The following is a 288,358-nucleotide window of genomic DNA, read 5'->3' as shown; positions in this document are numbered from 1 at the left end:
ATCACTCACTGCTCATCATCAATATAGAGACCAAGAGCTGATGGAGAAGCAAATGTTGTATGTACAATGTCACATGTATCATGTGTAATGTTGCATTATACATGTGGCAGAATACTGTTTAATCAAGGTACATTTTGTCAGTCGTGGGTGTTTAGTGTTGTCCGTTGAGTAACCCCTAAAACATACTACAGAGATGCAGCTAGAATGTAAATAGAGGAGAAAAAATGAGAAAATAACCGATTACTACTTCAAGAAAGACAGGAAACATGAACCAGTGAACAAATAAGAGGTGGGGCAGCAGAAAACAAATGGCAAGTTGGTTGTGTTGTCTATTGCTGAGTAACAAATCACCCAAAATGGAGTGGCTTAAAACAACTAATGTTGATTATCTCTCACAGTTGCTGGGGGTCAAGAATTTGGAATTGACTTGGAAGGGCCTTTTGGCATTCCTGGCTAGGGGTCTTTAACAAGATTGCAGTTAAATGTCAGCCAGGGCAGCAGTCAGCTGGAGGTTCGCCTGGGACCGCGACGTCTCTTTCCAAGGTGGCTCATTCACAAGGCTGCAAGTCCATGTAGTTGTTGATGTGACAGTACATTAGAAATGCATTGGTTATGGAACATATTCAAGTATAGAGACATGCCAGATGTTCCCTCATGCTATATTTTTAAAAATCTTTAGATAAAAACTCTTGTTTAAAATTGGGAATTACAAGCCGGGCGCGGTGGCTCACGCCTGTAATCCCAGCACTTTGGTAGGCCGAGGCTGGCGGATCACGAGGTCAGGAGATCGAGACCATCCTGGCTAACACGGTGAAACCCCGTCTCTACTAAAAATACAAAAAAAAAAAAAAAAAAAAAAAAAAAAAAAAAAGTTAGCCGGGCGTGGTGGCGGGCGCCTGTAGTCCTAGCTACTCGGGAGGCTGAGGCAGGAGAATGGCGTGAACCCGGGAGGCGGAGCTTGCAGTGAGCCGAGATCTCGCCACTGCGCTCCAGCCTGGGTGAGAGCGAGACTCCGTCTCAAAAAAAAAAAAATAAATAAAAATAAAAAAAAAAAAATAAAAATTGGGAATTACAGAAAAGCTTTTCTTTTACTACAATATAGACCAATATGTTATATTTTAGAAAAAACAATTTTTACAATATTTTGCAACTAGACCTCTTTTATTTTATGTGTACCATGTTAAAAAGCAATTTGTTAGTTACAAAATACATACATATATATGTATGTATATATATATTTAAGAAACTACATAATGCCAATTAGTTTTACACCTTCCCTTTATCCTAAAACGTTTCTTGGCTTGGCATATACATTTTATGGTTATATGATTTATATAACTGAAACCACCACTGTGTACTTTGGGAGGCTAAGGTGGGAGTATTTACATGCATACAGATTGACTTACATTTCGAATAATTTCCTTGAAATAGGTAGCTAGGAAATACTGGATTGGAGAATGCAGATACGTAAGAATTTTGAACTTTTTAGCCAAATATCAGTTGATGGTTTTTTCTTTTATGTGTTCAGATTTAAAATGAGAAGTTGTGAAGTGAATTTGTAATTTAAACAGGTGAAATGTTTAGACTGTAGGTTATTATTGACTGTAGGAGATTATTTGTCAGTGTAACCCCTTTTAATTGCATCCTTCATGGAGATCTCAGCTCACAGCACACTCAAGGAATTTCTGATGGTAGAGGCCAGTGCCATGAGCCTGGAAACACCATGCATTCCGAGGTGCACTGGCCACTGCCCTGTAATAGTGTCTAAATCAATCTGCTCCTTTGAGGGCAACAGATGCATGGCTAATCGCTTGACAGGCAGGACCCTTCCACCAAAACACACCGTGCGCCATGTTGTTGTTGGAGTGGAAATCACTAAATCATTAAGAAACAGCTTCTTTTTTTCATTTCTGTTTTTCATAGTAGCAAATATTAACCTAATATGGCCTTCTGCGTGTTATGGGTGGGTGGGTAAGATTTTGGTAGAAAAGAGAAGTGGAGGTGGTGATAGAAAATTTAAGTCTCAATGAAATTATAGAAACTCAATATTTTATTAGATGAACACCATGTGACTCCTTTCGAATTTATGTAATTGGCAACTCACTCAAAAGGCCTTTGAAGTCTTTGCTACCTTCAGACTGCAAACTTCAGATTCCACCCCGACTCCCCCTCCTGATACCATGAGCCTACTCCTGGTATCTGAGCATCGAGGACTCTAAATGGCAACTTTTGCAAGTTATCTTATGCGTTCTTTCGTATAAACTGTGCTTATAATTTTAATACATTTAGGAACTATCATGGCACCACCCTCTTTCTTCCTGAAATGTGGGCCTTTGTAAATTACTAAGTCTTATTTTTAAATTCAGAGCCACAACAATTTGTGAGAGAATCTGAAAGCAGCTCAGGGAAGTTTCAGAAAGAGGCTGTTGTGTGCAGGTGGTGAGGTGGCTTCTTGCTTTCCTCCTGTCTGCCTCCTCTTAGCCACATGAGGATCCTTGCTCTGTCCCCAAACAGGGTAAACTCAGAAAGCTCTTTTCATTTAAGGCTGGGATCACAACTTGAGTTTCTCTCTGTCTGTGTTGTCCCCATCTCTTATATCTTTCCTAGTGACCCATAAAAATAAGACATTCAGTTTCTAACTCTAGGCTAGATTGGTGAACTATAATTCTCCTCAGTTGAAGAATCAAGAAGGGAGCCCAATCTACTAGATGCCCCTGAAACAATGTGGTTCCTTGGTAAAAACAAAAAACAAAAAACAAACAAACAAAAAAAGTATCATCATTTCAACTGATGCTGAAAAAGCATTTGATAAAATTCAATATCTCTTCATGATAAAAACTCTCAAAAAACTGGAGATAGAAAGAACGTACCTCAACATAATAAAATCCATATATGATAGACCCACAACTAATGTCATACTGAAAGGGGAGAAACTGAAAGGCTTTTCTTTAATATCTGGAACATGACAAGGGTGTCCACTGTGCCAATTTTATCCAATGTAGTACTGGAAGTCCTAGCTAGAGCAATCAGACAAGAGAAAGAAATAAAGGGCATCCAAATTTTAAAGGAAGAAATCAAATTATCCTCGTTTTCAGATGATATGGATTATATTTGGAAAAACCCAAAGACTCCACACAAAAACTACTAGAACTGATAAACAAATTCAGTAAGGTTTCAGGATATAAAATCAACATAAAAAATCAGTAGCATTTTGATATGCCAACAATGAAAAATGTGAAAAAGAAATTTAAAAAAGTAATCCCATTTACAAAAGCCACATATAAAATTAAATACCTAGGAATTAACTAAAGAAGTGAAAGATCTCTATAATGAAAACTATAAAACAGAAATGAATGAAATTGAAGAGGACACCCCAAAAATGGAAAAATGTTCCATGTTCATGGATTGGAAGAATCAATATTATTAAAATGGCCATACTACCCAAAGCAATTTACAGATTTAATGCAATCCCTATGAAATTACAATGGCATTCTTCACAGAAATAGAAAAAAAAAATCCCTAAAATTTACATGAAACCACAAGAGACCAGAACAACCAAAGCTTTCCTAAGCAAAAAGAACAAAACTGGAGGAATCACATTATCTGACTTCAAATTATGCTACAGAACTATAGTAAACAAAACAGCATGGTACTGGCATAAAAACAGACACACAGACCAATAGAACGAAACAGAGAACCCAGAAATAAATCTATACACCTACAGTGCACTCATTTTGGACAAAAGTGCCAGGAACATATACTGGGAAAAGACAGCCTCTTCAATTAATGGTGCTGAGAAAGCTGGATATCCATATGCAGGAGAATGAAACTAGATCCTCTTTCTCTCTATGTACAAAAATCAAATCAAAGTGGATTAAAGACTTAAATCTAAGACCTCAAACTGTGAAATAAAACTACTACAATAAAACGTTGGAGAAAACCTCCAAGACATTGGTCTGGTCAAATCTCTAGGACATTGATCTGATCAAAAATTTCTTGAGCGATACCCCACAGACACAGGCAAGCAGAGTAAAAATGGAAAAATGGGATCACATCAAGTTAAAAAGCTTCTGCACAGCAAAGGATACAGTCAACAAAGTCAAGGCACAACCCACTGAAAGGGAGAAAATATTCACAAACTACCCATTTGACAAGGAATTAATAACTGTGATAAGGATCTCAAATAACTTTGTAGAAAAAATATCTAATAACCCAATCAAAGAAATGGGCAAAAGATTTGAATAGACATTTCTCAAAAGAAGACATATAAATGTCCAACAGGCATATGAGAAGGTGCTTAACATCACTGATCATCAGAGAAATGCAAATCAAAACTACAATGAGATATCGTCTCACCCCAGTTAAAAAAATGGCTTTTATCCAAAAGACAGGCCATAACAAATGCTGGCAAGGATGTGGAGAAAAGGGAACCTTTGTACACTGTTGGTGGGAATGTAAATTAGTACAATCACTATGGAGAACAGTTTGGAGGTTCCTCAAAAAACTAAAAATTGAGCTACCATGTGATCCAGCAATCCCACTGCTGAGTATATGCCCAAAAGAAAAAAAAATCAGTATATGGAAGTATATACTCCCTATACTGCACAAACACTCCTATGTTTGTTGCAGCACTGTTTACAATAGCCAAGATTTGAAAGCAGTGTCCATCAATAGATGAATGGACAAAGAAAGTGTGATACATTTACACAGTGGAGTACTATTCAGCTGTAAAAAGAATGAGATCTTGTCATTTGCAAAGATGTGGATGGAACTGGAAGCCATTAAGTGAAATAAGCCAGGCACAGAAAGAGAAACATCACATGTTCTCACTTATTTGTGGGATCTAAAAATCAAAACAATCAAACTAAATAAAAAATCAAAAAATCAAAAAAATCAATACTTATTTGTGGGACCAAAAATTCAAAACAAAACAATTGAACTTTTGGACATAGAGAGTAGAAGGATGATTACCAGGGGCTGGGAAGGGTAGTGGGGAGGTGCAGGGGAGAGATGGGGATGACTAATAGGTACAAAAAAACCCAGAAAGAATAAATAAGACCTACTATTTGACAGCACAACAGGGAGACCATGGTCAATTATAATGTAATTGTACAGTTCAAAATAGCTTAAAGAGTGTAACTGGATTGTTTATAAGTCCAAGGATATATGCTTGAGGGGATATCCGTCCCCATTCACCATGATGTGCTTATTTCACATTGCATAGTTGTATCTAAACCTCTCATGTATCCCATAAATATATACACCTACTATATACCCACAAAAATAAAAAAAAAATATGAAACAAACAACTAAAAAAAACCAATGTGGTTTCTGAAGTCACACCAATACTGTAGTCAGTTGATGGAATAATTGGTCCAATCATTCATTCAACAAACATTCGATGAGCACTAAGTGTGTATCAAGCACTGTTCTGAACATTGGAGAGATACAGCAGCAAGCAAAACAGGCAGAAGTCTCCACTCTTGTGCTTACAGTGTACTGGAAAAAGATGATAAACGGTGGGTAAAAATATAGAGAGTTAGATGCTGTATTTTTCTAAAGCTATATTCAATACCTCTTATGTCTGTCTCACATGCTTTGAACCAGCCTTTTACGCTGGCTACAGATACAGCAAATAACCCAGTGGGACCCTGACTGGAAGCCAGCGGTGCTCTTCCTTGTGCGAGAGGGTAAACATCCCATGGGGTGACCCTTGAGCAGTGGGGGATGGACGACCACAGACAAATTCTCCCCTGTTCCCAGGGGAGTGGCAGGAAGCATGGTGAGGAGTCAGGTTCTGGATCTATTTTGAAGGCAAATCCTGGGTTTAATGTGCTGCCATCTCCATCTTGAAATTCTGAACAATTTACCATCGAGGGATCCCACATTTTTATTTTGCATGGGGCCCCATAAGTTATGTGGCCAGTATTATTTATATTTGTTGTGTCAAAAAACAAAATTACAGCAAAGTTAGGTTAAAGATAGAATTGACTTTTATTTGCAATTCCAGAATCGGGCAACACCTCATTCTACAAAATATAATGAAGGCAGGGTGTGGTGGCTCATGCTTATAGTTCCAGCACTTTGGGTGTCTGAGGCAGGAGGCTTCACTTGAGCCCAGGAAGTCAATGCTGCAGTGAGCTGTAATAGTGTCACTGCACTTCAGCCTGTGTGAATTTATATAATATATAAATAATATATAATTTATATATAATATATACATTATACAATATAATATATGTAAATTATATATTATGTATTTACAATATATAATATATAATTTACATATAATATAATAATATATATAAGTATATATAATTATATGTGTATATGTGTATATATACATGTATATATCTTTATAGGCAGAAAGGGCTGAAGAAAGCAGAAACAGGGAATGAAAAAAGGATTGGTTATTGAAGTTACTTTCCTTACAAGGTTAAATCAGAAGGGACTTCCTTAGCATGTGGCTAAGGTACATGTCCTCTTCTGATTGGTTGCTATGAATCTCCTGTTTTTTTGGAAAGCTAGCCTGCTTCAAGGTTTAGTTTGATTATGTGGCACTTAGCACGAGTGACTCCATACTGATTCGCTCTGGTTTGCTGGGGCCAGTGCAGGCGATTACTCCAAAACAGTAGCCTCTCGTAAATTTATTTAACAGCTGACAGACAAGAGACAAGAAAGAGGAATCGAGGTTGAAGCCAAGGACTTTGCTATTATCCAAGGTGGTGAGTATTTGAAGGAGAGGAAAGGGGAGAAGAGGAAGGATTATCTGGAACCTCATTATAGTACAGAGCATGACAATAGGTTGCTAAAGGAACGCTGCATTTTATAAGAAGGAAGAAAGAGCTTGCAGCTTGGAAAGAAAGCAAGACCGTTTAAAAACTTTCAATCATGAGAGTAGATTTAGAATTTAGCTAAGTATGTGGAGGCATATGGGTTTTTAATACTATTAAATAATAATTGGAGGAAACAGAATTGGCTTGTCCAACAAGAACAGAGAATTTCTACACTTAAAATTAGGCATGAAGTCCTCGAGATGACCAGATGGAGGTAAAATAAAACTTTGCTCAAATCTTTCTATTGTCTCGAAATGATCAAACAGAGGCCCTCCCTTCTTCTTCAGTAACTGAGTATCACCAAGAATAGGCTGGTAGCTGACAGCCACCATCTTCTAGGAACCTAGATCTGTCGGTTAATAGAATGTCAGCACACTTAAACTGAAAGCAAACTGAAATAATCTGATCATATGGCTTACCAAAGAAGTCCTTCTACTGTCACACAGACAGAGAAATCATGAGTCATCTCAGAACAAACTGATTTGACTACACATTCTTAGAGGGGCTCATTCTAAAGACAAAAGGAGTCTCACAAGAAATTTGAAAGCTGCATTCTGTAGTAGTTTGTTCATAATGATATTGATATCTTTATTATCATTTTTCTTTCCTTACATTTCATATAAATCACCTACTTTTTAAGAATTGAGATTTTTAAAGTATAATAAAAAAGCAAGTACAATTACTAGAATAAAAATAATTTTTAGGTAGGCATGCAGTCATGTTAAACCTGAACTGGAGATATCAATATAAATTTGTGCTTTTATGAAAAGTTACCTTGTCCTGCTCTGACTACTGAAATGGCCTTACAGCAATGCTACCTCCCTACACAAATGGGGAGCCCAGAAATGGTATCCAGTACCTCTCTCCAGCGAAAGCCAGGAAGGGATATGTTTGCCTGGAGTATTTATGTGTCTCTGTGTGTGTGTGCCAGAAAGTAAAAAAAAAAATTAAACACTAAAACTATTACAAATAATTAAAGATTAAGGGACACAAAAGCCGACCTTCAAGGGACTCTCACAAGTGAAAGTTGTGGCAATTTGCCCACAAAAGGAGAATGATGGTAGTGATTGGAAGCACTTAAACATATAAAAATCCATTAGCCCATGTTCTTAGAAAGAATGAACAATCATGAGTCCATGCTGATAAGAAATAGATAACTAAATAAACAAATGGGAGAGAAGAGAGGAAAGTAGAATGCCAAAGGTTTAGCTGTCAACTTTTTTACAGTAGAATGCCAAATGTTTAGTTATCAACGTCAGTAAATTTAACATACTATCCATTGTTCAATTTTATCAGTAGCCCCAATAATGCTTTTAGTCGAGTTTTTTTATCCTCCTCCCGTAATAATTGCATAATTCTTGCCTGGGATCAGTATTGCATGTGTCATATATTTCCAGTCTCCTTTAACCTAGACCTTTCTTTGGGCTTTTATTTATTTTTATTTTTATTTTTTTAACTTTTATAACATGGACATTTAAAATAATTTACTCTATCATCTTTTATCCTTGTATTAGAATGGTCCTCATTTGGGGTTTATCTGATATTTCTTCATGAGAAGATTCAGGTTATGCATTATTTATTCCAGGCCAGAATAAAGCACTCAAGTAAGTTGTACATCTTCCATTAAAGATTGTGGCACGGACCAATGTTTACTATGATGGTTGAAGAACGATGATTTCTCAACTTAAGACACTTTCCACCTTTACCATTTGGTCCTCAGAATTCTACTGTGACAAGAGCTCTCCCTTCATTCCCACTTATTTGTCTGTCTGTTATTGGTGTGGACTCATGAATTTCTATTTCTTCCAATGGTTTATAATTCATCATTCTATTCGATTATTTTGTTGACTCAAATTGTCCCAGATTTGGCCTGTTGGAGCACCTTAAAGCAGGCCCTTGTGCCCTTGAGATATTCCTGCATCATTTTTTTTTTAGCACTTCCTTATGTTTCGTTACAACAAGATGCCCTTGGCTCATTTTGTACTCACTCTGCCACAGCCTGGAGTCAACCATTTTTCCAAGGAGCCCTAAATTGTTTTGGCAATGGTAATAGTGACCAAGATTTTGGGCTGTTTTTGCTTCTTTACCCTCTCAGGAAATATATCAATAGATAAATAGATCATAGCTAAATAGATGGATAAATGATAGACTATAGACAGATGATTGATAGATTAGAGATTATAGATAGGTTATAAATAGATAATGGATAGGTTATAGACAGATAATAGGTTATAGAGACACACAAACACACTTCCACACAGACCTCCATACGCACATCAGTATACCCACATACATCCATGTGTTCATTCATACGTGTATGTAATTCAGGAATCATGAATTTACCTTCATACTTCCAATTCCAACTCTTGGCTTCTGGCATTTCATGTTTGTTACCTTTCATCCTCCACAACAAGAACCTGACTCCCAACAATATCAACACATTGGCTGACTTGCCCAATCCTACTATAATCTAAAATAATTTCAGGCCAGGCATGGTGGCTCATGCCTGTAATCCTAGCACTTTGGGAGGCTGAGGTGGGTGGATCACTTGAGGCCAGGAGTTCAAGACCAGTCTGGACAACATGGTGAAACCCTGTCTCTGCTAAAAATACAAAACTTAGCTTGGCCTGATTTTGCATTCCTGTAATCCCAGCTACTTGGGAGGTTGAGACACAAGAATCACTTGAGCCTGGGAGGTGGAGGTTGCAGTGAGCTGAGATCATGCCACTGAACTCCAACCTGGGCAATAGAACAAGACTCTGTCTAAAATATAATAAAATAAAATAATTTCAGAGTTGCTTTGCCCATGCCACTAGAAAAATCAAACAGACCGAAAAGAGATTAGCATCTAATTGCCATGCTCCTGAAACTGCCTTTGCAAAATTGTAACAGTGAGAGAAATCTAACATAGGTGACTCTATCCTCCTTCTAACCTTGCCAGCTAACTGCCTCTATTCATTTTTTCATGTAGGCCAAGCTAAATATGAGAGGAATTTATACTTTAACTTTAAAGCAAGAGTGATAATATTCTCTTCCCAAAACTAACCCCTTCTTTTTGGGGGATCAAAACTGCCCTTTGAAAAACTAATAAAAGGCCACAAGCTTAGAATCAGGATAGGGGCTTGAACTTTGCTGAAGAATAGGGACAGTGAAACAACAGCATGCCATTACTTGCTTAGCTTGCTTTTCTATAGTGCTTACTGCCCCAGAGTCACATAACTGGAGGTTGCAAGATTTGTAACTTCCCCAACCACCCCTATAGATGACATCACTCTCATGAAACCTAAATAATTTGTCATTGAGATATTTTTCAGATTTAGCATTTTGGTAGACCGAGAGACACCACCTGGATCTGTGACCCACAGCAAGGAACTGACTCAACTGGTCCTGTGACTCCCTCCTAGGAACTGACTCAGCTGCATGAAGACAGTTTCAACACCTCTGTGATTTCATTCTCAGTCAATCAATTGTTTCAGTTACCCAGCCCCCTGCCCACTAAAATACCCTTAAAACCCATAGCCTTTGAATTTTCAGGGAGGCAAATTTGAGAAATATCTCATGTCTCCTCTCTTGGCTGGCCTTGTGATTATTAAACTCTTTCTCTACTGTAACTCCTGCTGTTCTCAGTGTATTGGCTTTTCTGGGCTGCTGGCAAGAAGAACCCCTTGGGCAATCACACTCCCTTCCACATGCCTTCCAGCAGTGTGGCTCTATAGTGCAATGCTGCTTTTGGAAGTTTCTAGGATTAGTTGTTATCTGTCCCCTATCTGCTATAAGTTTTGGTGCTTATTTGAAATACTGCAGGGTTCATTAGTTTCCACTTGCTTCTGGTTTTAGTTTCTTACAACTTTCCCTTCTTGTTGATTTCTCTTTAGTTTTTCAAATGTATAGAACCTTATTATGCTTCCAAAAGTCAAAATTATGTAAAAAGGCACACTCAGAGAAATATCTCTGCCTCAGACACCTCATTCCTTCCTCTGCTCTGCTTTTGTTTTTCTTTTCTAGTTTATTCTTCCTGTTTTTTTAAAAGATAAGCAGATATATGTATTTTTAAATTTCCCCTTCTAACAAAAAGTAGCATATGACATATACTACTTTAACACAACATTTTTTTCATTTAATCCTATCTCTTGACAATCACTCCATAGTCTTTCATAGAGCTCTTTTTCATTCCTTTTTATACCTGTGTGTTACTCCATTTTATGTATATTCCATAGTTTATTCAACCAATTTCTTATATGTATGGGCATTAAATAGTTTCCAATATTTGCAATTGCAATGAACGATCTTTGTGTATGTATGTTCATGTTGTTGGAAGTATATTTCCAGTGTAAAGTCCTGGAAGTGGATTGCTGGGCCGAAGGGTAAATGCATATCTACTTGAATAATGTGAAAACTAATGGTCTCCTACTGCACTCTTAATGTACTCTCAATACTCCCAGAATACTTCACTTTTGACATCACATCCAATACACCACACTCCAACCAACAACAGCAGCATACACATTCTTTTCAAGTGCAACATGGAACATGCTCCAGATGGATCACATGTTAGGCCACAAAACAAGTCTTAACAAATTTAAGAAGATTGAAATGATACCAACTCTCTCTTCTGATCACAACGGAATGAAGCTAGAAACCGATAGCTCAAGGGAAACTAGAAAATTTAAAAATATGTAGAAATTATACCACATAATCTGAACACCAATGGGTTAAGAAGTCAAGAGCGAAACTAAAAAATGTCTTGAGACAAAAGAAAATGAAAACACAGAACACCAAAAAGTATGAGATGCAGAAAAAGCAGTACCAAGAGGAAAGTTTATAGCAGTAAACATCTACATTAAGAAAGTAATAAAGTATCAAATCAACAACCTAACTTCATACCTCAAGGAACTAGAAAAAGAACAAACTAAACCCACAGTTAGGGGAAAGCAGAAAACAATAATTATTAGAGCAAAAATAAATAGAACAGAATAAAAAAATAGAGTAGATTGGATAATCTGGAAGAAATGGATAAATTTCCAGAAACAGACTGAAAGAAATAAAAATATTTTACCCCAAAATATATTTGTTTAACATATTTTTAGATGGCTGCCTGGGGGCCAGTAAAAAGAAGTGGCCCTGCAAGGCTGTCTTTTGTGGCAGAGAGTTGCATCTGGAGATCTGTGGAGAATGTGCCCTAATGCTGCCAGCCCTTTCCTTGTCTGGATCTGGGAAAGATTCACCGAGAGCCAGGTACCTTAAAAATCTCAAAGAAACATTTAGCATCTATTTTGTCTGAGGACTTCTACCTGTGAGGTTTCGTCCATGTAACAAGACCATCTTTGCTAGCTAAGGCTCTTCCTTTCTCCCTTCCATCACCTGTCTGACTACTAAAACCTGACTTACCATCTCAACCTGTTTTTGACCAAGCTCTGAGGCCTCATTCTTTCTGTAGCCTCAGGATGGTATATCAAAGCCTGTACGAAATTGAGGGATCGAGTCTTCATTCTGAGGACTCCTGTGCACACACATTAAATGAATTTGCATGTGTTTTCTCCAATCAATCAGGTTTTTATGAGTTGATATTTCAGTGTACCTTTTGAGGGCCAAGGGCCTTGGCTGCCTACAATACAACCTACCAAGACTAAATTATGAAGAAATAAAAAATACGAACAGATCTATAACTAGTAAGGAGATTAAATCAGGAATCAAAAACTTCCCAAAAAAGAAAAGCCCAGGACCAGATGACTTCACTGGAGAATTCTGCCAAACATTTAAAGAATTAACACCAATCCTTCTCAAACTGTTACACAAAATTGAAGAAGAAGAAACACTTCCTAACTTATTTTGTGATTCTAGCATTACCCTGAGACCAAAATTAGACAAAGGTCCTAGAAAAAAAGAAAATTAAGTACAGGATGGGTCCCTCAAGTGTCCTTGGCCCATCCAGCTCTCCCTCTTGTAGTTCTTCGGATAACTCTAGGTTGTGCTGAGGGCATAGCACCCTGAGATGGGGAATAACTGTCCAGAACAGCCTGTGCTTTGTCTTCATCCCTGATAGGAGGTTCTGCAAAGCTTTTGCTCAGTGATCTCACTTGTCCCTGAAGTATAAAAGCCCAGGCTGTTTTCAGGTCCTAGAAAGTGGGGTGTGCACAGACAATATTCTATTCACCCTGGGCAGTTTTCCTGAGCCATTCTTGGCCATGGGTCCTTGACTTCTGTTGGTTCTTGCTGTTTTCCTATAAGTAATAAAATTGCTTTGCATGACTTGTTGTGTGTATATGTTAGCAGACTTGTCATATGGCAACAGGGTTTGTGCATAACCTCCTTCCAGATCTTAGGAACCAAAGCAGAAAGTGGCAAGGTGGTTTTAGAGTCCTTCCCTAGGAGTGAATTCTGCTTAACACTATAGACAAATATCCCTCATTAATGTTAATGCAAAAACATAAACAAAACACCAAGAATATGAACTCAATAATATATTAAAAGAATTATAGTCTATGACCAAGTAGAAATTAAAAATGATTCTAAATGTGAAAAACAATCAATTCAATATACTACATTAACAGAATGAAGAAAAAAACCCACAAGGTCGACTCAATTGATGCAGAAAAAGCATTTGACAAGAGTCAACACTCTTTAATGATAACAAAAAAACTTCGACAAACATGGAATAGAAGGAAATTACCTCAACATAATAAAGGCCATATATTAAAAGCCCACAGCAAACATCATACTCAACAGTGAAAAATTGAAAGTCTTTCCTTTAAGATTAAGAATGAGGCAAGTATATGCCCACTCTCAGCACTTCTATTCAACATAGTACTGAGGGTCCTGGCCAGAACAATTTGGCAAGAAAAGAACATGAAAGGCTTCCAAATAAGAAAGAAAGAAGTTAAATTTTCTCTGTTCACAGATGATATAATCTTATATGTAAAAACCCTAAAAATTCCACAAAAAAATGTTAGAACTAATAAATGAATTCAGTAAAGTTGCAGGATACAAGACCAACACACAAAAATCATCAGTGATTCTGCACAATAATAATGAATGATACACAAAGAAAAGTAGTGAAACAATCCATTTATCATAGAATCAATATCTAAAATAATAGTCAAAAGAATTGACAGTAGGATCTTTAATAGATATCTGCACATTCATGTTCATTGCAGCGTTAATCACAATAGCTAAGAGGTGGAAGCCACCTGAATGTCCATTTACAGATGAATAAAGAAAATGTGGCATACACGTAAAATAAAATGTTATTCAGCCTTTAAAAGGAAGGAGATTCTGACACATGCTACAACATGGATGAAACTTGAGAGCATTACGCCAGGTGAAGTCATTCAGTCACAAAAAGACAAATACAAGTACTGTATGATTTCACTTATATGAGGTATCTAAAGTAGTCAAACTCTTAGAAAAATGGCTCTCATGCACTGAGTCTACCTCTAGGTGGGGGCCACAGGACTTATTGTCATGAGTCTCAGGTTTAGGTGGGGTCAGTCCGTTGCCAGGATGCAAAAACCTGAAAAATATCTCAAAAGGCCAACCTTAAGTTCTACAATAGTGATGTCATCTACAGGAGCAATTAGGTAAGTCACAAATCTTGTGACCTCTGGCCACATGACTCTAGAGCAGTAATAGTTTATAGAAACTGTGCCTACACTTTAGGAGAATTCAGGTCCCTCTGCGCCTAATCTTGTGGACTTTCATGCATCTTATAAAGGTGGTTTCAGCCCCAGAACAAGGAGGGGACCAGCTTTAGGGAGGACTAATAATATCCTCGGTTCAAAGTTAAATTACAAACTACATTCATTGCATGATTAGCACGGCCTACACCCAGGAATGAGTGCGAACAGCCAGACTGTGAGGCAAGAAGCAAGGTGGAGTCAGCCATGTTAGATTTCTTCCACTGTCATAATCTTTGCAAAGGCAATTTCAAAGACATTCACAATACAAATATAGCCTATTCTTATTATTTATGAATTCTGTTATTTGTGAATTCACCTATGTGCTGAAATGTATCTATAACATCAATATCAATATGCATGGCTCTTCTGTAAAATTTGAGTCTGATATGCATGTTCCCAGCAGAGGTCTAACAAGGTGACACTCTGCTTTCTTATATCAGCTCTCTTGCTAATAACGAGTGTCTTTAGCATGATCTATTTAGTGCCACTTTTTTTCTTTTCTTTTTTTATATGTTTGTGCTTTCTGTTGGTGATTTTACTGTTTAAAATGCCTCCCAAGTGTAGTGCTGAACTGTTGTCTAGTGTCCCTGGGAGCAAAAAGGCTGTGATATGCTTTAAGGAGGAAATAAGTTTGTTAGATAAGCTTTGTTTAGGCATGAGCTATAGTACTGGTGGCTGTGAGTTCAGTGTCAATGAATCAACAGTACAATAAGCTGCATCCAGAAAAAGGAAAAGGAAATTGACCAGTCTGTATGTGAGGCTGTTCTTCGAAGTGCTAAAGTAACATCTAGACTGTGTGATTAAGCTAGGGAAAAGATGGAAAATCAGCTAAATTTGTAGATTCATGAAATGACAACCGACTTTTTAAAAAGTACAGTGGACTGCATTGTTGTGAGGCTGAAAGCCAAAGAAATTTATGGTCATGTTACTCGGGGAGAGGAAATGTTAATCCTTCTCAGCTAGTGCTGGCTGACTCACACATTTCAAAGGCAATACAGTATGAAAAATAAACTTGCAGGTGAGGCAGATTCTGCAGATTAGGAGGCTGTGGAAGGTTTTTTTTTGATACCTGCTAAGTATTATACTAAGAAAAAGATTGTATGGAAAATCAGGTTTTAAAAGCTGATAAGATTGTCTTGTTTTATGAGGACACTGGCAAATGAACCCATATAATACAAATACCATTTTGGTTGATGAAAATGTTGTGATCAGAGGCTCTCAGGAAGTGAACTGCATGTTTCTCAAGAGCAATAGTTTAATATTTTCTAATTCAGCGTTCACAATGACTTTACAGAACATAAATATCACAAATAAGGGGAATAGATATAGTTGACATGGGAGTTACATCCTATATGTATGAAGAACTCCTACTACTCAATAATAATAAGACAGCACATTAGAAAAACAGCAAAAGACTTGAGAAGACATTTTAAAATCAAACACTATGACCAATAGACATATGACGTATGTCCATTTTATTAGAGATGTGGGAGATGCAAATAAAAATCACAATGTGATACCACCGTATACCCACCAGAAGACTAACAGGTCACCTTTTAACAGAATATTTAAAACAACCTAAATTTTCAACTTTAGGGGGAGGTTGCTGAACAAATTCCTGGTACAAATTCCTGGTAGCAATATTGAACAGCTAATAATATGTTTATTTCACAGAAGAAAGGCTGAAAAGAAATATATCAATATATTAAAAATGGTGATCTTTGGCTGGCAGGATTAGAGGTAACTTATTTCCTTTATATTTTTCTCAAATATTTCAAGATTCATCACATAAGTATAATTATTTTTGTTTAAAAAATTACATGTGCTACTTTCTGAAAAAAGAATGACAATTTTATCATTCACATTTTTCTAACTTACAAAGATATCTCTTGTTTTTCTTCTTATGCCAATAGCCAATTTGGGTGTCTCTGCAGGGTAGTTGCTGGCATGGAAATTACTTTTCAAATTAAAATTTAAAATGCATTATGAAACATTCTAAATGAATTCTGAAAGAAATTGCCTCTTAGTCAAAATAAACATTCTGATTTCTGTGTCGTAATTCTGAATAATAATAATCTCATCACAGAAATAAAAAGAAAATTGCCTCAGTCATCGAACTGATAGAATATAGACAATGATAAACCTCATGGTATACAATAGAACTAGACAATTGATCAATAATCAATATTGGGCACACTGCCAGGGTTTTATTACCATATTTTATTGGCAATAAATATTCTGTCTTGTCTTCTTGTAGGAAATGGAGAAGAAAGGTAAGAATACAAAATTCATATTTTGAAAATTCAGATGCATTAACTGTCATCGTCATTACTCTAAAGGAAGCTGAATGGAGTAATTCAATGGTGCAAAAGTCAAATCTTAGCTCTTGAACTGTAGCATTAACAGACACTTGACTTTCATAAGTCTCCTGTGAGATGTTCCGTCATTGACTAGTCCCTGCGTTTGACAGGGGCCTAGGGCTCCCCAGAAGGTGGGGAGATCTTACTCAAGGCCCCCTGGCCGACCGCCTGTAGAGCATCTCAAGACTGCACAATGATTATTTCCTGATTTGGTGAATCTCACGAGGCCTGTCTGCCGAGCTCCTAACTGGCTGACCGGTGAAGGGTGAGGATGCTAGCAGAGTGCACCAGCTCACAGACAGAACAGACTCTGCAGACTCACTGGACCACATCCAGGAGGGAGAGGCCATGGGCTTTGCCATGCACCATAGGAAGCTCCCGGTTCTGGTGGTTGGGGGGGGCGGGAGAAGGGATGGGGAGGGATGGAAGCAAAGTATTTTCCAAGATGATACAAATGAGAATTATCAGTTTGTCCTGCGATCAAAAAGAAAATAAATCTGAGTGAAATTTTGGAAATAAAGATGTATGGTCCACTATCCAATGTGAGATGGCAGGGTGGCCATTGAGGCTTCAGAGAGGGAAGTCAGACAGTTCCCGGCTCAGCTCGGTGTAATGGCCATGGCGGGGAGCATCAGGATCCTCCTGGACTCAGACCACATTCTCTCTGGGAGGGCTTGAGCAGAGGGCTGCCCCTGCACATCCACCCTGCAGGGAGAATCAGCAGAACCCATGGTGCCACCTGCACATCCGGCAGCAAGGGTCCCAAGCTGCTGCTGCATGCTTGTGATCTGCAATTCTGCTCACACAAAAAGATGTCCAGGAAGGGTTCTGGTGAGCAGACATGGGCGTTGAGCATGGAACTCCTCCGGATCCTCTGATGCCCTCTCATTATCTGGAGAACCTCCCCATTTCCAGCTGTCCTGCTGGGGTCTCCTGCAGATGGAGCTGCAGCTCAGGGAGGAGGGGAGACCCCAACAGTTGGAGCCTGCAGCGTGGCCCCCACGAGGCCACAAGCTGTGGGCTGTGAGCTGGTCATTGTGGACACTGTAGCCACCTTCAGGGAGGCAGCTTCCCCCTTGGCCAAGAGCAGAGAATGTACCCACTCTGACCTGGGATGGTTGTAAAGGGTGAGCTGGCTCAGCCCCGTGTCTGCCCCAGGGATATACAGCCTTTGCTAGAGAAGACCCAGTGTGCACAGGACATTGGTGTGGTGACTTTTGGGCCTAATGTTCTAATTTTTAAGTTGAAATTATGTTCTGTGATGTATAGACCTATTTATCTAAGAGATGGAGGCCCATATTTTTAGAGGTAGGGGATTTTAAAAGGAGTGAGAGACACTAGAAAACAACCACACAAAGCTATTGTTTGATGAAGCCATGGATTGTATTTATCTCACATGTGCACTGCACTGAGAAAAGCCTGCAACAGACTGGGAGGGTTTTGCCCAGCACGATGATGTCAGGCCCAAGCTCTCCCTGGCCTCTGGCACTGTGCAGGCTGCTAGAAGCTTACAAGACAGTCACCCACAGGATGTACTTCTTTGAGGAGAAATTCTTTTTTTTTTTTTTTTTTTTTTTGTTGAGACAGAGTCTCGCTTTGTCGCCCAGACTGGAGTGCAGTGGCCGGATCTCAGCTCACTGCAAGCTCCGCCTCCCGGGTTCACGCCATTCTCCTGCCTCAGCCTCCCGAGTAGCTGGGACTACAGGCGCCCACAACCGCGCCCGGCTAATTTTTTGTATTTTTAGTAGAGACGGGGTTTCACCGTGGTCTCGATCTCCTGACCTTGTGATCCGCCCGCCTCGGCCTCCCAAAGTGCTGGGATTACAGGCGTGAGCCACCGCGCCCGGCCGAGGAGAAATTCTTTAATTAAAATTTAAGAAATGATCTGAGTGGGTATTTCTTAAATTCAAAATGACAATTCAACATTCAAAGTGAATGACAGAAAGTTACGTGCCTGTGTAACTTAATGTCAGAGGGGCTCCTGTGTCACACAAAGCATCCTGTTATCCTTGTATCCGACATGGCAGTGCTGAATGTACCTGAGCCTGTGGTCCTGGAATGCAGAGACAGATAAAGAATTCCTCCACCAACCCCTCCCACACCCCTCCCCCATCCCCCTACTCCCTCACCCAACTTTTGTGGCCACTAAATAAAAGCCCCTTCCCTATGTGCCTTAGATGAGACTGGAGGTGCCCCTTGTTCGCCTAGGACTAGGCCAGAGCCAGACTCTGCACATTTCCATCTTTGCTGCATAAATGCTTTGCTGAGCTGCTCATGCCCGCTAATTAGTCAGAACAAAATGATTTTTAACCCCCATGTTGTTTCGCTTCTGTCTTTCAGGCCCCTGCACCTCGCCCCCTCCTCCCCCACCTTAACTTGAACCACTCAGGGGCCTCCTGAGCACACGTGACCTCGGGTCAAACCTTCTCTGATCTATGTCCATACTTGCCACCCACAGCCCATTTTCCCAAAGCAGCTCCTTCTAGCCTTATTTAGTCCTCTCTGTACAAGAAAAAATGACTTGCCTAACCCTTGAGTTTGTTCTCACCAAGTCTGGATTTGTTTTTTATGTGACAAACTTCGCTAGTTCTATGGCCTGTGGAAGCCCCAGCCTTCTCCCAGGTCAGGTCTAGCCTGAGCACGCAGTGTAGGGGGCACAGTGAAAACACAGGCCGTATGCAAATGTCTGAGATAAAAAGCAAGCTGTAAGTCAAGCCAGCAAACATTTAAACAAAACATACCCTCTTCTCACCTTCACAAAAAACCTTCCCAATGACCTGAAGTCCAGGTTTAGATTTAGAACAGTAGCACAGCAACATAGGGGAGAACCAGCTACTCTCCCTGACCCATGGGCTCAGGAGGCCCCTAAAAGGCCTGGCCTGCAGGGGTGTGGTCACACAGCTCATGTGCCCTTTGGACATCAGCTGGACACGGCCACGCATGGCCAGCCCCGTAGAGGATGGGCCAAGGGGTCCTGCAAGCCATGGGGCTGGCTCTGGTGGTGAGTAGGAATTCTGGGTTCAGCGCTCAAGCCGAGTACCTTGGTCCACAGACTCGCTGGCCGGGAGAGGGTAGGCGTCAGGGACAGTGGAGCCCACAGCGGGCAGCCGGGAGGGGCTCTGAGAAGGGCTTTCTCCAGGCTTCTCCACCTCCTGGGCTGTTGGTTCAGGCTGTCACTGCACTTGTCATATTGACCTAGACATAAAAATCACCCTCTTTGAATTGCAGAAGCTAATGGATTTCCTCAAACAATCTTTGACCCCTGGATATATAAACAAGCTTTCACAGAGGGGCTGACCAGGCACTGGGGACAGGAGCCTTCTTCAACATTGTGTCACCCTGGTGGTCAGGTCCTGCTGCTGGCCTCACCTTCTGCCCGGCCCACGGGCTCCAGGTTCCTTGCGCTTTGCTCCTCCTGCGGTTGCTCTCCCTCCATTCCAAGAGGAAGACGATTCCCTTTGCTCAGCCCCATGTGCAGTATTTCAGGCCTCTCTCTCCAGGAAAACCCAATGCCAAGAGGAGCTCTCAGGGGCTGTGGGGCTAGGGCAGGTGTTCACGTTTGACCTCAGGCACTTCCAGGGCAATCTTGCGAAGAGAAGGCTTGGGTATGCAGGTGGGGGGATTTGTCCTGTTGTGGTAGAGACAGCTGCTTTTCAGATTGTAAAGCCCATGCTGTTCCTCACCTTGAAGCTCACTGCAGTCATGGGAAACCGGGTCTCACAGAGGAGGCACGTGCTCAGGCCAGAGAGGCAATGGCCAAGCCCACAACCCTCGCAGCGGGGGTCAGGACTGTGACTGAGTCAGCAGGCACTGCTCCCCTTCCCTTGCCCCCCACCCTTGGCTCGGACATGTTCTTCCCCATTGGATGCCATAAGAGGATTTTACCAAGTTCTCCTCAGATTATTACTGGCCGATGCCTTAACCTCCCAGGAAGCCTCTCATTCCCAGTCAGCCAACACTAAACCACATGCAGCTAATGACTCCCCAGATATGGAATTACTCTCCGTCAGCTGCAGGCCCTACCTCCAACCCCACCCTCAACTCTCCCGTCTCATCTACCTCTGGAGAGATGATTCCTTTGGAGAAACTCCTGGCTCCTCACTTGATGGCTCCTTTTGCTTGGACTGAGTGATACCAGGGAGCTGGAAGAGGTCCCCAGATGCCAGGGGACCTCGCCCCAGCTGGTGTCCAGCTCTTGACACCATCGCCAGAAGGAATTCAAGGATGAGTCATAAAATAGTGAAAGTACAGAGATTTATTGCAAAGCAAAAAGTACACGCTCCAGAAACGGGAGCGTGCGCGTGCTCAAGACAGAGTCGCGCCATGGGGCCTGGGGCTGCTGTTTTATGGGTTTCTTTAACCAAGGGATGGAATATTCATGAAAATTCCTGGAAAAAGATGGCGATTTCTCAGAACTGTGGTGCTGACTTGATAGCATCACAGCCTTTTCTGTAACTGCAGTTGACTGCTCCATGCATTATTTCCAACTGATCATGAAATCTAAAAAGCAATAAACAAGTACTTACCATCTACATGGGAAAGGAAATTCATTTGCAAAACCCTCTTTATTCCTATGACAGAAAAAATGTAAAGTGAAAGAGGGAGTATAAGATACAGCAAACCTCAGCGTAAGATGCATGTGTCTGGTGACAAGAAAGGAACACAATGAAAATCTAGCAGTGCCAGCTCCGTGGGTCACAGGGCTCCCATGGGGCACACACCGTGAATGTGCTCTGGGCAAGGAGGGGTCTAAGGCAGACACCCAGAGGCTGTGGGCTGGGGCTCAGCTACCACCTGCCAGCTGGGAGTTACATTGTCACCAGGGCCCTAAAGAGACTGCCTGCAGGGTCAGATCCACAAGATCCCAGCAGGGGCTGGTGGAGACAGCCTAGAGCAGGTGTTCACAGAAGGAGAGAGCAAGGGGAAGCAAGAGGAGAGAGAGTGAAACAAAAATCCACCCACTCCAAGGGGCCTGCAGTCTCAAATTCCAAACCAACAGCAGAGGCAGAGGTTAACAAATCCGGAAGGCAAGTTCATTAAAATAAAGTTGAGGTCCGTGGTCAAATGGGTTCTCTTTTCTTACACTCTATCCATTGTGCAAAATCTGGCCACACTGCAATTTGCTTTGTATGTTCTTTCTAGTATATAACATTTTAGCAGAGCTTTTTTTCCCTCTGGAGATTCTTTTCCTATTCCATTCTGAAAGAGAGTAACGTGTTTTGTCCAAACCATTTCTACCCACGGAGCCCCCTTCCCTCACCTCCCCGTCCCTGTGAATCAGCACTGCCTTCAGTGGTTCCCACTCCTCTCTGGACCTAGGGGCATACCCAAGGGCAATCAAAATCCCACATTTATTGCTTCCCTCATTTTCAAGGAACTTCCTAAGAAAGGGTGCAGGAATGACTTCATTTCTGAAGCTCCTGCATGCCTGAAAATACTTCAGTGGACCCTCATAGTTGATTGATGGTTTGGTGGCAGAGTTCTAGGTTTAACCTTATTTAGAATATAGAATTACTAGGGTGCATTCTGATGCCCCTTTGGCTCTCATTCCTTTGCAGGTGAGCTGCTTTTTTCTATGAAAGCTTCTAGAAACTTCTCTTCATCCTTGACATTTTCACAGTCTATTAAAAATTCTAAACACGTGGTTCCATTTCAGTCATCGTGGGTACAGACAGGTTCCTTGTAGGGTCGGCTGGTAGGAGCCCAGGAAGTGTAGGTAGGGCTTATCTGGTGCTACACCCACTGTGGAAGCCTTGGAGCTCCCAGGAAGGAAGGTCCATTTTTTTCAAGGAAGAGCCCTCAGGTTTTTTGCCACGGGGTAAGTACCTCTCACAGGTGGCTCTCTTTGCAGAGGTATTGGGGAGTTGCCGGGGGCTCCACTTGCTCCACAGACAGCTCTCGAGTGAACCCCACTCCAGGCCTCCACTATTGCCACTGACCTTGAGCTTGGGAGCTCAGGGCGGTTTCTGGAAGGGTGTTCACTGTGTCTTCCTTGGCTCTGTCTATCTGTCCACTTGTGCCCTTCCAGGTAGGTTTGCCTGTCTTAAGTCATCCATAAGCTTGGAGACCCCTTTCCTTGCTTTGCTGCTGTGAGTTTATTCTTTTCTGTGCATTTATAGGGTCATTCACTGGGGTTTCAAGAAGGGTAAAAGCAAATGCAATATTAACTTTTAAATTATTGCTGGAAGCATAGGTAACAAAAACCCATCTCTTTATTTTATATTTCTTTGCTTACTAGTGAAATTTCATTTTTATTATATACTCACTGGTCATTTGTATCTCCTTTGGGACTTCACTCTCTATGTTCCTTGACAACTTTGGGACTTAATAGTTTTCTTAATAATTTGCATGTACTCTTTATATATAAAAAGTTGTCTACCTCTGTCATAATGTTTGCTACAAATGTTTGTTACAAAAAGTGTAATTTCAGAACAGTGGACTCCAGGAGAGAAAAATGATGGCTGTCAATGCGCTCCGAACATTCTCTGCCTTATCTGCATTTTAGTTAGGACCACAGAGCCGTTCATATATCCCCCGGAATTCTTCCCAAGCTGCTTGAGCACATCATTTTGAAAGCCTCACTCCACCTCTTTCTGATTCAGCTGAGCAATACAGAAACCAGATTAAACGTGGGTAGTTTGCATTGCCCAGAGAGAATATCATGTGCTCCCTTTAATTACTTGTTACTTAACAACTTGATCTATTTATGTTTATAGGAATCAGGTGGTGCCAATCTGGTTCATGAAAAAGCCACTTGATGGAGTTCCATGTAATTGCACATGGGCTAATTACATAAATCAGCTATTTGTGTTCCAAATTGAGCTTTGGAAGCTGCTTGAACTCCTTCGATTGTTCCCCACAAGCAAATAGAATTATACCCAGAAAGCCAAACTGCCTAAACTATTAGAGAGGTTGCCACATCATTACAGCCTGGCTGTCTGCCCTAAGAGTCCACACCTGAGCCTGAACAGCCCTCTCTGTCAAGGTGGGGGATGCACTACCTTCCTCCCAGAGTCACAGGGTGGATTAAATGAGATGGCCCATTCATCAGCCTGCTAGGGCTGCTGAAACAGTACTTCATACTGGGTGTCTTCAACAACAGGAATTTATTCTCCCACAGTTTGGGAGGCCGGAAGTCAGAGATTAAGGTGATTGCAGAGATGGTTCCCTCTGAAGCCTCTGGCTGTAGATAGCCGTCTCCTTGCTATGTCATCATATTTTCTCCTCTCTGTACATGTCTGTGTCCTAATTTCCTCTTAATAAGGGCACCATTCATATTGGGCTTGTGCCCACACTGATGACCTGATTTTACCTTAGTTACTTCTTTAAAGACCCTATCTCCAAATACAGTCACATTCTGAGGTGCCAGGTGTTGGACTCCAGCCTATGACTTCCTGGGGGGACACAATTCAGTCCCTAACAGCCTGTGGAATAATTGCTTAATGGGATTTGGTGTGCAGTTTGTACACCATAAATGTCTGCGAATATTTTAGAAAGTCTCCTTAGAAGGATGATGTGAAAAACACAAAAGAATTATCAGGGTCCCTCTCTCTGCATCACGGCCTCTGGGACAGTGGTTGTTGTTGAAGGTTTACCCACTGCTGAGAAAGCTTGCCTGTGGCATTTGGGGAGATTATTTCCTCCATGTAATGCTGGCCTAAATATTTGCTTTTCAGTATTAATCATCATGGCAGCTCTGGAGAGTTTCGAAACAGAATCATCCAATCTTTACTAAAAGTGCACCAGGCCAAAGAAGATACACTGGAAGATGTTATGACCTCCTGAAATTTGATAACAAGAAAGGCCTTTAAAGTCCCCAGGACTTTAGCTCCTTCGTGGTGGGACTATGCTTGAGATAGAAGGTGATTAGTAAATATTGATTGATTGAATGAATACATCCAGACAAAGAAGACAGAGCGTTTGGAATCTTGGCCCACCCTGCTCACCTCCCTAGCTCCCAGTCTGGTCTGTCTTCATCATGGGAAATGCTTGCTGCATTGGCCAGAATAAGCATCAGAACATGCAAGAGCCCAGGTATGAATTCTGTTCTTGATTCACTCACTGACTTGATGTGTGATTTTAAGGCAATCCCTTTCCCAGTGTGAGCCTTGGTATTCCCATCTGGAGAAAGGGGTTGTTGACCTCTGAGGGCTTTCTAGCACTGACCGGAGCTCTGAGAGGAGGATGTGCCGTCTCAAGACAGAGGGTCTCCTGCTAGTGTGTTCTGGCCAATACTGATCTTCCTGTCTCCCGCTCCTACCTCAAAAAGCAGAAGTGAGCGGGTAAATGTGATACCCACCAACTTCACAACAAGAACAGGAATTGACTTATGTCCCCTTCCTATTAGGAACTTGATAGTTGCCTAAGGGGCCAAAACTTTGAAAACCCTGGGGAAACTGCTTTTGAATAAACGACAGCTTTCTGATTTTATTTAGTAGTAAGAGAGAAATTTTCTTGTGAAACTTGGACTTTGTTTTAGAAGAGTCTGTTCAATCCACAAATGAGAAATCCTTATTTCTCTTATAAAAGCAACACATACTATGTTTCATAGAATATGGCCGTGTGGTGGGAGCTGGGTAACCCTGACTTAGGAGAGCCAGATGCCAAATAGGCAGGAATCTGGGGAGCCAATTGTTCAACACAGACACTATCAAAACTTAAGTTATATAAATAATAAATAATTTTTAAAAAAGGCAAAACACAGTCAAACCGCATCACTTTCTAATGATTACATTTTAATATTATCTTGAGCTAACTTTCACCTCTATTGCATGCATAGTGGATATACCATGTAGTGTATCTGTAAGACTATGTGTGTGTCTGTCTCTCTCTCTTTCTCTCTCCCCTTGTTTTTCTGAGAGCTGATTGTTCAACATTTACCAATACACAACTGATTATACTACATAAAAACTTTACATCACTTCCTTGCTTTGAAACTTCCATTGGATTTTCCTTGCTTAGGAGAGAGAAGTTAATTTCCTCATTGTTCATTCTGGAATCTGCCCATATTGGCTTTTACTTCCTCCCTGAGCAACTATCCCAACATTTTTCCTTCTCTGTTTATACTCTTATTCTAGTCCCATAAACCTCCAATTGATATTAACTTCTAAATCTCTATCTCCAGCCTGGCCCTCTCACTCAAGTGCTAGTTGACCATTTGATATGGTATCCCCATTTGGATGTTTAATAAAAATTTCAACCTTTTTGGCCAAAAGAAAGTTGATTTCAAAGTCACCTTAGCCACTCACCCCCCACACGTATCTCATGCCAACAGATGGCATCACATTCACCATTTTTTTAAGCTAGAAGTTTAGGAATCATCTTTGAATCTTTTATTTTCCTCACCCCATATACAAAATTCATCAGCAAGTTCTACCAAGTTTACCTAAAACATGTATCCTGAAAACTGTCGTTTCTCACCATTTTCAATGCCATGTTTGTAATCCGTGTTATTCACCTCTTTTTCAGTCTTATTCATGCCACACTCTTCTTACTTCGGTGGTTTCTAAAGAGAAGTCCAGTCATGACATCATGAACTGGGTATTTTCTGACCCACTGCAATGGACTGAATGCTTATGATCCCCCTAAATTCATATACAATCCTAGCCCACCACTCTAAGGGTGGTATTAGGAGGTGGGGCCTTGGGGAGCTGATCAGGTTATACATTCCCTCATGAATAGAATTAGTGTCTTTATAAAAGAGACCCCTGAGAGCTGCCTTGCCCCTCCCATGATATGAGGACCCAGCTAGAAGGCTTCATCTGTGACCAGGAAGCGGGTCATCACCAGACATCAAATCCGCCAGTGCCTTGATTTTGTACTTCCCAGTGTCCAGACTGTGAAAAATAAATTCCTATTATTTGTAAGTTTCCCGGTCTATGGTGTTTTGTTGCGGCAGCTCAAACAGACTAAGATACACACAAAATCATGAAGTTGCACATGCACAGCATCACTCCTTCATGAAATGAAAGTGGTGCATATGTGACTGGGCCTAAGCAGACCTTAAAATCACAAGTAAATGACAGGACAAAGTGGCCCCAATGCCCATGGTCCCGACTGCCTTTGCTCTCCCAGCCTGTAGCTATGGCCTCATGGAGAGCTCCCCATGATTAGTTGACAGAGGAAGAGATGACTCAGGCCTGGTTTACAGATGGTTTTGCTCCAGCGCCAACCACAAGTGGGCAGCTGCAGCATTACAGCCCCTCTATGACACATCCCTGAAGGACAATGGTAAAGGAAAATCCCCCCAGTGGGAAGAACTCTGGGCAGTGTGCCTGGGTGTGGACTTTGCTTGGAAGGAGAAATGGCTAGATGTGCGACTATATACTGATTTATGGGATATGGTCAATGGTTTGACTGGATGGTGTCAGGGATTTGGAAGGTGCATGATCGGAAAATTAGTGACAAGGAGGTCCAGAGAAGATGTATGTGGATAGACCTCTCCGCATGGGAAAAAAACATAAAGATAATATGTGCTCCATATGGATGTTCAACAAAGGATGGCCTCAGCAAAGGAAGATTTGAATAATCCAGGGAATAGAGTGAGGCATTCTGTGGATACCAGTCAGCCTCTTTCCCCAGCCACCCCTGTTGTCTCCCAATGGGCTCATGAACAAAGTGGTGGCAAGGATGGGTGTTATGCATGGGCTCAGAAAATGAAATGGACTTCCACTCACCAAGACTGACCTGGCTATGACCACCATAACGGCCCAATCTGCCAGCAGCAGAGACCAAACAGAGCCACTGTATAGTACTACTCCCTGGGGTGATCAACCAGCTTCCTGGTGGCAGGTGATTAGATTGGACCCCTTCCATCATGGAATAGGCAGCATTTTTTTTGTGTGTACTGGAATAAACACTTTGGATTTGGTTTGCTTTCCCTGCACGCAATGCATCTGCCAAAACTACCATCTGTGGACTTACAGAATGCCTTCTCTACTGTGATGGTATTCCACAGAGCATTGCTTCTGATAAAGAAACTCACTTTACAGCTAAAGAAGTGCAGCAATGGGCCCATGCCCATGGAGTTCACTGGTCTTACCATGTTCCCCATCATCCTGAAACAGTTGTCTGTTAAAATTGTGAAATGGCCAGTTGAGAATACAATTACAGGGCCAGCTGGATGACAATATCTTGCAGAACTGGAACAAGGCTTTCCAAGAGGGCTGAGTAAGGGCCCAACATATGATGCCATATCGTTCATAGGCATAATTAATAAGCCCAGGAGCCAAGAGATGAAAATGGAAGTCTCACTTTTACTCCTAGTGATTCCCCAGAAAAAATTTTTTCTTACTGTTTCCTCATCCTTATGCTCTGCTGGCCTAGAGGTGTTACTTGCAAAAGGAGGAAGAATTCCATTAAGAAAAACAATAACTTCATTGAATTGGAAGTTAAGATTACCACCCAGCCATTTGGAACTCCTTTTGCCTCTAATTAATAGGCCCAGAAGGGAGTTCCTGTGTTGGCTGGGATAATTAATCCTGACTTCCAATGGGAAATTGCACTTCCTTACCACAATGGAGGTAAGAAAGAGTATGTCTTGAATTTAGGAGATCCTCTTAGTACTACCATGCCCTGTGATTAAGGCCAATGGAAAACCACAGCAACCCAATCTACAGACTACTAATGGCCCAGACTCCTCAGGAATAAAGTGTTCATTGTCTTTATTTGGATATTAAGTGTGGTTTAAGATGGAAAAAAAAGTATGGTTTAACGAAGTATGTATGCATGCCAAGTTGACTAGGAGTGAACAACAATGCTTTATTTTATGTGTCAACTTGGTTAGGCCATAGTGCCCAGTTGCTTTGACAAACACTGCTTTAGATATTGCTGTGAAGGTGTTTTTCAGATGTGATTAACATTTGCAATGAGTAGACTTTAAGTAAAGCAGATGACCCTTCATAATGTGGATAGGCCTCATCCACTCAGGTGAAAGCCTTAGGAGCAGACAGGTTTCCTGAAGAAGAAAGAATTCTGCCTCAAAAGACTGTAATACATAAATCTTGCCTTAGTTTCTAGTCTGCTCTCCTGCCCTTCAAATTTCAGACTTGCCAGCATCCAGAAACATGTGAGCCAACTTCTTAAAATAGTCATTTTATTCTCTCCCTCCCGTTTTGTCTTTCTCTCTTATATTGGTTCTGTTTGTCTAAATAACTCTGGCTAACACATTAAGGAAAAAATCACTAAACTTGAATGATGTCAATAGAAGCTTCCCAAATAGTAATACAAAAGGAGAAGGAAGAAGAAGAGGGAAGAATAAGGAAGGAGAAGAAGAAAGAAGGAGGAGAAAGAAGAAGGAGGACGAGGAGAAGAAGGAGGAATAGGAACAGAAGAAGAGGAAGAAGGAGGAGGAGGAGGAGAAAAATAAATAGTCATGTAAGAATGTAAGAACCATGGGACAATATCGAAGGTGTAACATATGCATAAATGGGATACCAGAAGGAGAAGACAGAAAGAGGAGAAGGCAGAAATATATTTGAAGTAATAATAGCCCGAAACTTTACAACGTTAATGACAGACACAAAAACCTCAGGAATTTCTGAGAACATCAGGCAGAACAGAAGGGGAAAAATCCACTTTAGCTACAGATGAACAAGTATAAGAATTAGCATGCAAGTTCTGTCAGAAAACATGCAAGCAAGAAGAATGAGATATTTAAAGGATTGAAAGAAACAAAACCACAAACTCAGAATTATATATCCAGATAAATTATTTTAAAAAATGAATGAGAGATATAAAGGGTTTCCAAGAGAAAGAAAAAATAAAGGACTCATCGCAACCAGGTATGTCATGTAAGAAATGTTGAGAGGCTGGGTGCAGTGGCTCACGCCTATAATTCCAGCACTTTTGGAGGCCAAGGTGGGCGGATCATGAGATCAGGAGATCGAGACCATCCTGGCTAACACTGTGATACTCCATCTCTACTAAAAATACAAAAATTAGCCAGGCGTGGTGGCGGGCGACTGTAGTCCCAGCTACTTGGGAGGCTGAAGCAGGAGAATGGCATGAACCCGGGAGGCAGAGCTTGCAGTGAGCTGAGATCACGCCACTGCACCCCAGCCTGGGTGACAGAGCGAGACTCCATCTCAAAACAAACAAACAAACAAACAAACAAACAAACAACAAACAAAAAGAAATGTTGAAAAAAGTTTTTCAGAGAGAAAAGAAAGTATTTAGGTCAAAAACTTGAAACTACATAGAGACAGGAGGCCCATTGGACAAGGAATACATAAAGGTAAAAAAAATCTATTTTACCTCCTCTAATTGATCTAAAAAACTATTTTTAATCCCAAATTATAGTAATGATGTATTGGATGACTAAGTGAGATGAATGATAGCAATGGCAAAGGGAAAGGAGAAAAAAAGTGCTCAGTGGCTGCACTACACATGAAGCAGTGGAATAGTATTTGAAGGTAGGCTAAGACCAGTTAAAAATGTATAGTGTAATATCCAAGAAAACTATTAAACATCTTTTAAAGTATAAATTATATGCTAAGAAGGGATATTAAATCCAATAATATAAAATGCTCAATTAAAACCACAGAAGGAAGCAAAATAAGAAAAAGAAGCAAATAAAATGAATGAAAACAGTTAAAAAGATAGCAGATATCAATCTAACTATGTCAATAATCACTTTAAACTTTAATGCTCTAAGTACACCAATTAAAAAACAGATTTTCAGAGTGGGTAAAAACAAAGTGAAAACCAACTGTATTCTGCCTGTAAGAAACACACTTTAAATATAAAGATTCAGGTAATTAAATTAAAGGAATGGAATGGAAAAATGTCATAAGACTATAACTTATCGAAAGAAAGCTAGAGGAAGTATATTAATTTCAGACAAAGTAGATCAGATATTATCAAGGATAAAGACTTACATTCATTGTATAGTAAAAGGGGTTGATTTTCTGATAACCCACAAAAATGCTACATATGTATGCACCTAATAATGAATCAAAGATGTCAAGATACATATGGCAAAAACTAACAGAACTGAAAAGAGAAATGTACAAATCCAAGGAGGCTTCAGCATCCCTCTGTTAGTAATTCGTAGATCAAAACAGGCAGAAAATCAGTATAGCTACAGGTCACCTTCAGAGTGCAATCAACTCACTTGATCTAATTGAAGTTTATAGAAGTCTTCAGCCAACAACAGAATATTATTTTTTCTCAAACTCACATAGGACATTCACAAAGATAGATCATATTCCAAGCCAAAAAAACACAACCAATTTAAAAGAATAGAAATCACACAATGTGTGTTCTCATAAAACAAAGGAATTAAACTAGAAGTAAATAAATAACAGAAAGATAGCTTCAAAAGATTTTCAAATATACAGAGATTTCAAAATATTCTTGTCTCAGATGAATTCATTGGTCAACTCTACCAAACATCTGAGGAACAAATTATACCAATTCTTTACAATATCCTCCAGAAAATAGAAGCAGAGGGACTACTTCCAAACTCATTATATTAAATCAACATTATCCTAATACTAAAACAAGATTAAGACATTACAAGAAAAAAGGAAAACACTATACACCAACATCTTTCATGAACATAGATGCAAAAATCTTCAATAAAATATTATCCAATTGAACCAAACAACATATAAAAAGAATTATATACCATGATCGTGTGGCATTTATTCCAGGTAGTTAAGACTGGTTTATCATTTTAAAATTAATTAATGTAATTCACCACATCAACAGAATAAAGAAGAAAAATCACAAGATTATATTAATAGATGTAAAAAAATCATTTGACAAAATCCACCACCCATCTATGATGAAAAACTCTCAAGAACTGGGAATAGAGGGTTGGACTGAATAAGGAACATTTACAAACAACTCAACAACTAACCTCATAGTAAATACTGAGAAATTAGAAGCTTTCTTGCTAAGATCAGGAACAAAGCAAGTGTGTCCCTTCTTACCACTTCTTTTCAACATTGTACTGGAAGTCCTAGCTATTGCAATCACACAAGGAAAGGAAATAAAAGGTAAACAGATTAGCAAGGAAGAAATATAACTGCCTTTTTTTTTTCGCAGATGACATGATTTTCTACACAAAAAATCCCCAAAAATCAACAAAAAACTAAGCAATATTATCAAGCTTGCAAAATACAATATAAATATATAAAAGTTAATCACTTTCCTACATACCAGCAAAGGACAAATGGAATTTGAAATTAAAAACACAGTACTATTTACATTAGCATATGAAAATAAAATACTTACACATAAATCTAATAAAATAGCTGCAAGTTTTATCTGAGGAAAGCTATAAAACCTTGATGAGAGAAATAAAAAGAGAATTACATAAATGGAGAGATATTCCATGTTCATGGATAAGAAGACTCAATATTGTCAAGCTGTCAGTTCTTCCCAACTTAATCTATAGATTAAATGCAATTTCAATCAAAATACCAGAAAGTTGTTTTGTGAATATGAACAAATTTATTATAAAGTTTATTTGGAGAGACAAAAGATCCAGAATAGCAAACACAATACTAAAGGAGAAGAACAAAATCAGAGGACTAACACTAACTTCAAGACTTACTATAGGCTGGGCATGGTGGCTCATGCCTGTAATCCCAGCACTTTGGGAGGCCAAGGTGGGCAGATCACCTGAGGTCAGGAGTTCGAGACCAGCATGGCCAACATGTTGAAACCTTGTCTCTACTAAAAATACAAAAAATTAGCTGGGCATGGTGGCAGGCACCTGTAACCCCAGCTATTTGGAAGACTGAGACAGGAGAATCTCTTGAACCTGGGAGGCGAAGGTTTCAGTGAGCCGAGACTGTAGCACTGCATTCCAGCCTGGGCAACAGAGCAAGACTCCACCTCAAAAAATAAAATAAACAAAATAAAGACTCACTATAAAGACACAGAAATCAAGACAGTGTGGTATTGGTGAAAGAACAGACAAATAGGTCAACGGGCCAGAGTAATGAACCCAGAGATAGATTCACACAAATATAGTCCATAGATCTTTGAAAAATGAACAAAGGCAATACAATGGAGAAGAAAGTGCTGGTGGAACAACTGGACATGCATGTGCAAAAAAATGAACCAAGACACAAATCTTACGCCATTCACAAAAGTTAACTCAAAATGGATCATAGACCTCAATGTAAGATACAAAACTGTAAAACTCCTAAAAGATAATATAGGAGAAAATCTAGATGATCTTGGGTTTGGTGATGACATTTTAGATTCGGCACCAGAGGCACAATTTATAAAGAAAGTAATACGCTGGACTGCATTAAAATTAAAAACCTCTGGCATACATAAGACAATGTTGAAAGAATGAGAAAAGCAGCCATACACTGGGAGAAAATATTTGCAAAAGACATATCTGATAAAGTACCGTTATCCAAAGTATGCAAAGAACACTTAAAACTCAACAACAAGAAAATGAACAAACCAATAAAAAATGGGCAAATACCTCATCAAAGAAGATATACAGATGGAAAATAAGCATATGAAAAGATGCTCAACATCATATGGAATTGTAAATTAAAAAGAGATACCACCATACACCTATTAAAATGGAAAAAAGTCCAAAACACTGACAACATCCAATGCTGCCAAGAATGTGGAGCAAGAGGAACTCCCACCCATTGCTGATGGGAATGCAAAATGGCACAACCACTATGAAAAACAGATTAGCAGCTTCCTACAAAACTAAAGATAGACTTACTATACAATCCAGCAATTGCATTTACCCAAAGGAATTGGAACTTACGTTTATGCAAAAACTTGCATATGGATGTTTATAGTACCTTTACTGATAATGGCCAAAACTTGAAAACAACCAAGATGCCTTTCAGTAGGTTAATGGATAAACTGTGGCACATCTAGACGGTGAAATTTTATTCAGCACTAAAAAGAAATCAGCTATCAAACCGTTAAGTATTAGGTACAACTATGCCAATAAGGCAGAGGAAACTTAAATGCATATTACTAAATGAAAGAAGTCAACATAAAAAGGCTACATACTATATGACTACAACTCTATGAAATTCTTGAAAAGGAAAACTATGAGAGTAGTAAAAAGATCAGTGGTTGTCAGAGGTTGGGGGGCTGTCAGGGGAGAGAGAGATGAGTAGGTGGAACACAGAGGTTTTTTAGAACAGTGAAATTATGCTATATGATATTACAATGATGGATTCTCATTATTACACATTTGTCAAAGCCCATAGCATGTACAACACCAAGAGTCAACCCTAATGAAAACTATGGACTTCGGGTGATGATGTGTCATTATAGGTTAATCAATTGCAACAAGTGTATCACTCTGGTGCAGGATGTTGATTGGTGGTGGAGGGGGTTGGGACAGAGAAATGGGTAGTTTGGAGGGGATATATGCTTAATTCTGCTGGGAACCTAACACTGCTCTAAAAAATAAAGTCTATTTTTTTTTTTTTTAACTTCTAAGTAACACATGGATCAAATAAGAAGTTTTCAGAGAAATTTAAAAATATTTTGAATTAAGTATAAATGAACATAGGATGTAGCTAAAGTAATGCTTGCAGGGGACTTTTTTAAGTGCAACATGCTTGCATAATAAGAAAATTCTCCTCAGATCAATAATCTGTGTTACTATTTCAAGAATCTAGAAAAAGGAGAGCAAAAACCATCACCACCACCACCACCACCACCAATAGCAAATCCCAAAGCAAGTAGAAGGAAGGAAATAAAAGACAAGAGCAGAATCAATGAAATTGAAAACACAAAGGCAATAGGGAAAATTAATGAAAACAAAAGGTGGTTCTTCAAAAATATTAATAAAATTGATAAACCACTAGCCACACTAACCAAGAATAAAAGAGAGAACACACAAATTACTAATATCAGAAATGAAAGTGAAATCATCCTTACTTGTCCCATAGCCATTAAAAGGATCATATGGAAATATCTTTAATGGCTCTGTGACCACAATTTGATGCTTTAGTTGAAATGGACAAATTTCTTGAAAGGCATGATCCTAAACTTAGCTCCAGAAGGAAAAAATAATCTAACTCTCTTTGTCTCTGTTGAGAGAAATGAGTTGGTTTAAAAAAAAAAAAAAAAAAAAAAACTTTCAAAAATAAATAAATAAATAAAGCATCATGGCTACATGGCTGCACTGGTGAATTTTGTGAAACATTTAAAGAAATAACATGAATTCTCCACAGTATCTCCTATAAGGTTAAAGAGCAACAGTTTCTAACTAATTTTTTGAGGCTAGCATTATCCTAATACCAAAAGCAAATGGAGACATTGTAAGAAAGGAAGAGTAAAGACCAATATCTCTTCTGAATTTAGACTCTAAATCCTCAGAAAAATCACAAATTGAATCCAGCAACGTACAAAAAAGACAACACATCATGACCAAGTGGGATTCACTATAGGAATGCAAGGGCAGTTCAGCATTCATAAGTCAATCTATGTAACTCATCATATTAACAGATTAGGGAGAAAACCATATGTTCATATCAATAGATGCAGTAAAAGACAAATAGCAAAAGAAATGACACATTAAGCATTGGACTGTAGTTAATAAAGTTCTTCCCCTGGGGGTATGTGTTAATAATTTTGAAACCACTATAAATATACACTGGAAATGAAAAAGTAAGAAATAAAGAGGGGGTGTTGGTAGCTAAGTTTGTTACTGTTGATTGGAAAGGGAGGTTATAGGTAAGTAAGAGAAAGTGGCCAGAATGGTTTATGTGGAGTTGGAGTAGAGTTAGGAGCTCATGGATAGCTTAATTTAGATTCAGATCAACACACATAGAAACATTTACAGTTACGAGTCTATACATGGGTTAATATACACACATTTATTCCCTTGCTGATCAACTGAGGAAATCTAAATACAATGAAACTCTAGTGGCAATGAGCACACTTGGTGCCTAGATTTTGTGTTTTATACTATTCTTAAATAAAAGGAACTAGGAATCCATAGAGAAATGTCTGATTCTAGAGCTGGGGCAGGCAATATACAAAGTGAGCCTGAAGCATCTCCTAGTGACGGGAAGCAAGGAAGTGCTAACAATAACAATAATGACCATAACAGTGGAACCACAATGATGGGGCATGTCAAAGGGACACAGGAGCCTACTGAAAGAGCTACCAATGGCCAAGACTGGAACAACTTGGGCAACAAAGTTAGTAAACTAGTATTGAATTATAACCCAAAGTATAAAATAAATATTCATGAGTATATGTATATGCACACATACATAATATATACACACACGTATAACTTGTGTATGTATATTTATATAAATAAATGATCAAATGAATGAACAGATGAGGAAGCACAGGGAAATTTCTTACTCAGAAGAATCCCACATAATTTATGTAGATATTCCCCACCTGTGTTAGTCAGGACACTCCAAAGAAGCAGAACCAATAGGATGTGTACATATTGAAAGAGATTTATTATAGGAAATCGGCTCCGTGATTACAGAGGCTGAGAAGTCCCAAGATCTGCAGCCAGCAAACTGGAGATGCAAGAGAACAGACAGTATAAGTAATAGTCTGATGACTAGTAAGCTCAAGACCCAGGAAAAACTGATGTCTCAGTCCCTGTCTAAAGGCAGAAAAAGACATATGTCCCAGCTCAAAGTGGATAGAGATAGTGGTTGCCAGCGATTCAGGGGAGATAGTTGAATGGGTGAAGCACAGGGTACCTTTGGGATAATAAAGATATTCTGTATGATTCTGTAATGGTAAATATATAATACTATGGATTTGCCAAATCCATAGAACAGGAGTTCCCTTTTAATCAGAGACAGTCACCCTTTTATTTCTGTTCAGACATTCAATTGACTGGATGAGGTCCACCCACATTAGAATGTGATTCAAATGCTAATCTCATTCAGAAACACCCTGAGAGACAAATCCAGGGTGATATTTGACCAAATATTTGGGTACTCCATGGCCCAGTCAAGTTGTCACATAAATTAACCACCACAACCCTCAAGGAGGAGGAGCATAACTGCCACCCTTAAGTCTAGACAATGAATAGTTACTTTCTTCTAAAACACACATCATGGAAAGAATGGGGAGAGGAACTTTACAATGGAGAAACCTGACAAACATGACCTCAGCCAGGTGATCAAGGTCAACATCAAGGGTCATAAGTCATGTCAGTAGTATGTGCTCTTGATATGACGTGATGGGGAAAATGATACTTACCTTTGTGGTCTTCCATATGTGTCCTCCAAGCTGGGTTCTTGATGTGCAAAAAGCTCACAAACAGTCTAGAATCAATAGCCTGGCCTTCAGGCCCATTTGCATATCACATAACAGTAGCTTACACAGCAAATCCCAAAATTCCCTCTTTATTTCCTCTTAAATTCACTTGCTGTAAATTTTAAGTCCTGCTCCCTAATGTCTCCCCCAATGGATTTGGTGGGCCAATAAAGGCCAGGATTTCAGAAAGGGAAAAGAAATTGCCTATGATGGATCTCGGAATGCCCTCCCATACCAGCCTGGAAGGACAGTCTTAGAAGAGACTCACACAAAATCTATTTGCCATTTCTGCCCTAGCACCTGATTTACAGAGCCTTCTGCACCCCTGCTCCCTCTGCTTTAAGTCGTCTGGCTCTCCAGTGTTCCCTCCAGTCCTCCAAGGCAGAGCAGCTCTGGATGATCTCTGTCCTGGGTTTCGGCATTGTGTTTCCATGGAGGTGTCCATGGCTGCTACAGCATCACTGATGGACACGCCACACAGTTACCTTTTATAGCCTTGCAATTCACAGAGTCTCCCACATCTTTTGTTAATGAGCTACTGTTGAGCCACGATCTTTTTCTTTACTCTTTTACTTTTCAGTATGAAATTTTTCAGAAATACAGGAAAGTGGCCGGGTGCAGTGGCTCACATCTGTAATCCCAGCTACTCAGGAGGCTGAGGCAGGAGAATTGCTTGAACCCCAGAGGCGGAGGTTGTAGTGAGCTGAGATTGTGCCACTGCACTCCAACTTGAGCAACAGAGTGAGCCTCTGTCTCAAAAAAAAAAAAAAAAAAAAAAAAAAGAAAAAGAAAAAAGAAAAAAGAAAGCACTGGAAAGTGGAGTGAATATGAAAATGAACATCCATAGACTCATCACTTAGATTTCATGAACACATTGCCCTGCTTACTACAGCTATTGTTTTTAACCAAAGTATTTTAGAGTGAATTACAAATAATGTGGCATTTTACCCCACTTTTGTTTTCTCCTACAAAAATTGAGGACATTTTCCTATGTAATCCCAATCCTTTTGTTCACACCCAAGAATATCAGCAAGCATTTCTTAATATTATGTAATACCCATTCGAAAATCACATGTCTCCAATTGTCTCCAAGATGTTTTTAAAATGTGATTTGGGCAAATCAAAGACAAAACTTTTGGTTGTATGTTTTCATAGCTCTTTAAAGCTAATTAATCTTTCCTTCTGCAACTCTTTTTCATTATGTTGACTTGTTGAAGAGACGAGGCCAGTTGTCTCATATCGAGTCCCGCCTTCTCACTGTTGCCATTCGTTCCTGCTGCAGTGTGTAACTGGTTCCCTATCTCCTGCGTTGCCTTTAAACTGGAAGTGAGGACCCCAACGACCTGCTGTGATCTAGTCAAGCAATTTAGGCAAGAAGGACACATAGGGAATGGATCATATCAGGAGCCATGCATTGCCTGGTGGCTGAAAATAGCTTAAAATATGCTAAAATAGCTCTCCGGGTAAGTTGCCAAACTGCATCCTCCATTGCAACATTGTCTTTCCCCTGGGTGTTGGCCAGAAATCTATGGGATGTGCATCTGGAACCCTGAGAGTATCCAGCATCCCATCAACCTCCTTAGCATCCCTGGATGTGCCTTGCTTACATCAATTATTTTGCTAGGAATGTTAAAGAGGATTTTCTTACTCTATCAATTCAGTTTATTAGCTGACCTTATTCCATAAGGAAGAATTTTATCTCATCTGCTAAGCCTATTCAGTAACCACAAATATAAATTCTGCTGGAAAGGTGGCACAAGTGCTTCATTCTCCTAATTGTGAATTTTCAGAGGAAAGAGTTGGCTTAATACTTCATTCCAACAGGCACCAGTTAGGACAGATTGTTTTTGCTCTCTTCTTTGAGAATTAATATGGGGTCATGGATTTCCAGAAATTGAACATGTTTTAGTCAGTGACAGCCATTATTTTTTCTAATGCCTTTATTAACCCAACTTTGATAGGGGGATCCCTGTTGAGCTGTCTCTTGCTTCGTTTCTCCATACTTAGTATTTGTGATGTTGGAAACATTTTGGGAGCAAATCTCAAGACTTTGCATTTATTTCAGTCAAATAGGATCCCTTGCCCAAGACTGTTAAGGTATCATTTTAGATCTGGGGCTGATATCCACCCTCCATTGCCAATCCCCACGTCACCCCCAAACCAACCCAGCTACTATCATTTGCAAACTTGCTGAGTTATTTCAAGACAATCTCAAGAGAACAAGAAAATACAATTCAAGTTTATTCACATTGTGCAAAACAGGTTCAAAGATATGATTTTCCCTCAGCATTGTGAGAACTATGAGGTGTCCTTCAGGGCTGATTTGCCCCCAGGCATCACAGTGTGTAAGTCAAGGTGACAGGGTCAAGGGTGGGGTTCTTATCAATGGAAATAGTCTTAATTTGTCACATGAGAGTCATTCTGAAGTATCCCCAGAGAGTAATGGCTTAGACATGTGGCCAATTTGCAGAAGGCTCAGCTGGAGCTAGCAGGAGAGCCGTGGATCGCACCTTGGTCCCGAGAACTGCCCCACAGAGGGAGGCACGGGAGTCACTGTGCTTCCGTGAGATAGTGATGAGCAAAGAAGCAGGAACAGCAAGGAAAACGGAGGGGATCTTCACCTGGGAGTAGACTACCACTCTCTGCTGAGAATCTGCTGCCATGTTTAGAGTGCCCGACTAGACGCTGATTATAGCTCAGACACTGAGGGTGATGTCACATAATTTTTCCTGCAATCATACAACAGCAGCACTGCTTTATCTCCATAGCATAAGTGAGGAAAGGAAGGCACAGACATGCTCAGTAACATGTCCAAGTATCATAGCCAGAAGGGTGTGGAAGCCAGAATCACCTGGCTCTGCTTGTCCCAAACACCTGCTCTGAAGGCCTCCTGTTTGATTGATCCCCTACACCATCCAGAGCTGATTTGGTTATCAAGAGGAACAGCAGGAAAGAGGAAAAGGAGGCAGGAAGCACTGTCTCTGATCACTCCATGCAAACTCACTTCTCAGAATCACTGCACAAGGAAAATAGGATTTCTGTCAGTTAAGCACTAAAGCATTGCAGCTGAAGGCCATCGCCTCACACCACTACCAGTGGCTCAGTTCAGTCACCTCCTGAGGGAGCTGTGGCTCTCCCCACTGCCTGCTCACCCCTGCAGGGAATCGATGGGAAGCACTTCCTTTGCTGGATGGCTCAGGGCTTGTTTGCAGCCTGCTGAGAAATTTTAGTGTTCTTTTCTTCTCATTACAACTACATTATTAGTCCTCGTAGTCCTGGTGCAAGCTGGGAGGAGTTCCCCTGATTATAGGTTATAAAACAGCATTTTCCCTCTAACAGCTTGAACGGCTTTCACAAAAAGAATTAGGAAGTTTGTTATTTCACTTGATGTGCCAAAATATGCCCATTAAATTCAGCAAATTGATAGAAAAGATACCACACACATCATCCTGCAGTCTGCATTTACAACATCACAATATTTGTATTCTAAAGTGTTGCCTGGAACGCATTCTCCATATTTGACTTTCCAGACCCGATTATGCACTTCATTCAGTTTTTATTTCTACTTTAGTATCAAAGCAGTCTAAGATTTTAAAATTGAAGAAAATATGTTTTCAGGTATGTTTTGAAATGTCATTAACAGTTCCCTTTGAAGACTAAATATGTTTTTTAAAATAAAAAGGGTGTGCATTTTCCAGGACGCTAGCCAACCTGCAGAATTTATCCTGAGCTCTTTAGGGTCTCCACTATTTGGCCACTTATGTCACACCTTTTATCTTTATCCCTTACACAAGGACATGCCATTTTTCCAGACACTGGTGTTGCCCATGACCTGATGTTAGGCTCTGCAATATTTTCAGATATCCGTGAGAGAAGAGCAGCACTCGTGGCTCAAATAAACAAGAAGTCTGGGGCTTTGAGCAGCAGCTCAGTGGTATCAGGGCAGTTCTCTTAGCAATCTTCTTGGTTTGTTTCTCACAAGCCACAGAGTAGCCACTGCAGCTGTAGCCATCACATCACCTTCAAGGCAGGAACATAGCTCAGACCTCTGCCTACCTCTCAGGGCTCTCCAGACTCTGTCAAGTGGCTCTCACAGCAGGAAGGGCTAGAAGGCAGGTGCACCATTCAACTTTTGAAATATATGTGTGTGTATATATATGTATACACACATACATATATACACACACATATATACACACATATATACACACTATATGTATACACACATGCATATACACACATACATATGTGTACATATATGCATATGTATGTAAAATATTTTCAAAACTCTTGAGTTTTAAAATAGAGAAGAAAAAACTTCTGTGTTATGGACTGAATACTTACGTCCTCTCAAAATTCATGTGTTGAAGCCCCAATCCCTCAACGTGATGGCATTTGGAAGAAGAGGTGGGGCCTTTGGGAGGTAATTAGGTCAAGAGAGTGGAGCTTCCATGATGGGATTAATTTGTGTTTTCATAAAAGAGACACCAGAGAGCTCTCTCACTTTCTTTCCACTATGTGAGGACGGAATAAGAAGGCAACTGTTAGGGCCGGGCACAGTGGCTCATGCCTGTAATCCCAGCACTTTGGGAGGCTGAAGCAGGCGGATCACTTGAGGTCGAGAGTTTGAGACCAGCCAGACCAACATGGAGAAACCTCATCTCTATTAAAAACAAAAAACAAAAAACAAAATTAGCTGGGTGTGGTGGCGCATGCCTGTAATCCCAGCTACTCCGGAGGCTGAGGCAGGAGAATCACTTGAATCCGGGAAGTGGAGATTGCGGTGAGCCAAGATGGCGCCATTGTACTCCAGCCTGGGCAACAAGAGTGAAACTCCCTCTTAAAAAAAAAAAAAAAAAAAAAAAAAAAGAAGGCAGCTATTTGCCAGCCAGGAAGAGAGCCCTCAACAAGAACCAAATCAACCAGCACCTTGATCTTGGACTTCCCAGTCTGTAGACTGTGAGAAATTAAGTTGTTTAAGCCACTCAGTCTATAGTATTTTTTGTTATAGCAGCCCAATCTGACTAAGATATTCTGCATATACATCTCAGGGAACAGTCTGTCAAACTTTTTATTAATTTTTCCTAAATTAGAAACTTTAAGAATAATTTCTGCTCACATTTTAGGAAATGGATAAAACTCATTTGATTATCAGTCATGCTTAAGAACAGATTCAGGCTATTTTTTTTTTTTCTTAATATAAAGGCCATGCTTGTCTCTAGAAAATGCAGTGTAAGGAGAGAGGTGAAATTGGTGAGTTCTGTCAGGGCAGGGCTGCTGGGCTTAGATCATAAAAGTATTGATATTCATTTAAGTTCTTTCTAATTAGCTATGTATATATTCATTGATAGAAAAGAAACATATTGCATGGATATATTTATACTAAGAATTATTCATCATTTAGCTGAAGTAAATTATAAGAATCTAAGTTACATACCTCTCTTTTATTACATTTTCTTGATGATTTGGTTCTCCTTAGCCATTTCTTGTTTGTAGAACTTGTTTTAAAAATTCCTTGCAGTGATAGCTCATTTTCCGTTTCTATTGTAACATACCTTCTATGTTGGTCACATCTACTTTAGTCACTCTTCTGCCCACTGGCTATCATTAATGAGAACAACTGTGCAACATGAGCATTCTGAGCTGGCACACTGAGCACACCCCGGCATAAAGTTAGCAACTCTGAAAACCGCCCTTGGGGTTCGATTTGTTGTGGTGCGTAATACCACCTCTTTAGTACAGCTTGCTTTTTCACTCTTAGAGATTCCATTGTATCTCTCATTCATCAACTTTTGAAGATGTGGTCCACCACCAACAACCAAAAGGGAAGTCAATTTTTATTCCCTTTAACATTACACATGATGTTTCTGCTTGTTCCCGGGTTGGAAGAGTATTAGCAACATTCATGTAAAAGAAAGGAATTCTTAAAGGGATGAAATCCATTTCAAAGATAGTTATGCCGAATGCCATAATAATTATCCACTTTGAGCCAGAATTTCCTTTTCTGCTCATAATTAATGTTGTCCCTTTGAAGAACAGCCATGACACTTAAAGGCATAAATATTTCTTTAATGGTTTCTTTAATGTATTCACAAGTTCCTTTAGGCAATAGAGTCCTTCAATAACACTGTTTGCTCTTCTCTCAATTTGCATAATCTTATTGCTAAGGGGATATTGAAAACTCTGAGCAAGAAATAAGTAGGCTCCACTCAGTAAATTATTTATAAAGTCAAGAAGAAATTTTAGTGCCTTTTCTTCAGAATTAGAGTATGATTTCAGTGCTTCAAATAAACTGAGGAGTCTCTCAACTGAATTTGTTAAAGAGAGACAACAGTTTTTGAATGTGAGTGAATTGAGCACTACAGAATGCCCAGAAAATTACCAAAGCCCTTTAATTACTCAGTTCAAACAGCATTAATGCTGAAATTAGAGAACAATTTTATGACAATTACTTTGATGTCAATAGAAAGAACATCAGCTGCTGTTTGAGCAGCATTATGCAGAATATGGGCAGGACAGCCAACCCTGCCACAGAATCATTTATTATGCCACTTTCAATAAACATTGTCTTCTGCACCTTTACACAAACATCCAGCAAAATGTGTACTTGTATTATTTCCATGAAAAGAAGTACCTTTTTTTCATTAACCACTAAGTCAATAAGAGAATCTCTGTGAAAATCTGCTAACATTATTGATGTCTCCTCTGAAAGATATCTTACTTGGGACAGCCATAGAAGCAAGCGTTTTACAGGGGAAACATATAGTATGAGCAAAGGGAATTAATATTTTTGCATTGTGGGCCGGGCGCGGTGGCTCAAGCCTGTAATCCCAGCACTTTGGGAGGCCGAGGCGGGCGGATCACAAGGTCAGGAGATCGAGACCACGGTGAAACCCCGTCTCTACTAAAAATACAAAAAATTAGCCGGGCGCGGTGGCGGGCGCCTGTAGTCCCAGCTACTCAGGAGGCTGAGGCAGGAGAATGGCGGGAACCCGGGAGGCGGAGCTTGCAGTGAGCCGAGATCGTGCCACTGCACTCCAGCCTGGGCAACAGCGTGAGACTCCGTCTCAAAAAAAAAAAAAAAAAAAAAAAAAAAAATATATATATATATATATATATATATATTTGCATTGTGATTACTTGGTTTTGCCTCTGGGTCTGTGCTGTAAAAAGGTGAGGTAGTTGGAGCTTTGATAATCTCTGTGATAGTAAATGGAGTAGTTACATATTTTATTATTGCAGGAGATTTTGTGTTGGCACTTGTAAATTTTCTTGCAATGTTGGAATCAGAAAATACTTTTGGCAGCAGTACGTTAAGGCAGTCATTTGAGCTGAAAGACTGAAGGTGATATACAGTGTGGAAGTCATCACAACTTCTGCAATTATTTTATCTTCATGTGAATTCCTGTAAAGCAAAAAAAAAAAAAAAAAAAAAAAAAAAAGGTAGTTTATCACTTTCTTTGGTACTAGTTGAGGAAATCACACATCTCTTATGTTTATCTGTTAGCCTGTGCTAGTTTATGTCTGACTTTCCACTCTTTCTATATTGAATGAACGATTGCATCCTGAACACAGAATTTTGTGGGGGCCAAGGTCTCCTGGAGGTTTGCTGAAAATCACTGACATGAGGTAGATTAATTAATAGGAGAAAAGTGTCAACAAAAAGGAGTCAAACTCTAAAATGTTTGAAGAGATTTATTCTGAGTCAAATGTGAGGACCATGAGCCATGACATAGCCCTAGGAGGTCCTGTGAACATGTGCTCAAGGTGGTTAGGTGACAGCTTGGTTTTCTATGTTTTAGGGAGACATGAGACATCAATCAATACATGTAAAATATGCATTGGTTCAATTGGTTCAGTCCAGAAAGGTAGGACAACTTGAAATGGCCAGCGGGGTGTGGGGAAGGGGGAGCTTACGGGTCATAGGTGGATTCTAAGATTTTTTTGATTGGCAATTGGTTGAAAGAGTTGAGTTATTACCTAAAGACCTAGAATCAATAGAAAGGAGTGTCCAGATTAAGATAAGGGGAAATGTGTGTGGAGACCAAGGTTATTATTGTATAGAGTAGATGGCAAATGTCTCTTATCAGGACTTAAAAGGTGACAGACCCTCATTATCTCTCCTGGGTCAGGAAAAGACCTGGAAAGAGGACAGGACTCTACAGAATATAGATTTCCCCACAATAGACAGCTTTACAGGGGCATTTAAAAATATGTCAAAATATATTTTGGGGTAAAATACTTTGATTTCTTTCAGGGCCTTGTATCTGCATGTGATGCTATACTATAGTCAGGTTGGAATTTGGCATCTTATTGCTACAAATAGTCTGTTGTTTTTTTTTTTTAAAGGCCGAGTCTCACTCTGTCCTCCAGGCTGGAGTGCAGTGGCATGATCTTGGCTCACTGCAACCTCTGCCTCCTGGGTTCCAGCAATTCTCCTGCCTCAGCCTCCTGAGTAGCTGGGATTATAGGCGCACACCACCACGCCCAGTTAATTTTTGTATTTTTAGTAGAGATGGGGTTTCCCCATGTTGACCAGGCTCATCTTGAACTCCTGACCTCAAGTGATCTGCCTGCCTCGGCCTTCATTTTTTTTTAATCTTGGTTTATTTTATTACTTTACATCTCAGGGAGTTCTCCTATCTAGAGAACAGATAAATATTTGCCTATATTTTCACCTAGATTATTTTATTTCATTTTAAGTTCCAGAATATGTGCAGAATGTGCAGGTTTGTTACATTTGTAAACATGTGTCGTGATGGTTTGCTGCACCACCTATCAATCTATCACCTAGGTATTAAGCCCAGCATGCATTAGATATTTTTCCTGACACTCTACCTCCCAGCTCACCACATCCCCTACACCAGGCCCCAGTGTGTGTTTTTCCCCTCCCTGTGTCCATGTGTTATAATCATTCAGCTCTCACTTATAAGTGAGAACATGCGTTGTTTGGTTTTCTGTTCCTGCGTTACTTTGCTGAGGATAATGGCTTGCAGCTTCATCCATGTCCCTGCAAAGAACACGATCTCATTCCTTCTTATGTTTGCATAGTATTCCATGGTGTATCTGTACCACATTTTCTTTATCCAGTCTATCATTGATGGGCATTTGGGTTGATTCTATGTCTTTGCTATTGTGAATAGTGCTGCAATGAACATACATGTGCATCTATCTTTATAATAGCATGATTTATATTCTTTTGGGTATATACTCAGTAATGGGATTGCTGAGTCAAATATTATTTCTGGTTCTAGGTCTTTGGAGAATCACCACACTGTCTTCCACAATGTTTTAACTAATTTACATCCCCACCAACAGTACCAAAGCCTTCCTATTTCTTCACAGCCTTGTCAACATCTGTTGTTTCTTCACTTTTTAATAATCGCCATTCTGAAAGGCATGAGATTGTATCTTATTGTGGTTTTGATTTGCATTTCTCTGAAAATCAGTGATGTCAAGCTTTTTTTCCTATGTTTGTTGGCTGCATAAATGTCTTCTTTTGAGAAGTGTCTGTTCATGTCCTTTGTCCACTTCTTAATCGGGTTGTTTGTACTTTTCTTGTAAATTTGTTTAAGTTTCTTTTGTAGATTCTGGATATTAGACCTATGTCAGATGGATAGATTTCAAGAATTTTCTCCCATTCTGTAGGTTGTCTGTTCACTCTGATGATAGTTTATTTTGCTGTGTAGAGCTCTTTATTTTAATTAGATCCCATTTGTCAGTTTTTGCTTTTGTTGCAACTGCTTTTGACGTTTTTGTCATGAAATCTTGCCGGTGCCTATGTCCTGAATGGTACTGCCTAGATTTTCTTACAGCGTTTTTATAGTTTTGGGTTTTGCATTTAAGTCTTTACTCCATCATGAGTTAATTTTTGTATAAGATGGAAGGAAGGGGTCTAGTTTCAGTTTCCTGCTTATGGCTAGCCACTTCTCCCAGCACTATTTGTTAAATAGGGAATTCATTCCCCATTGCTTGTTTTTGTCAGGTTTGTCAAAGAGCAGACGGTTGTAGATGTGTGGTCTTATTTCTGAGTTCTCTATTCTGTTCCATTGGTCTATGTGTCTGTTTTTGCACCAGCACCATGCTGTTTTGGTTACTGTAGCCTCATAAAATGAGTGAGAGAAGTCCCTTCTTTTCAATTGTTTGGAATAGTTTGAGAAGAAATGGCACCATCTCCTCTTTGTACCTCTGGTAGAATTCAGCTGTAAATCTGTCTGGTTCTGAGCTTTTTTTTGGTTGGTAAGCTATTTATTACTGCCTCAATTTCAGAGCTTGTTATTGGTCTATTCAGGGATTCAACGTCTTCCTGGTTCAGTCTTGGGAGGGTGTGCGTGTCCAGGAATTTATCCATTTCGCCTAGATTTTCTAGTCTATTTGCATAGGGGTGTTTATAGTATTCTCTAATGGTAGTTTGTATTTCTGTGGGATCAGTGATGATATCCCCTTTATTATTTTTTATTGTGTCTAATTGATTCTTCTTTATCAGTCCAGCTAGAAGACTATCTATTTTATTAACTTTTTTTCAAAAAACTAGCTCCTAGATTCATTGACTTTTTTGAAGGGTTTTTTGTGTCTCTACCTCCTTCAGTTCTGCTCTCATTTTCAGTATTTCTTGTCTCCTGCCAGCTTTGAGGTTTGTTTGCTCTTGGTTCTTGTTCTTTTAGTTGTGATGTTAGGATGTCAATTTGAGTTCTTTCTAGCTCTTTGATATGGGCATTTAGTGCTATAAATTTTCCACTCAACACTACTTTAGTTGCAGCCCAGAGATTCTGGTACATCGTCTCTTTGTTCTCATTGGTTTCAAAGAACGTCTTGATTTCTGCCTTAATTTTATTAGTTACCTAGGAGTCATTCAAGAGCAGGTTGATCAGTTTCCATATAGTTGTGTAGTTTTGAGTGAGTTTCTTAATCTTGAGTTCTAACTTGCTCGTACTGTGGTCTGAGAAACTGTTATAATTTCAGTTCTTTTGTATTTGCTGAGGCATGTTTTACTTCCAATTAGGTGATCTATTTTAGAGTAAGTGCCATGTGGTACCAAGAAGGATGTACATTCTGTTGTTTTTGGATAGAGAGTTCTGTAGATATCTATCAGGTCCACTTGATTCAGAGCTGAGTTCAAGTCCTGAATATCTTTGTTAATTTTCTGTCTTGATGATCTGTCTAATATTGACAGTGCAGTGTTAAAGTCTCCCGCTATTATTGTGTGGGAGTCTAAGTCTCTTTGTAGGTCTCTAAGAACTTGTTTTATGAATCTGGGTGCTCCTGTATTGGGTGCATATATATTTAGGATAGTTAGCTCTCCTTGAATTGAACCCTTTACCATTACGCCCTTCTTTGTCAATTTTGATCTTTGTTGATTTAAAGTCTGTTTTGTCAGAAAGTAGGATAGCAACCGCCACTTTTTTCTGCTTTCCATTTGCTTGGTAGACTTGCCTCCATTCCTTTACTTTGAGCCTATGTGTGTCTTTGCACATGAGATGAGTCTCTTGAATTCAACACACCGATGGGTCTTGACCCTATGCAGGTTGCCATTTTGTGTTGTTTAATTAGGCATTTAGCCCATTTACATTTAAGGTTAATATTGTTAGGTGTGAATTTGATCCTGTCATCATGATGCTAGCTGGTTATTTTGCAGACTTGTTGATGTAGTTGTTTCTAGTGTCATTGGTCTGTGTACTTCAGTGTGTTTTTGTAATGGCTAGTAGTAATGGTTCTTCCTTTACATATTTAGTGCTTCCTTCAGGAACTCTTGCAGTGCAGTCCTGGTGGTAATGAATTCCTTCAACATTTGCTTATCTGAAAAGGATTTTATTTTTCCTTTGCCTATAAAGCTTAGTTTGGCCAGATATGAAATTCTAAGTTGGAAGTTCTTTTCTTTATGAATGTTGAATATTGGCCCATAATCTCTTCTGGCTTATAGGGTTTCTGCTGAGAGATCTGCTGTTAGTCTGATGGGCTTCCCTTTGTAGGTGATCAGGCCTTTCTCTCTGACTGCCCTTAACACTTTTTCTTTCATTTCCACGTCAGAGAATCTAATGATTATGTGTCTTGGGATTGGTATTCTCATGGAGTATCTTACTGGGATTCTCTGTTCTCTGGATTTCCTGAATTTGAGTGTTGGTCTGTCTTGCTAGGTTGGGGAAGTTCTCTTGGATGATGTCCTGAAGTGTGTTTTCTAACTTGGTTCCAGTCTCCCCATCTCTTTCAGATACCCCAGTCAGTCATAGGTTCAGTTTTTTTACATAATCCCATAGTTCATGGAGGTTTTGTTCATTCCCTTTCATTCTTTTTTCTCTGATCTTGTCTGTCTTATTTCAGCAAGATAGTCTTTAAAATTATTTAATCTGCTTGGTCTATTTGACTACTGATACTCGTGGTTGCATTGTGAAGTTCTCATGTTGTGTTTTTCAGCTCCATAAGGTCATTTATGTTCCTCTGTAAACTGGTTTTTCTGGTTAACAGCTACTGTGATGTTTTATCATGGTTCTTAGCTTCTTTGCATTGGGTTAGAACATGCTCCTTTAGCTCAGTGAAGTCTGTTATTATTCACCTTCTAAAGCCTTCTTCTGTCAGCTCATCTATCTCAACCTCAGCCCAGTTCTGTGTCCTTGCTGCAGAGGTGTTGTGATCATTTGGAGGAGAAAGGGTACTCTGGCTTTTTCAGTTTTCAGATTTTTTTCATTGATTCTTTCTCATCTTCACAAGTTTATCTACCTTCGATCTTTGAGGCTGCCAATTTTTAGGGGGGTTTTGTGGGGACTTTTTTGTTGATAATGCTATTGTTTCTGTTTTTCTTTTAACAGTCAAGCCCCTCTTCCATAGGGCTGCTACAGTTTTCTGGGGGGTCACTCCAGACCCTATTTGCCTGAGTCCCTCCTGAACCCAGAGGTGTCACCAGAAAGGCTTCGGAACAGCAAAGTTGGCTGCCTGCTCCTTCCTCTGGGAGCTCTGTTCCAGAAGGGCCCTAACTTGACGCCAGTGAGAATGCGCCTGTATAAGGTGTCTGGTGACCCCTGTTGGGGGTCTCACCCAGTCAGGATGCACAGGATCAGGGACCTATTTGATGAAGCACTCTGGCTGCCCCTTTGTGGAGGGGGTGTGCTGTGCTGGGGGGAATCCCACTCATTGGAACTGCCCAGATTCCTCAGAGCTAGCAGGGGAAAATATTAAGTCCACTGATCTGTGGAGACCATGGTCTCCCCTCCTGACAGGGCCTTCACTTCAGGGAGATCAGATTTCTCCTGGCTGGAGTTCCTGAAATCCCCATAGGGAGACCCTGCCCGGAGAGAAAGGATGGGTCGGGTCCGGCCTAAAGAGGCAGTCTGGCCAGGATCTGCCACAGTCACTGTGCTGTGCTGTGGGGAATTCCTCCTCCGTCCAAACTGCCCAGTCTCCCCAACACCAGCGGCAGAAAACAGCAGACTGGAGCTGCAGTGATAGCAGCCGTCCCTTCCCCCGGGAACTTGGTAGTCTCCAGCAGTCTCCAGCCAAGTGGCCACCGAGAATCTGCACAGCTCTGGGCTTGGGACCCAAGGCCCTGGTGGCGTGGGCTCATGAAGGGCATCTCCTGATTAGCGGATTGCACAGATCCATGGAAAAGGCGTGGTTTCCCAGGTGGGGTAGCACAATCCCTCACTGCCTCCCTTTGCCCTGTGCAGCTCCCAGGTGGGTCGCTGCTCCATCCTGCTTTTCCTTGCTCTCTGTAGGTTGTGCCAACTGCCTAGTGAGTCCCAATGAGTGAACCTAGATACCTTAGTTGCCAGTGAGGATTCACTCGCTGTTTTCATTCTTCTTGGTGGGAGCCTCCAACCGCAGCTATTCCTAGTCGGCCATCTTGCCCCCTCCCTCACCTCTGTTCTGTCATTCTTAAGAGCTTGGTTTTAATGTTAATGCTGGTCAGTTGTGCCTGAAATTCCAGAGGGAGGAGGGTATAATGAGGCACATTTGACACCCCTTTCTCATCATACCCTGAACTAGTTTTTCAGGTTTCCTTTGGAATGCTCTTGGCTAAGAGTAGGGTCTATTCAGGTGGTTGGGGGGCTTAGAATTTTATTTTTGATTTACGAAAGGCATACAATTTAATGTCTATACACAGGTGTCTTCAGAATGAAGACCCAGCATCTCAATGAAGTACAGAAGCTTATATACCATTTTGAGGTTATAGAAAGAACAGAGGCTTGGATCCTGGCAAAACAGGTTACGGGAGTGGGAGAAGAGGAATTCTATTGAGGTGCAATAAATGATTATTAGGGAGAATGATTGGATGGGAAACAGAAATTAACTTGTAAATGGTTCTCTTTGGTATTCGAATGATCCTTGGGGACAGTCATTATCTTGAAAAAGGTCTCTTCAGGTGTGGTCACATCTTGGTCTTCTTCTCTGCGATAATGTGACAACAGGGAGGGGAAGATGAATCATTTGTTTTCCATGGTGGCTGTGAACTTTAGACAGATAAAGGAACTTCAGCTTCTTTGGGAAAGGTGGTGGGGGCAGGGAGGGAGGTCAGCGAGAACTTGAGGCTTCTTCAGTTCAGCATCTTAAAGTGCCATGTTTGGGGGTATCATTTTCTGAGCCCCAACAGATTCAAAGTACTTTTTTTTTCTGTTTAGTAAATGTTCATTGTTCAAATAAGTTATCACAAAATTTACCTTGTGTTTTGGCATTTTTGGACTTCAATACATAAATAAAACATAGACTAAAAAAGACTGAGCTTCATAACCTCACAGCTGCCTAGGCACATCTATTACTCACAAGTCTGAACTCATAACTAATCATAAACAGGAGTTTGAACAGATGAAACAAAATGATTATGAGCTCATGAACTAAAAAAATGTTGAACTTGATGTTGGATACAAAAATATGGGCACTTCCCATTTGCCTGGCGGGGAGAGCTGTGTTTTTAGGGCTTGGGCTCCCAGATTGAAGCCAAGCTGACCTCATCTAGGGTTTTGGGGACCGTGGGCTTGGGCTGGGTGAACTGGAAAAAACAGCAGGTTTCAGGACTGGGGTTTATTGGAAGTTTGGGGTATCACCAACATGCTTCCTTTCAGAAGCCTGGCCTCGCATAGGAAGCTGGTCTTCAGAGCACAAGGACGGACCTGAAGTTAGCGCTGATTAGTGATGGTGACTTGTTCGTGACTTGGGGCTTTGGCCAAACAGCAGTCTTTTCCCTTCTGGAATATGAAAAATAAATACTTTTAATTCTTAGCCCTTCCTCACCTCCCCCCACTCCCCCACCAGCCACCATCAGCCACACCCTCAGGCAAGCTGTAAGGCGCACTCAGACCTTGGTTGTGAAGGTCTGGCTTTCTGTGAGTGGTGCCATTTTAGTGATTCAGACCTCAATTACTGTGGTGGTAAATTAGCTCTAACTGCCACATTTTTGTAATTTATTGGAAAAAAAGAAAGCTGAATACAGGACATTTAGGGCATCCTGACAAAGCAATACAGGATGCAGGGCCAAAGCATTAAATACAGGACATGCCCTGTATATACAAGATGCCAGGTTACCCTAATTTAGGAGTCTGTGGAGCTGAAGTGGGTCATAGCTTTTTTTTTTTTTTTCTGCTTCTACTCACTATTTTAAGACAAATGTGAAGTTTAACCATGAAACAGACTTTCAGATCCCTGATTTCTAAGTGAGCCATGATAGAATGGCTCCAGACAGTTGACTAGACAGTGGGGTCTTCCCTGAACATGCTGAAAGGTGATGAAAGGACACCATGGTTGCAAAACTCCACTAAACGTCTCTCTTAACGCGACTGCTCATCCCCAGGCATCAGCCAAACTCCTGTGGGCAGCATGGCCGGGGCCCTTCCCACAGAGAACGGGGCCAGCAGAGTTCCTCTGGGGATCTCTGCTTCTAGGAGCCCCAGAAGAGCACCTGGCAGTGTGTAGTCACAGAACCCTTTGTGCAGTTGGTGATGGGCAGGTGTTTCCCATAGTTTCTATAAAAACAATTAGACTGTGAGAGAGTTTAGAGAAAGACTAGCTTCATGGCAAATATGTCAAATAAAAAGCCCTCACTTTCCCAGGAACACCTGTCAGAGAGTGATGAGAAAAGCTATTCACTTGGAAACAGAAACAAAAAATACACAACGTGGATGAGAATGAGATTAATGAGAGCTGTAGGAGCAACCAGGGACCTTCTGGGAAATGTCAGGAGGGAAAGAAAACCGAGAAGAGAGAGATAGGAGACACATTCAGGGACAAGAAGGTGGAACATTGCTAAATGCAATTGCTTTTCTCAAATTAACATGTGGGCTTAATGCAAATCCAGATCTTTGAAAGTATTAAAAGTATTCCAAGTGAATGAACATTTGAAAAAATAACCTAAAGAAAAAGACAAAGCATATGCACAAGATTATCAGAGATTCTGGAACCAAATAGAAGCGATAAAAAATTCAAGTGGCTATATAGATAGTGCTGTTGAATTAAGATACACAAGCAAAAGTATGGACACTTAGACTAAAGGTAAAGAATGAAAGCACAGCAGTGTCTGAAACTTGTCAGGGTAACTTTCTCAAAAAGGGAGAGGGGAAAGATTATTTAATGAATGTATTTGGAATTACTGGATCTCAATCTTGGGAGGGAGCATAATGGGCTCTGTACCTTCTATCATACACTAAAATTAAAGTCAGCTAAATAAAAGAATTCCCTGGAAAAAAATAAGGCTTTAAAAAGTAGCAGAAAATATAAAATTACAGTCTCATGGAAGACTAAAATTCCTCAGCCTTGAAGCAATGGGAGGGATCACACAGAAAAAGTTAAACAGTTTTTAAAATAAGGATGTTAAATTATATGTCATTAAAAAAAGCCACTGAAGTCACAGGCATAGTGGCTCGAGCCCATAATTCCAGCTACTCAAGAGGTTGGGGTGGGAGGACTGCTCAAACATTTTCCTATAGCAATGAGGCCTGGAATTGAGGGTGAATGATATAAAAACATTTACCCCAAAATATATTTATTTGACATATTTTGAGATGGCTGTCACAGAGCCAGCAGACAGAAGTAGCCCTGCAAAGCTATCTTTTGAAGGGGGAAATTTATATCTGTAGCGCATCTGCAGGAAGCAGCTAGGTCTTCCCTTGTCCATATCTAGGAAAGAGTGAGTTTGATACCTTACACATCTGAAAGAAACGTGCCATCTATTCTTCAAAGGATGCAACCAGTGAGGTTTCATCTACATAACAAGACTGGTTGGCAGCCAGGCCTCCTCTTCTCTCCCTCCCATTACCTGTTTTGCCATTATAACCTGATTTACCACCATAACATGTTTTTGCCTGTGCTCTGGACTCCCATTCTTTCTGTAACCTCAAGATGATATGGAGGCTTCTGCACCCCATTGGTGAGTTGAACAATCACTCTGTGGTTCTCCCTGTGTTCACATTTATAAAATCTATATTAATTTTCTCCAATTACTCTGCCTTCTGTGAGTTTTCAGTGAGACTTCAGAGGGAAAAGGAGAAGTTTTTCCCTTGTTCCCTACAAGGGTCAGGCAGGTTTGTTCAGAATATCTACCTAGGGAATTTTCAGAAGTTGAGTTTCTTCAGTCATGTCAGGAAGACAATAATCCCTACTTTCTTAGACTTGTTGAGGAAATGAACACTAATGATACATTAACCTAAAGGGAAGAAGCTGAGGCAAACAATATAAGTAGAGAGTTTATTGGGGCCAGGCTTAAGGATTGCAACCCAAGAGCATAGACTCAAGTTGCCCTGGATATACACTCCAATTAGCAGCACTTACAAGTGGATTTGTAAAGGCAAAAAAGGGGGTCAGGGAGTGAACTGATACAAAGTTGTTTGCCAAGAATTCTCATTGGTTTACAGAAATAACATTTATTAGTGGTTGGCTACACATTGCTATTCTACAAGGTGTGAGTTACAGTGTCCAGCTTGGCATTGTTAGGTTAATTTATAGCTACTTGTGGCAATAGCAAGCAGTTCCAAGAGATGAAAACATAGCTCAAGGGGGAAGTAGGACATGATTGCTGTCTCATTTTAATGTTTCTCTGGGTCTGATAATTTAAAAGGACTTGCATTTCTCAGATAAAAGTTCTTTTCTTTTCTCATAACAAATATAGAGCATCTGACATACAGATGCTAAAAATAACTCTGATTATCACTACCACAAACACGACACCTGAAGCATTCACTGACATTTTTTATGAGAAGAAAACTAAGGATATGAATAAATAAACTTATCCTTTCCCATTTATCTTTTCATTCAATTTTTTCCTTCTTTATCTGTAAAAGAAAAGTGTAAATAGCAAACAATCATCTGTAAGCTGATCCACTCTTTTAAGATTTCCTAACATACAATTAAAGCATCTTTGAGGATGGGTAGTTCAAATTTTTTAAAGAACTAAAAAGAATGAAAAATTCTTGACACTTGTATTAAAACCTGTTGTGTTAGCCTATTTTTGTATTGCTGTAAAGGAATACCTGAGACTGGGTAATTTATAAAGAAAAGAAGTTTATTCGACTCACTGTTCTGCAGGCTGTACAAGCATGGCACCAATATCTGCTTGGCTTCTGGTGAGGGCTCAGGGAGCTTACAATCATGGCAGAAGGCTCAGGGGGAGCAGGCACATCACGTGACAAGAGAGGGAGTAAGAGAGCGAGGGGAGAGGCACCGCACACTTTTAAACAACCAGATCTCATGTGAACTAACTGAAGAAGAACTCACTCATCATCAAGGGGAGGATGCTAAACCATTCATGAGAAATCCACCCCCATGATCCAATACCTCCCACCAGGTCCCACCTCTAACATTGGAAATCCCATTTCAACATGAGATTTGGAGGAAAACAACATCCAAACCATATCACCAGGACACATCTCAGCTACTATGTCCATTGTCCATTCACATGTGTCACTTCAGAAGCAAAAGGCAGAGGTCAGCAGAGTGACCAGCCTGCCAACAGCCTTATTGAGGGCCCAGAAAGCCCCAGGGACAGGGCTGGATGCTGTGGGTACAGACCCATCGCCCTGACTCTGAAGGCCTTATAATCTCGTGGGCCATGTAAGGGCAAATACAAATTTAAAATAAGATGCAGAGTCTCCTGTAAAAGTGAGGGAAGAGACACACCACCTCCTTCCCTTTCATTACAGTATCTACTTTCTCTGCCACTTTCAACGTAGATAAATCTGTTTAAAAGCTAAAAAGCCTCTTGCTGGTTTTACAACTGTGAACCAAAAATAAATCCTAAGCCCCTCAACTGACTGAATGGGCCCCCTTTTGGCCAACGGGACCCCGGAGAAATCTGAAAAACTAAATTCCAGGCCACGATGGGAAGGGCGATTGTTAACACCTCATTATTCCCCTCTCCCTTTTGGAGTTTAGGCACAACTGATTAGCATTAAGGTTAAAATAGAGATCGTAAGACTGACAAAACACACTCTTTGTGGTAATAACAAATTATAATTAAGACCTAGGGCCTTGCAAGGCAAGAGTTAAGTCACACCCTGTAAACCATAAAATCTTTTTAAATGAGTTTTAAAAATTAACCTAGTACAGGCCAGGTGCAGTGGCTCATGTCTGTAATCCCAGCACTTTGGGAGTGCGAGGCAGGTGGATCATGAGGTCAGGAGATTGAGACCATCCTGGCTAACACGGTGAAACCCCTCTACTAAAAATACAAAAATTAGCTGGGCATGGTGGCAGGCGCCTGTAGTCCCAGCTACTCAGGAGGCTGAGGCAGGAAAATGGTGTGAACCCGGAAGGCGGAGCTTGCAGCAAGATCGCACCACTGCACTCCAGCCTGGGCGACAGAGAAAGACTCTGTCTCAAAAAAAAAAAAAAAAAAAAAAAATTAACCCAGTACAATGTGGCTTACTGTCCAAGCTGACTCTGGTATAACATCACATGACAGCAGACCCTGAAAGAAATCAAAATATTTTACCCCCAGATTTATTTCTTTGACATATTTTGAAATAACTCTGCAAAGCTGTCTTTTGTGGGAGAAATTTGCATCTGTAGAGAATCTCCATAAATGCAGCCAGTTCTTATATTAGCTGTGAGTCTGACACATTTAAGGTCTGAAAAGAGGCATTGACCATCTATTTTCTTTGAAGACTGCTGCCTATAAGGCTTCATCTACATAACAAGGGCCTTGGCCCCCACAACTCACATGTCTTAACTCAAGCTTTCTTTCTATTGATTGCAAGTCTTTAGACAAAGCTCAACTCTCTCAACCAATTGTCAACTAAAGAATTCCTAAAACCCATCTACGACTTGTAAGCCCTCACTTTGAGTTGTCCCACCTTAGCGGGTTGAACAACAATGTACACCTTCCATGTATTGATTGATGCCTTTGCCTGTAACTCCTGTCACCCTAAAATGTATAAAACCAGGCTGTAACCTAACTGCCTCAGGCACACTTACTCAGGACCTCTTGAGACAGTGTTGTCCAGGTCATGAGCACTCATACTGACTCAGAATAAACCTCTTTAAAATATATTACAATTTGGTTTTTCTGTTAACACAGCCCAGGAATGCCCTTCTCAAAGACCTGGGAGCCATCTCTTTGTAAAGTCAGCATCCAAGGGAGAGAGCATCCTATCTCCCAGTTTCTGTGGGAGAGTAAGAGGCTAACATTGGTGGGCACTGGCTCCAAGTTGCAAACATACCTCCTGTCATGAAGATAGGAGTTTTTTTGTTTATTTTGTTTTTGTGTTTTTAGAAAGCCAACTGCTAACTCAGATTACTCTTGCAATTACCAGGTAAATTAGTATGAACTATGTGTGACAAGTGGTGCTGTCAAGTCCCCTTACTGGAGGACAATTTACAATTTATCTGGACAACATAGATAGAGTGGGTTGTCTCTGCCTGTCTATATTAGGGGACAAGCATTCTCTCCGGCTTCCCAATCTCTTGCTAGGTTGCATATTATGTACACCACATTGCGGTATAATGCTTATTCAGTAATAAAACAGTTTTCTTTACTATCTATGTGGATGTTGCAGGACTTTCTCCTTAGTTCAGCTAAAAGCCAGGTTCTTGTCACACGGCCATGAAAGATTAGGCTCACAGACACTTTGATGGGTGAGAAAAATGGAATTTATTGGGCAAAAAGAAAAAAAAAGGGAAACAGGAACTCTCAGCAAAGCAAGTCCACCCTGGAGCAGGAGAGGCCAGGCTCCTGTCCCCTGCAAATGGCGCAAACTTCCTGAGGCTCCACCCCAATGAGCACTCCTCCCAGTGTGCAGGCTGGTTGGAGGGTCTCTGGTGGGGGGACCCCATTATACTTGGCTGTTTTCACAGAGAGGTTTTATGGTTTGGAAGATTTTTTTCTTAATCGTATTTCTCCCAAGTCATGAAGGGGTGCTGGGTGAGTCATGGTGTGCAGTAAGCACAAGAGTGGAGGGTTGCATGGTCATCAGTGAAATGAGAATAACAGTGTTACCCCCAGTGTTACAACAATAATTTACTTAAATAGCATATGCAGATTCCAGAAGCTGGGCCTGTGCTCAGGACTTGTGTGTTCCCAGTCCTCACTCTAGTACAGAAATAAAGGAAGATGACCCAGTGGAATGAGGAGGTTGGTCATGTCCCTGGAGTGATGGAACATGTGGCTCAGGCCATGTTGACTCCAAAACATGAAGGGATTTGATGAATTGGATCGCCGCTGGGCCCCACCAACACAGACCTGCCAGGACAGATTTTACCTTGTACTTTTTTCACTGGTATGAGCCTCTCTGTGCCTAGCTGTGCTGAAAAGGGGAAATGCAACAAAATATGAGCAAGGGAGATATTTTGGCATTCTTTTCTAAGGAAGCCAAAAGAATTGCTGATTTTACAAGGAAACTTTGGTCTCTGAAGATTTTAATGCTAATTTTGCAGATTTGGAAATCTCATAAATGACTGGAAATCTCAGTCAGTTATGGAGTATTTAAAGCAAAATCCCAAGTTCTGAGAATTATTGAATCACAGACTTCCAAGCCTCATGAACTCTGAGTGAAATCACTTTTGCAAAGATTATGGCATTGAGAGAAGTCTAGCATGGCTGACTCCACCTTGCTTGTAGCCTCACAGGCTGTCTGTCCTCGCTCACTCCTAGGCATAGGCCAAGCTAACGAGAGGAGGAATTCACTTTACAGTTTAACTTTGAAGCAAGGATATTAATAGTTCTTCCCAGCCTGGCACGGTGGCTCACGCCTGTAATCCCAGCACTTTGAGAGGCCAAGGCAGGTGGATCACAAGGTCAGGAGTTTGAGACCAGCCTGACCAACATGGTGAAACCCAGTCTCTACTAAAAATACAAAAATTAGCCAGGCGTGGTGGCAGGCACCTGTAATCCCAGCTACTCAGGAGGCTGAGGCAGGAGAATCACTTGAACCCGTGAGGCAGAGGTTGCAGTGAGTCAAGATTGCACTATTGCACTCCAGCCTGGGTGAGAGAGTGACTCCATCTCAAAAAAACAAAAATAGTTGCTCCCTAAAACTGATCTGCCCTCCTTGTTTGGGGGCCACAACCACCTTTGTAAGACTAGTGAAAGGCCACAAGGTCAGGATTATGGGAGGGGCCTGAACTCTGCTAAAATGTAGGCACAGTTTCTATAATTTCTTACTGCTCAGGAGTCACATGGCCAAAGGTTACAAGATTTGTGACTTCCCCAATTGCTCCTATAGATAGCGTCATCATTGTAAAAGCTAGGATTGGTCTTTTGAGATGTTTTTCAGACTGATCCCATCTGGACTCATGACTCATGAATCAACTCGTCCTGTAGCCCCCAACCCAGGCAGGCTCTGCACATGAAGACCATTTTCCACACCCCTATGATTGCATCCCAAACTAATCAGCAGCACCCATTTCCTAGATCCCTGCCCACTAAACTATCCTTGAGAAATTCTGACCTCCAAGTCTTCAGGGAGATTGATTTGAGTAATAACTCCATCTTCCACATGGGCAGCCTCAGGATAACTAAACTCTTTCTTTACTGCAATATTACAGTCTCAGTGAATTGGTTTTGTCTCTGTAGTGGGCAGGAAGAAGCTGCCAGGTGATTACATGAACAAGGCCCATAGCTGGGGCCAGGATTCTCAGTGCTGAGGTGGCTGGCTGCTGGTGACAATCCAGAGCATGACCTACCAACCTGTCTGTTATAAAAAAGAGAGCCAGGTGCCAGGGACAACTGGGCTTAAAGGAACGCAGTAACATCTGTGGCCAAGGAGAGGGTACTTCAGAACCAGCTTCTGAATCCCTATCCCTGGAAACATACAAAAAAACCAAGGGAAAACAAAACAGGTGGAAACTTCACAGCCCCCAAAGTAGAAAAAAGTGCCCAGATGCCACATGTTCCATGGAATTCCTGCTAGATGCACTAAAAATGGGGCCAGACCAGTGGCTGGTCACATCCCTTCCCAGGAGTTGGCATATCCAGGGAGGTGTGTAGAGAAGGGACTGCAGAGGTCCACTCTTGGTCTCTCATTTGGAGGGAGGAGGTCAGGAGCCTGGCTGGACCATGGGAAACACCAGCTGCTTGAGTAAGATGACGGGTCTGAATAAACAACTTGGAATCTATTAAATGGGATTTTCAAATAAAGGATGGTGGTGAGTCTAGCTTGTAAGAGACTCAAATGTGCAGCATCCTTGTGAGAAGGGCACAGCAGTGTATGCTAAGCATTCTTAAGGAAATTAAGGGCACCAAAAAAGATCAAAAGGGGGTCAAAGCAAATACCTTGAGATGACAAAGAGGACAAAATGTAACAGAAGGAGTGAGAGGTGACAATGGGCTAGTAGCCCTCACTCTCAGCGCCTCCTTGGCCTTGGCGTCCACTCTGGTGGCACTTGAGGAGCCCTTTAGCCCACCACGGCACTGTGGGAGCCCCTCTCTGGGCTGGCTGAGGCCAGAGCCTCCTTCCTCTGCTTGCCGGGAGGTGTGGAGGAAGAGGCGCGGGCTGGAACCAGGGCTGCGCTCGCCGGCTGGTGTGAGTTAAGCCAGGCGAGGGCTGGGGGCTAGGCAGCCCGACACACGGAGCAGCAGGCCAGCACCGCCGGTCCAGGGCAGTGAGGGGCTTAGCACCTGGGCCAGCAGCTGCAGAGGTTGCCCCACAGGGTCTCCCAGCAGTGCTGGCCCACTGGCGCCACACTCAAACTCTTGCTAGGCGTTAGCTGCCGCCCTGAGGGGTAGGGCTCAGGACCTGTAGCCCGCCATGTCTGAGCTCCTCCCCCTGCGGTGGGCTCCAGCAGGGCCTGAGCCTCCCCAAGGTGTGCCACCCCATGCTCCGTGGCTCTGGGTCCCATCCACAACCCAAGGGCTGAGGAGTACAGGCACTGCTAGGGACTGGTGAGCAGCTCCGCCTGCAGCCCGGGTGTAGGATCCACTGAGTGAAGCCAACTGGGCTTCTGAACTGGATGGGGACTTGGAGAACTTTTATATCTAGTGGGAGGATCCTATGTGCACCAATCAGCACTCTGTATCTGGCTAACCTATTGGGGACTTGGAGAACTTTTCCCTCTAGCACTCTGTGTCTAGCTCAAGGATTGTAAATGCACCAATCAGCACTCTGTGTCTAGCTCAGGGTTTGTGAATACTCCAATTGGTACTCTGTATCTAGCTGACCTAGTGGGGACTTGGAGAACTTTTCCGTCTAGCACTCTGTGTCTAGCTCAAGGATTGTAAATACACCAATCGGTACTCTGTGTCTAGCTCAGGGTTTGTAAATACACCAATCAGCACTCTATGTCTAGCTCAGGGTTTGTAAATACAACAATCAGTACACTGTGTCTAGCTCAAGGTTTGTAAATACACCAATTGGTACTCTGTATCTAGCTAACTCTGTATCCAGCTAACTAGCACTCTGTGACTCTGTGTCTAGCTTAAGGATTGTAAACACACCAATCAGTACTCTTTGTCAAAACGGACCAATCAGCGCTCTGTAAAGTGGACCAATCAGCTCTCTGTAAAATGGACCAATCAGCAGGATGTGGGTGGGGCCAGATAAGGGAATGAGAGCAGGCTGCCTGAGCCAGCAGTGGCAACCTACTGGGGTGCCTTTCCGAGCTGTGGAAGCTTTGTTCTTTTGCTATTTGCAATAAATCTTGCTGCTGCTCACTCTTTGGGTCCAGGCTGCCTTTATGAGCTGTAGCACTCACCGCGAAGGTCTGCAGCTTCACTCCTGAAGCCAGCGAGACCATGAACCCACCGGGAATAACGAACAACTCCAGACGCGCTGCCTTTAAGAGCTGTAACATTCACCACGAAGGTCTGCAGTTTCACTTCTGACAGTGAGACCACAAACCCACCAGAAGGAAGAAGCTCCAGACACATCTGAACGTCTGAAGGAACAAACACCAGACACCCCACCTTTAAGAACTGTAACACTTAATGCGAGGGTCGGCGGCTTCATTCTTGAAGTCAGTGAGACCAAGAATCCACCAATTCCGGACACAGGAACATGAGGAAATAAATAATACAGAGCAGCACTAAAAGCTCATTGATGGAGTGAGATACAGAAGGCACTCTTCAGAGAAAATTGGTAATATGTAAATAAAGTCTGGGAGGTTCTTTGAGATGGTGAAGAAAATGTCAAAAGTACAAAATGGATGAGATAGAAGGTGAAAGAAAAGAAAACAGAACTGCTGAGATCTCATATTGGCTCTCTTTGTTTCTAGACAAAAGAAAGGAAAAACTGAACAGACACAATATTCAATGATAACAATAAAAAACATTTTCTTAATTTGAAAAGTGCAGTGGGGAGTAAGAGCAGGTGTGGAGATGATGACTGTGGGGCTGAGTGGATGTTGGGTGGCACAGCGGGGGCTTGGTCACCATAGTGGACACCGTGGCAGGGCCAGGTAAAATCCCAGGGCCTGGGCTTCTGTTCTCGGCCCCCCAACTCCTTTCCATGTGGAGTGGCAGGTTGAGGAGGCTTGGATGTCCTGTCTCCTGGAGGTGGAATCTGGAGGATGGAGTGAGGTAAAACACAGACTAAGGGCAGCACGGTGCCTGGCACAAGTGACAGCCCAAGCATACAGGCTGCTGTGACTTTCTGTCCTGGACACTGCCTGGCACTGCCCCAACAACATGGAAGCATGGGCTCTGTGAGGATGCACATTCCCTTCCAGGTCCAGGGCCCTTCCTGTCCAGTTCCTCTTTCTGCCCAGTTCCTCTTCCTGTACAGTTTCCTTTCCTGTCCAGTTTCCCTTTCTCACTAATACCCCTTCCTATCCAATTCCTCTTCCTCTCCAGTTCCTTTTCCTGTCCAGTTCCCCTTCTTGTCTAGTACCCTTTCCTGTCCAGTTCCCCATCCTCTCCAGTTTCTCTTCCTGTCCAGTTCCCCTTTCTCTCTAGTTCCCCTTCCTGTCCAGTTCCTCTTCCTTTCCAGTTCCTTTTCCTGTCCCGTTCCCCTTCCTTTCCAGTTCCCCTTCGTCTCCAGTTCCCCTACCTCTCCAGTTCCTCTTCCTGTCCAGTTTCCCTTCTTGTCCACACCCCTTCCTGTTCAAGCCCCTTCCTGGTCTAGGGCTCAGCCTCCTGATCCAAGGCCCATCTCCCGCTGCCCCATAATCACACATACTTGTGTCAGCTGATCCTCAAAAGCACCCACCTATACCAGGGAAAGTGACTCAAGCTGCCTTCTCCTTAGCCAGGGATCCCTTCCTGAAGATGCTGTGGCCTGGAGCCTACATGGCTTGGGTCCAGATGGCCAACATTTGTCGCTTTCTGCAGTTTGTAAAACTTCCTTTATCTGGCCCTGCCAATGTGTCCACAATGGTGGCCAAGCACCCACTGTGCCACCCAACACCCACTCAGCCCCAGTCATCATCCCCACACCTGCTTTTCTGCACATCTGTGGCTCATCTTTCTTTCTGTGGTACTGGGCCTTATCAGCCCCCTTTCAAGAGGGACCAGGCCCCTGTGCTCATCCAGGGGTTCACAGAGGGTGTGGAGCTCCAGTCCTAGCCCCTTCAGCAAGTTCAGCTAGCAGCTAGTCCCTGGGGAAGCTTTGTGGCTGCCTGTTCCCTCATTGATAAGAGTCAAGCCCTGGATGTCTGGCTCCCTGGGCTTCTGTCCACACTTTGGAAAGTGGGAACTAGATTCACCTCTGCAGGGAATAAATCTCAGAAAAAACCAGAAAGCCAGAACCTGGGGCTTGGCCTCACAGACACTCAGCTCATGTACTATAGCTCCTGTACTGCTGTTGCAACCAGGGCTCAGGGTATTGTTCTTAACATCATTATTAGCATTCTCACTCTTTTTTTCCCCCTGGCTCTTTTAGTTGCAAATACATATTATCGATCTTAAAGAAGTATTTTTTAAATTCACTGTTTTTTAATATTAGCAGCAAGCTAGCACAATGCCCAGATATTCATTCTTTTAAGTCTTCAAATTCCATTTATGTGATCTTATTGCTTTAGAATGAACTCTTAAAGGATTATACCCATAGTGACCCTGTGGATTTCTTTAAGTTGTATGAAATTTTAAGAAAGTACTTGTGGTAGAATTGAGCATACTTCCTAAGGTTCAATTTTTTTAAGACTTATTTTTTTAGAGCAGTTTAAGATTCATAGCAAAATTGAGAGAAAGATACAGAGATTTCCTGTATGCCCCCTTCCCCAACACATGCACAGCCTCCCCCATTATCAATATCCCCAACCAGAAAGGTACATTTGTTACAGTCAATGAACCCACATCAATACATCATCACCCAAAGTCCATATTTGTCTACATTACAGTTTATTCTTTGTGTTGTACATACTGTGGGTTTGAACAAATGTATAACGACCTACATCCACCATTATGGCCTCAGGCTGACTTAAAAATCCTCTGTGCTCCACCTGTTCATTGTTATCTTTCCCTAGCCCTTGGTAACCACTGATCTTTCTACTCTCTCCACAATTTTGCCTTTTCCAGAATGTCATATAGTCAGAATCATCCGGTGTACAGCCTTTTCAGATTGACTTCCTTCACTTAGTAACATGCATTTAAGGTTCCTCCATGTCTTTTCATGGCTTGCTAGGTCATTTCTTTTAGTGCTGAATAGTATTCCATGGTCTGGATGTACTGTCATTTATTTATCGAATCACCTACTGAAGGACATCTTGGTTGTTTCTAAGTTTTCACAATTATCAATAAAGCTGCTATAAACATCCCTGTGCAGGTTATTGTGTGGATATAAGTTTTCAACCCATTTGGATAAATACTGAGGAACACAGTTGCTGGATTTTGTGGCAAGAATATGTTTAAGTTTTTAAGAAACCATCAAACTGTCTTCCAAGGTGGCTGTACCATTTTGCATTCCCACGTTCCCACCAGCAATGATGAGAATTGCTGTTCATCCACAGCCTCACCAGCATGTGGTGTTGTCAGCGTTCCACATCTTGGTCATTCCAATTTGGCATTTAATGAAAGTGTTACTGAAATGCAGGGGTTTGATCTAGGTCTTATTGCTTGCTGCACAGAAAACCAATCATTGAGGCAAGAAGTATTGCCAGGGAGGAAGGCTTTAACTGGGTAATGCAGCCAGGAAGAATGGAAAGTAAAGTCTCAAATTAGTCTCTCAGACCGACTAAAATTTGGGGGTTTATTTAGTGGGGAAGGCAGGAAAACAGAAATAGGAAGGGGTAAGGAAGCAATCATGATGCATGAGGGTCCTGGATGCAGTGATCTGGTGAGCTTCAGTCCCTTGCCTGAGGATTGGTTTCCTGAGGAAGGAACTCAGATGAGACAAATGTGAGTTTCAAGTTTTAAGATCAGGGATGGTTCTCTGGGACAATATTAGTTCTCTGGGACAATTGAGCCAGTTTCAAACTAAGTATTGTTAAAGATCAAAGAGTGTGTGCATTTCCTAGGTGCTTGTCCACTCCCAGGTCCGGCCTGTCAGGCTTCTTGGGACCCCTCAGGGAACAGTGGCTGTGCCCTACACACTGGAGCAAGTATCAACTTACATCTTTCCCCAGGAAACTGAGTTCCATGAAGACATTGCTTATATGTGGGTGATGTAGAAAAGGAATGAAGACAGATTTGGCTGACTGAATGACACATTACTGTCCCTGCCCCACCCCCATGTGGACCATTGAGGCTGACTCTGGCACTTGCTGGTATAGATAGCATTTTAGTAAATTTTCAGGGCTAAATCTCCAGAAACATTGGCATCTGGTCCAAGCTGTGGCCGCCAGAGGAGTCTGAGGGCAGGCCTGAGCACAGGCTCTTGGCAGCAGGCCAACTTGCTTACTGTAGCCCCCAGGCAAGGGAGCAATGGGAGGCCTCACACCCTTGGTTAGAGGGTTTAAATGTTTAAATGAATCATTCAAGCTCACATAGTGTTAAATGAAATATGTTCCATTCTAATGACAATACTGGAAAATACGCACACAAGCCCAGGAAGTTAGCTACACAATGTCCTTTTCCCAGGGGTTGCACATGCGAGGTCCCCAGGGCCAGGCTTGGACCACGATGAGAGGAGCAGGTCAGGGGGTCACTGTGGGCTGCACCGGGTCAATGAGGCTTGCTGCCGTAAGAATTCGTCAGAATTTTTCAGACGCAACAAGAATCTAGGTTTTCATGTAAAAACTCACAATTGTTAAATAATTGCTCAAAAAACCCCACAAAACTTTAGAAGCTATTTCCACGGGCTGGGTTTGGTCCACAAGCCTCTAGCCAGCAGCCTTGGCCTCATACCAGGTCTGAACGGTCTCCCTGGACACCTGCTCTGTGTCCTCCCCCAGTAAAGCCAGAAAGGTGGCCTAGGTCGGGGGTGACTCAGACAGGAGCTGCAGGCACAACACTGATCACCCAGAGCACATGTTTCTGGGAGCACTCCTCCCGAGGACAGGAGAGAACTTTATTATGGGAGGGAGTCTCATCAGCATGCCCTCCCCTAACAGATGGAGGGACAGTGGTAGGACTTTAGGCCTTGGCCTCCCTGAATTCTCTCCCTCTGAGATGCACTTCCTCACTCCAGAAGAAAGGAACGTGGGCTCATGACACTCTATATCACAGCGTCAGAGCCTGGGAGGAAGTAAAGTCAGCAAAGTTGAGAAATGGAGAAAAGATGCTGCCGGGACCTACAGGTGAGCAGCTGCATGCCCAGGTCTGCAGTCTCTCGGGCTCACACCGCCCAGGTCTCAAGTACAGGCTGAAAAGGCAAAACGCTGCTTCAGGTGCCAGGTTAGCCTTGAGGGCATACAGCTTGACTAATCCTCATAGGAAGAGGCTCTACTGATGGAACCGGGGCCATGGGAGGAGGCAGGAGCAGCTTTGGCTAGGGTGCCCAGGGAATGCAGGCTTCTGGGCACACTGGGGAATGCCGGCCTCAGTGTAATGGGAAACCAAGATCTCCTGATGCACCTAGGCCTCCTTGGAGTGACTGTGAGCCTCCCATCATTATTACTGTGTCCGGCCTGGCACATAGATGCCTGTCACCATCTCCATTGCCCGGGAGACTGGACACGGAGGAGGAGGGGTACAGTAGAGACATGCGGTGGAGTGCTGTGGGAGAAAAGCAGGTAGGGGCGAGTGACCCGTGGGACAGCTGACCAGGTGAGGGTGGGAGGTGGGTATGGGGAACAAGGGCTGCAGGGGCATCTAGTGGGTGTCTCCCGATCACTGTGGCAGCATGAGAACACCTTAACTTGCACAGCACATCCAGGGTTCATGAAGTAGTTCTTCATGAGAGCCTTGGAACTTGGCTCTTTTAATAGCTCACTGCCCTGTGCTGCCCCACTGTTGACATAAAAGCAAGGCACCCCATTCATCTCTGTCCAGAGCCTGGAGGACAAAGTGTCCTGTTTAAGCTAAGTGGAGAAAATGTGTGTGTTAAACATCTGAAAGAGGTAAGGTTAAGGACACTCCTGCCTCGGAGTGCAAGGGGACACAACCTAGCATCAGGTGGCAGGTCTGCACTTGGCCACCTCTCCTCCTTTGGCCCCAGGCTGAGTCACTTTGTCTATATGTCGGAAGGGCTGTGGAAAGAGGTGTGCTCACTGCTGTGGCCACTAGCCTAGACAGAAAAGGGCCGAAGCCTGCTTGGTGCAGCAATGCCCTGCTTCTTTCCCACCTCCCCTATAAACTGGGGGCCTCTTTGAAGGTCAGGTGTCCATCGGAATCAGACCCACCTCCCACTCTACCACGGCTTCACAAGGTGCTGATCCCAAGGAGAAACTCAGTGAATTTTCATCAAATTGGGTTGAGCCCAGTGGTGATTTTACTGAATCTCCAGAAAACCTGTCTCCAAAAGCTATTTGCCTCTTGAGTTCTAGGACAGAACTATTTTTAGTGAGTGTTTTGTTTTCTAAGGTGAATGACTATGGCAAAAGCCAGCTGGGGGCTTATCTAATCAAGATGCTCTTGTAAGTGTTTATTCTAATCAGTGCAACCAACCCCATCTATTTGGGGAAAAAACCCCTCAGCTCCTTCCAGCTCTGAGCATCCCAGATGTCTGCAAGCGGGTCAAGAAGCCTGGGCCTCGGGGTCCAGGCCCCACTTTCCACACTGGCATCTCCAGTCACATCGTATGCTTTCTTTCTTTAAATAAACCCTCTCATAGAATCTTCCCTACGGAGGGGCCTGGAGATATTCTTGCTCACTCCAGTTCCCAAAGTTTTCATGTTTTCAGAAATGTCTGGATTACTGAGTGATAGAGATATGTCTACTGGCAGACACGCACAGAGACATATTTGTAATTCTCTTTCTTACCTCATTTAAGGCTCCCAATACCGTGTCAATCCCAAGAAGAAACATTTGCTGTGACAAAGACCTTGCTTGAACAGACATTAGGCTCCTATGAGCCCCATTCTCCACTAGGCCTTGTCCTTGGGCTTTTGTCCTTGCCAGGTCTGGTTTTAGCAAGAATCTTAATAAGCCAGTTTAGAGAGAAGCCTCCCAATCTTGCAATCTGATCAGGTTCCTTATCCTCTACCATCCCCCACGTGATGTCTGACCACCCTGGCTGTCTTCTGCAAGAATCCTGCTAGGTCAGTTTAGCCAGATCCCTGCTACCCTGATGTTTCCTCTTGTGATTTTCCATCCACTGACCCTTGCAACCTGCTCTTTGGGTATAGGTTCCTACTTGTCCCTACTGTATTCAGAGTAGAGCCCAGTTCTATGCTGACGTTTCTTTTCCCCTATTGCAATCATTTCTGAATAAAATCTGTTTTTGCCGCTTCAGCTACCATCCAGTTCTGGTCTTTCTTAACAGCTGTTAGGGCAGACATTGTATCCCCTGAGCAACCATTATGCCTTTTCGCTCAGCGGCATGTGCTGCTTGTGTGTTCCAACACCAATTCTCCCACACCAGCCAGTGTCCGACAATTCAATTCAAACCTGACACCAAACACGTGGAGTTAGTGCAGCTCTCACAGGTTAAAGGATAAAATCTCCAATAAGGCTGCCCCAGTTCAGACACCTGTCACAAGTGGGGTCCCTGCTTCTACTTTGCCCACTGCAAATTCGTAAGTTCCCACAACAACTATTAGGTTTGCGAATTTGCTAGAATGACTCACAGAATGGTGAAACATGCTTATTTCCCATTACCATTTTATTATAAAGGATATAGATGAACAGCAAGATGAAGAGGTTGTAGGTGGGGTCAAGGAGGGTCCCAAGCACAGGAGCTTCTGTCTCCACAAAGTTGGGGTGCCTTACCCTCCTGGTATATCTACGAGTTCACCAATCAGGAAGCTCCTTGAGCCTGATGTTCAGTTTTTATCCATGCTCCCTGACACAGGCAAGCTTGGTTAAATCACTGCCCATGTGATTAAACTTGGTGTCTAGCCCCCTTGCCTCCCTGGAGATGGATTGAAGGTGAAAGTTTCAACCCTCCAACCACGAGCTTGGTTTTTCTGGCCACCAGCTCCATCCTGAAGCTACACAGGGGCCACCAAACATCATCTCATCAACACAACAAAGACAAGACACTCCTGAGGCCGGGTGAGGTGGTTCACGCCTGTAATTCCAGCACTTTGGGAGGCCGAAGTGGGTGGATCACAAGGTCAGGAGTTTGAGCTCAGTCTCGCCAACATGGTGAAACCTTGTCTCTACTAAAAATACAAAAATTAGCTGGGTGTGGTGGCATGTGCCTGTAGTCCCAGCTACTCGGGAGGCTGAGGTGGGAGAATCGCTTGAACTTGGAAGGTGGAGGTTGCAGTGAGCTGAGACCGTGCCACTACACAGCAGCCTGGGCAACAGAACGAGACTCTATCTCAAAAAAAAAAAAAAAAAAAAAAAGACAAGACCCTCCTGCCACTCAGGAAATTCAGTGTTCCCGAATCTCTGTGCTGGGAAGCAGGGATCAGATATATTTAAGATTTTAATGCAGTTTAAGAAAGAGATAAAGTGTAAATAAATCAATTGCACTCATTTTTTTCCTTCCTTTCATTTTTTAAAATCTTCCTCCCTCCTTTTCTTCCTTCCTTTCTACATGATGCTTTTGAAAAATCAACTGTCCCAGTTTGAGAGGTGAGAAGGGCAGATTGACATCAATTTGTAGGAAGAAGTTTTAGCAGGCCACTATCTTAATCAAACTGTGTGAAATAGTTTGCAAAGATTTAAATTGCCTTAATAGAAGAAAACCCTCTAGGAAATGGAGACGTGACCCACCGCTGTGCTCTGCATACATAAAATGAGGATAACAAAAGTCTACCTCATTGTTAGGGCCTGAATTGTGTCTCCCCCAAATCCACATGTTGACGTGGACTTAAGAATGGACCCCAGGACCTCAGAATGTAATCATATTTGTGGGCAGGTTCTTTAAAGAGATGATTAAGCTAAAATTAGTTCTTCAGAGTTGACCCTAACCCAATATAACCAGGGTCCTTATAGCAAGAGGAAATTAGGACACAGACACGTACAGAGGGAAGACATGAGGATACAGCAAGAAGGCGGCCATCTACAAGCCAAGGAGAGAGGCCTCTGAAGGAATCAGCCCTGTCAACACCTTAGTCTCATACTCCCAGCCTCTGGAACTGTGAGAAAAGAAATTCTGTTGTTGAAATCACTCAGTCTATGGTGTTGGCTGACTAATATTCTCACAGACCATTATGTGACCTGAACACAACAGATATGACCTATGCAGAACAGAGTTTGCCCTTATCACACCATGAGATGCTAGATGTCACTATTCTGCTGCTGATGGTGTTGTCCCTCCTCCTTAAGAGAGACAGGGGCCATCTGAAAATCACTGAGATCCTGAGTGGTTGGTAAACCCTACTGTGTGAGGACAGGCCCAAGGCATCAGGAGCACTCTTAGGAGAGTGTCCTTAGACAGCAGACGGTGTGCAGGCAGATCTGGAGCAGATGTTCTAGCTGCATCCAGCAGGTACAACTAGGGCCACAAGGGCAGAAGCCACAGGGAGGCAGATTTTGGTGAAACTGTAGGAACACTGTCGAATAAATAAATCCTCTCCACAATGGAATGAGCCCCTGGTGAGATGGTGTTTCCCCAGGATAAGAAGATAAGCCAAGTTTGGTGACTGTTCAGCCAGCAGGCTGTAGGGTTACTCCTGCATTCAGCATGGTCATTTGCATCTAAGAAACTATGACCTGACATTTACAAAGTCCTATGTTTGCTAAGTGGACTTAAATGGTTTATATTAGCTTACATCACTTAGAGATAATATAATATTGAAGATACGGTTCTATATGTTTTCAGCTTAATTTTATTTCATTTCATTCTCAAGAGGGTTTAAGACTCCATACAGCACATTTAAGTTTTAAGTGTTCCTTACATCGACAACCTACCTGAATTCCATAAACACAAAATCATTTATCCACTATACTCAATGTTGAAAGGTTTTCTTTGTTCTCTGGTTTCTTTCTCTCTTTTTCTTTTACAATCCCTAAGGAAGAATGCATGAGATTACATTTTAATGTGATTAAAACCCTGGAATGCAGCCAGCAGTTTCTTGGAGGTAATTTTCGTGAGAGTCAAATCTAGAAGAGGTCTCCATAAAAAGCTGAAAGCCAGCAGTTTCTTGGAGGTAATTTTCACGAGAGTCAAATCTTGAAGGGGTCTCCATAAAAAGCTGAAAATAGTGAGGATTTTTGTGTTTTGATTTTTGATTAGCAATTGATTGTCTTATTAATTTTCTGTGCTTATCTTTCCCATGTTGTTATTAAACATGTCCCACCCCACCCCCTTCTTGACACTTCAACTGGGGAAACCAGTTTCCCTGTCCCTGGTTATCAATCTTATTTTGAATTTCCTCTTGTTTGAGCGAAGACACATTCATCTACCCTCAACCTCTGGCAGAGATTTTGGATTTGGAGGGCAAATGGGTGTCTTTAACAGAGAGTAATCAAAGTAGGTGTGGTCTTCTACAGGACCTGGCCCAGCCCCAATTTCTGTCTTTCTTTCCTAGCCCAATTCTGTGTCTTGCAGATTATTAATCATGTGTATTCATATCACTTTACTTTAATGCTGAACATATACAGGTATGTTTGGCTTCTTAGGTCACTTTCCTTGTCATTTTTGGAACTTCCTTGCCAACACATGAATAAAATCTTCCCAGTACCACCACACTGCCCCACATACACACATACTGCCTTTTCCTTTGTGTTTTGGAAGGTAGGTACATATGTACACCTTCTCTGTTCTATTTTCTCTTCTGCTTCATTGATCTATCTGTGATCACACCAGTAGCCCATCCATTCGTTGATTATTTATATATTATGGAAGGCAACCCACCCCACATACCATCACTCCTCTTTCTAAAAAAATTTCTTTGGTCAACTGAATTACTTATTGTTTTCCTAGCAAACTTCTAGACAACCTTGCTAACAACTTAAAAAATCTCACTGTCATTTTCTTTGAATTCATTAAAGTTACATGTGAAATTAATCCAAGGAACGCATGTGGAAAAAGATAAACTGTATAGTAAATTGTGTTGGAACATGGACTAGCCATGTTATACAGTTGGAATCCATGTCTTATAACATCACTACAGATTTCATAGGGATAAAGATTCAAATGTAAAAATAAAAATTAAAAAATGTTGTGTTTCACTTATAGGTAAGTGGAGGAAGCACAGTCTGGTTGTCTGTTCCACTGAATGCAGCTAGGATGCCTGGACAGAGTGCATGGAGCAGTGACGAGAACCCTGTAAAGCAAATAATAGCAGATGAATAGGGAAGTAGATGAGAATTTGAAGTACCACTAAACCAGTGATAGGTTCCTGTTCTATTTTCTGCCTTGATATCCCCAAACTAAATTCAAGGCAGCCGAAACACCAGAAATGGGCACTGAAATGAGCAGGGAGAACTTCAGGAGAAGCCCTCTAGCTCTGACTCAAAGAATGGAAAAAGAAACTATAACACTCAGAAAGAGTGGGTGAAATCTTTCTACCATTTTCCTTTCCTTTTTTCTACTCTCCCATGCTCCAGCCCCAATCAATCTTCTAGTGTCAGAAGTGGTAGGAAGGACAACCACCATAGTAGCAGCCACGGTGGCAGCAGGAGCATCAGGGTCCCCATGTGTTTAAAACTCTGTAGAAAGAAAACTCTCTCCCAAATCAGAGGAGCTGGTATCCCAAGAGAGTGGGGAAAACTCCTGCTACATCTCTCCTTGGTCTTCCAGGACTTGACCCAAGATGTCACAAGAAGTGCATGACAGAGCAGAATAACCACAGCATCAGGTTCCAAAGTGATATCAACAGGGAATCAGAAAGTACCAGGGAGTTCACAAACAGGGAGAGATCCATAACATTGTTTGTGAGTTTTGTGAACTCCTGGGTTTACTCCCATGCTGTGCTTACACGGACCTGACTCTAAACAACATGCTGAAGATTCTGAGACCTGAAATACGGGATAAACCAGTGCCCAAAACCCAGCCTGGCCAGTGGATGGCACACAGGTGGGACAGATCAAAACAGCACCACAGAAGCTTTGAAAATATAACTGACACCAACAATATGACTCACTGAAGGCAAGTTGAAACTTGTGGCCTGAACCTAACCTAATTCCACATGTTCAGGATACACTCCAAAATTACTCTGCACACAAAGAACCAGAAAAAATATCAATTTATATATGAAAAGACAATCAACAGAAGCCAATGCCAAAATGACAGAAATGATTGGTATTATCAAACAGACTTGAAAACTGCTACTATGAAAATGCTCCAAGAAGTAACAGTAAACAATCTTGAAACACATCGAAGGAAAGAAAATCTCAGAAAAGTAATAAAATATAAGAAGGAGAACTGAAAGGGAATTGTAAACCTGAAAAAATGCAGTAACCAAAATTAAAAAATACACTGGATAGCAGAGTAGAGATGAGAGAAGAGTCAATTTCTAACACTGTAGAGAAAAAAGACTGAAAAAGAAGATAGTACCAGAACCTCAGTGACCTGTGGGATAATGCTACAAGGTCTAACATTTGTGCCTTGAGGTTCCCAGAAGGGGAGAAGAAAGAGGGTGTTGCAGAAGATGTATCTGAGGCTATAATAGCTGAAAACATTTAAAATATGGTAAAAGATCTCAACCTACAGATTTAAGCAAAGCAAACTGCAAACAAAATAAGCCCATAGAAACTCAACAAAGACATATCATAGAGACACTAAAGACAAAAAATTTTTGAAAACGCTTGTGAAAAATGATGCAGTACCTATAAGAAAACAATGGTTTAAATGATATAGATTCCCACCAAAACTATGGAAACCAGAAATAAGTGGAAAAACAGATCTGAAAGAAAAAAACAGTCAATCCACAATTCTACATCAAAAGGAGAATATCCTTCAGGGATGAAAGTGAAATAAAGACATTCTCAGATGAAGAGAATCTAAGAGAACTACATGCCAGCCAACCCATTCTAATAGAATAGCTAAAGAAAGTTATTTACAAAGAGCGGGAAAGTTACTAGAAGGAAATAGAACATCAGAAAAGGAGGGAATAGGCATGGTGGCTCATGCCTGTAATCCCAGCACTTTGGGAGGCCAAAGCAGGTGGATTGCTTGAGTTTAGGAGTTCAAGACCATCCTGGGCAATGTGGCAAAACCCTACTTCTACAAAAAATGCAAAAATTAGCCAGGTGTGGTGGCACGTGACTGACTTGGAGGCAGAGGTGGGAGGATCACTTGAACCTGGGAGGTCAAGGCTGCGAGCCAAGATTGTGCCACTGCACTCCACCCTGGGTGACTGGACCCAGAGCAAGACCCTGTCAAAAAAAAAAAAAAAGAAAAAAAAGTGGAGGAAGAGCAACACAAATGGTTTATAATTGGGTAAATATAATAGCTTATTTTTCTCTTGAATCCATTAAAATGTATTGACAAAGAGATAAAAAATTACAACATTTCTAGATGCAATTGTCAAAGTGTGTAGATGTAATTTATAAGACAACAACGTACAGGGGAAAGACAAATGGGTTTCTATCATGATAAAGATTCTGTATTCCAAATGAAATAGTAAAATGTGGATTCTAAGTGGACTGGAAAAAGTTAATTATGCATATTGTAATCCTAAGAACAAATGCTACAAAATATACAAAGAGGTATAATAAAAACCACAACAGATAATGGATTATTAAAAATGTTCAAATAGGCTGGCCATGATGGTTCATGCCCGTAATTCCAGCACTTTTGGAGGTTGAGGCAGGCAGATTGCTTGAGCCCAAGAATTTGAGACCGGCCTGGGCAACATGGCAAAACCCAGTCTCTACTAAAAGAAACAAAAAATTAGCTGGGCATGGTGACACTCACCTGTAGTCCCAGCTACTCAAGAGGCTAAAGTGGTAGAATCACTTGAACTCTGGAATTTGAGGCTGCAGTGAGCTATGATCATGCCACTGAACTCCAGTTTGGGCAAGAATGAGATTCTGTCTAAAAAAAAAAATGTTCAAATAATCTACATAAGGAGGAAAAGGGAAACAGAAGGATGAAAACCACAAGAAACAAACAAAACAAGAAATAAAATGATAGCTCTAAATTCAAACCTAGCAATAATTACATTAAATGTAAGTAGCCTAAACACAGCAATTAAGTTGACAGAGAATGTCAGAATGAATTTTTAAAAGTGACCTAATTGTCTGCTGTTTGGAAGAAACTGGCTTTAAATACTATGGTATATTTAAGTCTAAAGTGGAAGGCAGGAAAAGAATATCATATAAAAACTTCAATTAGGAAAAATCTAGTGACTGTATTGTTTTCAGACAGAGCAAAGATATTACTGAGGACAAACAGTGGCATTACATAGTGATCAAAAAGGGTAAATTTACCAAGAAAATGTAACAATCCTAAATGTGCATGCATTTAAAAAATTACAGAAATTAAAAATATGTGGAGCAAAAATGAGTAATAAACAACCTTGCAATTACAGCTGGAGATTTCAACCTTCCTCTCTTGGTAACTTATAAAACAAATAGAAAATCAGCAAGAATTTAAAAGAATTGAACCACACAATCAACCAATGGCATCTAATTGATATATAAAAGACTGTCACAAAACAGAATAGGAGCTGAGTGCACTGGTTTATGCCTGTAATCTCAGTTGCTCAGGAAGCTGAGGTGGGAGGATTGTTTGAGCCCAGGAGTTTGAGGCTGCAGTGAGCTATGATCATGCCACTGCTCTTCAGTGGAGGTGACAAGAGTGAGACTCAATCTCAAAAAAAGAAAAAGAAAAACAAAACAAAACAGAAAAACAAAATAGAAGAATACATCATCTTTTCCAGTGTCTGGGAAACATTCACCACAAAAAATCATATCCTGGGTCAAAATTAAACCTTAACGAATTTAAGAGAATTGAAGTCATACAGAGAATGCTTTCTATATATAATGATATTAAACTAGAAATACCATCCTGGCTAACATGGTGAAACCCTGTCTCTACTAAAAATACAAAATATTAGCTGGGCATGGTGGTGGGCACCTGTAATCCCAACTACTCAGGAGGCTGAGGCAGGAGAATGGCATGAACCTGCGAGGCAGAGCTTGCAGTGAGCTGAGACTGTGCTACTGCACTCCAGCCTGGGCAACAGAGCAAGACTCCATCTCAAAAAACAAAAGCAAAAACAAAAACAAAAAACCAGAATAAAAAACAGAAATAAAAGAGGAAATTCTCTAAATACTTGGAAATTAAACAATATACTTCTAAATTATCCATTAGTCAAAGAGAAAGTCTCAAGGGAAACAGGAAAATATTTCAAACTGACCAAAATTTAAAACATGTTAAAATTTGTAGAATACAGCTAAACCAGTGCTCGGAGGGAAATTTATATGATTAAATGATTATATTAAAAAAGAATCCAGATGGTGGTGGCTCACATATGTAACCCTAGCACTTTGGGAGGCAGAAGCAGAAGGATCACAAATTTAAAAATTAGCTGTGCATGGTGGCACGCACCTGTAACCCCAGCTACTTGGGAGGCTGAGGTGGGAGGATTGCTTGAGCTCAGGAGGTTGAGGTTGCAGTGAACCATGACTGTACCACTGCACTCCAGCCTGGGTGACAGAATGAGACCCTGCCTAATCTTTCATATTAGGAAAGTAGAAAAAGAAGAGCGAAATAAACCCAAAGCAAGTATTTTCTAAGTTAGCCTTATATCTTTTGTAAAATTTTTGGTCCCTCCTTAATAATGTTTCTACTTCCCCCATCCCTGTTTTTATACTGCATTAGTTAGAAAGCCCAGGAAAAGTTCAGAATTTATTAGTGGTAGCAGATATTCTTATCTTATTGCTGATTTTGATAAAAATGTCTCCAATGTGTCACTATGAAGTAAAATGTTAGAAAATCATTTGAAATGGATTATTTATTATGATAAGCAATGCTTTTCTTCTATTACTAGCTCAAGAACATTTTTGAAAATTAAGAATAGATATTGAATTTGATTTTATTTATATATAATTTATTTAATTTATTATTATTATTTTTTGAGACAGGGTGTCTCTCTGTCACCCAGGCCGGAATGCAGTGATGCAATTACAGTTCGCTGCAGTCTTGACTTCCTGGGCTCAAGTGATCCTTCCACATTAGCCTCCTGAGTAACTGGGACTGCAGGCATGTGGCACCATGCCTGGAGCATTTTTGTTTTTCATTTTTCGTAGAGACAGGGGTCTTGCTATGTTACCCAGGCTGGTCTTGAACTCGTGGGCTCAAGTGATTTATCCACCTGAGCTTCTCAAAGTGAAACACAGGTAAATGGAAAACAATTCTAATATTCTTCCTCATTAAAAGAGAAATGATTTTTTATGTCTTGAGTAGAGGAGAAGGAGAAGGTGAAATGAGATGTGAATGGGAACAGAAGAGAGGCTGTTATATTTACAGTAATAATTTTTAAAAAATCATTAGGACAGTTTTGTACTTAAACTTGGTAAGTCTATTTGTTGCTAAGAGAACCTGTAGAATAATCCCCAAAATGTGCATTTTTCTTTAGAGAAATTTCAATACCAAAAGAACAATTTATATGATAATCTGTAGAGAAAGTAATTGAGAAGTCCATTTGTAAAAATGATTGCAATATCATCAGCCTAATTTATATATTCTTAATACTTCAAAAGGTAATAAGCAATACTAGCCATCATCTCAATTTATTTCTTTGTTCACTATCTTCAGAGTGGATAAAGTCAGGCGTGTTTCAGAAATAGTCACAAAAGAAAAGAAACTTTAGAAAATTCATGGTGCAAGGAAAATGCCAACAGTTGGTATGAATGCTTAACTGCATAACTAACTGCATGTCCTTTCCTAGAACACTGCTGTCTACAAGACAGAAGGTTATGCTGGATGTGAGAGGCTTGTCATGGAGTGCTGAATCAAGTGCACCCATTGCACTGCCCATCATAAGAACCTGACAATGGACTGCAGCTGCTCTGCCCAGGATGCCATTTGGTTGAGACCTCCAGGATGACTGTGGCGTGTCTCAGTTTATTTGGGCTGTCAAAACAAAACACCACAGACTGAGGGGCTTAACCAGCAGACATTTACTTCTAACAGTTCTGGAGGATGGATCCCAGATCAAGGTGTGGGCAGATTGGATTCCTGGTGAGGGCTCTCTTTTGGGCTTGCAGACAGCCACCTTCTCACTGTGTCCACATGGTGGAGAAAGCAAGCTCTGGTGTCTTTTCCTCTTCTCATAGGAATGCTAACCCATAAACATTCCATCCTCATTATAACTGGTCAACTCTCAAAGGTCCCATCTCAATGGGACCAGATGCCACCAAAATGGGAACTGGGGCTTCAGTGTATGATTTTGAAGAAGAGGAACACAAATATTCATCCCAAAACACAATGCATGCCCAGAATAAGGGTGTGCAAGGGATGCAGGATGTGGCCGACAGCTGTTCAGCCTCCATGGCTTGCACTGACCAAGCTCTTGACACTGGAGGAGTCTGGACACCCACTCCAGATACTCTGAGTTCTTCAAAGGTGCCTGCCTTGCGTGGGGTGCCATCCTTTGCATGCCTGCAATGCTCATGCATAATTTGTTTTATGGTAATTCTTGATATGCAGATGTGTGAGTTTGCTAGGGCTGCCATAGCGAATTTCCACAGACTTGGTGGCTTAGAACAACAGAAATTAACTCTCTCACAAATCTGGAGGCCAAAGTCTGGAATCAAGGTCTGGGCAGGATATGGCTTTCTCCAGAGCCTCTAGGGGAAGATCCTTCTTGCCTCTTTCAGCTTCTGATGGCTCCAAGTGTTTCTTGGCTTGTGGCTGCATCACTCCAACCTCTGCCTCCGTCGTCACATGGTCTCCTCCTCCCTGTGTGCCTGAGTCCAAATTTCCCTCCTCTTATAAGGACACCAGTCCTTATACTGGTCCTTAACTAGTTACATCTGCAAAGACCTGATTTCCAAATTAGTTCATGTTCTGAGGTACTGAGTGGACATAAATTTTGGGGAGACACTGTCCAACCCCTGTAATAGGTAAGAAATGTTAGTCTATACTTCACCTTTTCCTAGGAATTTGGTCTTAGGTTCCTTAACCCATTTAACTAAGGTAACATGAGTGTAGCAAGGTAATGAAAGGCAGGTTGTTGCATTTATCTATGAATTTTTATAGTGTGTTTTTCTCTTCTCACTTCTGAATAATTTTTTTCTTTTTAAAGCTCCATCTCTTATTCCTATTCATGCCCTGCAATATTTCCAAGGCCTGAGCTGCCTTTACAATGGACTCTTCTCCTGGCTTATAGCCTCTGAGTGATATTCTAGAGAAGAGGCCAGCAGGGTGGATAACAGGCACTCTCCATGGGGAGGGAGCTGTGGGAAGAGGCATCCGAGAACAGTGGGTGGCCCATATGGCCCACGCTTAGGAATGGCATCAGTGATGGATGAAGTTGGAGAGCAGACCAGGGAGCTGGATTTTGCTCACAGGTCTAGGCAGTTGGAGTCCCTGGATTTTTCTGGGAAGAAGCCTAATGAGAACTTTGAGCTACAGTTCAGGATACCTGGTATGGAGCAGCAGGGAGGGAGGGGAGAAACTCAAAGTAGGGCTGGGTGTTTGGGGGTTATTTGCTTAGTCCAGATGAGAATTGATGAGTGTGCAAGGTGAGACCATGACACCAGAGCAAGAGGTAGGGTGATGGGTGGCAGCGTGTCCAGAAAGTGTAACCCAATATGATTTGGTTAGGATTTCCGGAGAAAGGGAGATGAAGGTACATCTGCAGCATGGAAACATGGTCTGATGGCCCAGGGGGATAGTGGCAGGAGTGGGGCAGGTAGCAGGGGACACCAGCGGGGGCATACAGAGCCAGAGTGTGAGGTTAAACCTGCTTCTCTACTCACCTGCTGCATGACCTTAGCCCCAGCCATCTGCTTGCCAGAGGCAGTGGTGGCCCTGTGCTATGCCACATCCAGTGACCGACTGATGTAGGGATGACAACCTGCTTCCTCAGCCCAAGTGAGACATCTGCATGGGGCCATGTGGATTTTAGCTTCCTGTGGGGGGCTGCTAAGGTTTTTACTGTGGGGCCCTGGTGCCCTGGGAGTACTGCATGGATCCCTTGCTCCCTCCTTCTTGCTTTTCTTCTCCCCTCTGCCAAAAGCAACCAGCACATGAGTCCCCATCTCAGAAGCAACTTCAGGGGCCACCCAGCCTGCACCAGGGCCTGGTAGTGATAATACTTCCTGGAATGTTGTGAGGCGAAACTGAGCTAGCGTTTGTAGGATACTGAGAACCCCTGGAGATGTAACTGACCATGGGCATCATTTTCCAGGTAGAGCTCTGGAGTAGGCAGACGAACATTTAGTGTGGGGCCACAGAAGGAGGTCTAGGAAAGAGGTAGTGACTCCCCTCCTTATGAGTGGAGAGGGGGCACAGAGAGTGATTGCTTTATCTCCCAGGTGGCCAAGAACAGAAGCCACTGATTTTCTTTGTTTGCTGTAGATTTGCAAAGCAAGGCAAGGGCAAACGGCAACCATGTTAGAGCCTGCGGAGAGTGCAGGGGGAGGCCAGAATTAGATTGCAGGTGGTCACAGAGCGGAGGCCAGCGGGAAGTAAGTGCCAAATACAACATGGGGATGTTAAAAAATACACACTTAATTGCTACAGAAAGTGCTGTGAGAATCAGAACTATATTTGGATTGGAATGACTTATTGGCAAAATATTGCAGCAGATGTGGGAAGGAGGCTTAATTGGAGGAGTCTGCCTGTTCAGTTCCCAGAGATTCTGAGTCTGATGCAGTTTAATCTTTGCAAAATATAACATCTTTTAAAAGGTTGAGAGTGACAATATAAGCCATTTATAGTTGTTAGAGCAGCATTTTTCTTCTTAAGATAATTTGAAATAATCTCTAATGACTGGAAAAGAAAAGTGGTTTCTGGGAGAGGGGTGAAGGCAAAAGAATGACTAGAAATGACGTGCTCCATGTTATTATTTAATTTACCCTTCACACTGAAACCCCTGAAAATTAAATAATTTTGTTTTCCTTTTCAAAATGAATTAGACATCACAGAGATCCGGTGAAGAAAATTGATTCTATAATTTCTGATGAGAAGAAAACATTGCACTTGCGAGCCATAAAACTCTCTAAGCACATTTGCATGCATCTTTACAGGATATGGCAGTAAAGAGTGGGTTGTCTGCCCTGCCCCAGTTGTTTAAGAATTGCTTCATCATCCTGAAAGATGGACCCCCGAGATTTTGCTTCCTGCCCCCAATCCCAGCTGCAGTTGGTTGGATAACTGGGAGGGGTGGCACCTGACCAAAAGTACAATCTCATTGTTTCTGCTGGATGTAGAGAAAGGGACAGGGAGTCCACAGCAGCCAGACAATGAGACTGCAGTAAACATAAAAGAAATATAAACTCTGGTCTGAGGGGTCTTCTTTAGACCTTTCATAAACCCCGAGAAGCAGAGAAAAATATGGGTTGCAGAAAGAAAAGAGCAAAACACATGTGCAAAGAGAAAAAGGGCTGAGAGGTGAGGAAGAAGGTCCCTTGGACTCTGGCTGCCTCTTCTTTCTGGTTACAGTCCATCCCCAGTGCATTGCTGAGTGTCTCCTGAGTTCCTTGAGAAACCCCACTCTGTCTACAACTTCTGCCCTCAACACTTTTGCTCCTAAGCCTATTTAAATTGGATTCTAGAATTTAGAACTTTCCAAAAAAATTCTTTTTGGAGACAAGGTCTCGCTCTGTTGCCTACACTGGAGTGCAATGGTGTGATCATGGCTTGCTACAGCCTTGAACCTCTTGGGCTCAAACTATTCTCCTGCCTCAGCCTTCTGGGTAGCTGGGACTACAGGTGTCTACCACCACACCTGGCTAATTTGTTTTATTTTTTGAAGAGATGAGGTCTTGATATGTTCCCTAGGCTGGTCTTGAACCCCTGGGCTCAAGTGATCCTCCCAACTCAGCCTCCCAAAGTGTTGAGATTACAGGCATGAGCAACTGTGCCTGGCCCCAAAAATTCGTAACCAAGCCAGAAACCATTCTCAGGACTGGGGCTACAGTCTAGACCTTAAGAGAGGTAGAGAGACCTTTGAATTCCTCCTGGACAGCCTGACAAGCTCTCAGCCTCTATCACAAGGTGGTGAAGTAAGGACTCAGGCCACCTTGACAGCAAAGTGTGCTGGGTTCTTCCTGTAGCCTCCGTAAAGCATAATGGAGAAGAGACCAGCTCAAGGGTAAAGCCGCTCAATTGAAGGAAGTCAGAGGAAGCAAGGCCATCAAACAAGGTCTTTCAATGTCTAGATCTAAGAATATACCCTGATAAAGTGTCAGACTCCCTGCTCACCCCTTCCTGCAGATAAAGCTCCAGCAGGCACCTGTAAATGGGTGATCCTGGTGACTAGAAGGGTCACACACTGGAATATCTGGAAATGCTAAGGGGATCCCAAGTTCTAAGCCACGGCAAAGCACCTCCCATTGCTGACCCTGTCTCAGAGTTGGCTTCCTGGAGACCCAACCTGCAATAGTGATTTGAGGTCAGAGGCCTTCCCAGTGTACCACAGAATGGCCTGGAGGGCCTGTTAAAAAACATATTGCTGGGCCCATCCTTAGAATTCCTGTTCCCGTTTGTCTGGGGTGTGGTCCAGGATCTGCATATCTAACAAGTTCCTAGATGTTGCTGATGTGGGGAACCACATTTGAGATTCACTGGTCTAGACAAATGTGATGAAGCTTTTGATTAAAAAATAGCAGTACAAATGATTAGCACAGAAATACTGTGTAGGAGCAAGGGAACATTCTAGAAGGGAAGAGATAAAAAAACAGTTCCTCTGCCCTGTCTGTGGCCTGAGATCAAGACCTAGAAGAGAGAAAAATGGCTCCAGGTGGGTAGGAATAATGACCTGCCCCTCAGGGAGGGTCCAGTCCTGGTAGTTTAGAAATTAACAAAACAAGACAAGAATTTTTCCTTTCCTTTTATTTTTAATGTAATGGATACACACATTTGTCTTAGGTGTACAGTTTGCTAATTATTTTACTTACATACCTTGTACTACCGTATCAGCACCCAAGTGAAGAGCTATGGAACATTTTTATATTTTATGTCTCATTCATGTTCCTTCATCTCTCCAAAACCAAGTTAACTGCTGTTTGATTAATGTCACCATTGATTAGTAGTGATTGTTCTTTGAGTTCTCACTAATGTAAGCATACAGCAGATGCTCTTTATGCCTGGCTTCTTTTGCTCAATATAATCTTCTGAGACACATCCATGTGCTGCAGAAGCCAGTAGTTTACTTTTATTTTTAAAAGTTGTACAGTGTTGGGTTTTAAAAAACTTTTTACTTTGAAATAATTGTGGATGGACAAGAAGTTGCAAAAATAGTACAGGGAGGTCTCCTGTACCTTTCAGCTGGTTTCCCTGCTTGCATCCCACCTGACTGTAGAGCAATATCAAAACCAGGAAGTTGACATTGGTACAATGCATGTGCACATAGTTCTGTATCACTTTATCATGTGTGTAGATCCATGTAAACATTACCACAATCAAATTATAGACATATTCCTTTATGGGGATGATCTTTCTGTGCTATCCCTTTTTCTGTGAGATCCCTTTAATAGTCACAACTACTCTCTCCTTCCCACAACCTTCCCTAAGCCTTGGTAACCACTAATCTGTTCCCTATCCCTATAATTTTGTCATTTTGAGAATTATATATATGTAACATAATTATACACTGTAATTATATATTATAGAAATGGTATCATGAAGAATGCGATCTTTGGGTATGCTTCTTTTTCACTTGGCACAATGTCCCTGAGATCTTGCCAAACTATTTCATACTTTTTCACTACTGAGTAATATTCTGTGGAATAGATGAACCACACTTAATTTTACTGGTCACCTGTTGAAAGACATTTTGGTTGTCTCCAGGGTTGCGCTATTACAAATAAAGCTAATAATATTCATGTACAGGTTTTTGTGTCAACTTAAGTTTTTATTTCTCTGGGATAAATACCCAGGAGTGTGATTGCTGGGTTGTATTTTAAGTGCATGTTTAGTTTTTAAAGAAACTACCAAACTATTTTTCAGAGTAGCTGTATTATTTTACCTTCCTATCAGCATCATGAGAGATCCAGTCTGCGTCCTTGTCAACATCTGTTATCATCACTACTTTTTATTTTAGCCATCCCGATAGGTGTAAAGTGACATCTCCTTGTGGTTTCGATTTGCATTTCCTCTAGTGTGTAGAGATATCAAACATCTTTATATGTGCCTATTTGCCTGTGGAGTATCCTCTTCCATGATATCCTACCTCTTCATTTCTTTTGTCCATTTTCTACTCTTGAGTTTTAAGAGTTCTTTTTATGTTCTAGATACTAGTTTCTGTCAGATACATAGTTGCATTTTTTTTTCTTTGCACAGCTTATAACCTGTCTTTTAATCCAACAGTCTTCTACAGAGTTAAGGTTTCTAATTTTTATTGTTAAATTTATCCATTCTTCTGTAATGAATTGTGTTTTTAGTGTCAAGTCTGAGAACTCTGTAACAAACCCTAGGTCCTAAAGATTTTCTACTAAAAGGTTTATAGTTTTACATTTTGCATTTAAGTCTGGATCCATATTGTGTTAATTTTATAGAGTGTAAAGTATGAGACTTAGGTCAGCGTTTATCATTTTGCCTGTGGGTGTATAATTACTTTAGCTGCATTTGTCGAAAATACTATCCTTCTTCTACTGGATTGCTTTTACATCTTTCTCAAAAATTAGTTGGCTGTACTTGAGTAGGTCTATTTCTGGGTTCTCTATTCTGATCCATAGATCTATGTGTCTGTCTCTTTGCCAAGACCACACCATCTTCACTACTGTAGCTATTATAAGTCTTAAAAGCAGGAAGAGTGATTCCTCTTGCTTTAGTTTTCTTTATCAAAATTGTTTTATCTATTTTTGGTTCCTTTGCCTTTCCTCGTAAATTTTACAATAATCTTGTCCATATCTAGAAAGTCTTGCTGAGATTTTGATAGAATTACATTAAACCTGTATATCACTTGGGGTAGGAGTAGCATCTTTACTATATTGAGTTCTCCAATACAAAACACTGTATGTCTCTTGATTTGTTTAGTTAGGTTTTCTTTAACTTCTTCCACCAGAATTTTGTAGTTTTCAACATAAATGCTTTGTACATGTTTTGTTACATTTATACATACCTATTTCATTTTAAAACAATTATAAGTGAGCATTGTATTTTTAATTGGTTTCTATGTGTTCATCGCTAGCATAAAGAAATACAATTGATTTTGCATGTTGATACTGTGTTCTATCATGTTACTAAAATCACTTATTAATTTCTAAGTTTTTTTCATAGATTCTTGGGATTTTCTATGTAGACAATCATGTCATCTGCAAATAGAAATAGTTTTACTTTTTCCTTTCCGATTTTCATGCTTTTCATTTGCCTTTTTTACCCTATTGCTCCAGGTAGAACCTCCAGCACTTTGTTGACTACAAGAGGTGAGAGCAGACATCTTTGGTTCATCTGTTCTGACCTTAACAGAAAAGCATTCACTGTTTCACAGTAAGTATAATGTTAGTTTTAGGATTTTTAAAAAATAAATCCTTTTTATCAAGTTGAGAAATTTTTTAAAAAGTTGATAAAGTTCCTCTGTGCCTGTAATCCCAGCACTTTGGGAGGCCGAGGCAGGCAGATCACGAGGTCAGGAGATCGAGACCATTCTGGTTAGCACAGTGAAACCCCGTCTCTACGAAAAATACAAAAAAATTAGCCGAGCACGGTGGCAGTTGCCTGTAGTCCCAGCTACTCAGGAGGCTGAGGCAGGAGAATGGCTTGAACCCGGGAAGTGGAGCTTGCAGTAAGCCGAGATTGCACCACTGCACTCCAGCCTGGGCGACAGAGCGAGACTCCACCTCAAAAAAAAAAGTTCCTCTGTACTTTTATTTTTTTAGTTTTTACAGAAACTAGTAATGTTTTCAAATGCTTTTTTCCGCATTAATTAATATGATCTTGTGATTTTTATTCAATAGCCTATTAATATGGTGATTATATTGATGGAGTTTTTAAATATTGAACTACTGTTGGAAATCTGGATTAAATTCTACTTGGTCATAAGGTATATATCTTTAATATATTGCTGAATTCTGTTTGGTAATATTTTGTTGAGGATTTTTTGCATCTACGTGCATGAGGGATATTCATTTATTTATTTATTTATTAGGTTTTTTGGGGGGAAGGTACTGTCATTATCTGGTTTTAGTATCAGGTTAATTCTGTCCTCATAAAATTAACTGAAAAGAGTTCATTCCTCTTCTATTTTCTTTAAAAATTTGTGTAAAATTGGTGATAATTCTTTAAATATTTAGAAAAATCCTCCAATGAAACTATCTGGGCCTGGAAATGTCTTTTGTGGGGAAGTTTTATATTACAAATTCAATTTTATTGATAGCTACAGGGCTATCAAAATTATCTATTTTGTAATGTGTGGGTTCTGTAGTTTCTGGTTTTTGAGATCTACCTCATCTACATTTTTAAATTCATGTGTATGGAATTTTGTAATACATATTACTTTCCTTTTTGAAGACTGCGAGATCTGTGGTGATCTCTTATGTTTCATTCTGAATTTGGATAATTTGTGTCCTCCTTTTTCATCTGTCTTGCTAGAGGTTTGTTAATTTTACTAATTATTCAAAGACCCAATTTTGATTCATTGATTTTCTCTTATTTTTCTGGTTTTAATTTCATTAATTTCTCTTGTTTTCTTTACTAGTTTCCCCTCTCTGCTTTCTTTGGGTTTATTTATTTTTCTTTTCCTTGAGGTAGGAGTTTAGGTGCTTGATTTGAGACTTTCCTCTATATCAATATAAATGTGTAGTGCTATGAAGTTCTCTTTCAGCACTGTTTACCCTGGGTCCCACGGGTATGAATACGTTGTCTTTTTTTTCATTTTCACTCAGTTCCATGTATGCTTTTATATCCTCTGAGACCTTTTCTTTGGTCCGTTATTAACTTTAGAAGTGTGCTGTTTAGTTTCCAAGTGTTTGGAGCAATTCCTGTTATCTTTCAGTACTGATTTCCGATTTAATTCCATTGTGGTCTGAGAACACATTCGTATAATTTTTAATTCTTTTACGTTTGTTAAGGTTTATTTTATGGCCTCTTCTTTAATAACTGAGAGATTATTTTGGCCATTATATTTTTCTTGAATGGTAAAATTCTATCCTTTATTTCACAGGTTTCAGGGTGGTGAAGTGTGACCCCTCTTCTGGATGAAGATCAAACCAGAGGATGGACGTTCATCCCTAGAGAGAGCACAGTGTGGTCAGTCATGGTGCCTCAATGCCCAAAGTCTCAGCATTTTGGGAGGCCAGGGTGGGCAGATCACTTAAGGTCAGGAGTTTGAGACCATCCTGGCCAACATGGTGAAACCCTGTCTCTACTAAAAATACAAAAATTAGCCGGGTATAGTGGCAGGTGCCTATAATCCCAGCTACTTGGGAAGCTAAGGCACGAGAATCTCTTGAACCCAGGAGGTAGAGGCTGCAGTGACCTGAGATCACAGCCATTCTACTGCAGCCTGGGTGACAGAGTGAGACTTCGTCTCAGAAAAAAAAAAAAAAAAAAAAAAGAAAGAGAGAGAGAGAGAGAGCACAGAGCAATGGTGGTAGGGCTTTGTCTGTGGATGTGACCTTGGACCTTGGGCTGATTCTCATTATGGAAAGGTGGACTCAATCACAGTTAGAGGTAAGGTGGTTGTATCCTGTTAGGTATGAGTGTTCACAAGTGCAGTCAGGGTGTGGACTGTAATGTACAGTTAATTATAGGCGATTAGCTTAGAACCTCCCTCACACCGAATTGTGGTGGGCCCCCAGGTGCCATCTGTGAGCCAGGTGGCTCCTTTCTGAACCTTGGCTCCTTGTTTGCTCTTGGTTTCTATGAGATATACTTGAAACTGATAATGAAATCCTTTCCCCTTTTGTTTTTTACCCAACTTAATTTGAGTTGCTTCTTGTAACTTACAACCAGAGAATCTCAACTGAAACAGATTTACTTTTCGTGGCAACCTAGTGATGTAGGAAGGCCAAGTACCAGCCTTAGTGAGCTGCCAACACTCGCACAGCTTCTAAGAGGTAGATCAGATACTGACTTAAACTCCATCTTTAGCCTACCACTCTTGTTTTATAATACTAAGGTTAGAGGGCATTTGTATTGCTATGGGAGGCAAGAATGCATCCCTCCTTCCTCACTAAGATAATAATAGAGAAGAGAGACAAACTAAGGCACCAAATCCTGCTTTAGAAAGGATTATTAGATACCTAGGTTATCTCCATTATATTCATGGTAGTCCATAATAGTCATTTAAGTGTGTGTGTGTGTGAGAGAGAGAAAGAGAGAGAGAGAATGCCACTTTCTCCCTTTGGCTGTCTATTAATGCTTCCAGTCTGCATGAAATACTATTTTCTCACCTACTCAATAAATGCTACTAAAGTGAATTTATTATTGATTAGACCAATTTTTAGCTTTCAGCTCTCCCAGATGCCCAAAGTCTCCCAGGAACCCCAGTAGACCCACAGACTCCAACAGTTCAATGGGGATCTCACCGACCCCAGAACAAGGCTCAGGTACCTACTGGCTAAGAAGCTCATCATGCAAAGCCATGCTAGCTCACCTGGGTATGGTCTGTTCACACTTACAACCTTGCTAGATTGGCAGCTCCCTGAGGCCAGGAATTGAGTCTCATTTACCTTTGCATCCCAAAAGCTAATATAGGAGATATTGGAAAATGGGGAATGAATGAATTGATCAATGAAGTAACCAATTGATGGTCAGAAGCCTGTTTTCAAAGGAGAAAGATGTATTATCAGTGAGAGGAACTTGAATCCAGAATGTCTCATAACACAATATTAAACTAATGGCTTTATAAAAATTCACAGTTAAAATTTTATATATATTAATTCATTGAAAAATCTACTCTGTTAAGAAGTAAGTATTATTTCCCTGTTTTACAGCTTGGGAGTATGAGTATCAAAGCGATTAACTGAGAACTCAAAGAGAATTCAAAAGAGCATCTGCACTCCAGCCTGGGCAACAGAGCAAGATTCCACTGCAAAAAAAAAAAAAAAAAAAAAAAAGAGTAACTGCTGACTCCAAAGGGTATGTTATTTCTATGTTCTATTTAATCATACACTTCTGTTTTTTTTTTTTTTCCCCCTAGCAAAATATTCACATTCACTTCCACATAAAATGCTCCTTTTCACTGGAAAAACTGCTACTCATTCTTCAAAACCCAAGTTGAATGTCACCTCCTCAGGGAAGTCAGACTCAGCCTTAACCTTTTTGCAAACTTCTACTTAACTGTATCTCATACAGACTGGCTACCCATCTTTCTCCATCTTTAAGCTCCAAGCTTCTTCGGTTCTGAGTTATGATGGATGCCGGCAGTCACTATTTTTTTTTTGTATTAAATAGAATGAGTCCATATATAGCTGATTATGAATATGAATATGGCTTGCTGGGACTAGATGCTGAGACTAGAACCCCAAATGCAAATTAGGCTCTGCTTCTGGTGAAGGTGAAGAGGTGACACCATTTTTGGCCCTGTGGGGCAGCCACAGCAGGGGCCTTGCCGTCAGGTACTTTCTGTAGGGGCACTGCCAGTGGGAAGATTTCCACAAAATGGGAATTTGCTCTACCTTCAAAAAAGAGGGTAGGGTAGAAAAGAGAAAGAGTGTGCTTAAGAGAGAGAGAGGACTTGGGGTAGGAGACAGACACAGAGGCTTCTTCTCACTCTCACTGCTGCTTCCTGAGCTCTGGCTGTCCCAGGCCAACACTGGAAAATTTGCCAGGTAGAAGACAAGTCACCTCGTTCTGTCTGACTCTTTAAGGCAAAATTAGCTCCAGGGGTGGAGGTGGCGATGGGGGGGACACAGAAGGTGGGGCTCTGTTTTGGGTAAGGAAAATTTTGTTCAGGGCGAATCTCCTGACCACAATGGGCCAACGCCTGGTGGCTTCAGGATCAGGGGCTATCAGCTGCGGGAGCTGCTGGGCAGCATGACAGGTAACTTGTTGGGGGCTACAGGGCTCATACAGACACGGGTAAAGCTTCAAGGAACACTGCTGGTCTTCTCTGTTTCATCCAGTAAAACCTCAGACATCTTTTCATAGGAAATTTAGGGCCAGCTTTAAGGACAAAGTCCCTTTATCATTGTAATTTTCCTAGTCTATTTTATGCATCTGGCTAAATCAGGGCCATGTTTTATAGCTTAAGTGTTTTTCCCTTTAAGTAAGAATTCTAATTCTGTATTATATTTATGAATTGTTTATAAATCCCTGCCTCAATGAGATGAGATTTTGTGACCCCATTTTCCAGTGGAGATTCCCAAGGCCTAAATAACAGCCCCAGTCAGGGGCTTGGAACTAAGAATGTCAGAATGGGGCTAGAGCTGGGCTTCCAAATGCAACAATCGGAATTCCCATCTGTAGTTACAACCTCGAGCTTCAGACAAAGATCAAGACTGCAGTTACTGGATCATTGATTCAAAGCAGCAATCCTTAGACTCCAAATGAATTTACCTGATTCTCTGGTCCAGTTAGGGGTCTGGGAGCTTGCAGAGCCAACAGATTCACATATCATTTGGCTGTCCAGTGGAAAGATGGGGAGGCCAAGTATGCACATTGTTTCATTCTTATTTACAATTTACAAGATTCAAAGCAAAAAAATTAGTTCAAGCAACCATCTTATATGAAAAATGGAATAAATATAATGGAGTCTTTTATGGTTACTTCTTGCTGACAATGCTTCAGGCACTGAGTGTAATGAGACTTCTTGAAAGCTTAAAAGAAAAGGAAAACTTAGACACCTCCCGTCAAGTGCTGGACCAAGTGCAGAGTGGACTCTTTTTGGATGTTGTAGTCAGACAGGGTGCATCTGTCTTCCAGCTGTGTCCCACCAAAAATCAACCTCTTCTGGTCAAGCGAGATGCCTTCCTTGTCTTGGATCTTTGCCTAGAGGGATGGTAGAGAACCGTTCTTATTCTTAGAGAAGTCGCAGCCTCATGGGAAATGAAGATATTTAAATGGAGGATGCTCCACCATAGTTAACAGTTTAATAGAAAGATATAACAGAATATTAACAACTATTATCTATTGAGCAGTGACCATTTGCTGGTGCTGTTCTAAGCAGGAAAACATCATTCCTCATAAAGATCCTTTGAGGTAGGCTATTATGACCCCATTTTGCAGATGGAGGAGTGCTACGGTTTAAATATGTACCCCCAAAAGCCAGTGTTGAAAACTTAATCCTCAATGCAGCTGTGTTGGGATAAGCGACCCAATGGGAAGTGTTTAGGTCAAGAGGAGTCCACTGATTATAAAAGGGCTTGAGGCTGTGAGTTTCATCTCTTGCTTTCTCTTGCCATGTGATGCTTTCTGCTATGTTACGACACAGCAAGAAGGTCCTTATTATATGCTGCCCCTCAAACTTGGACTTCCCAGCCTCCAGAACTGTGAGAAATAACCCTCTGTTCTTTCTAAGTAAACCCAGTGGTATTCTGTTATAGCAGCACAAAATGAGCTAAGACAAGCAGTCAAGGCTCAGAACAGTCAATCGACTCGTTTAGGGTCATTTGGCTACAAAGGCTGAAGGGGTCTTGAGCCAGGCAGCACAGCCCCATGGCCCACACTCTTGACCACTGAACGGGAGCTACTCTGGGAATAGAGCTTGGGTGTCTGTGAGTTGGGCTCAGAGGATGGGGCCCACTTATCCAGGGAAGGGGATCATCCATGTAGAACTCCCTAAGGTGAAGTTTATAAGCCAAGACTTTCTCAGATAGAGAGTGGGGTGAGGGTAGTGGGCAGTGGAGAGGTTAAGCCAAAATGATAGGTGGAACCCAGAGCATGATTTCCCTTTTGGGTCTGCACCTGGGAGTAGGGGACCCAGGAGGTCATATAGATCGAGTACTATAGTTAGGTATATGAGTGAATTTAGGAAAAGAGAAGCAATTAACATAATTTCCAGAATTTTTTCTTGGGTAACTGAGTAGGTGGAGGAATGATTTACTATACTAAGACAAAACACAACACAACACAACAAATTATAACAAAACAGTACAGTTTAGGGGAGACACATGGGATTTAAATTTTGCAGACCAAATTTGAGAAGTTTTTGAGTTAACCAGTTGAAGAGTCTTTAGACACGTCAGTGGAGCACGGAGCACAGTTGAGGAATCTTCAAGGGGTGGCAAGAGATTTGTCATCATAGCTGCTGAATTTTGTTCTATGTTTTGGATGATTCAGCTATGAAGATCTATAAAAAGCAAGAATAAATAGACTGGAGAACAACAACAACAAAAAGCATTAAAAACGATAGTGTGAGCCCAATATGAGTAAATACTTCAGAATAAATGGGAGTAAATTCTCTCACATGCTTGAAAGAGCCCCATTACCTGGTTACTGGAAATGTCCTTGGAGGTGGTGTGCAGAGGGGAATGTAATAGGAAGCATTGGCTCTGGAACACTTTGTCAGTTAATTTGACTTTTCTATTAACCCAGACTTTTACCAGATGAAAACTGATACTTGAACAGTGCCTCAGTGCCAGCAGGGAAGCCAGGCAGGATAGCCCCTGATTGACTTGAAAACATTGATAACTCTTCTGGCGTTAGGCACAGAACAGACAGACTTGGGAGTGGACATTTTGCTTAGGAAAGGCCGGGCAATGGGGGAATGCAGGGCCCTGGAGAGATCATTTCAAACAGACATTGGAAAATAAAAATAGATCTTTGGTTTTAAAATAAAGTCTCTTTAAAATAGTGGTTATTTTGGGGAAAGAATTAACTGGAGGGATGTGAGGGAGCCAGCTGGAGTGCTGGGAATGTTCGCTATCTTGATTTGAGTGGTGGTTACATGGATTTATATAAGTAAAAATGAATCAATCCATATTCTTACTGTCTACACTTGTTCCTAAAGTATTTAAGCTGTTATGGGCTAAATTTTGTACCCCTAAAATTCACATGTTGATATCCTAATTTCCAGTACCTCATAATGTGACTTTATTTGAAAGTATGGTTATTGCAAATGTAATTAATTTATACTTAACTAGTTATACATAGTCAGGGTAGGTCCCTAATCAAATATGATTGGGGTCCATATTAAAAGAGAACATTTGAACACAGGTGCACATGGGAAGAATGCCATGTGAGGACTGGAGTCATGCTGTCACAAGCCAATGGACCACCAGAAGCTGGAGAGAGGCTTGGGATATATGCTCCCACATGGCCTCAAAAGAAACTGGCCCTGCCAACAACTTGGTCTTGAACATCTAGCCTCCAGGACTGTGAGACAACAACTTTCTGTTTTTAAGCCACCCAGACTGTGATACTTTGTTGCTGTTACTACAGCTCCAGACAAATAATAAACAAGCTATACCACCAATTTTAATAATGTCTAACAGCTTCCAAAACAGCTCCCTCACCTTGCTACCTACAAAGACGTAGTAAAAGAAAGATATTAATTATCCATTAAATAACTTACTGAAGATTGAGTAGTCACCACATTGGCTTCTTTTTTAGGCTTTGACATATTTGGTGGATGTTTAATGTGGACTCTTATTCTTGGGAGGTGTTTAGGAGTTCTTTGGTGCCCCACTGAGAAAATATACCTACCTACATTCCAATTAAGTCATTGTTAAAAGCTAAATTCACAGAGGTAAACATTTACATATTCTCAGCATGGGTAAAGATTTCTAGTTATAAAAAATGGTAAATAAATTAAAAAGGAAGGTGCATATTTGGCTACTTAAAAAGTAAAGACACTTTATCCAACAACAGCAAAATACATGTTCTTCTCATATGCACATAAAATGATATCTAGACTAGACCATATATTAAGCTGTAAAACAGTTCTCAATAATTTCTAAAGGATTGAGATCAAAATATGTTTTCTGACCAAAATGGAATAAAATTAGAAATTGACCTGAGAAAGAAATTTGAGAAATTCACAAATATGTGTAAATTTAGACATATTCCTAAATAAACAATAGGTTAAAAAAATCACAAGAGAAGTTAGAAAATACTTTGATATGAATAAAAATGAAAATCCAACATATTGAAACTGACGAGATGTTGTGAAATCATTGCTTAGAGGGAAATCTATACCTGTAAAGGCCTATACTTAAAAAAATTAATAACCAAACTGTATCATTCAGGGTTCTTCAGAGAAATAGAACCAATAGGATGTGTACATATACATATATATGTGTGTGTGCATGTGTATACATATACATATAAGCACACAAACATACATATAGAGAGGGAGAAAGAAAAAAGAGAGACATTTATTTAATCCAATTAACTCACATGATTGTGGGGGCTGGGAAATCCAAAGTCTGCAGGGTGGACCAGGGTGGACCAGTAGGGTGGACCCAGGAAAGAGTTGATATTGAAGTTCAAATCCGAAGGTGGCATAGATACAGAATTTCTCCTTCTTGGGGGAGGTCAGCTTTTTAAATTTCCCCTAAAGGTCTTCAACTGATTGGATGAGGCTCACTTACATTATGGAGGATAATGTGCTTTACTCAAGGCCTATGGATTTAAGTGTTAATCTCATCTAAAAAATATGTTCACAAAGACATGTAAAATAATGTTTTACCAAATTATCTGGTCTAGCAAAGTTGATACATAAAATTAGTCATCACCCTAATATTCCACTTCAATAAACTATAAAAGAAGAGCAAACTAAATGCAGAGCAAGAAGAAGGAAGGAAATAATAAATATTTGAATGAAATAGAGAATAGAAAAACGTAGAATCACTAAAATTGAAATTTAGTTCTTTGAAAAGATAAACAAACTGACAAACCTTTAGCTACAATGACCAAGAAAAAGACTTAATTTATGAAAATCAAGAATTGCAGGCCAATAAATTAGTTAAGCTGGATGAAATGAACAAGTTCCTAGAAAAACACAGACTGACACAAGAAGAAAAGAAAATCTAAATAAATCTATAACAAATAAAGTAATTGAATTAGTAACCAAAAAACTTCCAACAAACAAAAGCCTGGTGCCAGATGGTTTTGCTGATGAATTCTATTGAATGCTTAAGGAAAAATTAACACACATACATTGCAAACTTTTTGGAGCCACTATTACACTGGTACCAAAACCAGATAGAAAAAAGAAAACTAGAGACCAATATTCCTTATGAATAAGAGGCAAAATCCTTAGAAAAATACCAGCAAACTTAATTTAACAGCTTATAAAAAGGATGATGCACCATGACCAAGTGGGATTTATTCTGGGAATGCAAGGATGGTTCAACATATGAGAAAATCAAACAATGCAATATACCACATTAACAGAACACAAGAGAAAAACACGTGATCATTTCATAATTACAGAAAAAGCATTTAACCAAATACAACACCCTTTCATAATAAAGCACTTAACAAACTAGGAATAAAAGGAAACTTCCTCAATATGATAAAGGACATCTAAGAAAAAACCCACAGCTAACATCACATGTGATGGTGAAACGATGAATGTTTCTCCTCTAAGGTCAGAAATAAAACAAAAATGTGTGCTCTTATCACTTCTATTCAACATTATACCGGAAGTTTTAGCCAGGGAAATTTAGCAATAAAAGAAATAAAAGGCATTGAAATTAGAAAGAAAAAAGTAAAACTATACTCTTTATACTTTTTATTTGTAGATACTATGATCTTGTATGTAGAAAATCCTAAGAAACACACACATGCACACACACATACACACACAAACTAACAGAGCTAATAACAAGATGAGCACACTTGTAGGATACAAAATCAATGTGCAAAATCAATATAAATAAATGGGAATGGGAAGGCATTCTGTGTTCATGAGTTGGAAGTCATATTATTGTTAAAATGCCAATACTCTAAATTATCTACAGATTTGATGCAATCCCTAGCAAAATTCCAATGGAGAAATCAACAAACTTATCTGAAAGTTTATACAGTAATACAAGGGTCCAAAATAGCTCTAACACCTTAAAAAAGAGAAACAAAGTTATAAGACTTATAGTTCCAGATTTCAAAAAGGTGTTACAAACCTGTGATAATAAGGCCAGTATGGCACTGGCATAAGGACAAATATATACATCAATGGGATAGAGCTGAGAGTCCAGAAATAGACCCACATGGCTATGGTTAATTGATTTCAACAAGGGTGTCAAGGTAGTTCAGTAGGGTAAAGAATAGTCTTTTCAATAAATGACACTGGAACAACTGAATATCCAAATGAAAAATAATGAATTTTGAGCCTTACCTTACACCATATACAAATATTAACTCAAGTGAATCAAACACCTAAATGTAAGAGCTAAAACTATAAAGCTTTTAGAAGAAAACACAGATGTAAGTCTTTGTGACCTTGAATTAGGCTGCCGTTTCTTATTTGTTGGGAGCAGGCCCCCCAAAAATTGGCCATAAACAAAATCTCTGCAGCACTGTAACATGTTCATAATGGCCCTAATGCCCAAGCTGGAAGGTTGTGGGCTTATGGGAATGACGGCAAGGAACAGTTGGCCTGCCCAGGGTGGACAACTGCTTAAAGACATTCTTAAGCCACAAACAATAGCATGAGCAATCTGTGCCTTAAGGGCATGTTCCTGCTGCAGTTAACTAGCCCAATCTATTCCTTTAATTTGGCCCATCCCTTAACTAAAATAAGGGATGCTTTTAGTTAATTTAATATCTATAGAAACAATGCTAATGACTGGTTGCTGTTAGTAAATATGTGGGTAAATCTCTGTTCGGGGCTCTCAGCTCTAAAGGCTGTGAGACCCCTGATTTCCCACTTCACACCTCTATATTTCTGTGTGTGTGTCTTTAATTCCTCTAGCACCTCTGGGTTAGGGTCTCCCCAGTCAAGCTGGTCTCAGCATTATTTATGCCACCTAAAGCACAAATGTCCAAAGAACAAATAGGTAATTTGAACTACATCAAAATTTAAAATTTTTGTGCCACAAAGGACATTATTAAGAAAATGAAAGTCCACAGAATGGGAGAAATTATTTGTAAATCATATATCTGATCATTGTCTAGTATCCAAAATATACAAAGAGTTCTTACAACTCAACAATTTAAATAACCCACCTAAAAAGGATTTTTTAAAAAAATTACAGAATACAGCATTTTTTGTATTTTTTTGTATTTTTAATTTTTTATACTTTAAGTTCTAGGGTACATGTGCACAACCTTTTTTGTATTTTTTATTTTTATCTATTTATTTTGAGACTGGGTTATAAGACTGGCTAATTTTTGTATTTTTCATAGAGATGGGGTTTCTCCACATTGTCCAGGCTGGTCTTGAACTCCTGGCTTGAGGGATCCACCCACCTCAAACCCCCAAAGTACTGGGATTACAAACATGAGTCACCACACCTGGACTAAGAAAGGATTTGAATAAACAGTTTTCCAAAGAATGTATGCAAATGGCCACTGGATACATGAAAAGATGCTCATTATCATTAGTGATTAGGAAAACTCAAATAAAAAGCACAATGAGACACCATTTCACATTGGGATGGCTATAATAAATGACAAGTGTTGGTGGGAATATGGAAAATTGAAACCCCTATTTACTGCTGGTGGGAATGTGAATGATGAACCCACTTTTGAAAACACTTTGGCTCTTCCTGAAAATATTAAACATATGGTTACCAGAGGACCCAGCCATTCTACTCCTGGGTATATGCTCAAGAGAATCAAAAACACAAGTTCATGCAGAAAGTTGTATACACATGTTCATAAAAGTATTAATCACAACAGCCAGAAAGTGGAAGTAATCCAAATGCCCATAAACTGATGGAAGGATAAATAAAATGTGATATATCCATATGATGGAATATTATTTAGGCATAAAAAGTAATGAAATACCGACACTTGCTACAAGCCAGATTAACTTTGAAAATCATGTGCTAAATGAAAGAAACCAGACACAAAAGACCTCAGAACATACAATTCAACTTATATGAAATGTCCAGGACAGACAAATCCAAAGACAGACAGTAGATTAATGTTTGCCAGGATCCAGGGGCTGGGGAGAACAGCGAATGACTGCTAATGGGTACAGAGTTTCTTTTTGGGGTGATGAAAATAGTATGGAATTAGTGGTGATTGCAAAACCTTGTAAATGTACTAAAAACCACTGAATTGTATACTTTCAAATGATGAATTGTATGGTAAATATACATTTTATGTTAAATGGTAAATATCTTTTTAAAAAGTAAAGACCAAGTAAAATTAAAATGTAAATAACAAACCAGAAAATTATTCACAATCTTAACAACAAATAAAATGTTACTATCCTTAAGATACATAGAGTTCTGTTGAATTTTGTCTTTAAAACACCATATCTTGGCAAAAGACAAGAAAACATAGCAAACATTCTTACATAAAATGAAAAAAAATTAAAGGGTAAGAAGTAGATAGAGAAATATCTGTCTCACTAGTAAATTAGTTCAAATTAAAAAGGGATATCATTGTGGATGTTCTTATAGTTCTCTATTTTTAAAAAATATTTTCTGCACTGTGTATTAGTTTCCTATTTTAGAATCAGAAAAGTTCATTTAAAAGATATATAATGCAGTTAACCTAAGCCCCTGGAGGATGTTCAGGCTGCGGATTCATCAGCAGGCAGGAGGGGCTCTGATTCTACATGCCCTGGTAGGTGCATTACACAGGCAGTTCCTTTTAATCCTATAATAGTATATCAACCCTCTCTTTACAGGTGGAGAAACTGAGATCCATCTCACGATGGAACTCACCAAAGGCCACATGTCAATAACTGGTAAATAACCTGGAAAGTAGGTTCAACTCAGAGCCGCCAAAGTCATGCTCCTTCCTGCTCCAGGAAGCACCAGGAACACCCTTCTTCATTTGTGCTGACAACATAACCTTAGAGATGAGGAGTCTTATCAGAAACCATTTGAGTCCAGCCATCCCAAAAGCCTCCTGAGCTAAGGCCAAAGGATAGGACCCAGGCTGCTGGAGGGCTCAGATGTAGCCGAAACCTGGCTCCATGAAGATGAAGAACCCCATAGCCCCTCTCACAGTAATGGAGGTAGAAGATAAACAATGTACCACATCAGCAAGGAAGCAGCCCTTCATGTGCACCACACAGGTGCAGAAGAGCCCAGGAGAAAACTGGGTGCAAAAGGCCCTCGCTCTAAGAACCCCAAAAGGCCAGAATACCCACCACCAACTGTGAACAGAAATATTGCAGGAAAGATTAGAGACCTAGTGGAGACTGCCAAGGTACAGTGGAGTGGGGTGCTTCTTGGGGGTGGGGGAGTGCATTTGACAGGGGAGACCCATCAGGAGGGGATATGGCTTCACAAGAATCCTCCTCCTTATGATTGCCAGACCATGTGTGTGTGTGTGCCTGTTTGTGTGTGTGTGTATGTGTGTGCATGTGTGTGCTTGCATGTATCCATTGGAACCTACATGAGAGCATGGGTGCATCAATGGCAGCTTTGCATCAGAACACAGGTTTCTCACTGTCTGCGTGGCCTTGGCAATATCCATTGCTTTGGACCTCAACTTACAGACCCACAAAGTGGGGCTAAGGCTACTCCATCCCAAAACCGAGTGTGGATCTCCTGGGGGCAGGTAACCACCTGCACAGTGTTGTTCTGGTGTGAAGGATCCCCTGTCCTTGGGCCAAGAGGCTAAGAAGGCCTTTCCTGACTCTGTTATTTGTCTCAGAGAAAAGTCCCCATGGAGATTACAGGCGTGAGACCCCGCACCTGGCCAGCATACTTGCATCTTTACAGTTAGCCACATTAAAAAGAGGCTGGTGCAGGAGTGACAGCAACAATGTGGGGCCTGGGCTACCACTGTGGGACCTTGGGGAAGTTACCTACAGCTCTGTGACTCAGTGTCCCCATATGCACCTACCTCCAGGAACACCATGAGGACAGCATGAGCTATGATATGAAAAGTGCTCAGAGCAGGGCTTGGCACGTAGTGCAGGCTCTAAGTGTCAGTGACTATGATTTTTACTTATTGGAGAAAACATAGACATCTATATAGGAAGTCATATCTTCTCTACGCTGGATATTTTAATGTGCTTAGACTCATACTGAGTGTACAATTTTCTTTTTCCTTTTAACATTAATTCATAAAAGCCTGTCTATATAATTAATAATTTTAAGACTCTTGATGCACCAAAAGCTCTACATTTTCATCCATATAAATATATGAGCTAGAAAGTGTTGGAAGAACGAGTACTTCTCCCATGGAAACTCTACTCATCCTGTAACTCTATAGTATAAAACTCATTTAAATCATCAACATGACTCTTTGGGGTTATGCAAAGTATTTAGGTAAACATTAAAGTCCTTTCTCCAGCTTTTAAATCAATTTAGTGACATGAATTATGAGTCCTCTGTTCATTGGTGGTTGTGTGTGTGTGGATTGGGTCATTACGGTTTAATCCCAGCTGACCTGCTCAGAATGAGAGTAAATACATATACCACTGGGAATTTTAATAGGAAGAGTTATTGCTTCTATAATTACATAGCTATAAATAGAACAGATTATGTCTATCAAATAGAATTGCTAATTTTTATTCCTGTTCAGCTAATAGAAAATGCAAATTTTAACTATTTAAAAATATTTTCCCAGCTTTTCAATTAGATTTTAGTCCTTCTAATCTTTTAAACAGAGTAAGGAAATAGGTAAGATATAGGCTCTTTAAGCAGAAAGTTTATAACAAATATAGTGGGGATTCTTAAAGCGGGGTACCTGGCATCATATCATCTAGGAGATATTCTCTGGCTCCACTGCAGACCAACTAAAAGAGAAACCTTGTGAGAGCATAGGAAGCAATTCAAGTTTTTGCATGCCATCTAGACGAGATGATTCTGATGCTGGCTCACATTTGAGAAGCACTCTGAATTACAGCAAAAAAATTGGGGTAATATTCTTGGTTCTGTGATTCCCAAAATACATACATACATAATATACACTCATATAATACATACACACATATACAGACATATATAACACACTTTCATACATACACACATACACCCGCATAACATACACATGCATAATACATACACATATTCACGTATACACACATGTACACAATCATACATAATACACACATACAAAAATAGTTTAAGGGTCTCTTGAGACCTTCACAGAACAGGTTCAGTCTGTGAATGACAGCCTAAACTTTTCTGCAGCTCAGTTTTTTTGTCTGTAAAAACAGAGTCATGCCAACCTGTCAGTTCTCTAAGAAACTAGATTTGCCCAGATTTTGAAATGGAACATCACTGAATCCTGGGGTCTGACATTGCATGTTATCCCATTCAGCCCCAACCCAGTCTGTTACTGGTGACCTTCCACAGGGTTTTGGGTCAGCCTGTCAAAGGCGTTTGAACCACAGCAACTCTGTCTTGAATACGGACTGGGTAAAACAAGGCTGAGACCTACTGGCCTGCATTCCCAAGGAGGTTAGGCATTCTAAGTCACAGGATTAGACAGGAGGTTGGCACAAGAAACAGGTCATAAAGATCTTGCTGATAAAACAGGCTGTGGTAAAGAAGCTGGCCAAAGCCCACCAAAACCAAAATGGAGATGAAAGTGACCTCTGGTCATCCTCACTGCTCATTATAAGCTAATTATAATACATTAGCATGCCAAAAGATACTCCCACCAGTGCCATGACAGTTTACAAATGCCATGAAAAGATCAGGAAGTTACCTTACGTGGTCTAAAAGGGGGAGGAACCCCTTTTAAGGGGTTCCCTCAGTTCCAGGAATTGCCCAGGCATTTCCTGGAAAACTCATGAATAATCCACCTCTTATTTAGCATATAATCAATAAATAACCATAAAAATAGGCAATCAGCAGTCGTCAGGGCAGCTCTGCTTATGGAGTAGCCATTCGTTATTCCTTTACTTTCTTAATAAATTTGCTTTCACTTTATAGACTCATCCTGAATTCTTTTTTGTGAGAGGTCCAAGAACCCTCTCTTGGGGTCTGGATTGGGAGCTCTTTCCGGTAACCTCTATTCAACATAGTACTGAAAGTCTTTACCAGAGTAACCACGCAAGATAAAGAAATAAAAGGCATCTAAACAGAAAGAGAAGAAGTCAAACTGTCTCTTTTTGCAGATGATAGGATTCTATGTTGAGAAAACCCCATAAGCTCCTAGATCTGATGAAACAACTTCAGCGAAGTTTCGGGATACAAAATCAATGTACAAAAACCAGTAGCATTTCTATACACCAACAGTGTCCAACTTGAGTCATGGGTATTTCCTCCTTCTTTTGTTAAAAACATGTTTGTGCATGTACACACTTATACTAAGAAGATACCTTCATTTTATTTCCTTTATCATACAACATAAGATTTATTGACTTCATATCAGTATTTAAGTATTGTTAACCTTATCTAATAATATTTGAGCTGGGGATTGATGCATTTCTGGTTGTACGAAGGATAGTTGTGATAGTTGTATTATGTCAGGCATAATTATGACCTTATTGTTGTCTTTATTTGAAGATTATATATGATCTCAGGAGATGTATATGGGTTCAAGTTGACAAGGGGTGGACTTGTGATGGTTAATACTGAGTGTCAACTTGATTGGATTGAAGGATGCAAAATATTGATCTTGGGGTGTCTGTGAGGGTGTTGACAAAGGAGATTAACATTTGAGTCAGTGGGCTGGGGAAGGCAGACCCACCCTTAATCTGGTGGGTACAATCTAATCAGCTGCCAGCAAATATAAAGCAAGCAGAAAGATGTGAAAAGGTAAGACTGGCCTAGCCTCCCAACCTACATTTTTCTCCCATGCTAAATGCTTCCTGTTCTCAAACATCGGGCTCCAAGTTCTTCAGTTTTGAGACTCGGACTGGTTCTCCTTGCTCCTCAAGCTTGCAGCCAGCCTGCTGTGGAACTTTGGGATCATGTAAGTTAATACTTAATGAACTCACCTGTATATAGATATATCTATCCTATCTGTTCTGTCCCTCTAGGGAACCCTAACTATTACAGATTTTGGTACCAGGAGTGGTTCTAGAGGAACAGAATATTAAGGATGGAGTTCTTTCATTGATTTTGGGGTTTCTGGAGTTGGCTGCTTAATATGATTAGATCCAAAAATGTTAAGGACTCTAATAGTATGGAGAACACTGATAGTTCTTGGCATGAACTGTTCAGAGGCTTATGCAAAATAAAAGTATTTGACACTCCTGATCGCTTGTGAGAGGCTAGGGGTTTGGTGCCTTTATACATAATACCTTTGACCATATGTGGAGAACCAAGGAACATAATGAAGCTGGTTGGTTGCTCCTAAGTTCAGTGGACAAAGTGATGAAAGAAAGTGATGAACTCAGCCAGGCGCGGTGGCTCACACCTGTAATCCCAGCACTTTGGGAGGCCGAGGCGGGCAGATCACGAGGTCAGGAGTTCGAGACCAGTTTGGCCAATATGGTGAAACTCTGTCTCTACTAAAAACACAAAAAAATTAGCCGGGTTTGGTGGCACACGCCTGTAGTCCCAGCTACTCAGAAGGCTGAGATAGAAGAATTGCTAGAACCCGGGAGGTGGAGGTTGCAGTGAGCCGAGATTGTGCCTCTGCACTCCAGCCTGGGTGACAGAGCGAGACTCCGTCTCAAAAAAAAAAAAGAAAGAAAATGATGAACTCAGAGATTCTGTCTGTTGGCTTCAGAAGCAGATACTGAGCCTCAAATCTGCTAAGATTGCCTGAGTGAGAGTCTTATCTCCTGTAGAGAAATAGCTGAAATTGTGGAAAAACAGACACAAGCTCTTATGAGAGTGGCAGACCTGCAACGAAAGGTGCACACTCAGCCTTGCCAGGCATCTACTGTTAAAGTGAGGGCATTGGTTGGAAAAGAATGGGACTGTGCAACTTGGAATGAGGAGGAGGACCCTGAAGAAGCTGGGGATATTGAGTTTGTAAACTCTGACGAAACTTTTTTACCAGAAGAAATAGCTTCCCCATCCCCAGTAGTGGCTACATCCCCTCCCCGACCCATGCTGTCACCAGCCTTTTCACATCTGTCTGAGGAGATAAACTCTGCCCTGCCTAAGGCAACAGTGATGGCCTCCCCTGGCAACTCCCCATATAGTTACCAGGCAAAATAATGTTGATTCTCCTCAGAAGCCACCCCCAACACCTCTGCTTGCTTCTAGACCTATTACTAGACTAAAGTCCTGGTGGGTCCCTAGAGGTGAGGTTGAGAGTGTTACCCATGAGGAGGTATGCTACACTCAAAAAGAACTGCTTGAGTTCTCTAATTTATGTAAACAGAAATCTGGAGAACAGGAATGTGAATGGATATTAAGGATATGGGATAATAGTGGAAGAAACATAGAGTTGGATGAGGCTGAATTTATTGATTTGGTTTCACTAAGTAGGGACTCTGCATTTAATGTTGCAGCTCAGGGAGTTAAAAAAGGTTCTAATAGTTTATTTGCTTGGTTAGCTGAAATATGGATGAAAGGATGGCCCACTGTGAGTGAGCTGGAAATGCCTTATCTCCCTTGGTTTAGTGTAGAGGAAGGGATTGAAAGGCTTAGGGAGATTGGGATGGTGGAGTGGATTAGTTACTTTAGTCCTACTCATCACAGCTGGGAAGGTCCAAAAGATATACCCTTGACCAATGCCTTACAAAATAGATTTGTGAGGGCAGCACTTGCATCTTTGAAGAGGCCTGTAGTTGTTCTTCTCTGTTTGTCAGAGTGGGAATTGCAGTCACTCAACTACAAAATTTAAATACAATGAGAATAATTAGATCTGGTTGTGGCGAGAGCCAAGTAGTGGCGCTCAACTGTCAAAGGCAAGGTAGGCATAGCTACCATAATGGATAGCAAAGACAAAACAGCAATCAGAATAGTTTGACTCATGTAGAGCTCTGACTTTGGCAAATTAATCACAGTGTCCCCAGAAGTGAAGTTGGTAGGAAGTCTATTGCATTCCCACTTAATTTATATATGCAGAAAACTTAGATTGAATGGACAAAAGACTACTTTGAATTATAAAAACAGAAAACCATGGCCCCTCAATCAATTTCCAGACTTGAGTCAGTTTACAGACTCAGAATTCCTTGAATGAAGGGGAGGCTGGGTCCCCGTGAGGAAAGACCCACTACATTACCAACAATTTATGGAGTGAATCTTTCTCTCATCCTTCCCCAAGAAGACCTCCAGCCTTTTACTAGGGTAATTATGCACTGGGGAAAGGGAAATGATCAGACATTTCAGGGACTACTGGACAGTGGCTCTGAGCTGATGTTGATTCCAGGCGACCCAAAATGTAATTGTCCCCCAGTTAAAGTAGGGACTTATGGAGGTCAGGTAATTAATAGAGTTTTAGCTCAGTTCTGACTTTTAGTGGGCCCGGTGGGTCCCCAGACTCATCCTGGGTAATTTTCGCAGTGCTAGAATGCCTAATTGACATAGAAATACTTAGTAGCTGGCAGAACCCCCACATTGGCTCCCTGGCTGGTAGTGTGAGGGCTACTATGGTGGTAAAGGCCAAATGGAAGCCATTAGAACTGCCTCTACCTAGAAAAATAGTAAATTAAAAACAATATCACATCCCTGCAGGGATTGTGGAGATTAGTGCCACCATCAAGGACTTGAAAGATTCAGGGGCGATGATTCCCACCACATCCCTGTTCAACTCTCCCATTTGGTCTGTGCAGAAGACAGATGGATCTTGGAGAATGACAGTGGATTATCAGAAGCTTAACCAAGTGGTGACTCCAATTTTAGCTGCTGTACCAGATGTGGTTTCATTGCTTGAGCAGATTAACACATCTCCTGGTACCTAGTAGGCAACCATTGACTTGGCAAATGCCTTTTTCCCCATTCCTGTCCATAAGGCCCTCCAGAAGCAATTTGCCTTCAGTTGGCAAGGCCAGCAATATACCTTTACTGTCCTACCTCGGGGGTATATCAACTCTCCAGGTTTGTGTCATAGTCTTATTCAGAGAGATCTTGGTCACTTTTCGCTTCTGCACGACATCACACTGGTCCATTACATTGATGACATTATGCTGGCTGGATCCAGTGAGCAAGAAGTAGCAAACAACTGGACTTATTGGTGAGACATTTGCATGCCAGAGGATGGGAAATAAATCTAACTAAAATTCAGGGTCCTTCTACCTCAGTAAAATTTCTAGGGGTCCAGTGGTGTGGGGCCTGTTGAGATATTAATTCTAAGGTAAAGGATAACTTGGTGCATTTGGCCCCTCCTACAACCAAGAAAGAGGTACAATATGTAGCAGGTATATTTGCATTTTGGAGGCAACACATTTCTCATTTGGGTGTGTTACTCCAGCCCATTTATCAAGTAACCTGAAAGGCTGCCAGTTTTGAGTGGGGTCAAGAATAGGAGAAGGGTCTGCAACAGGGCCAGGCTGTTGTGCAAGCTGCTCTGCCATTTGGGCCATATGACCCAGCAGATCCAATTGTTCTTGAGGTATCAGTGGCAGATAGGGATGCTGTTTGGAGTCTTTGGCAGGCCCCCATGGGTGAATCACAGCAGAGGATTCTAGGATTTGGGAGCAAGGCCCTGCCATCTTCTCCAGATAACTACTCTCCTTTTGAGAGACAGCTCTTAGCCTGTTACTGGGCTTTGGTGGAAACTGAACGTTTGATTGTGGGTCTTTAAGTCACCATGCGACCTGAATTGCCTATCATGAACTGGGTGTTTTCTGAACCATCTAACCATAAAGTGGGTTGTGCACAGCAGCATTCCATCATCAAATGGAAGTGGCATATATATGACTGGGTTCGAGCATGTCCTGAAGGCACAAGTAAGTTACATGAGGAAGTGGCTCAAATGCCCATGGTCTCTACTCCTGCCACTCTGCCTTGTCTTCCCCATCCTGCACCGATGGCCTCATGGGGAGTTCCCTATGATCAGTTGACAGAGGAAGAGAAGACTAGGGCCTAGTTCATAGATTGTTCTGCACAGTATGCAGGCACCACCCAAAAGTGGACAGCTGCAGGACTATAGCCCCTTTCTAGGACATCCTTGAAGGACAGCAGTGAAGGGAAATCTTCCCAGCGGGCAGAACTTCGAGCAGTGCACCTGGTTGTACACTTTGCATGGAAGGAGAAATGGCTATATGTGTGATTATATACTGATTCATAGGCTGTAGCCAATGGTTTGGCTGTATGGTCAGGGACTTGGAAGAAGCATGATTGGAAAATTGGTGACAAAGAAATTTGGGGAAGAGGTATGTGGATGGACTTCTCTGAGTGGTCAAAAACTGTGAAGATATTTGTATCCCATGTGAGTGCTTACCAATGGGTGACCTCAGCAGAGGAGGATTTTAATAATCAAGTAGATAGGATGACCCATTCTGTGAACACCACTCAGCCTCTTTCTCTAGCCACCTCTTTATCGCCCAATGGACCCATGAACAAAGTGGCCATGGTGGCAGGGATGGAGGTTATGTATGGGCTCAACAACATGGACTTCCACTCACCAAGGCTGACCTCACTATGGCCACTGCTGACTGCCCAATTTGCCAGCAGCAGAGACCAACAGTGAGCCCTCAGTATGGCACCATTCCTCGGGGTGATCAGCAAGTTACCTGGTGGCAGGTTGATTATACTGGACCTCTTCCATCATGGAAATGGCAGAGATTTGTCCTCACTGGAATAGACACTTACTCTGGATATGGGTTCGCCTATTCTACACGTAATGCTTCTGCCAAGACTACCATCCGTGGACTCATGGAATGCCTTATCCACCATCATGGTATTACACACAGCATTACCTCTGACCAAGGCACTTACTTTACAGCTAAAACAGTGAGGCAGTGGACTCATGCTCATGAAATTCACTTGTCTTACCATGTTCCCTAAAATCCTGAGCAGTTGGACTGATAGAATAGTGGAATGGCCTTTTGAAGTCACAATTACAACACCAACTAGGTAACAACACTTTACAGGGCTAGGGCAAAGTTCTCCAGAAGGCTATGTATGTTCTGAATCAGTGTCCAACATATGGCACTGTTTTTCCCATAGCCAGGATTCATGGGTCCAGGAATCAAGTGGTGGAAGTGGAAGTGGCACCACTCACCATCACCCCTAGTGATACACTAGCAAAATTTTTGCTTCTTGTTCCTGTGACATTATGTTCTGCTGGCCTAGAGGTCTTAGTTCCAGAGGGAAGAATGCTGACACCAGGAGACACAACAATGATTCCATTAAACCAGAAGTTAAGATTGTCACCTGGCCACTGTGGGCTCCTCCTTCCTTTAAGTCAAAAGGCTAAGAAGGGAGTTACAGTGTTGGCTGGGGTGATTGACCCAGACTATCAACATGAAATCACTCTACTACTCCATAACAGAAATCATTCTACTACTCGTGCATGGAATACAGGAGATCCATTAGGGCGTCTCTTAGTATTTCCATGCCTTGTGATTAAGGTCGATGGGAAACTACAACAGCCCAATCCAGGCAGGACCCCAAATGGTCCAGACCCTTCAGAAATGAAGGTTTGGGTCACTCCACCAGGAAAAAAACGCAACCTGCTGAGGTGCTTGCTGAAAGCAAAGGGAATACAGAATGGGTGGTAGAAGAAGGTAGTCATCAATACCAGCTATGACTATGTGACCAGCTGCAGTCACATAGTCATGAGTATTTCCTTCTTCTTTTGTTAAAAACATGTTTGTGCATGTAAACACTTGTGCTAAAAAAAACTTCAATTTATTTCCTTTTCCTTTATCATGTGGCATAAGATTTATTGACTTCATATTAGTATTTAAATATTGTTAACCTTATGTAATAGCATTTGGGCTGGGGATCGGTATGTTTCTGGTTGTACAAAGGGTAGTTGTATCATGTTAGGCATAATTATGACCTTATTATTGTCTTTATTTGAAGATTATGTATGATCTCAGGAGATGTGTATGGGTTTAAGTTGACAAGGGGTGGACTTGCGATGGTTAATACTGAGTGTCAACTTGATTAGAATGAAGAATGCAAAGTATTGATCCTGGGTGTGTCTGTGAGGGTGTTGACAAAGGAGATTAACATTTGAGTCAGTGGGCTGGGGAAGGCAGACCCACCCTTAATCTGGTGGACACAATCTAATCAGCTGCCAGCAAATATAAAGCAGGCAGAAAAACATGAAAAGGCAAGACTGGCCTAGCCTCCCAGACTACATCTTTCTCCCATGCTGGATGCTTCCTGCTTTCAAACATCGGACTCCAAGTTCTTCAGTTTTGAGACTTGGACTGGCTCTCCTTGCTCCTCAAGCTTGCAGACGTCCTATTGTCGAACCTTGTGATTGTGTAAGTTAGTACTTAATAAACTCTCATATATATATATATATCTAGGCTCTCTTATATATAGATATAGATATCTAGGATCTCTTATATATAGATATCCTATTAGTTCTGTCCCTCTAGGGAACCCTAATACAAGGATGCAATCAAATTCACTATTATCATAAAAAGAAAAAAATATGTAGAATACAGCTATCCAGGGAGGTGAAAGATCTCTACAATGAGAATTACAAAATGGTACTTGAAGAAATGAGGGATGACACAAACAAATAGAAAAATATTTCATGCTTATGGAGAGGAAGAATAAATATTGTGAAAATGGTCATATTGCCCAAAGCAATTTACAGATTCAATGCTATTCATATCAAACTACCAATGGCATTCTTCACAGAATTAGAAAGAAACTATTTTAAAATTCATGTGGAACCAAAAAAGAGCCCAAATAGCCAAGGCAATCCTAAGCAAAAAGAACAAAGCTGGAGGCATCACATTACTGAACTTCAAACTATACTACAAGACTAAAGTAACGAAAACAGCATGGTATTGGTACAGAAACAGACACATAGACCAATGAAACAGAATAGAGAGCCCAGAAATAATGCCACCCAGCTACAACCATCTAATCTTCGACAAAGTTGAAAAACAAGCAATGTGGAAAGGATTCCCTATTCAATAAATGGGGCTGGGATAACTGGCTAACCATATGCAGAATATTCAGACTAGACCACACCTTTCTTACACCATACAAAAATCAACTCAAGATGGATTAAAGACTTAAATATAAAACCTAAAGGTATAAAAACCCTGGAGGGTAACCTACAAAATACCATTCTCAAAAAGATTTTATAATGAAGACGCCAAAACCAACTGCAACGAAAACAAAAATTGGCAAATGTGACCTAATTAAACTAAAGAGCTTCTGCACAGCAAAAGAAACTGTCAACAAACAACTGCAGAATGGGAGAAAATATTTGCAAACTCTGAATCCAACAAAGGCCATTTAATATCCAGAATACATAAAGAACTTAAATTAACAAACAACCAACAACCCCATTAAAAAGTGAGCAAAGGATGAAAACAGACACTTTTCAAAAGAAGACATACCCATGGTAAAGAAGCATATGAAAAAACACTCAACATCACTAATCATTGGAGAAATGCAAATCAAAACCACAATGAGATACTGTCTCACATCAGTCAGAATGGCTATTATAAAATTTAAAAATAACAGATGCTGGTGAGGTTGCAGAGAAAAGGGAGTGCTTATATGCTGCTAGTGGGAAGTATAAATTAGTTCAGCCATTGTAGAAAGCAGCTTGGCAATTTCTCAAAGAACTTAAAACAGAATTATGATTTGACCCAACAATCTCATTACTGGGTATATACCCAAAGGAATGTAAATCATTCTACCATAAAGACATATATATGTATATGTTTATCACAGCACCATTCACAATAGTAGGCATGGAATTAACCTAAATGCCCATCAATGGACTGGATAAAGAGAATGTGGTACACATACACCATGGAATACTATGAAGCCACAGCCATAGAACAGAATGAGATCATGTCCTTTAGCAGAGACATGGATGGAGCTGGAGGCCATTATCCTATGTGAATAAATGCAGGAACAGAAAACCAAATACCATGTCTTCTTATTTGTAAGTGGAAACTAAACATTGAACACACATGGGCACAAAGAAGGGAACAACAGACATTGTGGCCTACTTGAGGGTAGAAGGTGGTAGGAGGGTGAGGATAGAAAAATTGCCTATCAGATACTATGCTCACTACCTGGGTAGCAAAATAATCTATACACCAAACTGCTGTGACACACAATTTACCTATATAAAAAACCTGCACATGTAGCCCTGAGGCTACAATAGACTTTTTTTTTTTTTAAAGCATACTGATGGCACAAATAAGACACATAGACCAATGTAACAGAATAGGAAACTCAGAAATAAACCCATGAATATACAGTCAACAAATTTTTGACAAGGTGTCAAGAATGCACAATGAGTAAAGGACAGTCTGTTTAATAAATGGTGCCAAAAAACTGGATATCCACAAGCAAAAGAGTGAAACTGGACCCTTATCTTACATCATACACACACATCAACTCAAAATGGATTACAGACTTAAAACAAAACCTAAAACCATAAAACTATTAGAAGAAAACATAGAGGAAAAGTTTCTTGACATTGGTCTTGGCAATGATTTTTTTTTTTTTTTTTTATTTGACACCAAAAGCACAGGCAATAAAACCTAAAATAAAAAATGGGACTACTTCAAACTAAAAAGTTTCTGGTCAGCAAGCAAAACAATTTTACAAAATTAAACAATCAACAAAATTAAAAAGTGACCCATGAAATGGGAGAAAATATTTGCAAATTATGAATCCAATAAGGGTTTAATATCAAAATTTGTAAGGAACTCATACAACTCAACAGCAAAAACAAAACAAAAGAAAAACAAGCCAATTATAAATGGAAAAGGTATCTGAATAGACATTTTTCAAAATAAGAATACAAATAGCTAGCAGGTATATGAAAACATGCTCAACATCACGAATCATCAGGGAAATGCAAATGAACACCACAATGAGATACAACTTCATGCTTGTTATCAAACAGTCAAAAGATAACAAGTGCCAGTGAGGATGTGGAGAAAAGGGGACCCTTGTATGCTGTTGGTGGGAATGTAAATTGGCATAGTCATTATGGTTCCTGAAAAAGCTAAATATAGAATTACCATGTGATCCAGCAATTTCATCTCTGAGTATATAGCCAAAGGAAATGAAATCAGTATCTCAAAGAACTATCTGCACTCCTGTTTCTACTGGAGTATCATTCACAATAACATGAAATCATTCACAGTAGATATGGAATTAACCTAAGTGTCCATCAACAGAAGAATGAATAAAGCAAATGTAGCATATATACACAATGGAATACTATTCAGCCATAAAAAGAAGGAAATCCTGTCATTTGCAGCAACATGGGTGAACCTGGAGAACAGTATGTTATATGAGATAAGGCAAGCAGAAAGACAAATATTGAGTGATCTCACTTATATGTGGAATCCAAAAATGTTGAACTTATAGATGCAGAGAGTAGAATAGTGGTTGCCAGGGGCTGGGGGGAAGGGGAAATGAGGCAATGTCAGTCAAAAGGTACAAAGTTTCCATTGTGTAGGAGGAATAAGTTCTGGGGATCTAGTGTACAGCGTGGTGACTGTAGTTAATAATAATGTATTATATACCTGAAATTTGCTAGGAGAGTAGATCTTGAGTGTTCTCACTGTACACTCAAAAATGGTGACTATATGAAGGGATGGATATATCAATTAGCTTGATTGTGGTAATCATTTTGCTATGTATATATATTAAAACATGTACACGTGAAATAGATACAATTTTTTTTTTTTTTTTTTTTTTTTGGAGACGGAGTCTCGCTCTGTCGCCCAGGCTGGAGTGCAGTGGCCGGATCTCAGCTCACTGCAAGTTCCGCCTCCCGGGTTCACGCCATTCTCCTGCCTCAGCCTCCCGAGTAGCTGGGACTACAGGCGCCCGCCACCTCGCCCGGCTAGTTTTTTGTATTTTTTAGTAGAGACGGGGTTTCACCGTGTTAGCCAGGATGGTCTCGATCTCCTGACCTCGTGATCCGCCCGTCTCGGCCTCTCAAAGTGCTGGGATTACAGGCGTGAGCCACCGTGCCCGGCCATAGATACAATTTTTAATTGACCATTATACCTCAATAAAGCTAAAAGGAAAATTTGTTTACTTGTTTTCTATTTAATTAATTTCAGACTTTTCTTTACTAACATGGTTCTCATATGACATTTAAATTTATTCTATAGTTCTTTAACCTCTGAAGTTGGGTTCTTACCTTTTTTATTTTTAGCCTTCTTTCTTCCTATTTAAGTATTGGAAACCATAAATTTCTTATTAAGTACTGTTTCCATTGCATCTTTTAAGTTTTGATATTTTTCATTTATTTTTGTTCAGTGTTAAGTATCTATGATTTTTCTGTTATGTCATTTTGAGTCATGATTTATTTAGAAATGTGTTTAAAAATTACACATATGTAGGAACATCTCAGCAATTTTTTTTTTTATACTTTAAGTTCTGGGGTACATGTGCATAACGTGCAGGTTTGTTACATAGGTATACATGTGCTGTGTTGGTTTGCTGCACCCATCAACTTGTCATCTACATTAGGTATTTCTCTTAATGCTATCCATCCCCCAACCTCCCATCCCTTGACAGGCCCCAGTGTGTGATGTTCCCCTCCCTGGTTCCATGTGTTCTCATTGTTCAACTCCCACTTAATGAGTGAGAACATGCAGTGTTTGGTTTTCTCTTCTTGTGTTACTTTGCTGAGAATGATGGTTTCTAGTTTCATTCATGTCCCTGCAAAGGACATGAACTCATCCTTTTTTATGGCTGCATAGTATTCCATGGTGTATATGTGCCATATTTTCTTTATCCAGTCTATCATTGATAGGCATTTGGGTTGGTTCCAAGACTTTGCTATTGTGAACAGTGGTGCAATAAACATATGTGTGCATGTGTCTTTATGGTAGAATTACTTATAATCCTTTGGGTGTACACCCAGTAATGGGATTCAGCAATTTTTTTTTAACAAAATACATTTTAATTTTATTGTGACCAGATAACTGGTCTGTAGGAATCTGAGCCTTTGAGAGTTTTGAGGCTTGCTTTGTAAGCTAGTATCACATTTTTGTAAATGTTGCATATATGCCTAGAAGAATGTGCATTCTCTAATTGTGTACAGCACAGCTCGTGATACACAATAAATAAAACAAATTTGTTCACGGTGTTGTTCAAATCTCCATTATCTTTATTAATTTTTTGTCAGCTATATCCTGAGTAATTGAGAGAGGTGGATTGAAATACACCACTTTAATGATAGGTTTGTCAGTTTATCTTTGTAATTCTAACAATTCTTACTTCATATACGTGGAGTTCGCTCTTAGCTTGAAAGTTTAGAATTATTATATCTTCCTGACAAATTGAAGCTTTGGTCATTATGTTGTGAATTTCTGTATTCTTATTTCATTATTAAAGTTGATTTTGCCTTGTACTAATATTGCCAGCCAGCATTCTTTGACCAGTGTTTGCAATGCTTTCCTGTTTCTTGACGTGCAACGTGTGTGCGTTATTATCTGTAGAGCTCTTGCAAATAATATATTGCTTAATTTTGTTTGTAGCCCTGGGTATTTATCTTTTAGTTCACTGTATAATACAGATCATCTTTCTGGGTTCATTTTATTTTCCTCTTGGAGTACTTCTTTAGAAGTTTCATTATTGTAGTGCAATATTTTGGTACAATTCTTTTGGTTTTTGATTTTCTTGGAATGTCTTTGTTATGTTTTACATAATTTATTCTGCAAATTGCACAATTCTAGGTTGAGAGGTATTGTTTTCTCAGTTCTTTGAAATTATAATCCATGTTTTATTACTTCTCTTTGTTGCTGTCAAAAAGTTTGTTTTCAGTTCACCTATTGCTCTTGCATAGGTGACAAGTCTTTCTCTTCTGACTGCTCTTATGATCTCCTGTTTACTACATTCTCTATTGGTGGTTCACTTTTGTAATTACACCTTTAGTTCCTTAAAATGTGATTCACCATTATCTTTTTTTTTGAGACAGTGTCGTGCTCTGTCACCCAGGTTGTAGTACAATGGTGCCATCTCAGCTCACTGCAACCTCCATCTCCCGGGTTCAAGCCGTTCTCCCACCTCAGCCTCCCTAGTTGCTGGGATTACAGGTGCCTGCCACCATGCATGGCTAATTTTTGTATTTTTAGTAGAGAGGGGTTTCACCATGTTGACCAGGCTGGTCTTGAACTCCTGACCTTAGGTGATCTGCCTGCCTCAGCCTCCCAAAGTGCTGGGATCACAGGAGTGAGCCAATGTGCCTGGCCTCACCATTATCTTATATTCTCTGTCTGATAATTACAACATCTTGGGTCTTTGAAGATCTAAATCTATCATTTGTTTTTCTGCTGGCTGTCACTCTCAGTAGTTTGTTTCCTTATATCTTTGATTATCTCTAGTGTGTTTATCTTAATCTGTGGAGTACTGGGGGCCTAAATTTTGGATGCTTTTCCACAGAGAGTATTTAGGTTTCTACTGATAGCCAAGGGTACTTCTGATCTGATTCTCTAAGCAGATTCTTTCCTTTCTTCCCTCCCTCTTCCCTTTCTTAACTTTTGACAGGAAACCTTTTTTTTTTTTTTTTTGAGACAGAGTCTTGCTCCATCGCCCAGGCTGGAGTGCAGTGGTATGATCTCAGCTCACTTCAACCTTCACCTCCCAGGTTCAAGAGAGTCTCCTGCCTCCCAAGTAGCTGAGATTACAGGTGCACGCCACCATGCCCAGCTAATTTTTGTATTTTTAATAGAGATGGGGTTTCCTCATGTTGTCCAGGCTGGTCTTGAGCTCCTGACCTCAGGTGATTAGCCTACCTTGGCCTCCCAAAGTGCTGGGATTACAGCTTGAGCCACCATGCCTGGCAAAAACTTTCAAACATACCAAAAAGTGGAAAGAGTTTTCATTGACTGAACCAATTCCATGAAAGTTATAGACACAGTGAAACTTCATCCCTGAGCACTTCAGCATGCATTGTCTAAAAATAGGGACATCAGTTCATCCTCCCAGGATCATTATCCATCTTAAGAAAATTAAGTCCACTGACCACTTAGTCATTCTCTAGTATCATTCAAGACCAGGCCATGCTCACATTTCCATCACTGTTCCCCAAAGGCTCTATTATGGGCTTGCTTATATAAACTGGGATCCAATCAAGATTCTTGGGTTGCAACTGGAGGTCAGTATGTTTCTTTTATTCTATAACAGTCCTCATGCCTTTTTGTATAAAATAGAAGGTTTTCTTTCCCTTCACACATAATCATCCAAATGGAAGTGAGTGGTCCAGGGCAGGCTCACCCACCTACATCATGGAATTCCATTCCTGGGTCCAAAGTGGTGGCTCCAGTTGTCATTTTCTACAGACATCAGGCAGGAAGAAAGGAGGAGTGGAAGAAGCACCCTCCTGCACCCCCTGCCCTCCAACAGTGGGGCCAGTCCTCTCCTCCTGAAACTGCCTTTGCAGATTACAGCAGTGAGAGAAGGCTAGCCTGGCTGACTCCACCTTGCATCTAGCCTCACAGCCTGGCTCTCCTCGCTCACTCCTGGGCATAGGCCAAGCTAACTACGGGAGGAATTTAGTTTATAGTTTAACTTTGAAACAAGGATGATAATAGTTTCTGTCTAAAACTGACCCCCTTCTTGTTTGGGGAGTGAAACTACCTTTGTAAAACTAATGGAAGTCTACAGGATTAGAATTATGGGAGGGGCCTGAATTCAGCTAAAATGTAGGCAGAGTTAAATGATAACCAGCCATTGTTTTCTAGCTTGCTTTTCCATCATCCTTTGCTGCTAAGAAGTCATGTGGCTGGTGGTCACAAGATTGGTGACTCTCCTAACTGCTCTTATAGAGACTAAGATTGGTCTTTTGAGATGTTTTTCAGACTTTTGCATTATAATGGCCAACTGACTCCACCTGAACACATGACTCATGACTCAATTGGTCCTGTGACCCCCACTCAGAGGCTGGCTTAGTGCACAAGGACAGGTTTTCTACACCCCTATAATTTCATCCCCAACCAATCTGCAACACCCATTCCCTAAACCCCTGCCCACCAAATTATCCATAAAATCCCTAGCCTCTAGGTTCTCAGGAGGCTGATTTGAGTAATTACTCTCACCCTTTCGTTTGGCTAGCTCTGTGATTATTAAACCTTTTCTCTACTGCAATGCCACTGTCTCAGTGAATTGATTTTATCTGAGCGGCAGGTAGGAAGAATCCATCAGGCAATTACCCTTCTCCCCATGCCCACTTCCCTACAGTGGGGCTCACCTTCTCTTCTTCCCTTCACCCACTCTCTTGCCCCCTCCCCCCAGCGGGGCTGATGGTCTCCTCTTCCCCTCCCCTACTGTTACCGTTGCTGCAGCTGACCCTCTCCTCTTCCTATCTCCCACCCCTCTCAGTGGCTGATCCTGTCCTCAGAAGGCCCTGGCTGTGACAGTCTGGTTTCCCTCACTCCCCAGTCTCTCAGCACTTCCACAAAGGTCAATTAATCACTTAATTTGAGAGTCACGCTCCCCTTTACAGATGAAAAGGTTGAGACCTAGAGATTAGGGTCTCACCTGGACAGGTGAGCAGAAAGAGGGTGTGAAAGTAAGTAATTCAAAATTCAAGCTGTTAAAACTCTAAATTATTTTGATTATGGGGCCTGAGTCATGTGACAACACCTGTAACCTAGGCAAATGCAAACTTTTGTTCCTCTGATTACAAAATTAAGTCTTTCTATTACCTGCATTGTTTTGAAAAACATTGTAAATGGCCAAAGGGCACAAGGAAGACCCCTTTTCTCTCTGCTGCTGATTTTCATTGTGGATTAACCTCTCTCTTACCTTTCTCACCCAAAACTTCACGGCTATCACATTGCGTTAAGATAGAATGCTAAGGGAGCCACGGTGGCTCAGGACAGTTGCACTGGCACTTGGGGAGGCGAGGCTACATGTTTGAGGCCAGCCTGGTCAACACTGATTAAAAAAAAAAAATTTAAAAAAGGCCAGGCGCAGTGGCTCACACCTGTACTCCCAGTACTTTGGGAGGTCGAGGCGGATGGATCACAAGGTCAGGAGTTGAGACCAGCCTGGCCAATATGGTGAAACTCCATCTCCACTAAAAATACAAAAAAAATTAGCCAGGCGTGGTGGCACATGACTGTAATCCCAGCTACTCAGGAGGCTGAGGCAGGAGAATTGCTTGAATCCGGGAGGTGGAGGTTGCAGTGAGCTGAGATCATGCCACTGCACTCTAGCCTGGGTGACAGAGTGAGACTCTGTCTCAAATAAAAAAAAATGCTAAATATGCTATATAAATATGATATTTTAATTTGGAAATAAAATGAAAACCAGTTCTAAAGAAAACAAACCACACGGGGGAAAAAAAAAGCCAAACAATAACTAATCAGTTTGTTATAACTCATAAACCAGCCTTGTATAGAAAATGTTGTGATGCTATAAAATTTCTTCATCTTCTTCCTATATAAGCAATAATGTTGCTTTTAACTTTGGAGCACTGACCCCATTTATCTGGAGTTTGTGTGTCCTGTTGTGGCCATCTCCAGCTTTTTGCTTCAAGAACTCTTTAAGATGGGATTCTGGCCCTTTTGATTATTTCAGGTTGGCAAGGTCAAGGGCAAATAATAAACCTGTGGAGTGTGCACTGGCAGACACTGAGCTTGGCAGATTTTCATAAAGTGAATGCCCCCTCCAAGTAACTCCCTCTAAAACTAAGATACAGCACCCAGGAGCATCTCTAAGGCCTGCCTGGCATGCTCAAGGGTACAGGTGTGTGGCCCAGGGCCAGGGGCACAGGAGGCTGGGGTTTTGGGGCCATGTTTCTCCCACTCCACTAGCCAAGAGCCAGCATGATCTGATGTTGCTGCATGTTTCAGGCCATTCTTGCATTGCTATAAAGAAATACCCATGCTGGGTAATTTGGCTCATGGTTTTACAGTCTTTACAGGAGGAATGGTGGTGGCATCTGCTTCTGGGGAGCCCTCAGGGAGCTTTTACTCAGATGCAAGGTGAAGTGGGAGCAGAGACCATCACATGGTAAGAGCTGGAGCAAGAGTGAGGAATGGGTGAGGGTGCCACACACTTTCAAACAACCAGATCTCATGAGAAATTATTCACCATCACAAGGACAGCACCAAGCAATGAGGGATCCGCCCCCATGACCCAAGCACCTCCCACCAGGCCCCACTTCCAACACGGGATTACATTTCAACATGAGATTTGGAGGAGACAAATATCCAAACTATATTACTGCATCCTTGTCAGCACTTCTGAATTGAGCCATTCTCCTGGGCACACATGTAATGGCATCTCCTTGGAGTTTTAATTCTCCCATGATGACTTCAGTAGCATTTTGAGTCTTGCAGTTTCTCCCTGTGAATGTTAATTAAGGAGCAATAACTAACCAGTTACCCCCTGCCTGTGTGAAGCACCAGAAGAAAAGCTGGTGAAAGAAAAGACAGAGACTTTGTCAGGAGAAGTTTGTCAGGGCTTGGCAAAGGTTTGCATGAGCCAACCCCACTGCTCTGGGCTTCTATTCCTTTGAGTTGCAAGTGAAAGTTTTCTGGCAAATGCAATGGTAAAAGTATGTGCGAATATTAATAACATATATATACACACACATATATGTGTGTGTGTGTGTGTGTGTATGTGTGTATGCGATCTTGGATTATTGAAACCTCTGCCTCCCGGGTTCAAGCAATTCTCCTGCCTCAGCCTCCCTAGTAGCTGGGATTAACAGGTGTGCACCACGATGCCTGGCTAATTTTTGTATTTTTAGTAGAGACGGGGTTTCAACATGTTGGCCAGGCTCGTCTCAAACTCCTGACCTCAGATGATCCGTCTGCCTCTGACTCCCAAATTGCTGGAATTACAGGCGTGAGCCACCACGCCCCACAGAAATACATATATTTGGTCTCTGTCCACACATATGTGTTTCCTGGCAAACAGTTCCTAGAACCCTTGGAATCTCTGAAGTGGTAAGTGTCTTTGTATTCTGATGAGATTACTGGTGGCTGGGGACACCTATATAGCTTCAGGATGGGGACTGGTTGCCAGGGGAACCAATCCTGTAGTTAGAGGGTTGGAACTTTCAGCCCTGCCTTTGAACTCTGGGGAGGGGAGAGTGGCTGATGATTGGGTTGATCACCAATGGCCAACTGTGTAATCAATCTTGGTTATATAATAAAACCTCCAAAAGGACAGAGTTCAGAGAGCTCACGCACTGGTGAACAAGAACACATTCAGGTGCTAGAAGGATGGCACACGCCAAAACTCTACAGAGACAGAAGCTCCTGTGCTCGTGTAGCAGGACGAGCCACAGACAAAACTCCTCAGACACCGAGTTAAAGAAGGAAGCGGTTTATTCGGCCGGGGGCATCAGCAAGACTCCTGTCTCAACAGCCGAGCTCCCTGAGTGAGCAATTCCTGTCCCTTTTAAGGGCTCACAACTCTAAGGGCGTGAACGTGAGAGAGTCATGATTGATTGAGCAAGCAGGGGGTACATGACTGGGGGTTGCATGCACCGGTAATTAGATGGGAACAAAACAAGACAGGGATTTTCACAGTGCATTTCTATAAAATGTCTGTAATCTATAGATAACATAACTGATTAGGTCAGGGGTCGATCTTTAACTACCAGGCCCAGGGTGCGGCGCCGGGCTGTCTGCCTGTAGATTTCATTTCTGCCTTTTAGTTTTTACTTCTTCTTTCTTTGGAGGCAGAAATTGGGCATAAGACGATATGAGGGGTGGTCTCCTCCCTTACTTGGAACCCTTCCAAACCTCACCCTTCAGATCTCTTCATCTGGCTGTTCATTTTTATCTTTTCATACATCTTTTGCAATAAATTGGTAACTTAATAAATACACTGTTTTCCTGGGTTCTGTGAACCACTCTAGCAAATGATGGAAACTGAGATGGGGGTTGTGAGGGGTTGTGAGAACCTCCAATTTGTAATCAAGTTGGACGGAAGGTGTGGGTGACCTGAGGGCCTATTACTTGAGATTGGTGCCTGAAGTAGTGGCAGTCTATGGGACCAAGATCTTAACTTGTGGGGTCTGAGGCCAACTCCAGCTAGATAGTGTCAGAATTGAATTGAATTGTTCCACTCCAGCTGGTGGTGTGGAAGAAAACTCATACATTTTGATAACCAGAAATATTTTGTGTTGAGTATAAATATACAGTTGGGAAAAATAGTGGTTTTTTCCTACATACTTTGCAAGGACGACAAGTGATTCGGAGGGGGCCCAGTCTCCCATGGAGAACAGCAAGGTACATATAGAGAAGGCAAGGAACAGATCAAGAGTCCCCAGTGGGGGATGCAGGTGACTGGAAGGCAGGTGTGCTGGGGGAGGGAGTGCCCGGGGCTGAGATAGCACTGTCAGGATTCCACCAGGATTCCCATAAGTGGGTTTCCTGGCTGCAGCATTCCTCCAATGCATTCAAACACAGCATTTCTTTTTTTAGGGTTTTCCCCAGGACTTGTGTGCTGTAAAAACACACTCTAGGGGATGCTTTGAGGCACTAGGAAGTCATCAATTTTTTTAGAGCAAGAAATGGATAAGACCTTCTCTACATTTTAGGAAAAATGTGCTGGTTACTGAGTGCCGGAGGGAGAGGAGGCTGGAGGCAGAGGGCAACTGGCGGCAGCTCCAGAGGTCCTGGCAGGAATTGGCGAAGACCTGAATGAAGGCAGCAGCGGTGGGCAAGGGGCGGAGACGCACAGGAGGAAGCTATTTCAGGATACATCTATAGGACTTGGTGACAGATTGGGTATGGGGAGGAGAGGGAGGCATGGAGTGTGGCTGCCGGGTTCCTGGCTGGGGTTAGGTGGTGTATGGAGATGCAAAGAATCCAGAATGGGTTGGCTGGGGTCCTGGCTCCTATTCATCACATGCTGACATGGGCATTATAATGAACCTTCTATGTGATCGGAGCTGCCACCCTTTCCTGGCTCTTTAGCGTGAGAAGGGTCAGTTTAGCCAGAACCCTGAAAGCAGCCAGCGGGGACCACGCTGGACACAGGTCCAGGGACAGGAGTGAGGCTCTGCCGAGCCATCTGCTGAGACGCTGGCCCTCTCCATGAACCTCACGGCTCATCTCTCAGGTCCCTTCAGTGCAGCCACTGCATTTATACAGTCTAAGTCCCTTTCCCTTAAAGGAGATGCAACATTTATTTTAAAATCTTTCTGAGGTTTTGGTTTTCCTCTTAATCCCAAATGGCCTTTTAAGCTTCTGGCTCCTATATTTAACCTATCTAATGAGATTTCTTTTCCAGTAATTCCTGAAACTGGTAATCTCTAATTGGGTCAAATTCTCTACCCACAAGCCAGCGATTCTATTTTTAGTGCAAATCCTCAGGCTGAAGCTCCTCCGGCCTTTCAGACGCAGCTGTCAGAGTCGACTTTCCGCCGTGCTCCGCTCTTCCGAGCCAGACCCTATTTTGAATATTTTCCCAGTGCATTTCAGAGTAGGCTGACTGTCCGGCCCTCCTGGCCTCCTCTCCATCTTCCGCCCCCAGGATGGCTTACACAAATCCACTTAGCGCTCATCAGCTTAGGTCTCCAGTGTTACCATAAATAACTGAGTCCAGGCGGCCAGCTTGGGGAAAGCACCTGAGCCCTCCCCATTCCTGTTGCCTTTTGTCCCAGTTGTGGGTGATCCACCTGGGAGAAGGACACGTAACACAGCAGAAAGACAACCCCAGCTTCTGTTACCAAGAGCGTTGTTGACCCTGAAAGTCGCTGGGGATTTGGAGAATTTCTTTCTGCCGTCCTCATTTGGCCAGGGGACTCCGCCCATTCTGAGGATGCCTGCAGGCCCCCCAATCCTGCCCGCAGCCTTCTTGGGTGCTTCCAAGTGGGAAGTGGCCCCTTTTCCAAGCCCTGATATCAGTGTCCTCGCCAGTGTCAGATTTTACCGCCCTGGGTGCTGCTTGCTCTCCTGCCTCCCCACCTCCCCCTCCCCCACCACCCCCCCCCGCCCCCGCACTGTGAGCTCCTGGAGGGCAGGGTGGGCCCTGCCTCTAGCTCTGTGTCTCCGCAACTGTGCACAGTGTGTCCTAGGCAAGTAACTGACCTTTCTCACAAGGCTGCCCTCAGGGGGCCTCTGCCTGGGGAGACCCTGGCTCCAGCTCCTGTTTGAGATGCACACATCTCAGCTCAGCTTCAGGGGCCAGGGAGAGCGCGAGTTGAGTTTGGTATGGGTGTGCACGTGACTAGAGTCCCCCATGTTGAGCCGATTGCCAAGGGGACCAGGGCCAGGAAAGCCCAAGCCCTGTTTCTTTAAAAGCAAGGATGCTGGTGAGAAGGGAGGCAGGCTCAGGGTGTCTGTGGTTTCTCATCCCCTGTCCAGCCTTTCCCCCAGTGTCTTTATCCCTCAGCAGTCTCTGCTAAGCAACAGCCCTCCTCTGGGCTGTGTCCACAATGAGACTCTGCTCTCTCTGGAAGTTTCTTTCCCACTTCCCACCCTTACAGAGACACTCAAAAGGACACCAGACCAATTTCACCTTCACCTCACAAACCTCAAGTCCTGGATTTGGGAAAACATTCCTAATTTCAAACAATTTGACCACTGGTAGTCTCTGGATGTGGCTTGATTTTGATTCACGAAAATAGAGTCACCATATCCATAATTTTTCCCTTCTGTTGACTTTTGCCAGACTTTCCATGATGGTTAAGGTTATTGTCAACTTGACTGGGCCACAGTGCCCAGGTAAATTTGTAGTCAGACATTATTCTGTACATTTCTGTGAAAGTGTTTTGGGAAGAAATTCACATTTAAATCAGTGGACTTTGAGTGAAGTAGCGTGCACTCCTTAATGTGGGTAGATGTCAGCTGATCAGCTAAAGCCTGAAGAGAACAAAAAGACCAACCTTCCCCAAGGAAGAAGGAATTCTCTCACAGATGGACACTAGACTTGAACTGCAGCATGGGCTCTTCCCTGGGTCTCCAGCCTGCCAGCCCGCCCTTCAGATTTTGTACTTACCAGCTTCCATAATTACATGAGCCAATTTGGTAATATAAATCTATTTTTCCAAATATATATGTGTGTGTGTGTGGGTGTGTGTGTATGTATACACACATACACACATACACATATCCTATTAGTTCTGTTTCTCTGGGATGCCCTGACTAATATACTCCCCCTGTCTGGCAGACTCCAGATATTACCATAAAGCGTCCTTCCTGAGAGAGCTGTGTGAACATTGTTCGTAATCAACCAGGAGGTGCTGGAAGAAAGCAGGCAAGTTGTGGCCTGGTTGTACAAATTCTCCTGAGTGATGTGATGCTCAGCAGAAAAGGACCCTCGGGCAGCTGCAGCTTCTCTCAATGCCACATTCCCTGAGCACCTTTGGGCATCCTGGTCATGCCTGCCAAGAAATTGCTGTCCATCGAAAACACACCCAAACAGGATATGTGGCAAAGACTGGGCACTACTTATAAAGTCAGCAGTCATTCCCAAGACCATCTGGGACAAGGAAAAGCCTGTCCCAAGAATCCACACTCAAGGCTGACATCCTTGATGGAAACTTACATAGAACATGGACAGAGATGGACCTCAGGAAGCCCCTGAGGGTGATGTCCCCCCAGCTAGCTCCACTTTTTGACTGGAGGAGTCCTAAACAGATATACATGCCATGATTTCTAATTTGCAGCATCCCAGGGACCATACACCATGTTTTCCACCAGACAGGAGAGCTCACCTTCACACTCAGAAGTGGAGAATTGCAGTTCCTTAGCATACCTGCTGTAAATCTAATTTCTTTTGAATTTAGTAGAAAGAAATTGCAATTAAAAAGAACAAGACCAAGATGCACCTGCTTTAGGCTCTTGAGTGGTGTGTGACATACATCAGGGAAGACAGCTCTGCCTTAGGAAAACCCGAGTGGGCATGGGTGGGCTGGAATTACCTGCTGTCTCCACCCAAGAGTTGAAACAGAATGGAACAGATAGGCTTCAGGGCTCTGCATAAGGATAGTATCGGGATGTTAAAGTTTTTGCTGGAAGTTAAAGAAGCTGGTGCATCGGTAAGCCTGAAATGGGGAGGGGGGGGAAAAAGAAAGGGTCTCAAAGGGACTTGTGGGACATCAGGGTCCTAGTGCACTGGGGCTATAGAGTCCTGGCAAATGAAGTCTTAGGACTTCCGTATCTTACGTTCAGTTTGAAAATATCTCCCCTGAGCAGTGCTGTGTTCCCTCTTTCTCTCATCCTTTGTGAAGTTTGCTGTACAGAAGAGCTTTGTTTGCTCTTAGAAGATAAAGGAATGTTAGAGGATAAAGGGATGAGGGGAAGGTGCATGGTGGGAGAAGACAGGAGTAAGAGGCCATCAAAGAAATGCAAGCCCCACCCATTCTTGCAGATGTTGGGGACACTGGTTTTCTTTCAACACAAGGGAAAATCCTCTGCTGGCCCCAGGGGAGAAGGTCATGTTGTAAACCAGCAGGACTGGGGACCACAGAATGCTGGCAATGGCTACTCATGGAATCCTGGAGATCAGTGCCCTCGTGCCACATGGGGCCTGAGGTTCCAGAGGCATCTCCAGCTGTGGGTTGAGTGAGATCATATTTACAGTAATCAATCCAATGTCCAGCACTCAGGCCTGGCCTGATGCACAGTCTCTAGCCTCCACCATGGTCCCCATCCCAGGGTCATCCAGACCCTTCCACCCTGGCCCATGGCTGACATCCACTGCTGTGAGACTACTTGTGGTCTCAGCAGTGCAACACAGAAACTTCACAGGGACTCCAGCTCCGTGTAGGAGGGGAGAGAGGCTTCTGCCCACCCAGTGTCAGGGTACCATGCCCTGCCCCTCTGGGAATACAGGTCTCCCTGCTGCTGTTCTAGCCCTTCCTTTTTGGGGCTGAGAACTCTCACAGAACACAGCATGGCCTTGATAACTTGCAGCTCCTCATGCACTGTTATCTCCTAAATCCATTGCTGCATTCCCTCAATTTGCACCGCCTTACCCTGGTGCAGCCCCCACCCCCCCACCTCCCACATTTGGACCTTGGCAATAGCCTCCTCATTCAGTCTTCTCAGAGAGCAGCATGAGGGCCAGATGCTGACCAGCTGCCACCTCACCATCATGACCCCTTTTCTGCATGTTGGGGTGCACCCAAGCCATGCCAGAGCCATGCTCTTCTGGCTCCTTTCTCTAGAAGAACCGGGTATATTTATGGTCACATATTTAGGATTCTTGGGTTAGTATCTGCCTCTCCCACATGGCCAGGGTTCCTGATAGAGTGGACCCCCACCTGCTCTGCTCAGTGCTGTATTATAAGTGACAAGGACCATACATAAACTTCCTTCTACCAACAAGTTCTCCCTGCAAGGCAGGACACAAAATCATGTTTATCTGACTCCTGATGTCCCTTAGTCCAGCCTGAGACCGGGGCATGGCATTGAGGACAATGAGACCTCCAGGACCCACGAGCATTACCCGCAGTCACATGGAGGTGAATGGCAGAGCCAGCTCTGAAGGCCCACTCAGTCCTCTCACTCAGTCTGCTTCCCATGATGCAAGGGAACTCCACACAGTGCAAAACCGTGATGCTTGGAGTGGCTGAATTAGTGAGACCAGATCTTGCTGCCCTTATGCACACCGGCTGCTGCTGACTCACCTTCCAGCCCCTTTACCCAGTTGTAGCTCCTGCCTTTAGATCCGGGACCCTTCCACTGGGTTCCAGCTGCCTGGGTGGTACCCTCCCTCCCAGGTTCTAGGAGTGGAGGAAATGGGTGACCAGCAATCCTCACCATGGTCATGTAGCCTGGCCAGACCAGGCAGGGTGACCTGGGCCAGTAGCAGGAGTCACCACCCAGTGGCTCTCCCCAGACGCCAGAGCTGTGGGTCTGACTGAGCTCAGCTGTTTCCTGCTGATTGTGGACGTGATTCTGCCATTGCTGGCCCTTCTATTATGACAGCCAACACAGTCATAGTTCTGGATTAAGGTAGTTTGAGTTGGCGTTTTCTGTCACTTTTTGACTGAAGGAGTCCTAAACAGATATACATGCCATGGTTTCTAATTGCCATCTACAAGGGAATTAAAGACCCCTTCATTTGTCCCCACATATTCCAAGAGGAAATACTCAGAAGGGCTGGGTCCCACACTGTGTCTTGCATCAGATGAAGTCAGGTGTTGGGAGCTGCCCCTATGAAGGGAAGAGTTGGCGAGGAGGCTGCATCTTAGGGCCTGATCTGTCTGGGCTGAGCCTCACTGATGTCAGCTGGTTTCCAGTGTTTCACTGTTTTGAGCCTGTTGTCTGGATCATTTGATTACCTAGAAAGTGCTGTGACAAAATTAACTTTACTGACTATCCTATAGACACAAATCAACAACCTCTTTCCTAAACAGCCTCATTTCCACAAGTGGCTCAGAGTTAATCGACCATATAGAGGCTGCTGTCTCTTTTACAAATTCACAAGGGAAATTTGTCCCAAAAGACAAAGCGGGAGTGGAGTACGATACACACTCATCTGGAAGCCAAATGTCTGACCAAAGTGAGTGGAAATCAATGGGCTTTCCCACGACAGAAGCTGGTTAGCTGGCTTCCCTGGCTGTCATGGCTGCTGTCCAGATGCCTAAATGGATATATTTCGCTCTAAGAGTTTGAATGACACTCACCCATTTCTGTCTACCCAGAACACTGAATTGTTAGAGGAAAAATTGTTGACAGGGCTGGTTGCTCTGCTTTGTACTTTGTGCATATAAAGTACAGGCTCTGTGTGCATGCGGGCCTCTCTTCCGATGATAACCCTGGGGGCTAGGTGCTAAATTCCCAACCTACAGAAGAGGAGAAGCACAGAGAGGTTGAGTAACTTGCTAAAAGTCACAGTTTGGAGGGGTAGTGTTGAGATGTTAGCCCAACAACCCACCTCAGGGGTCCACACTCTTTTAGCCATGATATCATGTAGTTTCCCCTGTGGTGGCTGTGAACTGGATTGGATGGGCTGAGGCTCCATGCTGGGCCCACCCTGCACCACCTCCATGATCTGGGCAATTCATTTAGTTTCTACAAAGGCCAGGACCTTCAACAGTTATGGGGCTCCAATGCAAAGGTAGACTAGAGAGATTTATAAATGGTGAAAAGCCACACCCAGTGGTGTTATTGTAGCAAGAAGCACTGCACAGAAAACCAAATACCACATGTTCTTACTTATAGGCGGGAGCTAAACATTGAATATACATGGACAAAAGGATAAGAACCATAGACACTGGGGACTGCTAGATGGGGAGGGAGGGGGACATAGACTGGAAAACTACCTATTGGGCACTGTGCTTATTACTTGGGAGATATCTGTACCCCAAACCTCAGCATCGTGAAATATACCCATGTAACGAACCTGCACATGCACCCCCCTGAATCTAAAAAAATAAGTTAAAAAAAAAAAGAAGCGTTGCTGTTATGTCTTGAATAAGGCACCAGCCTCCCATATTGGGGAGAGAGGGGGAAAGAACTAGAGCCCCCACCATGTGAACAAGCAGGCTCAAATTATCCAACGAGTTTGTTTTTATTGAGGAGAAGTGTATCTGTGGCTATACGGAAGTAATTGCATGCCCATTCTCCCAGATGTGCAGACACAATGTCGCGAATGATGGTACCCTGCTATTTGCTGGCCTCTGATGAAGGAGGCAGGTGCTCCCCAGAAGAGCAGAATCGCTCACTGTGGTCCTCACAGCACTCCCCTCCCCCGCCCTTGGCTGTTGTTCTTTATTTACCCAGTGCAACACAAAACCTTAGCCAGGGTAGACTATATGTTAGGTGTATTTGTTGGCTTGGGCTGCCATACAAACCCACTGCAGACTGGGTGGGCTTACACAACAGACATTTACGGTTTTGAAGTTCTGGAGGCTGGAAGTCCGAGATCAAGGTGTCAGCAGGGCTGGTTGCTCTGAAGGTTCCAGGGGAGCATCTCTCCTGGTTTCTGGTAGTTCCTTGGCTTGTGGCAGTATTACTCCAATTTTCACACGGCGTTCTCCCTGTTTGTCTGTGTGTCCACATTTTTTATAAGACACCAGTCATATTGGAGGAGGGGCCCACACTACTCCAGTGTAGCCTCATCTTAACTAATTACATTGGAAATGACCTTATTTCCAGATAAGGCCACATTCTGAGGTGGGGGTTAGGACTTCAGCATATGAATGATGGGGAGAGGGGACCACAACTCAACTTTTGACACCCACTAAGAGGACACCTTGCAATCACTTCGTTGTATCTCAGATAATTTCCCTGTTATGCCTGGTGCAGACTGCCCATTTGAAGGCCTTCTTCTTCCAACCTGGGAAATGCAGAGATAGTATTAACATATTTACAGCTCAAGTCCATACCACTGACAATAACAATTTTCAATTCTTACCCCTCCCAGGGTTTAACAACACGAGTTGGAGGACCCCCAGATTCCCACCAGAATCTGGTCCTCTCTATGCCTTGGGGCCAGCTCCAGAGCATCTCTAGATCTCTGCTTCTTCATCAACAAAATGAGGGTGATAAAATCTGCCTCCCAAGATGCCATGGAGCATCAATGAGAACTACAGACATGAGAATGACATGTAAACCACACCACACCATGTAGCCCTGGATCCTTTATCAGGACAAGCATGTGTGGCAATAAGCAAAGGGTACTGTACCTATGAGTAAACCTCTTTCCGTCCAAACCCTAATCTAAATCCTTATAACCTCGTTTGAAAGCAATTGCTGCCAATCTTGCCAATGATTTTTTTTTTTTTTTTTTTAAGATCATGGTTCACTGGAGCCTCGAACTCCTAGGCTCAAGTATTCCTCCCACCTTAGCCTCTCTTAAAACTCATTTGCCGCTGGGAATACAGATACGTACCATCACACTCAGCTAATTTTTAAATTTTTTGTTGAGATTAGGCCTCCATATGTTGCTCAGGCTGCTCTTGTATTCCTGGACTCAAATGATCCCCCTGCCTTCGCCTCCCAAAGTGCCAGGATTACAGGCATGAGCCACTGCACCCGTTTGAATGTCATTCTTTGAGTGAGGACAGAGTTGAGAGCCAAAACAGGTAAAAAGAAGGTGCCATTTATTTGTAAACTTTGCACCCAGATAACTTCATCGTACGTTTTTCATTTTCATGTAGTTTGATCATTTTTGGATATTGTTTAGCTTTTCTTTAATAAAATTGTTAGGATACAAAAATATACCACACCACTTAACAAGAAAATCTTCACTTCAGTCTTAACACTTGAAAAGAAAAATCTTCAGACTTTGCTACTATTTGGGGATAAGCAGGGGACTAGTGGATAGAAGAAGGTGCCTTCTCAAGTCAGTGACAGAGGTTGGGCCATGCCATCTTTTCAGAGCCAGTGCTGCCCTCTGAAGGCTTCAGCTCAAAGAGGGGAGGAAGACAAATGAACTGAAAATGAGGCTACAGAGCGGTGGGTCTGAATTTTCCTGGAAGACTGGGACTGGGGAGAAAGCCATGGGCTGTGCCAGAAGGAACCAGAAAGGTTTCAGAAAGGATGTTCTGTTGGGGATGCTATTCCAGGAGGAGGGACCAGCTGTCATCAAGTGTCTGCTGGGGGCCTTTGGTGTGAGCTACTGGGGACAAGGGATGGGAAAGTGCCCCTACTCTAGACAAAACCCAGAGGTGTCATCATCTGCAACTATTAAGTTGAAGTATATGAAAGAGTCGACATGTGACAACTTTGGCCCTTTTACAAAAATGGCAATTTTGTATGGTTCAACCTGACACGGATTCCAGATAAAATGGAAATGCCTCAAATTCTAATCTTTGTTCGGTATAACAACACGTGGAATCCCTGAGAGTCACTGGAATCCCTGGGGCATTTCTAAAATAGACCAATACCTGGGCGAGATCCCTTAAATCCGGGTTTCTGGGAGTGGGGCCTTCTGCAGGGGGCCTAGCTTCCTGGTCTCCATGATTTCATGGGATCCCAGTTCCTGGTCTAGCCATACTGAGGGGACGAGAAGCAGCAGGGTAATGGAGGAGGCAGGGGTTCTTGCAGTGGCTACTCCTCTCCAGGCCCCCTGGAGGGAGCTGATCATCAGGGATCCTCACTGTAAGGGGGATGCAGGCAGCCTAGGGGCCTGTACCCCAGAGGCCGGCTGAGCACCAAATGACATCATGTACTTGAAGCACCAGCACAAAGTTGTCTCCCTCACAGTGAATGAATGTAAGCAGTGGAATTCGACTTGCGGGTTTTAACCCCCATGCGTCAGCGGGTCCTTTTCTCCCAATTGTCGTGCTAGAAGAAAACGTTTCGCTCTCTCTTGGGCAACGCTCCTCGTTAAGGCAAACAGCAGCGCCCCTTTTCCTTTCATCTCTTGCCCCATCTCTGCACCTACAGCCTCAGACCTTCTTCCCAGGACACAGCACTGCCAGGACCCCATCCTGGTTCAGTTCAGTACCCACGAGGAACCCCTCGGGCCGACTCCCGGGACTTTGTTTCTTGGACTTCACGCCTCCCGCCGCCGCCCCAGCACAGCTCCCGCAGCCCACACCCGAGTGGCGGGGGGTGGGGGGTCCCGCGTGCGCGTGGAAGGGACGTACGCCCCAGGCCTCCACCTTCTTCCTGACCCCGGGGGTCCTTGGACATCGATTCCCTGTCTCGCAGGGGCGATGGCCCTGGGTTCGAAGTTAGACGCGGGGCCCCTCTCAAATCGAGTGGCCTGGTTTTATTGAGGGGGGAAGGCACATATTTTCCAGGATTAACTCCCCCCGCAACAGGGCATTTCGCAGGATTTCAGCATTTTTGACTCCCCAGGTGACGCCAAGAGGGTGGGTTCCACTGTGCACGGTGGGGAAACTGAGGCTTGGAAGGGACAAGGCAGGTACTCGAGGTCACGCGGCTCCTCCGGCGGGCGGGAACGCAGGACCAGGAGTTGGGGCGCGGGCTGTGCGCGCCCAGGTTCGCGGCTCCCGGGGCTCGGCTGTCGCAGCGCGGTCGCCGCCGAGGACCGCGGTCGGGGCGCGGGCGGGCTCCAGTGCGCAGGCGCGGCGGGCGGGAGGGGACGCGCTCCGGGCGCGCGCGCGGGGCAGCCGGCGCCCCAACTCCGCCCGCCCCGCGCCCCGGCGCCTCGCCGCCCGCCGCCCGCCCGCCCCGGCGCCGCCGCCCGCGCCCCGGCGCCCCGGGCCGGCGAGGGGCGCGCCCGCGGCCGCGGCCGCTGCATGGCGCTGAGATGGCGGGGGCGCCGCGCGGCGGAGGCGGCGGCGGAGGCGGCGCGGGCGAGCCCGGGGGCGCCGAGCGGGCGGCCGGGCCAAGCCGCCGGCGCGGGCTCCGGGCGTGCGACGAGGAGTTCGCTTGCCCAGAGCTGGAGGCGCTGTTCCGCGGCTACACGCTGCGGCTGGAGCAGGCGGCCACGCTGAAGGCGCTGGCCGTTCTCAGCCTGCTGGCGGGCGCGCTGGCGCTGGCTGAGCTGCTGGGCGCGCCGGGGCCCGCGCCCGGCCTGGCCAAGGGCTCGCACCCGGTGCACTGCGTCCTTTTCCTGGCGCTGCTCGTGGTAACCAACGTCCGGTCCCTGCAGGTGCCCCAGCTGCAGCAGGTCGGCCAGCTGGCGCTGCTCTTCAGCCTCACCTTCGCGCTGCTCTGCTGTCCTTTCGCGCTGGGCGGCCCCGCCCGGGGTTCCGCCGGGGCCGCTGGGGGGCCAGCGGCTGCCGAACAAGGGGTTTGGCAGCTCCTTTTGGTCACCTTCGTGTCCTATGCCTTGCTGCCCGTGCGCAGCCTGCTGGCCATCGGCTTTGGGCTCGTGGTGGCTGCGTCGCACTTGCTGGTCACAGCCACCTTGGTCCCCGCCAAGCGCCCACGTCTCTGGAGGACGGTAAGTACAGCCGCGCACCGCTCATCTGGTCTCGGACACACTTGCTGGGACGATGCTGGGATCGCCCGGAGTCGGGCGCGCTTTTTCCCATGCGGCGGGTGGGGACACTGAGGCTCCGACTGGGGGTGTGTTCAAGGTCACTCCAGTGAGTTGGGGACGCAGTCGGGGCTGGCATCCTCTGGCCAGGGCTCTCTTCAGTTACAATCCACAAAGCGCCCCTGGCGTGAAGTGTGGAGAGGGGAGACAGGTGTGGAGAGAGAAAGATTTGGCCAAGGTCAGGGAGCTGATGAGTGGCCAGACGGCGGCCAGAGGAGTCCGCCGGTCTTTTGCCGCACCCATCCCCACAGAGGGACTGAAAGTGGGCGAGGGGAGGAGACCCTCAGGGCGGGCTCCCAAGGCCGGCTCTGCGCGCAGCGCGGGGCTCTTCTCCTTCGCACCTAGAGCGCGTGCGGGGCTCGCCTCCCCGCCCTGCAGACCCGAGGGGAGTATATATGGGTGGTGGGAAAGGACTTCGCTTCTTCCAGCCTTGCTGGCAACCATATTGTGGACATGCCTCCGGCCCAGAAAGAGTGGGGTTTGCCAAGGTCAAACACAGTCTAGTCCCTGCCGCTGCCACTCGGCGGTTGCCCTGACCCTGCCTTCTCTGCGCCCGAACTTTGTCACTGTCTTCCCAGTCGGGCGGGCGAGATGGTTGCAAGGACGAAGACGCTGTCTGCCTCCCGCGGGCTCTTCCTGGGCCCTGGAGGAGCCTGCTCTTTCAACTGCCGGGAGGTGGACGTGGACCAGAGGTCTTTTGCCCCACGGCAGGGCTTTTAGAGCTTCCATTTGTGCCCATCTCCAACAGGCCGCGGCGATGGGGATGGGGAGTGGGGGATGGGGAGATTTGGAAGACCCTGAGGAGGGTTTTGTTTCTGCCTGTAGCTGCAGTTTAGCAGGGGGATGGTATGAATTCAAATGGGGTGGGGGAGCCCATCTCAGGAAAGGAAGCAGTGGTGGGAGCAAATTGGGGAGAGGTAAGGGGTTGGAAGGGAAGCTGAATCCAGGGAGATTAGGGAAGAATAACTGGGGGGCGGTGGTGAGGAGTCCCACAGCCTGGCCCCAGGGGACCAGCACCCAAAGATCTAAGGAGGTGTCCTTAGACGGTGATGCCAGGGGCAGCACACAGAGGAGCCATGAGATGCTGAACCTGGCACAGGTATAGACACATCACTGGACTTGTGTGTTAGGGTCAGAGAGAGACCAGCATGTGCTCAACCCATGGGAAGGGGCGGGAGGGAAGAAGACAGGAGTACATGGAGAATTGTCAAAGAGGGCATCGGAGGAAGAGAGGAAGAGAGGCAGAGGTGAAGGGCAGAGGCACAGAAGGATGGCTAAAGGCTGAGGAAAGGGGAAAGGAGCCAGAGGACTGCATATCCTGGAGGGGAAGGAGGCTGGGGTTCTTCCACAACCTCTTCCACAGCCTCCTGTGGGCAGCACGTGGGCCTTGCCTGACCATTCTCAGGGGGCATTCCTGTATCTCCTACCGCCCCCACCCCCCATCTGTTTGTGTTTAGCCTGGGCCTCGTGCTGGCCCCCGCAGCCAGACCTGCAACCGCAAGACTCCCCAATCTGACCAGATGCAGGGGCAGCTCGGGAATAGGGAGCGGCTGAGCTTGGTCCCTTCCCAGCCACACTGCATTCTCTCTGTGTTATTACACCAGGGAGTCAGCTGGTGTAATAAAAGGCTGCATTATTGTCTTTCTCTTTTAAAATAAAGACATTCCTATATAGCCTCTAGTCATTTCTTTTAGAGAATTAAAGATTAAAAAAGAGAGGGAGGGGAGAGAGTCTGTAAAGGAGTTTTTGGACACAGCTCTGCCCCTCCCCCTGGGATAAGATGAGTCCCTATGACTGTCACTGTAGTGGGGAAGGAAGCCCATCCTGGGAGCAAGGGTTCTTAGGGAGCAGACATCTGGGTACTCCTGCTAGCTGTGACTCCCTGGGCAATCCAAAGCCTTCCCTCACTGAGCCTCAGGTTTCTCACCTGTGTAAAGGGCAGAATGGCCCCCCTGCAGGGTTGTAGTGAAGACAAGCACTTCATATTGGAAAAGCACATATTGGCCTCTTTAGAATGTTCTGTTCAAGTCCACGTGTCTATACAGGTGGTAGTGATATTGACAAACACATGGGGATCAGTGCAGGGAAACTTACAGTGTGGGGAATGGGGCAGATGATTCCCCAGGGATTCCGTTTTCCAATTAGAGAATTCCAGGAGCCTGTGAAATCTGTCCTTTATGAGCTCTGCAATTTGGTGCTTGAGATGGTGAAGAAGACGGCACACACATTTACACAGCATTGATGTTTCTGCTGCTCTTCACTGCTTTACCATCCACCTCCTATTCGGACCTGTGCCACTGTGCAGTGCAGTCACTCACTGACAGCACCTTGTCCTCCGTACTGAGTTTTGGGCAGGTGGTAGCCATGCTGGGCATGGAGTGGATGCCCCAAAGAGGATGAAAGATGGAGTGAATGAACGAAGGAATCTTTGCAGGGGATTTCCCTCACTGCCTACATAGCAGGATGCTGCTTCAGAGTATGAGATCTCCACGGTGATCTCCTGGTGCTGAGCCCAGTGACTAGTCAGCCCAGTGGGCTCCAGAGTCAGGTTAACTCCGTGGGGCAAAGGAGCTCCCTCCCTTGAATCCCACCCCTTTCTCTGAGACCCAAATGCCTTCTTGTCAAGGATAACCCCAAGGAGGCCTGGAAAAGGCCTCTGCTTTCTGAGGCCTGGGTTCAAGTCCCTGCTCTGAGCTATGGAGAAAGTTCTTGTGTTCTCTTTCCAGAGCCTTTGCCCCTCTGAAGCAAGACTCTCAGGGTTCCCTAGAGCATTCATGTTCCACTTCGGGTGCACAGGGCTCTGGGAATGCAGCCTGGGTGCTTTGGGGCATCTGGTTCCTCTCCTGTAAAGCCCAAGCTGCCCCAGGACTCTGGGAGGCAGAGGAGAGAACTCTGAAAGCTAGCGTGCATGACTGTTAGCACAGGTGGAACTGAGTAGCTAGGGCTTAGCTCCTCCCCCGGCGGAGTGCTTCATGCTGATGTCCCTGAGCAGAGAGGTCTTTAGGGGAACAGCCTTGTTCCTACCTGGGCCAGCACTGAGGAGGTACCCATAAATCTAAATGGACAGAACTGAGTTTCTTTCCTCTCCCAGCCCATTGCTTTTGGGTCACTGATTGTACCTATATGAAATACAATTCATTTTTATTTAGCTGAGCACCTGTCAGAACTGAAAGCATCCTGTTCAAGACATCCATGGCTGCTCACAGTCAGTAGTGGGCAAGGCCTGCCGGGGTGGGCTGTAGATCATGGGGGTGGGGTAGGGGTGAGTGCCAAGGAACATGGGGGATGAGGAAGGCGGAGAAAGGGAGACACTGGATGTCTGGGCTTGGCCCCTTGTGATGCCATTCACAGACTCAGAGAGCCTCAGAGGGAGTAGCTTGGAATCTTGGGAAAGGGGGGCCTGGGCAGGGCCCCAGTCCTTCCCACAGGGGTCCCTCTCCCACCCTGCACCCTGCATTGCCTGGGGAGAACCAGGGTGCAGCACATGTGTGCAAGAGGAAGACCTGGTCTCTGCCAGCTCTGAGCTTCCTCTCGTTGCTACTTTACTCTGCATAGCCTCGAAATACCCGCTTTTTGACCAGTGTGAATCAGGATGTTGTATTTTTACTTAATTTTTTTCTGAAGTAGGGATCCGTTGCAGTGTGCAAATTATATGCTTTCAATTTGGTTGCTTATCAATGTAAATGAAATACATTTCAGTTTCTGCCGAGTTCTTGGCTGTAGGCAGGATAACAGAAATCACGATTATCATGGAGAAATGAGAGTCAGCTGAAATTTCCCTGTGCAGCTCCAGTTATGTCTGAGCTCTGGTTCAGAACCATGGCTTGGTTGCTTGGAGGTGAAACAACCTAACCACAGCATGCAGAATCGTAGAGCGCAAGGGCCCTGGATGACCTGGTTGTTTATAGCAAAGCTTGCGGCATAGGTGTGCGCTGGTGACACCAATCTGCCAGCCCTCAGGCTGTGCCCCATAAGCCTTTGCGCTCCCTGTGCCCACTGCCCAACACGCTGTCTCCTCCCAGTTTACCCATGCTCTGCCTCCCTTTCCCCAGCCTCTCCCTCTGCTGGCCCTACCTCCCCTGCGGGCCCCTCCTCTGGCTGGGCCTTCCTCTGCAGCTGGGATCCTCCTCCCCCACCAGCCCCTCCCGCTGCTGGTCCCTCCACTGGCTGGGCCCCACCTCCTGTGGCTGGCCCCTACTCCCCCACAGACCCCTCCTCCACTTCCCCTCCCACCCGCCCCCTTATCTTTGTGGCCCGCAGCCTGGTCCTGTCACCATGGAGTACCCATCTGCTGCGCATCCATCTGCCTTGGTGGAGCCACTGCCTACAGTGACAGGGCTAGGGTTAGAGCTGGGTCAGGGAGGGTAACAGGTGGGTTGCTCCTCCTGGCACAGGGGTCAGACTGTGTGAAGGCAGGGAGTGGGCTTCCCTGCCCCCTGCTGTGTGGCAGCCTGGTGACCTGAAGGTAGTCTCCTTGTCCTTGCCTGGACACTCTTCCTGAGGTCAGTTTTGCTGCTGTCCTGGGCATGGCCCCCACGTTCCTGTGCTCGCGACTCTAGTTTCAGTCCTGTCTCAGCTTTGCTGCTCCCTCCAGCTCCACATTGCCCCCAGACCTGTGTTTAGTGGTTAGGGAGCAACAGCAGGGGATATCCATGCCCCTGGAACCTGCTCCCCCCTTTTTTCTCGTAGGGGTGGGTGGTTCCCCTGGTCCATTTCCCTTCACCCCCCGGCTTATCCTCCCTCGAGGGCTGTTAACTTGAATTTAAAAAGCTTCCAGAATTGCCCCTGTCAGGGCAGCTGGGATGAGGGTGAGCAGGAAATGGGTATGGACAAAAGAGAGGGAGAATGGTCCTGGACATTGGGCCAGGGGCTCCCATTCACTCCACCTCTGAGGTGGGCTGGAGGGCCCAGGGGCTTTTCTCTGCCCCTCCACAATGTGCCCAGCAGGGGCTGCACTGTGGAAGGAGTCCTAGACCTGTGCTGAGTCTGGTCGCACTGATGGACTGAGGGGCAAGGGGGCAGCTCCTTCACGGACCTGAGAAGAGCTGGGAGCAGACACAGTGGATGGAGTCTGCAGCTGCTGGGGCCTCCCTGTCTCTCTTCGATGGTTCCCATGACCCCACAGTGTTTAGGTGCCAGGCTTGAGCTGGGGGCTGGTTTACCGGGGGAATAAGACCTCCCTTCCTCTGAGAAGCTGCAGTCTACTGGCGAGACCCTGGTCAATAACTCGGACTGTAATCCTGCAGGGGGGAATATTCAGGTGACCTTTGAAGGTGTACACAGGGGACAGACCAGGCCTAACCGCTTGAGGTGGCTTCCCTGTGGACTAGGCGCTCAGCCAGGATCACTGGACCAAGCACAGGGCTGTGAGCGAGCGAGAGTAGTGGGGCGAGTCCCACAAAGGCCCAAGTGGGGCAAAACCACACTGTGGACTTGCCCTTTCTCCCAAGAGCAGTGCTGAGTGTGGCCACAAGGAGGTTGGAGTGGGCTGAGGGCTGTGTGAGGACCCGAGGGGACCACTTAGCAGGCTCCAGTCGGTGGTGTCCACTTGCCACTGTCACCACTGGCTTTTAGAGTTGTTTGCCTGCCCTTTTGGGGTTCATGGTGGTTTTAGGTCGATGTCCCTCTCCTGTCACATCTCTGAGGTTGAGAGGGCCAGGAATCAACTCCTTAGGTTCACAGGTTCCTGCAGATGCCCAGAAATGTCCTTGGACCATTTCCTGACTCAGACGGAAGAGGGTGGGCATGTGAGGTGGGTGACTCTCCTGGCATTTCAGCGGCTCTAGTGTATCTGTGTGACTTTGGGCTTGGGATGATCCCCATGCCTCAGTTTCTCCCTCACCAAAGGGAACAGTAGCTCCCTCCTGTGGTTTTGTAGAACAGATACATCCTCCAGTTAATATGAATGGATTATGCCTGGGAGGCGTTCCCTGTCCTCTCCACACTGTTCTGGGCCCAGTGAAGTGGGACCTACCCCTTACTGTCACTTACATACATAGCTGTATGTAGCTGATGACCTACTAGTTAGTCTCTGACTTAGTAAAACTGAATAGTTGCAGTGAGGTGCTGGTCTTGCTCAAATGTTCGGAGAGACCCCCAAAATGCAGGTGGCTGGCATAGTGTGTTCAGCCCAAGTGTTCTCTGCCAAACTGTACTAGTGGGAACACCCTGTGGAACAGCCCCAGTCAGAGGTGGCCATGCGTCCACAGTGGAGACAGGCATCCCTGTGGCCATGATGCCAGGCTGACCCCTTTTCAGCTGGGTTTTGAACCCCAAGCAGCATGGGGGCTGAAGTGGCAGGGGCAGGGGTTTGGGCAAGGGTTTGGTCAGGAGAAGCAGCCTGGCCACCTAGCCATGTCCACATAACCCCCTTGGGGAGTTCACACCACCACAGGTCCTCTCTTTACCCTGAGGGGCTGAGCAAGGTAATGGGAACAGACCTTTCCTGCTCTCCATGTAAGCATATGAGTTATATCCATCCCTCCTCTTTGCATGAACATATGCAAACACACATGGTCATGCATAAACACATGCTCATACACACACATAAACACACACACACCCATACATGCACGTACCCACACAAAAACCCTCCCAGATGCATACACTCACGCTTATTCTTCCCCCAAACATGCATGCACATAATCACACAGAAACGCACACTTATAAACTAGTGCATACTCACACATCCATGCCCACTTGTGTGCATGCACTTACATATTCACATGCACCCTCACATTCATTTTATACCTACACACTAGCTCACACACTCCCACAGTGCACTCACAAATACATGCATGCTCAGCCACTCACATAGGTTCACACACAAAGCAATGCGCATTTGCACACTGATACAGTAAGTGCACTGACATGCACACTCGTAAACTAATGCACACTCACATGCTCACGCTCACCTACGCTCACTTCACTGTTACTAGTATGTGGGTCTTATGAGTAGATGTGCCATCCTGGTCTCTGAGGGAGGGCAGCCTGTGCCCTGTGTCTCAGCAGCACCACCACAGAGACCTGGGTTGAAGCCCAGTTCCCGCACCTCCAGCTCAGTGACCTTGGCAATCCCAGAATCTGGCCTGTGAAGGGAAGCTAGGCTGCCAGCCTTACCTGCATCACGGAGGTGTAGTGAGGGCTGGTGGGAGGGCAGGCGTGTCTACATGGGACTTGGGAGCTCTGGAGGCAGGGACAGGCTAGGACTCTAAAGCCTTCCTTAGGGAAGGGAGTGGGGCTGCCTGCCACTTGGCTGTGCCCCTCTCCAGTGCAGGCCAGGGCAGGCACCTGGGGCTGGGGGGCGGGGTGGGAGGCCTGCCTCTACCACCCAGTCTTCCTGTTCTCCCTCCCAGTGTTTCTCCTCTGTCCCCTTTAACCCTTCGGCTCCTTGTGCCCTCTTCAGGCTGACCTGGGCTCTTTTCTCAGTGGAGCATGGGGTGTCTTCTGCATTATTTTGCTAAGGGGGTCCCATCTGTCCTCCTACCCCATGCGTGTTTCCTTCTGCTGTGCAGAGATGCTAGCCCCAGGAAGGATGTAGGAGGTGTGGGAGAATCCCTGGGGGCAGGGCAAGAAGAATAGGAGCCCACCGCCGCGGCCCATCTCTGGCTTTGTGCTGAAGGCAGCGCAGACCCTGGAACAATCCCATCTCCCTGGATTAAAGGGATGGCAGGAACTGCTTTGATCTCCAGGCTTTAGTGTTCGCTCTGCCTTCAGTTTGGGTTGGGAAGAAAGCCTGGAGCTGAGAAGAGCTGTCTGCTTCCCAGAGCTTGGGTGTGACTTCGTAGAGCCTGAACACAGCTCTCTGGGTGGGGCTTCTGTGTGGGCATGTGCCTGTGTGCACACATGTGCATGTGGATACGTGTGACTGTGTGTACATATCATGTGTGGATGTGTATGTTTGTGTGTCAGGGCATGCCCATGTGCATGTGTGCATGCATATGTTCTTACATGTGCATGTGTTTTCATGCATGTATGCTTGTGTGTGCATACAAGTGCAATAGCATTGGCAACATTCAGAGGAACCTGGGAGCAGGTGGACAGGATGCTGCCAGCAGTGTGATGGGGTCCCCAGAAATGCTGGGAGCCCTACACTACAGCCTCCGAGCCCCATAGAGGAGAAAGTCCATGCTGGTGCACATTCTGAATCTGAGTACAACTTTTTGTTTTGATTCTAAAAATACAGAGCAGCTCTTTTATCAGAGTACAGTGTTTCCTTGTTTCCTTCTCCGAAGTAGACTCTTCTCTGAAGTAGACTCTTCAGCCTTCGGGAAGTGGCTCAGCCTGAGAAAATACAGATGCATTGTGCTTGACTGGCCTGGCTCCCCGGTGCTTGGCCATCTGAGTGTTCTTTTATTTTCCCCCTTCTTTTTTTTTTGAGATGGAGTTTCGCTCTTGTTGCCCAGGCTGGAGTGCAATGGCATGGTCTCGGCTCATTGCAACCTCCGAGTCCCAGGTTCAAGCAATTCTTCTGCCTCATCCTCCTGAGTAGCTGGGATTACAGGCATGCACCACCATGCCCTGCTAATTTTGTATTTTTAGTAGAGATGGGGTTTCTCCATGTTGGCCAGGCTGGTCTCGAACTGACCTCATGTGAACCACCTGCCTCGGCCTCCCAAAGTGTTGAGATTACAGGCATGAGCCACCACGCCCTGCTTTTATTTATTTATTTATTTATTTTTTTGAGACAAGGTCTCTCTCTGTAGCCGAGGCTGGAGTGCAGTGGCATTATCATGGTTTACTGCAGCCTTGAACTCCTGTGCTCAAGTGATCTTCCTGCGTCAGCTTCCAGAGTAGGTAGAGCTATAGGAGTGCACCATCATGCCTGGCTAATTTTATTTTTTGTAGATATGGAGTGTTACTATGTTTCCCAGGCTGGTCTTGAATTCCTGTGCTCAGGCGATCCCTCACCTTGGCCTCCCAGAGTGCTGGGATTACAGGTGTGAGCCACCATGCCAGGCCCTGAGTGCCCTTTTCTTACTGACCTGGTTCACCTGATTGCAGTCCTGCTGCATGTGGCACACCCTGGCTCTGGTGACCCCCACTTCCCAGGAGCACTGATGCTTCTGATGGATGGGGCATTGTTGTTTACACAGCAGGTGGCACGGGGCCCAAGGTATCACATGTCCGAGTGTGGGGATGTCAGACACCCACTGTGGACAAAGAGGATGGCCACTTCACAGCAGGGCTGTGCCTGGGACAGAGCCCCCTGCTGCCCCCTGCTGTATATCTCTAACTGTGGTCCTCTGGCTGTCTCTTGCCCACTAGCCCTAAGGACTCACTTGACCTCTTGTCCCTGGACATGGTCCTTCTAGTGCCCTTCCCTGGCAACTGGGCTCAGTGCTTTCTCGCTAAACCTGTTTAATACTGCATTCTTTACCCCCCATGCGCCCCACCTACCACACAGTCTGGAGTCAGGTCTAGGGGTCCCAGCCTGTGGCCAGCATCCGGTCTTTCCATGTGAAGCATCACCTGGTTACACTCAAGGAGGGCTTCTCTCCCAGCCTGTAGGGGCACCTGTGGGTTTTCTCAGCTCTACTGTCTAGTCTCTGGAAACAGCATTATTGTAATAAGCATGTAGCTGATGACGGCGAGTCTGCTTAGGAGGATGGTGGAAAGTTCAGGAGATGCCAGGCAGTTGCAGGCATGCGCTGGGAGTCAGGGCAGCCTGCTCTGGAACATTCTGTTCCCCAGGGAGCATGTGTCAGTGAGCATTCTGGTTGGTCACCTCTGTGTGCACCATGTGCTGGCCAGTGCAGTGAGCCAGTGCTGGAGCCACGTTCAGTGGTGATGCTCCCGGAAGTCATGAGTGCCTTTGCCTTCATTCCCCTGTAAGAGGAATAGCCTCTTCTTAAGAGAACGCTTTGCCTTTCTGAAACAACCGTGGCCTCAAAAAGGGATCTTAAATACTTGTTTGTTGAACTTGTTTTCTGTGACAGCTGTTTTCTCAGATCCTACCTACCCTGCAGTGTCAGTAATTAACTGAAGGAACACATTTTAGGAAACATTGGCTTAGCCTGAGGATTTTGAAATACCTCTGAGAGTTAATTTTTAAAAATCTGTACCTGCAGACATCAGAAATGTTTTATGAGCGCTGATCATGTCCTGGTGCTAGGTGGGATCTCGTCACTGGCAGGGTCCTGCTGGGTGGGTACATCTTTTTTTTGTTTGTTTTTAAGATGAAGTTTTGCTCTTGTTACCCAGGCTGCAATGCAATGGCACGATCTCGTCTCACTGCAACCTCTGCCCCCTGGGTTCCAGCAATTCTCCTGCCTTAGCCTAACCTCCTGAGTAGCTGGGATTACAGGCATGCGTCACCATGCCTGGCTAATTTTGTATTTTTTAGTAGAGATGGGGTTTCTCCATGTTGGTCAGGCTGGTCTTGAACTCCTGACGTCAGGTGATCTGCCCACCTTGGCCTCCCAAAGTGCTGGGATTACAGGCATGAGCCACCATGCCCGGCCCAGGTGGGCACATCTTTTAGGCCAAGCGCCTTGGCTTCAGTTTGTTCAAGGGTGAGAAATGGGCAGTGCCTGAGAGCTCAGCTGATGGTGTGGCTCCTTGTGGCTGGTGTCACAGGTGCTGTGGGTGGGAGTGGACAAGCTGGAAGTGGCGCTGTTCTGAGGTTCTGGTGTCACCCTCTCTGGGAGGCTCAGATGGTCACTGTGTCATTCATTGATCTTCTGGGCAGGGATGTATTGAGACATGTGGGGAGCGGACTGTCTTTGATGGGAGCTGTCCCCAGGGTGCTCTGCCGCCTGGGGGCTTGCATCTGTCTTACTGACTTCCCTGCCTTGTGTTCCTCACTTTCCTGCTAGTGTCCTCATGTCAGATTCTACCAATCTTTTCTCCCTCCTAAGCTGACCTCGCGAGTGTGTATGACCCGGGAGGGTAGACTGGGCTGGCTTGGAGAAGGGCACCATGGAGGAACAGGCTGCATGCGGCCCTAATGCCCCCTTGGAATTGAGGTGCCAGTGGTTACACAGGAAGCACCGAAGATGGCTGCTTTTCCACGTCCCCGTGAGAATCCTTTCCTAGGTCTGGTGAACATAGCTTCACGCGTTAGAAACCTGATGATGGGAGCTCAGAGAGAGCCTGTCAAATTCTTTAAAAAAAAAAATTGTGTTGTTTTATTTTTATTATGGAAAATTCAAATATACACAAAAGTAGAGAGACCAGCACAGTGATTTCTTGAGTACTCATCACTGGCTTCAACAATTATCAGCATTCTGCCGGCCCTGTTTCAAAGGATGCTAATTCTAAAATGCTTTTATTAATTCAAACACCAGAAGCTAACAAGCAATTACGTTAATTTAAAAACCCGCTTGTGTGAGACACTGAAGAAGCAGCCATGGTTTAAAGAGAATGGCATCACACCAGCACTGAGCTGCTGGTGAGCACCGTGGAGGGACTGGGTGGTGTCCACTGGGGGCTCAGTCAGGGAGGAGGGCAGAGGGACCACCCCACCATCCAGACACCTGGGAGATGGCAGGCTGATCGCAGTCTGGGAATTCACCAATGAGAACATGCCCAGTGCTGTGCAGGGAGCAGTTGTGTGGAGTCAGCTCCTTTGCTGGCCTGTGGCCCGAGTGCTGTTAGTTCATGTGAGAAAGCACTCCCTCCAGTAGGCCCCCAGACTGTGCCTACACTCACGCTCTGCTCAGGAGAGGCTGGTTTGGAGGACTGTCCTGCAATGGTTCTCCTGTCCCCATGGATTGTCTGAATGCCACCCAGGCTGAGGGACTGTGCTGGGGCAGCCCGGGTGATGGCACATTGAAAATGGGAGCAAATTCAATGGAGAGGTTTTCATACCCAATAGGAGTGATCTTGGGGTGAGAAGGGACCACCCAGACCAGTCCAGGGATCAGGAGGCTGCTCTGTGAAAGGAGGGAAAACCCTCTTGGCCAAGGGTGCAGTGAGGGTTGTAGGTCTGAGAGCATGCTCTGCCCAGAGCTGTGGCATGGCCAGGGCATGTGCTCGCATGTATGTGCATGGCATGGCAGACAGGTCAGAGGTGAGTACAGGGCTCAGTGGCTCTCTAGCGTGCCAAGGAGGTGGCGCGCCATCCAGTATCTGGGATGATGGGAGTATCTCACGGGGACTTTGACTATGGCCTGATTGTGGGTTGTGTCAGGCAATGGGATTAGAGAAAAGTTGGTGGCATAGGGGTGTCAGGGGCAGGACCCAATGAAGGCTTGAAAAGGACAGAGAGAGAAGATCAGGGGACTTGTGGGTTTGGCTTGGGCAGTGGCACCTGTCTCTGGAGGAGAGGAAGGACAGGTACCTGGGGGTGTGGGATGATGATGTCAGATTGGGATACTTTCTCCAAGGACTGTGGGACATCTTGGGTTGGGGGAGGGGCGCAGGGCTCCTCCAGGGTGCTAGTCTAGTGACCACGAGTGGTGTCAGCCCAGTGACCATGATGGATGCTAGTCCAGTGACCCTCCAGTGTCTGATGATTTTCTCTTGGTTAGACTGGGGTATTGGTTTTCAGCAGGAGGCCTGGGAGGACACACCCTCACTGCATTGTGTCAGGGCACATCTGTCAACAGGACTCATCATGGCCAGAGCTGGCGGTTACTAGCTGGCTAAGGTGGTATTGGCAGATTTCTCCTCCGTAGAGGTTTTCTCTTTTCTCTTCCTTTTCCATTTTGTGCTTTTCCGAAGGAAGTTACTGTGCCGAGCCCGTACTGAAGGAGTGGGGAATTTACGTTCTTGAGGGCGGAGTAGCTATAAATGATTTGGAATGCTCCAAATTTTTGCCTATTCATCTGTTGTCCTTCATTTACTTTTTATTTAATCATTGATTTATATCAGTACTGATGTTTATTTTATACTTTGGGTTACAATTCAATACTGCTTTGTGTTGCTCAAATTGTTCCAACTTTGACCATTGGGAGCTCTTTCAGTTGGCTCCTGTGTCCTTTGACACTCCCCTTTCCCTTCATTTGTGTGTGTGTTTGTGACAATTGCTTTACTTTCTGGCCCTGCAAGGTGCTCCAGGCCCATCTGCTTGATTAGCAGATATTTTCTCTGCTTGAGCCCAAGAATCAGTCATTTCTCCAGGGAGCCCAGTTCCTTTTATTGGAGAATTTTATTAAAGACCATTACCTGGCCTCCTGGTGTCCTCATTGCTCCTGGGGAGCCATTGCTTCTAGTTTTCTCTCATTAGGTAGAGCTAGAATGTATATGTGCACACACATTTCTTTTTTTTTTTTTCTTTGAGACGGAGTCTCGCTCTGTCGCCCAGGCTGGAGTGCAGTGGTGTAGTCTCGGCTCACTGCCAGCTCCGCCTGCCGGGTTCATACCATTCTCCTGCCTCAGCCTCCTGGGTAGCTGGGACTACGGGCGCCGCCACCAGGCCCGGCTAATTTTTTGTATTTTTAGTAGAGATGGGGTTTCACCGTGTTAGCCGGGATGGTTTCGATCTCCTGACCTCGTGGTCTGCCTGCCTCAGCCTCCCAAAGTGCTGGGATTACAGGTGTGAGCCACTGTGCCCGGCCTGCACACATATTTCTATAAACATTTGCATAGGTACCCTCCTGTGAATTAAGCCAAACACGAGTTCATTCTGGTGCCTCAGAGTCTAACCTGCCTCCTATAGCGAGGAGCCGGCCCTGGTGATGTTTTCAGGTGGTGCGCAGTCAAGTAGAGATGCCCCAGGGTCTGTAGACAGGTCCTGTTCCTCCTGGTTGCCTTTTCCGTGCATGCTGGTGCTCAGTCCAGCTGACTCCCTGGGAAGCCCTTCTCTTCCCGGCTATCTGGCTGAGTTAATCTGGCCCATGAAGGTTTCTTCAGGGTGTTTCCAGGTGCTGGCTCTTTGGCCATTGGGGGCTCTTTCAGTTGGCTGCTGTGTCCTTTGACACACCCCCATCATTTCGTGTGTGTGTGTGTGTTTGTGTGTGTAATGCTTTCCTTTCTGGCACTGCGTGGTGCTCCAGGCTCACCCTGATACCTCAGAGTCTAACCTGTGTCCCACGCAGTGTCCTTTGTTGGGTTTCTCCTTAGGTCTCCTTGATAACTTCATTTGGTAGGTACTACAGTTGCCATCAATCTGCCCATCTGTTGGATGGAGAGACTGAGGCACAGAGGTGGTGTGGGCAGCAGGCAGGGGTAGGGCAGGGTATGACCCTGGTGAGGATACCTGGATTCCTGTCCTCACTTGTAGCCCAGCACAGCCCTTGCTGGGGTGAGGGCTTAAAAGGGTGTCCATACTGGGAGACCAGCAGGCCAGTACCACCCAGGGCCTGGCTGGTGTGGGCAGCATGTGACTCTGGGGCCCCATGTGGTCAGGGAACGTGGTGATGGTGTACAGATGGCCTGGGCTGGGCTGGGGTTGCATCCTGTGCCCCAGGAGTGACCAGCGGGCTGTGGTGGGGAGGCCGCCTTTCCCCCTGCAGCCCCTGGAGCCCCCATCTCTGAGTAGCTCGTGGTGACCCGAGCCTGCCTTTCTTGTCATTGTGACATGTGCTAAGCCATATCATGATTGCCTTGCCCTGGGCGGGACATGCATCTTTTGGACCTAAATGCCCCTCTAACGGTGAGTTCAGAGAGCTTCATGGAGAGAATCGAGAGTTCCAGACCTTGGGGACAGGTTTGGAACTCTCAGTTCCAACACAGTGGATGCATTTGGTGGTTGAGGATGCTCATCTGGGAAAATGCGGGGGCATGGGTGTCTCGGCGGGTGAGCCCTGTGCTCATGGCGGGTGTGGAGCACTTGGCAGATGACACCCAGCCCTACTGAAGTGTCCTTTCTGCAGCAATCCCTTCTCAACCACCCTCCTCCTCCGTGGGGTTTTTTGTTGTTGTTGTAGTTGTTTTTTGTTTGTTTTTTGAAGGGAGGCAGTGTCCAGCTCATAGAGGACTGGGTTGTTTGATGGTGCTTTTCCTTTCCAGGGGTCACGGGGGTCTGAAGCTTCCAATGTGAGTGTTGGTTTCATTGATGACAGTGCCCTTCAGATAGCCCAAGGGCAGGTAGTGATGGTTCCCATTCTAGTGAGGACAGATTGTAGTTAACAGAAATGGGGAGGCAAGCTAATGGAAAGAGAGGAGCGGCTGGTTCCCTCTGAGAAAGGGTTCCCCGGGCCCTGGGAGGCCTTGCAGGCACACCTCCATGTAGAGCAGAGATGAGGGGGACCAGCCGCCATTCCCCCAAGCCTCCATGGGCTGCTACCCTACACGGAACAGCTCTGATACACATGGGGAGGGTCGGTCATCGTGACAACTGACCTGCCAGCTGTGCTATGTCCCCACCACCATGGACTCCTTGTCGTACACTTGTAATCTAAGCCCATTGTGCTCCAGGAGGAAACCAGGGGAGAAAGGAAGCTAAGATGTGGAAAATCTCCAAGGGAGGTTTTGTTGTTCCTAATTATCATTTTTGCTTTAAGGGCTGGAGTCCACCTGCCTTTCACTTCCTTTAGAAAGTGGGTGGGCCGGGCGCGGTGGCTCAAGCCTGTAATCCCAGCACTTTGGGAGGCTGAGGTGGGCGGATCACAAGGTCTGGAGATCGAGACCATCCTGGCTAACACCGTGAAACCCCGTCTCTACTAAAAAAATACAAAAAACTAGCCGGGCGTGGTGGTGGGTGCCTGTAGTCCCAGCTACTCAGGAGGCTGAGGCAGGAGAATGGCGTAAACCCGTGGTGCGGAGCTTGCAGTGACCAGAGATCTGGCCACTGCACTCCAGCCTGGGGCACAGAGCATGACTCCGTCTCAAAAAAAAAAAAAAAAAAAAAAAAAGAAAGTGGGTGGTGGCCTCCTGTGCAGGCCCTTCTGCAGACCTCGCTGGCTTAGCTTTGGCAGCTCCAGTGCCCCACATGTCCTTTGGCCCCTGGGTCCTCCAGCTCCCTGCTCCGGCCCTGACCCTTTCCAGACATCCATGGTGTTCGGTGATTCTGAGCACTGAGCACACCCTAACATGCTTTGCATTTTGTTTGTGGAAGAAGCCAGATTTCAATGGTATCCACATCATGATGACAGCTCTGTCAAATGCACCGAGAGGGAAGCTAAATGGCCATGTTCAGGTACTGTGGAGATCTTCAGGGTCATAGTGGAGATTTCAAGGTCACCTTCTTGATACTGAGGGCCTGGGAGATGCCATCCTATTGGATGTCTTGCTGCCTTCTCTGACCCCACACAGGCGACAACCATCCCATTTCTGGCTTGCAGAGGCTGTGGTCAAGGTGGCGCTGTCCAGCAGGGGCAACTTCCTGCCTGTGCCTTTGCCAGTGAGTGGTGTTTAATGTCATCAGCTCCGCAGGGTCAGGTGGGGGTGTGTCTGATGTGTGTGGGGAGATGTGCTGGGTGAGGGTCAGGTCCCCTGTGGAGGTGTCAGACAGAGGATGGCTGTCAGCTGGGGCCCTGCAGATTCGTGTTCCCCGTCCTCCCTCCCTGTCACCTCTTTGAGAGTGGCTCTGATGTTGTTTCCAGATTACATGTGACCATTGGTCCTAGGTTTGTTTTCCAGCCTCCTGATGGACATGCCTTTGAGGCTATGTCATACACCTCGGGTTTGAAGGTGCTCCAAATCTGTCCTCTCCCCTCCCTGTGGCCCCTGCCCCTGATCAGTGTCAACTCTTCTGCCTGCTCCTCAGTCCCAGCATCCAATAGGTGGCCAGGAGCTACCAGGTCTCCCACCTAAATCTGTCTGGGGGCTCCAGTCTTGCTGCCTGTAGCTTGGCCCCATCGGGGTGACACCCATCTCTCCCGTCTCATGGTTCCACCTCCTGGACTCTCTTGGCTCCCTGTTAGGCGGCAGCTGCTCCCCACACTACTGGGTGAGTTGGTTTTTGATTTTAGTTCTGTTTCATAGTGTGTAGCACACATTCACATGTGGGGGTGTTTGTGGTTAATCCGTGTGAGATAGTGACAGCCGGAGCCTGCAGGTTTCTGCTCCCTGGGGCACAGGTAGAAATGCCTGGGCTTAATCAGACATAGAAATTCTCCAATTTTGCAAGTGACCAAGGGACACCCGTTTCATACAATACTTACAAACTGCAGCCCCTCTTCAGGGCCTCTGGCAGGACATGCCATAGCCCTGCATGGCTCGTCAGAGGGGCCTGTGTCCAGACGCAGTGGTCTGCAAGATGTAGAGACAGACCAGATGAGACCGGTGGCAGGCAGTGGGGAGCGGAAAGTGATAGTGGAGGGGAAACCTGGGTCAGGCTGGCGCCAGGTGCCTGATGCTTGGGTCTGAGCCTGGTCCTGAGCCTGGAGTGTGGGTGCACTGCTAGCGCTGGCTTCTTCTCAGGCTGGCCCGTTCCTTGTGTCTCATCTGTTGAAGTTGAAGTGGGGACAGGACTGAGGGAGTGTGCAGAGACCGGGCTCTGGACACTGCGTTTCCCCATCTTGTGCTGGTGCTCACTGTGTTCCCAAATCAACATCCGGGCTGGTCTTTTTTTTTTTTTTTTTTTTTGGTGAGCTCACCTTTCCTGAGTCTTTCCAGAGGAGTTTGTGCAGGTGTTGTGGGAACAGCCACTCTACACATATGTATTCTCCAAGGGTCTTGGTTTTCTGAAGCTGCTATAACAAAGCACCACAGACTGGGCACCTTCAACAACAGAAACGGATAATCTCGCAGCCGGAGGCCGGAAGTCCACGATCAAGCTGTGAGCAGGGCTGGGCTCTCCCGAGACCTCGCTGCTGGGCTGCAGACAGCCGTCTTCTCTCTGTGCCCTCACAGAGTCTTCCCGCTGCCTGTGTCTGTGTCCTCATCTCCCTTCTCATAAGGACACCAGGCAGATTGGATTAGTGCCCACCCTGATGGCCTCATTTTAACTTAATTGCCTCTGTAAAGACCCTGTTTTCAATTAGTCACATCCCGAGGTCCTGGGGGTTAGGACTTTATGCATTTTGAGGGACACAATTTGGCCTTGATACTAGGCCTGGTTACTCCTTGTCCCCTGACATGCTGTGTCTCACGGCCACCCGAACAGGGTGAGGACGAGCTCCTGCCTAGCTGGCTCCCTGTGTCCCTGGCCCCACGCCATGGGTTTGGCCGCGGGCAGTGTGGCTTTTGAAGAGCTCTTGCTATGTTCTCCGGGCAGCCTGGGCCCTCTTCATGTGTGTGGGATGTCAGGCTCTACATGTTGCCTCCTTCTCTCCCTGCAGCTCGGCGCCAACGCCTTGCTCTTTGTCGGTGTGAACATGTATGGGGTCTTCGTGCGGATTCTGACTGAGCGTTCGCAGAGGAAGGCGTTCCTGCAGGCCCGGAGCTGCATTGAGGACCGACTGAGGCTGGAGGATGAGAACGAGAAGCAGGTCAGTGGCTTGGGCCAGTCAGCCTAGAGGGCTTGGCTGTGGTGCTGGGGAGGTAGAGGAAGCTGCCTTCCTGGGGCTCAGTTTACCTTGTGGTGACATGGGCCACAATTCCCAGTGGTACATGTTGGTATTTGAGGCTGTGGAGGAGATGCCCTGAGGTTTTATAGTTAGCAAATGGACAGGCAGGCTGGGTTTGCTGTCCATGGCATAGTGCTGGGATGGGGCTGCTCTGGGGACAGCATTTGGGCGCACTGACTTCCGGTTACAGCTGGAATAAGTCAGCTGCCCAGGGAGGACGAGGCAGGTCCTGGCTGGGCCTCGGGTGAATGTGACCGTGCAGGTGGCCGTGACCCACTGGCCTGAGGCTCCCACCAGCCCTGCCTTTGGCTCAGTGTGGCCAACCCCAGAGCATGCTGGCACTTGTGGAAGGCAGAGGTGCCCTTGTGCTGGGAGTTGTAGAAGGGTCACGGCGGTCATGATACAGCACCCACAGCCCTTGGGGTTGCTCCAGTGGCTGGCATCACCCCATTTTCAGGATGAAACAGCCACGAGGGAAAGAGCAGTGGCTTGGAGGGAGCCATGCTTAGGTTCCCACCGCCCTCTGTGACCCGTCTTCTGTGCTGCCTGTCTGCTGCCTGGGGCCTGTGCCCAGCACGTGGGCTTAGGAAGAACCATCTGGGAGCCCCTGGGATAAGCCTGGCACATTCCAGGTGCCTCCACTGGAAGGATCTAGACTCTTCCCCCAGACTTGGGGCTCACAGGCCTCTGTGACACCAAACTGCTGATGTCTCAGGCCTGTGGCTGACATGTAGGATCTCTTTCTCAACTATGTGAATACAAGATATTATACCAAATATAAATGTAAAAACTTACAAACACATTTCATGTATAGACGTTGTTGCGATCCCTAATAGTTACAATAAAAGTAGGATATAGTTGAGAAATAGATCACATATGTATGTTTAGGTGGTGTGTGCATTGCCGTGTATGTGAACATGTAGGAGGGCATGTCCATGTGGATGATATGTGGGCAGTGGTACACGTCTGTGTATATATGTACATGTGCGTCCCTGTAGAGATGCATGTGTGGATATGTGCACATTTGCCTTTGCCTCTGTACATGTGTGCATGTGTGTCTGTGAATGCCTGTGCTCATGTGTATGTGTGCATGTATGTGCCTGTCTGTACATCTGTGTGGTTGCATGTATGTGTGGTTTTGTATTCATGTAGATGTGTGTGTCTGTGTGGGCATGCCTGTATGTCTGTGTGTGTATGTCTGTGATATGCAGGGATATGTGTATATGCCCATATGTTGATGTGTTGTCTATGTGTGTGCATGAATGTGTTGGTGTGTGTATAAATTGAGCATCTTTCGAAGCTGAATCCTGAGCATTTGCTCTTAGACTGGAGTCGGTCACACTGGGAGAGATACCTCCTTTGTGCTTTGTGACAGGTGTATAGCCTTATTTTGTTACCTCCATAAAATCCCAGAAATGAATCTTTGGAAGCCCTGTTCTCCCCTTAACTACATCCTCCGTAGTGGAGAAGGCAAAGGCTCTTTTCATGGGCCCTGCTTGTGTGCATTTCCGAATCATCCTTTTCTTTTCCTCTTTTATCTCCCTCCCATCTCCTTTTCCATACCTTCCTTTCCTGCTTCTGTGTAGGTCTTTTTTCATTTATTTTCTGATGTTTGCTGCCTCTCCTAAGGACTCTCTTTCCTCCCAGTATTGTCTAGTCTAGCCTTTGCTGCTTGATGTGCAGCATTTCACTGGGTTTTATAACAGCTCTGTGAGCAAGGGATTTTTTTCCTCAGCCCTATGGAGGAGGCAGTCCACACTCAGGGAGGCTCAGAGATGTGTCCAAGTTCTAACTGCAGAGCGTACGTTCTTAAGCAAGACATTTTCAAAATGTCACCCAATCCAGTTAACCCAGCCGAATGCTATTTATTGTTCAGATTTTGTCTTTATGTGTATTTTTCCCACGTGATTGCCGTTTTGGTGTGTATGTAATTTTATTTTCTGTCTTTTTGCTTATCATTTTGCACAGACATAGCTACTGGTGTGATAAATGTGATTTAAAACATCTGCTTATTCTTCCCGTTAATGCATGTTCTGCAGTGTTCTCAGTGTCTGACATTTAGATACCACGTTCTAAAAGAGTTTTTTCTTCATGCATATGAAGTATTCACTGAGTAACATTTTTAGCAGTGTAAATATGTCATTTCTCTCCCAAGTTTCTGAGGTATTTTCCCAAACTTGTGCTCTTTTACATCTTTATAAGTGATGTCTGCTTACATTCTGCTGTCTATAGCAGCCCAGGCCAACGGGGAGCCTGTTAGGAATGCAGATTGCCAGGCCTCGCCCAGCGCTGTAGGTGGGTTGGGGATCTGATGAGCTGCTCTGCAGTCCCTGTCTTTCTCCCCTTCTCCCTCTCCTTCTGCCTATTGGTTTCCGCCTTTCTCCCTCCCTGCCTCCCTCTCTCTCTGTGAGGACTTGGCACCTCCTGTTTCCCCTGCCCCTTTCTGTTTACTAAGGCTGACAGCAACTCCTTCATGCTTGTTCACCTTCTGTATTTCTGTGTGACTAGTATGCTCCAACCCTCCATCCCGTTATATTCTGACTTTCCTGGCAGTCAGATGAAGTGCTCATTGTATAACAGAAACACTGATGCCTCATCCCCACGTTTCCCCAGGTCTGTTCCTCTAGCTTTGCTTTTCCTTGTGTAAAAATTCAATCTTTTGTGTTTTCAAATGGAGGGATCATCTTCCTTCATGATTTCCTCTGTTGCTTCAAAGCTGAGCTGATGTTTTGACACCTGAGCGCTGATTGAGGACATGCCTTCCGTGACTTTACCAAGTGTATCCTCAGACCTCAGCTGTCCTGACTTTTGCTGTATTTTTCCTGTCGATTCCCTTTGAGCCTGCAGAGTTGTATCTCACAATAACTGTCTGCCTAGATGGGCTGGTAATCAGCATTCAGCTTCCTCCTGGCCACCTGCTGCCCGATGTCAGTGCAAGGAGCCTTGTCTCTTTGGGATGGCAGAGGGGAGCACTTGGGGCCCAAGAGGGCCCTGCCGGCTCTTGGGTCTCTCAGGGACACAGGCACTTTGTCCCTCAGCATCTGCCTGGGGACTGCCTGGCCATCCAGAGAGCCTGGAGGTGGCCATGGCAGCCCTGCTCAGGCCTAACTTGTGTCAGCATGAAATGCCAGTCTCCTGAATGACAGGTGAGGGAGCCTTACTATGTGGCTAGTTGTGAGCATCTGCCTTTCATGTTTTAATTCCATTCATGACACATTTCCGTTCAATACCTGTTCCCAGAGCCTTCCGCAGCCACTTGGACCATCCAGGCAACACAATGAGTGATAGGAGAGGATTGGGGGATGCCCTGAGGTTCTGAGAGGGGAGATGGGGGGATGTGAACTGATTCTGCGGGGAGATCCAGGGAGACACACCTGGACCTGGGAGAGGATCTGGGTGTAGACACACGCTAGTCTGGGAGGGCTTCTGGGTGGATGTACCCTGGTCCTAAGAGGGGATCTGGGGGACACACCTTGGTTTCAGGATGGGATCTGTGGGGGACATACCCCAGTCCTGAGAGGGATTCTGGTCAGTGTACCCTGGTCCTGGAAGCTGAAGTGGGCATCACTGGTAGGAGGCGGTGGAACGCAAGGCACGTCCAGAGGGACTGGAAGATGTGGGCTGAGTGAGGTCGAGTCGAGGGGAGGCGTGTGGGCAGACTCTGAGCCTTATGCTCCCATGCACAATGCTTTGAGGGAAATCATTTCATGTCCTGTGGCCTCAGCTGGAAGGAGATGGCTCTGACTGGTGGAGAGGGGTCAGGGCTGGCTTCTGTGTGTCTGTGCTCACAGAGGGGAGCTCCTGAGCCTAGCCGGAAAGAGACATCATGAACACGTTTTGAGGGTCAGTGCACAGGCAAGGGCATGGAGGCAGGGGAGCAGACACATTGGGGAGTTCGGCGGTGGTTTTCTTTTTGTTTCTTCCTGGGGGATGAATGCATAACTCAGAGGCACTGTGGTCAGCGGCTTTGTGAGCAGGGAGAACATTGTGCTCAGTTCACAAAACAGGAGTTCAGCTCAGGAGGCTCAGAAAACACCTCCTAGGGATGTGCCTGTGGACAGGTCTGCACTGCATGGCCCGCGCTGACTGCCTGGGTTTACAGGAGAGCACAATGGGGGACTGCTATTCTGAAATGCAAATTCGTAACATTAAAACCTCTCATCCTGTCCCAGCTGAACCAGTTTTGATCCAGGATGGGAACTGATGGAACAGATGGAGATGGCTGTAGCAGCAGTGCCCTTGCTCCGAGCCTCCTGGCAGTGCCAGGGGTGGAGGCCGCCGGCTGTCACGCTCTTCTCCACTCTGTTTACACATTGGCTGCCTCTGTTCCCCAATGCCAGATCGTTCTTGCCCAGTTTGATAAGTTATGTTTCAACACCAGTAGTAGCGTGTGCTTCACCTTAAGCCCTGGGGAGCACCTCTTAATTTCCTGGTTTATGATGCCAGTGTTGGCTTTTACCAGCCAGGATGCATCCTTGGGTGCTCTGTGCCTACTTACTGCTAACTTTTGCAGCAACCCATGAAGAAGGTGACAACAGATAACAGCCAATAGGAGCTTTCTCCTTTCCCTCCTGTACTGTTTAGTTCCAGTAGCCTGCGGTTGCCCTGCAGAATCTTTGAGGCTTTAAGGGTCTGGTCTGCTCCTGCTGAGGCAGGTGCCAGTCTCAAGGGGCTAGGCTTCTGCCAGCATTCTTATGAGGGGAAATACTACAGTAGCTCTCACTGTCCTCTCCTCTACCTTCTCAGGGCAGCCCATAGAACAAGAGGCTCTGGAAGACAAGGGTGGGGTGGGGAATGGGGGCTTGCCTGTTTCATTGCACTACTTCCTGTCTGTCTGGAAAGTTGTCTGCTGTACTTAGGAAAGGTTTACCTGAATTGTCAGTGTGCCTGAGACTGATTCCTTTCGGGGGATTTGAATGAGCTAAAATGACCCCTTCTCTCAACACAGCAAAACAAAGAAACAGAACAAAGGGTCACCGTGGGCCCCTGCCCTTCATCTGTCCTTGCCTGCAGGGTCTGGGCAGAATAGAAGAAGGTCAAGGTACCAAGATGTTCTTTCTGAGTTGTCAGATCTCTTTAAAATTAATTTCAGCCCTCTGTATCATGGTTAGAAATGTAAGGACTTTATTCTGCTTAATAAATCTGAGAACTGTGTCCCTGAAAATTTAAATAACCCAGGAAAGATAACGGAGCAAATAACAGAGTCGCCAGTGGCAGAGCCAGGGTGAGCCCGGGATCTTCCAAGGAAAGCACGTGGCTGTTTCTTCCTTTAGTGGCCACAGACTTCCTCAGCTAAAAAATGCTCACACAGACGTTTTAGGCTTACAAATAACCCAGCTAAAATGCTCCAAAGGGGTGTGAAGGTTCTTTTAACAGGGCTTTTTCTGTTTCTGAACAAAAATGTCAAAAGTTGTTTTTTTGAAATAGAAAAGCCTTAGAGAGACTGATCAAGAAGAAAAAGAGCAGACACAAATAAGGAGCATGAGGGATGAGAAAGGCTGCAGATAAAGCAGGGATTAAAAATAGATAATGGGGAAATGCTGAGAATAATTTTATGCCAGTATATTTGAAGAGAGACAAAATGGCCAAATTTCCAGAAAAAGTGTGAGTTACCAAAGATGATCCCCAAAGAAAAAGAAAGCCTGAAAAATCCTGTAATTATTAAAAAGATTGATTCAGTAATTTATAAGCTCATCAAAAAGTAAACAGCAAGCCCAGATGGTTTTACAGATGAGTTAGACAGAACTTCAAGGAAAACGCAATTCCAATTTGATCAGTCACAGCGTGGAAAGCTCGCTCTCTGAGCCCAGGTCGAGCTGGCTGGTGATTAGGGAGGACAGAGCTCGGATTCCCACATCTCACAGAGGCCTGTCACGTGGATGGCAGGGAAAGCCTCTCTCTCAGTCCTGTTTTCATTAGCGGTTTGGCTTCTTGGTGTTGAAGTGGATTGGGTGGGCGTCGGGTGGACGCTTGGTCCCTGCCCTGCTGCTGTTTCATGCACCAGGTTCTAGGAGCGAGGGGCAGGGCATGCTGCCTGGTCGGGGCGACGTGGCTCCTGTGTGCTGTCAGCCCTCTGCCATTGCCAGGACACCCATGCAAGTGGAACTGAGGTCCAGGGTGTCTGTGATCAGTATCAGAGGCTCTAGAATGCTCCCGGCTCCCAATTTGTTGGTCATATGCTGGGTAGTGGAGGTGACCTGCTCCATGGCCTTCTGGAGCAGCCCCTGCCCAGCCTCCTTCCTGCCTTGAATGCCAGCATCACTTCTGGGGACCATCAAAAGTGGTACTGGAGGCATCCCCCTCCTGCATGGATGTCACACATCTGGCTCCATGCTGAGGCATCCTGTTGCCCTGTGGCTGGCACAGCCTGCTGGGTTCTTCAGTCTCCTTAGCTCTCCAGGAGCACCACATTGGGCCCCCCAGTCACCTCCTTCTGCTTGGTTTTTGTGGCTTGTGTGGCATAGTTTGCTCTGTATCAGCTCCGGGAATCCCAGAGTCTCCTCCCTGTCATTCTGTGGCCAGTGCTGCAATATTGTCGAGGAAGATGCCGGAGCTGGTTGTCGCCTTGGACTGTCTGTGGGCGGCTCTCTGGCATGTCCTGGGGGACTGTGAGGAGGTTTGTGGGGACCTAGTTGTTTGCCACATGTGTCTGGTTTTTTTTTGCTTGTTTGTTTGAGACAGAGTCTCATTCTGTCACCCCGGCTGGAGTACAGTGGCATAGCTCGACTCACTGCAACCTCTGCCTCCCGGGTTCAAGCGATTCTCCTGCCTCAGCCTCCCGAATAGCTGGGATTACAGGCATGTGCCACCATGCCCAGCTAATTTTATATTTTTAGTAGAGATGGGTTTTCACCATGTTGGTCAGGCTGATCTCAAACTCCTGACCTCCTGTGATCTGCCCGCCTCAGCCTCCCAAAGTGCTAGGATTAAAGGTGTGAGCCATCTTGAGTGGCCTTGCCACATCTGTCTTTTTCCTAGTTTGTTTGAAGTCTGCATGGCAGATGGAGGTGGTGGCCAACGTGTGGCTCCTGGACACACTGGTCTTCTTGGTTCTCCCTGATGGAACAGCCCAGGCTCAGAAGCCACATGCCAAGGTATAGAGCCCAGGTGTGGCTGGGAGAGGAAGGGTCCCTGAGCCTACCAGGGCCTACCTCCATGCTGATGAGGACATGGGATCTGCTGTGCTGTGGGCATCTGGTAGTCTGTGAGGGAGAGAGCAGATCTGCTACATGTGCAGCCTGGCCGTCTGATGACTAGGGAACTGGGCCCAGCTATGTCTAGTATAGTGACATGAAGTGACCCATGGAGGGGACCTCTGACAGGGTGAGGGACTCGGCACACACAGCTGCAGGCTGCAGGGACCTTTGCAGTTTCCCACCGGGCTTTCCTGGAAGAGCCCGGGGAGCAGAGCCGCAAGTGGGGGAGAGCAGCAACGGGAAGGCAGGCTCTGACCCCGCCCGCTGAGGAAGACAGAGCTCAGAGAGCCTGTCTGGAGTAAAGTGGCCCCTTGGGAAAGCACGTCAGTTAGAATATGGTTTGGCTGCTAGTAACTGACCTGGAAAATGGTGGCTTAAACAAAATAGAAATTGTCTTTCTCATGGGCAGAAGTCTGGAGGGAGGCAGCCCGGGGCTGGTGTGGTCAGCTCAGGCTGTGTAACAGAGACAGGGTGGCTGCAGCAAGAGAAGTGTATTTCCTCACAGTTCTGGAGGCTGCAGAGTCCAAGATCAAGGTATTGTCAGGGCTGGTTCCATCTGAGGCCCCTCTCCTTGACTTACCGATGGCCATCTTCTCCCTGTGTCCTCACATGGTCTTCCCTGTGTGCACACACCCTTGGTGTCTCTCTGTGTCTCCTAATTTCCTCTTAGGAGGAGAAGAGAAATGCAGCCACATTGGATTAGGGCCCACCCAATTACCTCATTTTAATTTAATACCTCCCTAAAGGCCCTGTCTTCAAATATAATTGCCACATTGGGTGTTAGGGCTTCAACCTATGAATATGGAGGGGAGGGTCTATTTAGTCCATAGCAGCCACAAAACAACATGTTATTTTATTTCAAATAAAAGTCAAGTGTATGATTTAAAAATAAGGAGATGCTGCATATGAGTCCTGGATGAGTGTGCCTGGAGTGGTGAGTGCACAGCTCTGGGCTCCCTGGATGGCCAAGTGCAAATAGAAGTACACATCGCCACCCGTGTGCAGCTGGTGGACACGCAGGCCTGGGCTGGGGGACGGCCCCTTCCTGCTGGGTTTCCTCCCTTTCTCCTATCCCCACTCTTACTTGAGCTGCACGTGGCAGGAGGCAGGAGAGAGGATCCTGCCAGATTCTCAGCTGGCTCTGATGGACTGTGGCTGGGCAGCTCCCTGACTGGCTCCAGGCCTCGGATCCACCAGCCCTGAGTGTGGCTGGTTGTGGGTGATGAGGGGCAGTGCTATCTATACCTGACCACACTGCACCCTTAGCCTGCTCCTCTGCTCAGGGCCTGCTGTCCACCCTGGAAGGAGACTCCTTTTTGCAGCACTGCCACAACTTTAGAGGCCATTATTGTTTATTTTTTTCCAACCTCCTTCTGGTTTGTCTCGTTGGTGATTTTACCTGGCAGAACAATGGTTGGTAGAGGCGCAGTCATGAGTCCTCGTTAATAGGTGTGTAGTGAATGAATGCGATAGAGTGTGATTGGGGAATTGATCCTGTAGCTTTCTTGGCCCAGCACTCCCAGCAGTGGCCTCTTTGTGTGTGCATCTCATGCACATGCTTTTGTGACCTTGCCAGTCAACTTGGGGGTGAGAGGTATGGGTGAGGACAAGTGGAGATGGCCCTCACCTTCCAGAAGTGTCCTGCCTGGAGTTGGTGCTAGGAGAAGGGAAGGGCCCTGAACTCCACCAGCAGTGTGGATGGAGGACACCATGGCTGAGAACACTCACCAGGCTTGGGGCAGGGTGGAGGGTACCAGGCTTGGGGCAGGGCGGAGGGTACCAGGGCTGTTCTGGCTGTAGAGATGCTCTCAGAAGTGACCAGTGCCAGGGCTTCAGGAGGCGGCCTTGACTGAACTGAATAGGGACGTACTATGGGGAAGAGCAAGAATGATCAGGGCTTTGAGGGACGTGTAGGGATTTGCCAGGTAGAGGCAAGGAGGTGGGAACTGAAGGAGGCATTCAGGCAGCAAATTGAGGTGGAGGTGGTCACAGGTCCTCGTTTGGTGAGCGTGAGCTCTGCCTTCCTTCTGCTTGGAGAGGATGGGGATATGGGCTGGAAGTGCAGCTCCACTGTGTGGTAAAGACCACTTGGGGGCTTCAGGGTGTTCATGGCCCCCAACAAGGGCCTAGCCTGAGGTCTGTGTCTTTCACAGCTGGAGAGCACAGGGTGAGAGGCATAGGAGGTCACCCTCAGCGTCCTCCTCCTCTGCCTGCACCCTGTCCAGGAAGCCCTGTATCCCTGAGTTCAGCTTCCTCTTCCATCATATGGAGCTGGCCCCTCCCAGAGCCCTGGCTGTTCCTCAGATGCCATTATTAAATCAGAATTCCAAAAATAATATGCAGCTATTTAAAGCACACACTCAATTTGTTATCCTAACAAGGTAAATGGAACAATTTTGAGTTCTCATCATGTGAAGAAATTTATCAAGAGAAAGAAGACTTCCATTTAAGTGATGCAGTATGGATTTTTAAACAGGGCTAGCCCACGGACAGCACCTTCTCAAACCACTACAGTTGTGATTTTTTTTTTCCATTTTTTAAACATCTTTATTGAGTTTATATACCATAAAGTTCAATTAAATAAACTTTGTTCAATTGAATAAAGTTCAGTTAAATGCTATTTCCTGTATTTTAGAGCTATTATTATATAGAATTATACAAGAATCTTAATCTTATTACACCTTAATCTTATTTCATACATATGTCAAATGATCTTATGAAAGAAAATTAGTATACAATAATCTAAATTTAGGATATTTTTATTATCCCCCAAAGATACCTTGTATCCATTAGCAGTCATTCTCCATATATAACCACACCTACCCTCCAGCAAGACGTAGGCACCCGCTAATTTATTTTCTGTGCAGTCACTCTCCATATATAACCACACCTACCCTCCAGCAAGACGTAGGCACCCGCTAATTTGTTTTCTGTCTCTATAGATTTACCTGTTCTGGACCTTTCATACAAATGGAATCGTATAATAGGTGATCTTTTGTGACTGGCTCCTTCCACTTAGCATAATGTTTTTGAGGTGCATCCAGATCTTAGCATGTTTTAGTATTTCATTCTTTTTTATGGACAAATAATATTCCACTGTATGGATGCATCACATTTTATTTATCTGTTCACAGTTGATACATATTTGGGTTGTTTCCACTCTGACTATAATAAGTAATGCTGCTATAAAAAATCACGTGCAAGTTTTTGTGTGAACACATCTTCATTTCTTTTGGATAAATACCTAGGAGTAGAATTGCTCGGTCTTGTGGTAACTCTATGGTTAGCATTTTAAGGAGCTGCTCGACTGTTTTCTAAAGTGGCTGCACCATTTTCCATCCCTACCAGGAGTATGCAAAGCCTCTAGTTTCTCCATATTCAGAGTCTTTTTTTGTTAGTTAAAATTAAACTGTTTTTATTTTCAACTACTTGTAGATTCACATGTAGTTGTAAGAAATAACACAGAGAGATCCCATGTGCCCTTTACCCAGCTTCCCCAATGCCAACATCTGCAGAACTGTGGAGCGATATCACAACCAGGATATTGACATTGGGACAGCCAAGATATGGAACATCCATCACCCTGAGGATCCCTCTTGTTTTCTTTAAATAGCCACACTCACTTCTCTCCACAACACCTTCATTCTGAAGACCTGGCAATCACTAACCTGTTAACCCATTTCTATAAATCTGTAATTTCAAAAAGTTCATATAAATGGAATCATACAATATGTAGACATTTGGGATTGGCTTTTTTTCACTCAGCATAATTATTTGGAGATTCATCCATATTGTTGAATATATCAATATTTGTTTCTTTTTATTACTAAGTGGCATTCTGTGGTGTGGCTATATCACAGTTTGTTTAATTGTTGGCCCATTGAAGAATGTCTTGGTAGTTTCCAGCTTTGGCCTATTAGGAATAAAGCTGCTATGAACATTCATGCACAGGTTTTTGAGTGAACATAGGTACTAATTTTTCTGGCACGAATACCTAAAAGTACAGTTGCTGGGTCATATGGAAGTTACCTATTTAGTTTACTGAGAAATAGTGAAACTTTCCCAGAATGGTTGTACCATTTATGTACCCAGCAACATATCCATGTCTTTTGCCTACTTTCTAATTGGATTTTTAAAATTGCTGGGCCTTGAGAGTTCTTTATATGTTCTAGATAACAGTACTTTTTTTGGATATGTGGTTTGTGAATATTTTCTCAAAGCTTGTAGTTTATCATTTCATTCTTTTAGTAGAGTCTTTTTGAGAGCAAATATTTTTAATTTTGATGAGGTTTAATTCACCAATTTTTTCTTTTGTACTTCTGGTGTCAAGTCTAAAGACTTTTTGCCTAGCCTTAGTTCTTATGTGTTTTTCTAAAAGTTTTATATTTTACGTTTAAATCTATAACGTATTTTAATTTAATTTTTGCATAAGGTATGAGGTTTAGGTGAAGAGTCATTTGTTTTTGTTTATGAATGTCAAGTTGCTGTAGCATTTGTTGAAAAGACTACCCTTCCTCCATTGAATTACTTTTGAACCTTTGTCAAAAATTTGTTGTGCATATTTGTGTGGTCTATTTGTAGATTCTAGATTCTGTTTTATTGTCTTATGTGTTATCTGTCAACCAACTTCACACTGTCTGGATTATTTTTGTTTTATAACAAGCCTTGAAATCAGGTAAGCTGATTTCTTCTACCTTATTGTTCATTTTCAAAATTATGTTAGGTCATCTTATTCCTTTTCCTTTACATTTAAGTGTTAGAATAATTTTGCCTATAGGTACTAAAGAATTTGCTGGGATTTTGATAGGATTTATATTAAAACTGTATATCGATTTGGAAAGGGTTAACATCTTTACTAAGTTGAGTCTTCCAATCCATGAACATGGTATGTCTCTCCATTTATTTAGATCTTCTCTGATCTCTTTAATCAGTCTTTTACAGTTTTTAACATACAAGTCCTATATATGTTTTGTTAGATTTATACCTAAGTATTTCATTTTTGAGCAACAGTAAATGGTATTGTATCTTAAATATCAGTGTCCATGTGTTTATTACTAGTATATAGAAATGTAATTGACGGCCAGTGATGATGAGCATTTTTTCATGTGTCTGTTGGCTGTATGAATGTCTTCTTTTGAGAAATGTCTGTTCATATCCTTTGCCCACTTTTTGATGGGGTTGTTTGTTTTTTTCTTGTAAATTTGTTTGAGTTCTTTGTAGGTTCTGGATATTAGCCCTTTGTCAGATGAGTAGATTGCAAAAATTTTCTCCCATTCTGTAGGTTGCCTGTTCACTCTGATGGTAGTTTCTTTTGCTGTGCAGAAGCTCTTTAGTTTAATGAGATCCCATTTGTCAATTTTGGCTTTTGCTGCCATTGTTTTTGGTGTTTTAGACATGAAGTCTTTGCCCATGCCTATGTCCTGAATGGTACTACCTAGGTTTTCCTCTAGGATTTTTATGGTATTAGGTCTAACATTTAAGTCTCTAATCCATCTTGAATTAATTTTCATATAAGGAGTAAGGAAAGGATCCAGTTTCAGCTTTCTACTTATGGCTAGCCAATTTTCCCAGCACCATTTATTAAATAGGGAATCCTTTCCCCATTTCTTGTTTCTCTTAGGTTTGTCAAAGATCAGATGGCTGTAGATGTGTGGTATTATCTCTGAGGACTCTGTTCTGTTCCATTGGTCTATATCTCTGTTTTGGTACCAGTACCATGCTGTTTTGGTTACTGTAGCCTTGTAGTATAGTTTGAAGTCAGGTAGTGTGATGCCTCCAGCTTTGTTCTTTTGACTTAGGATTGTCTTGGAGATGCGGGCTCTTTTTTGGTTCCATATGAACTTTAAAGCAGTTTTTTCCAATTCTGTGAAGAAACTCATTGGTAGCTTGATGGGGATGGCATTGAATCTATAAATAACCTTGGACAGTATGGCCATTTTCACGATATTGATTCTTCCTATCCATGAGCATGGTATGTTCTTCCATTTGTTTGTGTCCTCTTTGATTTCACTGAGCAGTGGTTTGTAGTTCTCCTTGAAGAGGTCCTTTACATCCCTTGTAAGTTGGATTCCTAGGTATTTTATTCTCTTTGAAGCAATTGTGAATGGAAGTTCATTCATGATTTGGCTCTCTGTTTGTCTGTTACTGGTGTATACAAATGCTTGTGATTTTTGCACATTAATTTTGTATCCTGAGACTTTGCTGAAGTTTCTTATCAGCTTAAGGAGATTTTGGGCTGAGACAATGGGGTTTTCTAAATATACAATCATGTCATCTGCAAAGAGGGACAATTTGACTTCTTCTTTTCCTAACTGAATACCCTTGATTTCTTTCTCTTGCCTGATTGCCCTAGCCAGAACTTCAGAGAAATGCAAATCAAAACCACAATGAGATACCATCTCACACCAGTTAGAATGGCGATCATTAAAAAGTCAGGAAACAACAGGTGCTGGAGAGGATGTGGAGAAATAGGAACACTTTTACACTGTTGGTGGGATTGTAAACTAGTTCAATCATTATGGAAAACAGTATGGCGATTCCTCAAGGATCTAGAACTAGATGTACCATATGACCCAGCCATCCCATTACTGGGTATATACCCAAAGGATTATAAATCATGCTGCTATAAAGACACATGCACACGTATGTTTATTGCGGCACTATTCACAATAGCAAAGACTTGGAATCAACCCAAATGTCCATCAGTGACAGACTGGATTAAGAAAATGTGGCACATATACACCATGGAATACTATGCAGCCATAAAAAAGGATGAGTTTGTGTCCTTTGTAGGGACATGGATGCAGCTGGAAACCATCATTCTTAGCAAACTATCACAAGAACAGAAAACCAAACACCGCATGTTCTCACTCATAGGTGGGAACTGAACAATGAGATCACTTGGACTCAGGAAGGGGAACATCACACACCGGGGCCTATCATGGGGAGGGGGGAGGGGGGAGGGGGGAGGGATTGCATTGGGAGTTATACCTGATGTAAACGACGAGTTGATGGGTGCTGACGAGTTGATGGGTGCAGCACAGCAACATGGTACAAGTATACATATGTAACAAACCTGCATGTTTTGCACATGTACCCTAGAACTTAAAGTATAATAATAATAAAAAAATATATATTATAAAAGATTACTGTGAAAATTTTACTTGTACCCTAGAATATATATGAACAAAAAATAAAATTTTAATTAAAAAAAAAAGAAGAAATGTAATTGACCTTTTGTGTATTGATCTTGTGTCCTGTGACCTTCTGAACTTAATTACTTATTCTAGGAATCTTTTTGGTACAATTTTCTTTTGTTTCTGCTTTTGTAACATCCATTGTATTTCCCATATAGACCATCATATTACTTTTATTTCTTCCTTTCCAATCTGTATGCCTTTTCTTTCCTTTTCTGAACTTACTGCACTAATAAGACTTTCCCATGAGATGTTGAATATGAGTAATGGGAGCCAACATCCTTGCCTTGTTCCCAGTGAAAGCATTCAATGTTTGACTATTACGTATAATGTTAGGTGTAGGCTTTTTCTGAATATTCCTTATCAAGGAGATGAAGTTTTTTTCTATTTTCATTTTTCTGAAAGTTTTCATCATAAATAGATGTTGAATTTTGTCAAATTCTTTTTCGATATCAATTGCTATGTGTTTTTTTTTTTATTCTGTTGATGTGGTGTGTAGCACTGATTGATGTTTCAATTTTGAATTAGCATTACATCCCTGGATTAAACCCCATGTGTTTGGGGTATATACTTCTTGTTGCATATCACTGAATTGCTATCTTGTAAAAGATTTTTATATCTATATTTCTAAAGTGCATTTATAGTTCTTTATTTAGTCATTCTTATGATGGTTTTTTTACAGTCTTGATTAGTTATTTTGGCATCTCTGTCTTGGTATTGATGTGTGTTGACTGTCTTTGTTCACTTGATGAGCTTGTTCTAGTTCTTGGTATGATGAGTGATGGTTTGCTGGAACCTAAGCATTTGGAATGTTATGTATGAAGCTCTGTGTGTTATTTGGACGTTTTGTTTTTGATGATTTTCTGTGACATGACTCTGGCTGGGAAAGGAGGGCTGCTGTCTCTTTACTGCCAGATGGAGTTACAAGTTTAGGCTCCACATTGGGCCTCTGTTGACACCATGTGGGGAGGGCTCCTTCTCACTGCTGAGCAGGAGTGAGGGTTCTAGTCCCTCATGGTCCCCACTAATAGCACCTGGCTCGTGGGAGGAGAATGAGATCCCCTTGGTTCCCACTGACTCAGAGCTGGGGGATGCTTGTTACCAGCAGGTGGAGAAGAAAGGCTTGGCTCACTCTGGGAGTAGGTGGGGCTGGGGCACAGAGTTTTCAGTGTCTCTGGCCTGGAGTAGGTAGGTTTATGTCTGAAAGTTTTCTTCTTGTGAGGCTGCCCAGTCCTGGACCTTTGGCTGAAGAGAGGTGCTTTTGTTGTGTTTTCCTTTGGTCTGTGCCTGTTGGTGTTGCTGACTTGACCACTTCTCCAGCACTCAGTCTGGCATGTGTGAGGCTAAAGAAACCTCAGGAACTCACCTTTATGTCATTTCTTGGTCTCAAGATTTCTGCCTTCTTCCCTCTGACTTTTAGTCTTGCTTGTTTGATGTGTAACATCCAGGACTTTCAGTTGTGTTCAGCAGGAGGAATAGGGAAAAATACTTCTCCATGTTCCCAGAAGTAGAATCTTCACAATTGTCACTGAAATATCTAGTTTTTGTTAAGAGTACATTTAAGTCAGTCACATTTTGATAGTCAAGATAAATGCGTTAAGATTTTTATATAACCTTCATAGGACACTGGGGTACTTTGTATGACCCATAGTCATATTAGCTTTTATACTTTTGATTTCTGGGTTTTTAAAGTATTTTGTTGGCTAGAGCTTATTGACATGATCTGTTCTTGGCACTAATGTTTACTGCTGCTTGGGCCTTGAGGGTTTTGAGATTGGATGTGCATTTCAGGTGGAATATTTATAATGTGAATGAGCTATTTCATCTTTTTTTTTTTTTTTAAATCAGAAATGAATGCTGAGTCTTATCAGATGGCTGCTTGCTTCCTGTGGGAAAGGGTTTGTACCTTAGTCTGTGGTTATTAACTTATATTGGCTTAGGTGCTGCTGCAAATCCAATGGACGGAGCTAATGCTGAGCCCTTGGTTGGAAATGCAGTTGTCCTTAGGAATGTCATGTGACAGTGGCTTACAGAAGTGACATAGCTCTTTTTGTCTTACATATACATTCCAGGGTAGGCACTTTATGGTGGTGCGACAGGTGTGATCCATGAAACCCTCAGCAGTCTCCATCCAGCTCACCACCTGTGTCCCTAGTGTGTTGCCTTCGTCTTCCTAAACCAAGATGGTAGGTGGAGATCTGGCTGTTTCGACTGTGTTCCCAACAACAGCAGGAGAAGAAGGGAAGAGGGACAAGCTGTTTTTTTTTTTTTTTTTTAAATTTTACCCTTCATGTTAGATTGAGGGTACATGTACAGGTTTGTCATGTGAATGTACTGTGTGATACTCAGGTTTGAGGTACGATTGATCCCATAACCCAGATACTAGTACCCAATAGCTAGTTTTCAACCTTTGCCTCCCTCCTTCCCTGTCTCCCCCTTTTTGGAGTCCCCAGTGTCTGTTCTTCCTATATTTATGTCTATATGTATCCAATGTTTAGCTTCCACTTATAAGTGAGAACATGTGGTATTTGGTTTTCTGTCCCTGTGTTACTTCAGTGGCCTCCAGCTGCATCCATGTTGCTGCAAAGGACATCATTTCATTCTTTTTTATGGCTGCATAGTATCCCATGGTGCATACGTACCACATTTTCTTTATCCAGCTCACCATTGATGGGCACCTGTGTTGATTTCATGTCTTTTATTGTAAATAGTGCTGTGATATACATACACATGTATGTGCCTTTTTGGTAGAATGATTTATTTTCTTTTGGATATGTACCCAGTAATGGGATTGCTGGATTTGATGGCAGTTCTGTTTTAAGTTCTTTGTGAAATCTCCAAATTACTTTCCACAGTGGCTGAACTAATTTATGTTCCCACCAGCAGTATATTCCCACCAAATGTTCCTTTTTCTCTGTGGCTTCACCAGCATCTGTTGTTTTTTGACTTTTTGATAATAGCCACTTTGACTGTTGTGAAATGGTATCTCATGGTGGTTTTGATTTGCATTTCTGTAATGATTAGTGATGATGAGCATTTTTTCATGTTTGTTGGCTCCTTGTATTTCTTCTTTTGAGAAGTGACTGTTCATGTCCTTTGCCCAGTTTTTAATGAAGATTATTTGGTTTTTGCTAGAACAATATGTTTTTAAGGAACATTTCCAAAGTTTCCACATGACCTTTCAAGTTATGTCTCCTTGGCCATATCTAGCTGCATGGGAGGCTGGAAAATATGATCTTTATTCCAGGTAGCCAAGAACCCCAGTGAAAATAAGGGGCTCTCTTGTGAGGCCAGCAGTGGAGCAGGGCTACTGGGGACAGCCAGCTGATGGCTGGGTAACTCTGCCACAGCTGGTTCTTGCAGCACCCTATGCCACGGCTGAATAGTCCACGTGAGCTCCAGTCTCCCATGCTGGGGGCCATGTGCAGGAAGTTGGGGTGTGTGCCAGGGGCTTCCCAGCAGCCTTTCTTTCCTTCCTGGGATCAGCGCTTGTGACTCTGGATGCTCCCCCATCACCTGTCACATTTTTATTCTCCTTGGAGTTCAGTATTTTGCATTTTTCAGTTCCTCAGATATTGTCATCCCCTGAGCCAAGGTGGGCGCCAAGGTGGAGGCCACATGGTGGCTGCGGCAGAGCTTCATGGGAGCTACTTGGGGGCTATAGTGAGGGCTCGGGTGGGGACTGCAGTGGGACCCTTGGTAGGGGCAGGTTCTCAGTGTAGACCTTGGCTTTGCTTAGGGCACACCTCCAGGCCACAGACTCTGGGGCCAGGACTCAGGCAGCTGAGACATAGACTTAGCCCCACTTGGCATCAGGCAGGGCTGGACCTGGTCTTTCTCCTCCGGAGTTGATGTGGAAGTAACTTACCAGGGGAAACTTCAAGTGTACCAAATTTGTTCTCCCATTGTAAAATGGGCTGTGCACATGGAACGCTATCTGCCATGTGGAGCAGAGGGGTGAGGCCCTCATGGCCAACTGGGCTTTCGGGATCTGGGTGGCTATTTTCATTGTGGCTGCTCCTGTGGCCCCTGAGTGTGAAGGTGTCTGGGCACCTGTGCTCCTTCTGAAAAAGTCACACAGGATGGCGGCTGCTCCTGGGTCAGGGATGTAGCCTACGCAGGAGAGACTCCCAGGGCTGTGCCCGGCAGGCCTGCGAGGCTGAGGATGGAGAGGAGGCGGAAGCGTCTCAGTGCTGGGTGCCTGCGTGGCTCCTGCTGAGGCTCCTCAGAGGGAGGGAATGCTGTTGACACTGAGCAAGGCAGGCCGCTGTGGAGGGGCTCGGAGCCGGAGGGCACGATGGGAGGGGTGGGGCTTCTTCCCCTCTCCAGCCTGTTTCCTCACTTGTCAGTGGGATGTTCTACCTGATTCTACGTAAGATTTAAACTCTGCTCTTTTGCTTTTCGTTTCAAAGCAGATGGGAGGGGCATGGGAGGGACTGAGGGATGAGTCGGGGACCCTCACACCATATTTCTGGAACATGGTCTCTCAGACATAGGGGTGTGCCCAACAGGTCAAGGGCCAGCTGGGGTTGGGGTCAGGGAACATCCAACTGGAGGATGAGAATCAAAGTCCTACTTATTCCCTCAGTCCAGACAAGGAAACTGAGGCCTAGGAAGGGGTAAAGACTCTCCAGGATGGCATAGTTTGTTTTGAAAAATCCAAACATTTATTCTTTTCTCTTGGGGGAAAAAAGAAAATGCTTGACTTACACAGCTAAGGGAGAAATAAGAAGACAAAAACCAAGAAAGAATGCCACATGGTCCCCTGGGCCGCCTATCTGTGTAAGAACAAGGGGACTTTCTGGGTACCTCAGGAGGACAGCTTGTTTCTTTAAGCCAATGTGGAAGACTCTTTCTGGGGTGTTGTTGGAGTATTAGGGGGAGGGAGAGAGACCAGGTTGGGGCCCTGGTGGAGACAGCAGTGTTTTCGCAGCTGTAACCCCGCTGTTCGCTGAAACATAGGTCAAGACTGAGCAGCGTGCCCAGGGAGTAACGTGAGGGGGGCAGCAGGGAGGCCTGGGTGTTGGGGAGGCTGTGCCAGCCCTGGCTAGTGCTCCTGGAGGGAGTTGCTTGTTCAGTGGCAGTCCAGGCCTGGACGTGGGCCTACCCAGGCTCAGAGGCCAGGCACCCTTACTAGGGAGGGTGAGGTGAGGAGGAGTGGAGGGAGGGGGCCCTGCTGTCTAATCCGGTCCCTTCTCTTCTGTCCAGGAGCGGCTCCTCATGAGCCTCCTGCCCCGGAACGTTGCCATGGAGATGAAGGAGGACTTCCTGAAGCCCCCTGACAGGATTTTCCACAAGATTTACATCCAGAGGCACGACAATGTGAGGTAGGGCTGGTGCTGACCCGGCACAGCGGGGAGCCTGGGAAACTGAGGTGTGGAGGTAATGGTGAAGGTGGGGAGGTAATGACAGAAGTGGGGAGGGAATGGATGGAGGTGGGGAAAGAATGGGGGTGTGGAGGTAATGGTGGAGGTGGGGAAGTGATGTTGGAAGTGAGGAGGTGATAGGTGGAGGTGAGGAGGTAATAGGTGGAGGTGAGGGGGTGATAGTGGAGGTGTGGAGGTGGTAGTGGAGGTGAGGAGGTGATAGTGGAGATGTGGAGGTGGGGAGGTGATGTGGGAGGTGATGGAGGAGGTGAAGGGGTGATGGTGGAGATGGGGAGGTGATGGTGGAGGTAAAGGGGTGATGGTGGAGGTGAGGAGGTGATGGTGGAGGTGAGGAGGTGATAGTGGAGGTGTGGAGGTGATGGTGGAAGTGTGGAGGTGATAGTGTAGGTGTGGAGGTGAAGGGGTGACGGTGGAGGTGTGGAGGTGACGGTGGAGGTGTGGAGGTGACGGTGGAGGTGTGGAGGTGATGGTGGAGGTGTGGAGGTGATAGTGGAAGTGTAGAGGTGAAGGGGTGACAGTGGAGGTGTGGAGGTGATGGTGGAGGTGAGGAGGTGATGGTGAAAGTGGGGAGGTGATGGTGGAGGTGAAGGAGTGATGGTGGAGGTGGGGAGGTGATGGAGGTGAAGCGGTGTTGGTGGAGGTGGGGAGGTGGTGGTGGAGGTGAAGAGGTGATAGTGGAGGTGGGGAGGTGATGGTGGAGGTGAGGAGGTGATGGTGCAGGTGTGGAGGTGATGATGCAGGTGAGGAGGTGATAGTGGAGGTGGGGAGGTGATGGTGGAGGTGGGGAGGTGATGGTGGAAGGTGAAGAGGTGATGGTGGAGGTGGGGAGGTGATAGTGGAAGTGGGGAGGTGATGATGGAGGTGAAGAGGTGATGGTGGAGTTGGGGAGGTGATGGTGGAGGTTAGGAGGTGATGGTGGAGGTGGGGAGGTGATGGTGGAGGTGGGGAGGTGATGGTGGAAGTGTGGAGGTGATAGTGGAAGTGTAGAGGTGATGGTGGAGGTGGGGAGGTGATGGTGGAGCTGGGGAGGTGATGGTGGAGGTATGGAGGTGGTCTTGGAGGTGCGGAGGTGATATTGGAGGTGTGGAGGTGATGGTGGAGGTGAGGAGGTGATGATGGAGGTGGGAAGGTGATGGTCGAGGTGGGGAGGTGATAGTGGAAGTATGGAGGTGATAGTGGGGGTGTGGAGGTGATGGTGGAGGTGGGGAGGTGATGGTGGAAGTGTGGAAGTGATGTTGGAGGTGTGGAGGTGATGGCGGAGTTGGAGAAGTGATAATGAAAGTGAGGAGATGATAGTGGAAGTGTGGGGGCTGATGGTTGAGGTGGGGAAGTGGTGATGGAGGTGATAGTGGAGATGATAGTGGAGGTGCAGAGGTGATATTGGAGGTGTGGAGGTGATAGTGGAGGTGAGGAGGTGATGGTGGAGGTGGGAAGGTGATGATGGAGATGGGGAGGTAATAGTGGAAGTATGGAGGTGACGTTGAAGGTGAGGAGGTGATAGTGGAGATGTGGAGGTGATGGTGGAGAATGGGAGGTGATGGTGGAGGTGAGGAGGTGATGGTGAAGGTGAGAAGGTGATGGAGATGGGAGGTGATAGTGGAAGTATGGAGGTGATGTTGGAGGTGAGGAGGTGATAGTGGAGGTGTGGAGGTGATGATGGAGGTGGGGAGGTGATAGTGGAAGTGTGGAAGTGATGGTGGAGGTGTGGAGGTGATGGCGGAGTTGGAGAAGTGATAATGGAAGTGAGGAGGTGATAGTGGAGGTGTGGGGGTGATAATGGAGGTGGGGAGGTGATGGTGGAGGTGTGGAGGTGATAGTGAAGGTGCGGAGGTGATATTGGAGGTGCAGAGGTGATGGTGGAGGTGAGGAGGTGATGGAGGTGGGAAGGTGATGGTGGAGGTGGGGAGGTGATAGAAGTATGGAGGTGATGATGGAGGTGTGGAGGTGATGGAGTTGGAGAAGTGATGATGGAAGTGAGGAAGTGATAGTGGAGGTGGGGAGGTGATGGTGGAGGTGATGGTGGAGGTGGGTAACTGATGATGGGAGTGAAGAGGTGATGGAGGAGGCAAGGAGGTGATGGTAGAGGTGGGAAGGTGATAGTGGAAGTGTGGAAATGATGGTGGAGGTGTGGAGGTAATGGCGGAGTTAGAGAAGTGATAACGGAAGTGAGAAGGTGATAGTGGAAGTGTGGGGGGTGATAGTGGAAGTATGGAGGTGATGGCAGAGGTGTGGAGGTGATGATGGAGGTGTGGAGGTAATGGTGGAGTTGGAGAAGTGATGATGGAAGTGAGGAGGTGATAGTGGAGGTGTGGGGGATGATGGTGGAGGTGGGGTGATGGTGGAGGTGATGGTGGAGGTGGGTAACTGATGATGGGAGTGAAGAGGTGATGGAGGAGGCAAGGAGGCGAGGAGGTGATGGTGGAGGTGGGGAGACAGGGGGAGTGTGTACAAAGGGTCTCAGTTGTGAAGGCAGATGTGGTCAGGAGGTTCAGGTGGACAACTGCCTAGCAGGGAAACAGGTCCCACGTGTAGAAGGGCTGTTGGCTTCTTGGGTGATGCATGTTACAGTTATCTTTCCCATTTCTTATTTCAGTATGCTTACACTTCCTCTGTTGACTGGAGAGGGTAAAAATATCTGTCCCTAAAACTGGCTTTGAGCAGTGACATTTTGGGCTTCAAATTTGCCATGTCAGAATAGTAGCTGAGCATTGAGCTAGTTGGTGCCAGGTCTGGGATATGTGTGCTCTTCTGTCTTACTCTATTCATTTCCTGATAGCCCTAGGAGGCAGGGATTGTTCCCATTTTATAGGTGAGGAAACTAAGCCTTCAGAGTGAACCAACTTGCTTTAGACACTCTGAGGCTTGTTTGTTTTTAAAGATTCTGTTTAAAAGTATTTATTTTATTAAATTGTGAATTCCATTTAAAAATAATTTTCATGCAAGTATAATGTGCTTAGAATGGTCGAGTGTTGCCTATTTGGGATTAATGCTTTACGTAAATATCACTGAGGTAGGAGATGATGTTTGAGGGACCTGAAGCACTTTCCTTTTCTGCTGTTTTTTGCTGGCCCTTCTGGGTGTTGGTGTCAGGCCTCTCTGCCCATTTGGCCTCTGAAGATGCAAAAGGTCCATAGAAACTCTCATTCTTTCTTATGTTGAGCACCACAGACTGGGTCCCTGCAAACCAGCCCTCATTCATTGGAAATGAGTTGAGGTTTGTGGGTCCATCAGAGTCAGTCGTCGTTGTATGCCAAGCCAGTATGGCTAATTGCTGTCTCGTTGAGAGCTCAGCAGTCACTGTTCTGAGCACACGTGTTCACTGCCCATTGTCATGCTGTTAAGTAAGGACCCGTGTTGTCCTCCTTTTGCAGAGGAGGATGCTTAAGCAGTGTGGGGTGAAGGCCCAAGTGGGTGGAAAGTAGCTGAAGAGCCAGCATTTGAGCCCAGCATGACTGCAGAATTTGTGCTCAGCAGCTCTCTGCTAAGTACTTGGTTCTGTTTAATATCATCATGCTTCTGTGAACTGCTGGCATTGTCACCTCCATTTTATAGATGAGGAAATTTAGGTTCAACAAAGTGAAACGTATGTATGACTCCCTGGCCAGTGAGTGGCAGGCTGGGACAGGACCTGGGATTAGCTGACACTAATGTCTGCCTTGACTTTTCTCATTTCTCTCACTGCCTCTTGTTACAAAATAAGGAATGACACACTGACCGAGTCCCCTGATGGGAAGAACAGACCACCAGAATAATCCTGGGAGCACCTCAAGGGGAGCCAGAGCCTCTCCATACTGCAGGAAAGGCATCAAAAGTCAAGAGCCTTTTGACAGCTAGAGCTGGCAGACATCACTGACCCTTTCCCCTGCTCAGCATAGAGTGAACTGATGAAAAATCTCAGCTCTAAGCTTCCCTCTGGGGAGAGAAGGAGTCAGTGTGACCACTGCCCCAACTTTTATGGGGCTGCCCAAAGAACAAGCATCTGTCTCTCCCCTGGATCTCTTGATAGGTCTTGTACAGTCGGGCTACCCAGGAGAGAACAGAGGTGGTAGTTTGGGGTGATAGATACCATAGCTTCCCCCCGCCCCCCGCTCAACACAGAGTGAGCAGACAAAGTTAACAGCTGCCTGCTTTTCTCTCAGGAGAGAAAGGGTTGGTAAAGCACCAGAATCTGTGGGTGATTGGTGAGAGTCTTCTCCTGTATAGGGCCAGCCCATGAAGACTGAGAGAGGTACCTGCTTTGTCTAAATCTCAAGGCACCAACACAGAGTTAAGGAAGATTACGAATTAGACAAAGATGTTCCAAACAAAGGAATGAGATAAATATACAGAAACTGACTAATGAAACAGTTATATAATTTACCTGATAGATAATTTAAAATAACTCCCATAAAGATGCTCATTGAGGTCAAAAAAATAATGCATGAACAAAGTGAGAAAATAGAAAATATTAACAAGTGCCAGAGAACATGGAACTGAAGATCACAATTACTGAACTGAAAAATTCACTAGAAGGATTCAGCAGAATAAAGAACCAATGAACTGGAAGACAAGTCACTGGACTCACTGGAAATAATTCTGTTAGAGGGGCAAAAGGAAAAAGAAATAGAAAAGACTGAAGAAAGCTTAAGAAAGTTATGGGAAATCATTAGTGGACCAATATACACCTTATGGGAGTTACAGAAGAACAGTGAGCAACAGGACCAGAAAGTTTGTACACACACACACACACTTTATATATATATATATTTTTTTATCATATATTACATATATGATGTAAAAATGTATTGTTAAATATGAATATATATACACACACAGTGAAAATTTCCCAAATCTGGTTAAAGAAATGGACATGCAGTTACAAGAAACTCAGATGACACCAAATAAGATGAACACCCCAAAATTCACACCAAGATACATTTATCCAAATTCTCAAACGTCAAGGACAAAGGAAGAATTTTGAAAACAGAGAGGAAAAAGTGACTTGTCACATACCATACAGCCAGCATAAGATAATGGATTTTCCAGCAGAAACCTTGCAGGCGTGAAGGGAGTGGGATGATATATTTCAAGTGCTGAAAGAAAAAAACTGCTAAGCAAGAATACTATGCCTAGCAAAAGTCTCCTTAAAAACATGAAGGAATAAAGACCTCCCCAGACAATTAAAAGCTGAGGAAGGAAGTTCATGACCCCTAAACCTGCCTTACAAGCAATACAAAAGGGAGTTCTTACATTGAAATGAAAGGATGCAAAACAACAACACAATAGCATAAGAAAATATGATACTTATTGGTAAAGATTTATACATCAACAAATACAAAATACTGTATTACTGTAATTGTAGTGCATAAATCACTTTTCATTCTAGCATAAAAGTTAAGAAAACTAAAGTATTAAAAATAACTGAAAGTATCTTAAAATACATACTATATGAATAAATAGAAACTGTGACAACATAAAATAAATTATGAAGAAGTTAAAGTGTAGTGTCTGTATGTGATTGAACTTGTTATCAGCTCAAAATGGACAGTTATAGTTTTTATAAGAACCAAGGTAACCACAAAGAAAAAAATAGCTATAGAAACTACACAAAGGAGAAAGAAAAAGGAATCAAAGCACATCAAAGCAAAAAATTAACATAACACAAAGGAATTCAGAAAGAGAGGAAAAAACAAATAAAGAAATCCAAGACAAATAGAATACATTTAACAAAGTTACAATAGTAAGCCATTCCCTATCAATACTTAAAGTGTGAATGGATTAAACTCCTCAGTCAAAACACATAGCATGGCTGAATGGATAAAAACAAAACCAAAACCAAGCCTAACTATATGCTGTCTATTTAAGGATGTACATAAACTGACAGTGAAGGGATGGAAAGAGATAGCTCATACAAATGAGACCCCAAATAGAGCAAAGATGGTTATGCTTGTATCAGAAAAAAAGGGACTTTAAGTCAAAAACTGCCAAAAGAGACAAGAAGTCTTTATTATGATAAAAGGGTCAACTCTCAGGAAGATAAAATAATTGTAAATATGTATGCATTCAGCATAAAAGCACCTATGTATATAAAACAATCATTGACAGAACTGTAAAAAAAAACAATAGTAGTAGGAGACTTCAATAGTCTACTTTTGATAACAGACAGAGCATCCAGACAAGATCAAAAAGAAAGCAGAGGATTTCAATAGCACTATAGACTAAATAGACCTAACAGACATATAGGGGACATTACAAAACTCAAAAAGCAGAATACACATTCTTCTCAAGTGCACTTGGATCTTTCTCCAGGAAAGGTCGTATGTTAAGTCACGGAACAAGTCCTCACAGTTTTAAGAATTATATCAGATATCTTTTCTGATCACAGTGGGATGAAACTAGAAATTAATAGCAGAAAGAAAACTGAAAAATTCACAAAAGTGTTGAAATTAAAAACACATTCTTGAACAATTATTGGGTCAAAGAAGAAATCAAAAAGGATATTAGAAAATACCTCCAGGCTGGGCATAGTGGCTGACACCCGTAATCCCAGCACTTTGGGAGGCTGGGGTGGGAGGTTTGCTTTAGCCCAGGATTTCAAGACCAGCCTAGACAACATAATAAGACCTCGTCTCTACAAAAAAATTTAAAAATTATCCAGGCATGGTGGCATGTACCTGTAGTCCCAGCTACTCAGGAGGCTGAAGTAGGAGGATTGCTTGAGCTCAGGATTTCAAGACCAGCCATGAGCTATGAGCACACCTCTCTACTCTAGCAGCCTGGGTGACAGAGAAAGACCCTATCTTAACAAAACAAAACAAACAAACAAACAAAAAAACCTGAAAATACCTTCAAACAAAAGAAAATGAAAACACAACATACCCAAACTTAAGGGATGGAACAGAAGCAGTAATAAGAGGGAAGTTCATAGCAATAAATGCTTACATTAAAAAAGAAATATATCAAAGTAACAATATTAACTTTGCACCTCAAGAAGCCAAAAAAAAGAAGAACATATTAAGCCTAAAATTATTAGAATGAAGGAAATAACAGAGATGAGAGCAGAAATAAATGAAACAGAAAATAAAAAACAATATTAAAAAATGTACAAAACCAAGAGTTGCTTTGTGAAACAGTAAATAAGATTTTGACACGTTCTTACCTAGACCGAAAACAAAGAGAGAAAACTCAAATCAAATTGTAAATGAAAGAAGAGATATTATAACTGAGGCCACAAAAATGAAAAAGGATCATAAGAGACTACTGTGAACACCAACAAACTGTATAACCTAGGAAAATTTGAAAAATGTCAAGAAACACAACCAACCAAGATGAAGTCATTAAGAAGTAGAAAGTTTGAACAGACCTGTACATAGTATGGAGATTGAATCAGTTATCAAAACCCAACAAAGAAAAGTCCAGACCCAGATGGTTTCACCAGTAAATTCTACCAAACATTTGAAGAATTAATGGCAGTCTTTCTCCAAGTCTCTGAAATTGAAGAGGAGGGAACACTTTCAAACTATGAAGCCATCATTGTCCTGATACCGAAGTCAGACAAGAACACTACAAAAAAAAAAAAAAAAAAGAAATTATAGGAAAATATCCCTGATAAATACAGATTCAAATATCCTCAGCCAAAATACTAGCAAATGCATCCAGGATCACATTGAATGCATCATACACCATGATCAATTGAGATTTATCCCTGGAATGCAAGGATAGTTCAACATGCAAAAATCAGTTAGTGTGATAACAACATGTTAAGAGAATAAGGAATACAAATCATGTGATCATCTCAATAGATGCAGAAAAATATTTGACAAAATTTGACACCCTTTCATGATAAAAATTCTCAACAAATTAGGATTAAAAAACCCCTCAACAAAATAAAGGCTATATATATGACAAGCCCACAGCTAGGATCTTACTCAATGATGGAAAACAGAAAGCTTTCCCTCTAAAATCAGGAACAAGACAATGATGTCCACCCCCACCACTTCTATTCAACATAGAACTGGAAGTCTTACCCAGAGCAATGAGAAAAGAAAGAACAGCAACAAAAAAAGGCCTCCTAAATGGAAAGGGGAAAACTAGGAAGCAGAAGGAAAACAGGCAACCCATGGGAGGGGTGAGTGAGAGTCTTTCTGCAACCCAGTTTCCCACTGGAGATCCATGCAATAGGAGGGCACCTTCACCCTCCTAAGTTTTGAATCCATCTTAGGAAGCAGCTGGGAGGCCATAAGCAGGAACTGCTCCAGGGAGGGAACTTGCCCTGGGTCCCACACCCATTCTACAACCTAAGTGGCTACAGCAAGATGCCATTTTTTAAATCCTAGCTTTTAGCAGAGTGTGCATTGTTTTGGGATCCAGCAGTGCCAGTCATAGGCATTCAGGAAACTTGGGCTATTTGCTTGTGGAACTGGAGCAAAGCAGGGGTGGGCTCCTGCAACTGTAACTGAGAAGCAATCATGGTGTGGTCTGCAGCCACTGGCACTGGCAAGCAGGCACCACTCCTGGGGCTTAAGCAGGATGTGAATTGCCACGGAGTCTTGGTCTTGAGTTGCGTAGGGGCTCGTATGGCCTGGGGCTGAGTTGCTGGCTAGGCATGGACTGCCCGGGTCTGAAGGGTTCAGCTGTGACAGGTGGGCCTGGGATGTGAGAGGGATGTGTTTACCCCATCTGCTGGCCAAGGCTGTGACTGCTGGGGCTGACCCCACTTTCCCCATGGCAGGACCAAACTCTTAGAATTTGATAAATGAATTCAATCAAGTTGGAGAACAGAAAATCCATGTACAAAAATCAGTAGCATTTCCATACACTAGTAATGTATGAGCTGAAAAAGAAGTCTAGAAAGCAATCCCAATTACAGTAGCTACAAAAAATAAAATAAATATAAACAAGGATGTAAAAGATTTCTACAATAAAAACTGTAAAACGATGAAAGATATTAAAGAGGACACATAAACATTGAAAGACATTTCACATTCATGGATTGGAAGAATATTGTTAAAATGACCATAATACCCAAAGTGATCTACAGATTCAGTGCAATCTCTATCAAAATGTCAGTGACATTCTTCACAAAAATAGAAAAAAAAATTCCAAAATTCATATGGTACTACAGAAGACCCTGAATAGCCAAAGCAATCTTGAGCAAAAAGAAGAAAGCTGGAGTCATTGCATTACCTGGCTTCAAGATATACTACCAACCTATATTAACTAAAACATCATGGTACTGGCATGAAAACAGACATATAGACCAATAGAACAGAATGGAGAACCCAGAAGTAAATCCATGTAATTTTAGCCAACTGATTTTTGACAAAGATGCCAAGAACATACATTGGGGAAAAGACAATCTGTTCAATAAATGATGCTGGGAAAACTGGGTATGCATATACAGAAAATGAAACTAGACCCCTATCTCTTACCATACACAAAAGTAAACTTAAAATGGATCAGACATAAATATAAGACCCAGACTATGAAATTTCTAGAAGGAAACATAGTGGAAATACTTCAGGATATTGGTCTGGACAGATGTTTTATGGCCAAGACCTCAAAAGCACAGGCAATGAGATAAAAACTAGAGAAATGGGATTATATCAAACTGAAAAGTGTCTGTACAACAAAGGAAACGATCAACAGAGTGAATAGACAACAGGAGAATGGGATAAAACATTTGTAAACTATTAATTTGACAAGGGATTAATATCCAGAATATACAAGGAACTCAACTCAATAGCAAGAAAACAAATAATCTGATTTTAAAATGGGTGAAGCATCTGAATAGGCATTTCTCAAAAGAAGACATCCAAATGGCCAATAAGTATGTGATAGAATGGTCTACATCACTAATCATCACGGAAATGCAAATCCAAACCACAATGAGAATCATCTCACCTCAGTAAGATTGGCTGTTATCAAAAAGACAAAAACAAATGCTGGTGAAGATGCAGTAAAAAGGGATCTCTTGTACTGGTTGGCGGGAATGTAAATTAGTACAACCATTGTGGAAAATAGAGTGGAAGTTTCTTAAAAAGTTAAAAATAGAACTATCATGATCCAGCAATCTCAGTACTGGGTATATATCCAAAAGAAAATAAATCCGTATGTCAAAGAGATATCTGCTCTCCCTGTTTATTGCAGCACTATTCACAATAACCTAGATGTGTAATCAACCTAAGTGTCCAACAGCAGATGAATGGGTAGAGAGAATGTGGTATATTTACAGGATGGAATACTATTCAGGCATAAAAAATGAAATTCTCTCATTCATGTCAACATGGGTGTGCCTGGGTGACGTTATATTAAGTGAAATAAGCCAGTCATAGAAAGGTAAATACTGAATGTGAGCCAAGATTGAGCCACTGCAATCCAGCCTGGGCTACAGAGCGAGACTCCGTCTCAACAACAACAACAAAAAACAAAAACAGAAAACAAAAAACAAAAACAAAAACAAAAAAACTACATAGTCTCGCTTTTATATGGAAGCTAAAATAGTTTATCTCTTAGATGTAGGCAGTGGAATAGTGGTTACTAGAGGTTGGGAAGAGTAGGAGGAAGGAAGCCATAGGGAGAGATTGGTTAATGAGTACAAAATTACAGGTAGATAGGAGAAATAAGTTCTATTGTTCTATAGCATGTAGGGTGACTATAGTAAACAATAATTTATTGCACTTTTCAAGTACCTAGAAGAGAGGATATTTGAATGTTATCAACACAAAGAAATAATAAAAATTGGAGGTACTGGATATCCTAATCACCCTGATTTGATAACTGCGTGTTGTATACATATATTGAAGTAGCACACCATAACCCATAAGTATGTACATTTATGTGTCAGTTAATATATATATGTGCATATATACAAATATGCAACACATATAAGTAACAAAAAAGAAGGAAATCTTGCCATTTTCAACAATATGTATGGAGCTGGAGGACATTACTGTAACCTAAGTAAGACAGAAATATCTGCATGATCTCATTTGTATGTGGAACTAAAATAGTCAAATTCATAGGAGCAAAGTAGAATGGCGGTTGCTAGGGAATGAAGGCAGAGGAAAATGGGGTGATGTTGGTAAAAGAATACAAAATTTTAGTTAGGCAGCATGAATAAGTTCTGGAGATCTAACATACAGTGTGGTCACAATATTTAACAATACTGTATTGTATACTTGAAATTTGCTCATGCACAGGTAGCTGTGCAGAGGTAATGGCTATTTTAATTACCTTGATTGTGTCAATTATTTCAACCTATGTAGGTTTATCAAAACGTCAAATTGTACACCACATATACACATGAGTAAACACAATTTTTATGTCAGTGATATCTCAATAAAGGTGTTAAAAGAAAATGTGTTATGTACATAAAATGAAATGTTGTTAAGCCTTAAAATGGAAGGAAATTCTTCAATATGTGACAAAATAGATGAAACTTGAGGACATTATACAAGTGAAATAAGCCAGTTACATAAAGACAAATACTGCAACATTACACTTATATGAGGTATTTAAAATAGTCGAAATCATAGAATTAAAGAGTGTCTTTGTGGTTATAGGGTCTTGGGGGAGGAAGAAATGGGGAGTTACCAGTCAGTGGCCATGAAGCTGTAGATATCTGCTGTACAATATTTTACCTGTAGTCAACAATAATGTAGAGTACACTTTAGAAAGAATTAGTGAACTTGGTAGCTCAGTTGAGATTATCCAGTCTGAAGAACAGAATGAAAAAAAGGATGAAGAAAATGAAGAGAATGTCAGAGACCTAAGGGACACCATCAATCGTATCAGTACACACTTATTGAGAGTCCCACAGGAGAGGAGAAAGAGAAAGGGGCAGAAAGAATATCTGAAGAAATAATGGCCATAAATGTCCCAAAGTTTTTGGAAAACATTAACCTATACGTCCAAGAAGCTGAGTGCACTCCAAGGTGGGTAGACTCAAAAAGACCCATACTGAGACATGTCATTATCAAACTGTCAAAAACCAAAGACTTGAGGACAATTTTGAAAGCGGCAAGAGAAAAACGACTTACCATCTACAAGGCATCTTCAACAAGGTTATCAACTGATTTTTCATCAGAAACCAGGGAGGCCAGAAGGCAGTGGAATGGCATGTTCAAAGGTTGAAATAAAAAGATAATTCTGTATCCAGCAAAAATCATAAGAGCAGCACCTGCTGTTACCATCACGCATAATCCTCTTCTCCCAGTGTCTGTGTGTCCCTTTCCCCCGCTCCCCTCCTTCAGGACCCCCATGAGCAATCCTAGTTGACATATACACAGGTCCATATCTGACTTCCCTGCTTTTCCATAGTTAGTTACATGTGTCACCTTTGATGCTCTCTGAATGTTTGCTCCTTCCCTGAATAGAATGGAGTCTTTCTGAGGGCAGTGAGGTTTATTCAGATCCTTTTTTTTTGAGATGGGGTTGTACTGTGTCTGCCAGACTGGAGTGCAGTGGCATGCTTCGGCTCACTGCAACCTCCACCTCCCAGGCTCAAGCGATCCTCCCACCTTAGCCTCCTGAGTAGCTGGGACTGCAGGTGCACGCCAACACACCTGGCTAATTTTTGTATTTTTTGTAGAGATGGGGTTTTGCCATGTTGCTCAGGCTGGTCTTGAACTCGTGGACTTAAGTGATCCACCTGCCTTGTCCTCCTAAAGTGCTGGGATTACAGGCATGAGCCAACATACCCTGCCATGAATCTTATTCACTGCTAAATCCCAAGCACCTAAAGCAATGCCAGCACATATAGCCCTCAATAAATATTTGTTGAATAAGCAAGTGAATAAATGAATTAGAATACTTAGAGGGTATTATAAATGATTATAAATAATCACTGAGCTCTTACTAGGGGCAAGGTATGACCTGAACTCTAGTCTTATTTCCATTTTACATGGCGGACATGCAGAACAGTTGGATAAGTTGCTGTCAGTGGTGAAGCTGGATAGTGCCCTTTGGAGTCCAGGCTCTGAACCCTGTCCCCCTCCTGCCCCTGCTGGCTGGCCCATCTTTGGAGATACCCTGTGTTGTGAACAAAATAGGTCATTTTCTTTTACTTTGCGTTTATTTCCTATAGTGGTGCTGGGGGCGTTCTGGGTTCAGGAAGCCTCAAAGTTACAGAAAAAGCCGAGAACACTTTGAAAAAATGTGATTAAATGATTGGGACCCTGTGGAGAGATATCTTAAAGCTACAACATTTTTACAGACAAAAATATACAATTAAATTTTTTTTCTGATATTTTCAAAGAGCATGTTTTAATATTGCAAGAAGAGAAAACAATTGGAAACATCTTTTTAAAGTCTTATTATTCCAGAAAACATGAAAGTTCTGCCCTGTGGGTAGACACTGTGTTGTTTAGGGCTCACCCCAGTGCTATCATAAATAGACACTCAGTACATAGAGGCTTTGATGCAAGACAGTGTGTTTCCTGCTGTCATTGCAGACTGAGGGGGCGGCCCCTTTGCCCAGGAATTCGGGGACTCCCTCCCTTTTCATTGTGAAGCATTGACACCACACTCGGGGCCCGCGAGTTTCCTGCATTCAGGGGGCAGAAGGGGAATATAGGGGTGTGGAGGGGCCCACATGCTTAAAAGCACATCACTTCTGCTCGGTGCCACTGGCCACATCGTAACCTCCTCAAGAAGGAGAGGCAGGTCTAGCAGAGGGGAGATGGGCTTTCCCTACGTGGTGTGAGGGGTCAGCATGGGGGATGGCGAGCTGTGAATGGCCTCAGCATTTACTCCCCCGGTGGCCAGGCATTCTGTGGCTTTTCTGAGCCTCAGTCTTCTCACCTATATGATGGGAACCAGGAAGCCTTCATTTCTAGTCTGCATTGAGGAATAAATGGGGTGATTGATTCTACAGTGATTTGGAGATGTAAACGTCGATATACTTCTAGGAATTATTTCCTAAGTGACTGGGAGAAGGGCAGCCTGGCACCCCTTTCTCTTGCAGCATCCTGTTTGCTGACATCGTGGGTTTCACGGGCTTGGCATCCCAGTGCACGGCCCAGGAGCTGGTGAAACTCCTCAATGAGCTCTTCGGCAAGTTTGACGAGTTAGCCACGGTAAGTGCAGCGTTTTTCTTTGTTCGAATTAAATTAGAATTGCTTCTGGAGTGATGATATGCCAGTGGATTCTCTGTATTTGGACCATGAACTAGACTGATTGCTAAGCATTTCTTCCAGCAAGGTTATAAATCACCTGTTGTTTTTAGCCTCACCATTCATTGATTCCTTTCCTTGGACTGGAACCTTGCATTTACCAGATAAGAAAATGCTTGCACAAGCACGGCCAGCATGCTGTCGAATCGGGACTTCCATGCAGAAGGCTTCGTTGTGCAGGCCATATGTAGATATGGGTCTGCCCTGTGCACCATCCTGCTGCCATTGCGTCCCACTGCAAACAGAGCTGGTGATTGCAACCCCTTGTTCTGGGCTCTACTGGAGCAGGCCTGATGCTGGGTCTGCCACCCTCCTGGGATTGAAACTTGTCTGCTGGGGGCCCAGTTGCTGATGCCTCCTGATGCCCGGTGCAGGCAGTGACCACCCTTGCGTGCTGGGGTTTTGAAAGACCTTCCTTGGATCAGTCACATCTGGCAGCCACGTTCTGCTGAACGTTGGGCCAAGGCCATACCAACAGCCTTGGCTTGTAATGTGCATGTTTGGAAGCAAAGATGAGCAAGCCAGCCAAACCTCCTTGTACAGAGGTTTGCGCTCCTGGGACTTAGTCACATTGGCCATAAGGCTTCTGAGGGGCTGGCACTGTCACCCTTTTTCCCCACAGAATGTGCTGTGTTTAGAGACAGGACATGTGGGACTGGGATCTGAGCTGCAGAAGCCAACAGATGTTGCAGGCCCAGGGAGAGCACATCTATTGCATGGCATTGATATCCTACCCCTCCTTTTCCTCTGCTGCCCACGGGTACATTGTACTGCTCATCAGTCATCAGATTGAAAGCTAGAATGTGCCCTGGTTGCATGTGATGGAACTTCCCCTCTTGCCATTCACCTGGCACATCCTCCCTGAGATTTTCACGCCCAGCCTGTGCAGGAAGGGTCGGCTTCTGCAGGACGGCTGACCGTGGACACAGAAAGTCTCCTCTTTCTAAGGGGGAAGGGGAGGAGGGAGTCTGGTGTCAGGAGAGCCCAGGATGTGATGCTTTTCAGGGCCACTGACCCACCTGAGTTTCCTTGGACCCCAGACACCTAGCATCCCTGCCCTGTGAGGGTGTGAGAGGAGCACAGTGAGATGGAGCCAAGTTCAAGTTCACCTCTTGTCCAGCCTCCAGGTGGTCAGGGAGGGGCGCTGAGGTCAGTGTGAGAGGAAGGGGCAGTGAGCTCTGTTCAGCAAGGCAGAACCTTTTCAGAGGAGGTGGCAGTGAAGCGTCTTGGGGGAAAATGTGGATGCTCCCTCAATGAAGGAGGGGAGAGGAAGGCACCTTAATAGGGGGCTGGCTTGTGCAGAGTCCTGAGGGGCATTCTGAGCACAGGGCAGGGCTGGGCAGGACAGAGCCAGGCGGTAGTCACATGAGCTGAGGCCATACTTGCCATACGTGGCAGCAGTTAGGGGGACCCACTGGAGGTGGGAGAAAACTTGGGAGCCTGTTGCAGACACCTGATGAGGGAGAGAGGTTAAGGTAGGAGGGGTAGGGGGGAAAGAGGGTGGGCATGCGGGATTTTGGACACTACTCCCTTTGGAAGATCCCTGTGGGGAAGAAAAGATCTTGAGATCCAGTTGTAAAGTCACTGTTTAGTTTTCCAGTAAACAGTGGAAAAGATCCGCACCTTTTACTTTTCCAAGAAACAGTGGAAAAGTAAACTGACTTTACAACTGGATCTCAAGACCTTTTTTTCCCCACAGTAATCTTTGTGGGCAGTGACACCCCGTTGATAGCCTGGGCCAATGTTCCACAGCAGCCCGTTTGGGAAAGCCCACTTCATCTTTCTGCTGGGCAATGCCCTTGCAGAGCTTCTGGTCTGCAGTGCCCTTGCAGTCTTATCTGGGCCGTCCACTAGGCTTGTCCCCTGGACTGTGCAGCCAGTGTTGTGTCCTGGGCCTGCTCCTGCTTCCCACCCCTTCAGCAGGAAGCTGGTCATCTTGGGAGCTTTTCTCTGGAGGGTCCCGCTTGGCCCCACCTGGGCCTTTTCTCTCTCACTGTGCTTGGAGCTGGTGCTGGGTCCTCCACTTCTACCATCTGATTCTGTCTTCCTGGCAGTCCTGAGATCAGTACCTTTGTCCGTGAGGGGACAGGACCCACGTTGGGCCAGCGCAGGCCCTTTGCAGTCCTGCTGTAGACTCCCTAGGGCTCTCGTTCTCTTATGAGGCACCTTATTTCAGCCCAGTTGCTTTGCAGTTTCTTCCTTTGATAAAGAAGTGCTGGCTCCTAGGAGAGGCTGAAGGTGTCACGGAGAGCTGCCTGCTGCTCATGGTGCTGGGCTGTCACCCTGGTCCCAGGCCTTGGCATCTGCTGTTCCTTTCTATCTGTGCCACTGTCCAGGGTGTATGGGTGGGGGCTCTGGGCCTGTTTCGAGGCATCATCACATGCTCTCTCATCTAGTGTTTCCATGTTCCAAGTGACTCCTTGAAACCTACTTGGCTCTTTCGCCAGGATACTGATTCATGCCTGGGATGCTGGCTTACATACTTTTATCAAGAAGAATGTGCATGCATCAGAGAGTGGGTGATGTACATGGTGGAGAGGCCTGATGGGTCAAGTGGAGTGAGAGATGTGTTGAGATGTGTGTGCCTGTACATACGTGTGTGATTGTGCACATGTGTGAGCATGCATGTGCACACATGTGTACACATAAATGTGTGAACATGGGTGTGCCTGTGTGGGAATGTATATGAGTGAGCCTGTGTGCCTGCAAATGCATGTGCGTTATGTGTGCAGGTGTGTTACATGTGTGAGTGCTTACATGAACACACGTGTGTACGTGTGTAGGTTAGCATGCATGTGATATATATATGAGTATGTATGTATGTGTGTACCTGTGTGACTGTGTATCTGTACATGCATGTAAGTGCCTGTGTGTCCCCTGTGGGTCACCACCTTTGGTTGGGAACATTCTCCTGGAGTCCTTTGGCAGCACGGAACACTGTCACCTCATGAGAAATGGGGACTAAGCTGACATGATTTTGTGTCAGGGGATTCTGTCCTCTTGACTTCCCATGTGTGCACAGATGTGTGTATTGCGGACACCTGCTGCAGCACAAAGACCTGCACTCTGCTATCTGTTCCTCCCAGTGACCATGCAGGATTGTGGTGTTATCCCATGTCCAAGAGAAGGAGACTGAGGGTCAGGGAGGACCAACTACTTCCTAGAGGCTTGGTGGCTCTGGACCCAGCAGCCCCTAATGTGAGGCTCTCTGCCTGGGGTTAGCTGACTAGGTCTGTGAAGGGCAGATAGTAAATATTTCAGGCTCTGTGGGTTACATATGGTTTCTGTTGCAACAACTCAACTCTGCGTTGGAGCATGGAAGCAGCCACAAATACTTAAACAAATGGGTGTGGCTGTGCACCAGTAGAACTTTACAAAACAAGGAGTGGTCCACGGCCTCAGCGTGCCAGCCTCTGCTCTAAACCATGACACCTGAACAGTGTTACGTTTAAAGACATCCATGCGCCCTGTCTTTGCTTTGTGGCTGCCCAGCAGCTGGGCAGTGGCTGACGTGTTGGCCTCTGGGTGGTGGAGTGTCCTGGGAGTCAGCCCCATGGAGCCTCCAGGTTGTACTGCTGGCCGCCTTTGTTCTTGGGGACGCTGTTTCTGCATAGCAGGGCTGACAGTGCTGGCAGAGGTTAGGATATCATTACAGCTGCAAGGTGCCTTCATGTAGCCCTTGAATTCCTCCAGCTGAGAGCTCCAGGTGCCCATGAGGAGCACAGCAGAGAGAACTGGACCAGCAGTCCCTGCAGCAGCATAAATAGCATCACCCCCAATAACTACAACTCTGGTGTAAAGTGGCTGCTCAGTCCCAGCAACATTTGAGTCTGAGCTGAAGAGAATATTTTCTGGTTTCTAGGAACACATTATTGTAAGTGGGATCCATCTGGATATGAAGCCCTTGATCACGTGGGAGCAGACGGGGGCTCGATTAGGGATCTCGCCAGCCAGGCAGGAAGGAGGATGGGGCCTTGCCCTAGTGCACTGATGCCATCACAGAGTGACAGCCTTGGGGTGTAGAGGGCTCGGCAGTGTGTGGGTGGGGGCACATATTGACCAGCAATTGTTTTATAGCACTAGAGGACCAGAAGGCGATGCTCCGATGTGAGCAGATACAGGCATAAGGGGCTGGGCCTGTTTCTTCTCTTGACCCTTGCCCTCAAAATCAGGGTGGAACTTTAAGAGCCTTAGTTGAAAGTCTTGAGTTTGGCTGAACTGTGCAACATGAGGAGACAAAGGCCAAGTTGGTGACCTCACAGAAGTCTTTGTAACATTCTGGCCAGGACATGATGTCATCCTCATTCTAAGAGTGAGCAGAATGAGGCTCATGTGATAAAGCAACATCCCCAGAGCCACAGCCAGGATTGGAAGCGGTGTCATTATGGCTCCAAAGCCTGTCTTCCTAGAAGAGAACTCCTACTCATCCTTGAAAGCCCCAAAGGCCATCTTTTCTCTAGGTCTCTGCCCATTGGGCCTCTGACCTTTCACCCGCCTTCTGTGGAATGGGTGCATCCTGTCCAGCTAACCCTACTCGTTCATCACTGTATGGCGGTTTTCCAGGGAGGCACTGGCCTGTGGACAGCCCATACACATGTCTGAGTTGGCACTGAGTCCCAGTGCTGACCATGGAGCCTGGCACACAATGGCTATCCCTGCCTGTTTAAGTGGGACGGTGCCCTGCCAGTGTGTCCACTCCAGTGGATTCTAGACTCCTTGGCCTGTTACCTGAGGCTGGGGAACCTCTGATGGGGTCCACATATGAGAATGGCCAGAGGAGGGGCTGGGGTGGCCTACAATAGGCACTTGTTGGCCGGGAACCTCATTTGGAGAAGCTGAGTTAGGCTGGGAGCAGGATCAGTACCTGGGAGAGCTGGCTGTGGGTTTATTAGGGCTCAGCTATCTGCGCATGATGGCTCTGAAGAGCACCGGCCACTCCTTACCCTCCCCGTTGCTGTAAATAGGCTCCAGAATCCACTCGTGGAGAGATGCATCTGCAGGGCAAGCACAAGTCTGACTGGCTGTCACCAGGTGGTAGTGAGTGCCCTGTGGGGATAGAGGGAGGATGCCAAGCTCTCCAAGACTCCCGGCGCCCACTTCGCATATGCACAGCTGTGGCTGAGCATGAGGGTGCCCCTGGCAGGCTCCTGGTGAGGTGGTTCTTTGCTGTTTCTCAGCACATGATTGAGAAGCAAGTGTCATGTCACCTGGGACACCTTAAGGTGGATTCTTGGGCCATATCCAGAACCACTCATCAGAGTCCTAGGGATAAAGAATCTGCATTTTGCTAACTGCCCTGGATTTTGCAGGCCAGAGGCTGAGAGCCACTCTCTAAAGCTTATGCTCATATACAGACCACTGGGCCTCAGAGGTGGGTCCCTTGGCATTCTCCAGTCTGACCCCATGGGTTTTCCTCACACCCCAACCTTCCAGCCAAGTGAGCCTGTCGCTTTCCCTGCATGAAGACCTCGGTTTCCACCATCCATCTCCATGCTCCTGCCCCTACTAGAGCCCCTCCAGGCCCCTGCACAGTTTACAATGAGCAGAATGGAAACGCACATTTCTTCACACAGCAGGGAAAGTGTTTCCCTGTCCTGGGATCCTTGCAGAATGACCTGCCCAGACCCTACCAGAGGTGGAGGGTGAGTGGTTTCTGGGGGAAGGGCGGTATATGAGGAGGCACCCCCACCCTTCCCCAAGGCAGGACAGCCCATGGGCCATGTTTTGGTGTCTTTAGGAAAATTATTAAGAAAAGTTCTCAAATGTGTTTGGATGACTTTTTGAAGACCAAGTGAATCTGTCAGTTTTCCTAGGAAAGGTTTACATAACACTCTGTTTTCCGCAACCTGGCATGCTGCTTTCTTCCAACAAACTGCACCACGTGTGGCCTAACTAGTGCCCGCCTTCCAATAATGTGTGTGAGTTCTGTGGTTCAGTACCTCTGGGATATGTTACACCTCACCAGGATTTCCATAGCAGCTCCTCGTGGGGTGAGCACGAGGAGTTCTGCTTCCTGTTTCAAATCTTTCCTCGGCTTCCCACTGTCCTTAGTGGCACAGAGGACTCCTTACTTTGCAGGTATGATTGACTGATAATGAGCTGCATATGTGTACGGTTCTGTTCGTTTGGGCATATGTACACATGTGTGAAGCCATCACCACAGTCAAAATGCTGAGCATATCCTTCAGTGTTTCCCAGACCCTTTGCAATCCCTCTCTCCTCCCACTTCTTATTTTACTCTCTCCCTGTGTCCAGGCAACTACTAATCTGCTTTCTATCACTACAAATAAGTTTGAATTTTTTAGAATCTTATATATATGGAACAAGGCAATATGTACTCTACTTTGTCTGGCTTTTCTTCACTGAGCATAATTGTTTTGAGATTCATCCAATTTGTTGCATGTGTCTGTACTTCATTCCTTTTCATTGCTTAGAAGCATCCCATTTTGTAGCTGTACTGAAGCATGTCTGTTTATTCACTTTTTGATGGGCATTTGGGTTATTTCTAGGTTTGGGTTATTACAAATAAAGCTGCTATGAACATTCATATACAAGTCTGTGTATGGATATTCAGTTCTCTGGGGTAAATACCTGGAAGTAGAGTGCCTAAAAAACATGGTAGATGTATGCTTAACTTTTTATGAAACAGACACAATGTTTGCAGAGTTATTGTAGCATTTCACATTCCCATCAGCAGTGTATGAGTTCCAGTTGCTCAACATCCTCATCAGCACTTGATGTCAGTCTTTTTAATTTTAGTTTTTTTCTAATAGGCATGTGGTGCTATTTTATTGTGGTTTTAATTTCCTATTTTTTAATGGTTGATGTGGTTGAGCATCTTTTCATTGCTTATTGGCCACTCATATATCTTTTTGGTGAAGTGTCTGTTGAAACCTTTTGACCGCTTCCTTTTATTTGGGTTGATTTTTTTCTTTTTGTAAAGTTTTGAGCATTCTTTATATGTTCTACATGCAAGTCCTCCATCAGATATATGATCCCTCAGACTTTGGCTTGTTTATTCTCTTAACAGTGTTGTTTGAAGAGCAGAAAGTTTTAGTGTTTATGAAGTCCAATTTATCAGTTTTTTTTAATGCATTGTAACTTCTGTGTTGTGTTTAAAAAATCTTTGCCCAAAGTGCTATAACTGTGCGTTGGCTTCCCAAGGCTACTGTGGTGCATTACCACAAACTTGGTAGCTTGAAACAAGAGAAATTTCTTTTCTCACAGTTTTGGAGGCCCAAATTCTGAAATCAGTATTGCTTGGCCAAGATCCAGATATTCGCAGAACCATACTCCATCCAGAGGTTCCAAGGGAGAATTCGTCCCTTAACTTTTACATCCTCTCTTGGCTGTTGGAATTCCTTGGCTTGTGGGCACATCACTCCAGTCTCCCTCGGTCTTGATATTGCTGCCTGCTCCTCTTCATTCTTCTATTTTCTCTCTTTCTCTGCCTTTTCTCCCTCCCTCCCTCTCTCCTTCCCTTTCTCTGTGTGTGTGTAAAGTTTCCTCCTGCTTCATTTTTATAAGGATACATGTCATTGTATTCAGGGCTCATCTGGATAATCCAAGATGGTTTCCCCATTTTAAGATCTTTAATTTATTACCTTACAAAGATCTTTGTTTTTGTTTGCTTTGTTTTGTGTTTTGCCATCTAAGTTTACATGTACAGATTCCAGAAATTTGACTATGGATGTCTTTGGAGGGCTGGGGAGGCATGGAATTTCAACCTACCACACCCTGTGAGCAGCCATCCAAAATCTCTCTGGATTTCAGTCTCCTTATTCAAAAATGAGACTAAATATGACTATTTCGATTGGTTAGTGAGAAGTAAAGTAATGGAAAGAAAAATAATAAAAAGTCTAAAGCCTCTAGCACAGTGCCTAGGATAGGGTTTACACTCAATGTATGATCATTACCATTGTTACCAGGAAAGCTGTGATCAGCGGGGTCAGTGTTTTTAAAACTATGCGAGTATTTGAAAATCCAACTTGAAAATCATTGAGACCCTCCAACATAAAGATATGATAAACTCATTTTAAAAGTCCCATCAAGTTCTTAATTATATAACCAGATAACATTTGATGCTAGAAATTGTCCGTTTATCAGCTTTGTCTGTTTTAGAGAATTGTCAAATAACGCTGTCCTTATTACCATTATAATTCAGTTGGATTCCATTTTAACTCTGCAAATGTCCTCTCATTCTGCTGTGTGCAGGAAACTGCTAATCACTGGTACGTGCATATGTAAGGAGAATACAATCTGTGACTTAGTCTGCCTCACAATCCAGCAGGGGAACAAAAGTTTTCCTTAAATACTTGTTTTATAGAGCACATACTGTATCACAAGTAAATTGAATACTATTTCACTTATTCACCATTTTATAAGCTCTGCATCCAAACTTGAAAACAAACATCGTCCACAAAAAGTCAAAGCATTAGATGCAATTATCAGATTAATGTTTAATAAGGTATAAACACAACATAGTGTATTCATAATTTTTGTGCGCCTGTGAATTTCCATAGCTTTACAAGTACACATTGTCCTAAGGAAAACTCACATGAGAAAGATACGCAAATAATCACAGTCATTTGTTTCATTTGCCAGCTATCTAAGCCAAGCCTGCATATCCCTTCATCTCAGAGTAAGGTTGCAAAGTAAATAAATATATACTTACATAGAATAAAGTAAAAATCTTTGCCTAACCAAAGTCATAGATTTTCTCCTGTGTTTTCTTCTAGGGGTTTTATAGTTTGAGGTTTTACATTTAAGTTTATAATACATTTGGGGTTAATTTTTGTATATGTTTCGAGGTATGGGTCAAAGCTGGATTTTTTTTGTTGTTATCTTGATATCTAATTGTCCCAGAATCATTTACTGAAAAGACTATCATTTCTCTACTGAATTCCCTTTCCAAAATGTTAGAAAAATCACTTGTCCATATGTAGTTGAATGTATTTCTGGATTTAAAAAAATTCTGTTCCATTAACCTATGTGTTTATCTTGACATCAAAAACCACATACCCTGGCCCTGTAGTTTTATAATGTTTAGTCTGGAATCAGGTCCTGTGTTTTATCCAACTTTATGGTTCTTTTTCAAAGTGATTTTGGCTATTCTAGGTGCTTTGCTTTTCCATGTGAATTTTATAATCAATTTGTCAGTTTCTGTAACAAAGCCTGCTGGAATTTTGTTTGGGATTTGTGTTGAATCTATGTTACCAATCTTGGGAGGATTAACATTTAAAAAATAGTCTTCTGATTCACGAACACCATATGTTTATTTAGATTTATTTAGATATTCTTTGATTTTTTTCTCAGAAAAAATATATAGAAAAAAATTCTACGCATTTCTCAGAAATGTATAGTTTTCAGTGTATATGTAGTTCTTTTTTCATGGTTTTTTTTTGTTTTGTTTTGTTTTTTTGAGATAGGGCCTCTTTCTGTTACCCAGGCTGGAGTGTAATGGTGCAATCACAGGTCACTGCAGCCTCCACCTCCTGGGCTCAAGCAATCCTTCTGCTTCAGCATCCTGAGTAGCTGGGACGACAGGCACATGCTATCATGCTCAGCTAATTTTTAATTTTTAATTTTTTTCTTTTTTTTGTAGAAACTGGGTCTCATCATGTTGCCCAGGCTGGTCTCGAACTCTTGAGCTCGAGAGATACTCTTGTCTTGGCCTCCCAAAGTTGTAGGGATTACAGGCATGAACCACCATGCTCGGCCAGTATATATGTATTTTATGTATTTTATCAGATTTATTCCTAAGTAGCTCCTAGTTGTTTCTTTTTTAGATGGTAGGTCTTGCTGTGTTGCCTAGGTTGGAGTGCAGTGGTGTGATCTTGGCTCACTGTAATCTCTGCCTCCTAGGTTCAAGTGATTCTCCTACCTCAGCCTCCAGAGTAGCTGAGATTACAGGCACACACCACCATGCCCAGCTAATTTTTGTATTTTTGGTAGAGATGAGGTTTCACCATGTTGTCCAGGCTGATCTCGAACTCCTGGCCTCAAGTAATCCGCCTGCCTTGGCCTTCCAAAAGTCCTGGTATTACAGGTGTGAGCCACTGCGCCCGGCCAATGCTATTGATTTTTAGCTTTTAATTTCTGATTGTTCATTACTAGTATAGCAAAATACAGTTGACCCTTGAACATCATGGATTTGAACTGTGTGGATCCACTTATACATGGGTTTTTTTCAATAAATATATTGGAAAATATTTTGGAGATTTGTGATAGTTTGGAAAAACTCACAGATGAACTGCGTAGCCTAGAAATATTGAAAACATTAAGAAAAGGTTGCATATGCCATGAGTGCATAAAGGATTATACATGTATTTAGGTTGGTACAAAGGCAATTGTGGTTTTTAACTTTAAAAGTAATAGCAAGGCCGGGTACGGTGGCTCACACCCGTAATCCCAGCACTTTGGGAGGCCGAGGCAGGCAGATCATGAGGTCAAGAGATCAAGACCATTATGGCCAACGTGGTGAAACCCTGTCTCTACTAAAAGTACAAAAATTAGCTGAGTGTGGTGGCACGCACCTGTAGTCCCAGCTGCTTGGGAAGCTGAGGCAGGAAAATCACTTGAACCCGGGAGGCAGAGGTTGCAGTGAACTGAGATCATGCCAGCCTGGTGACAGAGCGAGACATCACCTAAAAAAAAAAAAAAAGAAAAGTAGTAGCAAAAACTGTAATTACTTAAATTACTTATAGCAAAAACCACAATTACTTTTGCACCAACCTAAATAGATACTAGCTTATTTATGTGTTAATCAACTGTTAATATTATTGGTAAGGTTTCTGCTCAATGGTAGCTATGTTTTCGGGGGTAGTCAAAAGTTATACATGGATTTTCAACTGTATGGGGGTTGTCACTCCTAACCTGTGTTTTGCTCAAGGGCCAACTGTACAGTGGAGTTTTTGTATTAGTAAACTGTTCTGAAACTCCGCTGAACTCACTTATTTCTAGTAGGTTTCCGTATACATACATTTTCTGCATAAATCATCGTGTTGTTTGCAAATGAAGACAGATTTTCTTCTTCCTTTCCCGCTTGGGTGCCTTTTATTTCTGTTCTCTTGCCTTCTTTTACTGCCTAGAACCACCAGTACAATGTCGAATAGGAGTGTCAAGAGCAGACATTCTTGTCTTGTTCCCAGCATTAGGGGAAGGCATTCTGTCTTGCATCATTAAATATGATATTACCAGTTGGATTTTTTGTGGATACTTTTTATCAAGTTGAGCAAGTTTTCCTTTTATTTCTAGTTTGCTGAGTTTCTAATTTGCTGAGTTTTTTTTTTTTTTTTTTTTTTGAATCAGAAATGGATGTTGAAGTTTGTCTAATTCTGTTGCATCTATTGGAAGGATCATATGGTTTTTCTTTTTAGTCTGCTCGTAGAATGAATTACATTGATTGATGGTAGGATATCTGAACATCCTTTTGTTCCTTGGACAAGCCCTACTTGGACATAAAGAGGGTCCCCGACTTATGATAGTCTGACGTATGCTGTTTTGACTTTAAGATGATGGGAAAGTGATACACATTCAATACAAAGTGCCTTCCTCTTGTGATACTGGGAGGCGGCAGCAAGCCACAGCTCCCGATCAGTCACACAGTTTTGACTTTCAATATTTTCAACTTACCATACATTCATGGGTTGTAACCCCATCATAAGTTGAGGAGGATTTGTTTTGTATTATCCTTATTTATTGTTGGCTTTGCTTTTCTAAAATTTTGTTTAGAAAATTTTTCATTTATGTTACTTAAAGATATTAGTCTGTGGCTTTTCTTATTCTGTACATGGTGTCAAGATAACACTTAACTCATAGATGAGTTTGGGAATATTTCCTTTTGTTGAATTTTTTGGAATAGTTTTTGTAGAAATGGTATTCTTTCTTTCTTAAATGTGTGGTAGAATTTACCAGTGAATCCGTCTGGACCTGATATTTTCTTTGTGGAAAAGTTTTTAACTATAAATTTAGTTTCTTTAAATAGAGCTAGTCAGGTCAGTTTTTTTTTTTTTTTTTTTTTTTTTTCTTAAATAAGCTTGGTGGTAGTTCTTCATAGTATTTCCTTGTTTTCCTTCTAATGTCTGTAGAATTTATAGTGATGTCACCTCTTTTATCCATGGTTTGGGTAAGTTTTGTTTTCTCCTTTATCTGATCATTTTGGCTAGAGGTTTATCAGTTTCACTGGTTTTTTTTTTAAATAACTGCTTTTCATTTGATTGATTTCTCTATTTTTCTATTTAGTTTCTTTTCATATCTCTGTTATTGTGCTACTTCTGGTTATTTTGGGTTTAATTTGCTCTTCTTTTTGTAGTTTCTTAAGGTGGATGCCAAAACCATTAATTAAACATTTTTTATGTCTTTTAATATAAGAATTTATTGTTGTAAACTTGCCTGAAAGTATTACTTTAGCAGTATCCCACAATTTCTGGTATGTTGTGTGTTTTTCTAATTCTGTTTAAAATACTTTCTAATTTCTCTTGATTTTTTTTTTTTCTTTAGATCCATGGGTTATTTAGAGAGATGATTCAGGGATATTTCAAAGATCTTGTTTTTTACTTCTAATTTAGTTTTTTTGTGGTCAGAGAGCATACTTTTTATTATTTGAATCCTCTTAAATTTATGGCCCAGAATATGGCTTACTCTGGTGGGTTAGTACTCTGATTTTGTAGAATTCTATTGTTAATAGTGTGTTCAGTAAGTACCAATTAGGTCAATTGGTTGATAGGATTGTTCATGTGTTATTGATTTCCTGGCTACTTGTTCTCTCAATTATTGAGAGAGGAGTATGGAAATCTCCAACATAATTGTATATTTTTTCTTTCAGTTCTATTTTTACTTCATGTATTCTTAAACTGTTATTCAATTTTTAAATATTTATAATGGTTATGTCTTCTTGATGAATTGACTATTTTATTATTAAGAAATGACCTTCTTTATTCTGGTAATATTTTTTGCTTTGTAATCCCATTTGTCTGATATTAATAGAGCCATTTCAACTTTCCTTTGACTATTGTCAGAAAGAATAGTTGTCGCTCGATACTTACAGGGCATTGGTTCTAGGACTACCTCTGGATGCCAAAATCTGGATGCTCAAGTCCCTTATAAAAAATGGCATAGTATTTGCATATAACCTTTATACACATCCTCCCGTATACTTTAAATCTTCTCTGAATTACTTATAATATCTACTACAGTGTAAATGCTATGTAAATAGTTGTTATGCTGTATTGTTTGGGGAATCATGACAAGAAAAAAAGCTGTACCTGTTCAGTGTAGATGCAGCCTTGATAGACCTAACTACATTCTATCATCTGCAGTTGATTGGATCCATAGATGCAGAACCCATGGATATGGAAGGTCTGTGTCTTCTTCCATCCTTTTATTTTTAGTCTGTTTGTGTGTGTTCATTTGTTTGTTTTTGATTTTTAGGACAGAGTCTCGCTTAGGTTGGAGTGCAGTGGCATGATCTCGGCTCACTGTAACCTCTGCCTCCCGGGTTCAAGAGATTCTCCTGCCTCAACCTCTTGAGTAGCTGGGATTACAGGTGCCCGCAACCATGCCGAGCTGATTTTTGTAATTTTAGTAGAGAAGGGTTTTCACCATGTTGGCCGGGCTGGTCTCGAACTCCGAACCTCAGGGAATCCATCCGCCTCAGCCTCCCAAAGTGCTGGGATTACAGATGTGAGCCTCCATGTCCGGCCTGTTTGTCTCTTTTTATTTAAAGTTTGTTCCTAGTTAGTTTTGCTTTTATTTTATTTTATTTTTACCTAAGGTGATAATCTCTGCTTTCAACTGGGGTATTTGGACTATTTGTGTTAGTGATGTGGTTAGGTTTAGTCTGTCCCCTTGCCATTCGCTGTCTGTTTGTCTCATTTGTTCTTTATTCCCTTTTTTGTTTTCTTTGGCCATTTTGCCAATTTATTATGTTTTATGATTCCATCTCACTGCCTTTATTGGCTTATAACTCTTTGTTTTGTTATTTTTGTGGTTGCTTTAAAGTTTATAATAGATATTTTAACTTTTAGCAGTCTACCATCACATGATTTATTAATTACAGCATAAGAAACTTACAATTGTATACATCTGTTTCTTCCTTCTTGGCCTTTATGATGTTGTTGCTGTACATTTTACTTTTTCTTGTGTTATAAACTCCATTTTACATTTTATTTACACAGTCAGTTCTCTTTCAAAGCAATTTGAACAATAAAAATATCTGATCTGTTTATTCATGTAGTAACTATTTCCTTTGCTTTTCATTCATTTATGCAGTCAATATTTATTTGTGTTTTATATTTCTGCCTAAATAATTCCTTTTGGCTGGGTGTGGCTCATACCTGTAATCCTAGCACTTTGGAAGCTGAGGTGGGAGGATCACTTGAGGCCAGGAGTTTGAGACCAGACTGCACAACATAATGAGACCCCATTTCTACTGAAAAAAAGAAAAAAAAAACTTAACTGGGTGTGGTGGCACATACCTGTAGTCCTACTTATTTGGGAGGCTGAGGCAGGAGCATCACTTGAGCCCAGGAGTTTGAGACTGCAGTGAACTATGATGACATCACTGCACTGCAGCCTAGGTGACAGAGTGAGACACTGTGTGTGAGAAAGTAAATAAAAGAATTTTAAAAAAGCATTTCTTATAGCGCTGGTATGTTGGTGATGAATTCTTTCAGTTTTTATACTTCTGAAAGACTCTTTTTTTTTTGCCTCAGTTTTAAAAAATGTATTTTCACCGCATGGAGAGTTCTAGGTTGATAGTTTTGCTTTGTTTCCTTCAGAACTTTGAAGATGTTGTTCTAGTGTCTTCTCTCATGTTGTCTCCGACAAGAAGTCTGCCATCAACTCTCTTCCTTTGTTTGAAATAGGTCTTCTCTGTCTACTTTTTTTTTCTTTTCATCACTAGTTGTAAGAAATTTGATTTTGATGTGAATTTGAGTTTTCTTCATGTTTCCTGTGCCTGCAGTATGTTGAGCTTGCATCTGTAGTTTTACAGTTAAATTGGTAAAAAAAAAAAAAAAAAAAACCAAAACAAAACAAAAAACCTGGGTGATCCTTTTTCAAATACATTTTATGGCTTCTTCTCTTCTTCCTTCTGGGACATCAATTCCACATGTATTAAGGAGTTCCACTCTTGAGGGAGCCTGCAGCTCATTGGTGATTTTCTTCAAAATTTTTGGATTCTTTTCCTTTCTATTTCATTTGGATAGTAGCTATTTTCTTGTGCAGTGTATGTCCCATCATTAATTCTATCCAGTATAGTTTCCATCTCAGACACTCTAGTTTTCATCTTGAGAAGTTCAATTTGAATCTTGTTTCCCCTTGTTGAGATAACTGCCTAGAAGTTCAAAATTGGAATGACCCAGTTTGCTCCTTTTTTTTCTTTTCTGTATTACTTGTTTGTATTTTCTTTGTGCATTGATAGTGTTACATATTATTCAAGTGTATGTTTTACTCTAATCTGCATGGGTCAATTTTTGAGGAGCACGTAGGAAGATGTGTGTGCCTCGTGTGTGCTGGTGTTGTGTGTGACTCCCTGGTGTTGGACATGCAGGTGGCCCCTGTGAAGTAGGAGCATGTGAGATGCGTGTCCCTCAGATGTGCTCACGTTTTATCTGGCTGTATGGCAGCAATGGAGCATGTCTTTTAAATGCCTTGGTCTCCATAGGGGCATTATATGCAGGAAACAGTTGCCTTTCTTTCTAATGGTTTATAGTGAGTCGTGGCTGCCAGATGTCCATGCATACTGAAGCCCCCCACTGGTAGCCAGGCTGGGTCATGTTTAGACTCTAGGCTCCAGGTTGTATAATTGATGGCTGCAAGGGCCTGTTTCTGAGTCTCTGGTGTTGGAGATGCAGGTGGCCCCCATGAAGTAGGACCACATGGGATGTGTGTACCACAGGTATACTTGTATGTCTGAGGCCCTTGTGTTGGTGATGCAAGTGGCCCCTGTGAAGGGCAGGCTTGGAAAATTACACACAGCTGCAGTCCAAACCTATCTTTCTCTATGAAGGCCTCTGTGGGAAGTTAAACAAACACAGAACATGTTTGCCTTAGTCTTGATAGTAGCTGATGGTTTATTTATCTCCTCAGCCATGGTTGATAGTCACAGATGTGAACAATATTTTTGACCTTTTCCCCATTTATTGGATACTTGTTAGATTTACATTTGCTTTAATACCCATGTATATTTGGGAGACTGGCCACACCCCTTTGTATTAATGAGAAACACCTGCCGAAGCCCAGTCTCACTCTACCTTCACCTGCAGAGGGACAGGGCCCCTTCTCCGGATGTCAGTTTTCTTAACGGGAACATGAACTGGTTGAACTAAGCACACAGTTCCTTCATCCATTTCCAGAAGACTGTGGGGCAGCATGGAGGGGTTCACTGTGTGCCATCTGCAGAGATAAGACAATCCCAGCTTGGCCGGTTATCAGCTGGGCCGCCTGGGGCTCATCCTGCTCCCATTCCTTAGGTGGATGGGAACACAGCCCCTTAGTTGTGGTCATAACTCCAGGAACCCTTCTGGGAACGTTTTTTCCCAATGAGAGCACCTCACATTGTTGTAAGTTCTCAGCCCCACAGTGACTGTTTCCTGGCGCATGCCAGACGTGCATTCAGATTTCAGATGGTACAAGCAGGTCCCTGATGGGGATCAGTACAAGAGTAGACTGGTCAGTGTGGTGAGGTTAGACAACCCCCATGAGACATTCCCATTCCCTGGACTGGGCTTGAGGCTACCTGGATCTCAGTAATCCTGTGGGATATGCTGAGGCAGCTGATGGCCTCTGAAAGCCTGTGCTGACCCCAAACATGGACACATCAGTAGACATTCTGATCCATGGGGACCCAACACAGGAGTATTTGAGCAATGATTTCATGAGTGTTTAAGTTAGGATCACTTGCATTCATATAATTTGCTTTAAGGGAATATAGGACAAGTGTCATGCCGGGTTTAAGAATCCTCCTACAGGCTGACACAGCTCTGGGCGTCCTGGTCACAGATGACGAGGCAAACATGCATGGCTTTACGGTGCAGTTGTTACTCAACTGAGCCTAGGTGTGATTGCCCAGCACAGTAAAGCCAAACTATCTACATGGAGGGAGAAATATCTACAGCAGGAAAAAGAAGGGCCTTCATTTGCAGGGTGCCAAGGAAGGAGAATTGAGCAGCTCCCGCTTAAGACAGAACCTCTCCAATGGCTTGCAAGCAAGGTTTTTGAAGGCGGGGGTCAATTTCAGGAAAGCAGAAGTTACAGACAAAATCGTAAATCAATACGTGGTAATTATACACTGGTTTGGCCTAAAAAGATAGGATATCTTGAATAAGGATATCTTAAATAGGACTCCTAGGTAGAATCAAAGATTTTCTGATTTTTAATTGGTTAAAGAAGAGAAGTTTTGTTTAAAATGTCGGAGTCCACAGAAAAGAATGTCAGCTCTGGCTTGTGGGTGTGACTTCCTCCAGGCCCTTAAGGAAGAAATTTAGGACAAAGATTGGCAGTCAGAGTTCAGTCCTCAGTTCTCCATTATTTGAGGTTGCCAGCATATCCATTTGGGGTCTAGGTTTCTAAAAAACAACTCAGGGACATATGTTAAGATGTTATCTTTATTTTCTATAGGGAACCAAACATCCTGTGACTTTAACTTCCTTGGCTATTGTTTTAAGCTACTGTTAACCTTCTTGCTTATCAAGTTGCTCATTTACCTCTCAGGGCTAGCTGGGAGCCTGGAATTTCCCTTGAAGGAACTCAGGATTTTCCTTTATTTCCATGCTTGTGGGGTCCTGCAGACCCCTAAGAGCGGTCCCTCCTCTATCTCACAATCTGACCATTTCGTTCAACCTTTAATTGCCAAAAGATGACATTATTATGTCTTGTGTTAGTGAGGTCATTATTTTTCATTTATTTTGTGTCTACTCTGGATATTTCCAAAAGGGACTTATGGAAGCCGACCCAGGAGACAGAGCTGTCCCTGTAAAGTCTCAGGCTCATGGAGCTGTGTATTCACTTCCATACTTCCTGAGCCCCTCCCAGCCTTTGCTCTCCTTGTGGATCCTTTCACTGGGCTTGATTCCGAGGCCAGGAATCACCAGGCAGCTGCAAGGACTACGCCCACGTCGTCCTTACTTCTCATGTCTTGGTTTCTGTGACTATAAAATGTGAAAAGGACACTGGAGAGTCTGTACATCCTTTGCTGCTCCCACACCCCAGTTCTGTGAGCTGCTAAAAAACTGGCCACACAGGAGGCCTGAAGTGAATTCTCACCCGTAATGTAGCTCCAGCAATTGTTAATGTCTGGTTAGTCTTGTTTGGTCTCTACCCTCTGCCTTCCCTCAAATCCTAGATGTCATCTCACTTCCTCCATAAATCCTTTAACTCTGTCATCTGAGAACATTTCACCTGGCACCACCACGATATCATTATCATACCCAACCAAACTGATGAAAGTTACATCATCTCTAATCCCAGTCTGGGCTCGGCTCACCCTTGTGTCTCAAAAATGTCTTTTCATCCTGGCTGATTTGTTCGAACCAGGATACAAATGAGATGGGCATATGTCTTGATTGTCTTGCAGGATTTTAATATTTGGAGGTGACTGAACAATGACACAGACAGGCCGTGTCGTTGACGGAAGTTTATTACTCACAGCCTGTAGACCAGAGGGCATTCACGCCATGCCAAACAGGGCCACACAGTGAGCACCCAGGTCATCAGCAGGCAGAAGGAGGAAGGGGACAGTGTGGCCTTGAGCCTTCATTGTGGTTTCAGGGGAAGGAAGGGGTGGGGCAGGTTAAGCAGCTTATCAGGTTTAGGATTAGATAGTTTGAATAATGTGCATGGGCTCTGGGCTATAGGAGTGGGCCCTGGTTGGTACCTGGCCAGTGGGTGATTTAGGGCAGGTAGGTGAGAGTTAGATTAGACAAAGGGTGGTTAGGGCATGGACTGGGGATGGGTTGGTTTGCAAGTGAAAGTATTTACTGTTTCTAGGAATTAGCTAGTCTTGGGATTTCCCTTTTAATCTTTAACAGTGCCACTCCCGTTTTGGCCCCCCATCCTCTGTGACATTTTTTTATGTGCTCCTCCTGCCCTCTCCTCGGCTTCTGTGAACTGGTAGATCTTCAGGAGACTTAGTAGTTTCTTGGATCTGCTTTTGTTGTTGTTGCTGTTGTTTTAATAACCCTTTCCTGGGTGGCTGTGCACTTCTCATTGCTTCTCTCTAGCAGGTAGGTGCTGGCTGCTTTTCTTCTTGCCAGGTTGAGATTGATGGTGGAGTGGTTATCCGTGTGACCTGTCCATCAATGGTCTCCCATCCACATTGCACCCAATGGTTTTATAGCAGCTGCCTTGCAAGCATGGCTGACATTTTATGTTGCATTTACTTTGCAAGATGGAGGTTTTTAATTCCCTAATTTCTTCAGCATTATTAGCTCATGATTTTTTCTAAAAAAGAATACTTATTCAGCTACTGGGTTATTCTCAAAAATAGTAAATGTTTGATTACTTTTACGTATCAGTTTTCAAAATAATAATCAGCACCCCGTTATGAAGTCATGGATTTTACAAAATTTGATGTGTTTTGATCGATTGCCATCTTTTTTTATTTTTGGTGTTAACTTTCCTGTTTTGGCAAGTGGGAGCCTGTTCAGGTTACTTTCTGTTTTCTGTCTTTTTTTTTTTTTTTAAGGTCAGTCATCTCTGAGCAGCATCTTCACACTAAGCATTTTTCTAGAAGTCCTGGTTTCTTTCAGTGGGAAATGGTTTTTCAGCCCTATAATCTGTGTTGTAATTGGTCCGAGGCTTTTTAGGGCACTGAGATAGGATTTTTTTTTAGGAAAATAAAAATAAATTATGAGTTTATATTGATATTTCCAATTCACTTCACTCCTTGGATTTTTATATTTGTATCTTTTCGGTGATGCTGAAAATTCTAATGACAGTAATATTATTTGTTTCATCCTTCTATATATAGTAGGCTCAAAATAACATTGCCAATATTATTTTCAACAATAAGTCTGCTGAATGCAATTGGAGATTTCTTTGTGGTTATTTTTGTCCTTGCATTATATTCTGCCAGACATACAGTCAAATATGTGTTTTCTCATCGCTTGGAATAATTCTTCTCTCTGTGATCATGCTGGTAACAGGTTTATTTCATTTTGGTTTTGATCTTTTAGGTATCACTGTTTTTAAGTTTTCTTTTTAGGCACGTAAAGTAATTGCATGGTTCGTTCTACAGTAAAAAACTGAAGTCGAGGTACATGGAGAAACCCCTCCCCTGCCCACTGTTCGTCCTGCGTGTATAGTTAGATGTTTGTGTTGGGTTTCCCTTTGCCCCTCCATGGTTCCTTTTTGTTCCTTTTTGATGCTGGTAGTGCATTCACTGTGAAACTGTTCCTGGAGAGCGCTTCCCAACAGGGCATGCTGATTCTTCAGTCCTCCCCTGAGGCGGGGAGGCTTCCGGGGACCTGATTTGATCCTGTTGATGGACAGGTGTCTGCAGAGTTCTTATGTTTCAGCTCTTCTGCCCTATTTCTGTAGCAGGAAGCTTCCTCTAGAGTTTTCTAAAATTTCTTATTTCGTTTTTCCACTGAGAGCCAAACACTCCAGTCTTACAGAGTTAATTGGACTTGGCCGGTTTGGGTTTTGGATGCGGTCACTTTCAGGCAAAAACTGGATTGATTCAGGCTTCTCATCCTCTCCTTCTCCCAGGTACCTGTTTTCTCAGAATTGGGGTGCAGTGTGTGAGTCCATGCGTCGTCCTCTGGCCTCTCTGGACTCTACTGTTTTAGAATTGGCCCTAGAGCAGCCTGGGCATGTCAGAGCTCTGGAATTGGCAGTGGATCTTCCTGAGCCACCGACTCTCTGCTTTCTTTTAGACGTTACCTCTGTGCCCTTTTGGGATGGGTCCTGGGGCTGGGCAGGGTCAGAATGTACTGGCCTATGTGAGTTCTTGTTGTTCTAGACCCTTCCCTGTGGCTACCTGCTCAGACCCTTAAGACCATGATGGGCCCAGACTGTCTGTGAGCTGGCTGCAGCCCTTTAGGCCACACCTGGAGTGAATCAGGAAATTTTCCTATCTGAATTCTCCTGTAGCCACTCTGTTGTACTGAGAAGCTTCTGTTGTCACATCACCTGCCTGCAGTCCTGTCCCTTTCAAGCCTGGGAGGGAGGGGGCAACTCTTGTCCCTTAGGGCTGAACATGCTTCTGAGCCCCTGCCAACCCTCCATCTCATCTTCTTTCTTCTTTTGGAGAAGACACAACACTTCTTGTGGTGCTTATTGCAGTGGACTCTAGGTGCTGACTTTGCATATTTATACAAAAGAGTCTAAAATCAGAAACACTAAAACCAATTAGAAATACCTTTTTTGATCTCTTAAGCTTGCTAACAAAAGCCAGGGCCTCTGAGATTAAAGACAAAATAAAGCAGTGTATTCAACATTTGTCCTAAACTGTCTCCACTAGTGCCAGCGTGATGCAGGTGGGTGGGAAAGGGACACCATGAGGGCCCAGGAGGGTCCTCAGCTTTGCATCTCAGAACAGTTTCCAGAGACTCATGTGTGATGCTGGGTGAGCTGGAATTGTGCACACGTGTGTGTATAGTATATGTTGTCCAGGTTCCAGGAGAGGATTGCTGTTCTAAAGACAACTGTTCTGGACAATTTCTTCAGAATACACAAGCCCTCATGTGCTTGTAAGGCCTTCCACATGACTGTGTGCATGTGGACCAAGGCTTTGCCCTTGGTCCTCATGCAGAGATAGGTTCTCCCCACTCACAGCTCGCCCACACCATGCAGTGACGGTCACACTTGAGGCTCCGTGGGTGTCTCTTTGGCCTTCATTCCCATGTGCTGTTTATGCCTCCTTTTACATAGGACTCCTGTAGGGATGGTAATTGATGATTCCACCCCAGCCAGCCCCACAGCAATGTCCTTTTCTGCGGTGGCCATGCCAAGTCTTGGTGTCAAATAGGATAGTTGGGTTGACAGGGTGGGCTGTTTGGAGCAGCTGTACTGACAGGCCCCTCCTTTGCCTTTTACCCTGGAGCCCTGCTACCATCAGATCTGACTGGCCTGTTCACTCATGCACACTCATCCCTTCAGCAGCCTTGTCCTGCAAACTGTCCCACTCCAGGAATAGGCTTGTTCTGGACTCACAGAGATGACCAGGAGGCCCTGGTACCCATCAGACCCTGGAAAGATGCTGGAAACACAGCTCAGAGCTGAGGTGGGGGCAGGGACACTGGCAGTTGCCCACAATCCCTGAGTCCACTCCTGCGCATGAGATGCAGGGATGATCAGGGACCCGCATCAAAGTCCTCTCGATGCAAGAGCACAGGTCCTTACAGTTGGGGATTGGCAACCCTTCCAAAACCATGTGCAAGAAGAGTTCCAGCAGCCAGTGGGCATTGTGGCTCTTGTGGGCTCCCAGAGGGGTCTTGAGCCCTCCTTTGGGACCTCTGAGAAGAAATCCTGATGTGTCAGGGCCATCGTCACAGGTTGTGAGTGCTCACGGGGTTTCTCATCTCAGGGAGGGGGTGGGAAGCGGCAGGGCTGGGCGGAGGAAGCCTGAGTGTGAGGGGTGGCCGCTTCTCCTTCCTGGCAGGCCTCGTGCATTCAGGCCTGCTTCTGACCGTTAGGGACATTTGGGGGATGTTTGGAAGCAGGCCTGAATGCACGGGGCATGCCAGGGCAGTGCCAGTGGGGACAGAGCAGTGTCCTAGGAGGGAGCCCAGAGCTGACTGTGGGCCTGGAGGCTCTGGTGAGGATGGCTTGAGAAGACTGGCCGGTCGCATCCCTAGTGAGGGGCCCTGTCTTCAGTTTTGCAGGACAGAGACTGGCGCTGGCAGCGCACCCTGGGGTCCAGTGAATGGTCATTCAGGCTGGGCCCTGAGGGCCTGGCACTGGAACCAGGCAGCAACCCTGTGTCCGGGTCACTTTTGTGGCTTCTTGGCTGCACCTTCTCTGGGACAGGACACAGTCCCTTCTGTGAGCGCTGACTGTGGTCCCAGGCCCTGTCATTGCTGCAGTGACAGTAACCATGGTGCCAGCCACTGCACGGAGACCCTTGCCCAGATCATCACTGGTCCCCACAGCTAGCCTCCAAGCAGGCACATCCTGACCTCTTTGAAACATTTGGACGCCTGGGAAACAGCAGCTGTTGGGCCAAGAAGCCTGCCCTTGGGTGGAGTGGACCTACCTACCCAGCTCTGAACTCGTGCTCCCAGGCCCCTGACACAGGCTCATGTCAGCTGCAGCTCAGCCTGCCAGGGGATGAGGGCAGGTGGGAAGACCCCCTTCTGCAGATGAGGCCAGGGTTCTAAGGGCTAAGTAGTTATCACAGTCATGCAGAGATGGAGGAGACACTAAGCGGCCAGACCCTGGACGTCTTTGGACTATCACCAGCTTCTCTGTGACCAGCTCCCTGTCAGCAGGAGGAGCCTGTTGGGCCCTGACGGAGCAGACTCGTCCCCTGGGCTTTACAAGGCTGGCCTCAGTGTCCATCTTACAGACTGAAGTCTCTGATCACCTCCTCCCCTTATCTCCTGTCCACAGTCTTGGAGTGCTGAGGGAGGCTCAGCGGTGGAAGGAGCTGGGCACAGAGCCAACTGTATGCCCAACAGTGCCCCCGTCTCTGATGCTGGGCAGTGGCCAGGATCATCTCTCAAGGTCCCTGCAACTCCGGGCCTGAGGGCAGCTCAGGACAGCAGCAGGGTCATCAGCTGTCTACTCAGCTCTGGGAAGATACTTCCGTGGACAGGCCATTCAGCTGCTGGCCAATCCCTGCTCAGCCTGGGAACTGGGGCTCCCAGCGGTCGGTGTGGCCTGGCCCTGCCCTGACTCACTCTGTGTTGGCCCTGGTTCCTCTTCTTTAAGAATGTGGGGCACAGGTGAGCACAGGGATCATGAGAGCTGGTAACTCTCATCCCAAATGCACTTGTGTTAACTCAGCATTCGAGAGGACCTGCGGCCCCAGTCATTTGTAAGAAACCAAAAGATCACATTAAATATAAGCCACCGATGTGTTCTCAGAGTGGCTGGAGGAGTTCTGTGGCCTCATAAAACCATCTCAGGGGACTTGTGAGGTCCTTCCTCATCCAGCATTGTGCTTGTGTGAGGCTGGTTCCTTCCCGGGCATCTGCAGAGACAGCACAGCATGAAGGCTGGATGCAGAAGTGGGTCACAGAATCCACTGTCTGCCCTCGAGACGGCGGCGCCACAGAGGCTCGCAGAAGTGAACTGCAATTCTGTGCTTCTCACTCATTGTCTTTTGTTTGGGGAAATGTCATAATTTTTCATAAAATGTTACTTGTGTTAACCTGCAGTGGATTCACTATTATTTTAAATGCATTTGTACACGAAAAAATTCTTATTGTTAAATGTCAGTAGCTATAACCCACCTACACAAAAGGTTTTTGTTTTTAGTGAGTCCTCAGTGATTTCAAGACATAAAGGGGTCCTGAAATGGAAATGTTTTAAAGCTGCTGTTTTAATGTTGTCCCTGAAATAAACACAACAGTCATGATGATAATCCTAGTTGACACTGATTGATCCAAGTAAGACAATACAGGGTCTTAGAGTTAACTCTCTCCACCTTCCACGTGCCCTGCAAGGCTGGTGCTGCTGTTCCTATTCATACCACTGTACAGATGAGCAGATGGACATTCGGCTTTGGCTAGTGTCTTCTGCCTCCGGGGAGTGTGCCCTATGGGTGGGGAGGTCAGAAGCCCCAGGGACACCCAGATGGGTGAGAGGTCCACCCTTCCTGGGGAGAAGCAGCTGCTGGGGGGAATCTAGCACGTTCTGGAGGGCTGTCCGTGATGGTCTGCATGGCGGTTAAGGGAGGTGCTGTGGGAATAAAGGGAGTTAGGGAAGATGCCCCTTGGAGGTGGCATTCCAGCTGGACCTTGAAGGATCATCCTGTAGAGTTGGCTCAGTGAAGCAGACAGGAGGGATGGACCCCCCAAGGGGAAAGAGGCCATATGTGAGGTATGGGGAAAGGGAGAAGGAGATTGATGTGAGCCTGGTCCCAGCCCTCAAGACTGTGGTGACCACACAAGGGTGTGGCCTGGGTGGGAAGGTGTTGGCCGAGGTGCAGTGTGTCTTGTCAGTGCTCTGTGGCCACCAGTGTCTAGAGGTGGTGGAGCCAGCAGAGGTGCTCACAGCCACTGCAGTGCTGTCTTCTTACCGTGTGCCTTCCCCTTCCCTGAAGGAGAACCACTGTCGTCGCATCAAGATTCTCGGGGACTGCTACTACTGCGTGTCAGGACTCACCCAGCCCAAGACTGACCATGCCCACTGCTGCGTGGAGATGGGGCTCGACATGATTGATACCATCACGTAAGTACACCGTGGGGCTGAGAGGAGTGACCTGGGGCGTCTACACATCGAAATCCTGGAAGCTGAGCCACCTGCCCCGTGTGGGCTCCCCTCTCAGGGCCTCGCTTTGTCCTGGTGGGTCTGAGGCTGTAGAGAATGATGCCAGCGTTAGGAGGATGCCGGGTTCAGGAAAGCGTGAAAGGATGCTTCCATGATTCTCCGCCTTTACATTTCATGTGTGACTGTATTTCTTTGTCCACAGGAATTCTGCGTATTGTCAGGTATGCATGAGTCATGCAAAAATAAATTCATTTTTAGCTTAACCAGATAAGACATTCAGAAGGGTTTGACCCCAATCTAGCTGAATTCTCTATTAAACGGAAGTAAATGTGTATGTTTCTCTTCACTCAGCAAGGTGACTGGGTCTCGGGTGCTCTCTGTGTGGGGAGACAGGCTTGGGATCCGGGCAGGTGAGTCTTCATGGGATGAATATTACACCTGTGAGGACAGGCCTGCCCATTTCTTGGTCAGTCTTATGTTGTCATTGTCCTTATCAGAGACTGGGATGAAGACATAGATGTTTTTGTCAAGTTAGGGAAGGTGTGGAGCTGGAAGGCTGAGCTAATGTATGGAGTGTAGATCCAAACAGACATCTCCAAATGTGGAGAAGTGGGTATGCTCCAACGAGATGGGGCCAACAGGGATGGGGCATAGCTTCATACCTGGAGTGGGAAAGTAGTAGCATAAGAATCGTGTAGGGAGATGATGGGTAGCTGCGGGTGAAAGGATGCACAGACAAACACCCAGCCAGCGAGGCTGAGAGATGGGGCGAGACTGCTGGCTCCCTGTGCCGCATCGCTGCCTCGTGGGCTGCCCCGTGGACTGCCCCGTGCGGTGCTCCTGCAGGCAGTGTGACTGGAAAGAGGCTGTTGGGAGGAGGCCAGCACCTTGAGCATTGCGCCCACTTCTGGCATCTGCATGTCAGGGACGTGTGAGCAAAGCCGAGCCCTCCGGGGCAGCGGTTCTCCGATATGGCTTCGTGTCAGAGTCGCCTGTGAGAACCAAAGTCCCTGATGAATCAAAGAGCCCGAGGTGGCTGGTCTGGAGTGTGGTCTAGGACTGAGAGTAGAAAAGCCCCCTCAGCTGACCTCAGCACACAGCCTAACAGAGAGCCATTGCCCCGGAGAAAAGCAGCCTGGCTGGAGGAGATGCTGGGCAGAAGCAGGAAGGAAGGAAGGATGCCTGGCTTGGAGAAGACTTAGAGGTGATGACCATCACTTGTTCTCTGAAAGGATGGGACATTATCACAGCACATCATATATATTGTATGTTGCATCTTAGATGACATCATACATCACCTTACATCATGTATCACTTGTAGATCATATGTCGTATCATGTCATATGTTACATGCCATGTTGTGTTTCATGTAATATAACATATCACATATCACATCATCTACCATATAGCGTCACATGTTGTATCAAATATCACAGATCGTATAATTGTCTTTCATATTTCATCATAGATCACATCATCATATCACATTGTCATAAATCACATTATGTCACATCACATATCATATCATATGCTATTTGTATATATATAGATCATATATCATATCACATCTGGTTTTGTGTGATCTCCTTGGGCGAAAATGAGGCTCTGTAGGTAGATGCACTAAGGAGACAGATGTCAGTCCATTTGCTTAGTAAATATTTGGGAAGCCCCCATTCAGTGCTGAGCACAGACACAAGCAGAGTTGAATGATGTGAGCTGACCTGGCTGACCAGGTGGCTTGAGGAGTTGAACCGGATGGCCTTGTGCCCTTGAAGGTTGGTGACCCTGCCTGTGCCGACCGGGGTCCTCCTGAGAGGGGTCTGGTGCTCCTTGCTCCTTGTTGGCCCCTGGTCTCCTCACTTGGCTGCGAATGCTCCTGTGCTCAGTGACACCCCATCTCCTGCTTGAGGTTCTGGGCCTTAAAGGCTGCTGTCCTTCCTTCTACTCCTGTTTCTGCCTTGCTCGATGTGCATGTTGATGGGTTATAAGCTGTTTCTGCGGGCACGCCTCTTCCTGGCTGCTGCCCAGGAAGCCCGGCGTCTGCCCTCTGGTTCTGCACCTGGCCTGGAGCTGCCTGGAGCTGCAAACTCACCTGGTTTACTCCACTTTCTGGTTCACTTGCTCCATGAACCTGTGTCCTCTTGGCCGGCTCTCCTGGCATTCCAGCTGCTGGCTCTCAGTCTGTGAGATTCTCCAGGCTTTGGTGCCCCCAGCTCCACATCTCTGGCCCTGCTACCTGAAACTGGTCTACTGTGGTGCCAGGGGCATCTTCCTGGGCCTCCTGTAGCTGCTCTCTGCTTGGGCTCCTGATTACCAGAGTGTTCCCAGGGCCTCAGGAAGCTCTACACACCGGAGTTCCTGTCACTCAGCTTCTTGGCTCTGGACCAGAAGAAAAGCCACCAAAGACTGAGTGTGGAAGATGCCTCCCAGCCAAACAAACCCTTCTTCCTCCTCAGACTGTCACAGACCCTGGGACCCACCAGTGTGTGCTCTGCATGGCCGGCCTTCTACTGGGACCATCTAGGCATCTGGGGCATCCCTTGGCAGCCACATTGGGCTGTGTGTGTCCCTGCCTTGCACATGCAGGATAGAATATGTTTATCAACAGGGGGAGTTTGCCCAGGCAGAGGAGGACACTTTATATAATGTCTTTCTCTTCTTCCTACCTTGGAATGGAGTGTTTTATTTGAAACTTTGGAAACACAAAGTTTCAGGTGAACAGGTAAAGTGACCAGAGCTAACCTTTCCCCTCAGGGCCCATGCTGGGCCTCACAGTTGTGCACACTGGTTCTGTTTGCTCCCTGCCACTCCTCAGTAGTGAGGTCTGCACTCTCAACTGCATTTTTTTCCTGTCTTGAGTCTGATTCTGTTCCAGAAAGCCCTTTCCATCTCCAAGGGAGCGGGCTATGCCCCAAGACACTAATTTCAGCGGTTACCCACTGACTTCCTCTTTTGATAGAGCCCTGGGTGGCAGGCTCAGTGCCTGAGTGACCAGGAAGGAGAGGGGCCTGCAGGTCAGATATGTCCCTTTCCAAGGCCCATAGAGAAGTCTGTTCCAGGCTTGGGGAATTCTGAGTGGGCAGAGGAAATCCTAAGGCACATAAGGGACGTGTATTGCATTAGTCTGTTGTCACATTGCTATAAAGAACTACCTGAGACTGGGTAATTTAGGAAGAAAAGAGGTTTAATTGACTCATAGTTCTACAGGCTGTACAGGAGGCATGGCTGGGGAAGCCTCAGGAAACTTACAATCATGGTGGAAGGCAAAGGGGAGGCAAGCATGTCTTCTTATGGCTGCAGGAGAGAGAGAGCAAAGGGGAAAGAGCTACACACTTTCAAACAACAAGATCTTGTGAGAATTCACTCACTATCATGAGAACAGCAAGGGGGAAATCCGCCCCCATGATCCAATCACCGCCCACCAGGTCCTTCCCCCAACATTGGGAATTACAACTGGACATGAGATTTGGATGGGGACGTACAGCCAAATCATATCAGGATGGTTTGGCTGGTTGGAAGATTCTTGAAGCATCTGATGCAGACTCCGTGGTTCCAGAGGCTTTTCTGATAGAGGGTGAGGGTTGGGGCTCCATTGTCAGCCTCTTTTCAGGCCAATGCTTTGCTGGTAGCACAAGTAAGAAATTGCTGCAGGTGCAGGCAAGCATGCAGCCAGAGCTGGGTCTTGATTTCTGAGGCTGGAGAAAGTCTTTCCCTTGTTGAACAAGTGGGAAAGATCTTGTTTTATCACTTTGAAGAATGTTTATTCCTATGGGAAAAATGGATAGATATATTTTCCTTTTCTGATCTCTAAACCTAGGCCTCCTCCGCTTAGCATCTAGTCCTTTTTCATGCAGATCAGTCATTTGGGAAGAGTCTGGGACCCATTTTGTCAAATGCCTATGGGCCTAGTGAGGCTCCAGTGTGAATCCAGGTGGGGCTGAGAGAGGCCCTCTGAAGTGCAGGGAGGGGCATCTCTTTGTAAAGACAAAGTGAAGAATGCTGGACTTGAAAGTGGGATCCCAGGGCCAGTACCTTCCTCAGCTACCCAGCTTAGCCAGCCTGGGCCCGCTGGGAGCCGAAGCATCCAGAGGCCAGAGCAGTGGGCTGGGGCATCTCCAAGGCTCTGGGCTCCTGCAGCTGGCCCTGGGCAGTCTGGCCCTGCCCCCAGCTTACTTGGCCTGACCTCCATCACTAGATCAGATCCCCCTCTCTCTCAAACTTGGGCTTTATTTAGGAGTGTGGTATACTATTTTAAGGAAGTGCCCATTAATTTTTATTGGTATGATTCTTAGTGAATACTTTAAAAGTGATATACATTCCCTGTTTGGGCCAGGTGGTTCCTGTCTATAGGAGAGATGAAGATGGGATGAGAAATATCCTAACTGTCCAGCGAGTTTGGTGACTTTGCTGGTCTTGCTCCTGAAGAGCTGTGTGACCCTGGACATGTCCCTTTTGTCTTGGAGCTTCAGTTTTCCCCCTCTGTAAATTGGCCTTTTCCACCTCATGACATCCTGTCTCTGAGCCCACAGAGCATTGGAAAGATGAGGGTGGCAGGACCAGTCTCCCAGCTACTGCAGCCAGGCTGACAAGACCAGGCCCTGTGTCCTGAGGTTTGGGACCAGTCCTTGACCTTGAATTTCCAATGGGATTTCTGCAGGACTCCCTGCAATGCCCAGGCTGCAGGGACACAGGCAGTACATCAGTCCCTGTGTCAATCTCTGACCTTCCATGCGATGAGAGGCTCAGTCTGAGGCTGCCCAATGCTCCCTCTCTGTATTACATACATGGAAGTCATGTGTGACACTCTTGGGGCAGAAAGAAGGGGGCGTTTTCTCCTGCTGGTGAAGTCAGATGAGGCCTGAACTCCTCCCTGGGGCCTGCCTTGGGGGATACTCAGGTTTGAGTCCCTCTCCCCCACTGAGATATTGCTCTGTGTGAGGTCTGTGCTCACCCACCTTCTTCTGCTTATATCCCTCTCCTCTGACACACACCACCAGCTCTGCTCCTCTCCCAGAGATGCCCTGAATATTAGGTCACCCTAGCAAGTTGCTCCTAGCCAGCCAGTTCTGGCCTACCAAAATGGCCTTTCGTATGGTTTCAGCCACCTCATCCCCAGCTGCTGTGTTTCATGAGTGGGCTGAGGGGCGTCTGATTTCAGGAACCTGCCAGATTCCTGGCTCCCATACTTCAGGCGATGCTTCAGGTTCCTCGAGCCCTTAATTTTCTTTGCAGTAAAATGGAGAAATAGTGTTTGCATCTCTGAGTTGTTTTGTTAATTTAATGAGATCTCAGATTAAATGGGCCTGCATAGACTGGGTTCTAGCAGCCGCTGCAAGTATTGATTCATCAACTCCCAGAAAGAGGGAGCCGGTGGCTGATTCTGTAGGATTCTGTCTGAAGCCACATGGTTCTGTGTACCCATAGGAATGTGGATTTGTCTGTCCACTTCATGAGGGAAGCCTTGTCCATCACAGGTGATAGGCAAACCGTGAATCAGATTTTGAACAGGAACCTCATTATTCCACATGACCACCAAGTGTGCAAGCCACCATTTTTGCTAAATAGACTCAGTTGAGATGCCTTGCTGGCAGTGTGTATTTTTGGTTTACTACGTTGAATTAAATTAGAAGTAAATGGCATGTGCTTTTCCTCCCTGACCCACTTTTGAGCTGCTAGGTTCAGCTTGTGTGTGCTGCAGTCATCAGTAGAACTCGATTGTGCCCCAGCCTGCATCCCTGGAGGTCGTGTGAGAAGGGATGCCTGCTAACCTTATTTGCCTTGCACTTGGGCTGTCCCCAACAGTACCTTACTTTTTAACAAGGGGGCTTGTGTGTGAGCCATGGAGCATGCTTCAGTTTCTCAGCACGGAGAAACTTGGAGGATTACTTCCTCTAATTATTGGATTCTAGTTTTCAGAGCCAGACCTGTTGGTACATTTAGGGATGGATTTTCTGTGGGAGAGGTGATGCCTGTGTGCATACTTCTACACCCACCACACATGGTTTTCCCTAAAATTTTAGGGGACATGGAACTTCTGAATCTTTATATTCTAGATTGAGAAGCTCATTTTTACAGATGGGAAAACTGAGTCTTAGGTGGGGAAGGGAGGAGCCCAAGTTGAGGGGATGAGCTTGAACCACCTGAGGCTGAAACCATTTGCCCCACCCTTCCCACCACACAAGGATGGGGGCTTGGAGGCTGCTGCAGGCGTGTGTGTTGTTGTTATTTCTAGAAATTCTGCCTAGGTGATGGTAAATCAGCCTCTATAGTGTCCTCTGTCCTCTTTTTTGCCCCTGTTGTATGCACAGCTATAGCTGCAGTGCTTGAAATAATGGCTGACGCTCAATAGACGTTCATTGAACAAATGAATGAATGTGTGCTCACCTGTCCTTTCGCTTTCGAGCTTCAGTGCAGCCGTGACTAGGTTTCAGCTCTGCCAGAATTTACTCATGCCAAGGGGCTAACAGTGGCCCCCTCTGCCCAAGATGGGCCACTTCCTCTTTTCCTTCCTGTTGGGGTCCAGCTCAGAGGACCAAGGTCATGGCTGTAGGCGGTGGGCAAATGTCAGACTTTTCCTCTGCCTAAAAAACACGTGTGATAAATAAGAACCTGAGAGCACAAATAAAGAAAAAACATAGTACAAATAAAGCCAAGAAAGTCCGTGGAAATTCTGTTCCTTGGAAATGAAGTTAAAGGTTCTGTTGGATTTAGACAAAGCCAACTTGGGCATCCCAGGAATGGTGAGACCAGGAGGAGTTACTATGAGAGCAGTTCTGGATGCATCATTCTTTTAGAAGTAACTGTTCAGTTAACTGCAGATTTGATGTTACCAAGAATTGAGATATTTGAGGCAGAACCTACTGGGAAAGATGGAAGATGGAGAGTATTGGTAGAACGTGGTGGCGTGGATTTGGTTGGAGGCTGGCCGAGGTGCCACTTGCTGGGAGCCTAAAGCTTTGGTGAGCTCAAGGGGATCTGGGGATGAAGGTGGGCATGGGTCCCAGAGGTCTCCTTGCCATTTACCGTTTCATGGCTTCAGAGATACAAACACTTACCAGTGCACAAAAACATTATTAGTATGTTTTGTTATTTACATTTTCCCATACTCATTTCCTTTTGTGAATTTTGAAAAATAAATTTTTATTTCAGCGTTTGGTTTCAGTGCTCAAAGAAGATTGGCAAACAACTGAAAAAAAGTTAAATAAAAAAGTATATTCAAAATATATAAAACTACATAGGTATTAAAGATATATCAGTAGTCTAACTTCCACATACTGTAAATCGGTGGCATGCATACTTCTGAGTTTACTGAGGTTTCTGAACTCAGAAATCTGCGCTGGGACTTGTGTGATTCTGTGGTCTGGGCAGCCATCTGCCTTGGAGTGGCTGCCAGGGCCTCCAAGTGCTGTGGTTTTCAAGGACAGGCCCTTGTAAGGATGAAGTGGGTAGTGACGGGCGGCTGGCAAGGGTTTCAGTGGAGGCCGGGGAAGCAGTGGGGTTGTGCTGAGCAGGTGCTTCCTGAGCCTTGGCTGGAGCTCCAGGAGGAAGGCCCCAGTGGGAAGTCGGAGTGAAGGTAAACCACATGCAGTCTTCTCGGGTGGGTGGCACAGCCATGCCTTGCACGTACCGTGTTGTTATTGACAAATGTGATACACAGAGGCCTCCAGAATGGGACTCCAGGCTGAGCTGGTTTGCTGTCACCACATGATGGCCCGCCCCTCAGTCCTTCTTGGAACTTTTGTTAGTATTTCCATCCCGGATGGAATAGAAAGAGGAGGTTGGCCTCTTAAGCCTTAAGATGCACTGGGTTAGAGTTTAAATGATTTCAGAGCTTGTCAAAGTGAATTTAACTGGAACTGGGTTTACACACGAGGAAACTGAGGCATAGAGATGGGCATCTAGATTTGGCCAGGCTGGCCTGGGGTTTCCCAGAAGCCTTCAGTTCTCTCACCACCTGCTCTGTCTCTGTTCCCTTCCCTAATGCCCCTTGCCGCACTCTGTTGTCCCCACCCCGGCTCCTGGTGAATGCCCCTCATGTCACCAGGCTGTCATGTCTGGATGTGGCGTCCAGGCCTTGACGATAAGTTTGTATTGAGGCCTAAGGTCGACTGTGCGTCAGGAAGGGGTGGGAAGCCTGACGCCTGGGCTGCAGATTCTGTGGATGTTTCCAGCGGATTGTTATCTGCATCTGGCTGGCAAGCAGGCATGGGTCCCTGCGAGGGAGCAGTGGCCTCACAGAGCCCTATGTTAATCTGAACTGTCATGATGCCACACTCCACGGTAATGACCAGGTCCACCTGGGATTTGGGGACTGCCCTGGGCAGGGAAGGCCCTCTAGGAGGCCATGAAGGGAACTCATGGGTCTGGTGTGGACATGGTGTGAGCTGGCTGGGAGCTTGGGCCAGAGCCACCCCTCCTGCCTAAGGCCCTCAGCTGACAGGTGGGCAGGAAGGCACTGTGTCCACTGACTATGCCAGGAGACCTCCACGCTCAGGCCACATGCAGCAAGGACAAGGCCCCAGCTTCCATGGTGCTCACAGCCTAGCGATGCAGAGCAAGGTGGCGCCTGGGTGGATACAAGGTGGGCCCCAGCCCCACGCTCTGTGTCTGTGTTGCAGATCCGTGGCTGAAGCCACCGAGGTGGACCTGAACATGCGTGTGGGTCTGCACACGGGCAGGGTCCTCTGTGGTGTCCTGGGCTTGCGCAAGTGGCAGTATGACGTGTGGTCCAATGATGTGACCTTGGCCAATGTCATGGAAGCCGCTGGCCTGCCAGGGTAAGTCGGGGATGGGGTGGGGAGGGGAGGGAGGTGGGTGGTGGCTGTGCACCCCTGGGCTAAATCCGTGCTTCAGGTCCTGGGCTGTGCTCTTGAGGGCACTTGTGTGAGTGAAGCCTGCCTGTCCCAGCCACACCTGCCAACCAGTCTCCCTGTGGTGGGCGTTCCACCCAGCCTGGCTGCCACTCTGTGCTGGGCCCAGCTGAGCCTGGCGCACATCTACAAAAAGCTGTCATGGGACCAGAAGGCTAGAGCAGATGCGTGTGGGGACCTCTGCCCATGGTATGGTGCTGTCCTCATGGCTTATTGTCACTGCATCACTTCTCTTTTTGCTGTCTTTGGTTTCATTTTCTCAAATATGCAAATGGAAAGTGCTGGGACTTTAGAGCTCCTTCTCCACCCCCAAGCTCCACACAGCCATCTAGGAGCTCATGGACATCTGGGTCACAGATGATGCCTTCTTTGAGCTCTCTGAGAAGTGCTGCGGGCTGTTGACGGCTGTGCTCCATGGCAGGCTCAGCCTTATCTTGAGGAAGATTTCCATGCACCCCTCTGCCACCCCCGGGTCCTGTAATCTCCCTTTTGTATGATCTCGCAGTGGCTACCATAGCAGGCAGCTTCTCCAGAACGCTGGCTGCCCCTCAGCAGGCAACTTTTGCAGAACACTGGCCGCCCCACAGTGTGCCCTGGGCTCAGCATAAAGTAGGGGCTTCATTGAGAACTGGCGTTTTCCTCTCCCTGTTGGCTCCTGAGGCCGGGCTATGCAGCTGCTATCTCCATTGCTGATGAGGCATCAGCTGAACACAGGAATGCACAGACACTTGCCTTTCTGGAGACTGTGGTGCCTGGAAGTTTCCAGACAACCTTGGTGACCTTTGTTTTTCAGGGCCAGGCTGATGGGGGTGACGGTGTCCCCAGGTGCTTCCAGGGCCCCTCCGGAGGGGCAGGAAGCAGCAAGGTTGAGGCTTTCCATGAGCGCCCTGCTTGCCCCAGGCCAATGGGAGCTGCTGATGGGGGCACCCAGAGAGCATCCCAGCAGGGACTGGGCCTGGGGATCCAAGCACTCTGAGTTGATGGCAGGAATCGGTCCCTGTAGATGGGGCAGCCCAGGGACGAGCTGAGGCTGGAGTCAGAGAACCTGCCTATGCTGCCCTCTGGCCCCTTTGCAACCTCTCCTCTTCCTGGCCTGGCAGTCCCTCCCTGTCCCTCCCTTTCCCACTCCCCTGCTCCTCTGGGGATCCTGGTGGAGCCACTACTGGGAAAGGCCTCATGACCTCTCGAGCCCTGTCCTCACCCTCTCAGGATCCCAGTGAGCATGGCAGCTCTGCCTTCAACCGCCTCCCATCTGAGCCAGGCTCCCTGCTTTCGTCCTCAGCCAGCCTTAGAGTTTAATTATGAATCCCAAGCTTTTCCCCCACGAGGAGTTCGGAAGGTTGTGCGGTGAAGTGAAGAATTGGGTTTGCAGGGAATGGTTTTGGAAGCTGAGGAGTTTGCTTCTCGCACCATAAACCTGCGAGCTCAGGCGTTCCCTGCTAAGGAGCAGAGACTGTGGGTATTCGAGTTTTCTGCTGAGACAATGCCAACTGTGGGGGAATTTCCTGCCCTCACCAGAAGATTGGTTGGGGAGGCGTGAACGCCTGGGCTCCAAGACCTGTTTCTCACCACCCTGCTTCCCACCCCACCTCGTGTGTGAACACCGTGGCCACCCCTGACTTCTTGCTACCCAGTGGGGTCTGCCCACTCCTTGTGCTGACCAGACCAGACCGTGGTTTGGGAGGGACTCCCATGTCTCCTCTCCTCTTTCTCTTCTTCAAATCATTGCCACTTTTTCCTCAACTTCCCTTATAAGTCCTGACATATTCTTTCTCTCTTGCTTCCTCTGCTCTCCCTCTGGCCCTGTGTCCCCTACCTCAGTCATCCCTGCTGTCCTGCTGGGCATGGTTCCTGATGGCCCTGCTGTATCTCTGCCTGGGCCCTCCCTCCTGGCATGGACGGACTTGCATGGGAGCGTGAATACTCCCTGTGGAGCCCGCCCTGGTGCAGGGAAGCCTCTGCCTGCGCCCCTTCCCCTCTGGCGAGGCCCTGCAGATTCTGAACAGTGGCTCCCCACTCATCCAGCCTCTGCCTCCTTCTTTTGTAGGAAGGTTCATATCACAAAGACGACCCTAGCGTGCTTGAATGGGGACTACGAGGTAGAACCAGGTTACGGACATGAGAGGAACAGTTTCTTGAAAACTCATAACATTGAAACCTTTTTTATTGTGCCATCCCATCGCCGAAAGGTAGGCACCAGAGCCCCCCCTTACTTGGTTGATCCTTAGCTGCTGGGCCTGTGCAGAGCTTTACAGATGTGACTCCTCCTGCTTCCTCTCCAAGCACTGCTTCTCTGGGCTGTGAACTTGCTAAGATGGGGAGAGTTGTCCCCACTAACACTGTCCTGGGCCTTGTTTCTTATGGTGTGGGGAGGGGTCTAGGTAAGGGAGCCGGAACCCCTAGTCAGAGATCTGGGGTCACCTCAGGGCAGGCCATTCTGTGTCCTCCTTCCCCTCCCTGGGCCTTCACTGCCTCCCCTGCAAAGTGGGCATGAAACCCTGCAGGGGGGCCAGGGATGGGGAGCTCTGTGAACCGAGCAGTGCTGGGCACAGAGGTAGGCTGTTACCGTCTTACATGGGGCACTTGAGGTCACCCTGCCCAGAGAAAAGTGATCTGGACATGATCAAGAGTGATGAAGTCACTTTCAGGGTCCATGTGAGGGGTCAGGCTCAGGTGAGGGTGCAGGATTCAGGTGAGGGGATCAGGCTCAAATGAGGTGTTCAGGGTTCAGGTGAGGGGTTCAGGGTTCAGGTGAGGTGTTCAGGGCTCAGGTGAGGGTTCAGGGCTCAGGTGAGGGGTTCAGGGTTCAGGTGAGGGTTCAGGGCTCAGGTGAGGGTTCAGGGCTCAGGTGAAGGGTTCAGGGTTCAGGTGAGGATTCAGGGCTCAGGTGAAGGGTTCAGGGTTCAGGGCTCAGGTGAAGGGTTCAGGGTTCAGGTGAGGGGTTCAGGGCTCAGGTGAAGGGTTCAGGGCTCAGGTGAAGGGTTCAGGGTTCAGGTGAGGGGTTCAGGGCTCAGGTGAGGGGTTCAGGGTTCAGGTGAGGGTTCAGGGCTCAGGTGAAGGGTTCAGGGCTCAGGTGAAGGGTTCAGGGTTCAGGTGAGGGTGCAGGATTCAGGTGAGGGGATCAGGCTCAAATGAGGTGTTCAGGGTTCAGGGCTCAGGTGAAGGGTTCAGGGTTCAGGTGAGGGGTTCAGGGCTCAGGTGAAGGGTTCAGGGTTCAGGTGAGGGTTCAGGGTTCAGGTGACGGGTTCAGGGCTCAGGTGAAGGGTTCAGGGTTCAGGTGAGGGTTCAGGGTTCAGGTGACGGGTTCAGGGCTCAGGTGAGGGTTCAGGGCTCAGGTGAGGGTTCAGGGTTCAGGTGAAGGGTTCAGGGCTCAGGTGAGGGTTCAGGGTTCAGGTGAAGGGTTCAGGGCTCAGGTGAGGGTTCAGGGTTCAGGTGAAGGGTTCAGGGTTCAGGGCTCAGGTGAGGGTTCAGGGTTCAGGTGAAGGGTTCAGGGTTCAGGGTTCAGGTGAGGGTTCAGGGTTCAGGTGAAGGGTTCAGGGTTCAGGTGAGGGTTCAGGGCTCAGGTGAGGGGTTCAGGGTTCAGGTGAGGGTTCAGGGCTCAGGTGAGGGGTTCAGGGTTCAGGTGAATGGTTCAGGGCTCAGGTGAGGGTTCAGGGCTCAGGTGAGGGTTCAGGTGAAGGGTTCAGGGTTCAGGTGAGGTTTCAGGGTTCAGGTGAGGGTTCAGGGCTCAGGTGAGGGGTTCAGGGTTCAGGTGAGGGTTCAGGGCTCAGGTGAGGGTTCAGGGTTCAGGTGAAGGGTTCAGGGTTCAGGTGAGGGTGCAGGGTTCAGGTGAGGGATTCAGGCTTCAGGTGAGGGATTCAGGGTTCAGGTGAGGGATTCAGGCTTCAGGTGAAGGGTTCAGGGTTCAGGTGAAGGGTTCAGGGCTCAGGTGAGGGTTCAGGGCTCAGGTGAAGGGTTCAGGGCTCAGGTGAGGGTATAGGGCTCAGGTGAGGGTGTAGGGCTCAGGTGAGGGTGCAGGGTTCAGGTGAGGGTGCAGGGCTCAGGTGAGGATGTAGGGCTCAGGTCAGGGGTTCATGGCTCAGGTGAGGGTGCAGGGCTCAGGTGAGGGGTTCATGGCTCAGGTGAGGGGTTCAGGCTCAGGGGAGGGTCGATGGCTCAGGTGAGAGTGCAGAGCCATTACTGTGTTGGCTCTTTTTAAAGGAACAATTTATGGGAGCTAGTCATTGTGTACCCCAGCAGATGCAGGCCCCTGGGCTCTGTCACATTGACAGAGACACTAGCATCCAGTCCTGTAGTTTGAGGGTGAAAGGGGGTGACAAGGTAGGTACAGTATACAGCCCCACTTTAGAGAATCTTGAATAGTGGGAGGGGAAGAGTGAGAATGCTCAGAAGAAGGGGGTTTTGTTGTTTTGAAGAGTGGAGATTTGTACCTACCTTTAGGGGCCAGAGAAAGTGAAGTTGAGAGGTAGGCAGTGAGACCAAGGAAGGAGTACCGCATTTCTGGAGAGGAGGTGGGGTCAGAGCTGCTGTGGGGGTGCAGAAACTTTGGCCTCCCTCAGAAGCCAGGCTGGCCAGGAGGAGCAATGACAGTGGGGCATTCATGGGGTCCCACTTTCCTATCACCTCATTTGACCTTGGGAAGGCCCCCAGGGGTGAGTGGGTGATGTTCATCCGATTTTACAGATGGAATTTCACCCAGAACATGAGGACTGTGAGGGAATTGAGGTTCTGAGCCTCAGCTGGGTGCACTGCGCAGCCCTCCCCATCCTCCCCATGCGATTTATTTCCGTGTCCGTAGAAGGGGATATACTGGAAGCTGAATGAGGTAGCAAAGACCTTTATTTCAAGCCCTGGTTGTCTTTCCTGACCAGGGCTTCTAGCCTCCCCCAAATTTGCTTCAGGATTCCATGCATCATATTGGCTTTTAGAGGCCTTTGGTGTGGTTTGAGAATCGAACCTTTTGGACGTGGGTTGTGGTTTTGTTTGCTGCTCTATTCTTGGCACGTTCCCCTATGCCTGGCGTGAAGTAGGCACCGAGCAAATGAATCCCAGTGCCCTGGGGTGGCTGTAGCTGTCAGGATCGCATTCCCAGCCCGAGAGGCAGAATGTGTCTCATTCACAGCATTTCTTCTTGCCCCTTGTGTGTTTGAACAGATATTTCCAGGCCTGATTCTCTCAGATATAAAACCGGCCAAGAGGATGAAGTTCAAGACTGTCTGCTACCTGCTGGTGCAGCTCATGCACTGCCGAAAGATGTTCAAGGCCGAGATCCCCTTCTCCAATGTCATGACCTGCGAGGACGATGACAAGGTAGGAACAGCCAGGGAACCTGCCATGCTGGAGCTGCCAGGGACTGATCTGTCTCCTGCCCTCCCAATATGGACCCCGTGCGATTTGGCTAGATCAGAACTCCCTGTTTACATGTGGATAATCTTGTAAATGCTGCTCAGAGCTGAGCTACTTTTTATTTCCTGCAAAAGTCATTATAGTGTACTTTTTTGCTCCTTGGCATTCTTTGTATTTATCCATAATCTATGTATTTATTTGTGTTTATCCATAAATCCAAGCTAAAATTCCCCATCTGCTGTCTAAATGGCCTCTGAGGGTATTCATTCTGGGCAGATGTGCTGGACCCTCCCTCCTTAGGTGGATGTCACACTAAGCCTGGCCCTACCCACCTGTCATCCTTGCCCCCAGCGTCCAAGCCTATGCCTCATCTGTCTGTGCCTGTGCGGCTTCCTGGCTCCCTCTCTGTGCAGGAGTGCACTGCCTGCAGATGGCCTTCCCCTGTTACTCTCGGTCTGCAGCCCACCCAGGACGTCCAGATGGGCAAAACACCAAAACACTGTCTTCTCAGCAGTCTCCACCTCTGACCCCTTGCCCACAGCACCTGATTCCCTACCCCTGGACTCCAGGTTTCCCAGCTTTGCATCAGGTGCTGTGGGCAGGGCGAGCCTGGAAGCCTGGGCTTTTACAGTTCCAGTGTCACTCCTTCATCACCATCTGCCCCCCAGACAGGGCTCCCTACTGCCGCTGCCTTGTGATGAGTGAAAGCAAGTCAGAAATGGGGAGGAGAATAGCGTCTCCACTGCAGGAGGCATCAAAGGTGGTGATGGGGCACGACAGGCAGGTGGTCTCTGCAGGGATGTCTGCGGTAGTCCCAGTAGGGCGTATGCCTAGGACGAGAGGAATAGGTGCAGTCTGTGTGCACACAGCAGTCCCCACCTGCAGCAGTCACCCTCTGCGGGCGTCCAGGCCTGTTACCACTCTCTTCTCTCCCACTCTGCTACCCGCACCTCCAGACTCAGCCCAGGCCTGCCAGTGTCAGCGTTTGGTGGAGCCCAGCCTTGGAGCTGGAGTTAGGCGTCAGGTGGGAGAGTGCGTTGTGCCATCTGTGACCTTGGCGCTGCTTTTGTGAGCACACGTGTCCGGAGTTCAGGGGAACGGCTTGCTAAGGCTCTTGGACAGACTGGGACCATCTCAGACTGTCCTCTTCCTCAGGGTCCCTGTTCCCCAGCTGTGCTCATTCCGGGGTGTGGGAGCCAGGGCAGCGGGGACTGGCCTCTAGGTGGCGGTGTTGCACAAGGGCCCAGTCTCTGCCAGGAGGGCAGGAGCTGTTAAAGAAAATTATTTGACCAGCTTGGTGGGCTCGGTGGCTCATGCCTGTAATCCCAGCACTTTGGGAGGCTAAGGTGGGTGGACCACAAGGTCAGGAGTTCGAGACCAGCCCGACTAACGTGGTGAAACCCCATCTCTACTAGAAATACAAAAATTAGCCAGGTGTGGTAGCGCGTGCCTGTAGTCCCAGCTACTCGGAAGGCTGAGGCAGGAGAATCGCTTGAACCCAGGAGGTGGAAGTTGCAGTGAGCCAAGATCGTGCCACTATACTCCAGCCTGGGTGGCATAGTGAGACTCCGTCTCAAAAAAAAAAAAAATTATTCAATGACACTTGCTAAAACACAGTAAGACAGTCTGTATGTGGGACCATAGCTATGGCATAGGAACCCCAGCAGTGGCAGTGGAGTTGTGCTATTGAGGGGAGAGGCTGGACTCAGCTCCTAACAGAAGGAGGGTAGTGAGGGTCAGTGGATGGAAAATTTCTGAGAGGAAACATAGGGGTAAGGGGATTCTGGCCAACTGACCTAGCACGATTCTTGCTGAAGACAAGTCTAGGTGATCAGGCCTCCCCTGGGGGCTGGTGGAGGGTGAGGAACCTGATCAGATAGGAGGGGGATAGGATATTGAGGGTGGGGTGTTCCTGCTAAAACTGGATTTTATAAGGAAGTGCACCACTGGGCCTAGGAGAAGTTTCAGAGCCTGGCTGAAATTTGGTCAAGCAGAGAAAATGTGTCAGACCCCACACATCTGATGCCTCTCCTGTAGGTTCAGATCCATCCCTCACTGAGTGGCCTGGACGTCCTCCTGGGGATTTGGTCTCCCACCCTGCAACGGGGGCAACTGTGCACGTAGCTTCAGGTCCTGCCCAACAGCCACTGTCACCAGTGCTGCAAGGATGAGCTCCTGCCATCAGCCCTTACCCCCCAGGGCATTCACGCCAGCTGTTTCTTCTCTCAGCAGTTTCTCCTGATCGTAAACATAATTGATTATGGAAAATATGGAGAAACACAAAAATGCACAAGGGAGAAAATGAAAAGCATTTATCTGCAATCCTACCATCCCACAAAAAAGCTATCATGAACATTTTGTTCCTTCCAGTTTCTTAAGTGTGTGTGTCTGTATTTTTTAAATAAAGTTGATGATACACAGGCAGTTTGGTTGCTCGTTGTTTTTTTTTTTTTTTTTTGCTTGCAAATATATCATAAACATTTTCTTATAGTATTAAATACTTATCATAAATATGATTTTTTGGTCCTTATTTTACTTTATAAGTTCTGGGATACAGGTGCAGAACGTGCAGGTTTGTTATGTAGGTATACATGTGCCATGATGGTTTGCTGCACCCATCAACCCGTCATCTAGGTTTTAAGCCCCGTATGCATTAGGTATTTGTCCTAATGCTCTCTCTTCCCTTTCCCCCACCCCCTGACAGGCCTCCATGTGTGACGTTCCCCTCCCTGTGTCCATGTATGCTCATTGTTCAACTTCTACTTGTGAGTGAGAACATGCGGTATTTGGTTTTCTGTTCCTGTGTTAGTTTGCTGAGGATGATGGTTTCCAGCTTCATCCATGTCCCTGCAAAGGACATGAACTCATTCTTTTTTATGGTGGCAAAAAATATGATTTTAAAAAATCATTATATAGATTTCCAGCCTAAAGAGAAACCATTTACTTAACCTCCATTGATATTTAGTTTATTTCTGTTATGTTTAAATGAAGCAAATCGTGGACAGAGCTTTTGGTCATGAAAGTACGTTTACTTCTCTGATGGTTTTGTGTAGTGGAATCCAGAGAGTCAAGTGTCTGCCTGAGTGTGTGCAGCCTGTTAGGGTTGTTATGCTCATCGCCCACTGGGCTCACCAGGTGGGGAACATGACATTGCCTGCCTGAGTCAGCGTGGGACACGCCTCTATTCCAGTTTCCTAATACCTGGCAGCACAGTTGTCTCCTCTAATAGGTACACCCAGAAGCCTCCCAGTTCGGTCTCTCTCTCTTTTTATTGAGTGCTGCTTTTGTTCTTCTCTTCTTAAATATTTAAGCTTGAATTAAAAAATAAAAGCAACATCCACACATGATACAAAAATTAAGTCCTCCAAGATGTTTGCCATTTTGTATTTCCTTCTAGAAAAACAATTTGGGTGTGCACCAGAGATTAATGCAAATAGTTTATCATTTTGTCGTCCATGCTCTTTTCACTAGGTGACAGACTTTAGAAATCTTGGAGTAATTTCTAAGTGGCTGGATGGCCTCCCGCTGCAGGAGGGAGGGAGGGATGTGACTTCAACACTGGCTTGTTGGTTGGTGGGGACTTTTATTTCTAGAAGTTGGTCTCATGTCTACTGGTGTCGTGAACATCCTTTTTTCACAAATGTCTTACTACATCTTACGAGGATAGCCTGGGGTATTTCTTTGTACTGGAATTGCTGGATTAAATGGTGTATCTGTTTTAATTTCGGATAGCTGTTGCCAAATTGTTCTCTCTCAAGCACTTGCTGTGCTCGCTCCCACCACCGATGCACCTGAGCCTTGGTTTCCTTAATGGAGTCAGCTCTGTGTTTTAGCATGGTTTAAAAAATCACTGGTATGCTCAATGCTCAATGTCTTTTCTTCTCTGTTTCTGATCCACCTAGGGGCTCTCCTGCCCCATCTCCTGGGCATTTTGTTTAAACATGGCTAGGAATTTTTAAAAAATATAACTTCTACCATATCTATCTGAATTTAATGAAGATAAAATTTCAGCTTGTTTGGGCCACACTTTTTGAAACTGATTGCAATAATGTTTTACTTAATTCTGTTGCATTTTTTGGATCTACAATAGTATGTTTTTCAAATCGTGATAATTTTGCTTTCTCTTTTTCATCCTATGTTAAATGATTGCAGTAGGGTGGGCATTCTTTTTTGTTCTGGCTATAATAGTTAAATAGGGTTTTACTACTAATTGTGATGCTTTGGGTTAGGAGTAATAGTATATGGCTAATTATTTCAAGAAAGTGATCCCTTTGAGTTAGCTTTTGGATTTTTTCTTTTGATAAGTGGATGTTGAATTTTAGAAAATACTCTTGAGTAGGTATTAAGATGCTTAGCCTGGTGGTTCCCCCTCTGACTGTTAATATGCTCAGTGATATCACTGCATCCTCCAGGATTCTTTTGACATTGTAGGAGCCTCACCTTCCTGTCCATCCCTGTGGCCTTGGGCTCCTCCTGGTACACTTTCGGAGATGTGTGTATCATCTACTCACTGAAGGACAGCCACTTTCCTGTCAATGTGTTGGCCATTCTCGTGGCTGCCCGTCACAGCCCAGGACTGTGATTTATGACTGTGGAGGACAGTCAGTAACCCAGGACATAGCAGGTGAGCTGACAGGCAGAAGATGCTGGGTGGTGACAGGGTTTGGAGGTGTGACTGACCTGAGGGTGGACAAGTGTCTATCACTCCTGACTTGAGGGAGGATCCATGTCCATTAGCACCAACCGGAAAATGGACCTGTGTTCATCAGCCCCGACCACAGGGAGGATCTGTGTTCCTCAGTCCCTGATCTGAGAGAGAACTCGTGTCCATCAGCCCCTGAACTGAGAGTGGACCTGGATCCATCATTCCCTGACCTGAGGGTGGACCTTTGTCCATCGGCCCTGACCACAGGGAGGATCTGTGTCCCTCAGTCCCTGACTTGAGGGTGAACCTGTGTCCTTCAGTCCCTGACCTGAGGATGAACTTGTGTGGATCTGCCCCAACTGGAGGGTGGACCCATGTCCATCCACCCCGACTTAAGGCTGGACATGTGTCCGTCAGCCCTGACCTCAAGGTGGATCTGTGTCCATCAACCTTTCACGTGAACTCTCAGAACTATCAGACCAGGGAGCAGTTGATACTGACCATTGGTCTTCTGAACAAGCCCAACCTCAGGTAAATAACCAGTGACCGGCAGGAGACTCAAGTCAAGGTCTGCTTGTCTGGGGTTGTAGCCTGAATGGGCAATGAAAAAGCTACTGGGTGCAGCAGAGATTTGCACTGGCAAGGACTCTGAGCATGGTTTCCTCATCTCCAGCTTCAGGACAAAGTTTCCCCTTGAATATGGAGGTTTTTACCTGGAATCATCCCTTTCAATGGAATCATACAGTATGTGATCTCTGAAGTTGGCTTTTTCTTCATCTAGCATTATGCCCTTGGGATCCATCCAAGTTGTGTGTGTTAACAGGGCCTTCCTTTCATTGCTAAATAGTCCTTCATGGTATGGATAGACCACTGTTTGTTCAGCCATTTGCTTGTTGAAGGACATTTCTGTTTCCAGTATTTAACTTTCACAAATAAAGGTGCCATGAACATTGCTGTGTGAAATTTTGTGTGCACATACACGTTAACTCTTCTAGGATAGATGCCCAGATGTGTGATTGATGGGTCATGTTTAGATTTTTTTTCATAAACTGCCGAACTGTTTTCCAGAGTGTCTATTTTATATCCGCATCCCCAGTGTATGAAGGATCCAGTTCCTCTGCATCCTCACCAGCATTTGGTGTTCTCTCTCTCTCTCTCTCTCTCTTAAATATAGCTATTCTAATAAGTATGTTGTGATACTTCACTGTGATTTTATTTTTGCATTTCACTGATGGCTACGGATGTTGAGCATCTTTTCATGTGCTCATTTTTTATCCATATGTTCTCTTGCCTTTTGGTGAACTGTCTGTTCATGTCTTTTGTCTGCTTTCTAATTGGATTATTTGATTTTTTTTGTGCTGTTCATTTTCGAGAGTTCATGGTATATTCTAGAAATGATTCTTTTGTTAGAGATGTGGTTTGCAATTATTTTCTCCCAGTCTGTAGCTTGTCTTTTCATAGAACAGATGTTTTCAGTTTTGAAGATAACCAATGTATTGATTTTTCTCTTTTATGATTCATGTTTTTGGTGTCATATCTAAAAACCTTTTACATAGCCCAAGTCCCCAAATTTTGACATACATTTTACTCTAAGAATCTTACAGTTTTACATTTAATAGTTAAATCTATGATCCATTTTGAGTTCATTTTTTATAAGGTATAAGTTTCACTTACTTTTTAGATTTTATTTTTGCTTATGGATATCTGGTTGCTCCAGCACCATTTTCTGAGAAGCTATCCTTCCTTCATTGAATTGCTTTTGAACTTTTGTCAAAAGTCAGTTGGCCATACTTATGTGAGGCTATTTCTGGGTTCTCTATTCTGTTCCATTTATCTATTTATCTGTCTGTCTGCCAACACCGTACTGTCTTGATTAATGTAGTTGTATAAGTCTTAAAATCAGGTACAGTGATTCTTCTTACTTTATTGTTTTAAAGAAAAGTGGGCTATTCTAGTCCCTTTTCCTTTCTGTTTGCATGAATGTGGTATGCCTCTTCATTTGTTCAGATTTTCTTTGATTCCTTTCATCAGCATTGTGAGGTGTTCAGCATACGAGATCTCGCCATGTTTTGTTAGATTTACATCTTGTATTTCATTTTTCTCAGTGATTATAAATGATACTACATTTTAATATTGGTCTTCCTTTTTACATCACTAGTATAAAGAAGTACCATTTTTTTATGTTTATCTTTTATACTGTCACCTTGTGGAACTCACTAATTTGTTCTAGGAGATTTATATATATATATGTGTGTGTATGTGTATATATATGTGTGTGTGTGTATATATATATATATTCCTTGGGATTTTCCATGTAGATCATTATGTCATCTGAAACTAGAGACACTTTTCTTTCTTTCCCATCTGTATGCCGTTTACTTCCTTTGCCTTATTGCACTGACTGGGGTTTTTAGCACTATGTTGAATAGAAGTGGTGAGAACCAACATCATGTACTTTATCCAGATCATAGAAGGAATGCGTTCTGTCTTTCATGATTAAGTATGATGTTAGCTACAGGCATTTTGTAGATGTTCTTAATCAAGTTGGAGAAGTTCCCCCTCAATTCCTAGTTTTCTGATAATTTTTATCATGAATGGGTATTGAATTTTGTCAAATGATTTTTCTGTATCAATTGATTTTCCTCTTTAACCAGTTCATCTGGTGGTTACATTGATGTTCAAGTATTTAACCAGCCTTTCATCCCTATAATTGTTTATTCTATAAAATTCGAATTATATATTGCTGAATTTTATTTGCTAATATTTTGTTAGATTGTTTTATATCTACATCCATGAGGGATATTGGCCTGTAGTTTCCTCTTTTGTACTATCTTTGTCTAGTGTTGGTATCAGGGTAATACTGACTTTATAAAGTGACTTGGGAAGTGTTGCTTCCTATTCTATTTTCTGGAAGAGATTGGTTAAAACTGGTGCTAATTCTTTAAACATTTGCTAGAATTTGTCAGTGAAACCATCTGGGCATGGAGGTTACTTCTTCAGGAATTTTTAAATTATAAAGTCAATTTCTTTAGAAATTATAGGATTTTTCAATTTACCCTTTATGTTGGATGAGTTGTGGTAGTTGTGTTTCAAAGAATAGTTCATTTGATCTAAGTTGTCAAATTTATGTGTGTAGAGTTGTTTATAATATTCCTTCATTAACCTTTTGATGCCTGCACAGTATGTAGTAAAATTTCATTTTATTTCTAAATTTGTTAGTGTCTTTTCACTCCTATTTTTCAGCCTTGCAGTGATTTGCCAACTTTATTGATATTTTCAAAGAACCAGCTTTTGGTTTCATTGATTTTCTCTTTTTTTTTTGGTTTTCTTTTTATTGAATTCTTCTCTTTGTTATTTCCTTTCTACAGTTAGCTTTGAGTCTATTTTGCATTTCTTTTTCTAGTTTGTTAACATGGCAATTAAATTATCGATTTGAGACTTTTTCTTTTTTCTTATATAGGTATTTAGTACTATTAATTAGCTTTCAGCACTGCTTTAGCTGCATCCCGTAGATTTTGGCATATGTTCATTCAGATGAGTATATATATATGTCTGTATTTTTTTTCCTTGAGACTTCCCCTTTGACCTATGGCTTATTTAGAAATGCTTGGAAATTTTCCTGTTATCTAACTTACTAGTTTTAGTTTGACTCTGTTTTGGTCTGAGAGTACATGATGTGTATGATTTCAATTGTTTTAAATTTGTTGAGTTTTGTTTTATGGCCAAGGTCTCTTAATACATACTCTTGGGTACCTGAAAAGAATGTATTCTGCCATTGTTGCATGGAGTATTTTATAAATGTCAATTAGATCTTGTTGTTTGATGATGTCTTAGCTTATTTTATGTCTAGTTGTCCTACTGATTGTTCAAGAGAGATGTTGACATCTCCAACTGTAAATGAGAATTTGTTTATTTCTCCTTAAATTCTCTCTCTCTTATTTTTTTCTTTTTTTTTTTTTGACGGAATCTCTCTCTGTCACCCAGGCTGGAATGCAGTGGCGCGATCTCAGCTCACTGCAACCTCTGCCTCCTGGGTTCGAGCAATTCTCTGCCTCAGCCTCTCGAGTAGCTGGGATTACAGGCGCCCTCCACCATGTCCAGCTAATTTTTGTATTTTTAGTAGAGGCGGAGTTTCACCATTTTGGCCAGGCTGGTCTTGAACTCCTAACCTTGTGATCCACCTGCCTTGGCCTCCCAAAGTGCTGGGATTACAGGCGTGAGCCACCGCGCCTAGCTCTTTCTCCTTAAATTCTATCAGTTTTGGCTTCGTGTGATTGAAATTTCTATTGTTTTATGCATACACATTTAGGACTTCTATGTCTTCCTTTTACATTGACTCTTTAATCAGTTTGTAATGTCTCTCTCTATCCCTGGTAAATATTTTTTGCTCTGATATCTACTTTTTCTGTTACCACTACAGCCACTCCTACTTTCTTTAAAGTTTGCACGATGTATAATTTCTATTCTATTAATTTCAACCTACATATATTGCTATATTTGAAGTGAGTTTCTTTAGACAGCATATATTTGGATCATATTTGTTAAATCATTTAGTACAGCCTCTTTTAATTGGTATATTTAGAATATCTACACTTAATGCAATTATTGATATGTTATGGGTAAGTCTGCTGTTTAACTTATTTTTTGTTTTCTGTTTGTACCTTCTGTTTTTATTTCTGTTTTTTTTCCTATGTTGCTGTGGTTTATGTGAGCAATTTTTAGAATTCCATTTTGATTTATATATAGTGCGTCTTGTTGCATACAATTTTTTGTGGTTTATCTAGATATATATTATTTTTACATAACATTACAGCCTACTGATGTCAACATTTTAACAAGTTTAGTGTAGAAACCTTACCTCTCTTTAAGTCCCTTTATCCTTCCCCATTTATAACATAAATGTCACAAATATTTCCTCTATATATATCAGACAATTCATAATCTTTGGTTCCACCAGAAAACATGTAGAAAATTCAAGAGAAGAAGGAAAGTATATTGTATTTACCCACATTTTTATCCTTTCTGTTGTCTTCGTGATGTTCCAACATTCCTTCTTTTACTATTTTCTTTTTTTTGTTTCAAGAATTTCTTTTCGCTATTCTTAGGTTGATTATAAAGTCTTTCAACTTTCCTTTATCTAAAAATATTATAATTTTTTTTCACTTCTGAAGTATAATTTTGCTAGATATTGAATTCTGAGTTGACGGTTCTTGAGCACTTGACAAATGTTTTCCCACTTTTTTCTGGCTTCCATGGTTTCTGAAGAAATGACACTATCATTCTAATTTCTTCCCCTCCCCCCAAAAAATCAGATATCAGTTTTCTCATGCTGCTTTCAAGAATTTCCCTTTGTCTTTTGTTCTTAGAAGTTAATTGTGATGTGTGTTGGCATCTGTTTCTTTGAGTTTGCCCTGTTTGAGATTTTTTCACTTACTTCAATCTGTAGATTTATATCTTTTGCCAAACTTGGGACATTTTCTGCTATTATTTCTTCTAATATTTGTCCAGTCTCATACCCTTTTTCTTCCTTCTGGGACTCTGATGACATGAATGAATGTTAAAGCTTCCATTTTAGTTCCACAGTTCCAAAGGCTCTGTTTTTTTTTTTTTTTTAAAGTCTGGTTTCTTTTCATTGTTCAGATTGGATAATTTCTGTGGCTCTGTCTTCTAGGTCAGGAATTCGTTACTCTGTGCACTTCAGTCTGCAGTTCAGCTCATCCATTGGATTTTAAATTTTGATTATTGTATTTTTCAGGTCTGTAATTTTTCAGGTCTGTAATTTTTATCTGTTCTTTCTTATGCTTTCTTTTATTCTGAGACTTTCTATAATTTGTTTCAGGTGTATCCATAATATTATTGAAGCATTTTTATAATGACTGCTTTAAAATTCTTGTCAGATAATTTTAACAGCTCTATCATCTTGAAGTTAGTATCTGTTGATTGTCTTTCTCATTCAAGTTGACATTTTTTAAAGTTTGATATTACGAATTTTTTTTTTTTTCATATCCTAGACATTTGGGTATTATGTTGTGATACTCTGAACCCTATTGAAATCTCTTCAGACTTTACAGCATTGGGGCAGTGCAGGTGGAATTCCAGGTTTCCTACTCATCCTCCATGACAGCCTGGCATTTGGCACCAAGGTGACACCTGGCACCTTGTTACTGTTGAGTAGATATGAATGTTCAGATTCCTTGTTTGGCCTCCACTGACAATGCAAGTGGGAGCTCATTACCACTCAGTGGAGACAAACATCTCCACTCCCTATTCAAGTTTCTCTGGCACTGTGTCAGTGGGGCCTTGGGTGTGCCTCCTCACAGCCTAATAAAGATCAAAGTCGAGGCTCCCCACATGGTCTTTGCTGGCCTGGGTGGAGCTGGGGCCACAGATTTTTTTTTTTTTTTTAATGGTCTTTGGCTACAATAGGGTGGTATTGTCTAAAAGTTTTCTGTTTTGCTAGGTTGCCTTTTTTTTTTTGGCTGGAAAGAACAGGCTTTTGTGTGGGGGGCACTTTAAAAAAGTTTTTGGATGCCGGCTTCTCTGGTTTCTAGTCTGGGATAAATAAGGCAGAAAGAAACCCCAACGGACACCACCCACCCCACACTGTTTTCCTTTGAGTTGCAAGGTCCCTGAGATCACCCCCTTCTTTCCACCTTTCACAGTCTATGTGTTTATTTTGTATGTATTGTCAGTGTTTTTACCACTCAGTAGGAATAAAAACAAGTGTGTTCATTTCATCTTTTCTGGAACCGCATGGCTAGCCTGTTTTAATATTCTTATTTTCTTCTCAAGTGTGTTAAGTACCAGAGGTTCTGTTTATGAAGCACTGATAGTGAGCTGATGGCAAGTGGTTTTAAATTAGACTCTACTTTCCTTTTGGCAAATGGGTGCTTTCTTGAATCCCTCATGTGACATGTGGAAGCTGTGGAGGAGAGGCTCACTCTCTGTTCCCATCAGCCCTGGCCAGAGTGAGAGATTGGTGAAGCCACTCCTTTTGCCACCGTTTCTCTGTCTTAGAAGGAGGGGGTTGGACTCCTGCTCTTGTAACTCTGGGGCATCTCTTTCTGCATGTGTTGGGGTTTTATGAGTTTAGGAACCTGCTCTTACTGAGTGCTGTTCTCCGCACTGCACACGTGTTTAATCACGTAATCCTTGCTGCCATGCCATCACGCAGGGGCCATAAAACCCCCATTACTGGGTGTGGGAACCCCAACACTGGCTGCTGAGATGACTCACCTGCCATCTCACCACCAGCAGGGCAGAGCCATGATTATTAAATGTCAGATTCCCAAACCCGACCCTACCCTGCAGCAGATCAGGCTGGAGGGAGAGTACAGGTGCTTTTCTTCAGTAAGTGGAGAATTTGATGATATTCCTTTATTTCCATGATGGCTCCAGCGGAGGGCGTTGAGAACAGCCTCAGAAAAACTCAGAAACCGCTCATCTTTTTCTACCAACGTTGTCTACACCACCCCGGGCACTCGTGTCAACAGGTACATCAGCCGCCTCTTAGAAGCCCGCCAGACAGAGCTGGAGATGGCAGACCTGAACTTCTTTACCCTGAAGTACAAACATGTCGAACGGGAGCAAAAGGTAAGCAACTCTGGTTTTCGGCTCCACTGGTGCTGCTTGCGAAGGCGCTGCGTGGCTGGAGGAAGCCTTCAGCCATGATGGATTGACTTCTCTCTTACACAGTACCACCAGCTTCAGGACGAGTATTTCACCAGCGCTGTTGTCCTCACCCTCATCCTGGCTGCCTTATTTGGCCTTGTCTACCTTCTAATATTCCCACAGTGAGTATTTCTGTCAACAAGGTGAGGAACTCAACAAGAAGTCCTGGTTTCTGGGGTTCGTGATTGTATTTCTGTTATGTGCTCAAGCTTCGTCTCCCACAGTTACTGTCCCAATGTGCTCAACATTTCGGGGAAGACATTAGCCAGCCATCATTTCCTCATTTTCTCGTGTCAGTAGTGTAACAAGTCGTGATGTCATATGGCATGGGACTGGTCACTTTCCATTTTTAAATTCTGAGTTTACTTAATTCTAAGATACCACATAGTTTCATGTTTTTTCATCTATGCAACATACACCATTGCTGTAATAATAGCTTTCGGCTGGGTGTAGTGGCTCATGCCTGTAACCCTGGCACTTTGGGAGGCTGAAGCAGGAGGATTATTTGAGGCCCGTAGTTCGAGACCAACCTGAGCAATATAGCAACACTCTGTCTCTACAAAAAAAAAGAATAATAATAATAATTAGCCGGACATGGTAGCACTTGCTTGTAGTCCCAGCTACTCAGGAAGCAGAGGCAGGAGGATGCCTTGAACTCAGGAGTCTAAGGCTGCAGTGAGCTATGATCTCACCACTACACTCCAGCCTGGATGACCTAGTGAGACCTTGTCTCTAAAAATAATAATAATAATAACAATAACTTTTGAGAAGAAACGGCACTGAATGAGCTCATTGGCTTCTAGATCTATGTTATTTTCAAAAACTTAAAATCAGGAAAAGTGGCCTCTTAAAAGGAAGAAAAACAGTAATTTAAATAACATTTAAACATCATATAAGTCAATGTGAGTTTGGCAGCTTTTATTTGTTTTTTATGTTTTTGCAAGAAAGACACCACTAGGTCTGTACTTGCCACTTTACTTTCAGGCGTACTCATTTCTTAGTAAAAGCTACCTACGGGAATACTACCTCCTCTGAGTTTGAAAGCGCATGGAGGCCACCCCACACCTGCGGAGGAGGAGGGAGCTCAGCCCCGGGTGCTCTGCATCCTGCCCAGCCCACAGACACTGAACTCAGCAGCCTGCCTCCTGGGCCTGTTTGGGATTTACGCGTTTTCTAAAAACGTCCTTCCCAGACAAAGCCCAGCTAGAGAATAGCTCTGCAAAGTCGGGGAAACTCCTGTCTTTCCATCATGAGGAAAAAGGCTTCCAGAAAAGTTCAGTGATTCTCAGCCTAAGCTAGATCTCTGCGGTGGGGGTAGGAGAAGTGGGAGGTCAACTCAGGAGGGGCCCCCTTCTCACTCAGGAACCCCAGATGCCCTTTCCTAAAAAAGAGAACCAGCCATGTCAGTCCCCAGAGACCCGAGTGGCAGGCCCTCTCCTAAAAAAGAGAACCAGCTGTGTCAGTCCCCAAAGACCTGAGTGGCAGGCATCCAGGTTAACGATGCTGCTTCCTCCTGAGTGCACAGGGGATGTGGAGGGAGGGGCCAATTCTCAGCCATCTCTTGGGTCCACCTCTCCTGATCCCCACCTATCAGTGACCCTCATGTTTTCTGTCCCCCAGGAGTGTGGCCGTCCTGCTCCTGCTAGTATTCTGCATCTGCTTCCTGGTGGCCTGTGTCCTGTACCTGCACATCACCCGGGTCCAGGTATGTGAGTGGCCCGTGTCCTCTACCTGCATATCACCTGGTCAGGTATGTGGGTGGCCTGTGTCCTGTACCTACATATCACTTGGTCAGGTATGTGGGTGTCCTGTGTCCTGTACCTGCATATCACCTGGTTCAGGTATGTGTGTGGCCTGTGTCCTGTACCTACATATCACTTGATCAGGTATGTGGGTGGGGTGTCCTGTGTCCTGTACCTGCATATCACCTGGTTCAGGTATGTGGGTGGCCTGTGTCCTCTACCTGCACTTCACCTGGTTCGGGTATGTGGGTGGCCTCTGCCTGCCCACTGGGTGGGATGGGGTGGAATGGGGTGGGTTGGGGGAGGCAGTTCGGTTCCCTTATCTGCCTTGACAGGAAGAAAGAGTCTGCTCACATAGCAGATGCTCATGAAGACCCAGTTCTGCACTGGGCACATGCACTCCTCTGGGAGTATGCCCGGCGGGCACAATAGACTGGTGATTGGTACTGATTAAACAAATGAGCACAAGATACCGATCCTGTTCTGGAATGGAGAGTCTAGCAGCAGGACAGAAGAGGGATGTTTATTCTGCGTTTATGTCGCAGACTTTGGAGAGGGGTGACATTTTCCAGGAACATTGTGCTATCTGGGCCCTGATGCCTCATCTGCTTTGTCCTGTGGGCTATTGCAGGAAAGACCTGAGCTTTGCAGCCTTGTACTATCTGTGGCTCACTTGGGAGGACTCTGTAGTTCCTAAGCCTTCATTCCTTCATCACATTTCCCACCTTCATTTCTAAACGGCTCGTTTCCCTCAGCCGACCCCGGGGTGTCACTTCTGGCAGACCCAGTGTTATTTTTGCATAATTATTGAAAACAGCAACTTTTTGAAAAGATTAAATATAGTTTCATTTATTTAACTTTGTCATTATTCATAGGTACTATCTTGAGTTTTTAAATTTAAAAAATGCTAACTATTAAAACTTCATTCCTGTTTCTTAGACTTTTATAGATTAAGTGACATTTGGTTTGGCAAATTTTAAAATTTACCACTTCAAGTAAGATTGCTGTTTTTCATATAATTTCAAGTGAATGCAGGATAGATGGATGACAGTTTTTAAAGCCTATTCCTTTGTCCTCAATGGTGGGAACCAGTGTGCCTACCCGATGGTGTACAAATAGTGTAAGATATGCAGAAAATGTGAAAAGCCACTGGGCAAGAAGAGTGACCACAAAGCAGAAGCCAAGGAATGCACCGGCCTGGAAAGCTCTGGTCAGAGGTCCCAGCCCAGGAATACTGGTTCTTGTGAGTGGATGTACACTGCTTTCTGTGACTCCACGAGAACCTCGCAAGCCAGGTGGTGAGGCGGGTCAGCCCCTTTCCCCCATGTGAGGAAAGCAGGCTCAGGCAGGCTAAGGGATGTGCTCATGAAAACAGGAAGCAAAATCTGCACCCAATCTGTCCATAAAAATAATATTCAAATTTAGAAACCCCTTGGTTCTAAAAAACACACGATCTGTGGAAGTGGGGCACTGAGACATCATCCCCCTTTTGTTAATAAGGGAGCTGCCCTCATGGCTGGGAACTTTGGCCAGAATACTTCCAGGTGCCGACATTAAAAGAGGCTAGCCTGCAGTTATCCCATGAAGCTTCTTCTGTATTCCAGTGTTTTGTTCTCTTGGTGGACTCTGCCCTGGATGCCACTAGCTCCTTTCCTTCTGAATATTCACTCTCCCTTCTCACCCTCTTCTGTGAGCGAGCATAGAGCGTTTTTTTCCTAAGTATGCGGTTTGGAAGTGCCAGGCTCGAAAAGCAGTGGGGGTCCAGCTTTCCTGGGAGCACCATCAGTGGTGCTTACAGCTGATGTGGAGGAAGCAGAGCAGAGACTGAGCACCCAGACTTGTCAGCTAGGACAGGAGAGGGGATTCAGCTCACAGCCAGTGTGTACTGGGTCAGGGTTTGATTGAATCACAAGCATTTAGGCTCCTGTTCACAGGGTCTGCACTGGGCTCTGAGCATCCCTGCTGACCCTAGGCCAGAGAAGAGGCCTGTGCGAATGGCTGTGGGGATGGAGGTGAGGGAGGTTTGCAGGAGGCCAGCAGGGGGTAGGTCAGGGCCACCCAGCAGAAGGCCATTGTGGCCTGAGTGGATGTGGCGGGTCATGCAGACAGAGTTAGTTCCAGAACACATCCCCAAGAAGGCTGAGTAGAAATGTTTCCCTCCCTGACATTGACAGTGTCCAGAGCCAGGGTGCCCAGGGCAGTGTGGCAGCTCCATGGCCCCTTGGGATCTTCACCCCTGTCTGGCTTCCCCATCCCCATCCGTCGGGGATGTGCCAACTCCAGGCTTGGGCTCCAGTTCTCTGGGCCCAGGGTTGCCCTCTGTGAAATGGCGGTGATGATGGCCCCCACCTCACTGGCTTGACATGAGGAGTCAGTGAGCTCATTTGTACAGTCTGTGGAGCAGGGCCTGGCAAGCACACGCTCAGTTGGTGTGTTCTGAAGTCAGATGAGACAGAGAAGGCTGAGTGGGGGTGGGGCAGTGGGTGGAGTTCATCCTGGGAATCAGGGTGGGGAGGTGCCTAATCCTGTCCGTCTTAACAGTGGGGAGGGCATGCAGAGTCCGTCTTTGTCATCTGTGGAGGGCGGCAGAGTTGACCCAAGGGTCCTGCTGAGAGTTGAAAGGGAATATCTGGGGCAGGATGTGGACTTTTTCTGTCCGGGTTGCAGGCTGAGGTTTGGATGGCTGGGCTGGAGAACATCAGGAGCGGGCAGAGGAGAGGAGGAAGCCTGGGAGGTGCACACTGGCTGGACCCCGGGTGCTGCAGGTGGGGCAGGCTGAGGTCAAGGCGTCAGGCACATTCAGAGGCCCTTGGCAGGACCCTGGGGACGTGGGCACGATGTGGTCCACAAGGTGGCTGGGTGTGCCTCGGATAAGCTGCTCGCACTCCTCCCACCCTGGCCTGGTGCTCACGGACCTGCATTTAAGCCCTGTTTTCTGGACCTGCATTTAAGCCCCGTTTTCCTTATCCTCCTTCTCGTCTTCCTAGAGCTCTAAGGGAGGCGGATGGGACAGGCTCAGGAGCGTGTTGCGTGCACCCAAGGCTGGCTAGGGTAGAGGCCACATCCCATCATAGGTCCCCAAGCCAAGGTGTGGAAGGTGGGAGGTGGTGGAAGGAAGATTTCCTCCAGTTATGATACTTGAGTTAAACAAGATGACTTTGAAGAAAAGAGAGAACCTTGGCAGAGATCCTTAAGTTGGGGGGAAGGGAGCCTCGCCGCACAGAGGGGAGTGCAGCACCACCAGAGACAGCCCAAGGGCTTCATTCTAGCCCCTGTGAGTGCAGACGGTCAGGAAATGGTGCCTGCTTTTTCTCCCTCTCATCCTCAGGTGACATCATCTCCCGAAGTGCCACCATGGCCACTTTGTCCATGAGCCCACTGGGATGACAGGAGTGGCTGAGGAAATAGAGTGACTGGTGTCCACAGTAGGGGTCGTCCTATCCACTGGATTCGAATTCTCCCCTGCTGAGGTCACCCTTTCGCGAACGTTTACATGGGACAAAGTATCTTAACATTTTTCACCCACTCGGAGAGGTTTATCTACATACTTTTTCCCCAGACCCCCTTGTCACTAATTTTCCAACCATGTCTTTCCCAACTCCCAGACCATCCAACCAAACCGTTGTCCACAGCTCATGAATCAGTGTATGACTGTACATCTCGCCATTTCTCCTTGGAAGCAAAGTGCCCACCCAGGACAACTGCCCAAAGTTCTGCCCACTGAGAGGATTTCCCTTCACCATTGTCCCTCAGGGCTGTGTCACATGGACTGAAGTGTTGCAGCTACCACAAGGCCTGAGCTTCTCTTACTCTGTCACCTAATCAGAGGGAGCTCCCCATGAGGCCATAGGTGCAGGCTGGGAGAGAGAAGGCAGGGTAGCAGGACTGCGGACTATGGTCATTGGGGCCACTTTGTCATGTCACTTACTTGTGCCTTAAGGGTCTGCTCGGAGCTGATCATATATATTAGCACTTATATTGGATGATGGAGGGCTGCTGTTCACACCTAACTTTATGGCTTGGTGGGTCAGGTAACACCCGGTTCATGATGGGCAGCTCAGGTCATACGGTAACTTGGTGGCCCACAGGTAAGGGTTCAGGCTCTACTTAGGCCCAGCAGCAAGCCAAGAGCATTTCTCAAAAGGAGAATAGTTACCTGCAAAAGATGGCAGGATCTTGCTCCAAAATCTTGTTCCCAGGCCTGTGGTATGGCTCCTGCATGGGGCCGTGCCAGTGGCTCTGGTGGCCTCCCTTAGAACACCGAGGTCACACCAGGTGGAAGTGGGGGAAGCAGATGATGGGAGGCTGCAGTGAGGATCAAGGACTTGCCCCCGCGTCTTGCCCAGAGGCCAAGATGGGACCGGGAGGGAAGTGCAGTGAGCCATGGTCAGTAAAGTGTTTGAGCCTCACACCGCTGCAGAGCAGCAGTTCTTCTGAGATCAGCAGAGACCACTGGGTTGGTGAAATACCCAGTGGTCTCTTGGGACTTAGGAAACCTAGAACTGGATCCCAGATCCATAACCCACCAGCTGGGTGAGTTGGGACACACTGCCCTGTCCTTTTCCGTAGAAGCAGTGATACTGGACTGGGTGGCAGTTGTGCCACCTTTTTCTCAACTGTAGAGCAGAGATAGTAATGATCTGACTTCATGTGGGGGTTGAGGGAATAACCGTGTAGCCCGCCAAGGGCACCCCAGCTAGTCGGGGACTCTAGCAGGGTGAGTTGTTTTCTGTAAGGCCCCTGTGGGTGTTAATTTTAGTTTATATTTATACTTTCAGAAGTGTTAAGTGTAAAAAGGACTTCTTACTTTTATTCATGAAATCACTTTTTGATGATTTCAAAATGTCTTTATAATAAATAGATTTAAAATAAAATTTCTAATAACTTAAGAACTCTATAAAGCCTATGTGAGCAAAATAATAAAATGTATTTAGAGCATATCAAAGAAGACACAAATGAATGGAAATTTGTACCATTTCTGAAATGGAAGAATTCAATATAATGAAAATACCAAGTTAATCTATGCAGTTCACTTCAGTGCCAATCAAAGTTACAATGCGGGTGGAAGGAAGGGAAGTATTATTCTTTGTAATTTAAAGACTTATTTTAACTTTGGCAAGCTTTTCACCTGGGAGAATAAACAAATGAAAACAGCCAAGAGACCTGTGAGGAGGGTGAATAACGGGTGTGGACCTAGCGGCTTGCAGGTCATCTGCACATTCCACTGTAGGAGGTATTAACTGTGCACGTGACTCACCTTGGTAATCAGAGGGTATTTTCTAATTAACATTTCTTATTCAGTGTTTTCCAGGGTGCCTGACGATTCAGATTCGCACTGTCCTGTGTATTTTCATAGTGGTCTTAATCTACTCAGTAGCCCAAGGATGTGTGGTGAGCATCTCCAGCTTGCAGCATGCACTGGCGTGGGAGAGGGCATGGCATGGAGGAGCAGCCCAGAGGCCAGGACCCAGGGCTGCGGAGACAGGGAGTTCAGCAGAGACCTCTGGAACAGGCGTGGGGCCCCGAGAAGCGAGGGAACAAGAGACTTGACTTAGCAGAGGAAAATGCAAACTCTCCCTGGTGAAAGGAGCCTGGCTTCTTCATACAGTGCAGAGGACAGAAGCAGCGTGGAAAAACAGGACAGAGATGGGGCAGGAGGAACAGGATGGAGCTGGGCAGCAGTAACAGGATGAAGCTGGGCCAGGAGGAACAGGATGGAACTGGGGGTTGGAGTGAAAGGATTGAAATGGGCAGGAGTAACAGGATGGAGTTTGTAGTGGGAGTAACAGGATAGAAGTGGGGCAGGAGTAACAGGATAGAAGAAGGCAGGAGTAACAGGACGGAGCTGGAGGCAGGAGGAACAGTACAGAGCTGGGGGCAGGAGGAATAGGATAGAGCTGGGGGCAGGAGGAACAGGACAGAGCTGGGGGCAGGAGGAATAGGATAGAGCTGGGGTCATGATTAACAGGACAGAGCTGGGGGCAGGAGGAACAGGACAGAGCTGGGGGCAGGAGGAACAGGTTGGAGCTGGGGCAGGAGGAACAGGTTGGAACTGGGGGCAGGAGTAGCAGGTTGGAGGCGCTGGGCTGGGGAGCAGGCAGGGCTGATCCCACCTGGTCCTCCCTGGAGCCTCTTGCCTGCTCTGGCAACCAGTGGGGAGCCTTTAAGTGCTGCGAGTTGCCATGAGGTCTGCAGCTTGGTGTGGTGGCACTGGGGGTGGGTCTCAGAGCAAAATCTTGGGAGACCTGCTTGAAGAGGGACACCTGACCATGCTTAGAGGCTGCAGGTCCTCACCCGCCCTCCCCTAAGCCCCTGTGACCCCTCCCTTCCCAGGTGGGCTGCCTGCCCTGGGCCTGGAGCTCCAAGCCCAACAGTTCCCTGGTGGTCCTTTCATCCGGGGGCCAGCGCACAGCCCTGCCCACCCTGCCCTGCGAGTCTACGCACCATGCCCTGCTCTGCTGCCTGGTGGGCACCCTCCCGCTAGCCATATTTTTTCGGGTGTCCTCCTTGCCAAAAATGATCCTGCTGTCCGGGCTCACCACGTCCTACATCCTCGTACTGGAGCTCAGCGGATACACCAGGACTGGGTAAGTGTGTGGCTCCTAGAGAAAAAGGCCTAAGCAGAGGTGCTACTGAATCTGTGTGTATAGATATGCATTATAAGCTTCTGATTTCAGAACTAGTCAAGATGAATTGTATACCATTTTTTTAGTTTGGTGACGGTTTCTCTTCAACCCAAGTTCTAGCAAGTGATTCTTGGCCAAAGTAAATGCCAGCAAGCTGTTTTTGGGTGTCACCACCTGAGGGTCACTCTGAACGGTTCTTGGGTTTGGTGGCAGAGTCTTGCCCTGGAAGCTCGGCACTCACTTGGCTTTTCTTCCTCATCTTCCCCCAGGGGTGGTGCCGTCTCCGGGCGCAGCTATGAGCCGATTGTGGCCATCCTGCTCTTCTCCTGTGCGCTGGCCCTGCATGCCAGGCAGGTGGACATCAGGCTGAGGCTGGACTACCTCTGGGCCGCACAGGCAAGACGAGCCCTTTCTGCTTTCTGGCGGTGGGGGATTTGGAGGAGGAAGCAGCCTCCAGCAAGCATCTGGCGGGGGCTGCTGCAGACACCCACACACCGTATGGCCTTCAAAGGGCCCTCCTCAGCAGCGTGCAAGGCCAGGCATTGTCCGGGGATGGAGGAAACCTGTGCTGGGGGGTGCAGGGAGTGGGAGCCACACCCTGTGGGAAGACAGTTCAGAAGGTTGTGGGGTGCATGTGATGGAGACCTGCCTGATGGTCAGAGTGCGGCTCTTTCTCGAGGCAGTGAGTCCCGCTTCCCTGAACAGTGTGTGCAGTGGTGGTGCAGAGGGGCTCAGCCTCTGCAGGGCTGCGTGGTGGCAGCAGGTCTCATCGGGGTCATTGGGAAACACAAGAAAATGCCAAAACTCTCACCACCTACTCCAAATTTAGTAGGTCAGCAGGTGGGGGCTGGACGTCTATATTTTGACATGTACCCTGTGGGAAATTCTGATGCAAGAGGCATAAGCACCCCTCTTTGGGAGACTCCATGGGGTAACAAACATGTGAACTGGCCTCAGGTCCCGAACATCTGGGTACAAGGCTGGAGAGGAGTAACGCTTTCCTGAAGTCAGTAGGTAGCTTTCTGTTTGGACATGATCCTGGCAGTGACTGCCAGATATTCACCTTGAGTTCCTGCCGCAGAGCCACAGCAGGGGCGTACCTGTGTCCACCCCATGGCCAGGGACCAAGGCAGCGTGTGGGGGCTGGTGTGAGCATCTTCACACCAACTCCATACTCCACAGGCCTCCGGACAAGCATTCAGGACCAGGTTGCCTGGGTTCAAATCCCATTTGTGGGTTTTGCAAACTGTTTCACCCTGGGAAAATTGCTCCTCCTAGGTTTCCACCCCTGAAAATCGGGAATGAAGGCTGATGAATATTACCTTTAGCAAGAGATAGTCTTATTTTGACACCTTTAGAATAGCTCTTCAGTGTTGGAGCTATTTGATCTCATTCAGTGTTCAGAACAGCACTGCCTAGGAGCTGGAATTACAGACAAGAAAGCAGGGGCCACTAAAGTAACATGCCAGAGTCAGGCAGCCAGAAGGTGGCTGAGCTGGGATCTGGCTGCCATCTGTGTGACCTTTGGGTAGGCTCTGAACCCGTGGAGAGCGCTGTGTCTGGGGCCAGGCAGGACAGGAGCATTTTCACCCTAGGCCTACTCTGCAGCCAGTACTGAAGGCAGGCACTGCCCAGAGTTGGGGTGCAGACACGAGACAGGCACAGCCCAGAGGGTGGCCAGGAGGAAGCGTGGCCAGGACCAGCTGAGGGCTCACTGTGGGAGCAGGACCAGCTTGCTGCTGGAGTCGGGAAGCCTGTCAACTTCTTGTCTTTGTTCCTGAGGCTGACTGGGCATCAAGCCATGTAGTTAAGTGACCAAAACCCTGGTCAGCAGTAGCAGGGGTGACAAAGGTTGGGCCTGGCATCAGGTAGTCCTCGTCCTGAATTCCGGCAACTCCATGTAGGGTCTGTGTGACTTTAACCAGTGATAGGTCAAGCTGTCTTTCTGCTTCAGCAGTAAAATGGGGTGAGAACCCTAATCCAGGTGTGCAAGAAATAACTGAAATTCTCTTCCTGATGTCCTTGGCCACAGGCCTTGTGCAAAGTAGGTGCTTGGTGAGGCTGAGCAGCCCTTTGTCTGGCAGCCTGTTACTCTGTGGTGAGCCATTTTTTGGGGGATCTCTTTCTGGGAGGGAGGGTTAGAGTAGGGTGAAGGGTAGGCGTGAGGAGCATCCGGAGGCAAGTTATCACTCATGAAAAAAAATGAACACAGTTGTTTCCTCTAGTTTTATTCATCTGGAAAAGACAGAAGCGTCTCAGTGGGTTTATGTCAGCATGACAGGGCAGGATGCATATTTAAAGTGATGGAAATTAGGTTGTTGGTTTGAGGAAGCAAAAGAAAGAACATATACATACATCACACACACACACACACAGTCTGTATGTGTATCTATATACATGTGTTCACAAATGCTTGGTGAAAAACATGGCTTATTTTTTCCTTCGCTGTATAATAGCTTTGTTGACATATATTTCACATAACACAATTCACTTGTTTAGTGAACAGTGGTTTTCAGTATACTCACAGTTCTGCAACCATTACTATAATCAATATTACAATATTTTTATCTCTGTCAAAAGAAACCCATCCTCATCAGTTAACACTCCCCATTTCTCCTCAACCCCCAAACCCTACGCAACTACCAGTCTACCCCGTCTGTGGATTTTCCCATTTCATTTATTCTTCAGCCTGTGTATTAAGTTAGTGCCTGTTCTGGGCAGAAGACATTCCTGTATCCTACTAGATGGAGCTCTGAGCTAGCCTTGCAGGTGGAGAAGACCCAGATTCCCGAGGGACTCATGATCTGGCGCTGTCTTCACTGCATTCCTGAATTCCAGGTTCCGGAGTGGGCAGGGGTTGCTGAGAATCCTCGCCCTTTGACCCCTCCTGGGGAAGTGCTGCTGTGTGGTTGGCTTGCTGTCAGCAGGGCTGTCTGGACAGAACAGGCCCTAACTCCTGCTGTGGAGTGGGAGGGGACCCTGGTGGGGGCATAAATACATCTGCATTAAGCTGTTCTTGCACTGCTATAAAGGAATATCTGAGACTGGGTAATTTATAAAGAAAAGAGGTTTAATTGGCTCACAGTTCTACAGGCCGTACCAACAGGCACCAGCATCTGCTTGCCTTCTGGGAAGGCTTCAGGGAGCTTTTACTCATAGCAGAAGGCAAAGCGTGAACATACATGTCACATGGTGAGAGCAGGAGCAAGGGGTTGTGGGGGAAGGTGCCACACACTTTAAAACAACCGGATCATGCGAGAACTCTTGACTATGGCGAAAACTCTATCGTGAGGATAGCACCAAGCCATGAGGGATCCGCCTCCATGACCCACACACCTCCCACCAGACCCCACCTCCAACACTAGGATTACATTTCAGCATGATATTTGGCGGGGACAGGTACCCAAACCGTATCAACATCTGAATCTGACTTATCACCAGAGGAATGCAGGCTGTGGCGGGAAGTGAGTCCTCACACCAGAAGGCCTGACTGCGGCCACAGTGGGTTTGTGAGGAAGCAAAGCCAGGCATACTGGACAAGAGCCAGTGTTTCTCTGGGCCTTGTGCGATGCTTCAGATTCAGCTACGGGAGGATGAGGGATGGGGTTGAGGGGAAAGGGACAAGGAACATGGCAGAAAGAGGGAGTTCTTCAGCAAAAACTGTAAGAGGAGTCAGAGCCCAATCACAGGGGCCATTGCTCCCTCCAGGCCCCCTGTGGGCAGTAGAGCTGCAAAGGGAGGACGATAGGCCCTGATCCCTGTCTCCAAAGGTGGTCTGACAGTGGAGTGTGACACAGAGTCCAGGAGGCAGGTGGGAGTCCTGTGACCCACAGGGGCCCTGAGGAAAGCAACTTGCATGATCAGGGGTTGGCAGGAGGGCACCTCAGAAGTGGTCGTATGGAGTCTGGCCACAGTTGGCCATCAAGTGAGGGTGCAGAGTGGGTCTCCAGGGGGCTGTGCATGTATCACAGCCTGGACTGACAGCAGAGGGCACACTCTAAGGGGGTGAGTTCAGGAGCCCTGATGATGCTTGGACTATTTGAAAGACAGGGGCAGGCACAGGAGTGCCCCAGGCTGATGTGGCACCCGGGGCAGCCACAGTGGGAACGGGCCCTAGAATCAGGGAAAAGGGAGGGCTGCCTGACAGGATTCACCACCTTCAGCCGAGAGACACAGCCAGTCCACAGCAACCATGCCAAGAAGAACCGGGAATGCTCTTCTCCCTCGCTACTGGCCCCTGCTCCTGCTCCCCATTGGCCAAACCTGGCCGGAAGTAGGAGGCCCAGGACCCTGTTGGTAGAGTCCTTGGACTGGCCTCCCTGGGACAGAACCGGTGGGGAATGGACTGCAGATACAGCACATACTTGCCCTAGAAGGGAGATCTGGCCAGCTGCAGTTTGCTAAAGCCACACCAGGTAATGGGAAAAGAGCCTCTTTATGATGGGCTGTGTTGCTGAATTTGGTCTTAGTTTGGCTCCGGCTGGCTATCCAGGGTGATCCAGCTGGCTGGTCTGAGAGGATATGTTGACCCAGCCGTCAGCTGGCCTCTCGGGTTCAGATCTTTTAGTCGCAAAAACCTACTCAGAGCTTGAGAAGAATGGACTTGGGATGAGCTAGAACGATTGGAACAGCCTGGGCCCATGAGATCTAGGGTTTCTAGGTTATTTACTAGGGTGCCTGATTGGCTCCTCTCTCAGACAGCAGAGTTGGGCCTTGGCTGTGACTCTTCCAGTTGAGGGATACTTCTGGGAGAGACATTGTCTCTCATCTGGGTTGACATGGCTTTTTCTTGGCTTTGGTGTTCTTTTAAATGTTATTAAATGCAATATTTGACCCTGCCATGTTGTTCTCCATCCAGTGACACCCCCTAGCAATGCCCAGTGAGCATACCAGTAATTTTAGGGCTAGAATGCATTCCTGGGCCTTGGGGTAGCCCAGGCAAGTGTGCGGATCTTTGTGCATGCGTGTCACAAGAAAGGGTTGCCCAAATGGAGTCCACTGCCATGTTTGTCTGCAGATAGGTAACAACAAATGCCACCTGCTTTCCCATAACCCTAGCAAAACACAGAACTTTCTAGACTTTGCCTGTTTGCCCTTGGACATTTAGGTATGTAGTACAAACATTAGAGTGCCTCAAACTATTGCAAAATTGCCAGGCCAAACACTAGGTAGGTTAATTATTTACAGAGACTGGATTGGTTGTTCAAACCTGCACAAACAGGCTTTTCCCTTGGGAGGCATCTTCAGCCTCTTTGCCTGTAACTTTTGTATGCTTTTGTTCCAGTGTCATTTCTTTCTTTGCATTCAGTAGATAATCATCATGGCAATTATAATTTCAATGTTTATGCTATTTAGTATAGAATGCAGTTAAAACAACTTATTTCTCTACCAATAAATGCTTAATTCGATGGTAATTCCCATTTTGCAGTTGCCATTATGAACATTTAGAGGGAAGGTTTCCTAAGATGTGGTCATGGCACAGACATGGAATTCCTGGTGGCAGAAGCCAAGTTAGAGACCTGGTTCCACCTCTTACTCTGGTCACTTGTCTTCACACATGTGACAGTAACACTTGTCTCAGGGGGTTGTGGAGGAGTTTATGTCATATAAAGCCATGGTCATCATGCTTCTTGGATCCCGAAATGTTGTACGCTTGTTAGTCGTCATCTTGTTCTCTGTCACTGCCCATAGGTTTCACATCTGGCCTTTGGGTGAGTACATCCTCACAAACAGCTTTTATGGAGGGACAAATGGTTCCAGATGTATCCCAGCTGCATCCTGCAGCACACTTCTGTGGAAACCCCTAAGGAGCCAAACCTTGGTGTGTAACCTCAGGACCCCACATCCATCAGGCCCCACGCCCACCGGAAGCACACCCTTTGTCCATCTGAGAGTGCACCCTCAGCCTCTGGCAGGCATCCACTCTGGACCTATCTATGCACATAGTGTTACCACCTGCCTCATCCAACAGGTGCTTATTGGGCACCAAAGTAGACCTAATCCTGTGCTGGGGATGCTCACATGGTTGAGGTGTAACCCCCGCCCTCAGGTGCTCATGGGCTGTTAAAGGAATCAAACACAAGCCACAGAAAATTTCAGTACAGTGAAGGGTGTGCCATGTAAAATGTAGACAGGACCCTGATGCAGGCAGGTGGATGTGATATCATTTAAATATAATACCTCACCCCTGAGGCTTAAAGGATGAGTAGGAATTAGCCAAGGGAAGGGTAGAGTGCTAGGTAGGGTAAGTGTGTCTGTCTCCTGAGATGCTTGTTTTTATTGTTATTTTAAAAAATCGGTTCATAATACTGTATTGTGTACTTGAAATTTGGTAAGATAGTAGATTTTAAGTGTCCTCACTCCCCCAACCCTGGACACACACAAATGGTAACTGTGGGTGGTGATAGATGTGTTAAGTAATTTGATTGTAGTAGTTGTTATGCAGTGTATACATATAGGAAACCATCATATTGCACACCTTGGATATATACGGTTTTTGTTTGTCAATTAAATATTTCAAAATAAAAGAAATACTAAGCACCCAAAGACTTACCAAATCTGGATCTCAAGAGCAAGAAATTAAATGTTGGTCAAAGGGAAAAAAGGGTCTTTCAGTAATGTTAAAGGGTAATAAAGGGGTCAATTTATCAAGAGGACATAGTCCTAAATATTTATGTACCTAAAACAGATCATCAAAATACCTAAAGTAAAAATTGATAGAACTGCAAGAAATTCTTCTATCTATAATTATAGTTGGAGTTTCCAACATCCCTTTCAAAAAGCAATAGAATTGCTAGACAGAAAATCAGTGAGGATTACAACACTTAAGAACACTGTCAACCAACTTGACTTAATTGACATTTATAAAACATACCGTCCAACAGCAACAGAATATGCATTCTATTCAAGGACACATGAATATGAACAATACAGCAAATCTCAAGAAATTCAAAAGGATTCAAATCATACAAAGTATGTTCCTTAACTACAATATAGTTAAATTAGAAGTCCATAACAGAAAGATCTCTGAGAAATCCTCAACTGAAGAATGTACTTCTTAATAACTTTTGGTTCAAAGAAGAAATCAAAAGGAAAATTAGAAAGTAATATGAGCCAAATGAAACTACATATGAGATCAACATTTGTGGGGTTCAGCTAAAGCAGTACATGGAGGAAAATGTATAAAACAAAGCACCTATATTAGAAAAGAAGAAAGGACTCTCTCAAATCACCTTAAGAAGCCAGAAAAGAGGAAATTAAACCAAAAGTAATCAGAAGAAATTAAATAATAGAGACCAGTTTCTATAAATGTTTAAGGAATAAAATAACAGGGAAGTATTATAATCAGTTTTATCTCAATAAAATTGACAACTTACAGGGAAGGATACAGATTCTTTGGGTCCTGCTTTTCGCCTTTGTTAAGAAGAACCAGAGGAGCATTAATTCTCAGACTAATTGTGTCCACTCCTGAGGCAACCAGACAAGCATTAATTGTTAGACTAATTTTGTCCAAAACCCTTGGATATATACAGTTTTTGTTTGTCAATTGAATATTTCAAAATAAAAGAAATACTAAGCTCACAAAGACTTACCAAATCTGGATCTCAAGTGAGTGCTAATCAGTACTCAACTAGAGACTTGAAGAGACCCGAACACTCTGTTCTCTCTGGTATTTTCCCTTTGAACTCAAGCTGCCTTGGGCTTCCAAGCCCCCTAGCCTTGTCAAATCTGGGAGACCCCCAGGCTCCACATGCACTGCCTCTATCTGCGGCCTGGAAACTCTCCCAGCAGTATACTGGGCCATTGTAGGCCTCATCACTTATTCCCATCACTCAAGGATCACTATCTTTCATTGCCTCCTGTCCAGTATTTGGAAAGCTGCTGTTTTGTATAGTTTGTGTGGTCTGCTTGTTGCTCCTAGGAGGGCAAATTGAATCCCCGTTACTCCATCTTTTCCAGAAGTGGAACTTCATGTGGTCATTTAAGTGTCTTTGACCCCAAAACTGGTCATTATCCCCATGTAACAGGTGAGGGCCAAAGTAAATGGCCAAAGGTCAGAACCGAAATCTGCCAAACCCTAAATGGGCACTCTCATGGATGCCATGCAGAGCATGTCTCAGAAGCCTTCTCCTGCCAAGTTAAGTACCATCCAGAGTGGAATGGCTTTCTGGTGAGAGCTGTCTTTAGGCAGAATCCTGTGAACGCAGCCAAGAATTAGAAGTCCTCAGCTCTGAAGCCTATGCTTCTCCCTCCACAGCAGTCAAGATTTCATATGCATTTGTGGGTGGAGGGTTTCTCTGAAAGGTTAGATCTGGGTTAGAAGGACCCAGCGTAACTTCAACATAAAGCAAAAGCTCCAAAGACCCCAGAAGTTGCTTTCTGCCCACAGTGTGGACTGTTTGTGGAGAGCAGTGTGGTAGCAGTGTGGCAGTCACCGTGCAACAAGAAAGAAGATGTCTGTGGTGTGTCTCAATGCCGTGTTGGGCTTGAGCATGTGAAGTTCACGTGCAGGCCCTAACTTGATCGCAGCACAGTTTTGCTTATCTATGACCAGCCTACAGAACTCAGTTCTGCTAATGCAGGCACCTCAGTGTTCTCAAGAGTGTGGAAAATAGCACCTCAATTCCTCCCTGGTTCGAAAAGATAGAGAAATGTGGGGAACTCCAGACTTTCTGATGAGGAAATGGATCCTTCTGCTTTAAGGTACCAGAGGCTGTCTGAAACAGCAGACCCACGAGACATCCCCTAGGACATCTCTTCATCACGGCGTGTGGCTGCTTTGCAGTTTTTTCTGTATGTGTGTGCAATGAAAAATCCAGATTTTCTATAACAGTTTGTGTTACGTTTGTAATCACAAAGACACACATGTTTAGCACAGTTAGTGTCCATGTGGAGTGACCAGGGCCACTCTTGCCTGGCTAGTGGTTGTGGAAACAAGGGAGCTTGTGCTGGCAACATGTGCTCAGGGCCAGGCTGTCAGCCCTCCCCAGGACCTTTCAGCTTCAGAGTGCTCCCCTGTAGGATGGCCTCCCTCACATTCTGAGTGGGTAAATTCACAGTGGCCTCCTCAGCTCTGAGGCCTGTGCTTCTCCCTAGGCTCTGCTGCATCTTGCAGGTGAGTTAACACAGACATGCCCACAGGCTGCTGCTGCTAGTCAAGGGAGGAGAGGAGAGGAGACTCGATAAGGAGAGTGGAAGACAGAATGCCATGAAGACCCTGGGCAGGTGTTTTTTGCTCCTCAGAAAGGAGTAATTTATTCTAATTAAGGGGCTGAAGGAGGACTTCCTGGAGGAGGTAGCATTGGACCAGGCCTTTCACTGTCCCAAGAAATGCTGACTTTTCTGTAAAGGATAATTTCGGTAATTCTCTGGTTTCAATGTCTGACATTTTACCCTGGAAACTTCAGTCACTGAAACTGAGCTTGATCAGTTTCCGGCAGATCCTATCCCCACATTTTATGTTGGCGTAAGTGGAAATTCAAAGCTAGGAAAGAGGACTCTCACAGGGCCTTCACTTCGTAGACAGACAGTGTGTCTTCTGCTTATGGAGGCTGGATGCTGTCTTCCCAGCCTTGGTTCCCTCCGTGTACAGTGAGGGTGGGCCTCGTGGATCACTGAGAGCAGATCTCCCAGGAGCAGGACCAGCTGCGCCCGCTGCAGCCTCATAGCTTCACTGTTAGCGCGAGCTCTCTTTACCTTTTTTTTTTGAGACGGAATTTTGCTCTTGTCGCCCAGGCTGGAGTGCAATGGCGCAATCTTGGCTCACCGCAACCTCTCCCTCCCGGGTTCAAGTGATTCTCCTGCCTCAGCCTCCCAAATAGCTGGGATTACAGGTGTGTGCCACCACGCCTGGCTAATTTTGTATTTTTAGTAGAGATGGGGTTTCTCCATGTTGATCAGGCTGGTCTCGAACTCCTGACCTTAGGGGATCCACCCGCCTCAGCCTCCCAAAATGCTGGGATTACAGGCAGGAGCCACTGCGCCTGGCCCTCTTTACCTTTTAAAGTGGCATACCCATCTTGCTTCCTGTCTGAAACACTGGACACAGCCCTGCCTTTAACTACTATGTTGACTCATCCTAAGAAATGAAGAACTACCAAGCATTTCAGCACAGCAAGACTTTCAGCTCAGAAGCTCATTAGGAGTAAAGACTTCATTGTCAGAAACAGAGCCAGCCTCTGCATTCACCACCGGCTTCAGCATTTCTGTAGGGGGTGGATGTTGGATAGTCCTGGTATATTAGAGCTGATTTGCCATGCAGCTCGTGAACTCCAATTCCCCCAGCTATGACATCACCACAGCCTCATTTACACCACGGGGCCATGAATGGGACAAACACATCATGAGGGCTGTGGTCTGCCTTTTTATTTCTTGGAAAGAGAAATGCAACAAGATGCTAAGTATTTTATAGAAACCACACATGCATGTGGGCATGCACACACAAACACACATACTTTACAGACACACATACACACACACACACACACACCACTCATGGACTTCCCAGGGCAGGGTGAACATGTCCATGTGCATACCTGCATCCACACATTGTAACTACAGCATTTGAAGGTTTATTCTCTCATTTTCTAATTAGAGTCAGGGATAACATTTTTAATTCATTTAATTGTTCAAATTTAAAATTGAGATTTCTCTTTAATGTAGTAGAATAATGTAAATCACATTTCTCATCATGAAGCCTTAATGAAATGCATTTTTGATCTAAAAAGAGCTTTTCATCTGTTCTATGCTAAAAGGGAAGTGGAGCTGATTGGAGCAGCAGGCAGCAGGGGCCTGCATAAGAGGCCTGGGGTTAGGGGATGGCATTGGCAGGACTTGGTGGGTCTGAAGTGCTGAACTGGGTGCTGGGTGAACAAGGACGCTGGCTTGGAGGCCCTGGTGTTCAGCTTAAGAACACCTGCACCACACTCAGCCTGCCCCATGCTGTAAACAGTGCTTGTAAAGTCTGTGCGCTGGCTGGAAAAATAATTAGTGAGAAGCAGACATGTGTTCATGATATGTGGTCCCTGAGGTGGCCGCACAAAGCTCAGTGGGAGCTGAGACCTCTCTCCATGCCTCATCCTCCCATCAAGCTGGTCATTTTCGTGCATGACCATGGTCCTACGGTTTGAGAACACAGAGCTAGGAGCTGGCCCTAGAGGGACCCTGGTAGGCTCAGGTTCTGTGCTCACTGCAGCCGCTGAATTGATAGAAAAAAACTGCACAACATAAAACAACGGTCATTCTGTGTTTAAAGTACAGTCTTTTGAGCACAGAGCAGGGACAGCCAGTTGAATACCAGCTCATGGTGAGAGGCCTGGGGAGTTTGCTGGGAGCCCTACACTTGGCTAAAGCCTTGCCCAGTGCCCTGCCTAGGAGAGGCCTTAGCCACAGCCCAGCTTGCCTGGACATCCAGGCAGAGAGGGACCTTCAGACCAGTCACCAGTAAGAAGAGTGACCAAAGAAACTGAAAGTAGGACGTAAGGTGAGGCCTTTTCAGTCCTCCCATCCTGGTACAGCTGGTCTCTGGAGCACACTGAGGACAGAACCAGGGCCTCTGGACAGAAGATCCAGGGAGGGAGATTTTCATTCAACGTATGTTGTCCAGCGGCTTGAGAGTTTGAGGCTGGATGAAGCTGACATGTACAGTAGTGAGTCCGCCATCTCTGTGAGGTGTTCAAGGAAATGCAGATAACTGCTCAAGGAGATGAGGTAGACTGGATTCATTAATTACTTTAGAGGTAAGATTACCCCTAAAAATGCTTCTTGGAATACTGATATTTGAGGGAGATATCAAGGCAGCCTCCCCAGCAGCCAGAGGGAGAGCCGCGGACAAGGTGGAGAACATGTGGTGGTCGTGCACCTCTGCTGGGGAACGGGAAGGTGGGAGGCTGGTAGTCGATAGGGGCACATCAGGGACCTAACTACATGGGAGGGAAGGAGAGTGGAAAAGTGGGAAATATTCCAGAGTTCAGCCCTGTAGAATTGCTGCCTACTCCTGGCACTCTGAGTTGGGCTAGGTTGCGCTGCAGTCGCAGGTCTGAGGGTGTCAGTAGTGTTCATCAGAGAGGGCGAGTCCTCTTCTCACTACATGTCTGGTGCAGTTCAGCGAGAGGATCATGTCATCGTTGTCCTCCAAGAGTCAGGCCCGTGGACACTGGAGCTTCCTCAGTCCCGCAGTACAGAAGGGGGGCTGTGAAGTCGAGGCTGGCCACGGAGGGTCCAGCTGGAAGCCCCCCCTTGGTCTCCCTGGTCTTCAGGGGCTGGGTCTGCACAATCCTCTTGGTCCCTGAAAGTCAGTGGTGAGCCTTAGAGACTTCTACCCCAGAGCCCTGCAGGGAGGAGAGAAACCACTGGCATCCATTCCGGGGAGACTCACTGGGTCAGGGCATGCAGCTCTACCCCTCTGGTGTTTCTGCCCGCTTGATGACAGTTATGGGGCCACTCTGGACACATGTACCTTGCCCAGCCTGCCCAGCGCGGGCCACCCTGAATCTCAGGATTCATCCATCCTTGGAGCAGTGACACCATGCAGAGACGTGCATCACCTCTTACTTGCTTGCTCTGATCTTCCTGTGTCCCGGTGGCATGGGTCACAGAGTGCCTCTTGCTTAAGGGAAAACCAAGTGTCAAAGAAGCTGAACATGAAGCATTTCAGCCCCAAAGTTAGAGACTAAGTTCCTCTAACCTGAGGGCTGAAGACTATTGTCTTAGCTGCTGCTATGCTTGGAGAAGTTCCTTTCCCTTTGCACTTTCCCAAAAGGAGGTATTTGTGTACCCTGGGATGCCCGCAAAGAGGGGTGTGTGCACCTCAGGACACCAGATGGTTCAGTGAGGTTTGGGGAGAGGGCATCAGAAAGTCTACTTATAGTGATTGTATCTGAGAATTAAGAAACGTTCTTTCCTGATGTTGAAGAATGAACTGGCAGTGCTGACCTGACACTGGCCAGATGCCCTGTGTCACTTGCAGGAGGGAGGCAGGGACATCACTTCCGAGACGGAATGAGGACAGGACCACCCTCCCTTGGCTGTTCCCTTGTAGGAAACACGTTATTGATTCCAGGTTCTGGGGTTACTGGTCTTGTTAGTTAGATAGAAGACTCTGTCAGGATGACTGTGGGAGTCACTCATAGCACATGTCGGCACACGGGGAGTTGCCAAGTTATGCTGTTTGTTATTTTGTTCTCTTTTCCAAATGACAAGCACTGTAGGCTGTGAACTCTCTGAGGCATCATGTAACTATCACTAGAGGCATCCTGGTCAGTGATTTCTGAAACAGAAGGACACTTGAGAAGGGAAATGCCTTTTGAAAGAAACTGCCATAAAGAGAACATTCTGAATATGGAGGTTGGATGGACACGTGATTTTGTTGACAGGAATAATGTGTGGTGCCCACTACTCTTTCTTAAAAATAGAGTTTCCTGGTGGGAAAATCTTATAGACTGAGAATTTCAGTGGATTTTCATCACATTTGTTAAAATATATAACAATACAATTTGTGCTTGGTTCATGAAAATAAGTGGCACAGGGAAAGATGGATGTTTCCCAGTCAAATTTCAACAAAGACCTTTGCATTTGTGGATGGATTAAGAGATATATGACAATTTCGGAAGGACAGCAGCTCTGACAGCCCATTAATCCAAATGTGGAAATAAGCAGAATGTAGATGCAAATTTTTTATTCACAGTGCCATAAACTTAGATTATGGTTTTTAATCAAAGCATATTCAGTTACATTGTTTTCACTAAAGTACTATTACTGTTAACAATGGTATTTTGGAGAGAGCAGAAATTTTTGTGCCACTAATAAATAAAACAAAGCTATTATTTAAGAAAATATTCTTTACTTTCTGTTTATGTCACCCTTTACAAACCTTTCTTTTGTGTATATTGGAGCCTGATGTGTTAACACGTAATTAATAATGTGGGTCCTATAGAGAGGTGTTTGTCCAGAATGTCATTATTGATGGGAACTTGAGTTGAAAGCAGCGCCAGAGACCATCTGAGGCTGGAAATTGAAGGTTTCTGACCTTTGAGCATGACCCAGCATAAGTCAGCACCATGCCCAGATAGCCGCTGCGTGGGCAGAGCCCGGCTCCAGCCCGTCTGGGCAGCCAGACTGCAGCTCTGGTCTGACCGGGAAGGTTATGGTCCCTCGGTTTCTTTTTTCTTCATCTGCTTCTTCCTTATCTGGTCTACGCTCCTTGAGGGACAGGAAGAAACAGCTGGCGCCGTCTGTCTCCATGGGTCACCCTGATTCACTGGCATTGTCTTCCCAGAACACACTTGCACCAGGCCTGCCCTGCATGCCCTGCCTGGCTTCACACACACCCCCATCCTCGTACCTGGCCCTCAAGGCTCGGGGCCTCCTCACCTCTATCCTTGGAAGCTGGTGGAATCATTGTGTGCAGTCTAGTGGCATGTTCTTGGCCAACTCAGCTCTGATAATATCAGTACTGCAAAAAGCAGCTGTGCTCTTTAGGCTTACTGTGGGGCGTGCTGTCCCCTCATCCCTTGTTAAATACAACCCTACAAGTATTCCCTCTAAAAGTGGGTGTGTTACACCCATTTTACAACAAGGAAACCATGGCACAGTGAGGCTGCATCTGCTGGCCGGGTCACCAGTCACCTAGGGGCACATGAACCAGGGGAGCTGGCCTCCAAACCATGGCTTGCAGTGGCCAGGCCATGGGCCGCTCCACAAGGGCAGTCATTGCACAGTTTTTACTACATTCAAGAGTTTGATGCCTCCATAAATTCTAACACATACTTAGAATATTCCCCAAGCTTCACTCCTTACAGAAGTTGGATTTTGTGTGAGGGAAAACAGGGACCCCAGTGGCTTCTGCCTCCTAGGGCTGCGCTGTGCCCTGCCAAGAGCACTTCTTGAGCCCTCACAGTGGTCCATGAATGGGGCCTTTGTTGTCAGCTTAATCAGTCTCTGCAGGGTCCTACAGCTAGCAGTAAGTGGGCTGGGACTCACCTGCTCCTGCCATCTGCTTTGCCGTGTCCCCATGGTGGGACCCTTGGGGTCTTTACTCCTTGCCCCAGGGGGCTGGAAGTCAGCGCTCAGATGAGCTCATTGGCCCTGGATCTGCCCCTGCCCTGGGTCCCTGCAGGGTTCTACTTGTCTCAGTGCCCAGAGGGATGTGGGCTCTAGTGAAGACCAGAGAGATTCCAGAGGGAACAGGAGCCTTAGGAAGGTGTCTGCCCCACCTGGGCATGAGGCATTCTAGGACAGGTGCCTTGCAGGGCACATTGGGAGCTGCCTGGGGGCTGGTGGAGCCTGTGGATGGGCATGTGCCTGAGAAAGAGTTGCTGTAGCATCTGGTCCCTAGGAAGTAGCGGAGGGCAGGGCAGACCCTGGAAATGAGGTGAAGCCGTAGTTTGTCCTTTGGATATTCTGGCAGATGAGGTGGTGACTTAGGCAGACATCAGCAGATCTTCCCCACCCAGTAACATGGATCTAGTCTTGCATCCAGTGGGGAGGAGGGACAGGAGCATGTGTGTAGACCATCAGCACACCTGGAGTCCAGTTTGGATGTTTAGAAAGAAGCGTGCGGTGGGGACAAGTGAAGGCAGCATGAGTGGATGGGACTAACGGAGGCTCATGATGCCCCAGGCAGAGGAGGAGCGAGAGGACATGGAGAAGGTGAAGCTGGACAACAGGCGCATCCTCTTCAACCTCCTGCCAGCCCACGTCGCCCAGCACTTCCTCATGTCCAACCCTCGGAACATGGTGAGCACCCAGCCTGCGCCTGGCCAGCACTAGCCCAGCACTACTCCCGCCATGCCCTCGGCGCTTGCCTGGCTCACCCTTCCTGACCCATCCTTTGAACTTCCAGGACCTCTACTACCAGTCCTACTCCCAGGTGGGCGTCATGTTTGCCTCCATCCCCAACTTTAATGACTTCTACATCGAGCTGGACGGCAACAACATGGGGGTGGAGTGTCTGCGGCTTCTCAACGAGATCATTGCCGACTTTGACGAGGTGAGGCCCTGCATCGCCATCCTGACCCCACATGGGTGTGCTGGTGCATCCTACTGACAGGTGACCAGGGTACCCCTTCACCTAATTAAATCCTGCATGTCTCACAATATGTCACATTCTTTGTAGCTGGAATGAGAGAAAGCAAATCCCAGGAAGAACAGGCATTCTGTCTCCTCTGGGATCCAGACCAACTCTCACAGGAGAGAAGGGGGTCTTGACCCTAGGATGGGGGACCAGGGCGACCGGGTGGGGCTGGGTGCTTGTCCTCCATGTTGTGAATGTCAGGGCTGGGACATTACAGTGGCCAGGGCTGGGCAGCCTCATCTACAGATGGACAGGCAGGTGGGCACCTCTAGGCCCTTGTCTACAGATGGGCAGGCGGGCGGGCACCCTTGTCTACAGATGAGCAGGCAGGTGGGTGTCTCCAGGCCCCCACCACAGCCAGCCAGGCACTGTGGCAGCCCCACCACCCCTTGTCATTGGACCCGATTCTCCTGGTGGCTGCGAGCTCACCTGTTGGGGACAGGAACGTGTCCTGTACCGTCCTTACTCACCTCTTCTTGCCAGCGTAGTCCTAGAACTTGTCTGCCCAAAGCAAAGAAGACACATTGCTTTCCTGAATGCGTTCACTGGCTCTGCTGTTCCTCCTGGTGGCTGATGGCTGCAGCAACTTTTCTCAAATGTTATGTCATGTTTAACAGTTTTATGTTTTAAACAAAGCTCATGGAAAAAGACTTTTACAAGGACATAGAGAAGATCAAGACCATTGGGAGCACCTACATGGCCGCTGTGGGGCTAGCGCCTACTTCGGGGACCAAGGTGAGTATAGCTTGGGGCTGCCTGCTTGGGGACTGGGTCCCAGCCCTGCCCTAAACTGCTTTGGGACCCTGGGTAGGTTCCACACTGGGGTTTGTTTGCCCTCTGTGTTGGATTATGGGAGCAGCTTGAGTGCTGTTTTTGTCTGTGGCTGGTTCTCTCCGTGGCTGGTTCTCTCCAGACACAATCTCCTAGGGAAAGTCAGCACAGAAGGCTGCTCACTGGAGCTTCCTCCAGCCCCAGCACTGCCCTGCTAGACACCTCCCCCAAGAACCCTCACCCTGCCTCTCTGCTCCATTACCCTCCCCACTGGCCCACCTCCTCAGCAGCCCAGTCCCTCCCCCACCAGCCCCCACCTTCCTCCCTAGTTGCCCCCTCTCTTCTTCTCCCGTCAGCCCTGCACTCTCCTTTTCCACAGTAGAACTGTGAATAAATACAAATAATTATTCTGAATAGATCTAGATTTATTAATCGATAATTAATAATCTTCTGAAACAGAAAGCACCAGATCCAGATGCATACACTGGTGAATTCTACCAAACATTTAAGGAAGAAATTACACCAGTTCTCTACAATCTCTTCCAGAAGACAGAAGCAGAAGGAACATTTTCTAACTCGTTCTGTAGGCCAGCATTACCTGAATACCAGACCCAGACGAAGACATTATAGAAAAAGAAAATTACAGACCAGTATTTCTCATGAATATAAATGTATAACCCACCAACAAATATTAACACATTGAATTCAGTAATGAATGAAAAGAATTATATACTAAAACCACATTGGATTTTTTCCAGATATACAAGGCTGTTTTAGTATTCCAAAATGAATTCATGAAATTCATCGAATCAACAGGATAAAGAAGAAAAATTATATAATCATATAAATTGATGCAGAACAAATTTAAGTCTAACACCCATTCCTGTTTTTTTTTTTTTTTAAAAAAAACTCTCAGTAAACTGGCAATAGAAGACAACTTCCTCGGTTTGATTTTTAAAAATTTGCAAAATACCCACAGCTTAACATACCTAATGGAGGGAAACTAAATGCTTTCTAAGATGAGAACATAGTGAGAATACCCTTTCTCACCATTTCTATTCAACGTTTTACTGGAAGGCGGTAAGACAAGAAAGAAAATTGAAGGCATACAGACTGGGAAGGAATCTGCTTGCAGATGACATGACTGTATATGTAGAAAATCCAAAAGAATTAATAACAACAATAACAGAAAAAAGCCCCTGGAACTGTAGCAGGACAAGCCACAGATAAAACCTCTCAGACACCGAGTTAAAGAAGGAAGGGGCTTTATTCAGCTGGAGCTTTGGCAAGACTCACATCTCCAACAACCAAGCTCCCTGAGTGAGCAATTCCTATCCCTTTTAAGGACTCACAACTCTAAGGGGGTCTGCATGAGAGGGTTGTGATCGATTGAGCAAGCAGGGTGTACGTGACTGGGGGCTGCATGCACCAGTAATTAGAACGGAACAGAACAGGCCAGGGATTTTGATAGTGCTTTTCTATACAATGTCTGTAATCTATAGATAACATAACCGATTAGGTCAGGGGTCGATCTTTAACTACTAGGCCAAGGGTGTGGCGCCGGACTATCTGCTTGTGGATTTTATTTCTGCCTTTTAGTTTTTACTTCCTTCTTTGGAGGCAGAAATTGGGCATAAGACAATATGAGGGGTGGTCTCCTCCCTTAGAACTAAGAAGCAATTATAGTAAGGTTCCAGGATATAAAGTTAATATATAAAAGTTCATCGTTTCTCTATATGCCAGCAATGAACAATTGGAATTTGTAGTTACAAACAAAATGCCATCTATATTAGTAGCCAAAAAATGAAATACTGGGTATAACTCTAACAAACTATATACAAGATCTATATGAGTAAAACTGTAAAATTCTGATGGAAGAAATGAAAGATCTAAGTAACTGGGGAGTCACTGTTCCTGCATAGGAAGAGACAGTATTGTTAAGATGGCAGTTCTTCCCAATTTGATCTGTAGATTTAACACAAGTCCAATCAGAACTCCACCATGATATTTTGTGATGTTGACAAAATGATCCCAAGTTTATATGGAAAGTAAAAAGATGCAGAATAATCAACACAATATTGAAGTGGAAGAACAAAGCTGGAGGACTGACACTACCCAACTTCAAGACTTAAAAAGCTATAGTAATCAAGACAGTGTGGTATTGGCAAAAGAACAGGCAAATAGATGAGTGCAACAGACTAGAGAGCCCAGAAATAGACCCATAGAAATATAGTCAGCTGGTTTTTGACAAAGGAGCGGAGGCACTGTGGAGAAAAGACAGTCTCTTCAACAAACAGTGCTGAAACAACTGGATATCCACATGCAAAAATATATATATATATATTTATATAGATATATATAGATGCAGACTTTACACCCCTCACAAAAATTAACTCAAAATCGATAATAAGCCTAAATGTAAAATGCAAAGCTACAAAACTTTTAGAAGATAATATAGGAGAAAAATCTAGATGACCTTCAGTTTGGCAATGACTTTTTAAATACAACACCAAAAGCATGATTCATGAAAGAAAAAATTGGTAAATTGGACTTCATGAAAATTAAAAACTCCTACTCTATGAAAAATATTGTTAAGAGAATGAAAAGTCAAGTCACAGATTAGGAGAAAATCTTTGCAAACTGCCTATCTGATAAAGGACTTGTATCTATAGTACACAAAGAGCCATTACAATTCAACAAGAGAGAGAAAAAAACCCAACAGTTAAAAAGTCAGCAAACAGTTCAAACAGGCACCTCACCAAAAGAGATGCAGATGACAGGCATATGAAAGGATGCTCAGCATCTTATATTTTTAGGGATTTGCAAAGGAAAACAACAATAAAATACCACTAGATACCTGTTAGAAGGGCTGAAATCCAAAACACTGACAAGACAAATGCCGGTGGGGATGTGAAGCAACGGAAACTCTCCTTCATTGCTGGCGGGAATGCAATATAGGGCAGCCACTGCGGGAGAGAGTTGGATGGTTTCTCACAAAGTTAGACATAATGTTACCATATGATCCAGCAATTGCACTTTTGGTATATATCCAAATGAAATGAGAACTTATGTCCATGAGTATTCATAACAGTTTTATTCATAATAAAAACTGGAAGCAAACTAGGTATCCTTCAGTAGGTGAATGGATAAAGAAATTCTGGTATATCCATAGGTAGAATATTATTAAGTGAGAAGAAATGACCTATTAAGTTATGAAAAGACATGGAGAAACCTTAAATACACTTGGCTACTTAAAATAAATCAGTCTGAAAAGGTTACATACGGTATGATTCCAGCTATATGAAATTCTGGAAAAGGCAAAACGGTAGAGACAGTAAGAGGATTAGTGGTTGCTGGGGTCAGGGGAGAGGCGGGATGAACAGACAGCAGGGAGAATTTTCAGGGCAGTGAAACTGTTGTGTGTAATACTGTCATAGCGGATACATGTCATGCATTTAGAATGCATAGAATGGACAATACCAAGAGTGAACCCTAATTAAATTATGTACTTTGGTTAATAATATATCAATATTGGTTCATCAGTTGTAACAAATGTGTCACACTTACGTAAGATGTTAACAACAGGGGAAACTGGGGAGAAGGGATATATGACAATTCTGTATAATCTGCTCAACTTACCTATAAACCTAAAATTGCCCTAAAAATAAAATCTGTTAATTTTTAAAAAGCATTAGTTTCCTGATTGTGAAGACTAATAAAATTCCCTTTAAAAATAAAAGTTAGAGACTTTACAACTGTTACTGTTTCACAAGAGAAAGGACCTTGTCACACATGTACCGGAGGATATAGCCTCAATCTCAAGGAAGGAAGCTGCCTACTCCCTGGCATGCGTCTCTGTCCTTGTTTTGCTCATTTGCAATGGGCATTAGCAACGCTGTCCAAGCAGGAGAGTGAGCACCTGGTCTCCCACTCAAAAGGGCTGCCCCACCCCATTCCTGCAGGCAGCCTTGGGTGGGCCCTGTCTCTGCCCCTCAGAAGCTGGGGCTTGGCCAATACCTTGCCTCTCCCTTAGTCTCCTCCCTGTAGAATGGAATGATAAATGTGCCCATAGCCAGGCACCCAGAATGCCTGCCCCTGAGAGTGCGGCTGTTGGCCATTGCAGGTTGGTCCTTGGCTCCCTCTTGCCTAGTGCCCCTCAGATGTAATGACCCTGTCTGTTTATATCTAGGCTAAGAAGTCCATCTCCTCCCACCTGAGCACGCTGGCAGACTTTGCCATTGAGATGTTTGACGTTCTGGATGAAATCAACTACCAGTCTTACAATGACTTTGTCCTCCGAGTTGGTACGTGACTCTAAACCTATCCTGTCCATCCATGTGGAACACCTTCCTATACCCACCTAGGGGTGGGATCAGCTGATGAGGTGCCCTGGTCTTACAGGAAGGAGGGTGGTGCTGCCCAGGAGGGCATGGGGACCTGTGTACGGAGTTGCCCCTGGAAGCTGCTGGTGGAAGTGGAGATGCTTCAGAAAGTAACTTAGGACTTTGAAGATTCATCGTCTGGCTCAGGAAACACATTAGAAATCTTGATTATCCTGGAGACGTTCAGATGCCCCTGCAAGTCCACACTTAGCTGAAGTAAAATGCCCCTTTCCCTGTTCACCAGCCACAGCTGCATAGTTGAGGCCACATGGGCTGTCCAGAAAGAGGCCTTGACGGGAGCCCCACTGCGTGGACTCCGGCCGCCCTGTGTCTTCTCCGGGCTCCTTCCCTCACCTGTGTCGTGAGGAGGAAAAACCACTGGATGCCCTAGTTCCTTTCTAGCTTTTATAAAACTTTGATTTGTTGTTTTTTTTTTTAAATCATAAATTCACGTTTTCTTGAGATGTAGACAGTTTACGAGAAAAATTCTACTAGTCCAGGATACAGTTAAACTAGAGGTTCGTGGTTGTTTTAGAATTCAAACATCCAGTAGCCTTAAAAACAAACCTTGGAGCCACGTGTGAGTGTGAAGGGTGGTGGTTGATCCACTTAGAGCATGTGGAGTTCTGATGTCCTGAAAAGCAAGCTCGGCTTCAGGCATGGTGTCTGGCCACAGAGCAGGGGCAGAGTGAGCCAGCTGGGCCCTGGGCTCTGGTCAGCAGAGCTACTGATGTACCTGGAAATCGATCTGCTGGTGAATCGGGGAAACTCTGCTCCTCACTTTCCAATGACAGGACCGGCTGGCAAGCCCGGCCCTGCACCTCAGTGTCTAGTCATGCAGTGGGGCTGGACAAGGATCTCTCGGGGCCCTTCTGCCCATCAGGCTGGTGCTAGCCTGGTGTTCTTTATGTGGGTGGGGCGTCTGGGGTTAGCAGAGGGTGCTCGCCAACTCCCACCAGCTCCAGCCATCTGGGAAATGGCCCTTTGGGGTTCTTCTCTGAGTTTCCCATGCCCACCTTCCCCAGCTCACACCACTGTGCCCCCTGCTCTCATGCTCCTCCATGGCATGCCAGCTCCCCACTGCCCAGAACGTCGGAGGAATTTTCTAGGACAAGCTCAGAAAAATTAGTCCACAAATACAGAAGGGGAAGATAGGAAGTGGCTTCGGTCGAGGCCAGAAAGCCCCAGTTGCAGGCGTAACAGGAGAGCTGACAGCAAGCTTGGTCCCTCTCTGTCCTGCCGAGGACGGGCCGGGCGTCACAGGCTGGTATGTGCCCTACTTACAGGGGCGGAAGACCAGGCTCAGAGAGGGTGAGTGCTTTGCGGAAAGTTGCACAAGGAGTGACTCAAGTTCGGGTGTGCCTGGGTTGTTGCAATGCTGTCCAGCTGGTCTGCAGCTGTCCAGAGGCCAGTTGGACACTGAGCTACAAAAAGAGAAGGTACTTCCTCTCCTCCCTTCAGAGCATTCTGCACCACCTTGCGTAGTTCTGGGACCCATACTCTAAAATAGCCATAAGGTCACATTCCGAGAACAGGTCCGGAGCCGCTATTTTTCTGCAAGAGAGGATGCAGTTGGGGATACACCTTGTAATCCCAGATACTGAAAGGTCACACTTCTGAGTGGCTCCACTAGCAGGGTTCAGCACAGAGGCTGCTATTCCAGGAAAGGGGACTTTTCTTCAGGATCAGGACTCGTTTTGAACAGCCAGTGCTGTTCCCCAGTGCAGTGGACAGTGTCGTGAGGGGACCCTGCCCAGGGGAGCCTGTGCAGCAGGGCAGCTGCCTCTCTGTTGTGCTGTATGTGATGCTTCAGGAAGGAGCCTGGTGCTAGGTGACCCCAGGAAACAAAGCCCTGAAAGGAGCAACCTTTTCTCCACCAGGAGCGGCATCAGGTGCATTTGGTGGCCCTGGTGGGGTGAGTTACACTTTTCCCACTGACAGGTCATGCGCTGGCTGTTTTCTAGGCATCAATGTTGGCCCCGTGGTGGCTGGAGTGATTGGCGCTCGCAGGCCCCAGTACGACATCTGGGGAAACACAGTCAACGTGGCCAGTCGGATGGACAGCACAGGGGTCCAGGGCAGAATCCAGGTCAGTTCACCCAGAAACCCCCAAGGCATGGGTGCCCATTCTTCAGGTGAGGAAACTGAGGCACAGGGGGCCAGGATTGAATCCCCAGTCTGCAGCCTGTACGTGGCAGGGCAGAAAGAGCTGCATATTTCAGTCTGTCTGCTCTGGAGGGCATCCTGGCCCGGGCATCTTGATTTTGCTGTCTGGTTTGTCATTTAGTCTCGGGGGCTGGCTCCTGAGTGACCAGGTGCAGCGGTGGGAGCACTGAATCACTGGGTCCCACTTCTGGTCCCAGCAGACTGGCGGCTGTCATTCACGCTGCACATCCCAGGACTCCAGCCTCCACCGGCTGCCATGGGAAGGAAGGGCTTCCTTGTGTGTTTGAAGGGAGGGTGCTACGCGTGTCCACCTCATCTGAGGAACCTGTGGGCAGCTCAGGTGGGCTGACACCCTCTAAAAGCCATGGAAAGGTTTAGAAGGCAGCAGCCTCTGCTTTTCCTCAGTGTGGAGGAGTGTCATTCGGCTTCTGGGATTTCCCTGAGAACAAATTTGAAACTTGATTCGGTCTTGAGGACCACCAGAATGAAGCCCTTACAAGTAAGATGGAGCCTGTGAAGGGCCACACAGCCCTGCAGCCACCCTCCCTGGGAACTGCAGGCCTCCAGGGGCCATGGAGGGAGGGCTTGGCCCCCAGGCATGTGACAGCAGCTATTCACAGGGGCAGTTTAAGGGACAGGTAGGCCAAAATATTCATGGAGCTCTCCTCTCCTGCTCAGAACGTAGACGGGGCTTCCGTGGAGCAGTGCTGCACTTCTGCATTCTCTTTTTCAAAATTTCTTTTATCACAGTAAGGTATACATAGAATTTGTCATCTTTTTGCTAGGTGTACGGTTGAGTGGCATTAAGTATATTTACATGGTTGTGCAGCCATCACCACCGTCCACCTCCAGAACTTTGTGCTGTATACACACACACACACACACACACACACACACACGGTTTTGTTGTTGTTGTTTTGTTTTTGTTTTTGTTTTTTACCATGACTGTATCCTGCACTCTTCTGCAGGATTCCCCCAAAACCGGACTTGCCAGGGGAGAACTTCATGGTAGCCCCATCCTGCCCACCCCAGCCTGGCCCCTGCCCTGAACCAACATTGCATTTTTAAGTTTCTAAAATCGGATCTGAGCCTGCCACTGTCCTATCTTGCCCCTGCCTCACGCACAGACTGTTCACTCGTGACCTCTGTCCAATCCCCCGCCAGGTGTCTCCTGGCTGCCCAGGATGTCACCCTTGCACTCACAGGGCCTCTGTCCTGCCTCCCCTGCCACACTGACGGGGGCCACCCTGCCCCGCTCTGGGCGTTAGAAGGTGGGCTTGGCATGGATTGAGTTCTTTTAACAAAAGATGCCAGGGCTTGAAGGGACTGTGTGTAGGAGAGTGAGGAGCAGCCAGGGAGACAGCGGGGAGAGGAAATGCCAAGATCACACCTCCAACATAACGCAGAGATACCAATCGTGTCCTCTATTCACAGGACTGATTGTATCTAGTAGAAACTATTTTCTCATCCTTTATCTTTTTCCTAACTTTGCGAAGCAGAAATTCTTTGAGCCTGTCAAGAAATGTCCCTGTTTTCTCTGGATGGTTTGCCCGCTGCCCTCCATATGCTGGTCCCTCCCTCCCCTGACTCAGGGTTGCAGAGGCAGCTGCACTGGGGTCCTGTGAACTGTATGGTTTGCACCCCCACCGACACCGCGCTACTGCCCCCAGCAGTGAGTTGGAAGTCAGGCTTTGCCCTGGACTCTACTCTTTGCTGCCCCTTCCAGCTGAGGGGTGTACCTTTTGCCCCCTATATTCTGTATGCCCTACTTGTAAATGTCCCTGGCTGCTGAGGTGCCAAGAGCCCCGAACCCAGAGAGTCAACCCTGCTCTTCTCTGTTCTAGCATCTGGAGCTGTGTCCCACGCAGCCTCTGGCATGGAGTACACGGAGCCACCATGGAAGCTTACATCCAGACCCTGGTGCCAGGTCCCTGCAAGCCCTGTCCACCTACCTGCCTGTCTGGGCGCTCCCTGGGCCACCCTTTCCGGCTCATTGAACATTGCCTCCTCCTATTGTCCAGGGAACAGGCTGTGAGACTCCCCTGGGGCTGGTCCCTCAGACTCCTCTGAGTCCCCTGGGTTGTCTTTGCAGGGCAGTGTCTTTTTTACATAGTGACCCAAGCGATTTCAGCAAGAGTAGGGGCCCTGGCTGCCAGGCTGAGCTGAGAAAGCCACATCCCCGTGCCAGGGTTGGGCAGTCAGGGTGGACAGCAACAGACGCAGGATGGAATGTTTTGGTCTCTTCCCAGAGGAGTCCCCCTCATTGCCCTGGAATAATGCTCCCTTCTCTCCATCAACAGGTGACTGAGGAGGTCCACCGGCTGCTGAGAAGATGCCCCTACCACTTTGTGTGCCGAGGCAAAGTCAGTGTCAAGGGCAAAGGCGAGATGTTGACATACTTTCTAGAAGGCAGGACTGATGGAAACGGCTCCCAAATCAGGTCCCTGGGCTTGGATCGGAAAATGGGTCCATATGGGAGAGCTGGCCTTCAGGGCAGACGTCCCCCGGTGTGCCCCATGCCTGGCGTCTCAGTCAGGGCTGGGCTCCCTCCACACTCCCCAGGCCAGTATCTGTCCTCTGCAGCAGCTGGGAAGGAGGCTTAGTGGAGCCCATGTGGGCTTCTGGGGTGCACTTGGGGTGGGAATGCTCCGGGGGCGACACAGGCCACGGTGGCTCCAACCAGGACCAGCCAGACCAGCAGAGCATGGAGCCAGCGGCCAGGGTGGAGGAGGAGCATTGTTCAGGCGTGGCCTGTGGCCCGAGGACCAACCACCCAGCAGATGCAGCACAGCAGTTACTCGGTGAGAGGAGGACACCCGACTGCACACACTTCCAGGCCTCCCTGGAGAGGTGTCACTCCATCCCTCCCTCCGTGGCGTAAGGAGCACTGTTTCTTTCCAGAAGGCCTGTTCAGGTTTGGCCAGGTCAGCATCAACGTCAGGACCTTCAGAGCATCCACCAGGGTTACAGCAAGAGCTGCTGAGGTGTGGCTGGCAGAGCGACCGAGGAGCTCTGCAAGAGTGTGCCGTGAGACGGTCCTGTCCAGCCTGCCTAGGTGGGACCTGACATACAGGTGGCTCCAGCCCTGGGCAGAGGCTTCAAGAGCCAGGGTGGAAAGTCAGGCCTCTCTGGGAAGGTCACAAGGCCTGGGGTTGTTCACACCACGGGCACAGTACAGAGCTGTCCACACTTGAACTGGACGGTTTGGGGAGAATTGAGAAGCTGCCTCTCACTGCATGGATAGTGGTGGCTGCTGGCTTTCAAGCGTGGTTTTTTGCTAAGAGCCAGAGGCAGGTCTTCTGGAGTTCTCAGGGGGCCCTGTGACCCCCTCTCCACAACCATGGCCAGCATCGGCTTCTTGCTGCACCTGTGCATTCTCCACCCCTCCACCAATGGCTTCCAGCTCCTAAAACACCTGGCCATTCCCCATCCTGCACCGGCACTGTGTTTGTTCAGAGAAGACGAAGGGTGTCATTTCTTCCCTTCCCTGTGGCGTCTTGGATCCTTTACATTTAGCAACAACAGTGTGAGGCTCCACTTCTGTTGAATATGAGCGGCCCTCACACCCATGATGGAAGATGCTGTTTCTCCAGCAGAACCAACCCTCCAGGACGAAGTTTCAGAATTGGCTGATGTGTGTGAGTGCAGGTGTCCCTGTTGTAATTTGCAGGGAAATTGACTGCAGGTGATCGTGTTGACGTCTGACAGCCTCCCACATGCATGTCTAAATAGTCACAGTGAAGATGAAAATGAGGATGAGGGGGACAGGGGTCCAGGAGGGCCAGTGGGAAGGGACTATCCAGTGGCGTGTAGAAACCTTGGATCTCGGTCACAGGGAGGAAGGTGGCTAGAAGTGGGAGGGAAGCTTCTGGGTAGGCACCATAGTAGGGGAACATCTAAAGACCCACTGCTCTGAGGTGTGGTCAGAGAGGTTTCCGTGGACTGCACATGAGGCTTGAGCCCTGCCTCTGCTCAAAGCCAGCAGGGTTGGGGGTCCCCCTCCTCACTGCTCCTCAACAGCTGTAACCCTTTCCTGAGGGCCCCGACTTTTCAGAATAGGAGCAGAGAGAAGCCCAGACTTCCTTCCCTGGAGTGTAGATCCGTGTGTGGGACCTGCTGCAGGCTAATCCCTGTTCGCACAGGTGGGTGATATCCTTGGCTGCTACCATCAGAGGCAGCCCCCTGCACAGGGAGGGCCTGACCCTGCCTCAGCTGTGTGGTTGTGTGGGGGCGGCAGGTGCCTGGGCCATAGCTGGGGGAGGCTAGACCCTGGGGGCTTTGTAGGGTGGCCAGTGCAGTGATGCCTGGCACTTCCAGCTGAGACAGGAGTCCAGACAGAGGTGGGCAGGGTGGATGATTTTAGGCAGGGGAGGTGGGTAGAGGCTGCATGTAGGGGCCTCCGTCTGCCTGTCCTTAGGGTGTGGACTAGGTGTCTAGACAGGGTTGTAGGGAGTACTGTCCACCCTTCTTTCTCTCTGGTCAGGGCTGTGGCCTCTGTGATGGTGCAAGAGGCAGGATGGTCTCCAGACACCTTCTTGCAGAGTGATTTTGACCAATGCCTTTCCAGCACCTTCCCCTGGCTATGACAGGGAGCTCCCAGGCCAGGCCACATGACCCCACAGGTAGGCTGAGCCCATGGCCCCACTGGAGATTTTGAAGGCAGAGCTCGGGCGCCTTTTACTTTCCTTGGGTGGTCCTCATGTCGCTGCCCACTCACGTTCCTGGTGTTCTGGCATCATCTTGTGCCGCTGGGGGCTGGGCTCCTGTGAGGTTCTGGGGCAGAAGGAGGTGCTTGCAGGGCCTCTAGCTGCTATTAGGGCGTCCACAGGACCTTATGTTTATGTGGAATCTCCAGGCTGTCATCGAGGGCTCCTGAGGGCTCCTGAGCTCATCCTGAGGACCCAGGGTCCTTCTGAGCCGGCTGTGGGCTGAGAACCTGGCTGGGGCACTGCTGTCAACCCCTCCTCCAGGCCCTGCCTTGTCCCTGCTCCAGTGCTTTCCCCTCTTCAGGACAAATAGTTTGTCCTTATGGTCCCCTTTCCACTAGGATTTTCTCATCCTCCTCTGCCTATCCCAGCCGGATTTGAAGCAGTCAGTTCAGACAGGAGCCACAGGGAGCCCATGAGGGTGTAGTTGCGGTGGTGGTGAGTGTGGCCACCCTGGCTCCCCCGGCTTATCGTGCTGCTGTCCTTGACCCACGAGCTGTTGAGAAGGGCGCAGAGCCCCTGGCCAGCCAATCCTGTTGCCCCCAGTGCCGCTGCCCACCTTTGGCCATCCAGGTGGTGGGTAGACAAGAGGTGTGAACCCTAAGGGTGTCCATGCCCCAGTTCTAAGCCCTGGGGCCGGGTGCTGTTACACAGCAAAGGGGACTTTGCAGGTGGAATTACAGTCAGGGATCTAAGGATGGGAGGGGAACTTGGATTATCTGGGTGGGCTCGGTGGCCCCTTGGAATGGCTGAGGGAGGCAGGAGAGCCAGGAAAGATTCAAAGTGTCACAGAGATGGTGCCATTATTGCTGGCTTAAAGACAAGGGGCCAGGAGCCAACACCAGAGGCTACTCGACAACCCCAGCCCCAGTCAGCGAGGAAGCCGGGTGTCGCTCACACAACCAAAAGGAGCTGAGTTTGGCAACAACCCAAGTGAGCCTGAAGCAGATTCGCCCCAGAGCCTCCAGGCGTGAGTGGAGCCCAGTCCAGCGACACCTTGGTTTGGCCTGTGAGACTGAGAAGAGAGCCAGCCACACTGTGCCGTGCCTGGGGTCCACAGAGCTGCGAGGTCACACATGTACATCCCGGAAGCTGCCCAAGATGTGGCCACTTAGGGCAGCAAGAGGAGGCCATCGCTGGGACCATGCTCCCGTCTCCGGGCTCACGACTGTTCTGGAAAGGACCCCATGGCAGGCTTGGCAAGGTCTCCACTTCAGGGGCAAACATCTCCATCATCAGCAACTCCAAACCCCAGCCACCTCCTGGGAGTTCAGGAACTGTGTTTAGCCATAATGTTCCTTGGGGTTTGGTGAAAAACAACTTCCTTTTTATTTGTGAGAAAACTGTATTATATTGCCTTATTTATTTTTAATCATGTACAATATTCATGTACAAATGTTAGAGCCATTCGGGTAGGATTCTCTCTAAATTATTTATTGAAGAGGCTTTGTAAATAGTGCACCAGTTACAGGTGCTGCCTGTTTACTCGTACCAAAAATGAAGACAAGCCCCACACCCACCTCGGCCCCTGCTTGGCCATGCTGTGGCCCTTTGGAAATGACCCTGTGTGCTCCCCTCGCAACCCTTGCATGCCTTTCACGCCTGACGCCGTAGAGTAGAACACAACCCTGGAATGCTTCCAGTCACTTGCAGGGACCATGCCGGCCCGGGTGGTCCACGCCTGCGGGGTGTCTGTATCCTGCAGGAGGACGCCCCCACAGACCCAGCAACCCAAGTTGGCAGCCCGTGTTTCTCAGACTTTAAAGCCACCAGGGCTTCTGGAACACCTGTCATAGAAGCAATAACTTTATACTGCAGAGATGAGTCTGGTCTGAAGCAGATTGGTAATTTAGAGATAAGCCACGCATGCAAGTTTGCCCCATTCTCTGGCTTGGGGTGGTGGGAGGCGGGGAGCTGCCACTCCCAAAGCCCCCACCCCTTCCCGAAGACCCAGCTCTGAAACCTCAGTTCCTGTGGGTTGGGCTGCCCGGACTGGTCCGAGCTCAGCGCCCCAGGGCTGGTGAGCAGACAGAGCCGGCGTTAAACCCCGGTCAGGTCATTGTCACCACACCCTTGCTTGGATGAGGAAGGAACAAGGCAAAGGCACCCACTCCATCCAAGATCTGTTCCGATTGATGAGTCTCAGTACTGGCCTCACACTGACCAACGGTGGTACGCTGCAGTTGGTTGGTGCAGAGTCTAAAGGATAACATATCAAGGCTTACCTGTGATAGGCCATTTTAAGGAAATGGTGGCACTCTGAAGGCTGTCCCCATTCACCTTCCACAACACTGGTACCATCCTGGTAGAAGAGCCCCCTGAACAGGACACCTGTTCAGGCCTGGGGTCCCCATGCTAGGCTTACCTGGGTGTGAGAAGGTCAAACTGGATGGTTCAGGCCTTCAAATTGAGCTTGGGGGTGACCAAGAGAGGGGTCACATACCCCAAATAACCATCGGTGCACAAATCATTCCATGCTCTTTGGTACCAGGCAGGAGATGCTGCAGGCAGGTGCCCATAGTTGGCAAAAATGGGCAGTAGGGGAAATAGAGTTGCTTCAGCCTTTCTCAGTCCTGGCCCTCACTGCACCCACCAAGTCAAGCTGAGCTGGGTGGGTTGAGACCAGCGTTCCAGCTGGACTGAACCTGTGGGGAGGAGCTGGAGCCAAGGAGCCCCCTTGGGTGGGGGCATCAGGAGCAGGGGCAGGGCCTGAGGACTGCTCCCGTGGCATGGAGGGCAGGCCAGGATGGAGCCCCGGGTAGACTTTGAAGAAGGCTCAGTGGGCTCAGCAGAAGGAAGGCTCTTCTCATAGTTGTGGTTTTCTACAGATGGATTTGGGTGATCTGAGTGTGGTCAGGCCCTGCCATTGGGGAATGAATGCCACACAGGATTCGTCTGTAAGCTGCAGTGTCTGATTCTGTGTGAACTGACAGCAAGGAGTTGAAGGGCAGGCCCTGCCCTTGGGAGAGAGCACGGGCATGGGCCGCTGGATGCAGGGCTCCCAGGGCTGTGAAGGCAGAGGGGTCCCTGGAGGCAGACAGGGCGGGCTGGGGGACAGCAGCAGGGGGCAGAGCCCCAGCCAGGGCGGCTGCTTCCTGCACGTAGACATTCTTCCCACACAGGGCCAAGTGCCCATGAACACAGCCCCAGACAGACACGGTGGGGAGCCTGGAGCCCTCTGCTCACCCAGGGGTGCCCTGGGGCACACACTGGAATGTGTTCTTGGGGCTTCCTGCCTTATCCTTCTGTGTGTTCATACACTTAGTGAAAGCAGATCCTGTACTAGGATGTGAGGATATCTGTCACCTCCGTGGTCCATTCCATAAACATCAGATTCAATTTCAGGTGTGCCACACATTTTGGGGCTAGACTTCCCTAAACAACATGCCATTGTGAAATGATGCATATATTTGTATTTTTAAATTTCCCTGAAAATTTATTCTGTTCACTACCTTAAAAAATAGATACTCCACTAGAGGCCATGCTTAATGTGTGTGCCTGCATTATGTGTGTGAACGCGTGTTTCTGTCGTGTGTGTCATGCACATCTGTGTGTTGCGTAGCATAAGCCAAATGAAAATTAATCATTTGTTCATGGGATTCATATGAGGAACAAAATTAAATTTGAATACAGTCAGATAAAACTGCCGCGCAGGGCATTTGGGGAAACCATCCCCGAGTGCCCTGATGTGATTTCCCTCAGAAAATCCTTGCTATTAGAGGAGAAGGTCTGGGCAGGGGCAGCAGCATCTCAGACATCAAGTCAACTTTATCATCTCCTACATCAGCACTGAAGTCCAGGGGCATTGAGGCACTAACTAGGTTCCATTTTCTTTGGTTTTGTTGGTTATTTTTTTCTTTTAGGTTATCGGCGTGCACAGAGGCTGTAGAGAGAGCCTCAGGGTGATCACGGCTGCAGGAATTCGGGCTTCCAGCTCCCCTCCAGTTACTGGGAGCCAATTTGGAGGCCAGGCCTTCCCAGCTGAGTGAGTGTCTGTCAGCTTCCGTCTCTCTCAGTTGTTGCGGTGGAAGAGCAAAAATAGACAGGTGGCCTTCTTGGATTGTGCTTCACAATGGACTGGGAAAAACATCTTTGAACTCAGAAAATCAGGCTGGGCGCAGTGACTCATGCCTGTAATCCCAGCACTTTGGGAGGCCGAGGCAGGTGGATCATTGAGGTCAGGAGTTCAAGACCAGCCTGATCAAAATGGGGAAACCCCGTCTCTACTAAAAAAAAAAAAAAAAAAAAAAAAAAGATTAACCGGGCATGTTGGCGGGAGCCTGTAGTCCCAGCTACACAGGAGGCTAAGGTGGGAGAATCGCTCGAACCCAGGAGGCGAAAGTTGCAGTGAGCCGAGATTGTGCCATTGCACTCCAACCTGGGTGACAGAGCAAGACTCTGTCTCAAAAAAAAAAGAAGGAGGGAAGGAAGGAGGGAGAGAGGGAAGGAGGGAGGGAGGGAGGGAAGGAGAGAGAAAGAAGAAAGAGAAAGAGAGAAAAGAAAAGAAAGAAAGAAAAAAAGAAAAGAAAATCAGAAAATTGACCACAGTGGCAGCCACCTGACCTAACGCTGTATCTTTTGTACCTGACGGGTCACTCATTTTAGGTACAACTCCTTCATTCTTTGTGAAATTAGTGAATTTCCTTCTACCCGTCACTAGATTCAATATGTTCTATTAATACATCAATAACCGCAGGGGAAGGGCGCTCATGACTCTCCCGCCTGGTTACCACAGTCTCTGTGGGCCTTTTGCTGTGACCACAAATAAAGGAAACACTCGTCATTAGTATCTAAGTCGGGCTTTACAGTAACTGCACCTTCTGTGTGCTTCACCTCACTCTCTACTTCAAACAGCCCATGAAGGAAGGTACGATTATACTCCTTATGTTGACAGTGAAGAATCTGAGGCCCAGAGAGGTTAGGGACTTGAGTAAAGTCACACAGCCCTGAGAAGCAGGATCAGGGTTCCATTCCTGCTCTATCCAGTTCCAAGGCCTTGTGTTTTTCATTATGTTTAGTGCCTCTTTGCTAACAGCAACATCTGCAAAATTTGTGTTGGTTTTGATGGAGAACTCTAGCTCATCCACATGCAAGGGGCCACCTCAGCAGGTGGGTTCTGAATGCAGCCAAGGCTGTCCCCGTGATGGGTGAGTTGCTCCAGCTGCCCGCCCTCAGAGCAGGTGCCCAAGTCCTCACTGGCACTGGCAGGCCTTGCCTCACATTGCTAAATTAAAGCAATGCAATTCCTTTTGGGTAAAAGGAATTCCTCCTTCTTTAACAACTGATCTCCAGCAAGGAAATAAAAATCCCTACTTTGTCATATCAGACTATATTCTAAAACTATATTTGAGCGAAACCTGTCATTGTGTCTAATTTCACATACACAGGATCTCCTTAAGGAGAGCTGTTGCCATCTTTTTCTGTAAGGCCTCTCTGACATCAAATGGGAAGAAATGGTGTCACCTCCAGACACCCTGAAACTACACACCATTTCTTCCCTGCTCAGTTCTGTGAGCTATGGGAAGGTCCTTGGTTGGATTTGCTACTTCTACTTTCGTCTTCCTCTGCTGTAGGCCATTTAATGTTATTGTCATATGCTACTGGTGACAGTAGGTATAGGTGGGTCCGGGTGCCTTCCCAGGGATTAGAGGATGTTCAAAGGGTCGATTTCAGCAGGAGTGTTCAGAAGGCAAGAGAGGGCTTATGATGGATGGTGAGATATTTGACAACCACCAGAGCACATGTGCTCTGACCCTCTCCTGGGCATTGGTTCCTGCTGGTACCGGGCGGTTCAGACCTTCAGATAGGTTGCTTTCAAAAGAGCTTTCAGACACTTACTGAGAATTAATGTTTAAACAGAGATAATAGCCTAGACGAACTCCCGAGAGATCTATCAAATCTTGTGGACTGAGTAAATATCTCATGCAGGACTGTGCAACAGTAGCCCAGAGAACCCTGCCTGTGGGCATCCACCTCCCAGGTGAGCGCAGTGGGAAGCTGGCAGCCAGAACTTGTTTCTCACCTCCCACCAGCAACCCCCCACCCAACTCTGGGCCCCAGGCACATGAAGCACAAGTCTCAGGGGACCATTCCCACATTGGGGGATCCTGAGGGAGCCCATCGCCGCCTCTTGCATACAACTGTCCACGAGGAGGCACACGCCCAGTGTGGGAGAGATGTATGGTCTTGCCTTCCACCTGTAAAAACTACACATATGCAAGCCATTTGCACTCGGGAACTGCATGCCGTGAAAACTCCTAATGGTGTGGAACTTAGTTTGAATTTGAAATCACACCTCATGCACAAAGGGACAGGCCCAGGCCCGACCTCAGGTCATCTGCCCACTGGCTGCAGAGCATCCCCGGGAGCCATGGCGAGGCCCGTGGAGCCTGAGCTTTGTGTAGCTCGTGCACTTATTATGCACCACCTCCCTTCAGTCATCACTCCTCTTCCTCCGCCATCTTCATTTATACTGATTGCACACCCCCCGCTCAAACAATAATGTCCTTATTCTGACCATCTGGTAGTGGTAGATTCCATTCCTATTTAAGGTAAGCCCAAAGCCCACTTCTGGATTTTCTCGACTGTCTGAGAGAAGTTGTGTCAGCGCCTGCGTCCTTCTGGGTTTGGCCGGATAGGGTTGTGTCCCTCTATGGAATGGAGAGTGATGGGGGCAAGGGTGTCATTTTCTCGCACAATACAACTCACTGAGGATGCTTCTGTAGAAGTGAGAAACACGATGACTACATTCAGAATTACAATAACTCACTCTCACTGGGTAACTTCTCATGATAGATTTGTATGATCAATACGGGTCTATTTTTATGTCAACTGAACACTGTAGAGTACCTTCCAGTCTTTTTCAAGATTGTTAAATTGAGACAAGTAATTGAATAATTTGTCCTATTTTTATTTTAAAAAAGTGAATGGACTGAAATGTTAAATGTGAATGTACATTTCTTAATTGCAACTTTTCTACTGAGTGTTTGCACTATACTTTCTGGAATCTTATTTAACAAAAATAAAGGAAAAAAATTGCTTGACTAAACTCTGTGGCAATTTCAGTTGAAAAATAAATGGTTATGTGGATGTTTTGAAGATATTCTTGCGTGTTTCACATACCTTCTGGGGGAAGTTTTACTATTTAAAGTATTAAATACTATGTGACCTCACTTAGACTAAACCACACATGAACTGTTAACCCCCGTTACATACTATTCTTTTCTTTTCTTTTTTTTTTTTTTAGACAGTGTCTGGCTCTGTTGCCCAGGCTGGAGTGCAGGGGCACGATCTCAGCTCACTACAACCTCCACGTCCCGGGTTCAAGCCATTCTCCTGCCTCAGCCTCGCAAGTAGCTGGGATTACAGGTGCATGTCACCATGCCAGGCTAATTTTTGTATGTTCAGTAGAGATGGGGTTTCACCATGTTGGCCAGGCTGGTCTCAAACTCCTGAGCTCAGGTGATCCACCCGCCTCAGTCTCCCAAAGTGCTAGGATTACAGCTGTGAGCCACCATGCCCAGCCCATTACACGCTATTCCTATCCAATGTTTTTGTCCTGTGCCTTTTTGAATCTCACAATTACATTTTAGATAATATTTAAAATGTAATATAGACTCTCCATTTTACTAGTCCTTCTTGTATCTTAGAATATCTTGCTGAGATAGTATTGCTTATTTGGTCTCTCAGAAGTTACTGTAGCTCAGGATGCAATGATAAATTCATTTTACATTCATCTGTAAATACTTTATTTCATCTCCTGTCTTAAAGGATAAAACTGATTACACGATCAGTTGAAATTTTTTTTTTAAAGTTTGATAATACCATCCCATTCAAGTTTAGTTGAATGGTGAAGATGGCTTCCATTGTTGTCACTGAAGAATCTTCTATCTGCTTGTTTTTCCTTTGTGTGTTTTCTTGGGGTTCTTCAAAGAAACAGAACCAAGAGGGCATGTGTGTGCTATCAGAAAGAGAGAGGGGGCAAAAACAGGACAGAGAATTTAAGGAATTGGCTCACATGATTGTGGGGCTGGCAAGTCTGAAGTCTATAGGAAAGGCCAGCAGGCCAGAGACCCAGGGAGGGGTAATGTTGCCTCTTGAGTTGGAAGGCTGTCTAGAGGCAGAATTCCTTCTTCGTTTGGGATCTCAGTCTTTTTTCAAAGGCCTTCAACTGATTGGAGGAGGCCCACCCACATTGTGATGGTCTATCTGCCCTACTCAAAGTCTACTGATTACAAATGTTCATTGCATCTAAAAGATACCTTCAAAGCAACATCTACTCACAGGGACATCTACCGCTGTGTTTCATCAAATGCTGGGACCCATGGCCCAGCCAAGCACATACAACATTAACCATCATATGTGGTCTATAGTTTTTCTCTGATTGTCTCTTCAATTTCAAATGAAATCAATTCCTAATAAAGAGAAGTAAAAAAATCATTATGAAGACTGCAATAGTCCAGTAGAAAAATATTCAAAAAGCACATACGGAATCGTAACCACCTGAGGGTTCTTCCTGCCTGCTGCATAAAGACAGTGGCATTGTAGTAGAGAATGAGTTTAAAAGACCCAACGCTAGTCATGCCACATGGGAGACAGAGTTTGCACTGGAATCATCTCATGCTCACAGGTTAGAGGTTTTTCAAAGGCAGTCTGGGGAAAGAGGTAGGGATGGTGAGGTAACAGGTACTTGCTGCTGATTGGGACACAGATGAAATCACAGGGGGTCAGAGCTGTCCTCTAGGCTGAATGGATTCTGGGTGGAGCCATAGGAACAGGGTTGGTGGGTCCAAGTGGAGCCATGGATGTCAGACATGCAAAAAAAACCTGAAAAGATACTCTTAAGAGTCAATCTACAATAGTGGTGTGATTTGCAGGGGTAATTGGGGAAGGTGCGTATCTTATAACCTCCAGAATAATAGCTGACACTCGTTTATGTCTGCACCTTAGCAGGACCTGGGTTCTTCTCCTCACCCCCAGCCTGATGGCCTCCCATTAGCTTTACAAAAGCAGCTGAGTTTAGGGGGAGGCCTATTATCATTTAAAGTATAGCTTAACTGTCTCTCGGCCAAGCATGGTGGCTCATGCCTGTAATTCCAGCACTTTGGGGGGCTGAGGTGGGTGGATCACCTGAAGTCAGGAGATGGAGACCAGCCTGGCCAACATGGTGAAATACTGTCTCTACTAAAAATACAAAAAATTAGCCGGGCATGGTGATGCAAGCCTGTAATCCCAGCTACCTGGGAAGCTGAGGCAGGAGAATCGCTTGAATCCGGGAGAGAGAGGTTGCCGTGAGCCAAGATCGCGCATCACAGCACTCCAGCCTGGGTGACAGAGCAAGACTCCTTCTCAAAAAAAAAAAAAAAAAAAAAGAAAGAAAGAAGAAAAAAACCACATCTCTCAGAGTTAGCTTGGCCCAATAGCCCGGGAATAATTAAGGGAAAGGCAAGATGGGGTGTGGGTTAGCTCACATCTCTTTCACTGTCATAATTTTCTGACAGAATTTTCAGAAGCAGTTTCAGAATTATCAGAGAAAGAAATACAACTAAGCAAAAAACATATGGACATATATATGTTCAATGAAACTGTTAAATGCAAATTGAAAACAATGATGGACCACAGTCATCTTTCAATGTGCCAAATGTTTTAAATGTATTATGTTACAGGAAAGGGGTCCCCATCCATCCAGACCCCAAGAGAGGGTTCTTAGATCTTGCGCAAGAATTCAGGGCAAATCCATATAGTAAAGTGAAAGCAAGTGTATTAGGAAAGTAAAGGAATAAAAGAACGACTACTCCATGGATGGAGCAGCCTCAAGGGCTGCTGGTTGCCTATTTTTATGGTTATTTCTTGATTATATGCTAACTAAGGGGTGAATTATTCGTGCCTCCCCTTTCTAGACCAAATAGGGTGACTTCCTGACATTACCCTGGCATTTGTAAACTGTCATGGCCCAGGTGGGAGGGTGGCAGTGAGGACGACCAGAGGTCACGCTTGTGGCCATCTTGATTTTGGTGGGATTTGGCTGGCTTCTTTACTGCAACCTGTTTTATAAACAAGGTCTTAATGGCCTGTATTCTGTGTTGACTTCCTGTCTTATCCTGCGACTTAGAATGTCTTAACTGTCTGGGAGTGTAGCCCAGCAGGTCTCATTTTACCCAGCTCCTATTTAAGATGGAGTTGCTCTGGTTTAAATGCCTCTGACAATAATGCTCGCGAAATGACAGTGAGGTCACACTTGGACACTGCTCCTGGGACCATATTGAAACATAACAGGGACCATAAAGCTTTCACATCCTTTAACACAGTCGACTTCTGGATCCTATCTAACAAAATTGGTAGACACAAGTACGAGGTTTTCTAATGCAAAGGTTATCACTGGTATTTAAAATGAGGAAAAATTGGGAACTGTGCTGGACAGAATTTTAAAGACACTCCTCTATATTCCATGCCCCCAGTCTCCAGAAGCTGTGAGTGGGATGAGACACTACCACTTCCAACAGTGCAATGGGCTCTGTGATCTGGCACGCTGGACCTCTCATGAGCCCTTAAAGGAGAGAACGTTTGCTGGCAGCAGGAACAGCCAGTCAGAGGGATGCCAACCCTGAAAAGGTTTTGTTCAGCCCCTGGAGACTTGAAAATTGAGGCGGTCAGGTGATGAGGAATGCAGCGGCCTTCAGGATCTGGGAGCTGAGCAGCCCCCAGCTGACAGTCAGCAGGGGAACAGGGAGCAGACCTCAGTCCTACAACCACAAGCAACTGGATCCTGCCAACCTGAAGGAAGCTGGAGATGGATTCCTGCCCAGATTCTCCAGGTAAGAAGCCACCGTCTCACCTGGAGAGAGCCCAGGCAGAGACCCAGCTGAGCCATCAGGACTGTGAGATAATGAATGGATATTGTGAGTGCTATTTGTGGTCATTTGTTATGTTGCCATAAAAAATTAAAATGTAACAGAAACACTAATAGAAAGTAGTATACAATAGAAAACTGATAGTTAGATGATTTAAACACATAACATAGGTGTGTCATATAATGCAGTGCTGGCAGTGCCCAGAAATCAGGTCTTTGAACCACACTTGGCTACAAGGAGGCAGAAGGGTTCAGGCATTGTGCGTAAATACGATATTTATTTTAGGGAAAAAGGGTTTGATATCAATAAAGATAAGAGGAATTTGTGGGCATTTTAAGTTGAATAGAAACTGTACAAGAATGCACTTCCTTTCCTCATAGGTTTTGTCACGCGCATCCGTGTGAAGAGACCACCAAACAAGCTTTGTGTGAGCAATAAGGCTGTTTATTTCACCTGGGTGCAGGCGGGCTGAGGCCGAAGAGAGAGTCAGCAAAGGGTGGTGGGATTATCATTAGTTCTTACAGGTTTTGGGATAGGCAGTGGAGTTAGGAGCAATGTTTTGCGGGCAGGGGGTGGATCTCACACAGTACATTCTCAAGGGTGGGCAGAATTACAAAGAACCTTCTTAAGGGTGGGGGAGATTACAAAGTACATTGATCGTTAGGGTGGGGCAGAAACAAATCACAATGGTGGAATGTCATCAGTTAAGGCTATTTTCACTTCTTTTGTGGATCTTTAGTTGCTTCAGGCAATCTGGATATATACGTGCAGGTCACAGGGCATATGATGGCTTAGCTTGGGTTCAGAGGCCTGACAGGTTTCAAAATCTCATTTTCTGCAAAATATACGGGTTCACATACACAGTGAGAGTTAGGATCTATATTATCCCAAATAAGGGCTGCAAGTTACATTATGCTTACCTCTGAGTGAGAATTGTGGGTGTCATTGCCAGGGCTATTGTTTAGCTGTTTATTATTTTCCTCAAAGATGATCGTTAATTTAGAAATCTTGCCCTATGTCTAACATAAGCAGGCAGCACTCATTTCCCCACGTCCCTCAGTCTGAGAATGCCCTGTCTCCAAGTTTCTCATCTCCTGTCCCCAAGAATTTGGAAAGCTTTGTAGCAGCCAGAGACTCAGTTCCATAGGCATGTCTAGGCGCTGGGGCAGCAAGACTTGTTCTGGCTTTAACTGCTTCCTGTAGGTATCTTCCCATGGATGGAACATGCGCTGTGCACCATCTTATTTGTGAAATATCCAAGAGATTGCATTTTGAACACTTTAGAGTGCCTATGGATAACTGCATATACTCCAAATATGTAAAAACATAGTAAGTACATTTTGCTAATACGTAGAAGATGCAGGATGTGTAGGAAATCGTCTTATATGTGAAAACATTCTTCTGAGTGCTGGTAATTCCCCATCTTTCAAGGACACACTTCCCCAGAGTCACTCACATTATTTTTCTTCCTCCAGTGTCTCATTTTGAATTTGAATTTCATTCTTTGAAAAACGAGATAGAATTCACATGACTACATGCCTGAATCACTTTGCATCAAACACAGACCACAGGAATAGTTCTCATGAAAACAGTTTATTTTTAATAGTAAAGACTGTAAAGAATTACTCTGATGCATGTATCTCTATGGTGTGCAATTATAGGCAGTTTTTTTTCTGCTTCTTTGTACTCTTTAATTTATAAAATAAACATTTTTTAAATGAATAATTTTATAACCCAATAGTCTATAATAGTTATAAAAAAAGAAAAAAGTAAACTAGTTCATAAAACTTAGAAATGTTTAAACACACTACACAGTAAATAAATTTTTATCACTCATATAGAACATCCAATGAAATGTGAAGTTACTATCTAATTGCAGCCACTATATCTAATCCCTCCTGTGAAGAATCTCATTCTCTGTTGGAAACCTCCAAAGAAATGTGGGTGTTTCCAGGGAGAACCCAATTATTGATCAGGAATATTTTCTACCCACATTGCAGATCTAAACTTTTCACCTGTCTCTTAAAACTGAACATCCTAGACCTCACATGCCCTTAGAATCTATTATGTCCCATCTTTTAAGCCAGTCTGAGATTTCATCTAAGGGTTGCCCCCTTCTCACTTTGACTCTAAATGCCAGCCCACCTGCCACACATTTGAAGGGAGGCAGTGTTGGACTAGGCTGGAAATGTATATTCTTTTTAGGAAGAAAAAAGCAAACATTTTAGAGTGGAGGATGCAAACATTTATATGAATAAACACTAGCTCTGTATTTAGTAACCATAACATGTCCACACAAACAGGTCTTGCTAAGATGCCTGTACTTGGGAGATTTGATGCTGGCTTTGTGTTAAACTGAAGCTGCCTGGACATCTCTTTCTTCTTCCTTACAATATGTATTACCTTCATATTACTGATCACTTGGGTGGGACCCTGATGTTAAGCAGGGAGCAAGCATTGGAGAGGGAGAGTGTAGGGGGTTGGCCCATGCAACTGCTAGAGGTTAAGTTCCTCTAGCCCCACACACTAAAACAAGCACAGCCAGCATCCTCAGATTTCCAGAATGCCTTCCAGGTGAGAATTACGGTTTCGGGGCTTTCCTAGAGTAGCATTTCAGGCTCACTAGAATACCTACCCTGCCCCTGATACCAGGTGTGGTGACTCCTGAAGCCTTCCCATCCATGCAGTGTGGGTGGACTAGCCTCTGAGTTACCCTGAGCTTGTCTTTATCTACAAACATCCTGGGATCCCATAGTCTGGTTTCTCCTACAGCCTATTGAGGAAAGAGGTAGGTACCCTCCATGGGTGGGACTATGGGCACTCCCCTCCTCTCAAAACCTGGTCCCTCTCCACATAAGGGAAGGAAACATACGTCCCTCACCATTGGTGCTCCAATGAGACCACCGTGACCATAGGGCTGGAAACCCACCATCCAGTGCAGAGATTTACTTTCCAGTTCCTGCCTCGGGCCTTCAATCCTGCTATCCCAAATATGCTCACAGGGCATTGGCCCAACTCTTTCCTGAGAGGGCTGAGTGGCTACGGCTGCCATCGCCTAGACATCAGTTCCACACTCTT

General features: G+C 45.0%; 2 protein-coding genes across 14 annotated transcripts in view; one reads left to right on the top strand and one right to left on the bottom strand.

Annotated features, from left to right (window-relative positions):
* Positions 1-133,048: 133,048 nt before the first annotated feature.
* ADCY1 (adenylate cyclase 1) lies at positions 133,049-277,914 on the top strand. 13 transcript variants are annotated; one of them, XR_013415886.1, is made up of 23 exons: positions 133,049-133,687; positions 151,894-152,043; positions 171,722-171,840; positions 185,846-185,957; positions 211,267-211,394; positions 220,052-220,210; positions 222,351-222,492; positions 225,458-225,613; positions 237,693-237,887; positions 237,990-238,087; positions 239,586-239,670; positions 245,009-245,098; positions 246,041-246,294; positions 246,603-246,729; positions 261,952-262,068; positions 262,175-262,321; positions 263,042-263,140; positions 267,366-267,480; positions 269,523-269,647; positions 272,025-272,525; positions 272,629-273,866; positions 274,208-274,346; positions 274,772-275,773. XR_013415886.1 is itself a non-coding variant. In XM_015133592.3 (21 exons), the coding sequence occupies exons 1-21, from the start codon at positions 133,049-133,051 to the stop codon at positions 272,026-272,028; spliced, it is 3,144 nt and encodes a 1,047-aa protein (XP_014989078.2). In that variant the 3' UTR covers positions 272,029-275,773. The 13 variants fall into 13 exon arrangements, 6 of the variants coding, with proteins under 6 accessions (XP_014989078.2, XP_014989077.3, XP_077854112.1 ...); XR_013415885.1 differs by having other exon boundaries at positions 272,626-273,866; XR_013415884.1 differs by having other exon boundaries at positions 272,626-273,866; positions 274,208-277,914.
* An 8,940-nt stretch (positions 277,915-286,854) lies between these two features.
* The window catches only part of CCDC201 (coiled-coil domain containing 201), a 5,405-nt gene continuing 3,901 nt past the window's right edge, over positions 286,855-288,358 (bottom strand). Inside the window, exon 3 of the mRNA XM_077998176.1 lies at positions 286,855-288,358. This exon is cut by the window's right edge and continues 448 nt beyond it. The gene's annotated coding sequence lies outside the window, so the exon portion shown is untranslated.

This window comes from Macaca mulatta, chromosome 3 (genome assembly GCF_049350105.2).
Source record: "Macaca mulatta isolate MMU2019108-1 chromosome 3, T2T-MMU8v2.0, whole genome shotgun sequence".
Taxonomy (NCBI): Eukaryota; Metazoa; Chordata; class Mammalia; order Primates; family Cercopithecidae; genus Macaca; species Macaca mulatta.
This window is presented reverse-complemented; position numbering and strand designations above follow the sequence as displayed.

Bases quoted from the DNA above. Each gene is read 5' to 3' on its own strand.
- ADCY1 (XM_015133591.3), top strand. From the start codon at position 133,049: ATGGCGGGGGCGCCGCGCGGCGGAGGCGGCGGCGGAGGCGGCGCGGGC. The intron at 263,141-267,365 runs GTGAGTATAGCT...GTTTATATCTAG, and splicing joins CGCCTACTTCGGGGACCAAG to GCTAAGAAGTCCATCTCCTC. The intron at 269,648-272,024 runs GTCAGTTCACCC...CTCCATCAACAG, and splicing joins GGGTCCAGGGCAGAATCCAG to GTGACTGAGGAGGTCCACCG.